A 245000-nucleotide genomic window follows, 5' to 3' on the forward strand; every position below is an offset into this window, starting at 1 on the left:
ATCAGTGTTTGTCAAAATATCAACAACGTTGCTTTGCTTCAGAGGAGAAGGCTTGCCGAAAGAGTCAATGTAAGAGATTGGTTCTTGCGTCATTCTCGACGGCTCGTGGAGGAGTGTGAGGGCATTCATTTCGGGATCTGCATCTTTGTCATCTTCATCAAGAGCTGCCAGACATGACATTTCTGTGGGCGTGACCTGAAAGAGAAAAATCAAGCACTCTTAGGACTGTTCATAATCATGACACATGACAATTTGCTTAGACTTATCTTGAGAACTCTTAATGCTTTATGGCAGAGAAAGGTGCTGCATTTATGGCTTACTGCTCATCCATAATTCTTAATAAGTTAAACAATTTTGGATTAAGTCGTCTGCAATACACAAATATTAAATTCACTACAATGGAGTTGTGTGCATTCAAATGTGATTGTTGCTATGCACTCCCACAACTACAGCAAGATAATGTCACCAGACCCAACCAGGGTTGCATGAGGTGCTCATCTTGTTGAAACCAATAAGATACACTTCAGAGTGTGTTAATGTGACAGTACACTTTAAATAGCTTATGTATCCGCTTCGCATGTTGTAGGCAGCCCTATTCGCCCAGACAGAAAATGAATGGAAAATCTAAACAATAATTAATGAATTCAACTATTATTTACCCCAGTTAATACTTGCTAACCTTAGATAATACAGATAGAAATACCTTCATGTTCCCTGGAAAATTACATTGAGTTTAGAAACTTAGTAAGGCATGCGGTGCCTATTAACCTCAGCATAATGGAACCCCATTGTCTCATAACAGGAAGTTATGAGAAACCTAAATGGAACAAGACTGGCTGAAAACAGAATTGGATTTGCTGAAATTACCATCCTGAAAGCAATTTTTCAGCAACAAATGTGTTACTGTGAGAACAGGCAAGTCCAATCAAAACTGGCTTCAACCAAGGGTTTTTCCAAGGTGCTCTATTGGGCTGAGATCGGGAGACTTTTCAGACCATTGTAGTCAACCACAGTCACAGTCGTGTTTGTGGGACCAGCTTGAGAAATGCTTGCTTTGTGAGATGGTACGTAATCCTCTTGGATTGATCAGTTTGGAAAAGGGTATGAACAGTAGCAATGATGCTGTGGCATTCAACTGGAAAGGGTCTAATGTGTGCCTAGAAAATTACCCACACTCTTATACTGCTGGCGGCCTGTACAACTGGCAATGAAAAAGGAATCCATGGATACATGATATCATATATAAACATGATACAAGTCTGCAACTTCTGACCCTTCCATCCACTTTTTTCTGTAGATAGAGACCAAATAGTCTTTCCTTTCATCACCAAATGTATGGACTATGTGCCCACTGTAGCCTCAACTTCTTGATTTTAGTTGATGGAAGAACACCCAGCATGGACCATTCACTTCGGCCTCTTACTAACAAGGTGTTTTACTCGAGAGGAGTGACAGCCAGGGGATGTTCTTTGTTCATTCCATCTTTCCCTGTTCACTCTAGTAGTGCGAGAAAATCCAAGAGGACAGCAGTTTCTAAGATGCTGGAAACACCATGTCTGGCGCCAAGATCTTGCCCATTCTAATGTTTGGTTGAATGACAGCTAAATCTCTCGAATGTGTGTGTATGATTAAAGGGAATTTAATATAGCACGCGGTGCGCACTATGCAGTGCACCATGACGTAATCTCTTTTGGGCCAATTGAAACAAGAGGTGAAGCAAACACAAAGTATCTGTGCAATATGGAGGAGAAACTGAGTCCAAAACTGTGTCCAAATTCCCACAGCTCCACAAGATTCAAGATTCAAGATAACCTGCCCTTACAGGTTTGAGACCTGGGAAGGAAATAGCTGTCTTGGAAACAGGTTTCCTACCAAGTGGAGAGGTGTTAAATGCAGTGGAGATTAGTGATAAATGACCAATGGCCAATAAATATTACCTACAACAGCGATTCCCAACCTGTGGGCTGCGAGGGTATTGCAAGTGGGCCGCCAAATCATGGGCAAGACATATTTTATTGAAAAAAATAACTAAACTATTGCAAAAACGTTTTTAAATGTAAAAAAAATTATAATAATTTAATGGTATTTTTTCTTTCAAACCTTCAAAAATGCATCATCCCTGATAGATAGGAACCTATGTTAGGGCGTACTACATCCAAGCCGGACCATGATTGACGTGTACCTGTATGTCTTTGAACTTGAGGTGATAATCAAAATGGATAGTTGGCTAGCATCAGGCACACTGAAAAGGAAAGGAGCCATTGGTGAATCATCCACAAGTGAAGTCCCGGCAGGACATCAGACAGGCGGGACAGTCCCGCCTGTCTGAAGGTTCGGAGAAAGTACAGTGCTGAATATTTATCATTGGGAATTTTTTGGACAGGCACGGAAGACGAACCGTTACTGCTGTGCGTGGTGTGTTCCGAGTTTTATCAAATGAAGCTCTGAAGCCATGTAAACTACGCCATCACCTTGAGACAAAACGTTTATTTTCCGTTTTATGTGACGAGATGGGCAGTGACCATAATCAGCTTCTGTTACACGCTGCAGTCTGGTGGCTCTCAAGGGGGAAAGTTTTTGAATTGTCTAATGAGGCGAGGGTGTTTTTTCTCGACACAAAGTTTGAACTCGCACATCGCTTCAGTGATTTTGAGTGGCTGGCTAAATTGGGATACCTGGCTGACATTTTCAGCCACTTAAATGGACTCAACCTCAGTCTCCAAGGAAAAGCAGTGACCATGTTCAATGTCCAGAATAAAATAGAAGCAACCACAAGAAAAATTTATATGTGGGCCAAGCGCACCAAGTCACACTTTGAGTCGTTTGAGAATCTGTCGGATTTTATGACAAAGGAGAAATGCAGCTTCCCGTCACCATGGTCAATCATGTCAAAGAGCATCTGCATTGTTTGAGGACCAAGCTGTGCGAATACTTCCCCATCCCCGATGTGCAGTGCAGCTGGTTTCGAAAACCCCTTCACCAGCCATAGTGACGAGACCCTCGCAGGCCTGAGCTTTCTCACAGAAGTACCTGACAAACCTTTGGCTTCATGTTGCTTCTGAGTATTCCGACCTGTCCAACAGAGCTGTGCGATTTCTGATGCCTTTCACGACGACGTATCTCTGTGAGACTGGCTTTTCTGCGCTTGTGGCATTGAAGATGAAATACAGGAATAAACTCAATGTTTATCCAGATCTTCGCCCGAGACTTATCCCTCAAGCCAGACATCAAGCATTTGGTGTCTGCCATGTAACATCAGCCTTCTCATTAGGTGAGTTAATATTAATGTGCTCCTGTTATTGTTAGTTTTACGTTACTAACGTTACGGGAAAACTCCATAGTTACAAGGTTATTTTTAACCCACACTTTGGAGATTTTCAAGTGGGCCGCGAGTCCAAAAAGGTTGGGAACCGCTGATCTACAAGATATGACCATGCCTAATCACTGTCATTAAAATAAGATCTGAAGACCTATATAATATATAAGTAAAGTAACATTTCATACAGGCCAACTGGACTTAAAACAATAATGACATAAACAATATTCCTGTTGGCGAAGTAATGACAGCGGTCCCAAAAGTACGCATGTGTGTGCTACACTGAGCGGAGCGCACCCGTATACTATGTGATGGGCCCAGCTCTGCATCGGCGTTCCTAGTGGCGAGGGCAGCGCTCACCGCATCCTATGTGAAAGCTCCTTTTATATGGAGAGTTGCCGCAACATTATTTGCCATTTGCTGTTCAGAGGAGCACACTTATTGTGATAATGAGCAGGTGCAGGTTGCTACTGAAGTGGGAGGTCAAGTTATAAAGACATGAGAACATAATACGTAAGAAACACAGTGGAAGATGTCCCAGAACACCGTCAGCAGAATACTCAATAAGAACTCGGTCTACTACTTTATATGCCATTCCATGCCACTAGGGGTCGCAGATTCAGTGGCAATCAGAGCGAGTTGCTGGAAACAGAAAAACACCCCAGAGCAAAACAACACTAGCGGTGGTGAAAGAAGCACATATTATGCGCTACCTTGTTGTGACAGCGAGAGGAGTTGCCAGTGAATTTGAACTTGAACTTGTCTTTGTTTGACATAAAGGTGAAAAAAATAAACATGGAAGTCTTTCAAACACTGGAGGGATGTATTCCTTGGCAAGACAATGTCATTGGTCGTGGGTTCAACGACCTGTCTATTTTGAACAATTGACCCGAGAAGCTGTTGAGTTTATTTCACAGTTTAAATTCCAGTTATTGCTTTTCTTATTTGAATTATTTTGAACATTGTCTTTACCTCATTGTTGATGCAGTCAATAAAATATTTTGATTGTAAACTTGTTTGTCTGTCACTGTTACATCTTTATTTTCATATGCTGTGTAGCCTTCTCTTTAGAAACCTACAAACCTAGAAAGATGTCATCTTTCTAGGTTAAAGACAAAGAAGTGAAATCAAACTCAAACAATGTGTGACACAATGTAATTTTTTGACATATATAGAAAAGTGAGAAAAATATAGGGCTGCCCCCTGAAAGTCAACAAGTCTAATCATCAGTGGGAAACCTGTCAGTCTACTTTGATTCTTCAAGTCGAGCAGTAGTATCTTTTTTTTTCTTCTAGTTACTAAACCGAGCATAATAGCTAACCTAATTCCTACCTAGCTTACTAACTGAAACTAACTGATTCCTTAAACGTAATGCAGCTAGTGAATAGAATATATACATAAAATAAAAATTAAATAAGACTCAAAAAGATAATACAAAGCGGGGGTACAAAATAGAGGGGAATAGAGTTATGTATCAGGGATTGGTAGTGTTAAGATTATCGATCCGGTACTTTAACGGTACTCTTATCTGTTCTTTTTTTTTTAATTTTTAAGAGAAAAACTAAAACAAATTAAGAGCAGAATCAGCAGCATTATTTTCTGGGCATTACGCATGGTGCAATCTGCGCCTTCGTCTCCTCGTGCGTGTGTGAGAGCCGAGCAGAGGAAGCTGGCCTCGTCCCCTTCGTGCATATCTCCAGTGATTGAGAGAGAGGAGAGATGTCTCTTCTAATAATCTAAAAATGTTTCTTGGATTAATATCTTAACTTTATTGGAAGTTAGAAATGGGTGTTGTAGCCTAATAAAATAGAAAGTAATTTTTCTTAATTTCTCCAATACCGTTTATTGTACCGGCAACATGAGAACTTATCGATACTACGGTCTTTAATAATTTATCCCCGGGGCCTGTTTAATACCATTCCTCGATGCTCCCCTGCTGCCGAATAGCTGAATATTCACATTGAACAGCCGAATCCGATTAGATTGACAAAATTCAGAGTCGGGTACAGCCCTACAAAAGGTAGGTATTTCACTGACGTTACCAAGTGGTAAATGTCCAGTCCCTGGAAAATAAGATGGATGACCTTCGGGCGAGGATTACATTCCAACGGGATACGGGAAACTGTTGCGTCTTCTGCCTGACAGAGAACCCGCTGGTGCCGGACCATGCCATATGTCCAGCCAAGGTTTTCTCCGTGTTCCGCGCCAACAGATCGGGGGAGTCAAGGAAATCCAAGGGTGGAGGCATCTGCCTCATGACTAACAGCAGCTGGTGTAACCCCAACAACATCAAGACCCTCTCCCGCTCCTGCTCGCCGCACCTGGAACAGCTGACCATCTCGTGCTGTCCATTCTACCTCCCCCAAGAATTCAGCACGGTCATCATCACAGTCGTTTATATTCCACCGCGAGCGCTGACACTGACACAGACACCTATCAGACCTATATGATGTATTGTGCAGACTTCCAAACAAACATCCCGATGCGGCTGTGGTGGTGGCTGGGGACTTTTACAGGGTGAACTTTAATAAAGTTCTGCCTAATTTCCATCAACACATTACCAGGGGAGAAAGAACTTTGGACCACTGCTATACACGGTACAAGAACGGATACAAGAGAGTCTCGCTCCCTGCTTTCAGGGAAGTCGGACCAGGCCACCATCTCGTTACTTCCTGTTTACAAGCCTTGCATCATACATGGAACAGTAGTGATGAGGGACGTAAAACGGTGGTTGGACAATCACAGCCCGTGCTTTAGGACGCTCTGAGTGATGCTGACTGGGACATGTTCCAATCATGCTCCAATGACATCAGTGAGTTTACGGAAGTAGCTATGAGCTTCGTAGCCACGGTAGTGGACAGCATCGTCCTCACAGTTAAGGTTTGGATATTTCCAAACCAGACATCGTGGGTTGATAAATCCATCCGCGGCGCTCTGAATGCTCACACGGCGGGCCCTGCAGAGGGTGGTGCGTTCAGCCACCCACTGCCACTGGAACTACCTTCCCCTCCCCTCCACGCAGGACTTATACACCAGGAGGTGTAGTAGCAGAACCCGCAGGCTCATAAATAATCAACACCCCAACAACGGATTGTTCCAGCTGCTGCGGCCGGGCAAACACCTCCGCAGTCACACGGTGAGGACAGATAGACTGAGATGGAGTTTCTTCCCGCAAGCCATAAGGACTGTCAATGCTGAACTCACCAGGGGTCCTCACTGAGACGCACACATACAGTGGGGCAAAAAAGTATTTAGTCAGCCACCAATTGTGCAAGTTCTCCCACTTAAAAAGATGAGAGAGGCCTGTAATTTTCATCATAGGTACACTTCGACTATGAGAGACAGAATGGGGGGAAAGAATCCAGGAAGTCACATTGTAGGATTTTGAATGAATTAATTGGTAAATTCCTCGGTAAAATAAGTATTTGGTCACCTACAAACAAGCAAGATTTCTGGCTTTCACAGACCTGTAACTTTTACTTTAAGAGGCTTCTCTGTCCTCCACTCCTTACCTGTATTAATGGCACCTGTTTGAACTCGTTATCAGTATAAAAGACACCTGTCCACAACCTCAAACAGTCACACTCCAGACTCCACTATGGCCAAGACCAAAGAGCTGTCAAAGGACACCAGAAACAAAATTGTAGACCTGCACCAGGCTGGGAAAACTGAGCAAGCAGCTTGTTGTGAAGAAATCAACTGTGGGAGCAATTATTAGAAAATGGAAGACATACAAGACCACTGATAATCTCCCTCCATCTGGGGCTCCACGCAAGATCTCAACCCGTGGGGTCAAAATGATCACAAGAATGGTGAGCAAACATCCCAGAACCACACCGGGGGACCTAGTGAATGACCTGCATAGAGCTGGGACCAAAGTAACAAAGGCTACCATCAGTAACACACTACGCCGCCAGGGACTCAAATCCTGCAGTGCCAGACGTGTCCCCCTGCTTAAGCCAGTACATGTCCAGGCCCGTCTGAAGTTTGCTAGAGAGCATTTGGATGATCCAAAAGAGGATTGGGAGAATGTCATATGGTCAGATGAAACCAAAATAGAACTTTTTGGTAACAACTCAACTTGTTGTGTTTGGAGGAGAAAGAAAGCTGAGTTGCATCCAAAGAACACCTACTGTGAAGCATGGGGGTGGAAACATCATGCTTTGGGGCTGTTTTTCTGCAAAGGGACCAGGACGACTGATCCGTGTAAAGGAAAGAATGAATGGGGCCATGTATCGTGAGATTTTGAGTGAAAACCTCCTTCCATCAGCAACGGCATTGAAGATGAAACGTGGCTGGGTCTTTCAGCATGAGAATGATCCCAAACACACGGCCCGGGCAACGAAGGAGTGGCTTCGTAAGAAGCATTTCAAGGTCCTGGAGTGGCCTAGCCAGTCTCCAGATCTCAACCCCAGAGAAAATCTTTTGAGGGAGTTGAAAGTACGTGTTTCCCAGCGACAGCCCCAAAACATCACTGCTCTAGAGGAGATCTGCATGGAGGAATGGGCCAAAATACCAGCAACAGTGTGTGAAAACCTTGTGAAGACTTACAGAAAACCTTTGACCTTGTCATTGCAAACAAAGGGTATATAACAAAGTATTGAGATGAACTTTTGTTATTGACCAAATACTTATTTTCCACCATAATTTGCAAATAAATTCTTTAAAAATCAGACAATGTGATTTTCTGGATTTTTTTTTCCCTCATTTTGTCTCTCATAGTTGAGGTATACCTATGATGAAAATAACAGGCCTCTCTCATCTTTTTAAGTGGGAGAACTTGCACAGTTGGTGGCTGACTAAATACTTTTTTGCCCCACTGTATGCCCCACTACCTTACTGCACCATATGTTGCATACTGTACTGCATTCTGTATCAGTGTACTCGGTTATCGCATACTTGCTGCCACTTGCTGTGCCGTACTGTTGTATAACTGTACATCTCAACACACACTACGTTACTTTATTCACATGCCACTTCACTAGACATATCTGTATATACATAGCCTATTCCTCTTATTTCTATTTTGTATTCCCACTCAGTATACTCCCTTTTTTTACTGTTATTTTATTGTATTTACTAACTGAATTACATTTTAAAAATAAGTTAGTTTAGTTAGTTAATGAGTTAGTTATTGTGCCAATTGTTATCGTGCATAATCTCTGGGTGCGTTGCAATGACATTTCACTGCATATATGTATGCTCGTATGTACTGTATATGTATGAGATATATGTGTATGTGATAAATTAACATCTTGAACCTTGAAGTGAACACCCGTTTTCACAAATATTTAGTTGAATAAGGCCCAAGAAGGCTCAACAATGAGTTCTGGGATGCCAGAATCACTCACCTGCACACCCAGCATTCTCAGCTTAGCACTTAACTTACACACAAGTTCACAAGCTCCCAGACCGATCAACCAAGTCAAAACCAATCATGTGATATTTGGACCAATTGCAGAGAGGGTAGAAAGTTGCAGAAACTGGTCGCAAACTGGTCAATAGTTCTATTTTGTATAGAGTATAATGGTATACAGGTACTCCTCACTCAACAACCGAGTTCCGTTCCCAGCACCAGGTCGTTAAGCGAATTGGTCGATAAGCGAGGACCTGTGTAATTTCACGGTAAGGGGGTGTGGAAATTGCGAACGCTAGTCTTGTTTATACTGACAGACTGAGAACGGCGATGTACGATGAGATGCTTGATGCCGCGCACGCCACGGTATTGTACGCAGCGTACAATACAGACTTGTGAGAGAGCTGGTCCAAAGTCCGAACGGTCGTTAAACAGGTAGGTTGTTAAGTGTGGAGTACCTGTATATAGAGTATATTGTTGGTGCTATAAGGCAGCATTTGAAGACACTTATGAAATCTTCATGGATACTTTCACACCCAAGGCAGCATGTATCATTTGCTGGAATTGTACATGAAGCATCAAACAGTTTAATGCCCAGCAAGCCCATATGATTCTGCTGAGAAAAGTTGCCAAATTAAGGCCTAGTAAAGGAATCCCTTTATGTTGTCCATGCAACAAGACTTGAGAATTTCATTCTGTCTTCATATTCTGCTTTAGCAGGCAGAAACTTGTTTTGCAGCATTTTTTTTACGACACCCAATAGATTGGGATGGCCCGATATATCAACCCATTGCCTCAAACTAACATATGGGACAAACCAATTTTCAGGGGCTCGTCAGGATTCTCAAGTCCTTCTACCCTGGAACAGTGGAGAGCATCCTGACAGGCAACATCACGGCCTGGTTTGGGAACAGTATGGCTCAGGACAGGCGGGCCCTGCAGAGGGTGGTGCATTCAGCCACCCTATGCCACTGGAAATACCTTCCCCCCCTGCAGGACTTATACACCAGGAGGTGTAGTAGCAGAGCCTGCAGGATCATGAAGGATCCTCACCACCCCAAACGGACCGTTCCAGCTGCTGCGTCCGGGCAAGCACCTCTGCAGTCACACGGTGAGGACAAAGAGACTGAAACTGAGTTTCTTTCCGCAAGCCATAAGGACTGTCAATGCTGAATTCACCAGGGGCCCTCACTGAGACACACACATAGGCCCTACTGCCTTGCTGTACCGTACGCTGCATACTGTACTGCATTCTGTATTGGGTTATCAACGAGTACTGGGTTATCAACGAGCAATCAACAAGCAACAGGCAAATCAACCTGGAGGGGGGACTCTGTCACAACATTAGTCCATCTGTTCCCACTTGTTACATCTTGCCACTCTCTCCAATAAACTGGTGTGTTTGCAACATCTCTGCCTGTGTCCCCGACTGTGTGTCGGAGGGCTCTGAAAAAAAACACTTGGGTGGTGTGTGGCAGGCAGGACTGACACTGTGGCGCCTGAAAAGGGACTCTCCGGCACAAGGAAGGAACACGGAAGGGCTGTCCAAAGGCGCACTGGAGCCACCAGCAGGTTGACAGGCAGCCACAGCACTAGCCGTCTCCCAAATGGCAGGAGCCGCACCAAGGATGTCCAGCAGTGGACTGGGGGAGAAGCAGCCGCAGCAGCCACCTTGGGTAACCGCCTGTGGCTAGCTGCTCTACCCAGCAGCCACCACCGGGACCATCCAGCAGCCAGGCCACCCCTCCAAGCAGCCTCCAAGCAGCCCCCACAACAGCCAAGTCCGGCTACACCTCCACCAGGCAGCACAGCAGCCCGAGGCCCAACACTCCGGGAGGGGACAGGGGGTAGTCTGTTTCGTCACCCTGGGGGAGGGTCACCCATGGACTGTGCTGTTCCGGGGTTCCAGGTCTCCAGGAAAGGGGAATGTTTTTGTTGGACACTCTTGTTTGTTTAAGGTATGGGAGCCCTGTTTCAGAGTCAGGACTTTTATTATGTTGAGGTATGGGGACCTTGTGTCAGAGTCTGGTTGTTTTATTGTTTGTTATCTTTGTTAGGTATGGTAACCCCACAGAGTCTGGGAATTTGTTTTGTTAAGGTATGGCAACCTTCTATCTCTGAGTCTGCTATTTGAATTTGTGTTTTTTTTGTTTTTGTTTGTGCTTGGTTGGGGGGGGGGGGGGTTCGTCCCTGGTGTCAGTTTGGTGTTAGGGTAATGTGGTGTGGGAGTGGTGTGGTTTAAGCAGCCACACCCATCTTGGGTCTAGGTAACTGGGCCCGGGATCAGGGTGGCTGTACGGCTGTTAGTTAGAGAAATCAACAAGAAACAGGTAAATCACCCATGGCCACACACATAGGGTGGAGCCTTTGTCACAACATGTGTCCATCTGCTCCGGGCTTGTTACATCTTGCCACTCTCCAATAAACTGGTGTGGTTGCAATATCTCTGCCTGTGTCTCTGTGTTGGAGTGTCTGAAAACACCACTCGGTGGCATGTGGCAGGGAGAACTGACGCAATCATATATATATATATATATATATATATATTTTTTAGGCAACAGCAAATGTTGCTGAAAAAGAAGCAAATAGGAGCTCCCCCCATGGCCATAGTGGGGTTCTTGCCATTAAGAACATTGATGTGTAAATATAAATGTGGCGTGATAACGTTAATTGTTATTTGATTGCGATAGTTAGAGCACAAATCGCTCCACCATTACAAATCAAGGCTACAGTTGCATAATGCCACAGGAAGTGGATAGTAATAAAGTATAGTAAAGTAAGTATATAAAATAATCACGTTATTAATGTTGGGTGTCAACGTATTCAGGGGCGGAAATCACAGGGGGGTCATACCCCCCCTTCCTGGGAAAAAAAGTTGTCCCCCTCAATAATAATATACGACGATGCGCAGCGTCAGGGACACGGCGAGGGGGCAATCGCCCGCAATTTACGTACCTGTGTCCCTCTCCGACAGTACCAACGATGCGCGTTGCAGCGATGGAGTTCCCGTGATCGGGGCGCCACAACAGGGTGTTTTTATTTTAGATGTAGGTCATTTTATTTTACTCCGTTTCCCTATGGAGCAACACAAGAACCGTGTGCAATGGGGACACTTTTGCTGTGACTTGACTGTGGATTTGGTGCAAAGTTCGGTTTACTACATTCACTAGCTAGCTAGCTGGTGGGCAAAGATAACCGGTGGAAAGACAATTTATACGGTTCTGTAAAAGACGAGCGATCAAATATGAATGTGGTTCAATGGAAGCCAAAGCGCCTTTTTGGGAAATATGTCTTCGTAAGCAAAAAAAACGAGAATAACGATAGCGTTAAATATAAAGCGTTAAATATAAATTGTCCAACAGTGACACCTAGAGACTGATCTTGAACACGAAATTGAATCATTTTTCAACTTTTGCCTTCATTAAAAGTAAACAATCGAATGTAGACCTTACCTACAACATTTGTGCTGAGTTGTGTTGGCATTATTCGCACTGACACTCATGTAGCACAAAATATAAAATGGATGATCACACGGTATAGATCACCTGTCAATAGATGCCAAACGGTAGCAAGGTCGCAAGAAAACGAAGCGCTAGCGTTGAAGGGCAATAAAAGTGGCAAAGCAACTCAAGCCTCTGGTGGCAACGAATGGCTTTTCTAACATATACACGGGACTGCAACGCAAAAGAACCGGGATGAGCGCTAATGGTTCGTATTCTCCCGTTAAAACTTTGAGCACAGTTGCTCACCGGCATGCCAACCCGAAATAAAGTCACCATCTGATTTAAGGAGCATCGGCATACCAAGTAGACAGCGGTTTCCCCCACGCAGGGCATAGTTTTCGCATTGCATCTTCTCCGTTTCTATCACGCTGTGTTGTTGGATGCCGCTTGCAGGAGCTGCAGCTCGTTCCATTTAGGCTCTGTTCCACGCCAAAAAAACAAATCCCGGGACCAAACTACAAACAACGGGGACGGTGCCTCGTCACCCGCTATAGCTGGATCTCGTAAACCAAAAAACAACAAGTGGGCTTTACCTGCGGACAGGGCGCGCTTCGTACGCTGCATTAAATTATTTCTTACTTTCGTCTTCCATCCATTTCACAGTCGCCATTTTCCGTGGTGGTCTGGTGTGGGCAAGTCCATTTCTTTACACGGGGGTTGACGTGCGTACAGGCGGCAGTCTGAACACACAGCGACAACACATTATTTCAACAACCACATGATATTATTTGCAGGAAAAAAAAGTTGTTGTTTTTTTAAATGACCAACCAGTCCATCTTGTGTTTTCCACCTTTCTTTCGATTTAGAGTTGCTTAGGCTGCGAAGCCGCGTTACCCGGTAGCAGAGATGGTTTCTTCCAGATAGGAGGCATAAAAAAGCAGAGTTAATGACCATCTCTTTATAGGTAGCACATTTTTCTTTTTCAAGTTGACAACGCCGCTCGGTGTTTTAATTCATCCTAAAAAAATCAAAATTAAAAAAAAACAAAACCCCGATTTTTTTACGAATCACCATTGGTGCCATTTTTGACAACGTTTCTAAAAGCCAAACTGGCTCAAGAAACACTGTCTAAAATTGTAACCTTCCAGAGATGTTGCCATTCCACCCCTCCCTGGATGGGTGTCATTTTTTTTTTTTTCCATAAAGGCCTTTGTTGGCCGCGTCCTGCTGATTAATTCAGCGTCATCCATCACCGCGTTCTTTTTGCGTATCAGGTTGTGTTTTCATTTTTTGTTGTTGTTGTTGTTGTTGTTGTTGTTGTTGTTTTCTTTTTAAGCTCACTCGAAGAAGGAGAAATTGCCTTTTACCACCTCGCAGGGGCTGTCCCACTCGCTATTTTACACGCCTTTGTAATTTATTCAAATAAAGTATTTATAGTCAGTTTCAAACTCGCACAATTTCCTATTTTTGACTCCTAGTGTGAATTGTTGATACAAAGTTGATGTTATTATTACGATTATTATTATGACTATTATTATTATGACTATAAAAAAATATATATATATTTTTTTGTTGGCAGTGAGCCACCCGTGCCTCTTGTTGGCGCTATTTCCTCGGGCGTCGTGCATATTCAAAGGCTGTCCGGGGGAGTTGTCGACGCCAAACAGGTTATACAATAAAGAGAAGGCAAAGCGGCTTGAATTTCCCAATACCCACCCGACACCACTAAGGTAATAATTGGTCAAAAACGTAGACAACCTGGAAAACGAACAACTATTGCTTCTGATCAATGACGTCGGCTAACGCCTTACTAGCTAGTCCAGTCATTTCTTATTTAAAAAGAAGGAGAGAGAACAGCGCCATCAGGCGGCGGGCTGTGGCTTGCTAATGACGAGTGGCTAAGATGTTCAACAAAACACAAAGTGACATCTAACTATGCTTCTCTTTCAATAAATGTGTTCACGCCTCTCTCAAAATAAATGAAGATGCTGGAACCTGACGACTGCGTCTTGCCCCTGGACAACCTCTTCTTTGAGGGGCCTGTTGTCCACAAAGTGTGAGTGGAGGGAATGCTCGCCTTATTGCCTCAGTGCTCTTACCTTCTCTTTCTCTTTACATTGTTCATTTTTCGTTATTTCATCTTCTTTTTCATTCTTTCAGAAAGCCGCTGTGTCAAGAGGCCAGACCGTGGGGTTTGGAACCCCCGCCTTCTGCCTCCGAGATCCCGTGTACCCAGGACATCCAGAAAGAGGCAGAAATGCTCTCATCCTCATGCAGTATGTGTTGTTTTCGTGTGTTTTCTTATAATTTGTCTTTGCTGAATTAAGCTGTTACTTAATAGCTGCAGGGGTATCCAGCTGTCAAAATAGGGAAAAACTAGGAAAATTACGAAAAACTGGGACAATTGCAAAAATAAGCAGTACATTTTGATAGTCTCCCTAGCAGCCGCCTATGCAATTATTATTATGGCAAAATATTTACCGAATATATATATCAAATCTGACTAAGACTTTAGCTGAATAGGCGTACATGCCTTCCCAAACTTGTTTTAATTGAATAAAGATGTGTTTCTCAAGAGGGCTTGAGAAACACATCTTTAAATATTCACGGAAGAATATTTGTCATAGTGGATTCCTTCCTCCATTGCTAAATTAATTTATGAAGTTGAAGCGATGATTTGGACTCTGCAAGCTGACCGTCATTTTCCACACACCCTTTTTGCCTGCCTGTCTCATAGGTTTCTCACAAAAGCCCAAGAAGTTCCTGCGCCCGATGAAGCAAAGTTCAGCCGACTCTAATCTCTTCACAACCAAAAACACCTGTTCTCAGAGCCTTGCACAGGGCAAAGGAGAGGAGAGCAAGGGTGACGGAAGTAGGTCTGGTGACGTAGTTCGGGGAGGTGAAGGCTTCTCGGGTCATGCCGGCAGTGGAGATGAAACCCCGCCCGAGTCCGGTCACGTCAACGCCGGCAGAAGGCCCTCGTTTCTGGAATTCGGGCAAAGCCCGCCTCTACGGAGAAGGCAAGACTGAGGGAATTTGTCCGGGGAAAAAAAGCAAAGAAAATAATAACCTTCGTCCATCAAGACGCCTCAACATTTTCAAACTCACCCCGCCCCCCCCAAATCCTTGACTCCTTCCTCCCTTGTTTTTTTCCTACTCTCTCCTTCCTCCTCTACCACAGTCTGTTCAAATCCTCCAGTGGTCCGTGGCTGAATAGTGGAAGCCACGTGGCCAACACAAATGACCTGAGCAGCAGCAGCAGCAGCAGCGGTCAGGCGACATCTGGACCTCAAACTTTCTCCGCTCGGGTTACCATGGCGACAGGGCCTCTCCCTCCTCCTCCCCTTCCTCAGCCTCCTCCGGTGACAGCTAGCCAGTCGACGCCTCCTCCCTTCCCTTGGCCCCCCTTCTCCCTCCCCCGTCTGGGCTCATCTACAGCACGCAGCCAACCCCCACAGCAGCCGGCGTGGGGGGAGATGCAGGACCCGCGCACAAAGCAAGCGCACGTTCAACCCATGACACCTCAGCCTCTGTGCATACAAGGTGCCGTGTCTGCCGTCTTATCACTCGGGTCATTAGACATGATACACGCTGATAGTATAGAAGCCACTGTACATAATGAATGTGGTTCTGGGCCATCATAGCAGCACAACTGCCATAACGTGTTAGGGCTGTGATGAGGTGAAACAAGGTGAGCTTTACCCGGTGACACCCTACTGTAAATAAATATGGCGGCCACTAGGTGGAGACCTGCGCCAACCTGATCGGCTTGGCCTGGGGTTTGGTCTGGTTTCAGTGAATTTTGAGGTAGATTTTGTGTGTGTGTGTGTGTGTGTGCGCGCGCGTGTGCGTGTGTGTATTGTCTCTTTGTTTGAATTTTACTTCCTATACAGGCTCCTCTGGGAGTGGCGTGCTGCGGCCGGTTTCAGAGATCCGTATCCTTTGTTTTAAGCATGTGATAAGAAGAGGGAGACGGAGGGAAGCGTTTGATTGGTGTTGGAATGTACTTTAAATGCGGTTGGCTTTCCTGAATTCTTCTCAAACAGCAGCTAAGTTTCGATGTGTCTTCAAAGAGTTTCCCTTTTTCAATTATGTCCAGTCTAAAGCCCTGGATGACGTAAGTATGCAAACATGTTAATCCTTATTCACGGTAAACGTTCATAAACCTGATATTGAGGATTAATAATGGCCATGATGGTTATGACACACATTTCATAATTTTTAAAAGGAATCTCCTGCAAAATCGATTCATTGCCATTCACAGGTTCTTTACACCAGAAATAACTTTGTGGCCTCTGCACCCACCGGGTCTGGTAAAACAGTTATTTTTGAGCTGGCCATCATCCGCCTTTTGATGGAGAACACCGAGCCCTGGAGCAACGTTAAGGCCGTCTATAGTGAGTGTATTATTATTTAGGAGATGTGGAAGAGGTCTTGTGCTATCCCTTTGAATAGTGTCTCGGCGGCATGTTCCTCAGACCTCTATACCCCAGCAGCGCACAATGATATCAAACCTTGGCGCCTTGGTTCCAACTGTAAAAGAAAATAACAGGGGATGGTAGCTCAGGAGGTAGAGCTGGTGGTCTAGTGATCCAAAGGTTGCTGGTTCGATCCCAGGCTCCTCCTGCTAGCATGCTGTAGTGTCCTTGAGCAAGACACTTAACCCCTAATTGCTCCTGATGGCTGCGTCCGTCGGTGTTTGAACAATTGTAAGTCGCTTTGGATAAAAGCGTCTGCTAAATGACTAAATGTAATGTAAAATATTAAAGGTTGCATTCCCCAACTTGGTTCCAAGATTCATAATGATAAACGACATAGACTCGCTTTCTTCAAAATCTATTTATATATTTATCTATTTAATTGGCCAGTGGCTCCAATCAAAGCTCTGTGCAGCCAGCGCTTTGTGAACTGGAATCAGAAATTTGGTCTGCTGGGCCTGACCTGTAAGGAGTTGACCGGCGACACAGAGATCGACGACTTCTTTGAAATCCAGGACGCCAACCTCATCATGACCACACCGGTGAGAGACGTCGTGAAGAGTCTCGCCGCTTCAATCCGTCAATAAAGCGATCTATACGATTCTTTGAATGAGACACAGCACCATAGAGATGTTTACGTACATTTTAATGCAGGCGTGGAAGGTTTTTTTAATTTTGTTTCAATGGTAGAATTTGGATCGTAGGTTCTATTGTTGCTCTGAAATCAATTATTTTTTAAAGCCCGTATATGATTCATGTGGTAGAGATAAATCTAAAATAATAGTAATGAGTCACAGTTTTCTCTGCCCTCATCAAAGTCCATGAGTTTTCTTTTCTCCCAGGAAAAATGGGACAGCATGACAAGGAAACGGAGGGACAACTGTGTTCTACAGCTCGTCAGGCTTTTCATGATTGACGAGGTCAGACAGGCGTTCACAGACTGCTCTGTTTTACATACAGTATTATATTAAGTTTGCATAGACCTGATATCACGCCTATAGTAAACCCTAATTATATCAGCCTGGCTTCGTCATGGAGCAGCTGATGGACATCCAGTACCTCCACATATTTCCAGGTGCACGTCGTGAAGGACCTGAGCCGTGGCCCCACCTTGGAGGTGGTGGTGAGCAGGATGAAGACGGTGCATGCTCACAGGACAGCAGAGAACCCCCAGGAAGACCTCTCCGTGAGGTTCGTGGCTGTGTCGGCCACAATACCAAACATCTCTGATGTAAGTCATGCCGCTTCAGCGCTACTGCTACACTGAGATTGTGTTCACAGTTGTAATGGCTGAGAGGGAGAACTCTCTGGCCCTGGTGCAATACCACAGTCTCTCCATTATTAATTGAAAATACTTAATACAGCAGAGTTACATATATTATTAGATGAGTTTCTTGTCTGTTGCCAGATCGCCAACTGGCTGAGTAATGAGAGTGGTCAGGCTACTTACCTGGACATGGACGAGAGCCACCGACCGGTGAAGCTGAGGAAGGTGGTGCTGGGCTTCCCCTTTACCCCAAACCAGACAGAGTTTAAGTTTGACTTGTCGCTGAACTACAAGATGGCCAACATCATTCAAACCTACTCCAGTCAGAAGCCTACATTAGTTGTGGGTGGGACCAGTATGTTGTTCTGTCTGACTTGCAAAGAAATCTAGCACCAATATGTATTTTTTCCCCGCAACTTATTTTTAGATAAACTTGTTATTACTGTTTATTTAAAGTTTGCCCTTGGTGCCCTTGATCATTTTCACCATCACCGGTAAAGTGTTTCTCAATTAAAAATAGTGTGTCTTTTGAATAAATAGTCTGATAATTGTTCCGTGGTAGTTTTGCGCAACGCGGAAAGGAGTCCAGCAGTCGGCAGCTGTTTTGGCCAAGGACTCCAGATTTATAATGAGCATCGAGCACAAACAAAGGTTGGTTAATTACCACTAATAAAATGAAGTCGCCCTCTTACAGTCACAACTGTTCATTCGCATTCCAATTTGGTTGACTGTGTTTTGCACTGTAAACCTCTGCAGACTGGTGAAATATGGCAACTCTATCCTCGATTCAAAACTAAGAGGTAAGTGCTTTTCTAGAAACTTTCAGATGCCTCTAGAGATAAGCTGATGATTTGAGGAAGATATTCATAACTGTGTAGGCGACCCCCACGTGGGGTCACATGATGTGCACACAGCGTCAGAGGACATTGCTTAAGACTGATACTGTATATTGTTATTGGATTGATATATTTTTTTCATGAAATAAATATTAAATACATTTGAAATACATCATCATTTCTGCATAATCCATTTGGAACCCCCTTTATGCTCCATTATTTAATAAAAAAATTAGCCGAAGCAATACTCCAATTCACATGAAACAGTTGCCTCACCTGCAATGAGGGATATCTGCACTTGACCAGTAATGCACTGTCAGCTTTGACAGTACAGTCAGAAATAATAATAAAAAGTAATTTAGTTAGTGTAATCTAATTAAAGTAATTTTAATCCCACTGATATTAGCTTAGAACACACACACAAACCTTACTCCAAACAACACACCACCGGACCAGGGTCTGTTGGGCAGAATGGGCAATAATTCCGGGTTTGACATGCCTGGAGGACTTCACAACCCCATCTGTTGCTTATAGACATAAATAACCAAATTAGAAAATGTATTTAAAAAATATGTATTCGTGATACTGGCTCCAAAATAAGAATTAAAGAGAAACAAAATATTCACACACTCTTTAATTACTGTTGTTGAAAGAATAAAAGACCTAAAAATGAGGACGTGGGCCAAAAAAGGTTGACAACCCCTGACTTAAGGCAAGATAAGGCAACAATATATTGTTGCCTTATAAGATTCCATGGTTATGGGTTTCATATACAGAAGCAATCTCCTTTTTAAACCTATATGTACAATGGTCTTGGGTAAAGTAAGCAGTGTTGTATTCAAGACAAAGGAGTCTTTGCGTGGGTTCAGTCTGAGTTCAATGGGGCTGAATTGTGCTTCAATTGTGTTTACTTCATGGGCTTTCGTTTGCTTTCCATGTTAGAGACAGAATATAAAAATAAACAAATTAGTTTACATGTTCAATATTGATTTTAAATTTTGAAAAAATTAACCAGTCTTGAAATTATATAAAGAGACTGCAATGATCAAGGCCAAGTAAAAGTCCCAGGCAATTCACTGTCAAGACTAAGTCAACAGAGATTTCCGGAATCGGGTCTAAGTCCTTTACTCGAGTTCCAGTAGTGCTCTTACATACAATAACAGCTTTTAAGACCCGGACTGGGAGCGTGATCCTGCCAAACAGTTGTGAAAAGTGTGCGTTTGATGTTCTTTGTGCTGCAGAGCTGGTGGTGCTTGGCGTGGGATACCACCATGCAGGAGTGGATGTTTCAGACAGGAGGATGGTGGAGGAGGCCTTCACCCTAGGAGACCTACCCGTCCTGTGTGAGAAGGCTTTACTACTAAACATCTATATTTTTCTTCGTGCCACTATTCAAGGCTTAAAATGCTTGCAAGTTTTATTTGTTTTTCCTTGTTTGACAAAGGTAAGAGTTGAGAGATGTTTAGAGATCACATGGCAAGTATGATTTCAATGCCACACGGCACAATAGCAAGAGGCACAATTATTATTATTATAACCGAAGATTTCTGGTCCCTCAGTTACCACCAGCACGCTAGCCATGGGGGTGAACCTGCCCGCTCACCTGGTGGTGGTTAAGTCCACCATGCACTACGTCTCCGGCTCCTGTGAGGAATACAGTGAGGCTGACATGCTGCAGATGATCGGCCGAGCTGGTAGACCACAGGTGTGTGAACGAACGAAAAAGCAATAATAGCCTTTATTTATAAAGACATTGTCAAAACATATGAAAGAAAGCATTACAAGATAGAAAAATAGATAGCTCTGCCTAAAAAAGATAGATCACATTGAAAGTCATATACACTCATTAAATCATTTTATGAATGGTTACTCACATAAACCAATGAAACCTAAAAAGGTGGTGAGATTATAAAAATGCTTATTCATACAAATTAGTTTAAGAGTTTTTTATATGTACAACATATGCAGTAGACCATATAGGGAGTGATAGATTGTTCAAAAAGAAAGAAAGAACCGGTTTTATATCATATGGCAAAACAAACAATAAAAACTCTGTATAAGCAGAAAAGTGGGTTTTTATCAGAGTGAATCGTGGGAAGTTGTCAATGTTTTTCCATTCGCTTTCCTCTAGTTTGACACTTCTGCGACTGCAGTCATCATGACCAAGTCTCAGACCAAAGACAAGTACATGAAGCTTATGAATGGGGTGGAGATCATTGAGAGCAGGTATGACTGACAGAACTCAAGGCAAGCCACATTCTCCACACACACACACACACACACACACACACACACACACACACACACACACACACACACACACACACACACACACACACACACACACACACTATATCCCCAGTTTACATGGTCACCTGGTGGAGCACCTGAATGCGGAGATCGTCCTCCACACCATCAGCGATGTCAGCATGGCCCTGGACTGGATACGCTCCACCTTCCTGTACATCCGAGCCATCAAGAACCCAAAGTACTATGGTCAGAGCTCTTAATGTCGTGTTTTGGGTTTTTTTTGTTTTGTTTTTTTAAACATCTTGAAAGCAGTATGGATTGGTTTTAAGGACGTCGATTCCTCACTGCAGGGTTCTCTCCTGACCTGGACAGATGTGGAATCGAAGCCAAATTGCAAGGCCAGTTCCTTTTGCTCCTCCATGTTGACACATACAACAGTCTGGAAATACCTTTGTTTTTGGGTGATATAAATGGATTTAAAGTATTCACTAGCCTGAGAAGTGAATGTTTTCTCTCTTCTTTCAGTGGTGTTGCATTGTCCTCGAGTTCAGTCATACCATGAGATAATCTTTTGAAGGCTATGGTCATGATAATAATAACACATGCTCTAAACCTTTTTTTGGTGCTTTATTTAGAGTTCATTACCCATCTAGTGCTAAAGCTCTAAAGCTATATCTCTAAGGTGGTGGTCTACGCAAGTCTCACATTAATGGCTCGTGTGTTTGGTTCTATGTGCCGAGCGCAAACTGTTTACAGCATCCTATTGATTTCACTGATAGTTAATTGTAGTGTCCTCCTCCTCTTTGCAGAGCTTTGTCTGAGGAACCTCAACTCTCTGTCCTCCATTGGTCTGATTAGCATGGATGAGGACATCAACATCAAACCCACAGGTAAAAAAAGAGAAGCCACAGTTTTTGCTTCGGGTTGGCATCAGTGCCTTATACATGCTTATCTATTCAGGTTGGTTATTGAGCAGGATCCCATGATTCTTTCATATATTTATACAAAAGGGTCATGATTTGATGACTATCGATTCAATTCGATATTGATAAGATAGCTTACGATACGATTCTATATAAATATATTGACATTTTTATACGTGATGAGAAAAGGTATCAACTTTTCAGTGTACCGTCTGACGTGCACTACAAAAATATTGTTCAGAAATAGAAACAACAGAATTGAATCGTATCGGATTACAGGTACTCCTCACAACCAGGTCGTTCAACGAATTGGTTGGTAAGCGAGGACCTGTGTTAGTTCATGATAGGGGGGCGTGGCCATTGCGAACACTAGTGTAGTGAATACTGACAAACTGTGGGAATGAGATGAGATGTATACAGTGTATTAGTTATTATATATATATATATATATATATATATATATATATATATACACACATACACACACACATACATACACACACACACACACACACACACACACATACATACATACATAAATAAAGGGTGATGCACGATGAGATGCTTGACGCTGAGACGCAGCGTGCACGCCGCGGTATTGTACGCAGTGTACAATATGGACTGGTCAGAGAGCTGGTTGTAAGTCTGAACGATCGTTAAACAGGTAGGTCATTAAGTCAAAAGTACCTGGTTTTTCTTTTACTCAACCCTATTCATCTGTCATCGGGGTCGTACCAGGTCCTTGAGGTGCTTGGATTTCATACTCAAAAATGTGATCGAACCTGTGATATTCCCCCTGTTTTGTTATTCAAATCGGAATGTAATAAAATTCTCACACACACACACACACACACACACACACACACACACGCGCACACACACACACGCGCACACACACACACACACACGATTATATTATATTCAAATTAATAAAGATCACAATGAAAATGCACCCCATGCCCTGTGTATGTAGATTCTTATTAAATTGAATTATACTACATAAAAAAATAACCTCATTGTCCTTTGCTTCCAGAGGCGGGCAGGCTGATGGCTCGATACTGTGTGGCCTTCCACACAATGAAACAGTTCAATAACGTGACCGGCACTGAGACGCTTGCTGAGCTGGTAGGCGTCTGTCGCTTCCGCAATGAATTATGACTACACCTGTTTGGGAAATGACACAACATCAAAGAAAAGGATAAGGGAGCGAGTTATGAAATGAAAGCCAAGGCTTTGCGTTCGCAGGTGGAGCTGGTGTCCAAGGGCAAAGAGTTCAGCGAGATCCAGCTGAGAGTGAACGAGAAGAGAACGCTGAACACTGTGAACAGAGATAAGAACCGCATCACCATCAGGTCACATAACATGTCACACTTTAAGAGAAAATTAAACATACTACTGTGTAAACATCATGTTTGAAGGTGTTTTACAATTGTTGCATTATTTTACCAGGTTTCCTATGAAGGGAAAGATTCGATCCAACGAGATGAAAGTTAATTGGTAGGTAAACTACAGCCTTTTTCTGAGTAGCAAAATAGTTGTGGGGCTGTCAACATGTCAGGGTGTCTGGCTTCCTTCTACTTGTTTTCTAAAAGCCCCTTTAGACACCTTTTAGATATAGACATTTCCAACGCGTTATCTTTCAAGTTATTTGTTTTGCTTTACTCACAGTTGTGGTGACTACACCTCGTTCCAAATAATTATGCAAATTATATTTTTCTCTGATTTTCCTAAATAGTCGATGCAAATGACAGTCAGTATAATTTTCAAGTCATCAACCGTTAGGGTATAATTTGAATGTTATTGAACAAACCTCCCAATGATAACAGTATTTTTTTCAAAAATAAACTCAAAATGCACTGTTCCAAATTATTATGCACAACAGAGTTTCAAAACATTTAGTAGGTTGAAACGAACTGAAAATTATCATTTTCTGAATTTGCAACATTAGGTCATATTTACTGAAATCAAAAGCTATTTCAATCAAAAACATCTTAACAGGCCAAGCTACATGTTAACATAGGACACCTTCTGATATCACCTTCACAATTCTTGTATCCATTGAACTTGTGAGTTTTTGGAGAGTTTCTGCTTGAATTTCTTTGCAGGATGTCAGAATAGCCTCCCAGAGCTGCTGTTTTGATGCCAACTACCTCCCACCCTCATAGATCTTTGAGGTCATTTTCACACCTCCAGGGACCCTAAAGGGGCCCACCAGCTCTCTCCCCATGATTCCGACCCAAAACATGACTCCGCCACCTCCTTGCTGACGTCGCAGCCTTGTTGGAACATGGTGGCTATCCACCAACCATCCACCAACCATCCACTACTCCTTCCATCTGGACCATCCAGGGTTGCACGGCACTCAACAGTAAACAAGACTGTTTGAAAACGAGTCTTCATGTATTTCTGGGCCCAGTGCAACCATTTCTGCTTGTGAGCATTGGTTAGGTGTGGCCCAATAGTAGGTTTATGCACAACTGCAAGCCTCTGGAGGATCCTACACCTTGAGGTTCACGGGACTCCAGAGGCACCAGCAGCTTCAAATACCTGTTTGCTGCTTTGTAACGGCATTTTAGCAGCTGCTCTCTTAATCCCATGAATTTGTCTGGCAGAAACCTTCCTCATTATGCCTCTATCTGCACCAACCCGTCTGTGCTCTGAATCAGCCACAAATCTCTTCACAGTACGATGATCACGCTTAAGTTTTTGTGAAATATCTAAGGTACCATGTCCAAGGCATTGGACTATTTGAGGCTTTTTGGCAGCAGCGAGATCCTTTTTATTTCCCATATTGCTTGAAACCTGTGGCCTGCTTAATAATGTGGAACGTCCTTCTTAAGTAGTTTTCCTATAATTGGGCTCACCTGGCAAACTAATTATCACAGGTGTCTGAGATTGATTTCAGTGATCCAAAGAGCCCTGAGACACAATACCATCCATGAGTTTAATTGAAAAACAAAAAATTTTATGTTTATGACACTTAAATCCAATTTGCATAATAATTTGGAACGCGGTGTAGTTTGGCTTGTCAGGCTGGCTTGATATCAAATGGCTCACGGGGTTAATCAAAAGAAATCAAGGTTGTTCCAACACGCATTCAAAAAAAAATCGACCTTTACAATAATCAAAACCAAATCAAATAAAAAGAGGTAAACTCTAATAAATAGATAAGTAAACTTAAATGATCTATGTTTACATTGAACAGTAAACATTAAACGATTGAGAACTGTCTTTCGTCGGCGTTGTCGAGCCTCACATTGCGGCGCACCTATTAGCCTACAGAGGTCACCACTCAGAGATCACCACTAGGTCCCAATATTCTTTTGACTATTTACAAAAATGGTGTTTATTATACTTTGGTTGTATTTCTCTCTTCCCCTCCAGCTTGATTCAGGCTCAGCTGGGCTCCATCCCAATTCAAGAGTTCGGACTTACACAAGACACGGCGAAAATCTTCAGAAACGGAACACGCATCAGCAAATGTATGTATAATATTGGGGAAAAAAAAGGGGAGGGTTTTGGAATTTGCTTTACGGCTCTGCAAGTTGCCCGTCCATTGGTCATTGGTCTCTTGACTTCATATGACTTAACAGATATTTTGAGTGATATAAGTGAGCGAAAACATGTTTTTTTTATTAATACTCAACGTGAAATTACCACTCTACCTCCATCAGGCCTGTCAGACTTTCTGACCCAGCGCTCCAGGACCGGCTTCTCCGCTCAGCTCAACTCCCTGATCCTGGCCAAGTGCTTCAGGGCCAAACTGTGGGAAAACTCCCTGTACGTCTCCAAGCAGCTGGAGAAAATAGGTGGGGGTAATGTATCCTTAAAACCATAACGTCGGGATTTAAACGTTGGTCGGAATAAACACTTGTGTGTGTGTGTGTGTCTGTTCCAGGTCTGACTCTGTCAACAGCCATGGTGAACGCAGGACTCACCACCTTCGGCAAAATCGAGCAGACCAACCCCAGGGAGCTGGAGCTGGTTAGTCGGTACTGTAGGAAGAGTCATGGACGTTTTTTTTGATAAAAAGTTTCAGGACACCCGTGTGACTTTCAACATTTCTATGCATTTTCTCGCTCAGATTGTCAATAGACACCCGCCATTTGGGAACCAAATCAGAGAGTCGGTCACAAACCTCCCCAAGTACGAAGTCAGTTTGGAGCAGGTACACGGGACGGCACAATCATCTGAGCGGTGCGCCATCTCTCAGGGAGGCGGTCTCTCTCGGTCGTGATTGCGTCATCACCTTTTCTTCGTTTCAGGTGCAGAGGTACGGCCCCACCACGGCGGAGATCGTGGTGACGGTGAAGCTGAAAAACATGGAGCAGCTCCTGTCCAAGAGAACGGCTCCGGCACACCACTACACCACCCTCATCGTTGGAGACGCCGAGAACACCGTGGTCTTCCTGCAGAAGCTCCCGTATCTATCATCCATGTGACCGCACTCTGGACCCTTTTTGTTTTTTGATCCCTGTTGCTCAGCTTTGTAAGAGGTTTTGAGAAGCCCCCGCTTTTTGTTTGCGCAGGGACGCAATGCTGCTGAAGTCGGGCAGCTGGTCGAAGAAAATCAACGTGGCGAGGGCTTCGCAGCAGGAGGAGATCAGCGTCAATCTCATCAGCTCAGAATACGGTCGGGCAGAAAACCGAAAAGATATCTTTACATTTGTCATTGACTTTTGTAGCTGAGACTTAAAGGACCATACTGGTCTCACTGTGTGTCGTTGTCCATTTACAATACCAGTCAGATTTTTTTTGCCTAAATCCAGACAATTTTGCCTTCAATGACTTCATTTCAAAATTACAATAGAATCTGTATCAAACAAACATTTATTTAAGGAGAGGCCACTAGCTTTTACATATCTCCATCTCTAGAGTGTAGTTAGTATTTTTCTCTCTCCCCTAGTTGGTCTGGACATCCAGCAGACATTCAGCGCCTTCTACTCTGGTGCGAGGAAGTTTGAGGCCGAGCCCGTCAACCCTCCTCGTGGCGCAGAGTGGAAGATCCAGAAAATGCCCTATAACCCCGACAGGCAGAAAAGCAAGCCTGCTGCCTCGCCGAGAGCCCAGAGGAACACCGCCTCCGATGCTGAAAGAGGTTCAGGTCACGCTGAATTAAGACTTTATTATTTAGTGATCAATATTGTTACATCCTGTTTAAATCAATGAAATGTGGGCGCTTCTCTATCAGATACAGGTAAACGACAGTGCAACCACTTCTGCAAGAACAAGGAGACGTGTGCCCATGAGTGCTGTGAGTAAAAAATCAAGTATCATTCTTCATCACTAGTTTGCTAGTTTGTGAATTAGTGTGTGTGTGTGTGTGTGTGTGTGTGTGTGTGTGTGTGTGTGTGTGTGTGTGTGTGTGTGTGTGTGTGTGTGTGTGTGTGTGTGTGTGTGTGTGTGTGTGTGTGTGTGTGTGTGCCTCGTTACTCCAGGTAAAGTGGGCATACTAGTCGCACAGAAGAGGCCGGCCAACCAGGACCCAAGTTTCTCCTCCTACCTCAAAGACCTGAGAAACAGAAGCGCCACACTGCCCGAGACTCCCATCAAACGACTCAAGGTGGGAAGAAAAACAAGGCGAATGGCAACAATTTTCGGTCCGACACTACGACCGGAAGTGACGATGCTCAAGTTTTTTATTGGAATTGGGCTTAAAACTAAGTAAATAAGTCACATAATATTTCCAAACAGTGATGTTAATGTTGGATGTCACCGTATTCACTATCAATACATCTATTTTTCACCTAGGATCTTTAATCCATAATTGATCTTTATGGATCTCAATTGTGTGTACATTATTTTCGCACTTCGCAAGCACTAAATAACATTTTTAATTTTCATTCATGGGAAATTATGAATGTCCAGCTGAAAAAACTACTCGCTGTTTTAATGGAAAAAAACAAACTTTCCCATTTTCCACGACAAAGTGTGAAGGGAAACTGAAGCACAGTTAATCCGACGGCAACTATGGGGGAGGATCCAACTGTCGGATACGATTAGTGACTTGACGTCAAGCAGGCTCTAACGAAAAGTTCCCCTCTGTTCCCTTCTGAGGGGTCTTTGTTGAATATTGTGTTCCTCAGACGAAGATGAGCGGAGAATCTGTGTCGGTAAACATGCTACAGTTTTCCTACAAACCTAAGGAGACTCTACCTGCGCTTTCAAGGTGAAAAAAACCCCACCTCTTGTCCGCAGAGATTTGGGATAAAGTCAATAAATGTCTCTCAGGGGTCTAGTGTTTTTAATAAGGTTCTGAATTGGATATACAGTACATCTGTGTTGCGTTTGATTTTAAGGTACGGGGGAAATCCCTACGAAGCCTCAGCGAGATCTCACTCTGAGATCACCGATCTGGCGTTCGACGGCCACGCAACAGCACAAGCCACCCCTAATCTGGAGGAGTTCGACAACGGTAAACAAGAGGAGTCGATTCAAAGCCGCATTCATTCAACTTTTTCGAGATAAAATTGGCACGAAAACAGGGTTTCACAAACTGAGGGTCTGGGGTCCCCTATGGGGTCTTTGAAAGAATTGTAGGCAGTCTGCAGCGAAATTATTGTTTGTTCAAATATTTTTTTTGATCTTTTATTTTTTGTTTAAAATTGTAATATTTTATTTTTTCACAACTAATTTAGACATTTTTTCTTATTTCTAGTTCTAATTCAAGTCTCTTAAGTTTCCTTTAAAAAGTGTGCCCTCTTTTCCTCAGATGATCTCGATTACCTGGAGGACATGTACGGGATGATGGGAGAAGAGATGGTCGCTTCGCCATCGAGCCAAACTCCTGGTGCTTCCTCTGATTATTTACAAAGTATGGCTGTCTGTTTGTTATTTTTCCAATAAAGTCTGTGCAGCACACAAACTGGAGACTTTATTTGCTTTTAGGCTGCTCGCTAGAGGGAAAAGCAGCTGCCAGGGGTGACGATAGTCTCAACTCGAGGCCATATACAACAAACCACGGAAACGCGGCCTACCCTGCTTACTCCAAGAATCCTGTTGCATCGTCAGGTCACGCTCCTGGGAACGGCTACTTATCGTCCTCCCAGACGCCAAACGTGACCTTTGACCTCGGCTGCGACTGGGACAACTGGGATGACTTTGAGGGCGGTCACTTAGACACGTCGTCGCCCTCATGTCAGCCTCAGGAGAGGAAAGCCGAGACACAGAAATCCCCTCATCACAGCGTGCTAACGGGTAGATTGCACTTGCAGTTGGATTAAACAAAGTGCATTACAATTAAATGTTTTTTTCTTGAATATTATTATTATTAGCAGTTACAACAATGAGACCAGCTGTATTATATCTCATTATGTCAATATATATGTGTTATATGACCAGACTTTGCACCAACGCCCCGTAGTCATGCACAAACCTTGACCGTCACCCGCACATCTATGAGGTCAGTGTATAAAGGGATATTTTTGCTATTATGATATATCAACAGTGTATTTGGACATCCACTAGGTTGAAAAAAAACATATTCCTTCCTATAAACATCCTTCTAGTGGTTGATTGTAATGACATCTATGGGGTTTTTTTGTGTTTTAGGTCTATCTCCTCGACTCCTGCCATCAGAGGAGAGCATTCCCCTTCCCTCACAATCGCACCATCAAACAAACACACCCCTGCCTGGTTTCACAAGGTTCCCGTGTGTGTGTGTGTGTGTGTGTGTGTGTGTGTGTGTGTACGTGTACGTTTTGTGTTGCTTATACCACCATACCTAATATCCCTGACTTCTTCCAGAGGCCGAGCATGTTGAGTGAGGAGTTGACAGTGAGGGAACCAAAATCGTTTCCTGTGCACAATGAAGCAAGTACTGCACCAATGGATGGAAAATTAGATTTTTTCTCAAAAACGGCTGGCCCAAGTAACGAGAGCTTCTCCGTCATTAACAGGTAGATGGAGGCACTGCATAACAGACTTATATTCAAATATTTTTTATTCTTTTTTTTATATCGATAAATTACTGTCAACTCTACTCTGTATGATCCTCAACAGCAACTGCAAGGAAGAGGAGGCTTTTCTGGGAATATTTGATGGTATATTTTAGAAATTGCTCCCAATATGACATGGATGTGCCACGAGTACAATATGTGTTCTGTATTGTTGTTAATGAACTTATACGTTTTATATAAGCAATTTTATAAAAGTAATTGCTTATGTTTTAACAATGCACGTTTATTTGTACCACAAATGTTATGTTGATGTTATTACATTTACTCTTTTTGTAACGGTTGGTTTGTTTTCTGAATCTAGATTGCTGTTGTTATTTATTCAAGAATAAAGTTATTTTTCATTGATTATTGTATGTGTCATGCAGAGTATTTGCTTATTATAATTTGAAAAGAATCAATAAGGGTTTGAAAAATGACAAATGAGACATGAGAGGAAATTGCCTTGAGTGTTAATAATTCATTTTATATCTATAATGATATAAATATATGACCTTTAATAATATTAATAATAATACATGCAATAAAGAGGACGTGCAGCTGGACGTTTACCACGCCCCCTTTTGCACACGGCGTGATGACGTCACTTTGAGCGCGGAGTTTTGTTGGCGGAACGGCGCCGGCGGAGCGGGGGAGTTTTGCGCCAGTTGTCTCTTTTTGAAACGTTCTGGGTTGGAATTCTTTTTTAAATGCCGTCCTAGTTGTGTCACGTAGTATGAGGTTCCGTTGAACCGCTCGTAAGGGAAGCAGCGGCAACACGGACTGGTGAGTTTCTCTTCCGTGCAAACTGCCGCCTAACGTTAGCTAACGAGGAAACCGAGCAGCCTTTCATAAGCGTCAACAGTTAGCATCAGTCAGCGGGTGTTTATTCACTACGTTTAGTTTGCTCGTCCAGAGAGTGTCGGAGGTGTGAACCTTGTTGTCAATATTTTGATTCAGTCGGACACGATTTTCCTTTTTGTGTTCGTCATTCCCAGTCGTGGTACTGACTCGGTCTCCCTTCGGAATGGAGTTGTCAACTCTCTGCGCGGAGGACTCCGTCACCAGAGCTGAGAGACGCCAGAAGAAAAACAAGAGATCAAGTGAGTGCATCCCATTCGAGGGAATAAAGATGTTTGTATGAGCAATATTAACATTTCAGTATTTTCAGTATTTTCAGAGCTTATAAGAGCTTATTGTGCGTACATGTATGAATCTTGAACCTTGACTACAATTTCACCAGCTCTCCCCAGAATTTCAGTCTATGATTTTAGATAGGATGTGTCTGTTCTTCTTAACCTCTTCGTTGTTTTCCTCTGCCAATCCTGTAATTCTCATCTAACTGTGTAGCGATGCTGAGCTCAGTAAATATGGCTGAACTCAGAATTCTCCACATTTGTCTGTTAAATGCTTTAGCTCTGTCATCTTTCTGTGGGTCCAGCCTTCATCAGTAGTCGCATGTGTGTGTCCAGTGGCAACCTTTCCATTGTGCATGCGTGTTCGAATTTAAATAGAAAGTTGACTATATCCTGCCGTGTTGTGTTTCAGGGAATTTGGAGATGGAAATTGAGAACCTCTGTAAAGCAATTCCCCAGCTTGCAAAGATTTTCAATGTCATAGACAAAATCGGAGAAGGTACACGCTCAGCGGGCTCAAAACACAAACATCTCTATTCGATCTCTCCATGAACATTTTTATTCTTTATTTTTTAAGCTGTGAAGCATATTTTTGTATCTGACCACCGTCTTTTTAGGTACGTTCAGCGCTGTGTACCTCGGCGAGGCTCGGATGCTAGACGGAAGGAGAGAGAGGTTTGCTCTGAAGCGCCTGATCCCGACCAGCCACCCGGCCCGCATCGCTGCCGAGCTCCAGTGTCTCACTATTGCTGGGTCACTATTATCAGTTTTCCATATTATAAAAAAGGATTGGTAGTTTTCAATTAAGTTATACTGAGATAAGGCCATAAGCCAAATTTGACTCTGCCCAAACTTAAACAAAATGTATAATCTAATATATATGTCTCCTATTGTTTACTATATTAAAAATTTAAATATGCTTACAATATATTTGTATCAATATTACTGGTCTAAGATTGTAATGTATAAAAATAGACACATTTATTTAATAGTAATGCATACTGAATTCTCTAAATTCCCTTTCTGCAGCGGCAGGGAAAACGTCATGGGTGCAACGTACTGCTTCAGAAAGGAGGGTGAAGTGGTGATCGTCATGCCCTACATGGAGCACCAACCCATTGGGGTATGAAGTCCAGAGGTTCTGCCAAATGGACAGAACATTTCTGTCATAATAGTTGTATTTCTACCATGCCAAAATTGACACCGGCATGATGGATTAATAACTATCCCACTGTCACGTGTCTCCCAGGAGGTAATTGGCTTGCTAAGCTTTGAGGAGGTCCGGCAATACATCTACAACCTGCTGAAAGCCCTCAAACACATCCATGAGTTTGGTATCATCCACCGAGACATCAAATTCAACAACTTCCTCTACAACCGCAAAGACAAAACGTGAGTTGTGACATAAACAGGTTCAAGTCTTCGCTATATATTATGATACACTGTTCTTGTATATGAACAAGAGTAGGTGAAATGGCTTGTAACATCATGAAATACACAAATTAAGCAATTGTTTTCACATATACGTCTTACTATTCGTACGGGCGGTTTTGCAGCCACAGATCTTAGACTAAAAACACAGATCTTAGACAAAATCACACTTTTAATCTGGACTAACTGAAATGGCCTCTCTCAGTCATCGTTTAAAATAATCTCTGACTTACCCTAGTCTTGGATTTAAAAAATCAGATTTCCAGAAGGTATATTTGGGCTAAACTATGTTTAAGTGAAGGTTTAAATTAAAGCTGGCCAGAGGCAGGTTTATCTCTCTGACCTTGACAATAGAGAAAATGGATTATCTGGCGAGACCAGACAGAAGGACTTGACTAGTCTGTCGATACCTTAGTCTAGGACTTCCTAGTCTAGAACTAATGAGTCCTAACTGAAGCAACGTCTCAGAAAGGCATTTCTAAATTCTGGATTAATTTAAATAGGAGTATCTTTGAAACGGCCCTTTAGAGTTGCTAAAAGAAACATGACTTTCAAGATGGATTGATCAATGTAGTTGATTCCTGTTCACGTGTCCTAGGTACGCCCTTCTTGACTTTGGCCTGGTGCAGGGCACTCCCGACACCAAGATTGAGCTCCTGAAGGTGGTGAAGCAGCGGGTCAATCAGAAGGGCAAATGTTTCATGGGGAAACAGGACATGGCACAGGGGAACAAGGCACCGCCACAACCACCCGATGACACCACCACAACCTGCAACTCACTACTTCAGCCTCCACCGCAGCCACCTGTACCACCCTCTTCCATCACCAACACAACCACCACTACCATCACTACTTCTACATCCTCTCCATCTGCTGGGAAAGCATCTACCGTGACCCCCACCATCACCAGCACAGCTCGCACTAAACACGCAAAGGTGTCGGCACTGGGTTGATATGATATTTTTAACAACCTAAAAGCACTATTTATGGGTGACTATTTATTTCATGAATATTCAGGGTTCATATGAAGTCCTGAAAGTTATAGATGTGCTTGAAATTATTATTATTATTTTTTTTTATGATGCATAATGCAAGTACATGGTGAGCGAAGCATACATTTATAAACATCGTTAATTTTAACTAGACATAAACTAGTGAGAAATCATTTAGTACTGAAAAGGACAACAGGTCACCACTATATTATGTTAATGTAATGGAGCAAAGGGTGATTACGCGCATTGAAAGTGCTGGAAAGGTGCTTGAATTTTACACAGCCCTGTGTATTCTGTTGAGACAAACGTTCTTAGGAAGTTATCCGAGGAGCGTCTGTGTCTCAAGAGTCAGATTCTTTGATTTTCTTTCTCTGCTGCTTTGTACAAATGCCTACGGTTTGTGTTTTGTTGACTTGTAGGAGCTGGCACGATTACACAAAGCCCCGCGGCCCGTCTTCGGGGAGAGGAACTTCAACAGCTGCACTGTGGCTGCCTCCACCACCAGACCACCTGCTGCCAAGATGGAGGTTAGCAAAGTTCCACCAGAGTAACCAGAGGTCATGGAAAAGGCCTGGAACTGATTTATTGGTAAATGGAATTGTCGTAAAAGGCTGGAAGTTTGACTTCACAGAAGAAGTACATTGTTTCTATTTTTCCAAAAATATATTTGAGATTAAGACATTTGCATGCATGTATGAGGAATATCATACGAATATCAACAAAGTTTCAATGCATTTTAGGCTTAGAACTGACTAGAAGTTCATTAACTTTGACTACTGGAAACAGGGTTCTTACTTTGTCCTTGAGGTGTTTCAATTTTAATTAATTTCGTCCTAAGAAATGTAAGTACCGGAATGCCTTGAAAATAGCACCTTTTGTGCCAAAGTGGTTAAAAAGTCCTTGGAAAAAAAACACAATTGAAAACCTGTGATATTTCCCCCTAGATTTGTTTGTCAAATGGTAACATAATAAAACATTTACAGAATCACTTTTACAACATGGATGATGCCAGGGAAATGTAATCCAGCATGGCTGAAAATAGACACTTATAATAGTAGATGACAATGAGATGAATAATAATAAATTTAATACTAATAATAATATACATGGAAAATCTATATTTGATTTGCCTGAAGTCTTTGAAAATGGAAAAAATTGTGCTTGAATTTAATTTTGTTATGCCAGAATGAACCCTGTGAAAAAGTACAAAATTGGTCTGAAATCTGTCCGAAAATGGTATTAAAAAAAAAAAAAAAAAAAAAAAAGGCCTCAAAAGCTATTTTAGAATTTGCTGATACCTGCAGATCGTCCGCAACACCACCATTTTCCAAAAGTATCTTAACTTTTTGAACTCAATATTTAACTCAAACCAAAGGTAGTAATTTCACTTTCATTTATTTTCCCACGGTGACTTCCCGCTCAGCTGGTGAAGTCCAGCAGAGCGGAGGACCCGGCTAATCGGAGGTGCATCCCAGCCAGCCGCCGCACACTACCCGTCAGGACGCAAGGGAACGGCCAGAAAGCGCAGCGAGCCTCTACCGGCCAAATCACCTGCAACTGCTTTATGACCGACCGTGTTTGCAACATCTGCATGTCCAGGTGAAATGCATATGAGTGAACTGCATTGAGCAAGAAAATTACCCATCAAATACAATTATGGTATTCTGGATATTATAAGGTTTAGTATAATTTACTGTTAGTGATATGTCGGGTAGCTCTCTCGTCTCTTTTTTTTTTTTTATCACCATACATGTTTGCATCCCTGAATATGCAGAGCACTTATCAGAATTATTAAAGCAGATCAGAAAGATTTTGTAAAATCGTTCGATTCCACGATCCTATTTGTCAAATGAAAATTTCGTTATCATGACTGTCCTAGTAGTGCATAGTAATAACAATGGAGCATAAACATCTTTTTCCTTATTCAAAATGTTTTACGTGAGGCTTCCCAAAGCAAGCTTCGCTCCCATATAATCATTTTATTTTCTTTCCTTTATAATTCTGCTTCTAAACCTATCCTGTCTCTCTGTCTCCAGGAAGCTGCAGGTAGCTCCCAGGGCTGGGACGCCAGGCTTCAGAGCACCAGAGGTCCTGTCCGGTTGTCCCAACCAGGGAACGGGTGGGTGGCAAAAACTGTCTGCTGCAGATGAAGCAGACAGCTCCATCACAACACTTCATATTCAGTGTAAATACTTTCAGGTATTTTACACACACTCCCTTCTCCTCTCTAGCTATAGATGTCTGGTCGGCCGGCGTCATCCTGCTGTCGCTGCTCAGCGGACGCTACCCCTTCTTTAAAGGCGGCGAAGACCTGATCAGCCTGACGCAGATCATGACCGTACGAGGCTCCAGAGAGACCGTCCAGGCCGCCAAGGCCTTTGGTTCGTATTCATGACTTTTCAATGTTATAACTGCTTGGAAAATGCTGGCATTTTATCCCCATAATGCTTAGCTCAAAAAACGGATGGAATGACATTGATAAAGCTTTATTTTGTTGATTTAGATTACATTTCATAAACATATTGGTTTATAAAAATGGGCTGAAGGTGCGAGAAAAGATTGATTAGGCACGTTCACTTAATTTTAAATCTTCTGATCTTATTGCTTAAAGTCACAAGTTTTGTATCTATTTCTACAGTAAGATCTCTATAATTTGCGGGGGGGGGGTGTCGATTCTCAGGCAAAGCGGTGGTGTGCAGCCAGGAGCTTCCTCGCCAGGACCTCAGGACTCTCTGCGAGATGCTGAGGAGACAGCAGCCGGACAACAACAAGACACCCCTCCCTAAAGCGGAGCAGGACGTCTCCTCCCAGCGTAGGACAACTCTGGAAGTTGCGCCGCTTCGCCGCTGTGAGAGCGCGGTTGGCTCCACCACTCCCCTTGCCGAGGACTGCGAGGCTAAGGGGGACAAGCGGGGCTGGGACAGAGTCCCCGACGAGGCCTACCACCTCCTGGACAGACTGCTGGATCTCAACCCCGGCACCAGGGCCACGGCCGCCGAGGCCCTGCGCCACCCGCTGTTCAAAGACCTCAACCACTTGACCGAACCGGACCTCTGAACACGTAAAGGAGAAGCACGCAGAGTTCAGAATCGGTAAATGTTCAATGCCCGACCTGAGACGTTGCAGTTAGGGATGCACCGATACCTCTTTTTCCACTGCCAACATCTAACGTATATGTATTCAAAAAAACGGACAAACAAGTTAGTTTTAATTAATGTCTGACATGGCTCTTGATATTATGTACCCTATTATATACCTGTTTTACTCTGATATCAGATATCTGATACCAGTACCAGGGTGTTTCCTAACTGGGTGATACATTCTAGTCATTTTCCCAGTTAGGGAGATGACAAGCGATGTCATCATGATTTTATGTGATTTTTTTTTTTTATTATTAAATTCTATAAAAGTAAATTTTTTGAAGAGTTGTTTTTCATACTTTAATTAAATACAAAGACTTGAATAAAAAGAATCTGTCGGATGTGACTTTAACTTTGCTTCAACCTTCTGGCAGCTTGTGTCTTGATCTAAGTAATGGTAATGGATTTTCTTTTAACAAAGATAACTTACTGCAGAGGAACCATTATTTTAAAGTACTCCAATATTGGAACAATCCCTACATTTCACTCGTCATGCACATGCCATAACCTCAAAAAATGTCCACACACTGAAATTGTAACAAATGTAATTTATAGATAAGTTGGTAGAAAAAAAAACAAAAAAAACCCACAAATAACATTTTTACATTTATATCTTAAATGTCACCAGTGACTCATGCATGCCTCACACGTGAACATTAATAAGTCAGTGTAACCTCAGCGCGATGTTGCCTAAAACAATTCCAGCAGGGTCACTTGAAATAATGAATCCAGGAACAGTGCTTGTCCACGTCTACATTGCCCACGTTTGAATATGTAATTCAGAAACAAATCGAAGTGCTAGATCGCTGTTGATCTCAACTACTGGAGGTTTCTTTATTGTCCTTTGTCTCCGTGATTTCTGCCACTCGGACCAAGACACTCTCCATCATGTCAAACGTGTGCAGAGCCGAGTGCAACGCCTGAAAGCACACAGCCATGTTCGTATAAATGAATGTCATCTTCGCTTTGTGAAATTTATATATATATATATAATATTTACCTGGATTTGGGAGTCTGAGCTCATGTTTGGCAGATTCTCAATGCCCACAGTGACAGAGAGAACAGAGTCTTCTGTGAAAAGGACCCACATAAGATAAGCACAAAATAGTCAGAAGGCTTGTTGCGGGGTCACAGAATGTTGCGTGTGAATCTCTTTAAATGTTTTGTTCTTCAGTCATAAAAAATGATGGGGAAATCAAACAGTCATGAATCTTAAAGATCCAGGGGAGCAGTGTCTCACCTTTGGCCTGGCCCCTCTTGCTCTGGATGGTGTTTTTCAGCTCCATCTCGTAGTGAGCTCTAGACATGGACAGCCCCGTGCGCAAAGGCTTCAGGAACTGACATTCTATGTTGTCCAGATCCGTCCAGATCCCCGTCTGGAAGAACAACCAACCGATGGCTTGTTGTGCTTTAATCACCATTAAAGAAAACAACGGGAGGACAGACTACCTGGTTCTCTGTAACTTTGTCTCTGATGACCAGGTAGCGGAGCAGGTTCAGAGCCTCCATGATTCTATGGGAAATAGCACAAGAGGGAGGAGTGAACAGTTAAAATAAATGTGAAATCCTTAATGAAGTCCTTGAAAGTGATTGAAGTACATTGAACATTACTTAACCGGTCATTGATTTCCAAAATTGTATTCGATTAATTCTCTGTTCATCGATTATTCGAATAATCTTTTCACCCCTCTTACAGGCTTAAGCACACAGCATCCTTTGAAAGCCATAAAAAAAGATGTGTGTGGTTTTGTTATAAACAATTATTTAATGAATTGATGAACAGATGTTAATCTATTAATTGATTATTCAAATAATCGTTTCAGCCCTATAAACACGCTTGAGCATAGCGTCCTTTGAAAGCCATAAAAAAAAGGTGTGTGTGTGTGTGGATGTGTGGACGGACCTGTCCAGGTACTGCAGGAGGTCTGTCTCGGGGCCTTCTGGAAGCCAGAACGCCTTGCGCAGCAGAGGGAGGAGGTGGGGCCCCTGGAACCACTCGTTAGCATTTCCTGGCTACAGAGGGAGCCAGGCCAATCACGTTTGAGATACACGGACGGAACGTTCCGAGCAATCGGACCATTAAGATCCACTCTTGACAAATAATACACCGTACAAGTATAACACCGAAATTTGCCGCTAGTTGCCTTCCAATGTCGTGCCGAACAACATTTGAACATCACCCAAAATTCAAGGCTTGAATGAAAGGGCTTTCTTTATGGTGTACACCGAGTGACTTCACCCGTATATGACTCAATAAATAACATATCACAAGGACGCTATCCTGTGAACAACGTCTTACCTTGAGGGAAAAGTCTATCTGTGTTCTGATGTTTTTGATGATGTAGCCCTCAACTCCTGAGTGGTTGCTAATATTTAGCATACACCTAAACGAGAGATTTCAATGAAATTACTTGGATGCGTAAATGATGGAGGATATGCTGCAATTAAAAAAACATGGGGGGAAACTTACTGGAAAAACTTGTACTTGGCCTCGGTGGTAAATTTATTAATGCTTAGTTGAAACACCTGCAGACCTTTAGTTCGCTGTTATCAAGAGGGAAAAAAAATGTAATCTCAAGAGAGGTCCATTCAATTTAGTTGCAATCCAAAAATAAAACGATAATGTTGAAAATATCACCTCGGTTATCATTTTTAATATACTGTATATTGTCAACAACACAATGAAGTCAGACTGTAACGATAATTTTCAATGAATCAATTGATCATTTTCGATCAATTAATCGGTCCGGTGTTTTTCTTTGTTCAATTAATGTGCAGCATTAATTTCCATCGTAAGATAATGAATAGTGGTAAAATAAGGGAATGAAGTGCAGAATTGTGGCAAATCCTCATCGTGAGTTATCCAAACAAAGCAGAAGCTTTGTAATCATTTGTTTGCATGAGTTTCTAAAACGGAACTTTTCATTCTATAATATGGAAAAAAATTAACGCTCACTTTAGGTGAAGTTGTAAAATGTTTTTATTTATTTATCACATGCAAAACAATATTACTCAGGTTCCAAGAATATAACCACATTTTAATACAGCTAATTATTTAAGTCAATCGATTATTCAGTTGGTCGTCTCATTGCCGACAAAGAATGTAAAAAAACAAGACAGCAGCTGATATTTGTGACTGTTACACAGAATTACAGTAAACGTTACCGAGGCTGTAATATACAGTAACACTTACCAAACGCTGCTCTGGACACAAGGTCATGACCTTTACTAAACTCTGAAAACATGTTTTTGGAATAAAATCAAGATATTGTCAGTCAGCATTTCAGAATGTGTGGAGGTTGGACAACAGCAGTGACATGAGCGGCACACCATGGTTAACGACTCGTTCGTTAACGAAGCTAGAGTTTGCGGATGACAAATAGTCAAACCTACAATAGCATGATATCAACAGAATCGCAAAAGATTACAGCAAAAATCAAATGTTCAAATAGGTATATGTCAAAAAACCTATTATAACCACAGTGGACGTTGGCGCTTACCTGGGGGACGCTGGTAAAGGTTTTGATCTCCAGTTCATTTACCGACACAGCGTCATCCTCCAGCATCACCAGACTCTTCTCATACAGTTCCTAGTGACCACAAGACAACCGTTATTTTAAATAGAACTTTATTATAACTAACGCAATTTAATCTGACCTGCTCCTCCGAAATGGATTTTGAATTGCATCAAATGCAATTTGGTTCAGTTGACTTACCAGGCCTTTCCTAACGCGCGTTTCCTCCATTCTAATAGCGAGAGGCGTAAAAAACAAGGGAGAGGTTTCTGACAGATTTAGTGTTATCAACGTCAAAAAATAAAGGCTTGGGGGGGGGGGTTTGACTCCCAATATTCCTTACATACAGGAGCTGCTGTTAATGGAAAATTTCTGGGTCAAATTCCTGCTCAACTTCACGGCTGAAGGTCTGAAGAACAATTTCACACCTATTCGCGTGCGAAAAGCTGTGACGCGCTGCGGTACGGAATCTCCGCGTCCGACCGGGGCTCTGGGATGTGTTTTTGAACTTGTGCAACAAATTTGGGTCCGATACTACGAGCGGAAGTTCTTTTTTTTTTTTTTTTTTTTTAAATCGGGATTGCTCGCACTTTTTATTTCCGATATAAAGGAAATGTTAAACCCTCATTCAATGAAAACGGTTCATGTCCAGTTGAGCAAACAACTCACTGTTTCAACTGGACACTGTACTGGAAAAAACAAGCTCTCCCATTTTTGACTATTTTGTGACGCCAGACCGACGCTGTTCAACCGACGACCACCGGGTGGAGAGGATCGACTGTGGTATGCGTCTCCGGACGCGGTGTGAAGCTGGCTTGAAGGTCTACATCCACCTCAAGGCGTTTGAACACCTGCGAAACCTTCCTGCCAGCACAGAACTTTTTCACACCCGCAAAGCTTTTGCCCAAATGCCTTCGCTTTTGAATCCAGTCAAGGTTGGAATATTCTGCCGTCGTTACCTTGACAGCAGCAGACTGACGTGCTCCATGTTGCATCGCAGAATGAAGACCGGGCTGAAAGTACAAAGAGAGAGAAAGTCAGGAGGGTGCGCTTATTTATAGGTTATTACAGAAAACGTTCCCAAAACCTCTCGTCTATCAGCGTATATGTTTTGAGGCGATCAAGAGGGGCCTCACCAGAACACGGTGGGGAATGCGTCGATGGATATGTGGTGGACAAACAGCAGGTGCGCCAGGCTGGCCAGGGCCTCCTGCGGGTAGCGCGTCTCCTCCTCCAGGAAGCCGGAGAGCTTCTTCCTCTTCAGCACGGGGAGGCACACCAGGCTGGAGAGGGACTCCCCGATGGCGGTCAGACTTTGCTGTCAAATGCCAGCGACACACGCACGCACACACACACACACACACACACACACACACACACACACACACACACACACACACACACACACACACACACACACACACACACACACACACACACACACACACACACACACACACACACACACACCTTATGTAACCGTGAAGGCCAATGGGAAATTTCGAAAGTATTTTCCATGTATGAACGTCTTGATTTCCACATGCGCTCTTCACCCCCTTTCCCACATGGAATCCATCACATAGCTGGATAAGGGAAACAGTAACAGAGGCAGCAGGTAGTTATTCCCACATTGGTCTCCTCACGAAAAAGTTCTGTATGGAGTCTGTTCGAGCGCGTCGCACCGTCCCCACCCGCACCCCGTCCAGGGTGGGGACAGTTCCCTCCGCTGCCGACTGACAGGCGACAGAGCCCCCGTGCCCGGACATGACAGCCCGAACCGTAGTAGCCACCTCTCAGGTCAGAGCGCCATTTTTAAGAAGAAAAAGTATATAAAGACCTGTCTCCGTCGAGACTGGACGTGTTTCAGTTTCTCGTCTTTGACGCCGAGCTCCACGGTTCAGACTCGCCATTTTCCCCCCCAAAAAAAACAAAAAACACTATTTGTGCTTTATTTGGATTTGGCTCCACAATGTTACTGCTTCCATTCCCACATACTTCCATTCACAGCCGTGCCGGCGTTTTCCCGTCACCATTTTCCGATCGACTTCACACTTGGAGGGTGTGTCGCTGGGGACCCAAGGACGTGCAGTGTGGACAGTTTGGTGCAATTTGGACACGCGACACGGGTAATATGAGCAACAAGCGAACAGTGCGACTGAGTCACGTCTGAGTCACGTCTGCAGTCATAGAGCAGAAAGAAAGATTCAGGAGGTTTATTTATTGTACAAGAGCAATTTTCTTCTCCTTTTCCTTCTCGTTTATGTCATTTGTCATTGTGACCAAATCTATTTTGGGTCACTTTAATTTTTTTTGTTTTCCATTATTTTTTTGGTTATATTTTGTTTATCATTAGGTTTAATGTATATCATATTGTATTGTTTGTTTGTCGTCTATTTTCACATTTTCCATATACTGGAGTGTAGATGCGATCGTTTGGACAATCTGTGTCGGCAACAGACGTACAATCTGAATGGGTTTGTTTTTTTTGCGGCCTCACAGAGAGACCAGCGCTTCCCTCCCCGGCTCCCCGTCTCCCCGTCCCTCCCGGGCGGACTCGGTTCCCACCGCTGTCGAGGCCGGTGGGAACTCCGCTCCGGTGCAGGGAACTGCCCATTATTCCCAAAACCCAAATTCTCCGAAAAATGTCCCATTGCACCTGGGAGGGTCCGATGACATCATTCTGCATAATAATAAGCCATGTGCTTCTGTATTTTGACAAACCATGGGATTCAGTGTGAACAATGGACAGATGAAGAAAGATAGAGTAGATTAATTTCATTATAATTATTTTTGTTTGTTTAAATTATAGTTAACCTAATTTGTTAACTTGTTACACATAATACAGATGGCTTAGTATTATTATGCAGAATGAGTGACCTTCTTGTGTGCAATGGGATATTTTTCGGACTATTGGGGTTTCAAAACCACCCCGCACCCCTAACTGTAAAAGACGAGTCTAGTGTCTGAGTGGTATTTTAAGAAGTAAAAGAATAACATTTGAGGATATATAGACCTGTCTCGGTAGACACTGGACGTGTTTCAGTTTTTCGTCTTTGCAGAAGAGTGCCACGGTTCGGACTCGCCATTTTACTGAATGTTTTTCTTTTGTTACCAAAAACAAATAATGTTCTTGTTATTCATAAGAAATACTTATTCTTAAAAGGCTGCTATTTGTGCTTTGCTGATACCTTATTCGGATTCGGCTCCACCTCTACTTCACGTGCTTGTTCCAGCAATGTTACTGCTTCCATTCACCATACAGCCGAACCGGCATTTTCCTGAAAATATAACTAGGTCTTGAGGTGGGAAATGGCCGGAACAGATTTCCCGAAATATAGAGCCCTGCTCCCATTCACAGAACAATGACCCCATGCAGTAACGGTTCAATCGGAACATTGCTAGGAAAGACTGCATGTGCGAAAGGGGCTCAATATCCCAGCAGATATTTCCTTATTAGAAGATCGCTGGTATCAACGGCTAATTCATATCCCCATCGTAGCATTGTAATTTAAAACTTCAAAGAAAGGAATTGGCCTTTTAACACGACTTTCTACTTTCCTTTTGGCTCATAAAATCTCCCTTTTTTGTAGTAGGAGGGGCGGGGGGGTTCTTGAAAGTTACATTATGGAGATTACAACTTCCTTACCAGAATATTGATGGAAAAGTCCCTGAGAGGAGCTGGATCCAGGGTGTCGGAATCCCTGAGCTGGATGTCCAGGAGAGGCTCGCATAGGCTCTTCATACAGCTGGAGGACAAAACATCATAACAACAACAATCATAAGGATAGAGCAATCCTAAAAGTCTGTCAGATCTATGGTAATATTCCTCAATGGTGAGAGTGACTTGAAACCTACTGACACAGTAGGCAAGAAAGGTGATGAACGGTTAGTTAAGTGGACAGGTAAATTCAGATAAACAGGGTTCTACTATAATATGTAACATATATATAATAATATCCTGTCTTATATGGCTGAACTTTGCAAACGTACAACTTGAGCAGCTCCACCCTCAGCTCCTCTCCCCCCGGCGCCCACTTGTGGCCTCCGTCCGCAGCCTCTGTTTGAGTTCGGTTTTTGACGTGCAGCCTGGCCTCGTCCACGAAAGACTTGGCAACGGTCATCAGGACGGTGCAGCAGAGGCACAGAGGGAACGCCGTGTCCCCCTCCTGCTCGGCTGTCTGCGGCACAGGCAGCTTAGCCACCTGCTCCAGCATGGTGGACAGCACCATGCCCAGAGACGAGGCCTTGCGCCCACCCAGACGCCTCAGTACTGAGAGGGTATGAGAGAGAGAGAGAGAGAGAGAGAGAGAGAGAGAGAGAGAGAGAGAGAGAGAGAGAGAGAGAGAGAGAGAGAGAGAGAGAGAGAGAGAGAGAGAGAGAGAGAGAGAGAGAGAGAGAGAGTAAATCCATCTGCACATCAGCACCAGGGAAAATACATTTTCGGCCATTCAAGGACATTCTCTACTACTTTCTGTCGTGAGGGCTGCAGTTTTGGGGGGGGGGGTTCTAAAAAAATAAATCCTCCCTTCGCCCCTTGCTCAAGACCCGTTACAGACATTTATCACACTTTTTGAAGGCTGCGGCACTGTCATGTGTGTGACCGTGATGATGCTCGCTGAAAAATAAATATGATAATTTTAACTCCCTCAGACTTAAAGATGTCAGTGGAAACTAGGGGGAAAGGGAAGCCTATCCTTTAACATTTTCCAGGGTTCATTCTGATGTTACAATATGAAATTTAAGGAACTTAAGTACTTTTTTAAGCACTATTTGTTTTTTCATTTCAAGGACTTCATGCAAAACAAATATTACATTTTCAATGTGATCTTCATGAATTAAAATATAATATAGTATAATATCATAGAGTCTTAGTCTTATTCTATTTATATTAGTATATCTATATTATTAATATCATTGTTATCTACTATTATAAATGTCTATTTCCAACAATGCTGGATTAAATTCACAGCTCCCTGGCATCATCTATGTCATAAAAAAAAGCGATTCTGGAAAAGTTTTATTACGTTTCGTTGAATAACAAAACCAGGGGTAATATCACAGGTTTTCAATGACCGTTCTTTTTTTCCTAAAAACTTTAAGCAACACTTTCACGGAATTCCAGCACTTGTATTTCTGAGGACAAAACTCGAGCACTTCAAGAACCTCAAGGACCTATTAAGAACCCCGTACAAGGTATTTGGACATGCTGTACCTTCTGTCAGAGGGTTCTGGAGTAAAAGGAAAGTGTCTCCTATGGCATCGTCGGGGGTGTCCTCCAGCTGCTCTAACAGGCCAACCAGTAGCTCTTTGGGACTGCAGACCTGGTCATGAACAGATGATCACTATCACAAAAGCGATGGAAAATTTGTAAATGTTTTTATTTTCGGAAAATAACCTCAATAACCTTCAGGAGGTGATTGAGAACAGCCTCGCATTGAGGGTGGCTTTCCTTCTCCTTCCCCCGCAGAACCTGGACCAGCGGGGGCAGCAGGGTCCAACCCATACACCTCACTATGTCCTGGGGAAATGCATTTCAATAAATTAGTCAATGGACATAAATAAACCTTGCGGTTACAGATACCTTCCGAGCCCGCTGGGCGAGTATTATACAATTTAAAAGGACACAGAAACACACACTCTCCTCACCTTATTGTTGTCATCCACCACAATACTGAGGACCTGGACACTGTTCCCTTCCTGGATGCAGGCACGTCCGGCGAGCGTAAACACATCATAATCCTTGGTCGTGTAACTGTCATCTTGGACTGCTTGCTGTATGATAGATGGTAGAAGATAGATGATTTACTTCTAGTCTTGAAACGATAAGACTTCACCATCGGTCCACATTGTTGAGGCGTAAAGGCTTTCAGGGGGCAATCTACTTGACTTACACATCTCTGGACCACGTCACTGAACTGCTCCAGTGCCATTCCTTCAAAGCAAGTGTTGGGTCTTTATATGACAGCACAATCCTGTAGAGAGTGGGGGAAACGTTAGTAGTGTGGTGCCTTTTGACACAGAGAATCCTATCCATAACATTACATGCTATCCATAACATTACATGCTATCCATAATATTACATGTCATCCATTTCATTACATGCTATCCATTTCATTACATGCTATCCATTTCATTACATGCTATCCCTAACATGACATGTCTGTCAACCTCACAAGTGGCAAACAAGCTAGGCTATCGATTTCGGGATGCGAAGTATTCGTATGAACAACTGAACTACGGCGTGGTTTTGACGTTGAATTGTGTGTTTTTATTGAGAAGGGCGTTGCGGAAAGTGTTGTTAGATACAGAAAAACAGAACAATATGAACTGGTTACTCACAAGGCTGTCGCTACCACAGTTTTGGTCCTTCTTCGTTGCCGTAGACCATTTACCTCACGGGTCAAAGTGGAAAGGGGCTGACGTTTTGGGATGTTATTCCTTGTATTTATGACTATATTAAAGCGTTTCGTGTTGTAATCTATATGGTAGACCTCGCGAAAGTGTAATTGTGTGTGAAAGTGTACGTACGGGAACGACACAAGACACACTCAACAACGCGTGAGGCGCAATTGTCGCGGTCTTAATTTTGGCTCTGCCGGCCTTCCATAGACCAGCTGCCTCAGAGGTCAAAGTTGACCTTCGACAAAACAGAAACAAGCATGGAGGCCGGGCAGAGGAAGAGGAGCAGCCGCGCCTCTAAAACGTCTAAAAAAGGTCCGTCGTAAGGGAATTAGCTTGCGGCCCAGCAGCTCCTAGAAAACAACGAGACGTTTCGTAGATGTTACCGTGCTCGGAACGTATTTCCAAATTAACGTTCTCGGCTGTTTGGTCTAAGTGTCCAATAACCAGCACTTACTGAACACTGTTGTCTCTTCAGCAGGTGTCAGACACGCTGTCAAAGCAAAAGGCGACGAAGAGGAAGAAAGAAGGTGTGTGTGTGTGTGTGTGTGTGTGTGTGTGTGTGTGTGTGTGTGTGTGTGTGTGTGTGTGAGTGTGAGAGAGAGAGAGAGAGAGAGTGTGTGAGAGAGAGTGTGTGAGAGAGAGAGAGTATTTGTAAGTTTAGTGGGCGTGAGATACCAGCTTGGATACAAGTTCTTGTATGTATGACAAGTGGTATTGAAATACCAGTGTTTACAAACTCCCGCTATAGCTATAGTACTTTTCATATAGTGTGTTTTAATAATGAATAATTTTAATAAATGTTTTAATAATTGTTATTATCAAGGAAGGTGTACAGGCCTGACATTGTTGTACTGGATTTAATTTTGGCCTAGTAGGAGAGAGACTCTAAAGGAGACCCTGAGGGAGAAGCTAGAGTTGGAAACGAGGGCTCTGCGGGTGGTGGAACGTCTCCTGGAGGACTGTGTGGCAGAAGATTTTCTTCTTGACTGCGTACGTAACAGTTCGGTTCTGCCAATTCTTGGATGTCAAATTAAGCCTACGCCACTTTCTGTAAAGCCCTAATGAGGAATCAGTCATTCACATACTACATACTTTTACATTATATTACATTGCATTACATACTCATATGATGACATAAAGGAGGGGGGGGGGGGACAAGAACACGAGACAACAAATCAGTATGTTTACATTAAACATGTCTTATGAAAAAAAGTTTTAAGATGATTTTCATTCCATGTTGAAATCAGGGAATCATACTATATAAAACACAATCAGTATTAAAATACAGAGATACACGTGTGGCTTAAATTGTCTTTGGCGAATGGGTTTTTTACTAAGAATATTCTTAGTAAGTTAATGTTCTTCTTAGTTAATTAATTTACTATCCTCAACTATTAACAGGCAAAATTCATCACATCTGCCAACTACAAAGACACCATTGAGGAAAGATCCATCGCTAAACTGTGCGGCTATCCGATATGTTCAAATACACTGCTGAAGGTAAGAAGAAAACACATGTTTAGGATCCAATATAATGACGTGGCCTGTGGGATTTTTATTCAGACAGACATTGTATTTTATTAGGATGACACGTAAAAGCTTAAAAATCCCAATATGGATTTAGGATCCAGTAACCACTTAGGGAGAAAATCAAAGAGACATTTAAACATTATTAAGTATAATTGTGTCTTCAATCAGTGAGCAGCATCCATGGTAAGACAGTACACGCAAACCTGCAAAGGAAATTAAGCAGCTGTGAGTGACAAAAATTACAAGATTAAAATGAAAACATCAAATAATCAAGATGTTAAGCCAATAAGTATAACTAGGTGTCAGCCCCCAGTATAGTCACATTATAGTCAGATGAATAGTGATGTCAACAAAAGCATAAAAATAACAAGTTGAATATTTATGTCTTTACCCGGTGTGAAATGTCACCATATTAGTATGGTCTTTGAGTTGACTTTCACAAATCGACACCTTCACCTAATTCAATCTATTGATAAAACATCTTACAAATCAAATAATCAAAATAATGCAATGGATTGACGGAGAATAAAGGAACCGAGATGCTTAAAAAGAAGGAACTTCATCCAACATACACATATTCCTACATTCATTGCTTATGATCTCAAAAAAGAGACGGAAGTATTGACTTGACTTGGCGATTCTTGTGCTCTGTGGATGTTTTAAAGTGATAAATACATTCTGCTATAGGTCCCCACTCAGCAGTTCAGAATTTCAACCAAGACCAACAAGGTGTACGACATCACCGAACGCAAGGTTAGTTGAGTTTTTCCAAAGACTTCAGAATAATGGAACTGGAATAATAAGCAGGAATAATTACATGTACTATCCTGTCTTTCTCTCACTCTTTTCTTCCTTTTTTTTTTTTGTAGTGTTATTGCAGTGACTTCTGCTACAAAGCCTCAAAAGACTTTGAGCTGCAGATATCGAAGACCCCGCTGTGGCTTCGGCCCCATGAAAGGTATATGACGATGTGGCACAAAATCTAATGCTATAACAAAAACAAAAGTCTGACTCACACTTTAACACACAATAACTGTTCTTTTTTTACTGACAGTCCTACAGAAATTACCTTGATGAAGAAGGGAGATGGGTATGCATTACTGAAGCCGCTTTGTTTAATTACTTGTTTTATATTTGGCTGGAAAGTTGAATCGATTATAAGAATGAGAATAATTCCAGACCTCCTTCTGTGTTTAACAGTGTCTCTGGGGAGGAGGTGAGAATAGCCGAGGCACCCCTGCGAGAGGAGGACATTGAGAACCCCGCACCTGTCAACCCCGAGGGCGGGCAAGGCCCCGGGGCACAGCACCTCCTGGCTCCGGCAGACCTTGGCCACAGTGACGACGAGGGCGACTTTGTCTCCAGCCTGGTCTCCCAGCCGTCGGGGCCCAGGGTGCACTGGGGCGACCTGCCCAAGCGTACGGACGAGGGGGGCGAGGAAGAGAGGCAGAAGCACCAGGAGAACCATGGAGCGGAGAAATGGCATCAAGAAGAGGAGCCGTCCGTGGAGGAGGCGGCCGCAAAGTTTGATTCATGCGCCATCGCCGAGCGTCAGGACGAGCTTGGGGGCGTACACACACAGAACTCAAACCGGAAGGATACTTCTCACTTAGACCTGTCTGAAAGTTCGGACGCTGAACCTCAAAGCAACCCTAGCCCACCAGGACTTAGCATCACCCAGGTGGGCATGGGCAAGAGGGGGGCGGCCAGGCTCCGCACCCTCCTCCTCCTCCAGCAGCAGCAGCAGGAGCAGTTGGGTGGAATCGAGCCTCGCTCCCTCAGGCAGAACCTCCTGGAAGGCCTGAGAAGAACTTTTAAAGAATGGACCACGGACGAGACGAAAACATTCCTGCACCGTCCCGGCCGCCTCCCTAGCCACCTGCTCCCAGACGTAAAAGGAGAAGAACTGGAAGACGTGTTAGAGGGGGATTTGGAGGAATTGGATGAAGATGACTTGGAAGAGGTGGTGGCGGCGATCAAGGACAGAGGGCGCACCTGGACACAGAAGGACGCGCCTTCCTCCCCGGCGCCGGACTACGAGAAGCTGCAGACGGAGACACGGGAGCTGGAGCTCCGGGTCCAAGAGTACTACAAGGGGACATGGGTTCTGCCCGGTGAGGCCCACAAGCCAGCTGGGAACTCGCAGGTGATCGAGACCATACTAGATTATGAGACAGGATATCGATGCATATCATATCTTCTCATGAAGTCAGTCCCACCTGCAAGACTCAATATTCATGTAATTTCATGACATTATATCGCAGTAGGTGCATACAAAACTATACAGGCGGCTGCTTGCTGTGAGGGTTGGTGGCCACAGGAGGGCAGTACATCAAAAAAACCAACAACATTGCAGAGAAATACTGTTTGGTTGGATTGATAGCTGATTTAATCTGATGAAGTCTCCCGTCCCCCTTACTAGGTGGAAGCCCAGGACCAGGGTGACAAGGAAGTAGTTCTGCCGCTCATAGACTCCCATGCCCAGCACCTGATCCAGAAACGCATCACAGTGGAGAAGCTCACTAGAAGGTGGGGGATATGCTTGGTTATAAAAACAATATATATGTTTTTCTGTCTGCACAGGGACCTCCAGATTTGGATTTGGTTTCCAGGCTGTGGAAAATAATTTATAATTTATTATCATTATCATATAATGATTTCAACATCTGAAGGTGACATACATCATAAGTCAAGTCAGTCAGGCTTAACAAGTTTAATTTCAGCCAAATCAAAAACACAATAAATACAACCTGCATGACTTAGATCGAACCCAGGGTGTCGTAAAGTGCTTCTTTGGTTGAAGTCAACTACTACATCTACTAGATAGAGTGCAGTGGCTGTTCTCCCCAAATAAGACCAATGGCAAATTACCTCATAAGTAATATACACCACAATCTCAACTTTAAATGTTGTAGAATTCACTTATAATTGCTTCCACGTACATTTCTTGGTGTCCAGTGGCCCAGCGGAGTTCTATTGAATTTAGAAGTGGAATAAGCGTGTGACATCCAAAGTGAAACCTGATTGGCTCACAAGAGGAAGCTACTGCCACAAGATAAATGGAAAGTGATTGGTTGATGTCAACGCAAGAAAAGCCAGTTCAATTTGAAACTGCCTTCAACTTGCACGACAGGCTGTGATGGGCGGAAAAGGGAACAAAAGTAGATCTGGTGTGGCAATAAAATAATTTGTCCAACAAAATGATTTTTTTTTTTTTCCTCCACTCCATAATGTTTACCTTTGTGACAATATTGAAAACATATTTCATAATTGATCTTGTCCCTTGCTGCGCAGTCTGAGGGACATTGTGGGTTCGCTCGGTCTGACCATGAACGACATAACCACTGACGTCAACAACCTGGTGCGGACCTTCAGGTATACTTCTTTTTTTTTTCTTTTTATATATTTATTTTTTAATTCTATTATAATTTAAACTTCTTTCCTTTCGTTTCAAGAATACTATTTTCAAATCAACTTGTTGTTGGTGAATATAAATATTACACATTCAGATATTCAACAACCTATTTGTAATGGCCTTGTAATTACATACACTATATTTACTGTATATAGCTAGCTATAGCAATTTGATAGTATTATTTTGCCCCCATACTGGTCGGTTTGTGCATAACACAACAGGTATAGTTTAAACTCCAATGAATGAGTGATGGATCACCAAAAACCCCGAAAAACTCTTGGGACCATTTTAGTAAAAGAATTCCTGGAAGCAGGCCTCGGGTCCGAAGGTGTTAACGCCGCCACGTTGACTCCTTTTAAATCACTGACACAGGAACTCGCACCGATTACCACTTCCTGTTGACCGCATCCTCACAGCCAATCAGAACCCTGCTGGCTCTCTATGGGAGGAAATTGTGTTTAATTTAGGAGGACGTTCGCATTTTCCTAGCATGCTGTCGGAATGACTTTTACACCCAGCTCCTACCAAAGACTGATATTTAAAAAAAAAATATATTATGTACTATTGACAGTATAATTAAATAGTACATAGTACAACCTTCATTTTTCAGAAGAGTGAGTGGTAGAAAATTAATTTACTGTCTCAAACTGGTGCTGTGAGTCTTGCAAAAACACATCAGACCGTCCATTTTTTTTTAAATATAAATAAAAACGTATTAAGTTTGGCTCCCATAAGCCGCATTCTTTCTTTAGCCTAAAACCTGAGTGTCTTCATATCCAGTCTGTGGTCTGTCTCAACTCCAGGTTCACTAACACCAACATCCTCCACAAGACCTCGGAGTGGGCCCTCATAGCCGTGGTGGTGCTCCATCTGTAAGTCGTGTGTGTGTTTATAGTGTTTATATACTTGCTCTGATAACACGCCTCAGCAGCTGGACAGCTTGCTCTTCAGCAAGCAGCCATTACGGAGCAAGCCTTCCAAATGTCTCCTTTTGAAAACAAATCATATGTAAGAAAAGCAAACAAAGGTTGTATTTTTTATATTGGAAATATGAGGGGTTGGGTTGATCAAAGTCAGTTGGATAAACATCATCACATGGAGGAGAGGTAATAAGGTGTGAGCGATAGTAGGTTATATGGTACAGGGGTTCTTATCAGATCCTCAAGGTGCTTGAAGTGCTTGAATTTCCTCCTTCGAAATGTGTAAGTACCAGAATTCCTTGCAAATAGCCCCCTTTTGTGCTTAAGTGCTTGAAAAGACCTTGGGAAAAAATGCGGTCATTAAAAAGCTGTGATATTTCCCCTGGTTCTGTTATTGAAAACATAACATAATAAAAACATAGACCTTGGGGCAGTTCCGTCCCGCTCCCGCCTGAGTACACAGTAGCACAGACGCCTCTCGGGCCTTATCTCGTCATGATTCCACCCCCTCCTCCTCCCGCAAGATCCATGATGGCTTCAAAGTTACACAAAGCAATTCTGCACACTCTCAAACCAAACACACACACGTCATAAATTTCCCTGGGAAAGCTCTCACCTGACGCCTAACTGAATAGATACAGAAAAGGTCCAACTATAGGACTCTGATTTATGCCAGCTGGTGAAGGCTCCGGCAATGCTACGCAGAGTTTTGTTACATTTTAAATGTTTTGTGAGGTCATACAAAGGGATATCTCAGTTTTGAGACTAGATATATAAGTTGTGCCTGCTCACGTTTCCAGAGAATGAATCTTTTCAATCGGGATCTGTTAAAGAAATAAAAATAAATGTAGGTCATTATGAAAATATTGAAAAGCAAGACAGTTGGATCGGTACTTGTGAGAAAGCAGCTGACCTCAAAATAGGCAATGACAATAATAAAGCAATAGAATAAACGGTAGGAAGAAGAAAAGGCAATAAACAATAAACCTCAATCTAAAAAAAACCCTAAATAATAAGCGATGTACATTAACCTAACACTTAACTAGAAATGGATACATTTTCCATGTCCAAAAAACCGAAGAGGTTGACAATAAAATAAACCTAACAGTAAATCAAAAAATGATTAAATGAACTAAAGATCAATAATGAGCAGTAGAAAATTGGTGTTGATGTTCACCTTACGATCGATAAATATTAAATACATACCTATACACTGAAGAAAGAACTATAAAATAAACCTAAAATATAAATGGTGAACAACAAAAAATTGGCTACGTGAAGTAAACTACAAGGCTAGGTAGGCATTACAGGGGAAATTCGCCAATAATATTTAAAGCGATCAATCGTCAAGGCTTGCCTTTTTTATAACTACTTTTGAATTTTTTGAAGTTTTGTTTGTCTCATGCTATTATTTCTCCAACTGATTATACACCTATCCGAGGACAGGAAACTTTACACTGATTGTCATCCAACGCAACCACTCCCCGCTGTTGTCTGCATGTCATACTGACATCTGCTGAGTGGCTTGAAATGAAGATCAAATAATCCAACACATCTCCCATGACTAATGTCAGAAGTTAATGTTAAATATGCAATAGAAACAACGCTGATGTGCAAATCGTCGACCATCTTTTATTAATTCCCCTTCTCCACATCAAGTCTGATGTCCGATGGCAGCGGTAGGATCTCTTTAGTTCCCCAGTTGACTCCCCGTACACGTTCCTCCTCCTCCTCCTCCTCCCTTCACGCCGTCATGAATAATTTGGCGTGCCGTCTTATCTGTCCGCTGCCTGGCAGCTGTGGAGTCGCTCCGGCCATCATTGTTCTGGCCGGCTGAATAATGGATGCCCCCCCCCCCCCTGCAACACAAGACCCCGGGGCCAAACTGGAGATCAGGCTCCACGCAGGTAGCCCAGGTGGGGGTAGGGAGGTGGAGAGGCGGAAGGAGAAGGAACAGAGCATCAACCATAACTTTTTACCAAATGTATACACGGCTAGAAATAAACGCACTGCAGTTAAGAGTAGGTTATAAAAAAAATAATAATATAGACTATAATGTGCACATGCACAATCGTGATAGTTATATTTTTATTATTTAAGTCTCTTGACAGTCAAATAAATGCAGAGATTGGATTCATAAATTACATCATAGCAAGTAAAAACAAAGCATAAATAAGAGATAAAATAATAATAATAATAAAAACATGAAAGAAACACTATTGTAATACAATTGGACAAGGCCAGTGAAATCAACAAAAATGCCCTTTTTAGGGACCTGCACTCCTGCTCATTGCTGCTCATTGGAGGGTTACATTGTCTCACTGTAGGCCCTACAAATGTTCGGAAAAGTCTTCAAATAACCTCCACAACAGGATTGTTGTCTGCTGCTGCATATTTTGGGAGGTTAAACGTGGGGAAAATACCGGCAATGGACACGGGGATGAAGCCAAGAGTTGAATCGACATGGACCATGTAAACAGGTGTGTGTGTGTGTGTGTGTGTGTGTTAGGTTGTCTGAAGTGTCACCGCTGGTGGGAGAGGCCCTGAGTTGCCGAGCGTCTGTGGAATATGTCAACACGCTGATGCACGAACTCCATCTACAGCAACAGGATCTACTGAGTTTAGTGCAACATTTAAAAGCCCCCCCCCCCCCCCCCCCCCTAACACACGTCATTAAAAAAATTTAAACAGATTACTTTTGGTACTTTAGTAGTTTGTAATGGTCATGTCTTGGAATGAAACCCATGTTTCTAATAAAATTGATGCACCTGGAGGCTATGCTTTTATTTTTACTTTTTTTTTAATATATATATAATTATTCCGTTTACCACAGTTGACATTGGCACAGGTGCAGTCAACATGGGCTACAAGGTGATATTTGCTTTATTACATATTATAAAACACAATCCGTGAACATGTCCACTGTTTTAAAACTCTAGAATGTTGGCCACTGGCGATGATTATTGCCGCCATGACCTGCAGACCTGTCTGGGGTGTTATAAAAAGTGACGCGATTTCTTCAGACTTCCTTCACATGCAACTTTATGGTGCAATAATGTAATTTGCGCAGCATATCAACAGTACGTGTGTGAAACCATTTGCTTATGACCAGATGGCCCACGCTACAGGATTTTCAATTATTATTAACCTGGAAATTACTTTAAATCGCGTTTTATTGTCATAGAGATTGTGGTCGTGATTGCACGAGTTGAAGCGCTTGGGCTCGTTTTTTCAGTGCCAGTGGGAAGGCCACAACGATATAAGCCTAAAGGCCTATAATAATAAATTTTGGCATTTAAAATATTTAAACAACACTTACATACTCGGTAATAATGTGGTATTTTTGTGATATTTATTATGATTACTAATTTAGAATTGTAAATTTGATTTAAATTATTTGATATCGAATCACTCTGCACCGACCTGTAATTTCCGATCTATATTTATGCAGTGAAAGGGATGCCCATAAGGGAAATGTCATAGTTGGCATTGCAGACCTTGGTTTGCGGTGTTTCTCATAATTTATAATAATAATTTTTATAAGAATAATTGCCCAGGCATTTTAGTCTATTCGTCTGTTTTAAAAGGCGTAGCTGTACATTCCTCCATACCCTACTTCAAAATGTATGTGTGGGGGAGGAAAAGAAAAAAGTTTACTCCTTTTGGGTTGAGGCCAACATCCATAACAAAAATACATGCACGACACGTAATGGCCTAAAGTTTGAATATATTAAATCAATGTGATGAAATCAACCGTAAGCGTCCTGCAACCAGGCCTTACACTGGGGGAGAACAGAGATTGGAGTCAATGGATCAACTTAAAAAAAAAAAATGCTTTAAATTGCTAAACCTGTATTTTTGTGGGTTTTCTCCATGTAAAATGTGCAACCTAAAAACGTTGTTTGTTTTTTTAAATTCCTGTCCAATGACTCTTTTTCGCTGTACCTTAGGCCTTGCACTGCATGGAAGAGTGCTAAAATGTGTATCGGACGGGTTGCAGTCATTTCAAAGTGCGTGCCTCCTCCGCGCCTCTTCATTTCAGCCCGTGTTGCGTCTCCTTGTGTCTCCTCAAATCCACTTTCCTCTGGAAGCCCTTGCCGCACAGGTCGCAGCCGAACGGTTTGAACCCGGTGTGTTTTCTGCTGTGCGTGATGAGGTTGGAGCTCTGGCTGAAGGCCTTCCCACACACCTGGCACTTGTGCGGCTTCTCCCCTGTGGGAAGACAGATCACGGAAGCGTCAGGTTATTCAAATAATCACAGAAGATATGTGTTGTTGTTTTTTTTTGTTGTTGGGTTTTTTTTGTGGGGGGTGGGGGTTTACATTGTTTGTCCAAATTGCCTCCCCCCCTTACCGGTGTGAATGAAGGTGTGTTTCTTCATGTCCGACTTCTGGTGGAACCTCTTCCCGCAGTACTGGCACGGATAGGGCCGCGTGTCCGAGTGGATTAGCAGGTGCGTGGACAGCGTCGAGGAGCGCTTGAAGCTTTTGCCGCAGATCGTACAGTTGAAGCTCCTTTCCTATTGACCAAACGCGTATAAAGGGGATAAAAAAAAAATGTCAACGTAAAGGGCATCCAAATTAAATACATTTTATAACCTGATCATTTTAACCTGCAGTCACCTGCGAGTGCACCGCTCTGTGTTGCTCCAGGCTGACCGCGTGTCCGAAGGTTTTCCTGCAGATGCCGCACTCGAAGGGCCGCGTCCCACTGTGCGAACGTCGGACGTGGACCTCCAGTCCGTGTGGGGTGGAGAACACCTATTTTTGCGGGGGGGGGGGGAGGGGGGTAAAAAAAAACGTAACAATTCCATCAGCAAATATATACAAAACAAATATTAAAACGATGTTTTAGAATCAGGACGCCTGCTTGAGTCATCGTCGCACCTTGCAGCATTTCACGCATTTGTAGGATCCGTTGGAATCCAGGTTGGATTCCACGCAGGTCGCATCGTTTTTGGACCTGATCGCAGAGCCCCGGAGCGTGTTCTGCTTCGAGTGTGGATAGAACTCGTCGTCCCGCGGCACGTAGAGTTGGCGATGTGTCGGAGAATAGTCCCGATAGCCCGGTTGCGCGTAAAGCGGATCCGCGCCGCCGGTGTCCTCCGCGCCGTAGAGGCTGACGGGCGAGTCGGGCTCCGCGGGCCTCGGGGGGTGCCGGTACGGCCTCTGGGCCAAGTGCCTCGGGTCCGAACCGTGGATCGTGGTGGTCCACGCGTACGGCAGGAACGGGCTGTTGAAGCGGTGCCCACCGTGCGCCGCCGCCGGCGTGGAGCAGTTCTCTGAATCTATATATAGAAAATAAAGATGCATTTTATTACAGTTGTGGGGGGGAAAAGTTGCAACGATGGATGAGTCCCCAAATAAATACCCGGAGAGGAGGATGGAGACGGGGGACGCCAGAAGTCACAGTCCGAGGAGCTGGAGGAGAGGTCAGCCGTGCGCACCAGCCGAGACTCCGGCCACAGCCTGTCAGGAGACTCCTGTGTGTGGAGGTTTCCCTCAAACTCCACTGGAGGTTTGTTCTCTGGTGGGTAGGAGTGCGAGTAACATCACTTAACGTGGGGATTTTATTTTTCTAGCTCCAGCACGCTGGACAATGCAAAATAATACAGCATTTTAAGGATCCGAATCAGGCTTTATTGACCAATTGCTTGATTGGCCAATCATTCCTTGTAACACATCCAAGGAATTTGACTCATGCAGAACATACAGTAAAATGTCAAAACAAGTAAAAAGTTAGTAGAATCTAAGAATAATCTGTCAAGCAGCGTATTCAAAGCAGGATGGCAGATGGTACTGATAATTAACTCATATTTAAATGTGATGAATGGGGGTCATTTTGGAAAGAAACAAAAGTTTTCATACCTGCACATACATGAGCCAAAATCGCATCCAGCCTCGTGTCGTCATCGTCCAGGTACCTGGGCTGGTGGTAGCTGTGGGCCCTTTTACTCTTCACCAAAAAAGACCGAGGCATGCTGACTACAGCCTCCTTCGGGTCAAACAGCAGTCCTAGTTCTCTGTCGTCCGGTGGCGTCTGTGATGAAATCCTCCACCTCCGCACGCCACCCCCCCACACACACCGACTTTATCTATGGAGAGATTTGAACACCATTGGTGGACACAGTCGACCAGGCGTCGGGATTGTTGGCCCCCGATTACGCATGCGCAGAATAACGCTTTCGCTCGCCAGGTGTCGCGCATAGGGCAGGTGGCCAAAACAGAGCGCCGTGTATCCCACCCTGGGGGGGGGGGGGGGGGGGGGGGGAGTGTGAGTACTTCGAGTGTACGATGAGGAAGCAACTCGTCGTGTTTCAACTAGAGCCACTCGACCTTTTATCTCGAAATAAACAAATAAATAAATAGCGCCGAGGGGAAAAAAAGAGGAAGGTTTTGGGTGTTGCGAGACGCGTCAAGATCGTATTCGTGCAAGCGCCGTGCAGCGGAACGATAACGCGGGCCACGCTTCGTGCGAAGGCTGGGAAAAACAGGAGGAAGGCAGACCACAACGAAATCAGAAAATATATAGGCCCGTACAAGAAAAACAAGAATATAAACAATATTGTCAAAGTTATAAGCATTTTTTTTTTTTTGAATCACAGGCGAAAATATAAGCGACCAATTTGTGTGTGCATAGTTTTACAGGGGGACAATAATAATACGGAATAGGGTGTTTCGTTAAAAATGATTGGTCGAGATTGAGAGTACCGCCTATTTAAGTTAAGTATAATTTATTTGATACAATATTATTCTATTTTTTTTCAGCATACATATTAATTTATTTTATATCTATTTTTTTTTTTAATCACGCAAGGAATTTTAACAGTGCGGAAAACAATGTAAAACTGTACAGATTAACAAAACGAAAGTGAAAATGCGTTTGAACTCGATTTGACTTATCATACTTATAATACTTATTTCCCTGGGCATATCTGCGACAATAATGAACCGTTTGTCCTCGCGCTGTAAAGCGACACCGGCGGGGCGCGCGCGCAGCAGCGGCGTGGGATCCTGTTCGCTACACGCGCGCGACTCGGTGACCGGCGGGGCCCACTCCGCACGACAGCCTGCGATCGGGGGGACCCGAGGAGGTATCCCTTTACCGGTCACCCAATAACTTAAGCCTCATTGTTTTTACCTCCATTAAAGGTAAAAAAAAATAAACAACACCCCACTCCATCCCACCCACCCGCAGTCACACGTATCCAACTGGAAATCACAAATCTGAAATCCTTATGATAACCGGGGACACCCCCCAAAAAAAAAAAAAAAACACAGAGAAAGAAAATCATCCTCGCTCAGTCGTTGCTCAAGGTCGCATGGGAAAGCAAAGCTTGATGGATCGCTGAGAGAAACGGGTGTTTATTACACCTGCACACACTCGGGAGATATCCCACGGAGCAGTTTGAAACGCTCGATGTACTCACACAGCCAGAGGTTTAAGAGGGACGCACGTTGGATTCAGTCGCAACGGGCCGCCTCCCCGGGTCGCGAGTCGTGGAGTTGTCGCGCAAGAAATCAAATCAAATAAGATCAAATAAAAAGAAAAGGACTGCTTGAATGCCTCCTGCCTGATCTCTCCTTTGTCGCCTTTAGTGGGCTTATTTGTTGGCAAAATATATGTGTATATATATATATATTTTTTTTTTTTATAGGTAGGCCTATTGTATGCCTGTAGGTCAAATCAAAGTGAGAAAATCACAATGACGAATCAATGATTTGACGTCACAAACACCGACGCCGGAGTTTGTCTGACGACAAACGACAGACCTGAACACCCACCAGCCTCGTCCTCGGAATCTCATAATTAATAACGTCGAGGTGTCGTTTTATTTGAAAGGCCTTCATTTCGTTGTGTTTTTAATTAAACAAGAATTCCATTTTATTTGCATCTCCAGGTTTACTCTCACGATTCAAAACGTTAATCGACTTAATTCCAGTTTATTATTATTATTTTTTTTCTAAAGGGGAGACGACCCCATGCACCATCTACAGTACGGTATACCTCCATCCGTGTCGCTCGCTCTCCGTGCGTGCGTGTCTGCCTCTTTATTTCCCGACACGTTGCCATGGCTTTCAATGGTAGTTCACTTTTCATGCATCTGGTTATGGTTTTTACCTAAAGAAGAAAAACCAAACAGACACTGCTCATGATAAAGACACACATTTATAGTGTTTTATAGATAGATGGATAGATGGATAGATGGATAGAGAGAGAGAGAGAGAGAGAGAGAGAGAGACAGACAGACAGACAGACAGATAGATAGATAAACAGATGGATGGATAGATAGAGAAACAGACAGATAGATAGATAGATAGGTAGATAAACAGATGGATGGATAGATAGAGAAACAGACAGACAGACAGGTAGATAGATAGATAGATAGATAGATAGATCGATAGATAGATAGATAGATAGATAGATAGATAGATAGATAGATAGATCGATAGATAGAGAAACAGACAGATAGATAGATAGATAGATAGATAGATAGATAGATAGAGAAACAGACAGACAGATAGATAGATCGATAGATAGATAGATGGATGGATAGATAGAGAAACAGACAGACAGATAGATAGATAGATAGATAGATAGATAGATAGATAGATAGATAGATAGATAGATAGATAGATAGATAGATCGATAGATAGAGAAACAGACAGATAGATAGATAGATAGATAGAGAAACAGACAGACAGATAGATAGATCGATAGATAGATAGATGGATGGATAGATAGAGAAACAGACAGACAGATAGATAGATAGATAGATAGATAGATAGATAGATAGATAGATGGATAGACAGATAGATAGATAGATAGATAGATAGATAGATAGATAGATAGATCGATAGAGAAACAGACAGATAGATAGATAGATAGATAGATAGATAGATAGATAGAGAAACAGACAGACAGATAGATAGATCGATAGATAGATAGATGGATGGATAGATAGAGAAACAGACAGACAGATAGATAGATAGATAGATAGATAGATAGATAGATAGATAGATAGATAGATAGATAGATAGTGGATGTGTTGTGTGAGAGCACATTCAAATCATACAGAACAACTTTCAGTCCAAGACGTCCATTCACTCAACATCGCTGTATTGACGCCGTTCTGTTGGCTTGGAGTGTCTTGGCAACACGATAAGAAGCATCTTGAACACTGTGGAGTGAGAGACAGAACCGAGCTGTTGCAGAGAACAGGAAGTGGAACAAACATATATCAGTGCTGCCACAGCCACGAGCCTGACACCTCTTGTCTTGATTCTCGGCCCCTGCACTTTAGAATGTGATTGAAATAGAAGCCCCAGTGGCAGTGATAACAACTTGTTTCTTTCTTCTTGTTTCTCTCTCTTGTCCCCATCTGTCTCTGGCCCCAATGTACAGTTTTTGGAAATGAAGAGACTTGATCTCTAGGTTAATAATAGTTAATTATAATAGAGGGCAGGCTATGGTACCGCATGCGCGTAAAAGAAATGCAGTTTATTATTTTGATATATATATATATAAATATATATATGGCACTGGTCACTGTGAAAGCTCCTGTTGTGACGCCTAAACAAATATTTATAAATAAAGAAAATCAATTATTCAAAAAGTTTTTGAAAAATATTAAACTTTTAATTGAACTACTATTATTAATTTAATCACTATGTATGTATATGAACCGAATAACTGAAATGTCCAGATCTGAGTGATTTGGGCACGATTCAACTAATTTATCTTCGGTTTTTATTTTAAGTTTATTTTTTATTGTTTATCGTACATCCCATATTTTCTATCCTCTAGTTAATATTTTGCTTTATTGTATATTGCCGATTTTTTTTCTCTGGTTTGTTGCGTGTGACCATTTTCTTTTTTTCCATTTGTATTGTTATTGTTATTATTATTTTCTATTTTGATGGCATAAGGTATATCCATCTATCTGAATGCTCTATTACTATATGTTCTTTACAATTTAAATTTGATTAGAAACAAAGGTCTCAGATGTAAAAGTAGATATGGGCAAAGGGAGCTCCCAGGAGCTCTGCAGAGTCAGGTCGGTTAACTGGCCCCGGACCTCCACTTCTCCTCTACTGGTTTGGAGTGAAAAACGACACTGCTATCTCATTCCTTCACAGGTTCCTCTGAGAGACTCCAACCACACAGTGTCACTCCTCCCTCCCTCTCTCTCTCTCTCTCTCTCTCTCTATTTCCCCTCCATTCTACACACAATCTGATTGTCGTCATTTTTTCGGAGGTTCAACCACAGCCCCACACCACCCCCGCCCCCATGCATGGGAGCGACAGTGACATGAGTGTGAACAACAATGAGTGATTATTAACTATATGGGAGCCCCTGACCACAACACAGCGTTTTATTTTATTCTTTCGTTCTCAGCACTTTTTTTTAATGTCTTGTTTTTCTCTCACCTCTCACCAACTTTGCCGTTGACACCTTCTTTTCTGATTTTCTTTCATTTTTAAATCTGTGTCTGCTAATAGCTCATTTGTCTCTTCCCGGAGATTCCAGTTTGCCTTGGGGTTTTGGATTGTGGGGCCACTACTGTAAGCAACAAACAAACAACATTTTACTCCAAGCAAACAAATAAAAAGGAAGAAACAACAACAACAAACATCCACAAAAGTGTAAAAAACAAGACACCCCGGACCGAAAAGAAACCCGCCAAACAGTTGGTTGGAGCGTATGCCATAAACAGTCCACAAATCAACACGGGTAGGAGCCCTCATCCATCACAGTGATCAACAGGTCCCCCTTGTTTAACAACCGGCCCCCGTTTCTGGTTGTAAATTACCATTTCGAAGACTAAAGACCCTCGAACCCCTGCCTGCGGATGTGTGGAGAGCCCTGCTTCGGTGCTTCCTGGTCATTGTGGAGAGGGCTGTTCGGGGGCCGGCGGGGTGTGGTTAGAGTTCAGGGCTATAGCTGTCCCTCTGGCTGCCCGACCCGGTCTAGGCTTTTTGCAGACTATGTGATCGGCAGCTTCTTTGACTCTCGATATGAGTTCAAATTAGTGATACGTCGTCAGCGCCTTTCGAAAAGGTAACATGGGAAGAGAGGGCCGTGTTTGCTTTCCTTGCGGTTCAAAGGGTCATCCACCATTTTGGCCGATGTTGAACCCCCACCCCTCCCTCGTTGTGAAACCAGAAGGGCAGCGGCGGCAGCGATGGGGTGACTTTGACTTTTTCTATCTCACCGCTGCAAACGTCCGAGCAAATGACAGCGATGGATGTTATCTCGTCCTGCCTCGGCGACAATAAAAGCAGAAGACCCTTGTTCCCTTTTTGGGCATGAAAGCTGATCAATTTATAGGCCTTCCATGCAGCGCTGTGGTTGATCATTTTATAAATCAAATTGTTCACAGAATTCTGTCGTTTTTTTCCCCCACCCCAAAAAAAAAAGTTTGTTTGGGTTGTTGCCGTTGTAATGCGAAACGTGGACATGGGAACAAATGACTGAGCTTAAATCTAATCTGCAAAGATAACGACATGTTGTACCCTTCTCGCTGACTCAACCTAAGTCCTGAACATGATTTCAGATTTACAATGACTGAAATCATCGGAAAGGATTCCCGTCAACCTCCGTGACCCCGCGTGACCCCTGGAGTTCCTGAGAACTTTCTCGCTCCACAACGCCACTCAGATGATGCTTCCTGCTTCTATTAATCACAGTAGAACAGCTTTCAGTGTCAGAATGATCTGGAATAGGTGAAAACACGGTGTAAAAAAGGGACGTTTCCGTTAACTTATATTTATCTTATTGAGGTATTTTGTCAAAAGGGTAGAAATGAAGACTGTTATTATATTTCTTATGTCTTGTCAGGATTTAGACATAGAATTACAGTTTCTTATATATATATATATTCTTGAGGTTGCATATAGACTGCTGTATTTTTGTTATAGTCTACCGTAGTTGCTGTATTATATATTTATCTATACTATGTAGAGTACAGTACATAGAGAGGAAATGCTTCTATAATGAACCAGAATCCTGTGAGTGACACTTTATGAGATTGATCAGACATTCTTGACCTCACCGTGAACTAATACGAAATCTCAACGACAGAGATTTTATAGTTTTTAGTTGAGGTCAAGAGCATTCGGTTGAGTTGTAAAATGACGTTATTTTGGTTTTTAGGTCATCAACAGATGGGGTAGTTGTAGTACGAACCCCACGCAACAAGGCAGTGTTAAAACATTTTTTATATATGTTTTTTTTTTATTATTATAACATTATACCCACACACACACACACACACACAGATCAGCCACGACCACAACCACAACCAGCACTAATAACACCAATATTGTGTAGGTCCCCCTTGTGTCGCCAAAACAGCTCTGACCCGTCGAGGCATGGACTCCACAAGACCTCTGATAGCTATGTATGAGGCTGCATAGCCACAGACCAGTCAGAGTGCCCATGCTGACCCCTGTCCACCACCGACAGCGCCTACAATGGGCACGTGAGCGTCAGAACTGGACCATGGAGCAATGGAAGAAGGTGGCCTGGTCTGATGAATCATGTTTTCTTCTACATCATGTGGATGGTCGGGGTTAGGGTCCGATGGAGCATCTGTGGGGTGTGCTGGAACAACCAGCCCGATCCATGCAGGCCCCACCTCACAACTTACAGCACTTAAAGGATCTGCTGCTAACGTCTTGGTGCCAGATACTACAGGACACCTTCAGAGATCTTGTGGAGTCCATGCCTCGATGGTCAGAGCTGTTTTTTAGGCAGCACGAGGAGGAACTACACAATGTTAGTGCTTATTAGTAGTGGTTTAAATTTCTGTTTTATTTATTTATTTATTTATCTATTTATTTATGTATTTATTTATTTATGTGTGTGTGTGTATTACTACTACTATTTTATAACCACTGCGTAATCATTTATTTTCAATTCTTTTGGTGTGTGTGTGTGTGTGTGTGTATGTGTGTGTGTGTGTGTGTGTGTGTGTGTGTGTGTGTGTGTGTGTGTGTGTGTATATATATATATATATGTGTATATATGTGTATATATATATATATACACATATATCGACATATATATATACACACATATATCGACATATATATATATATATATATATATATATATATATATATATATATATATATATATACATACACACACACACACACACACACACACACACACACACACACACATACACACACACACACACACACACACCAAAAGAAATGAAAATAAATGATTACGCAGTGGTTATAAAATAGTGGGGAAAGAATACTCCATGTGTAGTTATTAACATACAATATAACGACTACACTTTAAACCTGTATACCGAGTCAGTGCTGCCCCCTATCGGTATTCCGTGGTAAACATCCATTCACATCGGCCCGAGGCCGTAGGAGGCGCTAACGAGAGGACTGCGATCTACTTCCGGCGCCGTTTTGCTAACTCAGATTTGGCAAACTGAGCAGCCGACAGGCTAGGCCGAACGCCCTAAAAATGGTGAGTTTCCCCTCTGTCGATACGATGAAATCCTAGCTTTACGGGTTGTTATCGATGCTATCGAGGCGTATTTGAGTCGTCGTTGCGGTTAGATGGTTCGATGATGTTGGATTCCTTCACGGTTCCTGTTCGCCGGCTCTTTGAACCGTGTTCCAGCGTGGCGTCATGGCGGCTCAGGCAACTTATGGCCTTCCCAGCCCGCTTTTCACGAACTGCATTTAACTGACAATTAACCTCACCACATTTTCATCTAGCATGTTATACTTTTGTGTTTCCCGTAACCAAAAGCAAATGTTGTCTTTATTTTATTTTAGCCTTTGGTGCGTAGATTCCATGTGAATTGGTCATTTCCCCTGTTAATTCCAGGGGTTTGTCAAAGTCGTGAAGAGCAAGGCGTACTTCAAGAGGTACCAGGTGAAATTCAGGAGGAGGAGAGGTAAAAGGCCACGTCTACAACCCATATCTCACGTTTGCCCCTCTCTGAAATGTAAAAGCTCTTGAGACAAAAATTTGCTGGGCTGTTTTAAACCCATTTTTGTTCCAACAGAGGGGAAAACCGACTACTTTGCGCGCAAGCGCCTGGTCATCCAAGATAAGAACAAGTACAACACGCCCAAGTACCGTATGATCGTCCGCTTCTCCAACAGGGACATCTGCTGCCAGGTCAGTGACCATACGCCAATTTACAGTAGGGACACTTTGGGGACAAGAGTCGTCTTGACGGCCTTCCTCAGTCTCTTCCCCCATCCCACAGATCGCCTATGCAAAGATCGAGGGGGACCAGATTGTGTGTGCGGCCTACTCCCACGAGCTGCCGAAATATGGCATCACCGTAGGCCTGACGAACTACGCCGCGGCCTACTGCACTGGCCTGCTGCTGGCTCGACGGGTGAGGCCACACGTGCGCATTGCGTCACGCGAGAAAAAGTCGCTGATGGCGCCATTAAAGACGTAGCGCCCTTCTCGGACGGCGGTTGCCCGCGTCGGAGCCCATCTCGCTTCATCGACACGTTTCCTCCCCCCTCCCTCTTCTTTCCCTCGATGTTGCCGTAGCTGCTGAACAAATTTGGCCTGGACCAGGTGTACGACGGCCAGGTGGAGGTGACCGGCGACGAGTTCAACGTGGAGAGCGTCGACGGACAGCCCGGCGCCTTCACCTGCTTCCTGGACGCCGGCCTGGCCAGAACCACCACGGGGAATAAAGTGTTTGGCGCGCTGAAGGGGGCGGTGGACGGCGGCCTGGCTATTCCTCACAGGTCGGTGTGAAGCCACGAACCCACCCCACACTACTGTTACCGGGCTTTATTATTAATACGATTTTAGTAACGTTTTTCAGGAGGTGCCGCTTTGTCCCTCTGGTAACTTCCAGGCTATTTGTGTTAAAAAAAATAATAATAATAATCAAAAAAAACATTCTGCCAAATCAGTGGCTCACAAGTAGCCCAGCCACTTGTAAACCACAAGTGACAGGTCCAGTTGTAGGACGTTGGTTCTCTGCTTCTTGATGATGATAAAAACTACGCTGAGCAAAATGTAGTTGGTCCTTCATTTGCATTAGCTGATGTCCACTGTCCTTTCAAGACGGGGCTGAGAGAAGTGAGACCAACCTGAATGTAAAATTGTTGGACCGCCACAGCATTTGATGCACCGCATATCTGTGGTGGTTCCCTGCATCAATCTTATTAAGTGTGCACTTGACAAAGTTAAGTTAGATCAGCAAAGATCAGGGCTGTTAACGTAAAGCCTTTATGTGGCCATTGAATAAATGCCTTAGGGCTGGATCCATTGTAGAAGAATGGGGGGGGGTAGCATACATACATACATACAAAGATCATTGTGTAAAATGGTGAGCCAGAGCCCGTCTGTCGGAAAACATTCCGATCAGGGGATTTATACAGATGGTCGTCGTGACAACCCCCTGTCCTCGTCGCCCCTCTCCGTCCAGTATGAAGCGCTTCCCGGGCTATGACACGGAGAGCAAAGAGTTCAACGCCGAGATGCACCGGAAGCACATCATGGGCATGAACGTCTCTGACTACATGACGTACCTGATGGAGGAAGACGAGGAGGCCTACAAAAAACAGTTCTCGCGCTTCATCAAGAACGGCGTCACACCCGACACGGTAAGATTAGTCTCAGACGGGTGGGGGGGGGACGCAACTACTGTCATTTAGTCATGTGATAGTCGGATGGATCAGGCGTCGCTCCTGCATACGCTAAGTGAGACTGCAAGGACCTTTTTTTGTTTTCTGCTTCTTGATGATGATAAAAACTACGCTGAGCAAAATGTAGTTGGTCCTTCATTTGCATTGGCTGATGCCCACTGTCCTTTCAAGACGGGGCTGAGAGAAGCAGCACAGCCTGGTGGTCAGTGTTTTGGTCTAGGGATTTTGTGCTAACCATCCTGTGTTTCTAACTTTTTTTAGGTAGAGGAGATGTACAAAAAAGCACACGCCGCCATCAGAGAGAACCCCGTACACGAAAAGAAACCCCAAAAAGACGTGAAGAAGAAGAGGTCAGTTGTTTGTCATTTGATGTTAAAAAAAAATAAATAAAAATAAAAATCTGGTAACATGTTCCATACATATAATAGTGTTGCTTTTATCTCCCCCAACCTCAGCAGAGCACTCGTAAAATGATTGTATTCCTGAGAGTTGCATCGCTGTTGCCTACAGATTTTTCCACATTACAATATCAAGCAAATGAAAGCAATGAATGCTTTAGGTGGAGCATCTAAACTGAGTGGATGTCCACTTGGCTGCTCTTAACGTACTGAATGTTAATGGACCACATTGTGCCATCTTTCTCGCAGGTGGAATCGCGCCAAGTTGTCTCTGGCACAGAGAAAGGATCGCGTCGCCCAGAAAAAGGCCAGCTTCCTACGAGCACAAGAACAAGAGGCAGGAGACGGATAGACACGGCTCCTTGCTCAGAACACCACAGACTAATAAATTTATTACAAACTCAAAGCTTTTGTCTGTCTTGATTTTGTCAGAACATTGATTATAAAGAAGTTCATAACAGCACTATAAAGGCAGTAAGGGCCCAGCCGTTGTAAATGCCTGAACGTATGCAAAGCAGGTTTCCTTTCAATGCTTTTAAGCACGGCTTACATTTATTGTTGTCTTAAGTCTTTTGCATGCGCATTTTTTATTTTTGTCAAGGAGCTGAAAGAGGAAGCCATTAAGTGGTGTGATTTTTTTATTGTGCAAAATCATGCTGGTTTTGAATTAAAAAGGTAAATGTACATAATTGCAACCTTGTCAGCAGCATTGACCACAAGCTTAAAACAATGCATTTTTCATGTAGGCTTACTTAAAGTGGTCAAACAAAATAAATCAACGTGTTCAGGAGGATCCAAAAGATTTGTTTTGTTTAGTTTCATCAGTGTGAGTAACAGCATTCAAAATGGCCTCACCTATGGGGCGGGAGGGCAGAATCAGGCCAAAATGTGAATAACATATCTTCACTACAAACATTCAAAAAGTATGTTCAGCATGGTTATTTATGGCAACATTACAGTTAAATAAAAACAAACACCTGAAATCATACAAATGTGATCTACTTCGTGAGAATAACATTTACCAAATTCTGATAGAAAATTAGTTCTCGTGCCATTGATAGTTGAAGGTGTAAATTATACAGCACAGGCAAGTTGCCCTAAATATCTATAAAACAAATGCATTCATTCCATTTTGAAGCATGGTAACCGCTCTCCTTCAGTTCAAGGGTAGAACAATACTTCAAGGTAGTTACTTAACTACAATCATTTCAAATGTAACATACTTTTGTCGTATGGGAGATACCACTCTCATAGTAGCTTAATTAATCAATGAATACAGAACAATCTTGTCCCAAAAAAAGGGCAGTACTGTCACAGTGTCATTTCTAACAATCCAAATTAGTGGAAAAATTGAATGTGCTGTTGTGACATCTTGTCACCATATTCCCGACCCGTCATTTTCAGCTTTGAATCACACCGCCGTCGTATTCATCTTCAGGGAGACCATTCAAATCACGGAAACGTATGGAATTCCAGGTTGGACCGTAAGGGCGGTCAGTGGATCAAGATGAAGCCACTGCTGATGTCCGTACGCTTGTGTATAGAACGCAAAAGGCATGCCTGGGCTGTGATGAGATTTGTCTGAAATTCCTGGTGGTCGCCAATAGATGGCGTGGGAAACCCTACTCATCTCCCAGAGGATCACATTTAAATATAAGACACAATTGTCTTCAGCTATACCGCCGAATAGGCAACACAAGTTTAAAGTTCAAGAAGCTACTTTTCTCAAATTGAAAACGACCATTTCAGACCCCGGGCCGATCAGGAGTCCTTGGTGTGCGAGATCTGCCTCCAGAGCAGAGCCTTGAGGTTGTTGAGAATGAGCGAGTGCTCCATGTCCATCTGTCCGGCGTTGCCGCGGAGGGCCATGCAGGCGTACAGCTGCCTCTCCAGCTCCTCGCTGAGCCCTGACGGGGCGCCCCGCAACAGGTAGTCCTTCAGCGCGCCGCAGGCCTTCGCCAGGTTGGGCCGAATGGGCTCCTCCCTGCAGTGCTGCCGCGTCATGTCACAGGACGCTCTGCAGTCCACGCCGTACACGCAGTCGTCGTTGCTCTCGCAGCGCAGCGAGCGCATGGCGCGTCGGAACTCGTCCTCGGCGACAACAGCCCGGGTGTCGATGAGCCGCAGCTCGTGGCGCTCCGTGTAGCCGAAGTGCTCGGCGGCCAGGTCACAGATGAGGAAGCTGCCGTAGGTGCCGTGGAAGATGTCCTCCACCAGCTCCAGTAGGCCCATGGAGATCTTGGCCTTGCGTGGCCATGAGGGGGTGAACCACTGATCCATGCTCCTCTGCATTCCACCGGGCACCCAGCTGACGAAGGGCCAGGGTAAGGGCAGGCCGTACAGGGGCCCATAGGGGACCAGCTCCGTCATGTACAGGTCCCCGCAGTAGCCCAGGAGACGAGGGGTGTGACCGTGGTCCTGAAGCAACAGGCTCAGCAACACCTTCACCATAACAAAATAAAAAAAGAGTTGACATGTATGTGGCTGGATAAAAACAGCACTAGATAAGATCTGAGGTTCGGTTTTCCTGCTTAAAACCAGCTTTTCCAGTGGCTCCCTCATTTAAACATTTATGAGAAAACTGCTTTTTCTGTTGCTGCTTGGCCAATGGTTGTAATCAGCGGTCAGTTATTTCTGAATAATGACCATTTTCATAGGCAGCCACTTCTCCACTATGTCGCCAAAATCAATATTCTATCACAATGTATGTGTATGAAGTTAATAGCCGTGTATTAAGTGGGGTAATGTGCAGCTAGCCGGTTATTATCCCAAATTGACCCCCGGCGTGAAGCAGAGGGGTCTTGAAAGTGGGTTGCCTTGATAATAACCAGCTGGCTGCACATTTGCACAGTGTCCCTTACGTATATTACCTCGTCCAACTGGAGCAGAGCCCAGGTGGAGCGGGCTTCGGGCAGGGACACCCTTCCATCCTTGTTGCCATCGGCGACCAAGAGGATTTGACTGACCAGGCTAGCGAGGTTAGCCTGCTCACCCAGCTTGGACTGCAAGATGGGACAGAGAGGCCGGAGAAATAGGTCTTGGGGTTGAAATGCAACAATAATTACAAGGTGGCCATAAGGGAAGGCATTACAGCAGTCACTTTCCTCATCTTAATCATTATGTTAGTACATGGTACGGACACAACCTACAACCCCACATAATTAGACATTTTCCCAAAAGGTAGGTCTGGCTGTACCCATTTTGATTTTGGGAACACAAATGCTTTGCTTTTGACAACCCTAACGCTCATTGATGCAGGTAATTGCACATATCAGCATATGTGCAATTAGTGCTGTATTAACAAGAAAACTCCTGTCCTACCTTGAGATGGTTGAACATCATCTCTCTGAACTTCTCCACGGACGTGCCCCTGGTGGGCTTGTCGAAGACGGGGACCTCCCTCCGCGGCTCGGGCTCATCGCCCAGCTCGTAGTGCAGAACCTCGCCCAGCTGGCAGCGCACCAAGCCCTCCAGGTCTCCCCAGCTCCCCGTATACACCTAGGAACAGAGAAAGTTGCTTTATTTTTCATCATACATGAGTATTTTTATGTACACACCATTGCCGAAACGCTGTCCTCACCTGGTTGTTAGGCAGAGTGGAGAGACATCTGCCCATGTACAGAGTGTTTTTGTCACACAGACTGCTGCAGGCGGAGCCATCGATGATTCCCTTCCTATATTTATCACACTAAGAGAGACAGAGGAACGACATTTTAGATTTAGTCGCACCGTGCGGTCAGAAAGCCTACGGACTCCGGATCTAAATTAACTGGGTAAACCAAAGAAAGCAACACCAGGTGGAGGTGTTTATTTCTATCGCTGTACACATGACTAAGATCACCATACGCAATGGCAAGCGTCGGCTGGAGTGATGTAAATCTCGCCGCCGTTGGACTGGAGTGATCATCTGGCAGTCTGATGGACCAATCTGTGTTTGGCGGACGCCAGGGGAACGCTACCTGCCTGAATGCAGAGTTGCCAACTGTAAAGGTTGGTGGTGGAGGAATAATGGTGTGGGGCTGTTTTTTCATGGTTTGGGGCCCATACAGCACACAATGATATTCTAGAGAATTATACGGCTCCTACTTTGTGGCAACAGTTTGGGGAGGGCCCTTTTCTGTTTCGGAATGGCAATGCCCCTGACCTCACTGATGCTCTTGTGTCTGAATGGGAGAAAATCCCTGCGGCCATGTTCCATAAACTAGTGGAAAGCCTTCTCAGAAGAGTGGAGGCTGCAATGCCAGCAAAGGGTTGGGGGGAGCCGCAACTCCATATTAATGACCATGGTTTTGGTGCTCAGGTGTCCACATACTGTACATTTGGCCATGAAGTGTAGATAGAAGGTGAAAACAGAGATCTCTTACGATGGCAGTTTTGCACTCGTGTCCCCTACACAGCTCAGTGTAGGTGGCATACTGGGCGTACAGCACCCAGCTGCCCACCAGCACGGCCAGCCAGGTCAGGAACAGGTACTTCACCCGCACGAAGGAGATACGAGCCTGCAGCAGACGGACAAAGAGAGAAAGAAAGAAATGATCAAATGTTTGTCATTTCTTAAAGACTGTTTGCTCTTCTCTCTAACCTAAACCCCTGAGGGATAAGGCTAACTTCCGTTTCTCCATGCTATTGCCAACATCTAAACCTGTTTACCACTTATTCATATTTCTCTGCCTGTTGCACTTTAACATAAACATAAACGTTAGGCAGTCTTTTGAAAATATCTATTTTTTTATTTTCAAAAGACCGCATAACGTTCCCAAAGAAAAAGACCTGTCATATTGATCCCGATTACGTATAATGTTGCCATGGCGACACCTTGGGCAGACATCCAATTGCAAGGTACTGGCTGGCTGACCAGCTGCTGACCCAAACAATGGCATCTTTAACCGTAGAAGACTCTACGGCACGCCTGCTTGGATGCTGGTGAGATGAGGTCCAAAAAAAAAGCTTTTCCAATTAAATTACAGAACAAGTCACATGGTTCACACATCACATGTTTTTTAACACCCCACCACACACACACGCACACACACACACACACACACACACACACACACACACACACTTACACACAGGATGGAAGCTCCTATTGTCTGTGTGATTTATGACACTAAGGGCTGTGTGGGTTATTTGCATAAAAAGTCTTATCCAACAGGTCGAGGGAAATTGCAATTTCCCAGCAGCTCACATCAAAAACAATAGGCAGTAATGATAGTAATGATAAAAAAATGAAAAGTGGCAATATATGGGGAAAGGGGTGAAATATACAATAAATCTCACAGTTAACTCTACACTGTAAAATATGGCACAATAATGGAAAATAAACCTGAACATTTTTTTAATAAACCTGAACATTTTAAGCTGTATAAAAGTGAAAAGGTTAACTGTTACACAATAAAATATGGCAGGATAATGGAAAAAAACTGACAGATTTAAGCAGTAAATGATAATAAACCAAAATAAAAACAAAAATTAACAGTAAACAGCAAAAATACACCTCTGTATTAACAAATTCACAATATCTTCTGGTTGTACAATTTTATTTTTTATTTCTTATATCATCATCTAGTCTGACAGTAACATAAATGACCAAAATTAGGAAATACCGTTAGAATAGCTGCATGGAAATGTGGAATTTATTCCTCGTTCTGAGTGACCAGAGGGGAAGTTGGAGCACGTTAGTGAATGTAAAAAAGTAAATCGCCACTGCCATACAAAGAAGGACAAAATGACGACTGTCAGATGATTCTGCGCATGCCATGTGAATCAGGCTTTACCGGAGAAATCCAGGGATTAGAAAGGGACCACACACTGATCAGATCCAACTGTCCAAGCCTGTCTGCATCCAAGCCTGTCTGCATATGCGTTGAAGTGTGTCGTTTTAATTATTGGGATTAATAGATCGATGTCTTATGGGTTAGAGCCGTATGACTTGCCGGGAAAGGAAATCCAAGGCAACCTGTGAAACAAACCGTGTTTATTGTAGGGCTTGGCAGCATGTTATAACATTTCTTTATAGTGGCGTACACACTCAAATCCAGAGAAGAGAGGAAAAACCTGTGTAGAACAGAGTCTTTATAACCTCCTATTACCAACCTTATAATGCCTGCAGCGGGCCATATCGTGCTTCTTTTCAACAAGTTAATATAGGTCTCTGAGGTCCCCAAACCATGTTTTTTTGCTGAAAATACCACTCAGATTATGCATTCTAGCCATTCTAACATTTCTCTATACCCCTTCTGTTCTCGACGGGATGTTTCAGTGTGTGTGTTTATTTTTTTGTTTCATTCTATTAAGAAACGGATAAAAATAAAATGCATAAAATAAATACGTCTACAATGAAAAACACACTGTTTTTATTGGTTTTGTTTGGAGAAACGTATCATGTGGTGCAGCCTATCATCAACATTACAAACCTTTCCAAACCTTTTTTTTTTTTTAAGAAAACTTAAAAATACGGGAGATTGACGAGAAAATATCTAAACGGGGGGACAGCGAGAGAGAAGGATAAAATACAGGACAATCCCTGGAAAAGGGGTGGGTTGACAGGTACAGTATGGCTCAAAAACGGCAAAAGAAACACAGCATAATTATTTTTTCAATACTTGCCTTTCCCTCGTCTGAAGATTTGTCATGGACAGTTGGTATTAATTCTGCTTTCTTTTTAAAGATTTGTGCTGGTCTGTGAAGCCAACAGAGCACTTCCCATGCTTAGAGGGTCCGGCAGCGCTTGGTATTTCTCCAGCTGTGGGTGGAGTTACTCAGATGGGGGGGGGGCGGCACTAATTATAATGTGTGTCAATGTGATGCAGGAAGCAGAAACAAATCAAAGTCCTGTTGAACCGCGTGTTTTTTAAAATAGGGAGCCCAGTGAGTCTTTTTTTCCACAGTTTGTGTGTTAACAGATACACTTGGCATTCTCCTGAGCCGGATATGATCTCATAAAAGTACTGAGTGACTGACTTTAAAATGCAGAGACAGAGGCATGACTGTTGCGTTGAAACGACACTCACTGGGGGTCTGCAAACAAAACACAAAACCCACCGCTGTGGAATATTATATAGACGTCTCATCTTTCGTAATGAGATCATTATTGGAAGGAAACACGACCTTGGTGAGAAGGGTTCACGTGATCAAGGTGGTTTGGTTTGGCAAAGAAAAGCCAACTCTGGACTCCAAGCAGAAGAACACCGGTTGCTCTGAGTGCATCACATGTTAAAACAGTGCAAAGGAAAAAATACACTTGTATGGAGAATTGTTAGGCATCTACTAAACCCCTGAATGAAATATTTCACTTTCTGGTCATCAGAGATTAGATTTGGCTGTACTGTATTGTATTGTAACACATTCTCTGCTCAGACCACCTCCCTTCTTCTCACACTAAGCTCTTTACAGTATTTAGGGAAGGACAGGCTGCAGGCCAGCAGTGCCCGATATAGCAAGTACAACGCTGTGATCTAACCCTCAGGATTATTTCTGCTGTGGCAATACCAGATCAATCAATCGTGGGCTGAAAACCACAAGTCGACAGGGGGTTGGGGTCTAATCAAGATGGATCAGTAACTGCAGGAGCCGTTATTTACAACCTGAGGCTGTGGGGTGTATCTGTTTTCCTGGGTTTCTCTCAACGGCTATGGTGATTTTTATAGTATTCTGTATGTATGATCTATGATCTGCCTTAGTATTCTGTATCCATTATAAAGGGAGATGCAGGCCCTCGGAGAAGACTGCTTTCTACCGTACACTGTGAACTCGATCACTGACATCCTTGAAGGGTGTCCGGCTGTCAGTCTGGAGTGACATCCCCGCGCCACCATTATACACGATCACGACCGCGGCGATCGGGTTTTAATACCTCAATTCATGCGTGTCGTTAAAAATGATATGTACAGGGGAAAAAAAGGCACCATTACCTGGAAGTAGAAAGACTTCTTCACCCAGGCCCGTGGAAACAGAGCCTTCGCCATCACAGAAATGGATCATCTCAGTGCGCGGACCTGGCCGCCGCTGGAGATCATCCAGAACACACGGAGCGAACCCGGAGCCCGCGGTGCGGCGAACCGCTCCGCTGCGGTTACACGAGACCCGTCGCCGGACTAGGACTGAATAAGATCTTGTTTTAATTGCGACGTGTTCTCGAACCCCCCGAGGGATCGCGTTTGATCCGCGTCCATGATCTGCCGCTGCACTTTTTTTTTCTCTCTCCTGCGGCAGCTTCTCCCGATCACAGGCAACGCATACCTCCAACTGGCCGGGGCTCTACTGCGCAGGCGCAACGTGGAGGAAAACTAAGTAATGAAAAAAAAAAGAATCAAACGAAATGTATGTATTTTCCGCTTTTTCGACAATCTACATGTATGTTTCAATGATTTTCGCTTGTTTCTGATCCCCAATTCACACCGACGCGTCAGGTCAGTGGCGCGTCATTTAATCAATGTTGCAATTCAAACTGGACTGCGCTCCCAGTTAAGGAGTGTATGGTGGATTGGGAATCCCTGTCTCCACCGTGACAGAGACGGCTCACGGCCAATGGGATGCGCCGATGTTGACCGGTGACATGCGCATAACAAATGGGTGTGTATGAATAAAGTCTCTTCTGCGCGATCGTTCCTCCGCATCCCCTCCGGGCTCGCACCGCGTACGTACCCCACGATCACAGAACAATTCAACTCGACGAAACCATGAAATCGAACAAAACGTTAACGTCCACGGTAACGTGTCACTTGACACGTTAGTCAGACGCGTCACGTGTTGCGATGAAACATGACCATATAGCGCCGACCGGTGGCCATGACGGCCACATGTCTGATTACCGTCGTGTTTAGGGTGCGCGAGTAAGGCGTGTGTTTTAGTAATAAATGTAGACAAGAAATTCATTTGACACGCCTTGTATTTTGGTGCAGTTTATTGATCGAATTAAAATTTGTATAAAACGCAATTGTGAATTCGAAAAGTATGTTTAAATGATTATCTTTAGGTTTACTTGTAAGCATTACTGGTACCTGTTGTATGTGATGAACATGTATGTGTGCTGTAGTACTGTATGCTCCGTTTCTTTAGAACTGTGCAATCGGTCATTTGCATTCCACAAGCAACAAAGGGTAAAAAATCAAAATAAATACAAAAACAAGGAGTAGTTTAGATCGAAGTTGGCGGTATTTTCCTATCAAAACCCCATGCAAGGGAACTTTGTTCACCGTTAACCGTGTTGCAATGCCGACTTTTTTTTAAAACGGCGATTCCTTTGCATTTTTAACCAGTAGGAGGGCGACGTTTTTTTTTGTTTTTTTTTCCGAATTCCAACTTTGATAGAACGCAGCACAAAAAAAAAAAATGTAGACGAGAAAGTCCTTTTCCCACAGCCCATTATTTCGATTACGTTTATTCGTTCAATTTTGAAATAAATAAACAAACATTTACAAAATCCAAAAAAAAAAAAAAAAAAAAATCAGTAAATAGAAAGATAAACAACGTCCGGCCCAGAAAGATAATGAACTGAATATAATGGAAACATGGTAACGTTGACTTTGGAGTCGCAGTCACGTTGCTGGCGCAGACGCCCTGCCTACATTTTCAAACGGGGTGAAAAAAAAAAAGAAAAGATGTGCGACTCGCATTCTTTGAGCGCTTCCCACAATGCACTCCCCGGCAGCGAAGGAACGTTCGCCTCCTCCTTGAGACCGGAGTCTCGACGAGTCACTCGGCAAAAAGACTCGCCGAATCGTCCGACGCTGCGTCGGTCGGAAGGGCGCCGCCGAACGACGGAGCGGTGAGAAGTTGTGGGTTGTCCGGTGTCCTCACAGGAGTCACCCGGTGATATCAAAATGACGTGTTTATGGAGGAGGCGGGATTCTCTCGCAAATATTTATTTTGGGGGAGAGAAATGGAACGTGTGATTCACAACAACAACAAAAAAAAAAAAAAAAAAAAAGTTCTTCCGTCAAAATTATTTATTTCGGTGGAAAGTGAGCGTGCAAGTCAGGTAAACTCAATATTGATTACGGGGTTTTTTTTTTGGGCCTGCGAGTTTAATTCCGTCGACGCTTATTCTTTTCTATTTGTCGATTCACTCGCCGCCGCAGTGACTCGCGACTCCCGAGTCGTTTCGAGCGGCTGGTTCGCTGCGGACGGGTCGTTCGCGAGCCTCGCGCCACCACTCCCGGATCACCAGCGGGAAACCAAAATGGCGAACGCACCGGAGGAAAACGATCCGTTTGTTATTTTCTGAAGAACGCGCTGATTGTCTCGTTGCGTTGCCGTCGGGGCGACGTTGGCGCGCGCGCGAGAGAGAGAGAGAGAGAGGGGCGAGGCAGCGGCGCTCCCCGCCATCAACTACTTTCGTGATTCGAGTCAATTTTACCAACAGAGGTGACCGAATGAGGTATTGTTGTCATTTTTTTGCCATGTTTTCCTCCTCTTCGGGGGGTGTGCGGGTTCGAGGCGAACGCTGCCCCCGACGCCTTTAAACGTGTATTGTCCTTCGATCCTGTTTAATGTCCGTAACCATGACCGTGTTCATTCAGTCGATCGGCCTTTGAACAAAGGGGGGGGACTGGGACTCGGTGTGCTAAAAAGGGACAGCTACCTAGGCCAGTGGTTTTCAAGCTGGGGTCCGGGGACCTCCCCTGGGTTCCGAAGAGATTGTAGGGGATTCCCCGGGGAAATGTACAATAATGACTGTTTTAAACACGGTTTAACCGTATTCTCTCTTTTGCATAGCCAGGTGTTAGAATTTTAGACGAAGTCATATAATAAAAAATCTTTTCAGATTGGGCCCCCAGAGACAAAATCTCATCAAATGTGACCCAATGCGTGTGAAATTGAGGGTGCTCGGTGTGAAAAAGGTTGAGAAGCACTGGCCCAGGCTGCAGTCTAACTGGAAAAAAACCCCACATCTTTCCCTCCAAAATATTTAATTGAGCAACTCTGTTCCAGCTTAGTGTAAAGTGTAATACTTTAATGACTGACGGCCACTGCGAGTGCACAGGATGTCTGGTATTTGTTCTGTCACCAGTCTATTCAAATGTCAAGTCTGAGTCATCGATCGCATTCATTGGGAAGTTTATTTTCTGCTCTCTGTTCTCTCTATGTCGTCTCCGCTCGCCCAGAGACTCGGTGACTGTGGACCACCTCTCTGTCCATCACAGAGCCTACTCGGAGAGGCAGCAGCGGCAGGCCGCACCCCTCTCCCCTGCCAGCCTTTCCGCCAGGGATGAGTATGGGGAGGACGCTATGCTCTCTGACAGGTTTAAAGAGGGGCAAGACGTCTTGGCCCGATGGTCAGACGGCTTGTTCTACTTGGGGACTGTCACCAAGGTAAATCTGAGGGAGATACTCTGAAATTATAATATTTGGGAAAACACTGAATTGTTAAGGGGTCACGGTTATTTTTCATGTATTTTTTATTTTCTCTCCCCTCACTCAGATAGATCGGGACAAACAGCGATGCTTTGTGGTTTTCGAAGACCGGTCCAAGTCCTGGGTTCCCTGGACGAATATCCAGACAGGCAAGTGATCCGACTTGTGAAAATCGGTATAGAGAAGGAATACGATTGGTTGGGATAAAAATGTTGTGTTTATTTGTCACGTCCATATTGCACTGTAGAGCATGTAGTGAAATGCTTTTCGGCAAACCCCAGAGACTGCTGGGCAGAGTAGTCAAAATTGGAATAAAACAAAAAATGTACATACGGCATTCAAAATATACCAACAACCATCAATTCACAATACATAGGTCTCCAACTAGCCATATTTGGAATCAGAATTCAAATAAAAATCGTGGAAAATACATGTTTGCAGTGCATCTGACATGGATGGTTTATAGAAGGTCCTGTGGAAACCCAGTTTTAACATTGTTCTGCAATTCAGTCTTCTTCAGTCTTAAGTCGCATTCAATCGTTATTTAAAATAGTTTATAAGGCAACATGATTATGACAGCCCTAGCTATCATGGCACGTTTTGTCCCCCCCCCCCCACACACACTTTGGTTTTAGGGGACGAGGAGGATGACGAGGACGAGGAAGATGACATTGTCTGCTCCATATGCCAGGACGAAAGCTCGGAGGAACCCAACGAGATCGTCATTTGCGACAAGTGCGGACGAGGTACCGTTCTCTTTCCCTGGAGGTGGACTCCACCGGCGTGGTGGTGGCCTGAACCCCCGTGCCGCTGTCAGAATGTCAGCTGCATTGATCATCCGTTGTGTTTTTCAGGCTACCATCAGCTGTGCCACTCCCCGGTCATTGACGCCACTGTCGTCAACTCGGACGACAAGTGGCTCTGCCGAGAGTGTGAGCTCGCCGCCACGCCGAAGGTAATAGTGGAACGTTGTTTTTTTTTGTTTTTTTTTGTTTTTTTGGTTTTTTTTTGTACATTGAGTTGTCAAAACGTCTGACCCACCTGGTCGTTGAACTGTGAAACATTCTTGGGGTTTAGAGAGGAGGCGCGCAGAAGGGAACTCAGGTGAAGGGCCTTCACCATCACAACCACAACCACCACCACCACCACCACCACCACCAGCATCAGCTCCAGCATGTAGAATGGCAGCTCTCCTTCCCCTACACCCCGGAAGACCTGGTGTGGGACCAGGGTCACAAGACAAACATCCAGCAGTGCTACTGCTACTGCGGCGGCCAAGGAGAGTGAGTAACGCATCAAAACCGCCCCTGCCGGTGTCAAAATGTCCATGTGGCTGCTCAACGCCTCCCCTGTCCTCCTGCTAGGTGGTACTTGAAAATGCTGCAGTGTAACCGGTGCCAACAGTGGTTCCACGAGGACTGCATCCGGTGCTTCCAGATGCCCATGCTCTACGGAGACCGGTGCGAATGTTGCCCTTTTTAGTTTCGGGGTAGAATCGAATGACATGCGCTCTCCCGAGTACTTCCCGCCATTTAACCGATTCTGATATTTCCTATTTTCAGGTTCTATCTGTTTATTTGTTCAGTTTGCAACAGCGGACCGGAGTTCCTCAGTCGACTGCCTCTGCGATGGTGAGTGTTTGACGTGTGACGTATGTACTTACAGTTTTAAGTTCCAACTCAAGATATTTATCTCTCCAGGGTTCTTACCCTCGAGGGGCTTGACGTGTTAGAACACCTTGAATACAGCCCCTTTTGCGCTTAAAAATAACTTGAAAGTCTTTGAATTTAATTTATTTGTAATGCCAGCTTGAAACCCTTTCACACGCGTGTGTTTCACATTGCACCGAAATAGCGCGCCAGAAACCACAACGTTTGAAAAGCGCTAGGGGGTGTCTTTGCAGTGTCGCCGGCAACCCACGACGTACTGAAAGGAGGCTTCCTGACATTCTGTTCCATCTCCCGACACAGGGAGGACGTGGTGCACCTCAGCCTGTACAACCTCAGCATCATCCACAAGAAGAAGTATTTTGACTCAGAGATTGAACTGATGAACTACATCAACGATAACTGGGAGCTCCTGCAGCTCGGCGAGGTAAGCAGGGAGGGAGGAGGACCCTTCTTCTGGGGATTCTGATCAGGGCGCCCAGCGGAAACGCCCCCTTGACTCTCTTGTTCTTCGCAGCTGGCCGACACCCCGAGGTTGGAGCGCTACGAAAACATCATGGAAGCGCTGAACAACAACAAGAGCATGTAAGCGTCTATTCAGGACTGAAAAACTTCCCTGAAGACCTTAGATCTGAAGTACCGGAAAACATTCATGGCAACCATCGATCGATCCGACCCATTCATTCACACCTGGATGTTATTGAAATACTTCTTCCCTATTGTTAGAGACGGAATTTTGCACTCCAACCTTCCACAGAGTTTCCTTGGCGTTCTCTTCCTCTCTCTTCTAGGTTTATGTCCGGCAAAGAGATCAAGAAGAAAAAGCACTTGTTCGGCTTGAGGGTCCGTTTTCCTCCGGCTCCCTTGACATCCGAGGAGCTGACCAACAGGATTCCGGAGAGAACCTTGCACGAGATCACCATCAAGGGACGCAAGTCCTTCAAAGCTCTGTCCAATGCAAGGTAATATTTTTAAAAATTGTCCTTTTCATTTATAGTTATGAAATAGAAATACTGTCCACATCTTGTGTTACCAGTTGTTTTTTTCAGTGCCATGTCCGATTTATTGTATAGATTAGATGAAGAAATGCAGGGAACTATAGATTTTAAGCCGCTGTGTGCTTTGGGTTGCCAGTTTGGGTTGATTTAGGGATGGTATTGGGGTATATTCTCTCGGTATATTTATCCGAAATGGCCTTCGTTCCCAAACAAGTTTACTTCTACTTCATTCTTAAGCGGTAGCGTTATGGAGTCTTGATGTTTCCTGGATGTTTTCTGAGGAAGTTTGTGCCAATTGTTCCAGAACCCCCAGCGTAGTAGCCAACAGCATGGCCAAAAAGAGGAAGAGGAAACAAGGAACACAGTCCCTGGAGACTCTGGCCAAGCTGCGGCGTTCCAGTGAACTCCTCTCCCAGGTGTGTGTGTGTGTGTGTGTGTGTGTGTGTGTGTGTGTGTGTGTGTGTGTGTGTGTGTGTGTGTGTGTGTGTGTGTGTGTGTGTGTGTGTGTGTGTGTGTGTGTGTGTAAGCAAATAGTTGTAATTGGCATCTATCTCAGAATTCTTAACTATCTAACACCTTTACTTTTCTTTTACAGGAACTAAGGAAGCCTCTTCCACTGGAGTCTCACTCGTTGGACCTCTTAACCTCCAGCAAGTGAGTTGGCAGAAAATAATAAAATAAACTATAAAAAAAAATCGAGTTGGTATCTGGCAGTTGATCTGCTTTACATACTTCTCTGAGGTTTTAGCTGCTGATCTGTAGCTGTTGGTGATCTTGTAAATGGTCTTTTCTTCATCGCCTGCCTCGCACCGTCTCCACATCAACAGGAGCGACAGGTCTCTGCCGTCTTCTCTGACCTCAGATGTTGAATCCATAGGAGCGCTGAGTACCACCGAAACTACCTCAACTAGCATTTCAAGACAGTCCAGGTACATCGAAATCCGAAGTGTAAATAAAAGTCAATTTTTTCTGAATCCGCACCTGCTCATGGGGCAGTAACTCCATACTCTGCAGCCTCTTTCGCCGGCCGTCCATGTGGGCAAAATGGGGTGGGGGGGGTCTGGGGAATTAAACCCTTGCTAAATCCATCTGCATGAAGCATGGACACATCCTGAACTCATCCTCGATTTAGTTAAATTTAGTCAAATCACAAGGTGTCATTTTGTGAACTCTTTGTTCTGTACCATGATGCAGTCATCAGTGGGTATTTAGAACTATCCAATCAAACCTCTCCTGACTCATTCTGTACCAGTGTCCTACAATAGGGGGGGGCACAGATCCACTGGGTTCTTACCAGGCCCTTGAGGTGCTTGAAGTACTTGAATTTTGTCCTCAGAAATTGAAGTACTGGAATACCTTGAAAATAGCCCCTTTTTTATGCTGAGGTGCTTGAAAAGTCCTGGGGGGGGGTTAAAAAAAACACAAAACACCTGTCATTGAAAATCTGTTATTTACTTATTCAATCCAAACGTAATAACCATTTTTCCAGAACCGCTTTTACGACATTGATGACACAAATTGAATCCAGCATGGTTAGATGCTTAGAATAGTAGATGATAACGACATTAATATATAGATTAGATTCAACAAATTGTCATTGCACAGAGTACAAGTACCGAGTCAACAAAATGCATTTCACCATCCTAGTAACTGACGTATCTAGGTGCAGTGGGCTGCCATAGAGCGGTGCCTGGGGAGCAGTTTGGGGGTTAAGTGTCTTGCTCAAGGACACATCAGCACGCTACCAGGAGGAGCCGGGGATCGAACCGTCAATCTTCTGATGGCTAGATGACCCGCTCTACCTCCTGAGCCACTGCCCCAGATAGAACTAATATAAAATAATAAACAATGAGACTACGATTCTATAAAAAAAACAAAAAAAAACGTATAATCAAAATTCAGGCAGTTAAGTCGCTCTCTTTTCCTCTTCTGCCCCCACCTCAGCCTCTGCAGCTCCAACAAGCCCCGCGCAACAGCCCACATCATGCCTGTCTCACCGCCGCCCATCAAGAGGAAACGCGGGCGGCCACGACGGGCCCTGCAGCCCCCCAACCCGGAGATTCCGCCTCAGAGCCTTGCCCAGGACACCAGCCTCAACCCCAACCCTGATGCCAGCCCCAACGCCGTGGCCCTGGAGCTGCCCGGCCCGCTGCCGGGGCTCCGCTCCACCAATATAGTGCACGGCCTGGGACCCGACTGCCACATCTCCCACCTCAAGAGCTCCATCAGCAGCTATTTCGGCGCGGCGGGGCGCCTGGCTTGCGGCGAGAAGTACAGGGTGCTGGCGCGGCGGGTCACCATGGACGGCAAGGTCCAGTACCTGGTGGAGTGGGAAGGAGTGACCGCCTCCTAGACTGAAACCTCACTCCTCTGCTGTTGTTGTTTATCTTGTTGTTGTTGTTGTTGTTCCTAACCGGCGCTAACATCATGCTTAGAACTGTGCTACGAAGCACTTATCTGAAACATTTATCAACGTACTCTTTAAAAAAAAAACAAAAAAAAACAATTTTTTATTTTTTTCCCCAGTTTAGAGAGAAACAAAGTGTTGTTTTTTGGTTTGTTTTTTGTTTACCAGTACTGCTTTACTGTAAAGTCTACTGGTGTAATGCAAAGTGATGTAGTTGTTTATTTTAGCCCCGAGAATTATGCCCAAAAAAATATGACGCGTCGTCGATATTTACAGAAGGAGGGGCTATAATGCCGCTGCCCTCCAGTTCCGGTTAAGTTCTTTGGTATTGAATCACGATGGACTTGTCAACATTTAATCTTGTTCTTATCCGGAACGCAGTCAAAGCCAAATAATTGACCGGCGCACTCTGCCTCTAGGTTTTCACTGAATCATTATTGTTTTGTTTTGTGTTCAAATCCATAATTTCTGTGACATTTTATCGACATGTGGTAATCCAGGTGAAACACTGAAAAGTTTTTTTTTCACCCCCACCTCCCCGCAGGGGAAAAAAAAAAAAAAAAAAAAGACCTCGCTTTGAATGACCCGAAAAAAATTGTGTAATGAAGGGGACATTTTTGTTAAAAAGGAGTTAAATACAAGCCCACCATATGCGTTTTGGGAGGGAATTACGACCGACGCACTTTTGAAATTGCATCTGTTGTTTTCATACCAAACTGTCCAAAAAGGATGGCTTTTTCCTTTGTACACCGATATCCTGTCCTCATCTATTCCTAGCTGTGAGTACCTCTCGTTGCCTTGGGCAGAACTGTCCTTCAGTTTTAGATTCATTTTGAAAACCTCAGCTCCTCTGAGAGTATTCAGGTGGAATACAAAACTTGAGATTGTGCTGCTGCAGACCTGTAATTATTTTATATATAATTATACTACTTCTATTATTACCCCTTTTTTTTCTAATTGTATTTTCTTATATGCCCAAATATCTGCCATTGTTTTTTTTTTTGTTTTTTTAATTTTATTATTGTCATGGATTCAGTTGTTCATATCAGTTTTTACATCACTTGGCTTTCATCTTGTTTTGCTCCATCTTCTCCATTCATTCAAGGCAGCCATTTCAAACCATTTCTTCAGGATCCGGTAGTTTTTATTTTAAAGCGAGAAAAGGGCACATCTCTCTCCCGCTTAAGCTTCAGTGTCATATTCTAGGAATTGGTGTCTCTAAATAAACAGTATTATTTCTTTCATCTAAGCCTCCCGGTGTTCAAACCGTTTTTCCCTCACAAATATGTGATGATGTGAGAAAGAAAGATATATATATATATATAATTGTGTTTAATTTCAAGTAGTTTAAAATCTATTTTGTTTTCTCAAATGTTCTTTTTTACTCGTAGCTTAGTTATCGCTGTGTAGGGTGAATTTGGATTGGTGATTAAGACATCACATAAGTACAAATGTAAGGGCTTATGTACTTTTTTTTCCTGTTTATTCCAATAAATTAAGAAAAAAAAAAAAAGTTGAATAATATTCTCAGCTGCCTATGCAATTCAACCCTGACAAAAAACCCCCCCACACATTTTTGTTTAATTCTCATTAATTCACCACCGTAAGACCGGCATTGTCATAAACTGTTAATTCCAGTTGACTCAGGCTTTTGTTGGTGTTGTGTTACAGGTGCTTTATACTTTGCCGTGCTTAAAGAAAAATATGCACTTATATTTTTGCATTTTAATGCCAAGCGCATGTGTACCACAAACACTCAGGACAATAAAACACAGAAACTTCACTGTCTTAGATGGAAAGCTCATTTAGGGAATTCGAAAGCTGTATTATTGTAAAACTGGACATTTCCCCGCCAGCGTGGCATCAGTATTCTTGTGCCAGGTTTTCCTTTTTGTTGGTTGTAGAAGGACTGTTGGCCATGTTTGTCTGTGATTTGGATGTTTTCTATGACGATAAATGGTTGAAGTAAACTTCGGCTTAGTGACCTGTCTGGGTACTAAACTCTGAGTCAAAATCACCACAATCACCCCACTGCAGTGTCATTATTTTTGGATTTTGGCATTGCATTTCTCCTGGAATTTCAACATGACCCCCAAGAATCAATGACATCCTTTTTGGGCACCAGAGCTCCTTCGTATAAGGTGAAGACAAAATCTTCATCGAACACCCATGTATCTCGTTGGATCCATTTTGTTACAATTTTGTATGCAGCATTGTAGACCTGTGACTTCCAACACTGTTTTGTTGAAAGAAAAATAAAATGGGACAAGATATTTTAATATTTCTTCTGAATTGTTTTTTGTGCTGGATGTAACCAATCTAACCAACAAATTCTAAGCATATACAGCCACCACATTAAAACCACCTGCCTAATATTGTGTAGCTCCCCCTCGTGTCGCCTAATCAGCTCTGACCCGTGGAGGCATGGACTCCACAAGACCTCTGAATGTGTCCTGTGGTATCTGGCACCAAGACGTTAGCAGCAGATCCTTTAAGTCCTGTACGTTGTGAGGTGGGGCGTCCATGGATCGGGCTTGTTGTTCCAGCACATCCCACAGATGTTCCATCGGACCATCTGTCCGACCCCGAACCATCCATGTCCATTGTAGGCGCTGTCGGTGGTGGACAGGGGTCAGCATGGGCACTCTGACCAGCCTGCGACGTTTGTTCTGACACCTTTCTATCATAGCGGCATTAACCTTTTTCAGCAGTTTGTGCTACGGGGATACTTCTGCGGGATCAGGGCCAGACTTCGCTTCCCACGGTGCATCAATGAGCCCATGATCCTCCATGATCCTGTCGCTGGTTCACTGGTTGTCCTTCCTTGGACCACTTTTGGTAGGTACTAACCACTGCACACCAGGAACACCCCACAAGACCTGCCGTTTTGGAGATGCTCTGACCCAGTCGTCTACTCATCACAATTTGGCCCTTGTCAAAGTGGCTCAGATCCTCAGGCTTGTCCGTGATGTCCAACACATCAACGTCAAGAACTGACTTTTCACTTGCTGCCCAATATATCCCACCCCTGGACTGCTCCTATTGGAACAAGATAAGACATTTAATTTACTTCACCTGTCAGTGGTTTTGATGTTGTGGTTGATCTGTGTGTATACAGCCTGGAATACAGACTCAAACAAAGAACATTTCGATTGATTATGCAACTATGCAAAATTATGCGTCAGAGTAGTAGTGAACAGATATATTCGATTTACAACAATAAACATTATTATAATAACCATATCCTAAAATAACAATGCAAAAAAAAAAAGACATGATAATCATTACTAATTTATGATAAGTGAATTACGTAGAGGCAGATAAAAAAATGTAAATACATAAAGACGCGTTCTCCAAACATTCAGTTCAGATGAACGCGCCGTTTTTCCCGGTCTGCAACGTCACAACACCCTACACCAATCATCGTACAGCCGCTCTCCCCTCGTCCAATCACAGAGCGTGTTGGGACGCTGTGACGGGGGGGGAGCGGCGGACCAAATCGAGAACCGTCTCGAATGTAGTTATTACGCCGCTTAATGAATCTATGATGCGAAAAAAACCATCACTAGTTATTCACTCAAAACACGTCCAGAATCCCTTCTCTGGCGCGCCCGGGAGTGTTTGAAAGCACGTCCGACTCAGACGCTTGCACGGTAGCGACCTGTTGATGACGAGGAACTTACAGCTAGCGAAACCATGCTAACGCTAGTTTGTTGTGGTTTTTCTGACCGCCGTGAACCCGGCTCAGTAGGCTCTGCAGCCTGTTGATTATGACGTGCACCAATGTTTGGAGACGAGGAAAACGTAACCGAAGATGTGCACAGTTTGAGGAAGCGACTTATATTAACAGAGCTCAGTCTTAAAAGCGTGTCAGACAAACTGAGGTGAGACATTACATTATCGTCTAAAATCCAGTGGTTCTCATCCTCCCTGCGCCCCCCGGGGTCCCCAGCAAAATGATCAGTAGTAAAACTTCACCTTTATTTCATATACAAGACCTAAGCACCATTGGACAATGTGCAATAAGGATTGCTTTGATCATAGCTTCACTTATCGTTGTCACTGTAGTATCGGATCAAATAATTTTAACAATAAAAATCTTAGTTTGGGATCCCAGAGACTGAATCTCATCAAATGGGGTCTGTGGCCTAGTGCGTATAAACTGAAGGGTCCTTGATATGAAAAAGGCTGAGAATCAGTGGCGTATTGTTCTCCACTATCCATCCAACCTCACCCTTATAGGCCTTGATACAGTTTAAGATAAACAGGGTCCCTGTTTTTCTCTTTTTAATTTCATTATTTTTTCTTTATGTTTGCTGCAGTCAATCCGGGGACCATGACAGTCTTCCCTCCGTGCAGAGCAGCTCAAGCGTACTATTGCCGGGTCGCCTGACGTTAGAAGACCTCCGGAGTTCTGAACTTCCTCAGTCACAGTCCAGCTCCAGTTGCCAAGAGAGGCTATTCAGTCCACCGGCTGGGAGGCTGAAAATCCCCCCACCCTCCAACTCCAAGGTTAGAGAGTGTGCGTGCGCGTGGCGTGCGTGCGTGCATGGTCATATTTCTCACTTATGAGTCGTAAGAAAAGTGTACACAGATACCCTCTAAAGTGGATACACAGATCCCAAGCAGCTTGAAAACGGTTGCACTTGGCAGAAAAAAATACTGCAAATAATGCATGTGGATTGAAAAACCAGCTTGAGCAAATAACGGGAGATATAATATTAGAGATTTAATATGTTTTTTTAAGTCAAAGCACTGTTTACAGAATACAATATAACCTAATTCCTTTGTCTTCACAGGTTGGTTAAAAAGTGACTAATAAAGAAATTGACACAATGAAATCTGCAGTATAATAAACAACCTAAAATAGACACATCAGAATCTGTTTTTATTCACCAGGTACAAATTTCATATATTAGGAATTTCTTCTGGTGGGATTCGGCTCTACAGACAATTAGCATTAAAAAAAGCTTAACAGTCATGGAATAAAAAGTGAAGTAAAAGAAAAAGTAAAATATACAATACAATACAAAAAAATATCCCAAAAAAACAAATCAGAAAATAGTCAGGTATATAAAAATATGCAACAGGCAATACTATTTACGTGATGCTGTTTCTATTTCTGATTATTTTCCATATTTAACCACAGTGCTATAAATAACACAACAATAAACACAAACACCAAACACTGAGCTTGTGAGTAATAGGATGGACTGGTTTTAGGAGTCCATCGATGTTAATGAATTCAAAGAAGGCCTTTGTTTCCAGACCCTCTGTAGTCCTCCTCGCCCCTGGCAGCCCGCCTCACTCAAGGCCGGGTCAGTGAAGATGCAGTCGGCGCCCATCAGGAAGAAACCAGGCGGTCTGCGGCAGGAGAACGCCTGTCTGAGCATGCGGAACAAACAGCTCCTCAGCGACTTGGATGCTGCACATCATGAGCTAGCTACCTCTAAATCCAAGGTAGGACGGGGCCGATCAATACCAACAAAGCAAAACAAGCCTCCTACAACTGTGAATGAGGAATATATGTTGCATTTCGCCATTTACGTTACACATTGAGCACCACCGATTAATTGTGAACTGCACAGAGTGTTCAATGTTCCAGAAGACACCACTGAGTTGTCCTTTTCCTCTATAATGATATTTTGTGTTGCAAAAAATAGAGTATAGGCATTGGCGTACAACCCCTACGAAAACTCTGATACCAAGAGCCATATCGAACATGTTAGACATTAAAAGATCTGTGAATGATTTGATCATTCCATATCCAATTTAGAATCCAAAATCAGAAAACCAATTGCGGGCTGTTATTTCATTGTTTGTTTACAAATCCAGAAACAGAACTGCGGTTTTGATTTTGTTCTCAAGTTAAAAATAGAACATGAGAAAATGGGACATTTATTTTTTTCATTTTACATTTCTGATTTGTTGTGACCACCAAGCTTCCCCTCCCTGACGGACCGGGCGGAGGCGGGCCAGCGTTGAAATGAAATAACAGCCCACCATTGGTTTTCTGATTTTGGATTCTAAATCGGATATGAAATGATCAAATGATACACAGATATTTAAAGCAAAGCAAAGTCTTTTTTTTTTTTTTAATCCATATGATCCATGTTAGATCTTCAGGGTTCTTACCAGGTCCTTGAGGTGCTCGAAGTGCTTGAATTTCATCCTCAGAAATTAAAGTCCTGGAATACCTTGGAAATTGCCAATTTTGTGTGGAATTCTTAAAGGCCTTGGGGGAAAAAACCCCAACCCATCATTGAAAACCTGTGATATTCCCCCTGATTTTGTCGGTCAAATTGTTAAGTAGTAAAAACGTTTTCCAGAATCGCTTTTGCGACCTAGATGATGCAAGGGAAATGTCAATTGAATCCAGCATGGTTGGAAGTAGACGCTATCGTATTATATTTGAATTAATAATGATCACATTAAAAATGTATTACATTTATTTTCCATGAAGTCCTTGAAAATACAAAAATAGTGCTTAAAAAGTCCTTGAAAGTCCTTTCATTTAATTAAATTTCGTAATGCCAATGAACCCTGGATGTTTTTGATGCAGGGGGGAAAAAAGTGAATTACATATCAATCACTCTGTTAATGACACTAATGATACCAGACCAACAGTCAAAGTCTATGCTTGTTCAACAAGTATAATATATCGTTTTTATACTCTGAATCTGTCAATTCTACATGTCAAGATTCAGAATTAGTATTGGTGGCTAACGACGAGCAAGTCTAGTCTTTCAAATTCTTATTTTTCTTTGGCGCTGCTCAAGAGAGGATTGGTTTTCCCATCTCAGGGTTCAAACCTTTGAATCCGCTTCAGTTTCTGTGGTGATTGTTTAGATGTCCATATTTATACTTTATGTTCAAATATATACTGGACATCTGTGCATGTGAACCAGTACTAAACAAGAACAATTGCCATACCGTGATATTACATTTTGTAGTTAAAGTTAATGACGATAAGATGTATCCTAAAACATTGTTAAAGATTTGGGATTTTAATTCCAATGCAGATATTCTATTATGTTTATGGTGTTTCATTCTATATTTAATATGTTTTGTACTTTAAATGGCAATCCAGTATTTCCCACACATGGATTTATTTTTGACGGCCAACCACAATATCAACATTGGCCGCCAAATATTGATTTTCAATTCTTTTTACTTTTTAAAATAGGTTAAATCTTATTTCATTGTAGAGCTGCGCACAGTACATTGATTAGTTCAGCCCATTCTCTCACAAACATATCGACAACAGGTCCGTCTGTGAGTAGCCCCTTGTCTCCATGCACACTCTAAATCAAAACATGATCATGCGTGGGATGTCCGGTTGGGTATCGAAACCCAGTACCACTATGGCACCTGTTCCTATACGATCGGTATCTTCTGGACTGCACTTGAAATCCTCTGTATGGTGCACCGCCGCTTTCCTCTCCCATGCGACTCGCTTTTAACTTTTGGTCGAGAGCCAAACAGCAGTGGCGCTCGTCAATGTCACATTATGGTTGCTTGCTTAGCCAATCAGATGAAAGAGGCGGGTCATAAAAGTTTTCTCTACCGATACTGTATACAAACCGTCAGTTATTTGTAATGGGATTAGTTCATAAAAAATCTCTAAATTATCTCCATCCATTAAAAAAATAAATTAATAATAATAATAATAATAATAATAATAATAATAATAATAATAATAAAAAATGCCCCGGCTCTATTCATCTGTCATTCCAATCAAGCATTAAAGCCCTTGAAAATAATATGATATTGTTGAGGAAAATGCAAGTACTCTTTGGGTCCTCCGTGTGTTCTCTGAGGGAGCACCCCTGTCTCCATCTCCTTGCGTAATGGAGACACTGGAGAGGGAGCAATGTGTCCTGTTCCTATAAATAAAGCAAACGGGGAAACTCTCTTAGGCACTCTCTTTACACCCCCCTGGTCAGCTACCACCACAAATAGAATCTTATTCTGTGGGAAACACTGCAATCCTCATCAATGAATGTCAGTAACCATTAATATCCTTTTCAAATAAATATCCACGTGCGCTGTAAAGAGGTGTGTGCTAGCCGTGTGTTCCCTTTTTTCAGGTCCGTCTCTTGGGATCTAAAGTAGGTGCCAAAAGCATGGGCGCCACCAACGTGGTGTTCATGAGCGAGCAGATTCTCAGGCTTGAGACGGAGCTGGAGGCTCAGGTGAAAGAACTGAGGTAACTGTAGAACCCCCCCCCCCCTCCAACTTAAACACACAATGCGGACACAGATTAGAATCTTAAACTATATCACACTTTCATTCTGGAGTAATTTAAATGGCCTTTCTCAGTCATGGTTTTAAATAGTCTCCGACCTGCCCTAGCCTTGGTTTTAAAAAAAAAAATAAAAATCTGATTTCAAGAAGGAAGACTAGAGTTAATCTAGGTCTAAGTGAAGGCTTCAATTAAACCTGGTCAGATGCAGGTTTATTTTTGGATTAATGAATTTGGGCCTCCAGGTTGAACTCGACAACAGGGAAAATGGATTATCTGGGCTAAGACCAACACCAAGACCAGACAGAAGGAGTAGACTAGACTTTAATGGCCTAAATCTAGGACATCCTAGTCTAGAACTAAAGAATCTAAGCCCCTTTCCCACATGGAATCGGTAACATTGCTGGAGTAAAATGATCCGGCAAAGGCAGTAGGTAGTCATTCACACATTGGCCTCCTTTACGGAAAAGTCTGTTCCCACATTAGATGACTGTTACAGATACAGTACGTAATGGGTTAGGGTGAGTACGTTACGTCCAGTGTAGTTGCGATCGTTTGGACAATCTGTCAGCAACAGACGTACGGTATGACTTTATTATTATTATTTTTTTTCCTGGCTCTCAGAGACCAGCTCTTTGCTTCCCGTCTCCCCGGCCCTCCTAGATAGATTCTCTTCCCACCGCTGACAGAGCGGGACAGGGCCCCCTTCCCCCGCCCCCAGTCTCCATTGAGCCTGGTCGTGTTTCAGTTTCTCGTCTTTGCAGCCGAGCGCCACGGTTCGAATCGCACTCGCTTTTTTTCAGAATGTTTTATTTTTTTTCTTCCCGAAAACAAATATCTTTTAAAATATTTGTATGAAATAAATATTCGTAAAAACCCACTATTTGTGCTTTATTTGGATTTGGCTCCACTCCTACATTATGGCAATGTTACTGCTTCCATTCCATTCCGGCATTTTCCTGGAAATGTTGCTAGGTCAACAGTGGGGAAATTTACGCAAGGATTTTACGGAGCATCGAGACCGACTCCTTTTCCTACATGAAGCCAATATGGAACATTGCAACATAAAATTAAGTGACATCGCAGAAAGCCATTTTTAAATTCTGGATTAATTTAAGCAGGATTGGTTTAGACCTAATTTAAGTAGGATTGGTATAGACCTGATTTAGATTAAACCTTGCCTGCGAAATCGCCTTAATATGTCTCCTTCCACAAAGTTTGAATTTGGATTGAATGTTATGTTTACATTGAAACAATAACACTTATAATACATAACACAATGTTTCTGCGAACAGGCTAAAAACGCTCAAATACTAACATGGCTCCGAAATTGTTTGCTTTGCTTTGTTAGACTGGAATCATTAAGTTAAAGATCATATAATGCTTTCAAATAATACCTAATCTGCCTTTCTTTAAAAACAATCTAAATCTTTTTTTAAAACCCTTTAGTTCCATTTTGAGCCCACTCATGCTGACTAGATGGTTATCAAATTTGCTATTGAATGCTACTCTGCTTTTTTTGATACACTTTGACGTGATTCTGTCAATTAATTATTCACCTCCGAGAAGGGTGAATAACTCGGGCACACTGCCTTAACACCATAACCACGACAGCTTTCACTATCTGAGCCTTTATTTCTTTGTCTGTTATTTTCCAGGGCAGAGGAGCTCAGGGCAGAGCGCCAGCAGCAGGCGGCCGCCCAGAGCGCCAGCCGCCTGGCCGAGCTGACCGAGGAACTGACTGCACTGCGAGCCGAGCTGGAAAGCAGGACGACACTTGGAAAAAGGTGTTGCGCTCTATCTTTCATGTTATGTGCAACCCGATTGTGATGAATATGGACCGGGATTCTTACCGGGTCCTTGAAGTGCTTGAATTTCGTTCTTAGAAATTGAAGTATTGGAATACCTTGAAAACAGCCCCTTTTGTGCCGAGCTGCTTGAGAGGTTCTCGGGGAAAAAAATCACAGCCTGACCTTTATTAAGACTTTTTAAGCCACAAAACGACCAAACTGAATTAATTTTTTTTTACAAAACTTAAAGTTGTTTCAAGTTGAGGGTAATGTTTTCTATTTTACATGTGCCTGAAAATCTAGTGGTTATAAATGATAATAGATTGGGACACCAATAAAATGAGCGCTGTGTCATTTACGTGTCATAGTTTCTCAATGTTGTGTCATATCCGCAGGACCGAGCAGCAAAGGAACCAAGCCCTGCGCAATGCAGAAAAGCTTCAAGAAGCTTATAAAGAATACAAGGCTACAGTTTCCATCAAACTCAAGAAGGTAAGACTCACCTGGATTTTATTTTATTTTCTTTAATCTCTAAACCCTGAGGCGTGCGACCAAGAAGCTTGGTTTGTGCTCCGCGAAGGTGATGGACAACGAGAACAGACTGACGGAGAAACTGATCGTCTGCGAGAGTGAAAAAGAAGAGCTGGCGTTCCAGTGTGCTGCATTGGAGAGAGCGATGGCTCAACAGGGACAAATTGTCTGGTAAGCGTATCAGATATTTTGTAGATAAGACTGTGGGCGTCTCTGCCCGCAGGTAGGGTTTTAGGGAGGGAGACAGAGTCTTTCTAGCGTTCGTTTGCCGACATGGCGAGAGTGTTTTATTTATAAAGTTGAACAGAAAGGCTCGATGGCCAAAATAATAAATAATAAAGAATAATGAGTTGGGTGCAGGAGGAATGGTGTTCTGCTCTGTCCTCTGGTCGGTTTCTGACGAGCCTGTGCGCTAATCCCCTCTGCAAGACCGACAAACATTAAGAGAGCTCCTTGCCTCGGATTGGACCAATCAGCGCAGACTCCGGGCAGGTGTGCAGTCGCGGGAAAGGAAGCCATGCTGCTGTCTGCAACCCCGGCTTAACCACGCCTTTGGTTCGCCACATACCCCCACTGCCGGACTTAGGCCGGGGAGCCGTGTGGCCGACCGCGGGAGAAAAAGTCAGCCACGACCATCTGCTTCGCCGGCCTATGGACCACCCGGAAGTTAAAGGGCTGGAGAGCCAGGTATCACCAGGTGATCCGGACATTGGTGTTGTGATGTGGGGATGGGATGGTTTGAGCGGCCACACCTGACCTGGGTCTAGGTGATTGGGATAGGGTAGCTGCATAGCAGTTGCTCATTGGTTGGGCTAATGAGCAGCAGGTCAAAACTGATGTCTACAACCCATCGTCTTCTGTGTCTCTGTGCCTGAGGGCCCTGAAAACACCACTTGGGTGGCGTGTGGTAGGCGAAACTGCCACAGGGCTGTCCGACGATGCCCTGGAGCCACTAGTGGGTCAGCGGGTGGCCCAAGCACCAACCCTCTCCCAACTGGCAGCAGCAGCATCTAGGGGTCTGGTGGAGGACCGGAGGTGAAGCCGCTGAAGCAACCATGATGGCCGCCCAGCAGCCACGGCGGGGAGTGTCCTGCAGCCACTGCGGGGACCGTTCAGCAACCAGACCACCACTCCAAGTAGCCCCTGCAGCAGCCAAGTCCGGCCACACCGTCACCAGCCAGCGCAACAGCCCAATGCCCCGCACTCCGGAACGGAGGATGGTGCAGTCTGTGGTCGCCCTGGGGTCAACCATGCTGCTCCGGGGACCCAGGTCCTTTGAAAGGGGACCTGTTCATTTTTTTGGACATTAGTTTGTAAAAGGTATGGGAACCCTGTTTCAGAGTCTGCTTTAAACATTTGTTTTTCATTTTTGTTCCCTGCTTGGTGGTGGTGGTGGTGGGCGGGGGAAGGAGGCTTCGGCCAGGAATTCTTCCTGGCCTCGGTTTGGTGTTGGGGGTTTGTGATGTGGGGATGGGATGGTTTGAGCAGCCACACCTGACCTGGATGTAGGTGATTGGGTCAGGGTGGCTGCAGGCTACCAGTTGCTCATTGTTTGGGCTAATGAGCAGCAGGTTAAAACCCCCACCCACACACACACTCAGGATAGGAGCCCTGTCATGATCCGTTCGATCTGCTCCTGGCTAATTCCACCGGGCCTCCTCTCTGCAATAAACTGACGTCTACAACCTATCGTCATCTGTGTCTCTGTGCTGGAGGGCCCTGGAAATGCCACTTGGCTGCCGTGTGGCAGACGGAAACTGCCACAGGTGTCTGAAGCCATGTCATAACTATACCCCTGGCCCGCCAAGTACAACTCATCATTCCAAAATCCATGTAAATTGTCTCTAGGTTGGGTATCTCTATATTTATATTGTACTATATTCCCATGTACCTGACAGTCAGCTAAAGGAGGACTTGAGGCACACCAAGTCTCTGACTGCAGACTGTGCGGTGCTCCAGGCCCGCCTGGAGGAGGCTGGTCGGCAGACCTCCCAGATACAGAAGGAGCTTACTGAGTGGGAAGTGCGGGGCAGGGAGCTGGAGGACCTGCGAGCCCTGACCCAGAGCCAGGAGCAGCGGGTGGCCCAGAGCCACAGGGAAGCCCAGCGGAGCCAGGCGGAGCTGGCCAGCTTGGAGGCCATGCTGCAACTGTTGCATCTGCGGGAGGTGGTAGCCATGTAAAAACACACACATAGATTTGTGTTTGTTTTGTTGGTCCGTCCGATGTGATTGAAGTAATTTTGTTTTGTAGGGTCCTGAAGGGCCTCTCTGTGTCAGACCCTGCATGATGCCCCCGGTGGAGTGCTCAGGAACTGAAAACAGGCTAAAGCCAAAGCCAGGTAAACTCCACTAACTAAAGCCCCTTTCCCACATGGAATCCGTGACATTGCTGGATAAAAAATATCCAGCAAAGGCAGTAGGTAATCATTTCCATGCTGGCCTCCTTTACGGAAAAGTACCGTATTGCGTCTGTTCCCACATAGATAACTGTTACAGATATATTATGTAATGCTTGTGAGAGTTGTCTAATATCATGCGAGACTAGGCAACAGAATCAGTTTTGATTTTATACCAGCGATTCGCTGTCTGTCTCCCTGCCCCTCCCGGACGGTCTTGGTTCCCCCCCTGCTGACAGAATCCCCATCCCCGGACCCAGCTACCCTAACCCAAAGTTATTAAATCGGTATCCTAGAAATTCCACACTAAACATTCTACCTTCGGAGAAGGAATGTTCTCTACCCGTTCTACCTCTCCCTGTCTGCTTGCTCCCACTGGCTCCGCGCTGCGGTGCAGCCGGTGGGCGAGCGAGAGCTTTTCCCCAATATCACGCACCGCACCCCTAACTCTAAAAGACACATTTTGTCCTTTCAGCTTAGTGCCACGGTACAGGCTTGCCATTTTTCCATCTTTTTTCTTCCTGATAACAAATAATATTTGAATATTTGTACGAAATAAATATTTGTGAAAGCTCACTATTTGCTTTTTTTTGGATTTGGCTCCACCCCAAATTTACGGCAATGTTACTGCTTCTATTCCTGCCAGCCGTACCGGTATTTTCCCTGAAATTATCATAGGTCGAGAGTGGGGAAATTTAACCAAGAACTTTTACCGAACATCGACACCGACACCTTTTTCCACATGAAGCCAATAACATTGCCAGTAGATTTATGGCTTTCATTGCAAGTGGGAAAGGGGCTTAACAGTGTTTATACTGTATAGTTCCATTACATCAGGGTTAACTGTTTAAAGCAAAGGTATTCTTTCCATTTAAGTTGACAAGAATTTATCTGCTATTTTATTGACAAAATAAATACCTGCCAGCTTAGACCTATCATGTATTTATTAAGACACTTGGCTTTTGAGATTTAGTTTTTATTATTTTTTCAAGATGCCACATACAACATACAGTACATAATGTAGACAACAATACAATACAAAGACAGAACAATTCATAAGCAGTACTTGAGAACAACCACCTTAAAAGCACAATGTATTGAATAAAATAGGCTTATATCTAGTGAGAGAAAGGGGAGGTATGAAAATACTTACAGTGCAAACAAAACCTAAATAATAACAAACAGATCTGATTAAGAAAAACAAAAGGACAAATTAATATCCTTGATAATATATCAAGAAAGAAGAAAAAGTAAAAATAAAAAACGAGAAAAAATCACCCTGTTTTTACAGTGGTACGCAATATAGAGGACAAGAGATTTCAAGTTGAGTCAAACATCAATCACAGCCCTTACTGTGGGATTCCCAATTATTCCATTTCAGCAGGTAAAGGTCTACTGTTTTCACAAGTCTGATAGACAGATTTTCCAGTGCTGCCAGATGACCATGCTGACTAAACCAGGAATTCACAGAGGGAGCTTCCGGGGCCTTCCCCTCACACATGATTAGTTTGCGACCAAACATGAGAGCTGCAACTCACTCTGCATCTGAAGGGCTTAGAGGGCTTCCTAAGAAGAGAAGGATCACCTAAAACAAATGGACTGGGAGAGAAGGGGGTTTTGTATACCTAAATACATTCAATATTGGCGCTAATTCCCTCCCAGAAGTCCCATATGTTACTGCATTCCCATAACATGTGCATCAGAATTCCCTCTCCCCCTGACATTTGTAGCATTCAGTACTATCCCTTAGTTTAACCTTATGTAGTTTTGATGGTGTCCAGTAGACTCTCTTCGGGATGTTAAATTGAATAGGTCTAGTCTTTTTTAAATTACTTGATATCAGGTTCTAGTCTCCTTCCTACCCAGATCAGTCTCCCACACCATTTTAAGAGGCTGAGGCTGAATTATCTGAGCAGCGTAGAAGCATGGCGTAATAGTAAGATGCTTAGTGTCTTAACCCAAATACCTTAAGTATCTGCGTGATAGGGATGCAATGGTATAGTGGGCTCACGGTTCAGTATGTATGGAGGATTTTGGGGCCGCAGTCACGCTATTTCCTGTAACCGTTTCGGTATCTTTATTTTTAAGAAAAACATTTCAAATGTTTTAAAAAGTTAAGGCTATCTTTCTATCTCTCTATCGATCTATCAATCTATTATGTTTTAAAAACGTTTCACAATAAAAAAAAAAAATAGGAACCAGTACTGTAGTTAGTTATTTTTGTGTAGAACAGGTATAAACAGTATTTTTCACGAATAATAATAGTAAAATAACTTATTGAAATAAAACCTCACAGTCAGACCAGTGCGTGTGTGCCTTCGCTTTGTGAACCTGATGTGACCGTGGGTGCGCTCCTTTTCAGCCAGGGCACCTCCAGGCAAGAGAGGAGCATAGGCTATCCCTCACTTAGAGGGGAAACTTTAGCCGGCAGCAGGAGATGGCAACTTAAACAAACAACACAGCATAAAACTGTAATTTATGACAAAAAAAGAACGGCTAATCACCCAGTGAGACTCGGTTCCATTTGATATTACAAAAGAGCTGTTCAAAATAATCATTCAAGAGAAATTAGTAATAAAATGGGACACAGCCATCTCAAGGGTTATTTTCGGACTGGACACCTTAATTGATTGCACTCTTTACTAAAACATTTGTATGTAATTTCATCTTGTGTTTCTATATAAAATGCTGCGTAGCTGCACGCAGTTGAAAAAAAATGGACCTCTTGCACAAAAATAGAGAAATGCCGTAGGGCTCCATGCAGACCCTGCACGACTGAGGTGGCCATTGCAGCCCCAACAGCAGTGGATTTAATTTCAAGCAGCACTTCCTGCATGCCACGCCCCTATGCTGTGCCAACACGTCCAGTGGACTGTTACAGTGATACCGTAATACCGTGTTTCACATGTGTGTCCTGAACTGTAGGGGGCCTACCCAATGCATTGATAACATGCCGAGGAATGGGCAGCGATGTGAAGGCGGTTCCTAATGTTTGAACAAGAAGATGATATATGATATATATAAATGATACAACAAACGGTTTGGGAAGTCCTCGCTGATCTGCTGGTCTCAGGGCTCAATAGTAACGGGTGGGCGGTTACATTTACATTACATTTAGTCATTTAGCAGACGCTTTTATCCAAAGCGACTTACAATTGTTCAAACACCGACGGACGCAGCCATCAGGAGCAATTAGGGGTTAAGTGTCTTGCTCAAGGACACTACAGCATGCTAGCAGGAGGAGCCTGGGATCGAACCAGCAACCTTTAGATCACTAGACCACCAGCTCTACCGCCTGAGCTACCATCCCCCGTTGCCCTTGGCAACCAGATCGAATCAGTTCGCACCCATTTCGTGGCCTCTGGTTGCCCCCTCTGGCAACCTCTTTTTAGCATAAAAAATAGGGACAGCCAAACGTGCACCCCAAAATAAATACATTTGTTTCATTAGTGATATTTAAATATTGCTCTTACAGTCAGAGCCAGAGCACTGCACATGCATAGGTTTACATGCATTTAGTCATGTCTGCACAGGCACCTGTTTAGAGCCATTGGCGAAGCAAATTAAGTTGTTTGACTGTTAAAAGTTTGACTAGCCGCCAACATTACAAACAAAAGGGCAAATTGATTCAACGCACAAAGAACCAGATATGAACCTGAACGACAAAGGAAATGGGAGGGGGTTTAGCAATTTGAAATGTTTTATCCGTCCAAGAGAATGACGCCATCTGCGATCGATTTACTAGTTGACTCTGTCTTTGATATTATGTTAGAACTGAGACATGGACATGGCTCGAGTCCGGTTGAAAGCGCTCCGAGCATGAAGCGATGCTGCGTCCACGAGCTCGGAAAACTGTAATGCATGTCAGGGGAGATGCGTTATTGGAATCTGGAAAACCGTCGGCTCCCACCGTTAGTGAATTTCAGACAATTTTTCACCATAAATGGGTTTGCGTCTCTGTGCAGTTAACTTAAACTAAACTAAAAAATAAAACTCGGTGTGAAAAAACATTTAGGTTAAAACTCAGACAGAAAAAAGTGAAAACTAAGTGAAACGATATTGTGTACTTACAAAACTAACTAAAACAAAATAAGACAACCCAATGAGTTTGTTGTGAGCTGTCTGAAACTGCAGATGATGGAAATGTAAGTAATCAAAAAATCCTGTGTTTATTTAAAAATAAAAATAAAAAAAGGATCCGGTGCATAGACTGTAGACTGCTTTGTGAGAAGATGTGCACGTGTGAGAAAAATGGTGTTATTATTGTAGATGTATCACGCTTGGACCACAGCAACAAAAATCAGAACAAACTTTTAAATTAAGCCTTGTAGATCTAATATGAATGAAGATTCAGCAACTGGATTACTTATTACTCGCCTAAAATTTGTTTAGAAACAGATTTTGGTCAACTGCTAAGGTGAAATCAATGAAAGTTACAGAGTAAATACAGCAAAACCTGAAGCAATGCTCAAACGCCATCGGCTCACAGAAGCCGGGACTTGTGCTCAAACCCCATTGCCTCATCGAACTCTGGCCTCGGTAGGGTGGCTCCTCCCACAAAAATCAGTCCGTTTTGGAATAAGGTGGGCCTGTAGCTTTCACAGTCAAGTGGGTCCTTGTCTTTTTTCAGTGTCAGGGAAATGACTGCATCAGACAAAGAGGCAGGGAGGCTGCCCCTGTCCAAAGCCTCGCAGTACATACACTTGTGCTCACAAGTTTACATACCCTGGGAGAATTTATGATTTCTTGGCCATTCTTCAGAGAATATGAATGATAACACAAAAACCTTTCTTCCACTCATGGTTAATGGTTGGGTGAAGCTATTTATTGGCAAACAACTGTGTTTACTGTTTTTAAATCAAAATGACAAAAGAAAGTACCCAAATGACCCTGATCAAAAGTTTACATACCCCAGTGACATTGACCTGATAACATGCACAAAAGTTGACACAACAGGTTTAAATGGCTAATCAAGGTTCCCATCCTTACCTGTGACCTGTTTGTTTGTAATTAGTGTGTGTGTATAAAAGGTCAGTGAGTTTCTGGGCTGGTCAAGAAATGGTCAAGAAATCATAAATTCTCCCAGGGTATCTAAACTTGTGAGCACAAGTGTATCCAGGAGAAATGGGGAAAGCTCTACTACGTAGGATTTGTAAAACTTGTCATGAAGACGCCAGGGCCTTTACCATATGGGTGATTTTGCATAGCTTCAGTTATTTCCTCCATAGTGATTGGATGATTAAGTGTGACCACCGACCGAGGAGAGTCAGAAACGCATCTATTTCCTGCCTATCTACGTTGGATGAACGGAGGCTGATATAGAAATCCCTGAATGCTCCATTTTTCTTATTTGGGTCAGTTAATAACGCATCACTCCATACTCTTAAAGCTGGGATGGAGCTTAGAGCATCCTTTTGCTTAATGTATCTCGCCAGCATGCGTCCAGTCTTGTTGAATAATTTTTGCTTGTCCCTAAACTGCAAATTAGCATACTGTACCATACTGTGTCATTGTTCAGGGTTGTTCGGCGATGCCGTATTGCTGCGCCGTACTGTTGTATACAGTGCTGTATTATCCCACTAACACTACCTCACTTCATTCACATGCCACTTTAATGCATATATCTGTATATACATAATTGCCTATTCCATATACATAAGCATATTCCCTTTATCTATTTTATTTTATTTTATTCTATATATAAATTATAAAAATTTTCCCTAGGACATATTGTGTGTTATCATCGGGTGCGTTGCATTACATTTCACTGCATATATGTATGAAAGTATGTATATGTATGTGATGAATAAACCTCTTGAATCTTGAATTGAATCTTGAATCAAATTCAGCTTTATGGGTTAAGGTGGTATTTAATTAATATTAAAGTCTGGTTCGGGTGGTCAGATTGGATATATTGGATATATAGAAGATATATTTTGTTAAAAATAATTATTAGATATCTACATTTTTTTCTCTAGCTCAAGCTGCTTGGTGCTGCTAGTCGTTTTTCTTTTTTCGAATGAAGCATTTTGTATATGGCCTCTGGTGAATGCATTTAAGGCCTCCCCAATTATGCCAGCAGAGGGCACTGAAGACGAGTTAGTCTCCTTGTAAAGATTCATTTGGCCTCTGTTTTATTAAAGGGGAGCGTGCTGAGAAATATGTGGGCGTGGTCAGAGATTAGTATGTTACCAAAAGTGGAGTATACTGCAGAGGAAGTGACAGTTTGAGATGAGAAAGAAGTCAAACTTGACAGCATATCATCGCCAGACATCAACTAGCCCAGAGTCTTAAGACACTTGTCCTCCTTTGTTAAAAATGAGAGTCACAGTAGTAACAGGTTTGGCTGCATTTCTGGAGAGATAAAGAAATATTCTTCATTGGCTTACATCACGTACATCTGTAATGTTTCAGAGGGTTACGGTTTGATTTTATTTACTGCCTATTTGTTTTTTCTTTCTTGTCATGGAAAACTGAAAAATGATCAATTATTAAAAAAAGAAAAATAAACTTTAAATTTCACTATTTTTCCAAATACACCAGCCACGCTGCTGCTGCACCACTTAACCTCGAGCCCCAACCTTTAATATCAATGCTTTAGGACACGTTCTTCTGTTTTTGAGTGCACAGTTGGAGCATGTTATTATTCGTGGGCAATTGAACAAGCCCTTCTCCTCCTCCCACAGGGGAATGCTACCAGCAGCTCCTGCCGGTGATCCAGTCTGTGGAGGCAGAGCGTGCCCGGCAGAGCGGCTTGACCCAGCGGCTCCAGGAGCGCCTGAGCAGGGCCCAGGAGGAGATCTCGGCCCTGCAGAGCTCCATGGACCAGAGGGCCTCCCACTACCAGAGGCTCCACACTGAGCTCCTGGAGAAAGCTGACCGGGCTACGGACACAGAGAGAGAGGTGTAGAAACGAGGTGGTGGAGGTGGAAAATTAAAAGTCCATATGGATGGACAGATCGATGGATAGATGGGAATATACAGATAACAGATAACAGATATAACAAAAAAATAACAGAAAAATTGAAAAATCAAATATATCCGGCCATATTCAATAACTTATGAAATAAACAGTGAAGCAGAAAGATAAACTGAAGATAGAAATTGTGATGCACAATAAACCTGACATTAACTATGAACCTTAGACAGTAAACAAAATGGTGGCATTAAGACTATAAACCAAAACGTAATTCCATGGTTAAACACAAACATACACTTCTGTATTAGCAAATTCACATTCTGTGGTGGTGGTGCTTGTCGCAGATTTCCAAAAAGCTGTAATCCTTCTAACAAATGGCGTCATGCCGTTTTCAGCTGAGGAAAAAGAGTGCACGCGCAGCAGGATTGGAGAAACAACTGCAGGAGAAAACGTCGGCCTACACCCAGGCGGTGTCGAAGAACGAGGAGCTGGAGAAGCAGCTTCTGGTACAAGGCCACCCTCTTGCTGATTTACACACTCATTAATTTTTTACTGAATTTTACTCCCACTTTATTTACTTGATTTAAAGAAGTTAGCCTTTTATGTCCATATTTTTAAATTATTTTATTTGATTGTTTTAGGTTTTTTTTTCATTTTATTTGATGTGTTAACTTATTTCACATTGTGTGTTGTGTTTCAACATCTGTTTTTGATGCTATTTTTGTATGTTACTTATTTTACAATGTGTTTGTATTTCTGTCTATCTGTATCTGTTTATTGCTCTTTCTATCTGTTACAGTACAGCTTTTGACTGTTAATCTGAGGAAGGGCGACACAACATTCTATTGTTCAATCTATTCTTTTCTTCAAACCCTTTGCCAACCTTTGCAACTTGGTTTACGGCCAATATTTACACTTTTTCATGTCTTGAAATCGTAAAAACATGAGGCTAGTCATCGCCTATAATTGTTAATGGATCTTGTCTTGTCTCTTACTGTAGGAGAAGACCAATAGCCTCCAGCATTACAAGTCGCTGCTGACCAAGAAGCAGCGGGAGCAGCAGCAGGCTCTGGAGAAGTACAAAACCTCCCAAACTCAACAGTCTCTGGAGCTCCAACACCAGACCGAAGTGGTAAAGCTGCCTCCCCCCTGTCTCTCATCACAAACTCCCCTTGTATTTCTGTTTGTTCCCATGTAGCTTCTACACTGCTTACTTTGAGCAAAAACAGCATCAACACGGTAAACCCTTCTCCAGTTGCAGGTGTCAATGGAGGAGGCACAGTGTCGGGCTTTGCAGCTCGAGCAGGAGTTTATTTTGGCCCAGAGAGACAGAGACGATGCCCAGAAGGCGACGGCTGCTCTGCAGGCTTCCCTGAAGCAGCTGGAACAGGTCAGCGTGTAGTATCCATGAGAACAATTTTAATAGATGGATCTATAGGTACTTTATTCATCACTGAAAGAAAATTGCAATGTCCCAGCAGCTCACATCAAAACAGTAGGCAAAATAATGATAAAGCAAAAATGAAAAAGTCTTAGTGATTTGGAGGCCCCAGGCAAAACCTATTTGAGGCCCCTTCTCCACCTCGCCTAATGCAATCATGCAGTGGCGTCGGGGTGTAGGTTTCGTATGAGCATTGGTGAGGACACATCTTGGCTGTGGGTCCTCCCCCAGAAAATTTTGAGGGTCAAGCACTTCATTTCCTGCACTCTGATCAATTTTTATGCACCAATTTGTGCCTTTTCTGCATCAATTTATGGTGGATAATAATAAACACAAAACACAAAATTTAGGCACCAGGTGACATTTCCAAATATAATCGAATGTAATGCTGTAAGGCTCTCAGGAATTCTGTATTGCTTTCAAATGTTAATGTCCTTTAGATCAACTTTTCTCATTTAATCCCACATTTGTCCCTCTTTTATACCACATTTTGGCCATAACCGATTAAAACATTGATCAAATCTATATGAGAATGAGACCTCCCTGCGTGTGCATGGCGGCAGAGGAGGAGAGAGGAGGAAACGCTGTGCCACTGCTGACAGAGATTGTGTGTGTGTGTGTGTGTGTGTGTGTGTGTGTGTGTGTGTGTGTGTGTGTGTGTGTGTGTGTGTGTGTGTGTGTGTGTGTGCCAACTTTCCTCATTATATGTGTTTTAGTGTGTTATTTAAATGTGTCTCTGCCAGCCACAGGGACGCACAGTGGAACACTGGAACACCCCCCCCCCCCCCCCATGCTTAATGCGCAATTTGTGCCTCTCTTTCTTTCTCTGCATACACCAAAACCAAAAATTGCTAGTAAACATATGTACACTATTCTCTGTATTAACCAATTGCCATTGTGGTGGTTGGTTGTGAAATGTTTTTTGTTTTTTTTCCTCTACTGTTATTATTGTTATTAAATGCATCCCCAGTAATATCAGTAATAAAAAAAAATTATACAGATGAATAATTTGCATGACAGAAGACAAATGGAAGCTCCTAGCAAAACAAGCTGCACCTCACCTGTTATCGCTCGTGGTTCTCAACTCGCCTTAGCCTGCGTTTGTTTCGTTTTTAAAGGCGAAGGAGGCCGAATCGAGACGCAGCGAGGAGGCACTGCAGCATTTCAACGAGCAGGCAGCCAACTCTGCCAAAATGGTTGGTATCATGAGCCGGAGGGCACAGCAATATCCATTAAACTATGGATTCTGTCATCTCTAAATGTCTACCCCCCACGTGTGTGTGTCTCCAGGCGTCTGAGCTGGAGACGTCCCTCTCTGCGTGCAGAGAGGAGCTGAGCCGCCACCTGTGGCAGATGAAGGAGGTTAAGGAGAGCTATGAGGCTGAGCTTCAGCAGAAGACTGACAAGGTAACGTGGAGATTACTAAGCAAAGAAACTGTCTGTCTCTATATCACACCCCTCAAAACAAATCACACTGTAATTCATAAGGAAGATGAACAAATTAAGCTAAGCTAAGCTAACTTTACTCAGTCAAAATGGAGGCCAAATGAAAGAAGAGTGAAATAAAAGTCAAGAAGGTGACTTGATTTTTGCATTTTCGTATTTTTTTTGTTGTAAAAAGCATGTTGAATGTATCCAACAGATAAATATCGATTTTAATAGATTATATAATTATATTCTGAAGACAACAAACAAATAGTCCAAGATTTAGGACTCGAAAACTACATCGATATTGAAAATAAACTGTAAACATATATAAACTAGCAACTCAGGAAGTTTGTAATGCACGTGTGTGCACAAATGTGGGATTGTAATTCAAAAGGCACAATCTGTTTATTCTCATCTAATGCTTTCCCCTTCTGGACACAAGCCTTAAAGCAAAACAAAAAATCAATAGCGCTGTTCACCATTCAGTATTTTTGCCGCAGGTTGAACTGGTTTCACATGCTGCATGAGAATCTCACATCCCCATGAAAAGCAACTCCATTTGATTAACAAGGGACAAGAAGATATTTTTCACTAGTTTTAATAATGAATGTAAACCTGTGCATGTTTGGGAAAAGATCATTCAAATGTGAGCCTTATTTGACAAAAATCCAATTTACATCTTGATTTGGCATGAATCTCGCTTCCATATAAATTGGAGTAAAGCCCCGCTACAATGATAATCAGGATCTGTTTTATTCTGCCAAGTACACATATACCGGGACTTTGCTCTGGTGAAGTTTGGTGTGTTTCTCTTCAGACGGTTGGCATTAAAAAAAAAAGTAAGCTTAACCAAATTTTGAATAAAATGATTATTATTATTATTATTAATAATAATAATAATAATAATAATAATAATAATATAGAATAAAAAGTGAAGTAAAAATAAATAAAGTTAAATATATAAAAATAGCCCAAAAATAAAAAAACAGATAATAATCTGATATACACTACTCACACAAAGTAAGGGATATTTGGCTTTTGGGTGAAATTTATGGAAAATGTAAAAAGTTCACGCTACAGTGATATTATATCATGAAAGTAGGGCATTTAAGTAGAAGCAGGCAATGGTGATTTCCTCATCTCAAACAATTGATTGAAACAAAAGCCAACAACAGTGGTGGGTTTACCACAACAAAAAATGCCTGGCCCCCCACTCTTCTTGAAGGGCGACCCTCAGGTAATTGAGGTTCTGGGGTACGGAGTGACGAGCCTCTACACGGCGACTCAGCTGATCCCATAGGTTTTCTATGGGATTCAGGTCTGGAGAAAGTGCAGGCCACTCCATTTGAGGTGCCCCAGTCTCCAGCAGCCGTTCCCTAATGATGCGACCTCGATGAGCTGGAGCATTGTCGTCCATGAAGATGAAATTAGGCCTGTGTTGTTCATGCAGGGGCACAATGACTGGATTAATGATGTTATTCAGGTAGTATGGGCTTGTCACTGTACCATTCACAAAGTGTAGGGCAGTTCTGTATTGACTAGACACACCTGCCCACACTGTAACACCACCACCACCACCAAAGGCTCGTCTGGTGACAACAGTGGCTGATGCATAGCGCTCTCCTTGACGTCTCCAACATCGTTGGCGGCCATCATTTCTGCGTGAATTGACTTTCATCAGAGAACAGCACTGAGGCCACTGGTCCCTCGTTCAGCCTAAATGCTCCCTGGCCCGTGCAAGACAATGAAGCCTGTGCCTGGTGGTGTGGTCAGGTACCCTTGCAGGTCGTCTAGCACATAGACCACGCTGATGTAAACGGTTTCGAATGGTCTGACGTGACACTTGGGTGCCTCTCACCTCCCTTAAATGTGCCTGGAGTTGAGTGGCATTCATCATCCGGTTTCGCAGGGCACTGTTCACAATGAAGCGGTCATCAGTGTAGGATGTGGCCAAAGGACGTCCACTTCTATGCCTTTCTGTGGCTCTTCCAGTCTCTCTGTATCTCTGTTGCAACCTGCTGATGACACTCTGTGACCATCTAAGCTCAGTGGCCATTTCCCTCTGAGAACATCATGTTTGAAGCCTCACATTGGCGAGGTACTGTTGATCAGTTGTAAGGTGTCGTCTTGGTCTCATGATGTCAAAATGTGAACAGCATGATGAAGAGAACTGTTTAAATACCAATTCTAATTGATCCAGGAAATGTATTGGTTGATTCATGGATCAAACACCTGTTGTGAATTTTGCCGTTCAGCTCCTTGTTAGAGAACAGCAAGTTGTGCAAAAAGTACTGAAACATTGAACAGTTGGACATGTGCATTCAAAAGTTTAGAGAAGGTCAAATTAAGTTCACCTGTAAAGGTTATAGTGCATTTTAGGTTCATCCTGAAATTTCACCCAAAAGCCGAATATCCCGAACTTTTTGTGAGTATTGTATAAAAATATACAAATGCAGAAGATAGATTATTGTTATGGGTATGTAGGTTATAAATTATTCTAAGAATATGTCTGTCTGTATGTACATTCTATTTATATCAATCGACTATCTTTGATTATCTGTGTGAACTGCAATGTCGCACACGAGAGGAGGAGACCCCTGCGCAGTGAGTAGGGATGCAACGGTACATGGGATACTATTGAACCGTTTGGTACGCCTCCTAGGGTTCAATAGGCACACCTGAACCGTGGTATTAAGGTAGATGTGCACCGGACACATTGGCGTATGGGCGCGGTGTGCAGTAAGTGCTGCATCCTATTGAATCCAGTGTTGGAGCTCCTCCACGTCAGTCATGTGGGGTCCACGTGGCATTTCTCTATTTTTGCGCAAGAGGTCTATTTTTTTCAACTGTGCGCAGCAGCCTTTTCAAAAGAAACACAAGATAGAACTACATAGAAATGATTTTGTAAAGAGTGCAATCAATCAAGGTGTCCAGTCAGAAAATAAACCCCTGAGATGGCCCTGTCCCTATTTATTACAAACTTCTCTACTCGCACCAGGTAGTGTCTCGTCGTTCACAGACGACGAGACATTCTTTTGAACGGATCTTTTGTAGAAATGAAGGGAACCGAGTCTCGCTGGGTGATGAGATTTTTACAGTTTTATGTTGTTTGTTTAAGTTGCCGTCTCCTGCCGCCGGCAAATGTTTCCCCCTCTCTGTCATGTCTCTATGTTTGTATGTCCCTCTATGTTTGTCTCTCATATAGCCTATGCTCCTCCCTCACCGGGAGGTGCCCTGGCTGAAAAGGAGCGCACCCACTGTCACGTCAGGTTCAGAAAGCCAAGGCACACACGCACTGGTCGGAATGTGAGGTTTTATTACAATAAGTTATTTTACTATTATTATTTATGTGTGAAACATACTGTTTATACCTGTTCTTCACAAAAATAACTATATGTAGCAGATCTTGGTGGTAGTAGCAAATTATCCAACAAGATCTATATATAATATATAATGTATTCTAATATAGTACTGGTTTTATTTAATATTTTTTAAATTGTGAAATATTTTTTAAATATATATATATATATATATATATAATGAATGGAAATGAATATTTGAATTATCCACTATCCTGGACACCTCACCTCCAATCAGATGAATTTATGCAAATGAACTAATGAACCGCAACCCCGGTCTCCCCCCACAGCAATACACACAAAGCATTACACCTTCTACATTTTTTTATTTAAATTGTTATTTTCTTGAATATAAAGATACCAAAACCGTACCCTTACCGTGGCCCCAAAACTGTGATATATACCGAACCGTGAGCCCACTGTACCGTTGCATCCCTAGCAGGGCGTGGCCTCCAAAGTCACACACGCACGCAAGAGGAGGACACCCCTGCATGGCAACAGAGCACCTGGCAGTCCGCATAAACACGACTAAATCATTGACTGAAGAAATCTGGACTCGACTGGTCCTCCTGAAGTTTTAATATTATATTCCTTACATTTTGTAAAACTGTGCCATTTTGAACTGGCATGCACTGGAGGGAATCTATGTATGTATCTATTTAACCCATGGCGGGTGTATCGAAAGGGCATGTACTAACTAGCTTATTACAGTGTGTACCAATTTTGTGTTAAAGGATTGTGAGACCCATCCCGCACACACACACACACACACGTAAACATACGCCTTTGGTCCGCCATGCTCCCGTGACCGTCTCCCTAGATTTGTGCCAGCTTGGGTCTGCTGACGTCGCTCCAGGATAAGCTGCAGAGCACCAACGCGGTGTGCCAGAGCTCCGGCGAGCAGAACCTGCAGCTGCAGCGCTCCCTGCAGGCGCAGCAGACCATGTTGAGCGAGGGCACGGCCCGCATAGCTGAGCTGGAGGAGAGCCAGAGCCTCCTGCAGAGACAGGTAGGCCACAGTCCACAACCTCCCATGACGTACGTATGCATATCGCAACACCTGCTTAGGGTCATATACAAAAGAAACCCGCGATGAGTGGTCTGAGGGGTTGTGATGCCCTGCTTTGCGATGGCAATGGTCAAGCAGGGCCCTTGGGTATTCCAAACCTTATCATTTCTGATTTACTTGCAAAACACTCATTATTTACAAATAAAAAAAACCGACAGACATTGACTTTCCTAGGAAAGTCTCAAGGCTTTACCTCAAACAACTGACTTGACTTGGCTTACCAGCACAACAAAAGCATAAGAAACATTCTTCATTTTGAGGTTTTTTTTTCAGTAAAACAACAAAAATGTGGAGATGTTATTATTTTTTAATGTTTTTTCTAAATGCCTCCATTGTCTTACTTTCTAAATAGTTATTTAAATTATCATCTTTACAGAAAATTATTATCGCTGTCTTTGCAACGAGGATCACACAGTTGCTTGTGTTCCGAATTGCAATGCTAAGTTGCCAGTTGCGTGGAACGACACACATCTGTACAAATCACAGACTTGTGAGTCTTCATCACCGCCCAGGGGGGGGTGGTACGCCAAGTTCTTTTCTTAATTTTTTTGCTGGTTCTGCTTTCTGAAACGCTTCTTTCACAAGCAAAGTAGACTACAGTGTTCCCCAATATTGAATCCCATTTGGAGACGGATAAAGTAGTTAAATAATTTTTTCACAGCGGTTTAAAGCCACGGTAGCAGGACACGGCAGCCGTTAAAACCATGTGTCACTGTGCGCTTTAAAATATATGGTGGATATTTTGTAACAATACGAAAGTGGCTACTAAAAGTTAGGGAATGCCGTTGCATATTTTTTTAGTTTTTTTTTTTTTTAATATATATATATTTTGATCCATTTCTGAATAAATTAACAATAAACAAACATAGCCATAATAAACTGCCTTAGCCTTGAATTCTTTTACCATACAATTTGTTAATGTTCACTTGCATTTATAACAATAATAATAAAAAATAAATAATGCATGTATAAAGCACTTTTCTCATAACTTAAAGCACTGTAAAATCAAGTACAATATTAAGTAAACTACATACAATATACTGCATATGCATACATAAATGACTGTTGAGCCACTGTGATTTCTTTATAAACACGGTGCTGTCTTTTATTGACTGCAGAAACAGTTTAGATAGTGGACAAGTTAAGATAGTTCTTTATTAATCCCCTGTGAGGTGAATATTATTAGACACAAATAACAATTCTCATTACAGAAGCCTCCATGTCATGTTTTGCATTGTAGCTTTTAGAGGATAAATAGGCTAGTGATGATTATCATGAGATAATTCGGTTGTTTTTCATTGTGTGCATAAAGCCGCTACTTGAAAGATTGAGTACCCTAAAAACCATTTACACTCAAATCAAAGTTTGACATTAGAAACTCCCAAACATAAAACCAATTATACTCCTTTTATTATGAAAAAATCCCACCATCGAACCAAGAGCGAGTTGTGTCTGACTGTTGGGACGTGTCTGACGCAGGTGTCAGGTCTGGAGAGGGAGCTGGAGCGAGCACGGGCTTCGCTGGAGGTGGAGCTGAGGAACAGAGAGACGGAGGCCCGGGTGCACGAGAAGGAGGTGCAGGAGAGGAGCCAGGAGGCCACGCAGCTCTCCGCCTCCGTCAGGTAAGGGTCCTGCCCAGCGCTGTCTGTCTGTCTGTCTCTATGCATCCCTCTGGTCATCTATCCATCCTGCCCTCCCCCCACAGTACAGTACACAGTTTATTTTCAGATAACCTTACATTAGAGATCACATTCATTTTTCACTTGCCCGATCAAAAAACTGCAAGAGGCATTCCCCTTGCCCGAACACAGAGTTTACTTGCCGCAGGTGAGCTAATTACCGTTAACACCGTTCGCACCGATGGATGCAGCGCAGTGGACAATATTACCCACAAAAATACACGGAGAATTGCAAACCTGCTTGTGATTTCGAACTTCGAAAATGGAAAGCTCATTTCGATCAATTTTCGATTTTGAATCGGAATGTTGACACCCCTACTATCTCTTGCTATGTTTGTTGTGTTCTCAAAGAATATGGCAACAAAATTGTCACATCTGCCGCTTTAAGGTGTGCCACACAGCTCTTAAGACGGACACTTTTACAGCTTCTTTTTTACCTTCTGTTCCCATTTTCAGCTGTATTTATCACCTCACGTAAATGGGGAAAAACCTCCATGGAGCCTTCTCTTACTGGAAGTGGCGTTGCGTTCTGCAGCCTCTATGGGACTTTTGTCAACCTGTTGTTTTGTGTGAGAGACGATTTATGTTACGTAAGCGGGACGCTCCTCTGACCCACGGCGCAGACTTATTTTAACCTCCGTACCCCGCGGGGCTTGCTGAGATGGTCTCATGACTACTTCTTTACACCGCGTCCCATCCTTTTGTCACCGTACGCATGTGTGAATGCCTCTAACCCCTCCTCCTCCTCCTTGGATACTATATATATTTTCAACTGCTCATTCTCAGAAACCCGGGGATGTTGTCAAGATTACATTTTCTTTTTTTTTTTGCTGTATTTTACTCCAGCTTTCCATTCCTAATCAATTTAAGATATGAGGCAGTTTTTGAGTGTGTAGAGGAATGTCCTTAAAGAAGTCGTTTTGTTTTAGCATGTATACATTTTGTGCAAACCTGTAGCAAATTGCGTCAAAAGCTTTATTTTTTCGTTCGTAAGTGCTGTTCTAGAACAGTGCCTCAAGACAGAAATGGGAGCCCTTTTCACAGTAAGGTGGGGACCGAGAGGGAGTTTTGAATTGTGTCTCTTTAGCATTTTCAAAATTATATTTCCTGACAGCTAAGTTTGGTTTATTTTTCTCCACACTGCTTTTGTGGGTTTTTTTTAGAATGAATTCTCTTTCTCTCCCGACACAGCCACCTGACCATGGAGATGACCAAGTGCCGCAGCGAGCTGTCGTCCATGGAGTCGGAGCTGCAGCGGCTGCGGCGCGAGGCGGGTGCCCGGACCTCGCAGATCAAAGTTATGGAGCACAGCCTGCAGCAAGCCCAGAGCCTGCTACACAAGAGGAACGACCTGGGTGAGACTCCTAAGTTTAATTATTAATATTTGTCTTTACTTTTTGATTGTGTTGTAATTATTACAATGGATTTTAAATACTGTGTGTGTGTGTGTGTGTGTGTGTGTGTGTGTGTGTGTGTGTGTGTGTGTATATATATATATATATATATATATATATATATATATATATATAAAATATACTAGAAATTCGAGGGACTTATGTAGATAGATAGATAGATACTATATTCCTCCCATTCCTCCTCGACCATGAAGCAGAAAGATGAACTTAAGATAGAAATGGTGATGTACAATAAACCTTTACATTAAATATGAGCCTTGACAGGAAACCAAATGCTGGCAATAAGCCTGTAAATCAAAAAACACAGTAAACATACATTGAACTACATGGTGTAGTTCAGAAGGTAGAGTATATTGAATCCACTCTTCCCGCTCTCTCCTCTCTCTGACTCTGCGCTCCTCACAGTGGTGGACCTGGAGGAGAAGCTCCATAGGAGTGAAGAGGACCGGCGCGGCTCGTCGCAACGCGTCCAAATGCTGGAAGGCCAGCTGCAGGCAGTACGTGGTGAGCTGAGTGACACGCTTGTGAGCCTGCAGGAGCTCCGGGACGTCCTACAGAAGAGCCAGGCAACCGCTGACGAGCGGAAGGCCTCACTGGACAAGCTGAGCGTGGAGCTTAGGTGAGGGGAGGTACACCCACACTGAAAACAAAACATGCCGGCAGCGGGTGCAGAAGCCCCCCCCCCCCCCCCCCTTTTTCTCTCCTTACCACTGTATACACACATTTTACATATGCACTTTTATTTGGATTTAATTTAATTTCATTATTTTAATTTATCCACACACGCGCACACACACACACACACACACACACACACACACACACACACACACACCATGGATAAAGATAAACATCTCAACACTAGCTCATCCCTCTGCAGTGTTTCTTTATACTGTATGAACAACGTTTCCACCGTCTTTGGATCGGATCGAAGGAAGTACACACGACATTTTTTTGTGAAAACCTCCAAAGCAGAGCTGCTTGTCGTTTCCATGCAACCATTGAATCACCGGTCACTCTTAGCGAGTTGAGAATTATTTTTACTGCCAAGGGCTGACTAAACAAAACTAACTTCTATCATCATGGTAATGTGTGTCAAGCAATAGCAACTTGGGAGTTTGTTTCCAGTTGTTTCTCACTGTAGACCGCTCGTCACCACAGAAGGCCCGGATCTCAACTCAACTCAACTCAGCCCAACTCAACCAGTTGGACAATGAGGACGGATGACATGAGTTTGTTTTTTTTCCTGCCATGAGTTTTATTATTCGGGGAACTGAGGTAACTCAGTCACTGTTGACACAACCAGCAATGCAAAAAACTTCTATCACTCATGCTGATTGCGATAAGTAAAATCCCCCAGCTGAAAAAAAAAGCCCTCTGTTCTGATATGGTCCTTCTGAAAACCTCTACTTGTTGAAGAACGGGTGTTTGTGTATCGATATATGAGCGTGAACTTGTTATGCAACAGGGTGGAGAGTTAAAATAATTGCTTGTTGCTTCCAATTGTCTTATAAAGCCATAAAATGTTTATCACCTAATGGAAAGTAGAACCATTATTTACGACTGTGTTTTTCAAAAGGGAAACGGACAACTCAACACGTTAAATTGCGAAGGCCAATGTCAAATTCCTTGTTAATACCTGGAGTGATGTTGTGAGGAAATGAATATTAACGAGTGAGTGAAAACAGATGCGGACAGTGGGACTGTATTTTATTCATTGTGTTTAGATGTACCGCACCAGGGTTCTGTTCTTCAGGACATTAGACATTACTGCTTTGATGCTAATTGTTGAGTTTTGTCCATTATATTTACCATGAACACTTCTATATCTTCCACAAAAAAAGACCAAAGTTCAGTGTTTCCTTTTTTTATGCAGTTTTTTATCTCATGTTGTTTATTGTCTCATCATTGTTTGTCAATTCACAATGTTTATTAATGTAAATCGATATTTGAAGCTCAATAACTTATTCTGATTTCAAGAAAATACTTTTCAATTCCTCGCCCTCATCCGTGTGCTGTTTTTCTTTTCTTTATCATCATCATTGTTGTTGTTGTTATTGCCGACACAGACCAGCCCATCACATGCACAGGTCTCGTAACTCGCGGCCCCCACAAGTTCCCTGTACAGTACACCAAGCACCGTGGGGGGAAAACCCTGTCCAGAACTGATTGAAAGTAGCTCCTGTGTAGAGGAAACACAGTGGGCCACTGTATACATTTTGCAGACAGTTGGCCATTAGTCATTTACCCCTCCCTTTCCCTCCTCTTCACCCATGAAGGATATTATCTTTCTGATCAAAACGCACACGGGCAACGGAAAGGTCAGCATAGGTATGTGACACATAATCTCTTGAACTTGAACATGTCAAGTGACCACTCAATAGCAGTATAACTGCTCAATCAGTCCACAACTTGCACAATGAAAACAACGGGTTTTTAATATATATCAGCCCTTATTTGGACCATATTAGCCATATAGCCATTTTCCATGGGATTTACTTATTCTTTATTTTTTTACACTCAAGAGTATATTTAGTCCCCATAATAATCAAGCGCTGTGTCGCGAGTCTACCATTACGCTACAGAGGAGCACTCTGTCTTCTGTCCTCCTATGACCTCGTCCAGCCTGTACCTTCTTGATCCAGCGCCACAAATTAATTGATGAGTTCCGTGTTTGTCCGACTTCGTAGGGAAACGCAGAAGGAGCTGGAGGAGAGAACGCACGAGGTGCTACACATGGACACCGCCCTCAAGGAGAGAAAGGGGGAGCTCCAACAGCGAGCGAAGCTGGTACAATGCACACACACACACACACACACACACACACACACAAATCCTTTTTGTCTGCCTATGAGATCTCATTTGAGATGACCGTATTCGCTTTTAACCCCGTCGCTCATGCTGTCTCAGTTGAGCCAGATGGATGTGGCTATCAGGGATCACAAGCAGGAGATGGAGAGGAGGGTGGAGGCTCTGCAGCAGACTCTGGAGACGAGGGAGGCTGAGCTGAAGGAGGTCCAGAGGGAGCTGAACGACCGGGACAGGAAGGTCAGTCCAGTGGGTCGTGTGAATGTACTTAAAAAGGCCATTATTATAAAGGTGTCTGAAATTATATTTTGCAGTATAATCTATAATCTGTCTCTAATCAGGGACAGACTAGGCCTATTCTTATACTAAATCACACTTTTAAACTGGACTAACTGAAATGGCCTTTCACAGTTATGGTTTTAAATAGTCTCAGACTTGCCCTAGTCTGATTTCCAGAAGGAAGATTAGAGCTAATAGGTCTAAGTGAATACTTAAATTAAATCTGACCAGAGGCAGGTTATCTTCGAGTAATGGATGTTGACCTCTAGGTCGACCTTGACAATAAAGAAAATGGATTATCTGGACTAAGACCAACACCATGACCAGACAGAAGGAGCTGACTAGTCCTTAATGACCTCAGGTTAGGACGTCCTAGTCTACAACTAAATAATTTTAACTTAAGCAATGTCAGAGCAAGGCATTTTTAAATTCTGGATGAATTGAACTAGCATTATCTTAGTCCTGATTTAGATTAAATCCCATCTGAAAAACCACTCCATAATCAGGTGAATATGCAACAGATATAGGATTCTTGTGTTAATTTCTCCTAGATATAATTAAAAACAACAAAAAGGTCTTAAATAGGATGTGCTGATGACTGCAGATACCCCGTCAGTCAGCGAACGTGGGTGATGACACCTTGAGTCTTGTTTTGGGCCCAGGCAACTTGCGCTTAGTGCATCTGAAAATAACCTAAAGTACATGGAGAAAGAGAGACATGGTGGCTGCACGCTCCGAAAGTCTGTGGGTTCACTTCTGCATCCAGCCTGAATTCACTGCAAAGCAAGAAAATCATGACAATGAATTAAATTACATGAAATTTCGGTCTCCATTACTCTTCAGAACTCATGCAATATACTGCAAATGGACTCGTGAACTAATTAACGGTTCCCGATAACAGCAATTTACATCACTGACAACTCTCTGTGGAACACTATACTGATACTGGGTAGGGCCTCCCTTTGCTCTCAAAACAGCCTCTATTCTGCTTGTCATGGATTCCACAAGATGTTGGAAACATTCCTTTGTGATTCTGGTCAATGTTTGAGATGATTGCATCACACAATTCGTGCAGATTTGTCATCTGCACATTCATGCTGCAAATCTCCTGTTCTATCACATCCCAAATGTGTTCTATTGGATTCAGATCCGGTGACTGGAAAGGCGACTGAAGAACATTGAACTCATTGTCATGTTCATTAAACCAGTTTGAGACGACTTTTGCCTTGTGACATGGTGCGTGATCATGCTGGAAAAGTAGCCATTAAAAATGGTAAATTGTGGCCATCAGACCAGGCTCCCGTGTTTTTGTGGGCCTGTGCCCACGGCAGCCTCAGCTTTCTGTTCTTGGCTGACAGAAGTGAAACCTCACAGGCACTGTCCCTCTAAAATCTCTTCTGCTCTTGTAGCCCATCCGCCTCAAGGTTCGACGTGTCGTGCAGTCTGAGATGTTTTTCTGCTCGCCACAATTGTACAGAGAGGTTATCTACGTGACCATAGCCTTTCTGTAAGCTCAAAACAGTCTGGCTATTCTCCATTTACCTCTCTCATCAACAAGGCTTTTCTGTCCGCAGAACTGCTGCTCACTGGATGTTTTGTGTTTTTTTTCGCACAATTCTGAGTGAACTCTCGAAACTGTTGTGCATGAAAATCCCAGGAGATCAGCAGTTAAAGAAATACTCAAACCGGTCTGTCTGGAACCAACAGTCATACCACAGTCAAACACTGTGATCACCTTTTTTCTCCATTCTGATGGCTGATGTGAATATTAACCGAAGCTGCCGACCCGTGGATCATTTTATATATACGACTGCTGCCACACGATTGGCTGATTAGATAATTGCATGAATGAGTAGGTGTACCAGTGTTTCTAAAAAAGTGCTCAGTGAGTGTATGCACACTTCCAGACACATTCTCAGCTCTGTACAGAGCCTAACACACATGCGCCACGTTGTGTGTTTTTCATATGTTAGAACTCAGAGGAGCTGCATGTGTGTGGAGAGAAGCTTCAGAGCACGGCTCAGGAGCTGCGGGAGTCTCAGTCTCGCTGTCTGTCCCTGGGCATGGAGCTGGAGGCCGCCAGGCAACAGACGGAGGACATGGTGAGGCCAAAGCCTAGTCGCATGCACTCCTATCAAATCCTTTAGATTAGAGCTAAATTCTTATTCCCTGCATTATTACCAACGTTTATCTGTTACAGGAGATTCATCTGCATCTTATGGAAGAGGAGCTGGCTTCGAACAAGGAGAGCTGGCTGCAGTCTGAGTCCCATCTGCAGAGCAAGGTCATGTGCCTGCAGCAGAAGCTGGAGCTGGAGAGGGGGCGGCACAGCAAGGAGGTGCGGCCAGCATATGCAATACCTTACTTAACCTCTAGATGCTACAGTGGCCCTTTTTCCCCCCTAAAAGAAATTCAACTACAAATTAAAAAATGTAATCATGGAATTACCAGGCTCCGATTGGTTAATGGCAGGATAACTTTTTTAAAACATAATGGCAAAAAGACGAGCTGAAAGTCTGATTCGTTCGACAAAGATCCTTGTAGTTTTTCCGTACAAGCCATTCCCAGAATTCAAATAGGTCACCGTAAAAGGTTTCCACAAAAAGTCAGTCACACCTGGAACCCCACTTCATCTAGTCCAACTGGAATTCGGCGGCCTGGCTGGGTCCACTCATTTTTTTTGTGTCCAGATTATCCTTCAGTGTCAGCTGAAATCTCGGCACGAAACGTCCCATACTGCTGAATGGTTATGGGATGTGGTACTTCCCATAATCAAGCTACAGACTAATTAGAACAAAGCCTTGCCATAGCATTCGTGTGATTGTGGCAACAAGACCAGTAGTCTGGTTTTCAAGCTCTGTCCCTCTCAAAAGGCCTCATAGGCTTTCTCTGCTGTGGCCAAAATGCTGAACCAAAGACCTCTCTTAACAATGCAAGTTTTAATACACATTGTGCATTTACAGATGAATAAACATTGTGCGTTCGATGCTGATACGCACTTTTGAGGGAAGGTTCTTTAACACCCCTGTGACTTCTCTCAACGACTTCTGTGTCTCGAGATGGTTCTTGCTCAATTTTACCAATCTAGTGAAGTTATTACTCCATTTATATACGGGGGGGCAGAAATCGCTCTGCATCAGGTTTCTCACATGTACGAGTCAGGTTAGACTCAGGAATTGCACTATACTGTTTCAATGATCACTGGTATAATTGTAGTACTGCCTTCTAAAGACTATGTTCATATAATCAGTGCGCATGTGTACGTGCTCAGTTTTGCATTGTTGCTCCTGCCTCACCACTCCCCTCTTTCTGTCCCCCAGGTGGAGTCCCTCCAGCAGACACGAGGCCAGCTGCTCAAGGTGTCGGAGCAGATATCCTCTAGAATGCAATCGTCGCAGGAACAGCTCAGTGCAAAGGTCCAACAGAGTCAGTCTCAGCTGGACCAGGCCAAGGCAAACTACGACCAGGTCAGAGCCCAGGCGTCACAACTGCAGTCCCAGCTGGACAAAGCCACGGCGCAACTGGAGCTCGCCAACACGGTGTTGGAGCAAAATGGTGCCGAAGTCCGTCGTCTCCAAATGGAGCTGGACCAGAGCCAAGCCCAGCTCCATCAGACCACAACCCAACTGGACCAGACCAAAGCACTGTGCGACCAGACCCGGGTGGAGAACGGTCATCTCCAAGCCAAGCTGGACCAGAGACAAGACCAGCTCCATCTGACTGCAGCCCAGCTTGACCAGGCCAGGACACTGTGTGACCAGACCAGGGTGGAGAACAGTGATCTCCAAGTTCAGCTAAACCACGCCAGAGCCCAAACGGTCCAGCTGCAGACCAAGTTCCAAGACACTGAGAAGGGCCTGGAAATAGCCAACGAGACCCTCCTCATCAAGGTAGAGTTTGTGATGAGCATGTTTTGCCTCAAAAGCTTTGTCAGCGGGGAACTGGCGCAATTGAATTTACAGTGCCTTTAAAGATTCAAGTGTAGGATGTTTTCAGACATTGGGCCTCATTCACTAATAACAGGACCAGATTCATGGCGCGTGTGTATCGGCCACATTTGTTCCTGAACACATGCACACTGAAAATTGTAACCATTCTAAATTGACAAGACACGTGCCTTGATTTCTCCTTATAACATTCCTGGTGCGGCTCAGAAATAAACAAAGAGGAGGAGCCGATCAGCTCTTGACTGCTGCAGCCAGCTTGCCGCCCCACGGTGCCGGGGTCAACAGTTGTTTATTGTTTCCAAAAGTTGTTTATTCTATCTTTTAATTGCACAGAGGCTGTTGCTGCTTGTAGCCAGGAGGTCGATGGAGTAATTGTACGTAGTGGTCTTTAGTGGGAGGGTTGCGGCTACAGGTTATTTAATATATAATAATAATAAAAGTTAGAACTAATTCAAGTAAGAACATCTTGTTGGATCCCAAATTTGTGCTCAAACCACGTGGATGAGGCCCATGGAGACTCTCCAATCAAGCCATTTTGCTGCGTCCTTGTAACCACCATCCCAGCCAGAGAAGACCTTTGTAGCAGAGAGGACAATGTAGCACATCGGGAACTTTAGCTTGATGGACCAAAATAAAAATATAACTTCATAGACTTTTAATTTGTAAGCTTGTATATATCAAAATGCAGGGCCTTTCTCTTATTGCTCTCAAAATGCCGCCATGGTTTTCCCTTTCCCCTCCTCGTGCAGGAGTCTGAGTTTACTCGTCTGCAGACCAGGATGTCCAGTCTGGAGAGATCGTCTGAACACCACCATCCCATCACGCACCCCCCTCCTCTGCACCCGGAAACACACTCCCCCGCCCTCTCCCCTCCGCCCTCCCAGAGACGCTCTCCGGCGGGCGACTGCATGCGACTTCCCCGCTCGCCGGACCACAGCGGGCCACGGCCATCCTGCGATTGGCTGCGGACCGCCAGCCCCGACTTGTCCCTGGGTCTCCCTCAGGCCCTGAGGGCCACCCTGATGGAGGCCCTGAGCCAGCAGCCCTGGGAGTCGTCCTCGCCCTCCATCTCCCCCCTCCCCGAAGTCGTGAACAGCTCCTGGCAGGGCCTGAGCGCCCTGGAGCTCACATCGGGACCGGACTTGTCCTTCAACCCCCTCACCTACATGGTGGACGGGGAGAAGGAGAATGAGGAGACGGAGGCAGGCAGGGTCCCGCAGCAGGCGGGGAAGGAGGGCAGTGAGCCCTGGCGGTTGCAGGAGGAGTCGGAGGTGGATCTGGATTCTCTGACTGGGATGATGAGGTTTGTGAGCCAGACGCTCGCCAAACAGGAGGACACGTCGCTGTGGGACTCCACGGTGCAGCCGGAGAGCTGATGAAACCTCACACTGCAGGTATACAGCTCAGTGCTACTGCTGCTGCTGAAACCGTAATGAACCCTAAACTACACAATAGATCATTATTTAACTGGCCTTTCTTTAGCTATTGTAGGAGGAAATTCAATTTCAGAGAGCAGCAGATAATCTGGAAAGCCCTGTAATTCTGGGCCACGGCAAAGTGAACTTTTTGTTCATCGTGTTCCGTCATTTTCATATTTCTCTGTCGACAGGATTAGTGGGTGAGTCTGGTAGGGGAGGGGGGCGGGGCAGTGAACTGGAAAAATTGAAAATGTGTCCTAATATGTATGAATACTTTGCCTTGCTGTGGGAGTTCCAATGTCTTTTTGTTTTTTGTTGTTTTCCCTAGCGCGTAAGGCCTCTAAACTGGTTCAAGAATCCTTGAGTTTACTCTTTGTTTACTACCTTGTGTGTTACGTCGATGAAGGAAATGTCAAGATTCAAGATTCAAGATTTTTTATTTGTCACATACATATACATACTTCCATACATATATGCAGTGAAATGTAATGCAACGCACCCGGTGATAGCACACAATATGTCCTAGGAAAAAATAAAAAATAAAATAAAATAAAAAGTAGAAAATTCCTTTCTAATAGACCGACTAGCTGACTCCTAAAACGTAATACAGTAAGTGGAATACTTATAGAATAAGATAAAAATATAAAGAATAAAATACAATAAAAATAAATGTACTCTCTATTTCGATGTATAATGTGCTCTTAGACTTAAAGGTGTTAATGGACTTTGTTGTTGATAGCAACATGACGAGAAATTATGGATTTGAACCAGTGTTCACTGACGCTTCTTCCCTTTTACCTTTTAGTGCGACATCAAGGATACATGGAGCTCTTCTTCCAAGGACTCATAAAAGAAAGGAAACGGCCTGTTTTTTTTCCCCCTGTGTGTGTGTGTGTGTGTGTGTGTGTGTGTGTGTGTGTGTGTGTGTGTGTGTGTGTGTGTGTGTGTGTGTGTGTGTGTGTGTGTGTGTGTGTGTGTGTGTGTGTGTGTGGCCAACATTCCTCATTATATGTGTTTTAGTGTGTTATTTAAATCAAGCTGCAGGCCAAGCACCTGCATTGGCTGTTAACGTGTCACATGTTTTTTTTTATTTATGTATTTATATATATGGATGTAGAATTAAATATTGTGTTTCTTATATATAGATTCATATATTTTTTAAATACATTTTAGATGAGCTACGTGAATAAAATGGGTTTTAGCCTGTTTATGTATCTTATTTTATTTTTTATGTATGTTTTTGTAGTGTCCCAGCGACAATCAAAGTCGTTGGACAATCCGTCGCCTATGATCTATTTTAATGTTCTTGTGTTTTTTCTCGCTGTGGGAAGTTGCCTGAGCAACTTCCAGTTTCCACATGGAGAGAGGGATATTTGGTCAGCGAGTCATTAAACATCCTTTCACCACATTTTTAATGTGGAAACAATGTCAGAGGTTTCGGGTTCCATCTTCTTCTAAAGGTTCCGTCTTCCAAAGCATTGCTTGTGTTTTTGAACTACTTCTTCGTCGCTAACTTTTAACCAGCTGATCTCCACTCCAGCTGCTGTTTGACTGGATGTCAAAAATAATTATCATGTTTACACACTCACACACTAAAAGGCCCTACTGTGCATGTTTACTCTACACGACTGGCTTCGGGGGCCATTGGACAACAGCTTATTTATGTGTGTTTATGGACGGGTGGGACGTGGGGGTATTGTGTTTGTGTTGACGCTTGATACAAAGGACGCCAACATTTCGACCAAGAGCGGCCAAACCTGCTTGCCTCCCGAACCACAGGGTTGGTGCGTAATGTTCTCTCTCTCATTCTCTCTGTGACTTACAAGTAATTGTAGTAAATTCAGTATTTTTGGAGAATAGAAACGTACACAACTGCTCCTTTCAACCTGACATTCAAACAAAACCGGTTAAGTGAAAACATTCCTTATGTGATTCAACGTCAACGAATTCGATGTTGCATTTGTCATCATGTCTTTCTCTTCCCCTTCTTTGTGGCTGTTGCTGAGTCTGTTGCGCAGAGTGAAGAGGAAGTGGTTTTCCTCTCAGCTGCCTCGAATGCCAATCCAGACATAAACACCCACCCCCCCCCCCGCGTGCGCCTGCTGCGAAGATGTTTGTATTACCGCAACTGTTTTCAATATATGCACAGGGGAGAAAAAAAGTTACTCACAAAGTAATTATAACTTCTTCATATTCGATTGGGCTGCCTTTTATGTATCTGCTTCCTTTCAGAGTCTCTCTTGGCTTCCGTTAACATTTTTTTTTGTCTGTCACTATGTCAGTATGACTTTTGCAGTACTAATTTAGAAATTTTAACACCATAGAACATCTGTCAAGTACACCTACATATGATTATAATTTTGAGCTATTGCCGATGCAGTACTAGTCACCACTGGGCTATTTCAGGCAGAGGCTACCTCAGTTAGACAATGGGGGTCTGTGTGACTAGTATCTGCCGCTCATAAACAGGTCTGATCTTCAAGGGGGAGCTTTACGCCATTGCCTCCCATACCAAGACCAAGTGAGTTGGGGGGTATAGATTAGATATAGGTTATCTGTGCTCATAGCTATAACGAGGGTTTCCCTGAAGCACTTTGACCACTCACTCACAATGACATGATTTTAAACACTGGTTATTGTAGAGCCGTGCTTGCTGACCGTATCTGCCCGACAAGGTAATGGCCGCTCTACAGCCTTATCGCTGCATGCACTAGGGAGGCCCAGCAGTTCCTCTTGCATTGCCTAAGTGGAAAAACCAATAAGCTACACTCGTCTCAAGATGGTTCCTGCACCGCACCACATCAGCGCCATGATGGTCAAAGGGAGAGTTGAAAGAAATGCTATTATCCATCCAAATATTTAATATCCACAGTATCCATCCTGCCGCGTTGCAGGTGTGAGGAGATGACCTGACCTGAAAAGTATGGTGTGATTTGTGGGGGAAACAAACCGCTCTGACATTGTTAAAGGTCATCGTTATCTCCTCCCGCAGCAGTCCACAATCTCCACCCTGCAGCTCACCGCTTCTGACCTTTCCCTTGTCGAAGTGAACTTTGAAACAGAAAAGGTTGCGCACGGTGGACATCCCGGCAACGGTATCCACGACAACTTAAACGTAATGGCGGGGTCAGGTGCCTTTGCCTGGGATGATATTGTCCTTGCCGTAGGGATAGACACGGCTGGTCCTGTGCTGAAGTGGGTTTGTTGGTCTGTCAGAATTGTCTGTTACTGTCTGGGCTGTCAGGGTCCAAAGGCCCTTATCACTGCTTCACTGTGGACACTTGCTGAAAGGAGTGGCTGGAGAAAGGGTAACCTTCTTAAACATTTATTGTAGGGCTCAAAGATAATGTCGGGAGTATTATTGTTTCTCCAAGACCCAGCCTCAGAAGCTGTTTTTAGAGTTCAGCCAAGCATCGATGAGCCAAAGATAAAACTAAACATTTGTACAATGAGACCCTCACAATCTATATGTAAAAAGTATATGTACACACCCATTAGCCACAACATTAAAACCACTTACAGGGGAAATTAATAACATCTCATTACATCATCATCTCATTATAATGGTACCTGTCAAGGGGTTGGATATATTAGTAAGCAAGTGAACAGTCGGTTATTGATGTGTTGTAAGCAGGAAAAATGGGCAAATGTAAGGGTCTGAGCCACTTTGACAAGGGCCAAATTGTGATGGCTAGACGACTGGGTCAGAGCATCTCCAAAACAGCAGATCTTGTGGGGTGGTGATTGATGCTCGTGGGGAGCGAAGGCTAGCCGGGTGGTCCGATCCCACAGAAGAGCTACTGTAGCACATATTGGAGAAAAAGTTAATGCTGGATATGATAGAAAGGTGTCAGAACACACAGTGCATCGCCGCTTGCTGCTTTTAGGGATTCCGTAGGTGCAGACAGCTCAGAGTGCCCATGCTGACCCCTATCCACCGCCTACAATGGGCATTTGAGCATCAGAACTAGACCATGGAGTAATGTAGGAAGGTGGCCTGGTCTGATGAATCACATTTTCTTTTACATCATGTGGATTGCTGTGTGTGTGCGTCATTTACCTGGGGAAGAGATGGGACCAGTATGCACGATGGGAAGAAGGTAAGCCAACAGAGGCAATGTGATGCTCTGGGCAATGTTCTCCTGGGAAACCTTGGGCCCTTGTCATGTGGACTACTTCGACATGTACCACCTCCCTAAACATTGCAGACCAAGTACAGCCCTTCATGGCAACGGTATTCCCTGATGGCAGTGACCTCTTTCAGAAGGATAATGCACCCTGCCACACTGCAGAAATTGTTCAGGAATGGTTTGAGGGACATGAAAAAGAGTTAAAGGTGCTGACTTGGCCTCCAAATTCCCCAGCTTACAGGACTTAAACAATCTGCCGCTAACGTCTTGGTGCCAGATACCAAAGGACACCTTCAGAGGTCTTGTGGAGTCCATGCCTTCTATCACATCCGAAAGGTGTTCTATTGGATTCAGATCCAGTGACTGGGAAGGCTTCTAGAGAACACTGAACTCATTGTGATGTTCATGAAGCCAGTTTGAGACGACATTTGCTTTGTGACATGGTGCATTATCATGCTGGACAAGTACCCTTAGGTAAATTATGGCCATGAAGGGATGCACATGGTCAGTGTGGCAGTTTGTGGCGTGTTCAGGGACCTCTGGCACAGAGACACAGACGACGGGGGGTTGATAACACCAGTTTATTGTAGAGATGAGGCCAGGAGCAGATGGAACATGTCATGACGTGGCTCCCATCTTGACTGAGTGTGTGGACGGGGTTTTTAAACCTGATGCTTGTTAGCCCAACCAATGAGCATCAGGTGTGGCTGCTCAAGCCACCCCATCCACCACAGTCAGCAACAATACTTAGAATAGGCAGTGGGATTCGAGCGATGACTGATTCATATTAACAGGCCCAAAGTAGTGCCGAGAAAAAACATTCCCACACCGTTACACCCCCGCCACCAGCCTGGATTGTTGAATCAAGGCAGGTTGGGTCCATGGATTCATGGTGTTGCCGCCAAATTCTGACCCTACCATCTGCGTGCGTCAGCCAAAATCGAGATTCATTCGACCAGGCTACGTTTTTCCTGCGTTTTTGTGGGCCTGTGCCCACTGCAGCCTCAGCTTTCTGTTCTTGGCTGACAGAAGTGGAACCTGACGTGGTCTTCTGCTCTTGTAGCCCATCCGCCTCAAGGTTCGACGTGTCGTGCAGTCTGAGATGTTTTTCTGCTCGCCACAATTGTACAGAGAGGTTATCTGAGTTACCATAGCCTCTCTGTCAGCTCAAAACAGTCTGGCTATTCTCCGTTGACATCTCTCATCAACAAGGCTTTTCCATCCGCAGAACTGCTGCTCATTAGATGTTTATTTTTTTGCACCATTCTGAGTAAACTCTAGAGACTGTTGTGCATGAAAGTCCCAGGAGATCAACAGTTAGAGAAATACTCAAACCAGCCTGTCTGGCACCAACAATCATGCCACGGTCTAAAAGACTGAGATCACATTCTCCCCCTTCTGATGGTTGATGTCAACATTAACTGAAGCTGCTGACCTGTATCTGCAGGATTAGTTTCATTGCACTGCTGCCTCACGATTGGCTGATTAGATAGTTGCATGAATAAGTACATGTTCCTAATAAAGTGCTAGTGAGTGTATATATAGCATATACTGTATGTGTGTATAGATAATATATACACACATATTGTGTGTGTGTGTGTGTGTATATAAATATAATTTTTTTTTTATTATATAAAATTACCAGAATATATTAAAGATGCCAATAGTAGGTATGTTCTGCAATATATTGCAAATATGTTATTAGTTGTACTTTCAATAGAATATAGAATATAGAAAATATAATTATTTTTTTCATTTTAAGGAAGTTAATGACTCCTACCTCATTATTCCCGTCATATCATGTCATCAAATAATTGAGCCAAACGTTGAGGTATTTCTACATCTTAAAATAAGCAGATGCAGCTTTCTGCTCGGTTTGCCGTTATGAAGCGAACACCATGCGGCTTTGGCAGCGTCGCCTTTTCCACCATGTAAGCCTCAGACCATTGGTGCTCTAATCCATTTTGGGATGCTTGTATTGTCCCCGGGGGGTCCCCGTCAGGCCTGTATCAGTGCGTGGCACAATGGGGTTTCTGGCCGGGCATGCAGCTGTTATGTCACATTCTGTTATGATAGTCAGACAAACCGCCTCCCACACACACCCCAGTCTGGCATCAGAACCAACGAAGTAACACCCTCACCCATGACACAAGACAGGTCGTAGAATTGGTACAAATGGAAAATGGCAATACAAGGTCGCTAAAACACATGGACAATGGCACGGAGGATTTCCTTTCCATCGGGCCCGGGTCGGGGGTCGGGGGATTTTACAGAAGAAGATTGTTTATTTCATTACTGGGGGAAAAAAAATAATATTTCCTGTTATCTGCAACAATTTATTGATGAGATGAGTGCACTTTGGTCCATTTGGCTCTCCGGCCGTCTAGCAGTTATATGGGCCTACACTCAACAGAAGAGGCCACTTAAACAACAACGTGAACTATTGTAATGCATCCCAGGATGACCAGACGAGGCTTTATAGTCCGTCAAAAATAAGTTTCCTTGCTTCTTGAAAATGGCGAGATGAAATGAAATGAGTCAACGTGCTCTCGACACTAATGTCAGTGTGTGGTTCCAGCTTTTCTGTGGCTTTCTGCTTTTATTTTTCCGCACTCAGACAAACTAGAACTTGCAGCTTAACCAAAGCTTCTCCTTTCTCAGAAGCCATTGAAATGCTTCCTCTGCAACCGTGGTTCTCAACGAGGGAAAGGAGATGTTTTCGGGTACAGCTTGGGTGTAGCCTGTGTGAACATGCAATCGCACAGGGATTACACTTCAATCCATTCCCACAAAGGGCAGCTTTTTTGGGGGATTTGCTCTATATGATTAGCCACGCGGGGTGTTCTGTGCAGAAAAGGAAAGGTATGGCTTTAGGAAAACAGTGAGCCACGTGATCTCGCTTTTCCCTTTTCCCATTGTTTTGTTTAGCAAAAAAAGGTTTAGCCCATTCCACTTGGAACGCTAATTCAATTTTTTTTTAAATAAGATTGATAAATCAGCAACAAGAAAAATACATAAATTAGAAATGTTATATACGTGTATTATTATTCTTGTTAAATAATGTAATAATAATGTAATAATAATAATATTGTTATGATGTATGTATTTATATATATTTTTTTGATATTAAACGAATAGATAATTTATTTAAATAACAATAGACCAAAACATATTGGAATAGTTATTCAAATTGGTATTTGTTGGTATATCAGCCGGAGAAGCGTCCGTACGGACGTACATACAATCAACCAATCAGCGTCGAGCTCTCATACAGCCCCATAAACACGCCGCTCCCGCCCCCCTGAAGCTCAGCGGACCTGACCGCGTCCAGCTCCTTCATTCCTCCTCGGTTCATCCTACCAACTGTGAGTAACTTCTGCATGCATTACTCTGTTCGAAAAAAAACAGGGCTCGAAAAAAAACAACAACAACAAAAAAAAAAAACCCCGGTCTAAAATATGAGCCGTTATCGCTTGCAAAACGTCTTTCCCGTTGTGAGGTAAAAAAAAAACCCAAAAACAAATCTGTCTGAAACGAACAAGCTTCGCTGAACGTGAGCCGCGCTTGGGGTGCCGTGACGTGACCCCCTCGTCCCGTCCTTTATATAGTACGTTTATTTTATTTTCCTTCTCTCTGCGTTGTTCTTGTTCGGTTTGTTTTTTTCGTTTTGGGTTTTTTTTTTTTTTGCTTTTGCTTTTTGCAGGCAACGGTAAAAGCGGAAACCAGGAGAACCAGCAGCCTTTTGAATGACGTCAGTATAGTTGCAAAGAAGTCCGTTGCGCATCAAGTAGTAGAATAGTAACGGGTTGTTGTTATGTCACGCAACACAAAAACAACGGATAAAGATGCTTTTCTTTTCTATTCTGTTGTGCTGTGTTCTATTCTGTTCTGTTCTATACTATTCTATGCCGTTCTGTTCCATCTTATCTTATTCTATTATATCCTAGTTTGGCAGGGTTAGTTTTCATAGTCCCTGTCGTCCACTGCATGGATATCCTCCTATTTTTTTAAATGTTTAACATTTTACGCTATTTAATTGTATTCTGTGCTTTTCTATCGGGGTGAGGTTTTTAGTCTCCATGTCCTCTACTGCAGGATATCCTACTGGGTTTTGTTATTCTATGTCGTTTCTATTCTATGCTATTCTTTATGCTGTTCTATTTTATTGATCACATTGATCACATCACACTCTCTCATATTCTTCTCTATCAGGGTTGGTTGCTGTAGCCCGTGTCCTCCGCTGCAGGATTTCCTCCCACAAAGTGGTTTCAAAACAGATGCAAACATAACACATCGCCATGAGAACTCGCAGTAGAACAGCTGCAAAAATCTGCCCTCAAATTCAGTTAGTGAATAGCAAGGGGTGTACACGATCGATTTGGACATGCTGAGGCTGTAAGAAGTATGTAATAATAATCGTAATTGTAATAGTAATAGTAAGAGTTGCGCATACAGTAAGTGATGTAGTGGATTCCCTTTGCATGAGAAGACCACTGTCAAGTGACTTTATTCCACTGAATTGGATGGAAAACAGCTCTCGGACACAGGCGGAACATATTCCACATGAGCGCCGTTGCTATATGACGTTGCTACACCTTTCCAAATATATCTCACCCGTGCCGATGCACTGCCTTGCTGGGCCAAAACGTGCATATGTTGTCAAACATCTGAAGTAGGCATTTTAAGATGTGTGGATGACTTTCCAATAACAACAGCCATCTGGAAAACAAAAAAAAAAGGAAGGTGGAGGTGGGAGGCCGTTTGTATCCAGGAAGTGAACGTTGCCGTTTGATCAAAGTCATTGCCGAACCTCCTTCAGGAGGCACGACGGCAGTATCCCTAATCCCAGTTCTAAACTGCCTGTAATCATCCTGTTATGCAATCTGGGTAAACAGTAATCTGTATAATGTCCCAAATATTGGCGGCAAAGGGACAGACTCTGAGCAGGGGGAAGTTTGAAACGCAGTTTGCAAACACTACATATTAAAGATCGTGCTGCACGGTTTATTCGCCAACGTGGCGGGGGACACATGTTTATCCTTGTTTATTGCCACGGTGTTACAAAGAGAAAACATATCCTACAACTTGTGTTACGACAGAGTAACTTCCTCTCAAGCAGGTTGATACGGTAGAAATACATTCATCTCTTTACCTTCTACCGTTGGTTTTCATCATAATACAGTAATAGTCCTGACGTGCAAATGAGTGCTTCAAAACAGCTGACTGTGAACACCTTGGTGTCAGGACGCACATACTGTAGGTGACTATGTTGAAGTTATTTCGGTTACGGCGATATCAGCGTTCTAGTTTACACTCTGTAATCGGCCTCGCCCCGTAATGTCAACGCTGGCGTCCTTATGAGAAGTCCTTATTATCGATAATGATCCCGATCCCGATCCCTGACGGTTTCCTCTTTCACATTGGGGTTTCACACTGTTTCTTCACTCTGTCAGAATTCTTTTACAAAAAATAAAGGTGTTTTTCATTTCCACGACTCAAAACAAGGTGCTGGGTATTTGTACGTTTGTATTTCATGTTGCAGTGCCGTCTCAGAAATTTGAACTTTAAAACCAGTCGCTCGGGTTGAGCCGACAACCGGCACCACCTTCACCCTCATTGGTCAAGCACCTTCTCCCAGTCAACTTCCAGCAGATTTCTCTTACTTTCTACTCTCAGCGGCAATTTCAAACACTTTAATTCGAAATAACTACCGTCCGACAATTATTTGAAGTTTCGTATTTATTTAAGACTAATAATTACATTACAATAACAATTGATGAGCAATTCATGGCGCAATTAGTGGCCGCAATCAATTCTTTGTGAATTCACCCCTCAGTCTTATCTGCAACCTTGGAAAAAAAAATCACCCCACGCCTTTGCATCTCTTGCAAATGCCCAGAGTTGAATGCAAGAGGCTTCTGTTCACATGGAAACATTTATTGAAATGATTCCCTCCCGCATCATTGAGCCTCCGTATCCGTTTCCCCATATTCCTCACCTTGTCTCTCTTATCTCCTCTCCTCTCCTCAACCCCCTTTCTGTGTTTCCTTGCTTCTAACCCCTCCTTCTAGTAGCCACCATGGTCTCACACAAGGAGTTTGCCAGCGCAGGGAAGGCCCCGGGGCTGCAGGTGTGGCGCATCGAGAGCATGGACCTGAAGCCCGTTCCCAAGGCCCTGCACGGCAACTTCTACACCGGGGACGCCTACCTGCTGCTCTTCACCACCAGCGCCCCGAGCTACTACATCCACATGTGGATGGGTGAGACGAGGACACACGCGCGCACTGCAACATGCATTTACACAAGGAGGTTTGCCGAAAGCGAGGAGACTGTGAAATAGTGAAGTAGGTGTGTGAGTCTCTACCCAAAGCTAGGGGTTTAGGGAGGGAGAGTCTTTCTCTTTACTGGGGCGCAGACATGGTGTGGGATTTTATTGTAATGATAAACAAAAAGGCTCGCTGGCCAAAACAATAAATAATAAACAGTAATAATAATAGCAATCGGTCTCGGTGCAGGAGGAAAGACACTTCCCCAGCTCCTGGTTGGCTGACGAGCCCTGTGCGGCGCTCCCCTGCTGCAAGACGGACAAACATTAAGAAAGCTTCCCGTCCCGAATCGGATTAATCAGTGCTGCTCGGGCACTGATTCGGGCAATTCGGGACAGCTTTGTGGCCACGGGAAGGAAGCCGCGCTGCCCTCTGCATCCGCGGCTCAACCACGCCCCTTGGTCCGCCACAGTAGGCCTCAAGAGTTTCTCAGCTGAAACGAGAGGAATTTTCCACCACTATACTGCGAGCAATGTGTGAAATTCTTCCGCCCAATACCAGTTTCCCTTCTTCAGCTCTGCAGAGTGGAGTCTTGCTTAGACAATTATCTTAGTCATTCCTTACACACAAGCTTCAGTCACAACATGTTGACAACGTGCCCTCATACATTTCCTTGGCGGCCCCCGGACGCGCTGTTCAATTTTGCTTGAGGGAAAAAGCCCTTAGATGATAATTAATCCCTCTGTCTGGGATTGAGGTTAGTCGGAACATTTGAGTCCTTGTGCGGGGACATCTGATGTGGATGTGGTTCACATCCTCCACGTCTGTCCCACAGTTCACTTCAGGTCATGGGAAAAGCTTCAAGGGCCTAAATTTGGGCATGCAAAGCCAAGTTTTGATCGGCTCTGCTCGGTCTTCGCGGAAAGACATGTTGCACGGACGGACGTACGAATGTAATGTCCAACTCCATTTGATTCCTTTTATCCAGGGGATGAGTGTTCTCAGGATGAGAGCGGCACGGCAGCCATCTTTGCAACGCAGCTGGATGATTTCCTGGGCGGCGGACCGGTGCAGTTCAGGGAGATGCAGGGCAACGAATCCATCAGTTTTCTGGGCTACTTCAAGTCCGGCATCAAGTACCAGGTGAAGCTGTCAGTGCAGGGGACAGCCTGATGTGTGTTTTTGTTTCATACATTTTTATCACAGAAGAAGAAGTGAAAGGGACAAAATAGTCGAAAATGGAATTGAAAAGTACCGGTGTGTTTTCAATCTGCTGTACTTGAACGAGTCCAAAAAATGAGTGACATCCCAGAGAGCTATCAGGATTTGATCTCTGCTTAAAGCCTTGCATCTTAAAGCGAAACAGCGGGTTTAATAATTACCAGCATCACTTGAACTTTGCCAACCTTTTTGAGTCTCAAGTCCAGCGGCAACATGTTTCCCTTTTACTGTTTACATCCTGGGGTGTGCCCGGGTGACTTACATGTCCTGACTTGACTGCCTGGTTGGCTGACGAACACAATATGGCCATGGCAGCCAGCTTGTTCACAGACAGCCATTTTGAAAGAGGCAAGAGTTTGCACGGTTTAACCAGGCATCTGGTTTCCATTTGTTCCACTGGTGGGGCTGGCTGCAACTAACCCCCCCCCCCCCCAAAAAAACCCCAAATATGTCAGCTTGTGCAAATTATTCTCTTAATATGTACATGCTTGGTTGTTCATACACACACTCACTCTTACATAAGCAATAACTCGATTTTAGTATCCCATTCTCTCTCTCCCCCACCCCCCATCCCTATGGTCGGGAAGCAATCCTTCCATTTAAGTAAACAGCTTTGCCTGCACTGCTGCCATGGAAAATTTTACTGGCGTTCTTTGGAGAAAGGCACAATGACTTGATTTCCAATGTGGTTTCCATTTTCAGCGATCACATAAATAGCTCTTCCACACGAAAACAAGATTCTTCTGAATGCCGTGCCTTCACTAGACAAACTAGAGACAGCTCTCTTGTGACCAAAATCACAGGATCAATTTTTTTTTATCCTATTATAATTTGGACCGTCTCATTCCAATACCTAATATCTTCTCGTACGAAAAAGTCAATTCCACATGTATATTTGAGCATCCAGAATGTAGGCGTCCAGCATGCATTCTCTCTTGCGGCATGATGAACTTGTGTGCTCCGGGTCGTTTGTGTGTATTTAAAACAGCTCTTTTGTTTACTCGCTTTGCCAAGGACTGCTCGTTTCGAGAGAACCCTGAGCCGCAGGTACCAAACTGCTGTGCAGGCCATGATTCTACTTCCAAACGCAGGGAATCATGCCGGTGGCATTTCCACCATGCCGGCCGCTTTCAACGTAGATAGGTTCATTGTGTAAGCTGTGATTTGAAGTGCATTAGTCATCCCTATCGTATCCCGGCACCATTCATAACCATTGTTCCTCTACCGTTTATTGCCCTGTATCAAACTCATTTTTACCACCACTTTCAATACTGCGTTCCAGTGGCCTCGGAAAATCATAATTGCGACCTTCCGACCGGGAACAAAACCCTGGAACTTGGAAACTGGAATAATTTAAGATGGTTGATACTAATGAATGAATTAACCTGAGTTATACCTGTCCTGTATGAATATGTTTCCTGGCATTGTTTCAACATCTCGTAGGTTCATACTAGCGGTTGGACAATACATAGCCGTTCTGAAGCTTTTTAGAAAGTATCAGACTGAGCGACAGCATATTTGCCAGCTTCCAAATTAATATTGGATGCTATATAGTGCGAACTTAAGTAAGTCAAGGAACGCAGCACAGCCCCATGTCACACATGTGTCTGACATCCTATTTGGGCACCGTCCACTAGTGCCACTTACTACCCTCCCCTTCGCCCGACGTGTGTTCATTTGACCCCAATCGTGAAAACATGTCACACTTTGCCTGGGAACGGAGGAGTTTTCTGAGGCGCTGATATGTGACCGCAAACATTTCTCCTTATGCCGGGGTCGCATGACGCCGTAGAAAGGGGGAGTAGCCTCCGGCTTCCAGCACGTGGTGACCAACGACATCAGTGCCAAGCGGCTGCTGCACATTAAGGGTCGGCGGACCATCCGGGCCACCGAGGTGGAGCTGTCCTGGGACAGCTTCAACCAGGGAGACTGCTTCATCCTTGACCTGGGGCAGGTAAACTCGCTGATTTCTCCCACTTTGTGTGTGTGTGTGTGTGTGTGTGTGTGTGTGTGTGTGTGTGTGTGTGTGTGTGTGTGTGTGTGTGTGTGTGTGTGTGTATAAAATGAATATACTTGTCTTTGCTTTTCCAAGCACCGTTTTTACTAGGCACCTCATTTCGCAATGTATTAGGTTGTCTTGTTGTTTTTGTAGACCTTATGAATTGGTATTTTAGGACTTAATTCTTTTACGTTTAATTACTATACAACTTTTACATAACAACAATAATAATAATATGTTTGTTGACTTCTGCGTCTGCATGTGGTGTACTGCGAAGATATCGCTGGCGGTGCGCTTTTCCATGATTCACAAATGGACATCATTAAGAGATTTGTGAGACGCTAATTCACTGCTTCTGGAACTCGGTGACGGTTCCCAGTATCTCTTGTGTAATAACACATTTGCCGAACAACACTTTGGTCGACCTGGCTTTACCGAGCGCAAGTGTGACGCGTTTGTTTCCACTGTTGAACGATTTGCCCATCCGAGGGAGGAAAAAATGTCCAATTCAAAACCTTTTCTCCAGTTTTCTTCTTATCTCCCCCATTCTATTTTACCTGAATCTCCACCCCTGCCCTCCTCCTCCAGGACATTTACCTGTGGTCTGGTACGGAGTGCAACTACTTTGAGAAGCTGAAGGCCTCTCAGGTGGCCATCGGCATCAGAGACAATGAGAGGAATGGTCGAGGCAAGCTGTGCATGGTGGAGAATGGAGCAGAACCGCAGCCGTTCATGGAGGTGACTGACACAAACACACACACACGCACGCACATACACACACACACTGCTCTACTACCCAATACATGCACTCGCATTCTGCGATCCCCACTGTACACTGAAATGTTTGGGAACAAAAGGCAGATTCCGCTGTTGATGTAGTCCGAAGTTCTCAGCACAGAACTGTGAGAAGACAATGTGGTCTTTGTACCGTGCCACTCGTGCAAACTCGGTGCCATGGCGGCATCGTAAACTGCAATCAAACAGGAGAGCGGAGCTCCAAGAGGGATAATGAGAGACAGAGAGAGAGAGAGAGAGGGAGAGAGAGAGAGGGAAAGACATTTAATAGAGAGGCTGTGTGTGTGTGTGTGTGTGTGTGTGTGTGTGTGTGTGTGTGTGTGTGTGTGTGTGTGTGTGTGTGTGTGTGTGTGTGTGTGTGTGTGTGTGTGTGTGTGTGTGTGTGTGTGTGTGTGTTTGTGCGTGCATGAGTAAAGACGCTTTGTGCACATTAGAGCTAACAAGAGAATGCAAATGAGAGAAAGGAGAAGTTGCAAGGGATAATCCTTTCATTTTTTTGTGTAGGCTTTGGGCCCCAAAAGCAGCATTGCCCCTGCCACTCCCGATGAGAAGGTGGAGAGCACTAACAGGAAGAAGGGCGCCCTCTACATGGTGAGAAAGGAAACCACACTAGAATGTAGTGAACATAAAATAAAATGATACAGGTCTTAATTAAGGACATGATCAGCAGTTACAAGGTTGAATAATACAGATCCAAATCTATTTAGCTCATTTCATCTTCCAGATGGAAATAATCTTTCATTCAATTGTTCATTCACCCAAATAGTTCAAATTCTGGTCAATACATTTGAAATTAACATTTTGTTTTAAATAATTGTCGGTCCTGGATTCAATTGCCCAAACAAATATGTCCATGTGATTAACTACTTTGTAGATAGTTGTTTATTTATTTTGATGTTTTCATTAGTTCTTTTAGTTGTATTCACTAGTTGTTTATTTATTTAGTTTTTTATTAGTTATATTTAGTTGTAGTCACTAGTTGTTTATTTATTTTGTTTTTTTATTAGTTGTATTTATTAGTTGTTTATTTATTTCGTGTTTTTTATTAGTTATATTTAGTTGTATTTATTAGATGTTTATTTATCTAGTTGTTTTTAATTACTTATATTTAGTTGTATTTATTAGTTGCTTATTTGTGTAGTTTTTTTATTAGTTAGATTTTATTGTATCCATTAGTTGTTTATTTATTCAGTTTTTTATTAGTTATATTTAGTTGTATTTATTAGTTGTTTATTTATTTTGTTGTTTTATTAGTTGTATTTAGTTGTATTTATTTGTTGTTTATTTATTAAGTGTTTTTATTAATTATATTTAGTTGTATTTATTATTAGTTTATTTATTTCGGGTTTTTTTTTGGTTAAATTTAGTTGTATTTATTAGTTGTTTATTTATTTAGTTATTTTATTAGCTATATTTAGTTGTATTTATTAGTTGTTTATTTATTGTTTTGTTATTAGTTATATTTAGTTGTATTTTTTAAGTTGTTTCTTTTTTTTGTTTTTTTAATTTGTTATATTCAGTTGTATTTATTAGTTTATTATTCATTTATATAGAATGAAAATTGTGTGTAACCTTTTTCTGACTTCAGACCTGAATAAACTGTGTCGCTGCTTTTTCCTTTAACCCTCTCTAGATCTCTGACGCTTCCGGTTCCATGAAGTCGTCCGTGGTGGCCCAGTCCAGTCCTTTCAAACAGGCCATGCTGTCTCCTGAAGAGTGCTACATCCTTGACAACGGCATCGACCGTAAAGTCTTTGTGTGGAAAGGTGGGGCCGAGCCTCGCGACTCACTTTCTAACCAGGGGAAACCTGTGGGGAGGGTGGAACATGCACATACAGTTCACCCCGCCTTCAAGATACTTACAAGTTGATGCATGTTCCACTCACCGCTTTTGCACTGAAAAACTTTTTTGGTTTAGGGTGTGAAGCCAAAGCATAGGTACTTGCACTGTATATGTGGTTATGATGTTTTATACGGTATGATAGGTTTTTAATAATTGTAATAGTTGGTGTTGGGCAGTGGCAAGTGGCATAAACCTGGCAGGACCTCAGGTTTAGTCTTTTGGGGGTTATTTAGTTGTTGTGCCCCACTTTAGCAAGTGAAAGTAGGTTGACTCTAAGTACAAAAAAACAAACAAGGGGGGTTTTAAAATGCACCAGAGCCAGAGATATGTTGCTGTTCATCCCCAAATGAGTGAGAATTTGGTTCTTGACGAGTCTCTCCTCTGTCACATTAATATAAATCATGAAAAATGCCTTGGCCTTTTTGGCCTTGGACTTTAATTCCGTCCTCAGTAATTATTTTGAAGTTTGTGAATCGAAGATTAACTCGCTGCTGGAGTGACTCCCGACTCTTGAATCATTTAATGATTTGTTTGTTATGAGTGAATCATTTGCTACTCTAACTTGGGCACTAAGTAATGCTATTGATATCTGAGCTGTTTCATTTGGTGCGCTGCCATTCATGAGTGTTTATGTTAGTCCACACTCACACTTCAACATGTGGAAATCCCTCTGCTCTCACTCCCCTTTTCTTTCCTCTACATCCAAGTCACGTTCCCGCAAGGAAGCCCTTCACCCAAAAAGCTTGCTGTACAGTTACATCACATATTTTCTTTTATGTTTGTGGGACACTCCACCGACAGGTAGTGGTGAAGCTATTATCCTCCTTTTCATCAAATTAATATATGGTTTCTGAGGTTCCCAAAACATGTTTTTTGCTGAAAATACCACTAAGATTATACATTAGAGCCATTCTAACATGCGTCCAATCCACCTGTTCTGAAAACAGGCTGTTTCAGTGGGTGGAGCCACCCTCCCGAGGCCCCGAGTTCTTTGAGCCAATGGGGTTTGAGCAATAGTTCCGGGTTAGGTGAGCCAATGCTGTTGAGCATGGCTTCCTGGTTTCATTTTATTTACGCTGTAAACTTTCACCGATTTCAACTTATCAGTCCATCAATCTGTTTCTGAACAAATTTTAGGCGAGAATTTAGCAATCCAGTTGCTGAATCTTCTCTCTTCTACTCATGCTGTATTAGATCTAAAGGCCTCGTTTCCTACTTTCACTGCGGTGTCCGGGGCAGCAGGGTGCTTGGAGCACCGTGGGATACTGTTTTGGTTCATTCGATTATGGAAACGTTGGAAAATAATACATCTACGATTTTGTTTGGAAAAAAAGGCGTAGCGGATCGTGCGCCGCAGCCTACACTACAGTCAACCTAATGTGGACACACATACACACACACACACAGAGAAAGAATTACACCACATTTCTCTCATCTGCAAATTTGTCACGGACAGTTGGTATTAATTACTCTTTCTTTTAAACGATTTGTGGTGGTCTCTGCAGCCAACAGAGCACTTCCCATGCTTAGTTCTTAGCTTGGATGCAAGCGGGATCAGTCGTGCTACAGGCGTGTGTGGAGTTACTCAGATGACAGAGTTGTGTTGTTTCACAATTTGTGTGTGAGTAAGCCCATCAGAGACCCCTTTAAGGATGGAGACAGGCTTGTAACCGTGAGGATCCTCCAAGGCGGGGTTTTTTATCAAGGCAAGATAACAAAAAGGCTCCCTGGCAAATAAGAACATAAGTATGGTTGTCTGATGGCACTGGTGTCAGCGATCTGGTCACAGTCTCGGGTCCCTGCACCACGCTTCCTCCTCACTGAAAGAGAGCACACCGCATATACTGCAAGGCTTGGCCCCGCTGAATCGGACCACTAGGCGCCCATGGCACCGATCCGCCCAATCCGGTTCAGGTGTGCCGCCGCGGGAAGGAGCCAGCGCTGGGTCCCGCAGAGCAATGCTGGACCCCCTCGTCTGTCACAATATTGTTTTGAGAGTTGAGACTTTCTTTCTTTGTGTAAACTTTGTTTTGTCAAATACAGGTCCCAAAGCCAACACATCGGAGCGCAAGGCTGCCATGTCAGCTGCCGGGAAGTTCATCACAGAGAAGGGATACTCCAGCAAGACCCAGGTAAGCTCCGGTGAACTATTCGTGAGAAGTATGTGAAAAGCAAGTTTGTTTGCACGTCTTATCACATTTACTCTTGGTCAGTTTTCGATTCAAATTCTACACAAATATTAGGACTCTTGAACAAACCTTTTTTGTCAAATTGTAAATGAAACGATATAGAGAAAAAAAAAAAAAAGTATATATTTACAGTTGTAATCTAAAAAGAATGATATTAGAAATTAAAGATTCATACGCTTGGGTGTACCAGAATTTACAACTCACACAAATTCCGGAAGTAACTCCCATTCAACCTCATAATTACACATACTTTGTTTTAAGAGAAAGAGAACACACGTGCAGTCAAATAAAAAATAGCTCCAAAAAAATAAAACAAAGTGTGACTTCTCCTTCATCCATCCCGCAGATCCAAGTGCTGCCTGCAGGGGGCGAGACAACCCTCTTCAAGCAGTTCTTCGATGACTGGAAGGACAAGGATCAGACCACCGGCCCCAGCAAGGCCTATGTCATGGAACGCATAGCCAAGGTGGAGCAGATTCCCTTCGACGCCTCCTCCCTCCACTCCAACAAGGCCATGGCCGCCCAGCATGGCATGGTGGACGATGGCAAGGGGAAGGTCCAGGTAGAAGGCCGTGCCTCTTTTTGATTTAACATGGGTTGGACAAAAAGGGTGAAAGGAAAAGTCTGGTGTGTTTTTTTTTTTGTTTTTAACCAAAGCCTTATTTTTTAGATCTGGCGTATTGAGAAGGGAGACAAGGTGCTTCTGGACCCCTCCACCTACAGCCAGTTCTACGGAGGAGACTGTTACCTCATCCTGTACAGCTACAGGCTAGGGGGGCGGGAGCAGCACATCATATACACCTGGTGGGTCAAGAACCGTACGCGTGTGTGTTTGACTGTGCATGTGTGGATACCGTTGACGTGAAAGCTCATGTACTCTCGTCAGGCAGGGGATGCAGTGCAGTCAGGATGAGGCGGGAACTTCCGCTATATTGACGGTGAAACTGGACGACTCCATGGGTGGATCTCCGGTTCAGGTCAGTGCGTCTGGTGCTTGGGTTGACTTGCTGTCGGTTGTTCATTTGACTAGCAGTGGAAAATTTGGGAAGCCGATGCCAGATGAGTCATTTCCCGAGAACCTCTCTACCTTCCACCCTTGAAAAAAAAGATCCACAAATAATCAGCAGAGGGCAGTGTTCCTGATGTACCATGTATTTGTTGCACGCTTACGCTGTCTCAACCCAGGTCGGCTCACAGTGAAATGGGAATGTATGAAGACACATTGAATTGCGCCATTTCCAATCAATGACAAAACTCCCTCAACACTGCAAATACTTAATACTTAATATAACATCCTAGATAAGAAGAACCCATTGAATTGGATGCCGCCAACCCTCATTTGACTTCTTCGCCACCAGGTGAGAGTGACGCAGGGCCACGAGCCTCCCCACCTGATGAGCCTGTTTCAGGGCAAGCCCATGATCATCCACAGCGGGGGGACCTCGCGTAAAAGTGAACCGGTGAAGGCCGGGGCGACGCGCCTCTTCCACATCCGACAGAGCTCCAGCAACGCTACCAGGGCCGTGGAGGTGAGCTACCCCTTTGGATGTGTTTTTGCTTTTTTTTTTTTGCAGTGAGTTGAAGAAGAATGTTCTATACTTGGCTAGCTTTCAACTATCTTATGATGAAAAAACTGTTAGTTGTAGGGATTTTTTATGTTTTCACTTTCACTTTTTAAAAGAGATCCTCAGACTTAGGCACTTTCTTAAAAGAAATTTCAAGACTTAAAGGGAACCTATTATGCTCCTTTTTTACACATGTTAATATAGGTCTCTGAGGTCCCCAAGACATGTTTTGAAGTTTTTCACTGAAAATACCCCTCAAAGTATGCATTCGAGCCATTGTGACATGCCTCTAAACACGGACTGTTCAAAAACAGGCCGTTTCAGTGTGCGTAGCTTTAATTGTGAATGAGCAGCTAAGCCCCTAGTTCTGAGCCAATTAAGTTTGAGCACAAGTTCCAGTTTCTGTGAGCCAATGGGGTTTGAGCTTTACTCCGGGCTCTGTTTTATTTACTCGGTAAACTTTCACCGACTTCCTGGAGCCTAAAACACGAAATTTCGCACCGCAGCGTGTCATCCGACTCTCCATAACAATGAATGGACTTCCGGTTTGTTCTTGTCATTTGTCTTATTCGCTGTGAAGCCAGCTTTACTGTTTCGCAAGAAAAAATTCCTCATTTGATTTCTTTCCTTTGTTTCAATAAATAAATTGATTAATTCAACCCTTATTTTGCTTTATTCATGTTTTTTATGTGTCTTCTATTTCATCATATCAAGGACACAAACTTAATCAAACACAGAAAATTTATTCTGCATCTTTTTCTTTTTCTTTTTTTCTCAGGTGGAGCCCAGTGCTTCCAGCCTGAACAGCAATGACGTGTTTGTGCTCAAATCCCCCGGCGGGATGTTTGTGTGGCGTGGCGTGGGCGCAAGTGACGAGGAGATGGTGGCCGCCAAGCACGTGGTGGGCACACTGGGGGGCACCGCCAGCCATGTGACGGAGGGCAAGGAGCCAGGTGGGTACCGGAACAATTACAGTTTACAGTGAGAATTACAGTACAGCAGAAGTCATGTGCAGTGGCCAAACATGTCCACAAATGTTTCTCTAAAATCGTGTAAATCAATGTTGTCATCGTGATGTCTGCTCATGAATTCAAAAGCCCATGTTTCCGCACCAACCCCCATCCATTTCGGAGAAACAATTGATGAAAGCACCAAAGGTTTTGAGCCTGCGTTAAAAATATACTTGCTGAAATAAAACAATTTCTTCCCACTCCTTCTGGCCTCACTCTGCAGCCGGCTTCTGGTCTGCCCTGGGCGGGAAGAAGGATTACCAGACATCCAAGAGTCTACGGAACATGGTCAAACCCCCACGTCTCTTCGGCTGCTCCAACAAATCAGGACGGCTGATCGTAAGTTGCAGAGTGAAACAGGAGTGTTTTTTCACGGTTTTTGGTATCGCACTTTGAATACTTTCTTGAAAGCGGACTAAAACGCGCACGGTCTGTGTTGTACGCGTCCTCCAGGTGGAGGAGGTTCCAGGGGACATCACCCAGGCCGACCTGGCCACCGACGACGTCATGCTCCTGGACACCTGGGACCAGGTGAGACGGGTTCACCGCCATCACCAAATCATTCTTAAAAACCATGTAGATGACAAATCAAAACGTAAATGTAAAGGAATGTTACAAGAAATAACATTATATCTAGTTAATACACTAAATGTATTTGTGTCATCATCACCATCATCATCTGATTGAATACATACTGGTTCCGTCTTTACTTCAGATCTTCCTCTGGGTTGGCAACGACGCCAACGAAGTGGAAAAGACCGGCTCCCCCAAAATAGGTTTGTTGCTTCGCAAATCAGTTAATAAAATCATTTGGACAGAATTAGAGGATTCTGGTGAGAATTTTGTTCACGACTCAGAGGCAAACCTTTGACTCCTTCTGACTCTTGCTCGCCGTGCCTCCTACCGACGGAATCAAACGAACGACTGGTCAAAAACTGCTCAAGTGACTCGTTTTTTTTTGTTTGTTTTCTTTTGTGGAATTTGAAAAATGTTCAAGGCACAGCGATTGAAAAACACAGTGGTAGATTAAATACATTTTTTAAGTAATTGGCTATATCATTATTGATTTTGTGGCGGGGATCGTAGGACGGTAAATGTAGATGAACAATGCCAAACAGAAGACAGGAAAAGCCGGGTGGTGCGTAAAAAGTTTATTAAAGAGTTCCATTCATAGTTAACGTTCATGTTAATACATCTTTGCAGTTTTCTTTAATCCGTTGGGGTCGTCAAGGGGTTATTTTTTCTATGCCTAGGAGATACCATATCAATCAATCTTCAAACGCCAATTGTACATCTGTGAGCATTTCGACTTTTCTCTCGCGACGTCCAATAGACCGTATAGAGAAGTCAGACTTAAAAACCTTTAAAAACTCCCCCTCTGTCTTTCCGTCTCTCTCCGTTGAACCACTCTCTTTGGTTTGGCCCTTTCAGCGAAGGAATACATCGAGTCGGACCCGTCCGGTCGCAGGGGGCTGCCCGTCACCACCATCAAACAGGGCTCCGAGCCGCCAACCTTCATCGGCTGGTTCCAGCCGTGGGACAGCAAGATGTGGGACACGGATCCCCTGGGCAGGATCCGCATTCGTTTCTAAAAAACTCCACTCCTCCTGCCTTGACGTCACCCATCCAAGCACTTCCATTCGCCAGTAGCTCTTTTAGCGTGTAACCCCCCCCACTGCAAGCGCCGCCGATAGTGCTGTTATCTCTTTAAATGGTTGCCCCCCTTTTGCCTGAGGTCACGGTACAGTGCACTGACTTTCATGACTTTATGTTGACTACAGCAGTCATCCCATCAATAAATACATTTTGTTTGTTTGTTCTCTCTCTGCGGGAAGAAGAGAACATAGCAATCAGTTTTGTGTACGAGCAACATGACAACTTTCGACACCTTAGACAAAAGAAAGTTGAGGGGAATTTTTTTTTTTTTTTTTTTTTAGATATCTCCCATTTCCCCTCCATTTACTTAAGTACATCTGTGTTCAGAAGATTTCCCAGCATCATCTCTGGGCAGTACTCTTTGTATTCATGTAGAGCAGAAGGCACTTGTGTTCTTTTTTAGCGGATATGGTTTTTACTCCGTAGCTACACCGTGTCTCGACATGTGCTGTTTTCATTGTCGGTACTGAAATGTAATCGATTTTCTTCTAGACAGCTGCATGCTATGTTTTTAGATATATATATATATATATATATATTAGTCTGCATTAGCGAGTTTACAAAAGCATGTGTCAAATGCCAATTTATTTCTTTTTTTTTTCTTTTTTCTTTTTTTTTCATTTGAAAATGATTGAAAATACACATGTGGATTCCTTTGAAATGAAATAAAATCCCTGGTGTTTTGAGAAGGTGTTGTTGTGTACGGAGCTAACCCTGGCCACAGGCCTCTGTCATACGAGGTATGATCATTCTCACTGAGTCAGTCCTTGAGACATAAGCCAGCGGAAACCACAAGGAAGTGTGCAATTAGTAACTTCAATTGTGTTGAAATTGACGAGAACTAAAAACACGCCTGAGACAACCTGGAAAGGAATTGGAAAGTGTTCCAAAAGTGGAGCAAAAATAAACAGACCTATATTCCCACTATGCCGAGAACGTACTTGTCATGAAGCTTGGTTTGAGTTTTAAGTATTTTTAATTAAAAAAAATTTTTTTTACAAATAAAATTAAAAAAAATATATATATATATCACCAAAAGGCATCACCACTTGACAAACTGGGAACCACATCTGAGATTTTACTCCAAACTTCCATACCTGTCCATACCCTAGTTAGGGTGAGAACAGTGAAACTATGATCAAAACAGTCATTATTCAACATGCTATCATGGTGCTGACGTCTTGAGGGAGGTCTCCGGATCCCACTTTGAGAACCAATGGATCAGACACTTGAGGAATGCATGACTTGAACAATATCTAAAGAATCCCAAACATTTTTTTAAAGTTGAAATACCTTCAGATGAATCACACGAGCGAATGCTTTTCATGTCACACTTTAAAGTGGTAATCCATAGGATCGTCTGCGTTGGGTGGATTACCCTACGAGTCCCAGAATTCCATTCATAGTTTTTTTTCCCCTAAACATCCAGGTTGACCCTGGTCCGAACTCAACCACGGTCGCCTTTTCCTGAAAGTTTGACTTGATCTCATCGATTTAATTGTTGTTTTTTTTATTTGTCACTTGAGAGGGTGGGGCTATTTATTCATCCGTGCTGTTTATTTTTTTGTCAATGCCCATCCATGTCGACAGTTTACGGGCCACAACCAGCTCCGCTCCTTCAAATTCAAATTCACGGCATCGGTCATTCACTTCTTGCGCGTCCCGAAATCGGCGTGGCGGACCCCGCCGCCAGCAACGGAAACACCACATAGATGAGCACATGCAATAACCACAAGTACATCGATCGAAGCTGTTTCTCACAAAGCACCAGCTAAAATAACATCAAACAGGGTTTTGTTTTTTTGTTTTGTTTTCAACAATACAATCTCACGGATTACCACTTTAAACAGCCTGCAACAAGGTGCTATTATTGGCGCTGAACGCCACGTTAAAAACCTGCACTACTATATATACAGTGGGGCAAAGTATTTAGTCAGCCACCAATTGTGTAAGTTCTCACACTTAAAAAGATGAGAGAGGCCTGTAATTTTCATCATAGGTACACTTTGACTATGAGAGACAGAATGGGGGGAAAGAATCCAGGAAATCACATTGTAGGATTATTAATGAATTAATTGGTAAATTCCTCTGTAAAATAAGTATTTGGTCACCTACAAACAAGCAAGATTTCTGGCTTTCACAGACCTGTAACTTTTTCTTTAAGAGGCTCCTCTGTCCTCCACTCGTTTCCTGTATTAATGGCACCTGTTTGAACTCATTATCAGTATAAAAGACACCTGTCCACAACCTCAAACAGTCACACTCCAAACTCCACTATGGCCAAGACCAAAGAGCTGTCAAAGGACACCAGAAACAAAATTGTAGACCTGCACCAGGCTGGGAAGACTGAATCTGCAGTAGGTAAGCAGCTTGTTGTGAAGAAATCAACTGTGGGAGCAATTATTAGAAAATGGAAGACATACAAGACCACTGATAATCTCCCTCGATCTGGGGCTCCACGCAAGATCTCACCCCGTGGGGTCAAAATGATCACAAGAACGGTGAGCAAACATCCCAGAACCACACGGGGGGACCTAGTGAATGACCTGCAGAGAGCTGGGACCAAAGTAACAAAGGCTACCATCAGTAACACACTACGCCGCCAGGGACTCAAATCCTGCAGTGCCAGACGTGTCCCAGTGCTTAAGCCAGTACATGTCCAGGCCCGTCTGAAGTTTGCTAGAGAGCATTTGGATGATCCAGAAGAGGATTGGGAGAATGTCATATGGTCAGATGAAACCAAAATAGAACTTTTTGGTAAAAACTCAACTTGTCGTGTTTGGAGGAGAAAGAAAGCTGAGTTGCATCCAAAGAACACCTACTGTGAAGCATGGGGGTGGAAACATCATGCTTTGGGGCTGTTTTTCTGCAAAGGGACCAGGACGACTGATCCGTGTAAAGGAAAGAATGAATGGGGCCATGTATCGTGAGATTTTGAGTGAAAACCTCCTTCCATCAGCAAGGGCATTGAAGATGAAACGTGGCTGGGTCTTTCAGCATAACAATGATCCCAAACACACCGCCCGGGCAACGAAGGAGTGGCTTCGTAAGAAGCATTTCAAGGTCCTGGAGTGGCCTAGCCAGTCTCCAGATCTCAACCCCATAGAAAATCTTTGGAGGGAGTTGAAAGTCCGTGTTGCCCAGCGACAGCCCCAAAACATCACTGCTCTAGAGGAGATCTGCATGGAGGAATGGGCCAAAATATCAGCAACAGTGTGTGAAAACCTTGTGAAGACTTACAGAAAACCTTTGACCTCTGTCATTGCAAACAAAGGGTATATAACAAAGTATTGAGATGAACTTTTGTTATTGACCAAATACTTATTTTCCACCATAATTTGCAAATAAATTCTGAAAAAATCAGACAATGTGATTTTCTGGATTATTTTTTTCTCATTTTGTCTCATAGTTGAAGTGTACCTATGATGCAAATAACAGGCCTCTCTCCTCTTTCTAAGTGGGAGAACTTGCACAATTGGTGGCTGACTAAATACTTTTTTGCCCCACTGTGTGTGTGTGTGTGTATGTATGTATGTATGTATGTATGTATGTATGTATGTATGTGTATGTATATATATATATATATATATATATATATATATATATATATATATATATATATATATATATATATATATATATATATATATATATATATATATATTAGTCTGCATTAGCCAGTTTACAAAAGCATGTGTCAAATGCCAATTTATTTTTATTTTTTTATTTTTTTTTTATTTGAAAATGATTGAAAATACACGTGGATTCCTTTGAAATGAAATAAAATCCCTGGTGTTTTGAGAAGGTGTTGTTGTGTACGGAGCTAACCCTGGCCACAGGCCTCTGTCATACGAGGTATGATCATTCTCACTGAGTCAGTCCTTGAGACATAAGCCAGCGGAAACCACAAGGAAGTGTGCAATTAGTAACTTCAATTGTGTTGAAATTGACGAGAACAAAAAACAAACACCTGAGACAACCTGGAAAGGAATTGGAAAGTGTTCCAAAAGTGGAGCAAAAATAAACAGACCTATATTCCCACTATGCCGAGAAAGCACTTGTAATGAAGCTTGGTTTGAGTTTTAAGTATTTTTAATTAAAAAAAAACATTTTTACAAATAAAATTAAAAAAATATATATATATACATATATCACCAAAAGGCATCACCACTTGACAAACTGGGAACCACATCTGAGATTTTACTCCAAACTTCCATACCTGTCCATACCCTAGTTAGGGTGAGAACAGTGAAACTATGATCAAAACAGTCATTATTCAACATGCTATCATGGTGCTGACGTCTTGAGGGAGGTCTCCGGATCCCACTTTGAGAACCAATGGATCAGACACTTGAGGAATGCATGACTTGAACAATATCTAAAAAATCCCAAACATTTTTTTAAAGTTGAAATACCTTCAGATGAATCACACGAGCGAATGCTTTTCATGTCACACTTTAAAGTGGTAATCCATAGGATCGTCTGCGTTGGGTGGATTACCCTACGAGTCCCAGAATTCCATTCATAGTTTTTTTTCCCTAAACATCCAGGTTGACCCTGGTCCGAACTCAACCACGGTCGCCTTTTCCTGAAAGTTTGACTTGAACTCATCGATTTAATTGTTGTTTTTTTTATTTGTCACTTGAGAGGGTGGGGCTATTTATTCATCCGTGCTGTTTATTTTTTTGTCAATGCCCATCCATGTCGACAGTTTACGGGCCACATCCAGCTCCGCTGCTTCAAATTCAAATTCACGGCATCGGTCATTCACTTCTTGCGCGTCCCGAAATCGGCGTGGCGGACCCCGCCGCCAGCAACGAAAACACCACATAGATGAGCACATGCAATAACCACAAGTACATCGATCGAAGCTGTTTCTTGCAAAGCACCAGCTAAAATAACATCAAACAGGGTTTTGTTTTTTTGTTTTGTTTTCAACAATACAATCTCACGGATTACCACTTTAAACAGCCTGCAACAAGGCGCTATTATTGGCGCTGAACGCCACGGTAAAAACCTGCACTACTATATATACAGTGGGGCAAAAAATTATTAAGTATTTAGTCAGCCACCAATTGTGTAAGTTCTCCCACTTAAAAAGATGAGAGAGGCCTGTAATTTTCATCATAGGTACACTTTGACTATAAGAGACAGAATGGGGGGAAAGAATCCAGGAAATCACATTGAAGGATTATTAATGAATTAATTGGTAAATTCCTCGGTAAAATAAGTATTTGGTCACCTACAAACAAGCAAGATTTCTGGCTTTCACAGACCTGTAACTTTTTCTTTAAGAGGCTCCTCTGTCCTCCCCTCGTTTCCTGTATTAATGGCACCTGTTTGAACTCATTATCAGTATAAAGGACACCTGTCCATAACCTCAAACAGTCACACTCCAAACTCCACTATGGCCAAGACCAAAGAGCTGTCAAAGGACACCAGAAACAAAATTGTAGACCTGCACCAGGCTGGGAAGACTGAATCTGCATAGGTCAGCAGCTTGTTGTGAAGAAATCAACTGTGGGAGCAATTATTAGAAAATGGAAGACATACAAGACCACTGATAATCTCCCTCGATCTGGGGCTCCACGCAAGATCTCACCCCGTGGGGTCAAAATGATCACAAGAACGGTGAGCAAACATCCCAGAACCACACGGGGGGACCTAGTGAATGACCTGCAGAGAGCTGGGACCAAAGTAACAAAGGCTACCATCAGTAACACACTACGCCGCCAGGGACTCAAATCCTGCAGTGCCAGACGTGTCCCCCTGCTTAAGCCAGTACATGTCCAGGCCCGTCTGAAGTTTGCTAGAGAGCATTTGGATGATCCAGAAGAGGATTGGGAGAATGTCATATGGTCAGATGAAACCAAAATAGAACTTTTTGGTAAAAACTCAACTTGTCGTGTTTGGAGGAGAAAGAAAGCTGAGTTGCATCCAAAGAACACCTACTGTGAAGCATGGGGGTGGAAACATCATGCTTTGGGGCTGTTTTTCTGCAAAGGGACCAGGACGACTGATCCGTGTAAAGGAAAGAATGAATGGGGCCATGTATCGTGAGATTTTGAGTGAAAACCTCCTTCCATCAGCAAGGGCATTGAAGATGAAATGTGGCTGGGTCTTTCAGCATGACAATGATCCCAAACACACCGCCCGGGCAACGAAGGAGTGGCTTCGTAAGAAGCATTTCAAGGTCCTGGAGTGGCCTAGCCAGTCTCCAGATCTCAACCCCATAGAAAATCTTTGGAGGGAGTTGAAAGTCCGTGTTGCCCAGCGACAGCCCCAAAACATCACTGCTCTAGAGGAGATCTGCGTGGAGGAATGGGCCAAAATACCAGCAACAGTGTGTGAAAACCTTGTGAAGACTTACAGAAAACCTTTGACCTCTGTCATTGCAAACAAAGGGTATATAACAAAGTATTGAGATGAACTTTTGTTATTGACCAAATACTTATTTTCCACCATAATTTGCAAATAAATTCTGAAAAAATCAGACAATGTGATTTTCTGGATTATTTTTTTCTCATTTTGTCTCTCATAGTTGAGGTTTACCTATGATGAAAATAACAGGCCTCTCTCATCTTTTTAAGTGGGAGAACTTGCACAATTGGTGGCTGACTAAATACTTTTTTGCCCCACTGTGTGTGTGTGTGTATATATATATATATATATATATATATATATATATATATTAGTCTGCATTAGCCAGTTTACAAAAGCATGTGTCAAATGCCAATTTATTTTTCTTTTTTTCTTTTTTTTTTATTTGAAAATGATTGAAAATACACGTGGATTCCTTTGAAATGAAATAAAATCCCTGGTGTTTTGAGAAGGTGTTGTTGTGTACGGAGCTAACCCTGGCCACAGGCCTCTGTCATACGAGGTATTCTCATTCTCACTGAGTCAGTCCTTGAGACATAAGCCAGCGGAAACCACAAGGAAGTGTGCAATTAGTAACTTCAATTGTGTTGAAATTGACGAGAACAAAAAACAAACACCTGAGACAACCTGGAAAGGAATTGGAAAGTGTTCCAAAAGTGGAGCAAAAATAAACAGACCTATATTCCCACTATGCCGAGAAAGCACTTGTAATGAAGCTTGGTTTGAGTTTTAAGTATTTTTAATTTAAAAAAAACATTTTTACAAATAAAATTAAAAAAAAATATATATATATATCACCAAAAGGCATCACCACTTGACAAACTGGGAACCACATCTGAGATTTTACTCCAAACTTCCATACCTGTCCATACCCTAGTTAGGGTGAGAACAGTGAAACTATGATCAAAACAGTCATTATTCAACATGCTATCATGGTGCTGACGTCTTGAGGGAGGTCTCCGGATCCCACTTTGAGAACCAATGGATCAGACACTTGAGGAATGCATGACTTGAACAATATCTAAAAAATCCCAAACATTTTTTTAAAGTTGAAATACCTTCAGATGAATCACACGAGCGAATGCTTTTCATGTCACACTTTAAAGTGGTAATCCATAGGATCGTCTGCGTTGGGTGGATTACCCTACGAGTCCCAGAATTCCATTCATAGTTTTTTCTCCCTAAACATCCAGGTTGACCCTGGTCCGAACTCAACCACGGTCGCCTTTTCCTGAAAGTTTGACTTGAACTCATCGATTTAATTGTTGTTTTTTTTATTTGTCACTTGAGAGGGTGGGGCTATTTATTCATCCGTGCTGTTTATTTTTTTGTCAATGCCCATCCATGTCGACAGTTTACGGGCCACAACCAGCTCCGCTCCTTCAAATTCAAATTCACGGCATCGGTCATTCACTTCTTGCGCGTCCCGAAATCGGCGTGGCGGACCCCGCCGCCAGCAACGGAAACACCACATAGATGAGCACATGCAATAACCACAAGTACATCGATCGAAGCTGTTTCTCACAAAGCACCAGCTAAAATAACATCAAACAGGGTTTTGGGTTTTTTTGTTTTGTTTTCAACAACACAATCTCACGGATTACCACTTTAAACAGCCTGCAACAAGGCGCTATTATTGGCGCTGAACGCCACGGTAAAAAAAAAAAAAAAAAAACCTGCACTACCGGAGCACTTTGGCGGCGGCGCTCCACGGACACTCCTCCTCCACTCCGCCCCAGCCGGTGCGGGAGAAGCTGGTGGGTCATGTGATCCCCCCCTTTCCCCCCCTTCTCTCTCTCGCTCTCTCTCTCTCTCTCGCTCTCTCTCCTTCCTCCTTCCAAGTTGAAAGGCAGAGCAAAAAGCTTTTCCTCTCCCTTTTTCTCAGTTCCCGACCCCGTAGCCGTAGTGGATGCAGTGAGTCGGCCCCGTCTCGGGTGTTTTCCTCCCTCTCTTTCCACCACCACCGCCGCCGCCGCCGCCGCCACCATGGCGGGGGCGATTATCGAAAACATGAGCACCAAAAAGTTGGTGATCGTTGGAGTTATTCTGCTGCTGTTCCAGGCGTTTTCCTTCATGGTCGGCGGCTTGATCGGTGAGTTGTTCCGTTTCTTTCTCTCACTTTCGTTGTTTTGTTTATTGTTTCCATTTTCCTGCACCGCGCGCGCCAGTCGGAATTCCACAACAACAATGGAATAGATGTTTTCTTTTACACTTGCGCTCAATCCGGTTCCGTGTGTGTGTGTGTGTGTGTGTGTGTGTGTGTGTGTGTGTGTGTGTGTGTGTGTGTGTGTGTGTGTGTGTGTGTGTGTGTGTATGTGTGTGTGTGTGTGTGTGTGTGTGTGTGTTCCCTGCTAAGAAGACTGTTGCAATTTTCATTAGTACATCACATCCTCACACTTAAGTTCCACAATGTTCTCTCTGTGTCCAACCCCCCCCCCAACATCACCACTACCACCTTCATTTTCTCCTTTTCTCTGAGAGTAGAGGCTGAGATGTAGGACATGACATTTGCTCAGTTCTGAGCACACTCTGGAGAGTTGGTGGGGTGGGTTGGGAGCAAGAGGCATTTTGTTCAGTGTCTATATCCAGGGTCATCAAAGCTTCATGAGGTCCACCACAGACGAGGCTCTTCAAGGTCTTCCACACTTTCTGTGAAGGCACGTGTGGCCTACCAAGCTCATTCGTCAACCTCCTTGACCGTAGTTTCTACAGATGGCATTTATAATTGTGGCGGGTATCTGTGCTGTTCTCTACTTCCTCTTCCTCTGCTTCATGGTGTTCAAAGTCTTCCGCAACATCAGTGGCAAGAGGTCTTCCTTGCCGGCAATGACCAAGGTCAGACGCCTGCACTACGAGGTGTGTGTTGGTCTCCAACTTTCTTCCTTTTCCTACATGAAAAAGAAACAGTCGTTATCCGTCACGCAACACACCACACTACAACACATGCTTGCACACACACACACATGCACATGCTTTGGATGGTGGCCGGTGAAATGGATCCTCTGCATTTGACCCATCCTGGCTTGTCCTTCCACCGGGGCCACAGCCAGGAGCAGTGGGCAGCATACGTGGACGCGCCCGGGGACCAGGTGATAAGTGTCCATCGCTGGTCAGACGATGATGGGTGCATGTTTTTGGTGGGGGTCCTTGAGGTGGAGGAAACCCCATGTGAGCACGGGGAGAACATGCAAACTCCACACAGAAAGGCTCCTATTTGGGAGATAACCCGCCGGAGCACGGTGCCAACAGTGTGTGTGTGTGTGTGTGTGTGTGTGTGTGTGTGTGTGTGTGTGTGTGTTTTAACTTTTTCGTCGCGTCGTACACGTGCATCGCGGTTGCGGCGTTCACGGACGGAAGCCGCTTCCAAGCGATTATTCGAGTAGCCGTATTTCACACTTTGCCTTGCCAAAAAAAAGCTTCTAAAATAACACACACTAACACACGTTATTTCTGTTGCGTCCGTTGATGCATGACTGAGCACCATAGCTGTAATTTACATTTAATGGAAACATAATTATTTTGTGTTGAAATCTCATTTATTTCATTTTTATCTATTGGTGTCACTTTTTATATTTGTTGTTGTAATTGTTGTATGTATTGTAATGTAGTAATTATTATTATTATTATAATTATTATTATTATTATTATTATTATATGTAAATCCTGTTGACGACAACCTGGAATTTTCACCCCCACCCAACACACACACACACACACACACACACACACACACACACACACACACACACATCATAATGTCTGTCTGCCGGGTGGCCCCAGGCAGCATCTCTCTCTACCTTTTGTTTCACAAAGTTTAACTCCCTCCCTCTGTGTCTACCCAAATCCCAGTCCCCTTCCAGCACAGTCACATTTCCTACACACACAAGCACACTGCATCCATCTGTCAAAGTTATGTTTTGCCTCAAGGATTGTATCGGAGTTGCTGTCAGCTTGTTTCAAATCCACCCACATGCACAGCAGCTTCAGAGCACACACACACACACACACACACACACACAAACACATACAATGGGGACCACAGCCACAAAAGTTGAAGACTGTCTCTGGTGGCCTCGGCGTTGGGAAAACCTTCTCCTTCTTACTCTTGTCACCTTCCCTCCCTCAAACACACACACACACACACACACACACACAAACACACACACACTCTTACCTGCTCGCTATACTGGCTGGTGATAAATTAGCTTGTTTGGGTCGCTCTTGGTTAGAGATGGTTTTAATGAAGCCAGATTCCATTGTGTTTGCCCGGTGGCCAGGGGCGCCAGGGGTAATTGAGTAGAAAGTTTTTTTTTTTTTTTTTTTTCTTTCTTTCTTTCTTTCTTTTTTTCCCTCCCCTTGTTTCGCGACAAACCCGGGAACACGGCATGGGGTCAGCAGGCCGAGGGGGTGGGTGGTTTCGAGCGGCCATTATTCTGGACACATTGCGTTGGAGACTGGAGGAGCCAGTGTCGCTGCCGGACCGTCGGGGGTCACTAGATAATTGAACCCGAGGGCTTCCAGATAGCTGGGTTTAATTCAATTTGTGTGTGTGTGTGTGTGTGTGTGTGTGTGTGTGTGTGTGTGTGTGTGTGTGTGTGTGTGTGTGTGTGTGTGTGTGTGTGTGTGTGTGTGTGTGTGTGTGTGTGTGTGTGTGTGTGTGTGTGAGAATTAGGCTATACCAAAATCCTTCTGTGCTGGTGTGGTGACAGCACCTTTCCAGACCCATACAACACTGGCTGAGCAAATCAAGTCATTCAATTTGATTACTTACTCGATCGTCTCTCAGTGGCGTCTGACTGTTATGAAATCACTACATAACACACGGACGGTTTTGTGCTCTACATTAACAATGAGAATATTTGACCTACATTTCTCACTATAGGGCATTGAGTTTTGGTCTGGTATCATACTTAAATGGCCTTTTCAGCCATTGTTGGATTTCGTTCTAATGGTATTTTAAATTCATGAGAATATCATGTAATAGATATTCATTCATATCATGTAAATACATCGTGTCGTTTTGGGATACTAAATTCTTCTACATGTAACATTATTTAACGAACACACAAGTCTGAATGCCTCCTATAGATGGCCTTAGATAGGCTTAACAAGGTTATCGTGTTGTCCTAAGGGTGTGTGCACAACTGGAACATACTATTCTCATTGTGCCCCTGAAGAATATTTAGTTTCATTGTGGTTGTTGGTTATATCTGTATTGAAGCTCAGTTCGCTCAAGCCATCGAATCTAATCGAACTATAAATGGGGTTGGTCTGTCTGTCTGTCTGTCTGTCTGTCTGTCCTTCGATTAGAGAAAACTGTTCATCCGATCAACTTCACTCTCAAGTACTAAAGTCTACATTTTTAACGGGCATGTCTGTCTTTCCCTGGTGTTTGATTTTAACCGGCAGTATCCTCTTCTATTGTTTTGAACGGGCATGCATTAAAAAGTCTTAGAATGTGACCAGGCTTGCACTAGTACGCTTGCATTCAATGCCGGCTCAATTGAACCCTCATTGGTTGAGTCCCAATGAGGGTTGAGTAAAGTTAAAAAAAGTAGGTTAAAAAAAAAAAGGACCAGAGTTTTACTTGCACCACCATGACCTTATGTGAGCCATGTGCATTGAAATGTCTCAAGTCATGAATATGCACATTTTGGATACAGTGGTATTTACTGCAAAACAAGGATTGTTGTGTTTGAGTCTGACCCCTGATTTGGGTGTTGTACTGTGTATTAGAAGACCATGAACTGAGTTTGTGGCGTGTGTTCAACCCTGTGTTATCTTGGTTGTCGTTCACATGGGGCCTCGGGCTCTCTACGCAGGAGGTCTAGGCCTTCCTCCATTTGAATGATAATACCAGATCCTCTGTGGGCACTGGTCATATCCTGTAACTGGAGACAACAAGGGGTCTAATCTCATTGAGCTCATGAATCTCTAAAGCCCCTTTCCCCACATGGAATCGTAACATTGCTGGGATTGAAAATATCCCGCAAAGGCAGGAGGTCGTCATTCCCACTCTGTCCTCCTTTACGAAAAGGTTCCATATGGAGTCTGTTCTCACGTAGATGAATGTTACTGTTACATTACGTTGTGCTCCTGCGAGAGGTGTCTAATATCATGCGAGCCTGGGCAACAGAATCTGCTTTTAAGAGCAGCGCTTTGCTTCCTGTCTTCCTGCGCCGCGGATCCTTCCCTCCGCTGACTGAGAGGGGACAGAGCTCCCCGGACGCAATAACCCTAACCCAAAGTTAATAAATCGGTGTGATCTTTTTCAACCTGTCCTACACTCTCTGCCGCCGGAGAAGGAACGTTCTCCACCCGTTCTACCTCTCCCTGTCCGCTTGCTGCCTCCAGCTGACCACCGTGGTGCAGCCGGCGGCCAAGCAAAGCGCTTGTGCCCGATGTCCCCCGCGCCGCACCCCTAACTGTAAAAGTCACGTCCAAGGGCTTGGTGGCATAAAATGTGTAGAATATCTGTCTCCGTATAGAATGGAGGTGTTTCAGTTTGTCGTCTTTGCAGCCGAACGCCACGGCCCGGGTCAGACTTGCCATTTTTCAAATTTTTTTATTTATTTATTTTTTTTCTCTCCCCCAAAACAAATAAGTTTTAAAATATTTGCACAAAATAAATATTTGTAAAAAAAAAAACATGTTTGTACTCTAATTGGATTTGGCCCACCTACACTTTACAGCAATGATGCTGCTTCCATTCCCACATGCTTCCATTCACAGCCGTACCAGCATTTTCCTGGAAATTATACTTGGTCGAGAGCAGGGGAATTTACAAAATGACTTTTACGGAACATCAACACCGGACCCCTTTCCCACATGACGCCAAGACGGAACATTGCCGGTAGATTTATGGCTTTAAGTGCAAGTGGGAATGGTGCTTATGTAGAACTTCTACTTCACTGCTTCCAGGAATTTTTCTCACAGATCACTTCAAAGGTACAGACTCTCTCTGAGGTAACACTTCTAAACATTGTTAAAAGGTATTAGCACTTTGCTTGGAATGGGCTTGGCTCCAACCCAAAACACATGATGTTCCAAATGTCGGTGAAGACGTTATTGCCGAGTGCACCATTTCATGTATACACCCATCCATATTAGAACATGATTTTTATACTTTTTTGTTTTAACTTTTTCTATTTGTCCGTCCCTCAGCTCCCAGCCCCACCTATGCGGTCCACTACCTGGCCACCAAGTGCGTGGACACCATGAAGCTCCACCAGAGCTCCAAGTGGTTCATGCCCTGGGGGCCCAACCAATGCGACAAGATCCGAACCTTCGACGAGGCCATGGCCCAGAAGATCGAAGCCAACAACATAGTGTTCGCCATCCACATCCCTCTGCCCAACAAGGAGATGAGCCCTTGGTTCCAGTTCATGCTGGTCATCCTGCAGTTTGACATCGCCTTCAAGATGCACAACCAGATAGGTGAGAGCCGGTGACATTTCCGCTGAAAGGCATTTCAAGATGCAGAAATGGCTTTCTGTGGAAGGAGTGCATAAAGTAGTGTTTGGAGTAGGGTTCCCCAATCTCCTTTCTGCCACGGCACACTTTTGACAAACTTTTGACTGTTCTGTTGATCACTAAAACCATCACAAACACGTCGATCCGTGCTTATCATTATGGCCTACGAATTCTTAGTGACGCAAGACTTGTTCGTCGCGTACAAATCTCTAAATTGACTCGGGAGTCTGGGGGCGCTCCAGATAAAGAGTGGGCGAGTTGGTGTTGTCACCCCTCGTTCACTGAATGAAAGGATCGAAGGCTTGTAAAATTAAACGACTTTTTACACATTACTGAGGTACTTGTCAATTTTGCCGGACCTCAAAAAAAGAGTTGAACCTTACACTGCTGGTTCTCTCTTTCAGTGAGAAACTTGAGCTCGTTCGGATGAATACAGGGCTGCTATTCTGGCTGGAACCAATGAATTGGAGGAATGAGTACAGCCTTGCAATTTTGATCTTGCAACACAAGAGCTAGTTTCCATTATTCATCTCAAATGAAATTTGACACATTCATGACACAACTTGCCAAATGCTGATGCTCCTTATGACTATGTTGTAGGGACGGCTGTTGGCTATGACGTTGCTCAAGATGGCCGATGTGCATGAGTCTTTCTAAGTGCTCTGCAGTAATGTCCAGTTCTGAGTGAAGCTGGGCTGTGCCGCTCATGGTTTGGTGCACAGAATAGTGTCCTTCAAGAGTTTCAAACCAAAGCATGAATTCATTTTTTTCCATTTTGTGGCTGTTCTTAAACTTTGAGTCATTTACCGAGCAGCCTTTTTCTCCATAAATCTGCCGCTTTTGTGTGCTCTAAGCAAACATTTACACTGCGGAAGTCTCAACACGGCCCACGTCCTCTGGCACCTGTAATCACACTCATGGTTAAGCCTTGACGTCATCCCTCGCTGACGGCCCGATGCCTGTGTTTCTGATATCCTTGCCCCCTCAAAGACTGTGTGTGTGTGTGTGTGTGTGTGTGTGTGTGTGTGTGTGTGTGTGTGTGTGTGTGTGTGTGTGTGTGTGTGTGTGTGTGTGTGTGTGTGTGTGTGTGTGTGTGTGTGTGTGTGTGTGTGTGTGTTGGGAGATTGCATGAGCAACCCACAGGAATGCGGCTCCCTTTTCTCTCTCTCTCCTCCTCCGCAGATTGGATTTCTCTTGCACCAAGAGAGGTTTGCTAACAATGATGGATGTCCTGCTGGTGCTCCTCTATGGTGATACGGACCCTTGAGGGGCTTTGTGGCAGGGGCTTAGAAGGGAAAACCTTATAACGCCAGCGTAGAGAGAGCGGAGTTGGAATCTGGACCTGTTTCATAGTTAATTGCTTCTGGGCAATAAGAGCTGCTTATCCAAACCCCGGTGACCCAGAACCGGATCATTACCATAATGTTTTGATGTTTGCGATCGCGCCATATGTTCCTGGATATGGACCCTGTTGATAGACATTTGTCACAGGCCTGTTTGCTGCTCTGCTTTGGCTTGTAGGCAATAGTGTCGCATCAATGTGATCATGTTCTTGATGATTTATTTATTTTTGGTGCCCCCATCTCATTTGAGTCAAGTTTCTTAAGCATGTCTTTTTGTCTGCTCCGTGCTTGAAACCGACTATATATCTTTGGAAGAGGAAAAAACAAAACCCCATTTAGTAAACATTGAAGATTTCCTGCAGGTTCGATACAGGCGAGGTATTAACCAAGAACTCACTTTTAGATCTTGGGTACTTGGATACCTTTTAGCTCTTTACCTTTAACCTAGACTTATTAATTCGTACCTGCTATGAGTTTTGTCCTACGGATACCTGGAAAAAAAATTTTTTTAGACTCTGCGATATAAATATACATCTTTATGGCCATTTGACAAAATGTTGTGTTTAATAAAAGCATCCCGATCGATGTAGACATGAACTACCTAACTAGTCATTCTGTCGGCAGCACAGTCGTGGGTATGTTTGGCCCGCTCGCATTCCTGGCCTCAGGGGAGGGGAGGGAAACGTTTTTGGGGAGGTGGGGGTGGTGGGTTTATTTACTTCAGTCAGCGCCTGGCTGCCAGACAGACTAGTTTGGTGATTCACCCCTCCTAGACCACAACCTCGCTCCCTCTGCCAGATGCTGCCTTCTGACTGTAGATAGGCAGACGGAAAAAAACGAAAAAGGGGTTCTTTGGAGTGACGCCATTATAGAACAACCATTTTGGCTTTGACACAGCAGGATCTTGAGTGGAAGAATTGGGAGCCTTTTTGTTGATATCCCAAATAACCACATAACATGAATAATCAACCACCAAATAACGTTGATAGGTCTGTGATGTGATCAAAGAACCCGCCGGGAACCACAAATTTCTTTTAGAGTACGTTATAAGTGGAGTTTGACTAGATTTGCTTCCGAGTTTGGAGGGTATACAGTGTGTGAGGGTTCTTTACTTGGAAATAGGTCAGGTAAATTATCACTGTCCAGAGGTGCCTTGTGTAATTGAACAAATGTCAGCTTTTTTAAATCAAGCACTTGGTGCATGCGTTTGGAATCGGTCTGAAAAAAATCAAATAAGAATAGCCAAATGTACAAAAAATTGCCACGTTTCCAAAGAGAATAGCCAAATAAATAATAAAAATGGTGGCACACTTTTTAATGTTACCTAGAGCTTGAGCGCTACTAAAGCAACTACATTGGAAAATAGTGGTTTTAAAACATTTCGTGGTGGTGTTGTTGCAGAGACGAGGTGAATGGCTTATTCATTACTACCTAGTTGGAGCAAAAAAATAATAATAATAATAAAAAATAAAAAAAAATAGATCTTGTAATGTATTGACTTGGGCGTAAGGATCTCAGGATCTGCATAGCCAAAGCGGGAAATCAAACACGGCCGCCCTCCAAAGGCAACCGAATGGACCTGCCTGGCTCGACTAGACTCGATAAAAACAGAAACAGGGGGAGCCGCTATTCCCTGACTTATATGCACTGTGATGCCCCCCCCCCCACACACACACACACACACATACACACCTTACGGAACCAGCCGGCCCGCCCAACCAAACCTGCCAATAACTCCCCCACCTTTATAGGACCAAGTGGCCCCTGGCGGAGCTCCAGCTATAACACAGCTGCTGAGGAGGCTCGGTCTCCTGGGCGATCGGTGCTGGACTTGGGCGGAATGCTTGTACGGCATAATCTGAATCGGCTCGACTGTTGGGGAGAGGAGAGCCCACTACGGAGACAGTCGAGTGCCAATAACCCTCTCTGTCTCTCTCTCCTCGCCTCTCCCTCCTCTCTCTCTGTCTGCCCCCCCCCCCCCCCCCCCCCCGTCGTAGTACAGGCCAGCGGGTTCCTTTCTCTCCATTCCAGCCTGTTTCATAATGGTACAAGAGGCTCTCCAGAGGAGCTGGCGGAGAGAACACTTGGCTTTGTGACTCGATCTAAAGATGCCGTCTCAGTGGCTCGGCTTTCTCTTTTCTTTTTTTTTCTCCCTTTTTTTTTTGTTAATGTTTTTGCGAGGCTGGTCCTGTCTCGTTGTTTATGTGAAGTAGAGGTAACCTACAGGGCCCTCGACCACGTCTTCGGGCCGGCGTCGTATCAATACTTAATAGCGCGGCGGGTGAAATTTGAGACTCGCGCACTTATGCTTTTACACCGGCCTCCGTGCTCGCCGGTTCTTGTTTGGATTGCTGACCACATTGACCGCATTTACATATTTAGCTTTATTTGTATTGTGACGATTTAGGGGAATATTACTTTTGACCTATCGACACCGTAAATCACATAGGTCACATAGTGTTTTAAAATCATGAATGTATCCTTTTATCACTTTTGTTTTTTTTATTTTTATTACCCTAGCCCCTTCCTGAAAAGGCCGTGTGTGTCCATCACTCAGTCATCGCAACCTAATTTATTTTCTTTATCTTACCGCAGCTGAGTGCGACTGAATAGTTCTCAAATGACTGTGATCGGCACATTGCTATGATAGTGGTAATACCCGTTAAAGGTACAAAAAGTGATATTAAATAAACAAACAAAAAAATCATAATATTACTGTGGCAATTTCGCCTACCACACCCCACTCAGACAACAGGGTTGTAAACACACCCGTTTATTGGGCTAGTTGGAGTAAGTCCAGGAGCAGATAGACATGTCATGGCAGGGGCTCCTCTCCTGAGTGTGTGTGGTGATGGGGGGTTTACCTTTTGCTCGTTAGACCAACCAACAAGCAACAGGTACACAGCCACTCTGACCCTGGGCACCAATTTCCTAGACCCAGGTCAGGTGTGGCTGCTCAAACCACACCGTCCCCACACCACAATGAAATTCTCGTACACAAGTTAAACTTAGACAGTTTTGTGCAGTTCAATGAGTTTTCCGCATGGTCTCTAGGTCTGTGAAGTGACCCTGAACGTCCAGATACCCACTAAATAGTTTCATTATCTGTATTCTATCATTTGTTGCCATGAAGAACAAATAGCCTTAAAATCTCTCTAATCGTTATTCCCTCTCAAAATCGCCAAATTGCGGAGATCCCGGATTCTCCAAAAGTCTTTCCATGCGTGTTGGGTGAAGTGTGACAGTATCTCTATTCTCCTTTTCTCCTTCCAGAGGACGGATCCCTGGTCACCATCGACGTGGGCCTGGCCTACAGGGATGACACGCTGAGCGAGTGGACGGAGATGGCCCACGCCCTGGAGCAGAGGAAGCTCAACTGCAACTTCACCACCGACAAGGTGAGGGACGCTCCCGACCTCCCGAACCCTCCGGTCGAATTCCATTTCCGTTAATAAATTTCCTTAGTCAAAAATGTGGTTTCTTTTCAATCCGATTGTCCCCGGGATTCATGATATTCTGACCAGGTAATGAGTGGTCAGCACTTAAATTTGAATTTTAAGTTTTTCTTTTAATTTTTCACATTTTGTGCGTATGTCTGTTTCCGGTCAAAAATGACCGCCCGTACGTGCAGTAATGAATGTATTTTTAATATGTTATAAAATTGTATATTTTATTTTTTTAAATTAATGTATTTTATTATGAATATATTTTAATGTATTTGTCTGCTATTTGTGTATATTTGTCAATTTTTATAAAAAAAATATTCTTCACTTTTTATTCTATTTTATTTTGTTATTTTATTCGTTTTTTTTTTATGCTAAATTGCTAATTGTCTGTATGTCTGTCTCAGTAAATGTTTCTGGTGGGATAACAGGCGGAGACTATATTAGAAATTGTAAACCTTCTTAGAATCAACACAGAATATCTATCTTTACCAAATGTGGTATTACTAGTATATAGATACTGACTCAGCCTGTGGCGCTGAATGGAATCTGCCGAGCCCTTATGGGAGAATCAAAACGGACACATTTTTGTCAATTTGCATTTTCTTTTTCTTCTTCCAGACCTATGAGAACGAGGGCCGGTACTACGAGTGCGACCTGCTGCCCTTCATGGAGGTGGGCAGCGTTTCCCACAAGTACTACCTCCTCAACATCCGCCTTCCCGTCAACGAGCGCAAGAAGGTCAACGTGGGCATCGGCGAGATCAAGGACATCCGTCTGGTGGTAGGTCCGCCGCACCGTCGCCGGATTTCATCCTCAGAGGTTCGACAATGTGCTCAACTCAAGATCCAGATATTAGCTCACGGGGCCTGTGGCTCTGCTTCCTTCCAGGGGATCCACCAGAATGGCGGTTTCACCAAAGTGTGGTTCGCCATGAAGACCTTTCTCACGCCCAGCATCCTCATTGTCATGATCTGGTACTGGAGACGCATCACCCTCATGACCAGGCCGCCCGTGCTGCTGGAGAAGTGAGTGACTTCCAAAAATTCACGAAAGTATAACTGTCCTCTATTTATGTCATTGTCCAAAAAAGCTCCTGAGTCCCCTACCCCCTTGTGACGGTAAAAACTATCTCTAGTGTCATGCCATTGGTAGCCTAGTTAGTTGAGACCAGTTATAGGACATTGGTGTTGGGAGTCTCTACAGAAACGCCTCCTACAACTGGCCTCGAATGCGCTCCGTTGTGTGTCAATTGTGTTTGGGGCCATTTATTTAAAACAAGACGTTTTCCATATAAGGTCAATTTATCAAGTTTCTAAAACCAGGATGAGAGGCCCAATGAAAGACTCACCTTATCCACTCAGTTGCCAACCGGGAAGGTTTTTTTTTTTTTTTTTTTTTTTGTCTTTCTGAAGAGTTCCGGGGAAGCTAGGATGTCAAAATTGGGCAATTAGGGAAACCAAAATGTCTTCTTCCCATCTTAAATGTCACATTATTCGAGTTCAGGTCTGTCTTGAATTTTAATAGGGTGACGACAGCTAAATGGAGTCTCAAGGCGTTGAAGAGTGACGGAGGCCTTTGCTTTAGATGCACGCTCCCAGATTAACTATTAATGACGTGCACCCTACATCTAGGTCAGGTAGTACTCTATTGAAGGTCACTGGGACCAGGAGGTGTCTTCAGTATCTTTAAAGATGATGGAGCAATTTAAACTTCAGGTGACTGACACAGTACAGTACCTATCTGTACCTATCAAGGGCCAAACTCGACTTGCTCACCACTATGACTCCGAGATGGCCCCCCAAAGTAGCTCCTTGTTCTAATTTCAAGCAAAACATCCGGAACGAGAAGGACGTGCGATACGATCTAAAAGCTTGCAGCGTAGACACAACACACACACGCACGACATCTACACACATCCGCACTCACACGCACTCCTCCACCCTGGGTTTTCTAGCTCGCAGCTTTCAATCCCCCACTGACAAGCGGGTTCCTGCTCTGGTAGGAGGACTATTTGGGGACGGCTTGGCAAATTATTTTTTCATGGAGTAAAAGCTCTGCCGGAACAGTCATGTCATGCCAAGGGTGGGAGACCTCCGACTTTTTTCTAAAAAGTTCCAAAGCTGCAGGAGCTGGAAGGGAATTTGAGCCATCGGGAGTATAAATCACATGGTCCCTATGTGGATGATGCATTTGATGAGACAGGAAAAGTCTTTTTTTTTTTTTTTTTTTTTGTTGGTTTGTTTTGTTTTTTTTAATAAAGGAAGATACAGTGGGGCAAAAAAGTATTTAGTCAGCCACCAATTGTGCAAGTTCTCCCACTTAAAAAGATGAGAGAGCCCTGTTATTTGCATCATAGGTATACCTCAACTATGAGAGACAAAATGAGAAAAAAAATCCAGAAAATCACATTGTCTGATTTTTAAAGAATTTATTTGTAAATTATGGTGGAAAATAAGTATTTGGTCAATAACAAAAGTTCATCTCAATACTTTGTTATATACCCTTTGTTTGCAATGACAGAGGTCAAACGTTTTCTGTAAGTCTTCACAAGGTTTTCACACACTGTTGCTGATATTTTGACCCATTCCTCCACGCAGATCTCCTCTAGAGCAGTGATGTTTTGGGGCTGTCGCTGGGCAACACGGACTTTCAACTCCCTCCAAAGTTTTTCTATGGGGTTGAGATCTGGAGACTGGCTAGGCCACTCCAGGACCTTGAAATGCTTCTTACGAAGCCACTCCTTCGTTGCCCGGGCGGTGTGTTTGGGATCATTGTCATGCTGAAAGACCCAGCCACGTTTCATCTTCAATGCCCTTGCTGATGGAAGGAGGTTTTCACTCAAAATGTCACGATACATGGCCCCATTCATTCTTTCCTTTACACGGATCAGTCGTCCTGGTCCCTTTGCAGAAAAACAGCCCCAAAGCATGATGTTTCCACCCCCATGCTTCACAGTAGGTATGGTGTTCTTTGGATGCAACTCAGCTTTCTTTCTCCTCCAAACACGACAAGTTGAGTTTTTACCAAAAAGTTCTATTTTGGTTTCATCTGACCATATGACATTCTCCCAATCCTCTTCTGGATCATCCAAATGCTCTCTAGCAAACTTCAGACAGGCCTGGACATGTACTGGCTTAAGCAGGGGGACACGTCTGGCACTGCAGGATTTGAGTCCCTGGCGGCGTAGTGTGTTACTGATGGTAGCCTTTGTTACTTTGGTCCCAGCTCTCTGCAGGTCATTCACTAGGTCCCCCCGTGTGGTTCTGGGATGTTTGCTCACCGTTCTTGTGATCATTTTGACCCCACGGGGTGTGATCTTGCGTGGAGCCCCAGATCGAGGGAGATTATCAGTGGTCTTGTATGTCTTCCATTTTCTAATACTTGCTCCCACAGTTGATTTCTTCACAACAAGCTGCTGACCTATTGCAGATTCAGTCTTCCCAGCCTGGTGCAGGTCTACAATTTTGTTTCTGGTGTCCTTTGACAGCTCTTTGGTCTTGGCCATAGTGGAGTTTGGAGTGTGACTGTTTGAGGTTGTGGACAGGTGTCTTTTATACTGATAATGAGTTCAAACAGGTGCCATTAATACAGGAAACGAGGGGAGGACAGAGGAGCCTCTTAAAGAAAAAGTTACAGGTCTGTGAAAGCCAGAAATCTTGCTTGTTTGTAGGTGACCAAATACTTATTTTACAGAGGAATTCACCAATGAATTCATTAAAAATCCTACAATGTGATTTCCTGGATTCTTTCCCCCCATTCTGTCTCTCATAGTCGAAGTGTACCTATGATGAAAATTACAGGCCTCTCTCATCTTTTTAAGTGGGAGAAGTTGCACAATTGGTGGCTGACTAAATACTTTTTTTGCCCCACTGTAAGTGCATAGATACCCACAGACACAACCCTTCACTCTCCTGTCGTGCCCGGTTGCATTCCCCACATAGCGATCCAATGTGGTTTCACTCGGTTCGCTGGGGAGAACACGGCTAACGGCTGACTGTTATAACGCGCGGATGGAACCGTTTGGTATCATCAAGTCTCTTTCTGAACCAGAAGAGAGAGAGAGAGAGAGAGAGAGAGAGCGTGCGTGTGTGTGTGTGTGTGTGTGTGTGTGTGTGTGTGTGTGTGTGTGTGTGTGTGTGTGTGTGTGTGTGTGTGTGTGTGTGTGTGTGTGTGTGTGTGTGTGTGTGAGAAAGACAAGCAGGTTAACATACAGGTTTTCAAATAATTGTCTTTTTTATTTCTTTCTTCCTTGCGGTTACTCCTCCCACCTCTCCTTTCATCTGGTTGTGGCGTGCAGGAACCTGCCGCAGCCGCCTTGTTCTCGCTGTCTTGCTCCCTCGCTCTCGCTACCCTCTCCACACTCTCTCTCCACGCTCTTAGTTTGAGACCTTTTCACTTTGTGGCCTTCACGTAAGCTCAGAGCTGGCTAATATAAGATGAAGGTTATTCAAACACGGAATGATCTCGTTTAAACAGACACAGATTTAGCCTCGGCGGGAGATTTAGGGGAAATGTGCTTTCAGGCGAGTGTCGTCATTCCTGTCTGTGGGGATGAGACAAGAAGTTTCTTTGTGTTGTTGTGGTGGTAAAACCGGCTTCTTTTGGCTGTGTGCTGTTATGGTTTTTGGCCTTAGGGAAGAGGTGTCAAACCCTCTTATCTGAAGTGGAAGACGTACTGTATATATTTATTTTATTTAAGTGAAATCATATTGAGCCTATTTTCTCATATAGTCCCTTAATATGGCAGTAGTGAATGTTTGGTGACTTTTTTGTTGAGTCATCTGTTCTCTGAATAACTTAATACAAAGGTGCTGAAGTTGCCTTAGTGTTGGGGGTGGGTGGGTGGCTGGGTATTTGCACAATCACAGTTGGGACAATGCAGCCAGACTGTCTTGGCCCTTTCAAGCACTCTTTACTCATCGTAAACATTGTTCACTGAGTAACCTTGTTCCCAAACAGGCGACTGGAACAAACTCTTGTTTCTCGTTTGCATTCGCCATACCCATGAGACTGGCTCATAGTACAAACTCGTAATTTCTGACACAGTCTAACTCTGGAGGAACTCGGTACTCAGAATTCACCTCAACCTAGCAAATGGCCCACAGGGAATCACACCGGGATGATTGGATTTCTTTATTCTAGGGATATTTAATCCTTGTATTCATTGAAATGATCACATTAATATTTCAATAAAAATGACCAAGAGATAGAGAGACAACATATGACGATGACAATGTCATTATTGTTTGATTCAAAAGGCACATTGAACCTACTTCCAACCAAATGCGGAAATTAATGCTTTCCATAACGTTCTTTTCCTCGTTCTAAGGGTCATCTTCGCTTTGGGAATTTCCATGACGTTCATCAACATCCCAGTCGAGTGGTTCTCTGTGGGCTTCAACTGGACATGGATGCTGCTCTTCGGAGACATCAGGCAGGGCATGTTCTACTCCATGCTGCTCTCCTTCTGGATCATCTTCTGCGGGGAGCACCTCATGGTACTGCACTAGACCCACTCGTTTTACATCTTGGCCATTTTAATAGATCCCTATGTTCATCAAACCACATACAATTACTGTTTGTATTTAGGACATTGTACCACAAGGTTTCAGCTAAAATAAATAGTAGATATTGTCATTTGAAAAGTGATGGTATGTCTTGAATAGACTTTAATGGCATTTAAATGATACCAGTCTATAACAAAAATGGACTTGCTGACTGAATGTCCAAGGCTCACTAAACTGGTCCTTTGACACAAAGGATGTAATAGTCCTCTGTCTGATGTGTTTCCTGGTGGACCTTTTGTTAAGCATCACCTAGTTTTAGAGGAAATATTTCCGTCTACTCGCCCCCAGGACCACTCAGAGAGGAACAGATTCTCAGTCTACTGGAAGCAGGTGGGACCCATTGTCTTCGGCTCCTTCTGCCTTTTCATCTTTGACATGTGCGAAAGGTGAGGACGAGCTGCTTCTATAATCATTGCTTTGGACAATAAATCCTACAAATGAAAACATGTAATACATTTATGACATTCATAATTTGCTTCTGCTCATCAGGGGGGTCCAATTGACGAACCCCTTCTACAGTATCTGGGCCTCGGACGTCGGAACGGAGCTGGCCGTATCCTTCCTAATGTTATAGGAGGAGGATGTTGAGGTTTATCAGCCGAAATGTTTCTACTGTGAACAGCCACTGAGTCTAATCGTCTCACAAACTGTGAATGGCAAAATATTGTTTACTCCAAAAATGTAGACCCATCAAACTTGAGTCATCAAACATGACCCAACCAACCATGCCTGTCATATTTGGACCAATTGCAGGCAGGGAAGTGTTTTGATAACACACAAGACTGCTAACCTCTGGTTCGTCTTGGCTACTGGCTCCTTTCTTCTGTTCTGTTCAAAGGTGTTTCACAACTGCTGAATAATCTGGCAGCCAGTGCAGCTCCGAGTGCTTCACTTCTCTCTAGGCCTTGTCATGTACCGAGCGCTGTGAGCTCTGATCTAATAAGAGCGGAATAATTCAGTGATGCCAGATGCGAATGCACTGCTGTGTGTGTATGTGTATGTGTATGTGTGTGTGTGTGTGTTCCCTGCTAAGAAGACTGTTGCAATATTCATTAGTACATCAATTCCTCACACTTAAGTTCCACAATGTTCTCTCTGTGTCCAACCCCCCCCAACATCACCACTACCACCTTAATTTTCTCCTTTTCTCTGAGAGTAGAGGCTGAGATATAGGACATGACATTTGCTCAGTTCTGAGCACACTCTGGAGAGTTGGTGGGGTGGGTTGGGAGCAAGAGGCATTTTGTTCAGTGTCTATATCCAGGGTCATCAAAGCTTCATGAGGTCCACCACAGACGAGGTTCTTCAAGGTCTTCCACACTTTCTGTGAAGGCACGTGTGGCCTACCAAGCTCATTCGTCAACCTCCTTGACCGTAGTTTCTACAGATGGCATTTATAATTGTGGCGGGTATCTGTGCTGTTCTCTACTTCCTCTTCCTCTGCTTCATGGTGTTCCAAGTCTTCCGCAACATCAGTGGCAAGAGGTCTTCCTTGCCGGCAATGACCAAGGTCAGACGCCTGCACTACGAGGTGTGTGTTGGTCTCCAACTTTCTTCCTTTTCCTACATGAAAAAGAAACAGTCTTTATTCTTCACGCAACACACCACATGCTTGCACACACACACACACACACACGCTTTGATGGTAACCGGTGAAATGGATCCTCTGCATTTGACCCATCCTGGCTTGTCCTTCCTCTGGGAGCACAGCCAGGAGCAGTGGGCAGCAGACATGGACGCGCCCGGGGACCAGGTGATAAGTGTCCATCGCTGGTCAGACGATGATGTGTGCATGTGTGTGCAACTCCACACAGAAAGGCTCCTATTTGGGAGATAACCCGCCGGAGCACGGTGCCAACAGCGCCCCAGGCGGGAATCGACCCAGGACCTTCTTGCTGTGAGGCAGCAGTGCAATGCACTGCGCCACCGTGCCACATGACTTTGTGTTTCATATATTAAGAGCAGGAGGTGGTTTTTGTACTTACTTGTGCCTTTTCCCACATAGGGTCTGATTTTCAGGTTCAAGTTCCTGATGCTGGTCACTCTGGCCTGTGCTGCCATGACTGTTATCTTCTTCATCATCAGCCAGGTGAGTCTGAAGTCATACAAAAGGGACTTTTCCAATGAACTGAGTAGCTCTCCGTGTTACGTATGGGGTCGTTAATGTCTTTTTTTTTCTCCTGTCTCAAGGTCAATGAAGGCCACTGGCACTGGGGGGAGCACACGGTGCAGGTGAACAGCGCTTTCTTCACCGGCATCTACGGCATGTGGAACCTCTACGTCTTTGCCATCATGTTCCTCTATGCCCCGTCGCACAAGCGCTACGGGGACGAGCAGTCCAGTGGTCAGTGCATCCTCGGTAACTTGGCTACTTTGGGCTATATGCCTTTTTCTCTCACCAAGCTTTCGGGATAGAGGGGAAAACTAAACTAACAATCCCTGTGGGAGTGGGTAAATACAGCAGCAAAGAATACAATTGAGTTAAGAACCCAACACATAACCACTTAAAATGACAACGCAACCAGATTCTCTTGCTCTGTTTTGGCTATGGGTTCCTGAATCCTTAGATAATGATACAAACAACACCAGTGTCCCAGTAACACCAAGTTCACCCCGTTGGATCGTGAGTGACTATTCAGGGAAAGTTTGGAAGAAAGAGTGTGACTGGAGGGGGGGGGGGGGGGGTGGAGGATTCCCAGGGTAAAGGAAGGACTCTTTTGGGCCCGAGAGGGTGTTTCTAATGCACGGCAGGCTTCCTTCCAAAAGGGATAAAAGAGTGACTGGGTGGTGGTTGGGGGAAGGGAAGTAATGAAAACCATCCATCCTCCCTGACGGCCGAGAGAGAGAGAGAGAGAGAGAGAGAGAGAGAGAGAGAGAGAGAGAGAGAGAGAGAGAGAGAGAGAGAGAGAGAGAGAGAGAGAGAGAGAGAGAGAGAGAGAGAGAGAGAGAGAGAGAGAGAGAGAGAGAGAGAGAGAGAGAGAGAGAGAGAGTTTTTCGAGATCTGGAAGCTTTCCTTGGTATGAGTCAGCCAAGCTCATGGGATGGAGGGGGGGAAGGAGCGGTCCCGTCTTCCATGTTGATTTTTGCTCAACAAAGGGCAAAAGTTAAACGAAGTTTCAGGTTAAAAGGGGACCTATTTGAATCCTTTTCAACAAGTGAATATAGGTCTCTGAGGTCCCCAAAACATGTGTTTGAGGTTTTTTTTTTTTGGTGAACATACCGCTCAGATTATGCATTCTAGCCATTCTAACATGCCTCTATAACCCTCCTGTTACTGACAGGTTTCGTCTATTTTGTGTTGCCTACCTTCTGAGGCCCCTAGTTCTGTAAGCCAATGCGGTTTGAGCATGAGTAGTAGTGTTCCGTTGTGTGAAGTATGTAAAATAACTTTTACTTATTTCACCTTATCACGCCACCAAAATCTGTTTCTGAACAAATTTAAGGTGGAAAAATAAGCAATCCAGTTGCTGAATGTTCACTCAAATTAGATCTACAAGGCCTCATTTAAAAGTTTGTTACGACTTTCGCAAGGGAAGGGCACTGCTCCACTACCGAGCGCACTGCATGGGACACCGCACATGGATTTTTTTTGTTTAACTCAATAAGGAAACACTGGAAAACAGAATGAAGACATGGTTTTGTTTGGGGAACCACGCTGCGCATTGCGCAACCTACTGCATATTTATTATTATTTTTTATTTATTTATTATTTTTTTTAGAAAGAAAGAAAAAAAGACATAGCACAATTGTTTTTAATACTTCGATTTTTCTTGTCTGCATTTTTGTCAGATGGTTAGTATAAATTTATCTTTCTTTTGAAAGATTTGTGCTGGTCTCTGCACCCAACAGAGCAGTTCCCATGCTTAGGGGGTCCGGTGGCGCTTGGTATGGGTGGAGTTACTAATTCTAATAATCAGTCTTCATGTGGCGTAGGAACAAGAGACAAATCTGAACAGCTTGTTGAATCACTTGTTTTCTTAAATACGGACCCCACAAAAAACTGACTGGGTTTTCTTATTTCGTAGCTTGTGTGTTCGAAGGCCGATTAGAGACCCACATGTACGAGCACAAGCACTGAAAAAGTGAGTTTTTCACAATAGGTCACCTTTAAAGGTTTAAAAAGAAAAATGGACTCCCAAAGAACCTCCTCCCCAAAATAATGAGTGGCTCCATTGATTCAGAGGCGTGGACAATGAAACACATGAAGACTGTGAAGACTTGAATGACATTGATCATATTTCGGCGGATTTTCTTATAACATGCCTCCTCAATCCAGAATTGTAGATGAAAGGATTGGATTGTTATGGTTTATGAATCAATATTGATTGTGTGCAGTTCATTTTATCGCACACAGTATACAGGTTCTCCTCACTTAACAACTGAGTTCTGCTCCTAGGACCAGGTCGTTAAGCGAATTGGTCAATAAGCGAGGGCCCGTGTTATTTCACGGTAAGGGGGCGTGGCCATTGTGAACACTAGTGGAGTGAATACTGACAGACTGCGGGAACAAGACTGAGACTGAGACTGGGACCGGTGATGCACGATGAGATGCTTGACGCTAAGACGCCACGGTATTGTACGCAGCACACAATACAGACTGGACGGGGAACTGGTCGTAAGTCTGAATGGTAGTTAAACAGGTAGCTCGTTAAGTGAGGAGTACCTGTACATAAATTCAGCCTGATGTCCCCTGTGACATCAAGGTAGTTGCTCTAGCTGTATAGTGAATGTTTTAATGTTTGGTTGTTGCAGCTTAAGAACTAAATAAAGATAATAATTTAACTAATCTATAGCCCCTTTCTCACTTGCACTGAAAGCTGTAAATCTACTGGCAATGTTCTGTATTGGCGTCATGTGGGAAAAGGATCCGGTGTCGGTGTTCCGTAAATTTCCCAACTCTCGAAGTAGTATAATTTCTTGGAAAATGCCGGTATGGAAGTGTGTGGGAATGGAAGCAGTAACATTGCCGTAAAGTAGGGTTGGAGCCAAATCCAAATAAAGCACAAAAAGTGGGTATGAATGAGTACCCACTATTTGAGTACAAACATTTAATTTTTACAAATATTTAAAAAAAATGATTTGTATCTGTTAAGAAAAAACATTTGGGAAAAATGGCGAGTCTGATCCCAACTGCGGAGCTCGCTCCCAAGACGGGAAACTGAAGCCTTTACAAAGACAGATCTTCATATTCTTGAATTTTACTCTTTTTCTTCTTAAAAATGCCCCTCAGGCCCTAGACGTGTCTTGTCAGTTAGGGGTGGGATGCGGGGACATCGGGGCCAAGCTCTTCGCTTGCCCCCCGCTGTGCCGCAGCACGGGGCCGGGGGGAACGAGCGGACAGGGAGAGGACCTAGAACGTTCCTTCTCCGAAGGCAGAGAGTGTAGGACAGGTTGAAAATGACCACACTGATTTATTAACTTTGTGTTAGAGTTATTGCTTCCGGGGAGGGGGATTCTATCAGCAGCGGTGAACAGAGACCGTCCGGGATGGGCAGGGAGACGGGGAGCAAAGCGTCGCCAAAAAAAACGAAACCGATTCTGTTGCCTAGTCTTATGTGATATTAGACACCCCTGGTGCGAGCATTATGTAATATCACTGTAATAGTCATCTATGTGGTTAAAGACTCCATACAGGACTCCATACAGAACTCTTCCGTAAAGGAGGCGATGTGAGAATGAATGCCTTTGCCCGATATTTTATTTTTTATTTTTTTTTATTTATATTTTTTCTCTCTGGGAGAGGGGCTTATCTCTATCTCTCGATTGTGTTTTCGTGTCAGGGGACGGTGGAGCCAACGGAGGGGAGGACATCCAGCTGACCACCACCATTACCCACTCGGACGGTCCCACGGAGATCTACAAGCTGAGCGGCAAAAAGGCCCAGGAGTAGACCTCTCCCAGACGACCACCCGCTCTGTGCTTTGGATTCACACCCACTACCTGCTGCTCCAACAACCCCCCTGCCTTCCTTCCCCACCCATTAATATCTGTCCTTTCACCTTCAAATATACACCTTATGTACATAAAAAGGAATCCATTGAATCCCCCAAAGAGCTGTAGAGTTATATCAACCCCACGGGTCCTTTCATTTCATTTATCCCACCTCCTGACACTTGATACGTTGTGATGTCACAAAGTTATCATGTTTGTAAATGTTGCATAACTCTTCGCTGTTACTCCCAACCAGGTCAGCGTCGTAGAAAAAGTTAAGTTAAAGAGTTCAAGTTTCACATTAGGATAGTTATTTAAGTCTAAGGAAATATTACCATCTGGTGGTGGTTTATAAAAACGGCCGCATCCCCTGTTTGTCTATAAAGTGTAACCAAGCTCTGGCTTTTACTTTGAAATGTATGTCTGTTGTGGATGGACAACAAGGTTTTTATCGGCTAGTATGCAAATACTTTGGCTCAGATAGAGAATGTATATTTTTTTTTGTAATGGTCTCACTCAAGGCCATGGAGTCTTTCCCTGTGCACTCACACCGGTACACTCTCATAGAACGTAGATTAAGTGGACTAGCCATGTCCTGGGATCTTTTTTTCCCCCTCTAAATGTTGAGGGGAAATGTACAAACTGCATAGGCATTTTGGGAAAGATCCTGCAAGGTCATTATGTTACATTATGAAGATATCTATTTTTTATAAAGTGCATATATTCAACTTTATAAACGACTTGCATTAAGCAGCATCGCAGTCTGTTGACAAGAACGAGATTTTAAGTTGTCGAGCCCATTACATATGGATCTTAGTTATTTTGCGCATTTAATGCTAATTGAAATAAAAATCTTTTACTTCATGCCTGTGTCTGAGTGGTGCCTCAATGTTTGCTGTTTATTTTTTTTTTATTTTATTTTAATATATACTTAAGAGGCAACGTCTGTTGTATTGCATATATTTACACACACTTCAGTCATTGTAGCAACTTAAAAAAGAAATAGCAAAACCTACAATTTTTCTGCAGTCGAGAAATTAAGGTCTATGTTTTATATTGAGGAAAAAGGTTAAATAAAATGAAATGAATCTTAAAATGGATGAAACTAAATATAAAACAAAATAGATCATTTATAATTAAAAGTTTTAAGTAGAAATCTAAATGAGGAGAAATATATATATATATATATATTCAAGATTCAAGATTTTTTATTTGTCACATACATATACATACTTTCATACATATATGCAGTGAAATGTAATGCAACGCACCCGGTGATAGCACACAATATGTCCTAGGAAAAAATAAAAAATAAAATAAAAAGTAGAAAATTCCTTTCATAGACCGACTAACTGACTCCTAAAACGTAATACAGTAAGTGGAATACTTATAGAATAAGATAAAAATATATAGAATAAAATACAATAAAAATAAATTGAAATAAAATGGAATAGATAGATATAGATATAATAGATATATATATATCGATATATATAATATATCGATATATATATAACCTAGTTATCAAACTAAATAATACAACAAAAAAACTAAATTATACTTAGAAATAGTGAAAATTTACCGAATCGTTTCAATTAAATTATAAAAACAAATAAAAACGGAGCTAAAAAACGCATCGATGAAATGCCGTCGGCCCACGCTTCCTCAACATTGTACAATGGCGCCACCTCGGGGCAGCCAGGAAAATGACAACCCCCATTTTATTCGATTTTCTTCTTCCTATTCTCGTAACATCCACCAGTGTCCGCACCTCCTCCTCCTCCTCCTCCTCCTCCTCCTCCTCCTCCTCCTCCTCTCCCGCCGCGGCTGGAGGAAAAAGGGAGTGCGGTGCGGAGACACCAGGAGGAGGGGAGGGGGGGGGGAGGGGAGGGAAATAAAGTACGCGATTATTAAGAATTAATCAATTCATTAAAAAAGAAAAAAAATCGGTTAATCGCAGAGAGTCGGTCGTTGTTGTTGTTTTTGTTGTTGTTGTTGTTGTTGTTTTTTGAGAGCGGAGAGCGCGGTGGCTGCGAACACAGTAAAGTGGAGTTGTACACGGAGAGGTCTCCTCCCAGTCTGCTGACGGACGCCGTTTGGAAGAGGGGGAGAGGAGAGGGAGGAGAGGGAGGAGAAGGAGGAGAAGGAGGAGAAGGAGACACAGTGCCGCGGACAGAGTGAGTAGACACCATCCTCTCCTCTCGCCTCGTGTTTTTTCTGGAGCAACAGTTTGTCGCGCTAAGATCCGGCCTTTCCAAATCAAAACGTTCACTGCGTCGGTCTTCCCTGTTACAGGCTCAATGCTATTATAGTTAAGTATTTGATTTAATTCGTAGTATATATATATGTTTTTTTTTTTAAATCACCGTTCCCGCTTATGAAGGGTCGTGGTTTATGCTGGCATGCAACAGGTGATCGTAGAGCTCCGCGGGCCTTCCTCGCCCCATCACGGACCCCACCTGCTGTGTACGCTGCATAATGTTCTTGATGCGTCCCGCTTCACAACGAAATCCAGATGTTGGTTTTTTTTGGCCCTTGAACTTCTTCCATTGGGGTCTATTTCGCAATGGCAGACTTTCTTTCTTTCTTTCTTTCTTTTGATCGCGCCCACCACGGCCACTGGCGTCGACGGGGCTGGGCGGTATTTGGCGATATCGTGTCGATATCGCGATATGTGACGAGATGGCGTCGAAAGATCGCGATGTGCAGTGTTGCCGTTCAGGTGGAACCATTTCCTGAACTTCGTCTTGATCAATGCCTCCGCCTGCGCCGTCGTAATATTGACATTACGAGATTAGATTCGATTGTTTGTTCATCAGGGAATTAGCGGAAATTGCGGTGTCACGGGAGCGCACATCAAAACAATAGGCGATCACAGTAAAGTAATTACAGTTAGAAAATAGGTAACGTATTCTGTATGGCTACTACATGTACACAGGGTGATAAGACGCGTGGATATGAAAAATATATATCGTGGTGGAGAAATTATTCGTCAAATGATTGTTGCTCAGATATTTCACTTGTTCTTGTGTGTAACGCACAAATAACGCACGTCTGAGGAAGAGCCTTCTGCTCCGAACGTCACTGCATTGAACAAAATCCTTTAAACCGGGGCTATTCTGGTGTGCAGATCCCTCCCTTCTACTGTAACGCTCAGACAGCCATCACCGAAAATGCTGAAAAAAATATGTGATGACATTGACGATTTGGCTTGACTGGATTTTGCCAGCGTCATCCGGCCCTAGTCCATCATGAGCCCATTAGATTCAACAGATTTATGTCCCCGCCGCGGCGGTCAAAAGGGAAGTGCCTGAGATGTTTACACGTGCCATCAACGGGCCCCGTTGATGGCACGATGTCCCTCGGCCATTAGGAAGGACGGAACACAGATGGGCCATTGATGAGTCCCACTCATTAGTACCCCATTCACCGCCGTCGGAGCCTGTGAGTGGGCCACGCCGCCGTTGGAATCCAAGGAATGACATACAGTACTTCCTGCCTTCCTTCCTCGCTTCCTTGCTCGCTCCAGGTCTTCGCCGTGCCAGGGGAGGTTTGGTCTGCACTATGACTTTTAACAGGTTTCATCATGTCGGAGGCAGCATGACAACATCCAGTAGAGTGGTTTGACAAACATGGTAGGGTGGGGTGTGTGTGTGTGTCTGTGTGTGTGTGTTTCTGTGTGTGTGTGTGTGTGTGTGGAGAGAGTGGTTGGCAGGCCTATGAGCAGACATGAACACATGGACGTGCACACTCACATAAATGGGTTTTTCCTTGCCCTCATCGCTCGTGAAGCTGTCCCAAATTCGAAACAGACAGCGGCCCACTGTGTTTCCCACAACAGCGTCTATACTGAAGAGAACTGTCCCTCTTGACAAGTTCTCGAAAGTTGAGTTGGGGTTCTTAGGGTTGGGAGGGGAGGACTTGTCGCACCGGGGCACTGTGGTGGCTTTACTGGACAACCAACAGGATCTACCGGAGGCCCCGTGCGGAGAATGCAGGCCGACTTGACTCGCAACTTTCTCCGCACGGGGCAAGGTCGGATCGGAACACCCAGTTTTGCGGATTGGTTCTGATTCTCTCTCTCTCTTTCTCTCTCTCTCTCTCTCTCTCTCCCCCTCACATCTCATAACCAATCAACTGTGTGCAGATAGATATGATTGAACAATTGTCATGGGTATAGATAACATAACCCATTACATATATACAGAATGTATTTTCTCTTAAATTGAGTCGTTTACTCCAGTGCAGTCGCTTTTAAGGATGGTTGGTCTTCCTACAGTGTTTGGGCTTATTTAGTGTTCATATATCGTGTGCATCAGGGTGTAATGAGCAGTATGGGCTGGTGAATTCAGTTCAGCGCCTATGATGACAAAATGGACCGAAATAATTGACAATCAGTATGTACAGTGTTAATACTTGCCATAGATATATTTTCTAGGCGATGCATAATACATTGGTTGTCGATTATTATCCACAATAAATGCACCTACAGGTACTCCTCATTTAACGACCTGTTTAACGACCGTTCGGACTTACAACCAGCTCTCTGACCAGTCCGTATTGTACACTGCGTACAATTCCACAGCGTGCACGCTACGTCTCAGCGTCAAGCATGTCATCGTGCATCACCCTTTTCATACTATATGTACCATATACACTATGTATACTGTATACCCTATATATACTATATACACTATGTATACTGTATACACTGTATATACTATATACATCTCATCTCAACACCGTTCTCAGTCTCAGTCTCGTTCCCGCAGTCTGTCAGTGTTCACTACACTAGCGTTTGCAGTGGCCACGTCCCCTTACTGTGGTATAACACGGGTCCTTGCTTATCAACCAATTCGGAACTCGGCCATTAAGTGTACCTGAAAGTACCTGTACTTTGATTTTCAAACTGTCTAACTGGTATTTAGCACTGTTTTTCTGCTCACAGAAAAATAAATAACGATGATAATTTGGCTACCTTTTAAAAAAGGACCCATTCAGCGCAATTATATTTTGAGTTGTATGCTATCAGTTATATGCTATCAGATATCAGATTTCAGTGTGCAGAAGGACAGGATATTAATGCATCATCAAAACATGGTAGCATTTCTATCCTTCAATTAACGACATTGGGACATTTGATTATGTCAAATGAAACATCATATTGGTGTTCTCCATAAGATGATTATCAGCGGTATACCTCTAATATTTTCACTCCTCTCTGCAGAAAATGATCATTGTACAGAAAGAAAAGCAGGATTGCAACACAGGAAAGGGACATGTTGTAAATTAAACTGCTTGTCTTCCCCTCCGGCTTCAGGAAGTGAGGTTCTGTTAGTTAGTTAGTGTGTGTGTGTGTGTGTGTGTGTGTCTGTGTGTGTGTGTGTGGGTGTGTGTGTGTGTGTGTGTGCGTGTGTGTGTACTAATCAGATTCTAAGCAGCCCCAGATGTGAACGTTCACCGTTTGACACCAGCAAGTGTTGTCATGGCAACTATCTCAAATAGTGGAAAAGGTGCTGTGGTACGGTCCAACCCCTTCAGTCGTTTTCGTGTGTGTGTGTGTGCGTGTGTGCGCATGTGCGTGTGTGTGTGTTATGCTTTCCTGTTAAGATGAACCTGACCTTGTTGCCAGTAGTGTGGCACAAAAAATAAATATACACAATATAAAATAAAATAAATTCAATAATAATAATAATGATCGATAATAATATTTTTCATTTTTTTATTATTAAATATATTATAATAATAATTAATATATTTTAAATGTATTATTAAAAATATTGTCTGTTTTATTAAATATACAATAATGATAATAATATATAAAATATCATATTTCATATATTTAAATTTATTATTATAAAATATTGTCTATTTTATATAATAATAATAATAATAATAATAATAATAATAATAATAATAATAATAATAAATATAGCTGCAGGCAGCAAAACACAGGGTCCAGTTTAGTTGTGTTTGGTAGGTATTACAGTTTCCCAGTTTCTCTGAAACTTTCAGAGTTTACGTTAAACACTGCATCAGCTCCCCCCAGTCTGTCGTCTCCTGGCCGCTCGTCTCGCGGAGCAACCACTATGCCTGTCCTTCACTCTCAGTGATGGACAGGCAACCGTTTGGTGACGTGTGGGGCAGCAATGACAGAGGGACGTAATGACGCGGTGACGACTTTCTGTGATTATTTATACTTTTTACAGGTCCTAGTTTTCCTTGTGTTTTGAGTCCATGAAACACATCATGGATTCCTACAGTTTGTATCTTACGACTTCCTCCAATCCCGCAGAGGGACACAATGCCGCATCTAACCCAGAGTTAGATGCCAACAGAATGCCTTCATTTACAAAAAGAGCAAAAGAGATCAAATATAAATCGAAAAGGCCCGCCGACGTCAAGCAGACGATACACAAACACCCGATGGAGTCTATTATGCAGCCTGCACGGCAAAACCTGCATTGTCGCACATTTCTAAAATCGCCACGAGCCGCCAAATAAGTTGATAAAACCTTTCGAGAAGGAAAAAGAGATTTTTCCAGAATCCTGTTCCTTTGTGTTTGTTTTTATCTCAACGTATTTTCAAAGCCGAGTTTGATTTATAAATAGTAGATAAATGTTAAACCATGGAGTTAAATATTCCTGTCAGATTACATGGGGAAACACAGTTCACTTACCGAGACGCTGGCCGTCCAGGTGAAGATCATTTCTCCATATTCCATGTGATGTGAAGTCACAATGTGAAACCGTTTTGATAGATTTCAACCTTTTAAATAGATTTAAAGGTGTGTTTTATACACACACCTGGATACATTGTTGTGTAGGCGGAGTAACACGCGAAGAAGGAAAGCTGACGTCACCTACCTAAACAAGAGGCGGAGCCTTCGGAAAACTGTGAGGGTGATGATCTCAGAAACACAGTTTGCCGCAGCCTCGTCATTAACAAGCCATAGCTTTAAGAATATTTGCTTGATTCGCATGATTGACATCTTTGACCCCTATTCAAGCTCTGATTCTCTCCACTTTCAAATGACGTGAAAAAAAAGAAGTGAAACGGCAAAAAGTACCTAAAATCAGCGATGGGTCACATATATGGAATTGGATGATGATGTCACAAAGCGTCTTACTCCACAAACTCATCCCTCTCCACCGCCCGACCGGAGGTTTTAGAACCTTGGCATATCAGTGATGCACGAACATCCGGCTACTTCCGGTCAAATTTAATCGGTTTTTCACCCATTCCTGCTCCGAATGTAGATCGATATGGATCAAACTTGAACCATGGGGATGTCTGAGGAGTCTGGGACACTTTTAGTCCAAAAAATGCCTAGTAAAATAATAATAATAAAAATCGGAACAATAACAATAGGGATGGATGCGGGCTGGACCCTTAATAATAACAATAATGATAATAAACAGGGTCCAGTATCGACACCAATTACACATTTTCGAGTTCCCATGAAACGTAGCATCAGCGTAACTACCATATATGCAGGTAATGCAGCTGTATTGGGGCCTACATACAGGGGCCCCTCTTTATCTTATCACTATCGTATCATAGAATCTTGAGCATTTCGAGCAGAGCCTACAGTATACCACTAAACTTTTATAGTAAGCGCAAGCGTAAGTATTTATTTTACACAATCAGCCAAGTCATCTGCTCCATGGTGTTGCATACTTGATGTCATTCATTCAAATTTATAACAATATACACATCAGCCTAAAACCGTTTTACATAATATTAAACAATTATGTATAAATAAGGGTTGGGTTGTTGATAAGGGTTGTCAAAAAAGTTTATAAAGATTCAAGAGGGTTATTCGTCACATACATATACATACTTTCATACATATATGCATGTATAAAGTGTGCCCGTGCGGAATTCTGGGTTACCATAGTAATTAAGGACATGTGTATTGCATACTACTACTTCTGCGTAGCGAAATCTACACAGAAGAGTTAAGACAGCATGAGCGAGAAGTACAAAGACAAGAGCTGGTTTCAGAAACAGACATTTAAAGAAGTAGACGAGAAAGAGAAAGCAAAGCTTCCTAAAATAGGCAGTTTCTTTAAGAAGTAAAATGAGAACAGTCCAAGCGCGCCATCCAACACCACTGGAGATGCTCGGAAAGAGGTGCAAGAGGATGTGCCGGAGCCAATTGCTACTACAACTGCCGCCGTGGCATCTCTGCATTAGTATCCTACGGACAGAGGCCATTTTGCTGAGAAGGCAGACGCAAATATCAAACGTCATATTGTGTCTAAGGGGCCATGCAAGGTGTGCTGTCACCAAAATTTCAGCGCTCAGATTCCGATTTTTGTCAAGTTTAGCACGGCGGTCTGCTTTCCTAGTATTCATTTAATTCAGGCATCAACTGTGCTGTGCTTTTCGCTATTGCTGGTCGTGCTTTCACTTATTTTATTCGCTACTGACATTATGTTATGTTAATGTAACATAACACAATGTTATGTATAACAAATCTTATACGAGAACCTTATCACAATTCTGGTGAGGTGAGTGAGTTCATTAGTGAATGAGGCTGCTATTGTAATGGAACAATCAGGACCAAAGGCAGGGGAAAGGCAGGCTGCAGACTGAATAGCAAGGGGAACATGATGCATTGTGATTGGGGCGCGCTTTGACCATCTTGCCCGGGGCCCGGCGCTGCTACAAAATTTCTGCTTCAAATGTAGATCGATATCGATCAAATTCAAACGACAAGACGTCTGAAATGTGTCTCTGCGTGCCACCACCGTCGTGTTTCAGATACTTTTAACAGAAAAAATTAAAGAGATTAAAAATAGAAAAAAGGCTGAGCAGGCTGGACCCCTAATAAATACAGCTACAGGCAGCAATCTGCGGGGTCTGGGGTAGTCAGCCCTTTGTTAAAGTTTAATAGACGAGTGAGTGTGCTTTGGCTGTCTGTCCCAGTGTGTTTTGACTGCAGAAGTTCATTCGTTCCGGCCTGGTTACAGTGTAATTCTATGATCAGGCGGTGTATGCGGCTGGGAGTGGGTTTCCTACACCGCAACTAACCACAGTTATCATTCTGAAGAAGGGCTGCATGCTTAAGGCAAAAATTAGAAGCACGGTTATTGTATTCAATATTGTGCTAGTCAATATTGGGATCTCGATAAGTGATCAAGATGGCTAATCTATTTTGGGAAACAGAATTGTTTTATGGAACTTTGTAAATCAATAGAAATCTGCCTTCACAATAATAATGCATTTTATTAACTTGATCCCTGCTTAATAATTGCACATGTATTACCAGTAATTGTTGCGTCATTATTTAACAGTGATCTCTGAATGGCTTTACTAGTGGTGTAACGGAATGTAGTTGATCCGTGATCCGTACGGATCGCCCCCCACTGTTCGCCTCGCATGTGAACCACGGATCAATGACAAAATGTAACCATCATAGTGAAATACAGTTTTACTATCGCTGTAATTAATAGTTAAAGTAATAATTCCATAAATCTCGATGCAGAGTTGCAGTGTAAAGCAGATAATCAAGACAGATGTGTGCTGCTTTACTGTGAAGCACAATGATTGGTTTACGGTACGCCGCGCTGTGTTGCTGCTACTTTACAGCATGTTGTCAATGAGCTGCTGTATGTCGCCGCTTTGCGTCTGCGCGTCCACCATATTGGAGCTGTCAACATATGCTAGTAAATACCATGTGTATTGAGATATGCAGACTTCTCTACATAATCGAATGTAACTTGCTTAATTCTGAACCGATTTTCATGAAATTTAGTTTGTTATAAACATGAGAAATTAAACATGATTCTTATTGGAATTGCTAGTTACTTGGAGGCAGATCTAATCATATTTTCTCATTCACTATCATGTTTAAAGGAAGAAGGTGCCATGCATGCTTCATATTGCACTTTAATTTAGCAATTAAGCATTGAATATTTAATGTACGATTTTATTTTAATATTTGTACATCTTGAATGTTGTTTTCATTTAAGACCATGGGCAAAGGCTCCTTGCTTTAAGTGTTTTACAGAATAAGTGGAAAGCAAAGTTGTATTTGTCTCCCATTCTTTTTTTTTTTTTTGTTTTGCTGAACCGAAAAATATTCAATCCCTAACTCAAAACCGTGATGCGACCGTAACCGTGAGTTTTGTGATCCGTGGCACCCCTAGGCTTTATCATTTGGCATGGCTGTATTCCATAGTGCAAAGTCATAATTTTCAACACCAATACAGCCAGTAACTGTATTCTCTTACAGAAGCTATGTTGCCTTGGCAGTTGTGATATTGCAATATAAACACTTTCTAGCACATTGTCTTTTATTCTACCAGACGTTTTCAGGTCCAGGTAAAGGCTAGCTCCTTCTATCAAAACCTCATCTAGGTCACTTGCTGTCCATGTCAAAACATTTTGGGTCTGCTGTCAAACTGATCGCTGCACACTGTTTGTTCCTGGAGTCTCCAAACCGTGCATCACCCTGATGAAATGAGCCTAACATCGAGACGTGTGGAGTAACAACAGGTATATTGAAAGGAGCTTCATCTGTATTAAATGTTGTCGGAGATTTTGAAGCAACTTCTGTAGGTGTTTTTTGAGTCCTTCTCTCTGAAGTTTCTGCAGTCCTTACGTTAGAGTTGTGTCCAGAATTTTCAGAATTTTGTTCAGAGGTTTCAGAAAGTATTTTACTCATTTTTTAAGAGTAGAGTGGCTGACCTCTAAAGCAGCACGTTCTGCCCATTGTTTCTTTGCTGCCTTGTAATATGGGCTGCTATAGGCGTTTTCGCACCGAACAATTCTGGGGACTCCCTGAGGGAAACTAGGATCTGGGGAGGTCCCCCGAGAACTAAATACCTTCAAGGGCTTTTTTTCTGCTTGCATTCGTACTGCGCTGGAACTGGTGTTAAGGGTAGTGTCCAGCTTGTTGACGTGGGGGCTACGGCACCAGACCAGAGCACAGTACTTCGCACTGGAGAACACCAGGGCCTCAGTGGAAATGCGCAGTGTCTTTGTGGAGGCTCCCCATGTGGTGCCGGCTAGACGACTTATCAGCGCAGCGCGGGAGGTTGTCTTTGCCCTGACCTTTTCCAGGTGTTGTATGAATGACAGTGTTCTGTCAAGCTTCATGCCAAGGTATGTGGGGAAGGGCTGGTACTGTAGCCGGGTGTTGTCAACCATGATGTTAATTTCACAGGACGCTTCTTTGTGGTAGAGGTGGAACATTGATGATACAGTCTTGTCAGCACTGAGACGCGGCCAGCAGCATCTTGCAGTATGAGTCGTAGGCATCGTTCAGGTTGTTGCGGCACGGGTGTGGTAGGCCAGCAGCTGCCTTGTTCACTAGTGTCGTGAAGCCTGCCCAGTTTGCTTTGCAGAAGTTCCACCTCTTGGCATCCCTTCCTTGCACTGGTTGGACCAGGGATGGGATGGTGATGAGCGACGGTCGATGGTGTGACCGGGGGAACATGTAGCCCCATTCTGTATGATGGCTATGGAAGTCTCCAGCGTACACGCGCAGGGGCTGGGACATCTGGCAGCGACGATGGGGTCAGTCTGCTTGGAGGTGGCTTGTAGATGTTGACGATGGTAGTGTATTGCACTTCCGTTATGATCCATTCTACCTCTGCGCTTTCTGGGGATTGTCCTATAGCTGACCAGGCCATATCATTGCAGACGAACGTAGCCATGCCATGGTGTTTATTGGCAATGTATCCAGCCAGGGTATACCCAGGGACCTTCAGGGTGTTCTTGTTTTCAGCATGGCTCTCCTGCAGTAGAATCACCGTCACATCGTTTTTGCTGGCTATTTGTGTAAGGATATTGGCTTTGGCGATGGTGAGGCCTTCGACATTGAGCTGAAGTAGCGCTAACGCTAGGGCTGCGGTCTGCAGACGTTGTGAAGACGTTGGTTTCGCTTAGGAGCATGCAACCTTGCAACTACTCTTAGCTACTTGTAGGGGTGGCCGTGTAGAGGCTTTTATTCTCACCCCATACAGTAGTCCAGTAGCGTGAACCCCATGTGTAACCTCGATATGCAACCTTCCATTTCTTTAACGCTGAGTTATATTTTGACATTTGTCTGAGAGGAATTTTATTTATCAGAAAAAGATATATACTGTATTTTTTTATTCACAATTTGACACCAGAGACCTCGAGGACTTTGTGTTTGCTAAGCCAAGACTGCATTCCTGCGTCTCCTCCACTTTCATGTGAGGGAAAGTAGGAAGCAGATAAGACAGGTATGTTTGGAGAGTAAATGAGTAGACGAGGTTAAAGGTCTCCGGCTGGTCTTAGGGTCTTCCGTCTAACAGTGAGAGGAGAGGGGATAAATAAATAAATAAATAAATTGAAATGAATAAAAAGTGAAGTAAAAATAAGATACAACATATAAATAACAATTGTCAAATATAAACCAATAGCCGAAAAATACAAAACAGAAATATTCAGATAAAAACAATATAACAAATATATAAATAAATATATACAGAATATACCAAAGGCAATACTATGCACAGGACTATTGTGGGTATATAGGGTATAAATTCTAAATATTAATTATTACTCTAATCTGTTATTGCACATATTGCACAAAGGAGTGTGAAAGAGAAATAAGGAAATAGTTAAAGACGCCACCGACCACCCACCAGGCACTGGGGCTGAGGAGCAAGGCAGACGACAGCTGACAAAAGGTTATTTATAAATTTGTGGTGACAATGAGGCGTAATTGTCATGTGGCCGCTGCCACATGCAGAGACCTCTCTCTATTCTCCACCTGGTGTTCAAGTGTGTATGGTGTGATGCACACAAACACACACACTGACACACTCTGATCTACTCTGATTTAACAAGGCTTTTTTTAATCTGTCTGATCAGGCCATATGCCTCCAGGTTTGGACAAGCTCACACAAGCTGTGCTCGCAAATACATCAAAATCTCTCTCTCTAGGTGTACGTTTAAGGCCCCACCCACCCCCTCGGCTTCTGATCTTATAGAATATTGTTGGTGGTGGTTGGGGGAGGGCTTACTTGTTTTATTGTTTTTTTTTGTTTTATATATATATATCAGAAAAGAGTGCCAATCAAGAGGTTCATAGTTGACGGCTGTCATTGAATGGACTTTTTAATTGCTCTCAACAGAAAATAATTTTAAAAAGTAAGCTGTACGTAGCTCGACATACATTAAACCAGCAACAACTGCCATTTTGGCTCACATTTTTTTTTTAAAAGCAACATCTGGAAGTTGATTTCTAATGTATAATTCCAGTACCGTCTCCTGCCACACAGTGTCGCTCCACACTACCAAAAGTCACGTCGCCTGTTTGCCAGGCACCCTGAAAGGGTGAAATAAAAAAAGTAGTTCTGGAAACTAGGAAATTCAGAAGGAAGTATTTATCGTGTTCAAATTGTTCTTCCTCGTACTCATACATTAAGTGGTGAGGTTTCTTAAGCGTGTGGAGATTTTTGCAGCGTCGGGTTTCAGTTTGCTATTGCATTTTTAGGTCATTGGGGTTTAAACCATCTGAAATCCATCTCTCTCACGCTCTCTCTCTCTCTCGCTTGCTGTCACTCGCTCTCACTTGCTGTCGCTCACTCTCTCTCCTCCCTCCCTCTCCCTTTCCCATAAGCACACACCATCTGCTATCCTGGGCATTGCCAGGTGGTCCAAACATAAGCTTTCCAGGACTCATCCATTATACTAACTCAATTCCGCTAGATAAGTGTGTTGTGCATGTGTGTTTGTGTTTGGGGGGGGGGGGGGGGTTACCTACCTGGGAGCAGTAAAGCATCTTCAGATTTTTTTTTTATAGTTTTATAGGCACTTCACTTTGAACACATAATTGAATCCAAACTTTGGGTAAGCAAGCTGATGTACCACATGTGGTATGATCACAGTTCGGGCCTTTTGAAAGCGTCTTGAGATGCTCCCACCTCCTCACGGGAAGACGCACCTTTCCCTCACCTTAAGTGTTTCCATTGCGCATGCAAAGTTCTTAATCATTCCTGTACCTGTCCACCTGAATATGGGCATGTGCACTTGAGGGGGCGGGGGTGTGTGATTCTTGAAAGCCAAGTTCCTGCCTGACAGGTAAGAGAAGAATGCCATTAGATGTGACATCCTCTGGGCGGAACCCGCTCACCTTTATACCGATCATTTGCATGGTTGCGGAGGCAGAGTTCACTTAGGACAGGACTGGGGTTGCAACACAGCCACGGAGAGAACAATGAGCTCTTTAATGGAGTTCTCTGGGATGAGTTGAGGTTCTGCATTACTTGAGTTGTTTTGACGGTGGAGGATGTCAAATTTTTGGAAAAATGACTATACCCCTCCACAGTGCAGAGGTGGGTGGCTACTGGCTGAAATTCGGTATAACTTGCAATATTATACTAGCCGATACAAGGGTAATTCCACAAAAGCACACAGCAGTTAAACTCTTCAGTCAAACAAATGGTTGTTTAAGGAACCTTGGTCAGAAAAAAGTTTTCTAAATGTTTCTTCTCTAGCATCACTGCCTATACCCAGTTTAGCACGTTTTGGACCTTCTGCAGACCCATTTTGGCACCTTTTCTTTTTCTGCGTGTATGCATTTGGGTTTAGGATCAAGGAATTTAGCATCACTCTCACTGGTCGTGTGTGTGTGTGTGTGTGTGTGTGTGTGTGTGTGTGTGTGTGGTTGAGGATGAAGAAACCTTGTCAGTTTGATGGATTCTTTAACTTCTTTTGACGCCTTACTCTTTAATGACTAAATGGAAAAGTCTGTTGGCGTCCCCCAAACAAAGACCACTGTCTACTTCTGCATGGGGCCCTGTTTTTGTATGTGCAGGGAAATGAACCTGTGTGTGTGTGTGTGTGTGTGTGTGTGTGTGTGTGTGTGTGTGTGTGTGTGTGTGTGTGTGTGTGTGTGTGTGTGTGTGTGTGTGTGTGTGTGTGTGTGTGTGTGTGTGTGAGACTGTATGCTGTAGGCCGTGCAAGCGTATATTTTGTTAAGAGGAATGACCTTCTTTATCCCCGCCTCAATCCCCGGCCCCCGCGGTATTTTTGTCTCCTGCCGCACACAGACAGGTGTCCCAAGAGATGCACAATTGTTCCCTGTGTCTCCTTTCGGATCTTATTGGTCTTATTCGGTCTCCGTAATCAGAGGACGGCATTCACATCCCCGTTTGGGATTCATCTGCATTCAAAGGAGTTTGAATCTTTGTTAAAGTGTAAGGGGCCAGTTTGGAACAAGGGCCTCACACTTTCCTCCACAAGGAAGGCTTGTCGTACACTGGCCCTTTGTGCTGTTACCTCCATCGCTAAGTACAGTGTTTTCTTAACCTTTGCATTGGACTTTTTCTTCGGCATAAAGACGTAATAATATATATTTAAAAAAAAGCTTGACCCTTGTTTGTCGTTCATCCCTTAGGTTATAAAACCATGAAGGGTTGGAACCAGGTCCACAAACGGGGGAGAACAAAACAACATAAAAATGCCGCCCGTGCGCCATGCTTACAAAACCCTTTCTGCGCCCTAAAAGCGCAAGATCCTGGAAATTCTGAAGGAATCCTGGAAGGGAAAATAAATGACGTACGCACGCACTCTCCCGCGCTTGCTGTGGTTTCGGGCGCAAGCTGGACACAAAGCCTCTTCGAGCAACAAGACAGGCCGTGGCTTGTGACCTTAAAGAGGGGACCTGCCTGTGCTGAGAAATGGCTGGAGGATGAAGGAAACAAAATCAAAGGAGGGAGGGGAAAGAGGAGGAGGGTGTATCATTAAGAGAGAAATTGTGTGTGTGTGTGTGTGTGTGTGTGTGTGTGTGTGTGTGTGTGTGTATGTGTGTGCGTGTGTGCGTGTGTGTGTGTGGGGGTTGCCTCTCAGGAAGTGGCCTGTAGTTGACCCACGGAGTCAGTCTCCACCCGGCGTGTCTTTGAAACCTAGACGAACAGAGTAACATTGGTGGAGGAGCTATTTAGACAAGCTCAACTGTGTGTGTGTCTGTGTGTTAGTGTGTATGAGTGTGTGTCAGTTGCTTGTCAGTCGATCAGTGCCTGACTGTTTGCCCCCTCTCCCCTTCTTGCATCACTTGCAATTGTGTTGCAATTTCAAAACCATTAAATTTATTTATTACATTTTTTTTTACAGTTAACATAACCTTCTATCTGGTTTCGTAAACGTTTTCAATGGATCTAATATTCCCCCATGGGGTTAGGGTGAGACCCTGCTTTCTCTCTCGTTTTACGTCGCAGAGTGTGATAAAACAAAAAGGAAAAGTACTTCTCCTCATAGAATTCCACAGAATTTTTGCGTGATATGCAATGTGAGTGGCAGTGTAGTTTTTTTTTTTTTTTTTTTTTTTTCATCTTCAGAATTAGAATCACAATCACAAAGTTTTATTTGCCAGGGACATTTACATATACAGTATGAGGAATTTCTTCTGGTGACGTTTGGTGCATTTCACTACAAACTGTTCGCGTTAAATAAAAGCTTAAATGGAAAAATGGAGAATAAAAATAACGAAATAAAATAGAATCATTTTATTTTTCAAATATATAGAAATAACCAAAAATAAATAAAATAAATATTCAGATATTTAAAAATATGCAAAATGCGATACTATGCACAGGGTCAATTATTGCTTTCGGAATAAAGGGTATAAATTACAAATATGAATTATTACCATGTGCTTACTTGCTTATTACATTACACTTTTTTCTTTTGTGTTAGTCATGTGGTGATGCATTTCTTTTGGTCCTCAAAGTGTAGTCTGACAGCTCAGTCCAATGAGGACTGGGCCACTTGGCAATGAGCTCAAATAGTGTTAATAAAAATCTTATCTGCGATTCTATTGAATTGCCTAAGGCCTCCGATGCCAGACGGTTATAGTTTGAGTCAACAGGAAAGGAAAACATACAAAGGCTTGTTTAGCATAATGTCACTGTCAAATCTCACAACACTATCAATATTGTCCTGATGTTGTAAGCCACACCCACCTTGTACTTCAAAAAATGATTAGTGCCGTTTGAACAAGCCTTTTTCCGGTCTGTTCTCTTTTATCGGATCTGACCCTGTTTCCAGCCTTTTTCCCGCTCTCAAAATGAAAAACAAAACAAAAGAAAGGGCCTCCAACCTGTGTCATAAAGGAGACCTCGTAAAAATCGGTTTCGAGGAAATGGAGCGTCGTCGCCCAGTTCCATTGTGAGAACGTCATCTTGGCTTGATAGTGCTACCTGGTTGTTGGTTGTTTGCTCAAAGCCGTCGAAGCCTTACGGACCGTTGTGTTGTTTTTGAGCTCCCTTCCCGTTCTACAACAAATACTTCTTTATCTGTGATGACTTTGTAAGGGACACATTACGAGCAACAAGCTCAATGTGCTTGTGGCGATAGGAGCGAGGGACAGCGTGTCATGTGCCAGAGCCTGTGCATCCAGTCCACCTTATGCTCGTATCTCCCCTCCCGCCCCGTCTTGTTCTGTTCGGTTCTGTTGTGTTGTGTCCAACGCTCTAACCGACTCCCAGATAATCTTTGATGGGTTATTCCTCTCCAGCGAGGGGGGACGCTCCTCAAGGCAAATAGACAACAGGACTGGCTCGTCCTCGGTCGCCCTCAAAGGCGTCCTTCTTGTCTGGCACCCGCGGTCTCCGCGTTTCCGCAGGATCTCGGATTTCCCGGCGTCCCGTTCGCAGGGATCCCGGATCAAATGTCCGGCTCGGGTGGGGGGGAGCTTCGTAATCGCAACACACCGGCGACAAATTGGTCTTTGCGCTGTCACGCTCGTAACCCTCAGACGTTTTTGTTTTTTGTTTTTTTTACGAGCGCCCAAGTCCCTCCCAGGTCTGCGCTTGTTTCTTTTTTTTTTTTCTCTTCCCCTGCCATCCACTGTACTGCGATTCTGCTCAGCCAAGAACAACAATGACATCCTGCAAAGTGGTTGAACTTTGACTGCCTGACCCCCTCCGCCGGCGCGAAAGGTCAGGAGCCGCTAGACAAATACATTTTGTCCCGGAGAGACGCACTCAGGCGGCCGCTGATGAATGGCACGTGCAGAGGACATCCATACTCAAAGGAACAGAGAAACTGCGACGCGGGAACATTGCAGGGTCCTCCACCCGCACTGCAGAACAAGTATCCAGTATCTCAAAAATGTTCATTATTATTATTGTCTTTCACAGGACAGTCTGTGAAAGTGTTTGCAGGAATATCATAAGAGACGCATATGTTATATGTGGTATGTGTGTGTGTTTGTGCGTGTGTGTGTGTGTGTCTGTGTGTGTGTGTGTCTGTGGCTTTTTACCCCCCATACTGGTACATTTTCCTCCGGTTTGCACTTTTCCAAGTCGTACAGTAGCTTTTCACTGTTGGGTCGCACCCTGTTGTTCTATTAGACCACCCTACCACCACACATATGCACACACACACACACACACACACACACACACACATACACATACACACATACACATACACACACACACACACACACACACACACACACACACACACACATACACATACACATACACATACACACACACACACACACACACACACACACTTGCTGCACCTCCCCGCAAATCCCATTTCCTCTTGTAAAGAAGCGCGCCTTTACGACCTTTACCTTTGTTGTCTAATGCACCGTGTGACGTAGAGCCACAGCCAATTATTCCAACCAGGCACACGCCTTTGCTCTTTTACACCAACCCCTCTCCTTCCAGACACACACACACACACACACACACACACACACACGAACACACACACACACACACACACACACACACACACACACACACACACACACACAAACACAAAACACACACACACCTCTCTAAAATACTCCATTCATGCAATTTTCCTCCCCTCCTCTGCTATCTCTCCTATCCAGCCCCGGACATTGAAACAGATGTACCGCTGACCACCGACCTTTGACCCCCTTGAATCCTCCTACTCTGCAGCAGCGTTCCTGCAGTTAGACCGGTTCAACCTCAGAGTCAGAGTTATGGGAAGAGAGGCGAGTTCTGTTGTTTGTTCCGTACAGGCGGGTACAGGCGGTGTCTGTGCCTCAGCGATGGGTAGAGCTATTGTGTGGAGTCGGCCTTCGTCATGAATAGCAACATTCAGAGAAGGGGGGTAGGCCGAGGACTCACAATAGCTTTAGGTTTTATGGCGTCTCTGGCGACGCAGCAAGAGTTTTGGCCTCGGACCAAGTGTGACATGTGAACAGCTGCGAAGCTGAACTCGCTCACTCTCTTTCTCGCTCTCATGCTCCCATATCTCTGTCAGTCTCAATTGCAAACAGTTTGCCCCAAAACCTTTGCTGCACTTCATTGGTTTGTGGCCTTTTCTCGCCACAATGCCGTTTGTTTTCCAAGGGCAGAGATGTTCAGATGCCAGACAGGAGGCTCCTTTCTGCCTTGCTCCGCCGTGGTTCCTGTGTGTCACCCTCTTTGCGTCGTCAGTGACGTCCGAAGGTCCATTATCTGCCCTGGCCCCGCTGTTTGTTATGGGCCGCTCCGGACTCCGTAATGAGCCCATTACCAGGGAGCCGATGGCTTCTGGCTTGAACTGGAAAGACCCTACCGCCTGGATGGTAGCCAGCGGGCACCGGGCTAGCTATTAGTTCGCTACCGTAACAGTAGCCTGTAGGTCAGACTTACTCCACAGTGGCCAGTAGCAACAGACACCAGACGGCTATTTTTAGCCGCAGCCTCTTTCCTCTTTGGAGGCTGCTGATGATCTCACCGTGGAACCGTCTCCCTGCTGCAACTGGACGCCTCATATCCTGTGTGCAAAGCTGGAAGGTGTGTGCGGGTATGTGTTTCCGGTGGGGGGGGCTCTGAAGATTTGATGAGTGGCAGGAATGTCTTGTTTTCCGGTTAACCTTAAGGTCTTTCATCTTCCTTCTGCCCCTCCTATGGAAAGAATGTGAGAGGCAGTTGCAGCGAAAGGCGGGGGGGGGCCAAAGTCCTGCACGCTCGGCATTCGCAAATTACTCCGTCACCGAACTTTGTCCATCGCCCTCTTTGTCTCTTTATGTTCTTGTTTCCACGTTTGTACCGCACGCACACACACACACACACACACACACACACACACACACACACACACACGGTTTCGTTCTCCCTCCTCCGCCCCCACTGATAGCGATCATATTATCCTAGTTGTTTGTTCCATGTTAGGAGTATGCACAACGTCCCAATGCCGCTGTGAATTCATGGAATATTGGAAACCAGCAGGTGACGTGGTGAAAGTGGGGAGTTTTTTTTGTATTGTTTTTTTTTTTTTTTATTACCAGGATTCCTCTGAATCGGTTCTTTGTTATTTTCTGCGACATGCAGCACCTGCATGCAACCGTCTCCCACAGTGGACTGCATGGATATATTCTCATATATCTTTCTTGTCCCTGTTGATGCCAGAACCAACTTGCAACTTGCACTTGTCTTGACTTCAAAATGAAGATCCTGGAGCTGCGTTTCAGGAAACACTGGGCCAAATACTGTGCCAAGTGCTGTTGTTTCCCAGTAATTACAAAAATCATTGTCATTGTTTACAGGCAAGATGCTTGAGATTACATTTTAGCAGTAAAACCTGCTCCATGTGTTCTGCTCGGTAAAAAGAGATCGCTGAGATCGGCACCATGACACTAGTAGTAGCAGCTCTTTAACCTCCTGCAGCCCCAAATGAAACCCATGAAGCAGGCAGGTTTATAAAGTTATTTTTCATTAAGTTCTTTCTTTCTTTGTAGTATACTGCCTATTTAACGCACTTCTGTTGGCTGTCAGTTTGCACTGGTAAATGAGGGAATGCGTATAAAAAAATAATGCACCCCCCCCCCCAACACAATTTTCCTTTGTGCTATTATTAAAACTTTATATGTCTCAACACTCATATTCTACTGTACCTACACTTATACACACGCTATTATTACCAATGTCAACAAGGGGTGAATGTGGATGACACTGCTGGCTTTCAAATTGTCCCTCCTGGAAATCACGATTTTGCAATCCCAATAATTCATGTAAATACAACCACAGTTCGTCCCTGCAATATTTCAGAGACTTGCTTGAAAACTTGACATTTAGCAAAATTGAATGTACTTTATAGACTGCTGGAACCCACATACTGTAAAAGCACAGTATTTCCTTACATATTTTGCTTTGAGCTCATGGTACCTTGTGTTTCGAATACTAAATTACTACTTAAACAGTACACGACTACAAAGATATTCCCAGTTAGTTTGTGTGATATGCAAAATAAATATTATCAAAAGAAGGTAGTTGATAGGTAGTCAAAAAAAAAATCCCCTTAATTTTACAATTCTGGCCGGTTTCACTGCAAAAAAAAAAGCATGCTGCATCTTATTGCACTTTATGAATGGAGATACGAGAATGAGTCTGCTAGTAGAATTTGAAAGGAGGATTTATTTGGAATTACAACGTTCTCTGTTTCACCCTTTCTCTGCAGATCAAATTCCAAGTCGAGTGTGTCTACAGCATGGAGTGTGTGTGTGTGTGTGTGTGTGTGTGTGTGTGTGTGTGTGTGTGTGTGTGTGTGTGTGTGTGTGTGGGTGTGGTGTGTGGTGTGTGAGAAGTAGAATGCTGCCCCGGTTAAGAGTTTGGGAAGCTCAAGAATGTAATAATCTCATTACGCAAAGTCTCGCAATCTCATTCTGCTTAATCCACACATACCAGCGATTGTCTCGCTGCTTATCGCCGTTATCAAGTTATGTCAGCCAGCGAGACTCCTCAACACACTGTTCCTCCGGAACGCCGACGTCCTCCTGCAATCTTGCTCGCGCATATCGCCCCGCTTGAGGACACAAATTTAGGCCAACATGGCCGCTTTTATCTCGGGTGATGTTCACCGTTTGTTATCACCGGTGTTGGGGGTAACGGTGTGATCACATTACATTTGTCTGTAACGAGTCATGTAACTCGTATTGTCCCTAAATTCAGTAATCCAGTACAGGCTCTAATCAAACAATTATTTTGTCATTTGCGTTATTCTACATAAGTCTATATAAGGAAGGAATCTTTGTCTCTTCTGTGGCGGTTGGTGAAGTAAGACATATTTTACTTTAATGTTTTTTAAACGTTTTTGTTTTTTAAATGTGTGTAAACCCGCTAAAAATAGGCCATTGACGCCTTTCCCATTGCCAGGGGGAATACCGTTTTTTGTTCTTCTTTTCTTGTGTGTCAGGAACAAAGGGCGTGTCATGGTTCCAGTGTGACTGGGAACAAAGCAGTAGAGGAGACAGCAAATTAAATGAACGACAAAACTCTAAAACGTGGGCGGAAAAAACGGCTCATCACCCGGCGAGACTGGGTTCCCTTCATTCCCACAGAAGAGCCGCTCAGAATCGGATCCTTCGTAGAAGCGGCATGGAGTATCCATGCCCGCACCCGCGCATCGGTCCTTTCGACGGCGGGGAGCAGAGACGCTCCTCCGGTTCAGAGACCAGCTTAAGGCGATGCTGGAGTGACTCGGAGCCCGGGGGCGTGGGGGGTTTTCCACCGTGGTCCCCACACTCAAAACATTTCACGGCCCCCCATGCGGGAAAAAAAGTCATTGACTTCTGATTTTGATTTTCGATTCTACATGGGATATTAAATGATGGAATGACGCACGGATATTCCTGTCTATTAACGCGCCAACGTCCAGAACGCGCCAACATCCAGAACGCGCCTTGCATTGCACCGGTAAAGGGACGAAAATTTGCGTGTTGACCCAGGTGTCCTGTTCACATCAGAGCCGATTAAATCTGTGTCTGTTGCAAGGTGATTGACCTGGGAATAAAACCCTGGTGTTACCGTTTGCACCAATGACAAATCCCAGATGTTAGCGGGTGCTACCGTGTTTTTGGCGCAGTGGGAAAGGGATATACCAGTCTTTTTATTAGCTAACCGACTATAGACTAGAGACTCAAATATACTCAATATGCTGAGCACGCCAATGTCATCAAACCAAACAGCAATGTCCTCACTTAATTCCCCCCAAAAAAACTGAAACGCTTACGAACAATCGAACAACAACGAACAATCATGCATAACACTTCCGTACCACATTTAAAACGTATATTTAACACTAAAACCTAAAAGCATACCTCTCATTAGTCTGAACACAATGCATGCTGAGAGACAGGAAGGCACAATGCTCACTGTGTGGCAATAACATGACCAGGAAAAGAGGTTAAGACCGAGTTTGACTGTAATTTATTTTTTGTCATACTTGGCTTTTACTTTGCTGAAACTTGAAAGCCAGGCAGTCTGCGCACCTCGCAAAACAACGCATCATTCATTCATTCATTCATTCATCCATTTCTTCATTCTTTCATTCTTTCATCCGTTGGTTATGACGGGATTCAGTAATTAGAGTAATTACATGTTCATTTAGGATTCGGGCACCAGGTCTCGTCTAACGCCTAGACGGCGCGTTCGGTGCGACCTCAAAGATCCTCTGTCTTATTTTCCTACTGCCTGCAGTGGAACCAACGCAGTCTTATGCGCCAGGCCCCACCGAGAGACACTTCCAGATGTTTGTTTGCGATAGCCTCGACAGAAGAGTTGTGCGCCTCGGCTCCGCCCAGACTGCGGTGTAAAAATAACTAATTCTCAGCGCCAAACGTGCCGACAGTGGTCAGGGAGGAGCCGGCATTGCTGGGTTTTTATCTAAAGCGGCCATACCTGCCACGCAAGGAGTGGTTCTTCCCCCGAAACCAAACCTGATCTCAGCTGAATGTTGTTTACCACAGCCTGAACATGTTTTCCGCCAACAGGCTCCATGCTCCTCATCATACTTGTGTCGTTATATTGAACTTGCACGTGTTCTGCTACCGCTGGCATTTCCTCTACTGCCTCTGCTGCTACTCCTTCAGGCTGGGTGACTCCCGCTGTATTTCTGCGAGATAATAGGACGCTTTCCATGAGAAATCTCAAGCTTCCACTTGGGATTTCTCAGGAAAACGTCTGCGTGAACTTCACTTCTATTGTCCCCGCGAGCGTTCTCAGGCCTGCAAGTTAATAAAACTGCCATGATTTTCTTTCTCCCGGGTCAGCGGCATGACGATGGTTGCCTGGCAAACAAAAGGGTATTAAAAAAAAAAAAAAAGCCCTGTGTTTATTTCTGGTGGGAAAGCAGTGATGTCACTCTCCGTTTTCTCCTCCACAGATCTTCGCTGGTTCTCACAGCTCAGCTTTATTGTCTCGGGTTTTGTGTGTGCGTGTCTGTGTGTGTGCGTGTGTGTTTAGCTTTCTCTCTCTCTGTGTTGTCACCTCAACAGACTTCAGACGACAGACTGAGAATATCAGCAGGATCCCGGAGATCGTCTCGTCAGCACTACTCTCCCACTCCCACTCCCACTCCCGCCACGCTGATGGCGAGATTAATCGCGAAACACAGTGAATGCAAGCAGTGTTTGTTACGAGGCACAACAACTGAGCCGTTCCTCACTCAGCTGAAAAATTGCTGACGCCGATGGAGTGTGGAGGAGGAGGAGGAGGAGGAGGAGGAGGAGGAGGGGGAGGAGGAGGAGGAGGAGGAGGAGGACTGCTTTTCGACTTTCCCTGATGAGTAGGGGAAGGAGTGAGACCCGCGTGTCAGAGAGAGATACATGGAGAGAGAAAACCATACTTTTACTTGTGTGTGTGCGTGTGCGTGGGTGTGTGTGTGTGTGTGTGTGTGTGTGTGTGTGTGTGTGTGTGTGTGTGTGTTGTGTGTGAGCTGGTGGGAATTTGTCAGCGTGTGCAAGGGAAAACTATTCTGGTTTGTGGCCGGGACCCACGGCTTTGAACTTTCCTTTGGTTCAAAGAAGCAGACATCTGTCTAGACTCCCAAATATTACCCCCTCCCACCCTCCCCGACTTAATCGGGCTGTTTCTATGCAGATCTGGAGCGACTGCGAAAGGCAAACGTTTTGCAATGTGATTTTGCAGGACATCGGATTCCAAGTGTGCACTGGCGTTCAAAATCGAGTCTCGTGACCCTATTCCGGGATCTACGGAGCCAAAAATCGGTCGGCGTCTGACACACGGCAATTCAGTGCCGTCAAACAACTGGAAGAACTGGCTTTTAATAGGATTCAACCTAGTGTTTGGAAATTTCTGCCTGGTAATTAACCAGGCAGGAAGAACCCAGAACCCTGCTCCGGTCTCACAGAAGTGTGCGAATATTGGACTCTGTAGGCATTGGACCACACATAAGGCTTGTTTTAGACTACAATGCATCTCATCTCTGTTAGTCAGCAGCAGCACACACCTGGACACACACACACGTGCATGCATATAGGACCATTCCCTTCTAAGCCGTACAGTTAATGGCGCTGACTCATAAAGGTTGCCCGCTCTCGGCACTTTGAAAATATCAAATGAATGGCATGTGTGGGTGTCTCTTGTGTGTTAACTGTGTAGATGTGTGTTTGAGAGGTACAGTAAAGCGATGAGGCAAATCCATTCTGTGCAGTAGGTGGTCCTTGTTAAGGCTACAGTGTGTGTGCGTGTGTGTGTGCATGACTGTGTGTGGCTGTGGCTGGGGTGGTCTCTCAGATCCTTAGCTTGCGCCCCCATCCACCCATTAGAGACACTCTGTGTGTGTGTGTGTGTGTATGTGTGTGTGTGTGTGTGTGTGTGTGTGTGTGAGAGAGTCCATGGGGGGCCGCCCTACCATAGACTCTTAGACCAGTGGTGCGGGTAGAAGCTCACAGAGCCTGCAGAACTCGACCGAGGTGACTCATTATGGGATGGGCGGCTTGCGTGAATTACTTATGTAGCAGTGAGTCCACACGGGGCCGTGCATAAGAGGAAAGCTTTCTGGGGCCCAGTCTCTAGGAGTCCCTTGGATGCATTTGGGGAGGGCCCATTCAATATCCGCTCCGCTACACAATCAAAGCGTCTCCACACCACGAATAAAAATAATAAAAACAGTAAATACAATAAAAACTGTCTTTTTATTGTAGATGTATTTATTTTAATCTCATTTCCCGGATTGAATGACCAGGCAATAGACACTGGTTTTAATCCGCTCCACCTCCAATCGGCTCTGATAAGAATGGATACCCAGTGCGAACCGCAGATTTTTGCCCCAATGCGACGCGCATTGAAATTCCGGACGCTGACACATAAATAGACAGGAATATCCGTGTTTCATTCCATAATTTTTTCCAAGGTTTACAGTTTGATGTTGTTTGTTGGTCTCCTCTACTGTTTTTTGTTCCCAATCACACTGGACCCATGACACACACCTTTTCCGACGTGTTTGTGACATTGAACATGATGCACCAGAAAAGCAATGACATTTCTGCTGGCAATGGGGAAGGTGTCAATAGCCCATTTTAAATTTTTAAACTTTGGTGTGAAGACGGTATAAGAAAACTCTTTAACAAAAATGTAGCCATGACTAGTTACTTTTTGCATCTGATGTTCGTACCTTTGTATTTCAAGGCAGTGAGTCCTTTTTTTAGTGCTCAGGGTCAAGGTATATATATCTTCGAGTCCTTTGCAATCTTAGATGTCATTCTGCCAGTATCTGGCACAGGACACAGCTGATGGAGTCGGTTCAGCCAGGTCCTGGGGGCTGCACTTGGGGGCGTCGTCACATTCCAGCAGGTGGAACATTGTCTGTACTGCTCCACAGCCACACGTGTCCTCTGTGTGGTAGTTCCATGTCTTCAACAGTGCTTTGCACCTCCCCTGCTCCACCCGCAGTCTGTTGAGGGTCTTCCAGGTCGGCCATGGGAGGTCGTGTCCACTGGCGAGGCATTCAGTTGGTGTTATTCCTCTCTCCATCCATTCTTGGGCTCGGGTGTTGAGTTGGTGCCATTCAACACTCCAGATGTTGGTCTGTGCCGTTTCTTTGGTGGGCTGGAGAGGGGGGACTGTATGCAGGAAAGTGGCTCTGGATGTCAGTCTGGATGGGGGTGCTGTGTGTCCGTACAGGGGGTGCCTCATGTCAGACTCCTGTGCTCTCCGCTCATCTTGGGCGACGGTGGACCGTCTGATGTGAGGGGGGGCAATGCCGGCTAGTGCATAGAGGCACGGGACTGGCGTTGTCTCTATGCAGCCCGTGATGATGCGGCAGGTGTCGTTGAAGGCCGTGTCCACCAGTTTGGTGTGGTGGGAGCGGCTCCAGCTTGAACATGCATACTCGGCTGTGGAGGAGCACAGGGCTAGGGCCGTTGCACGGATGGTTGGTGGATCAGCGCCTCACTTTGAGTTGACCAGTTTGCGCAGGATGTTATTGCGGGTGTTGACCTTGGCTTTGGTGTTCTGAAGGTGGGTTTTGAAAGAGAGCGTCCTGTCGAGTGTGACTCCAAGGTACACAGGATGGGGATGGTTCAAGAGTTTGTGGCCATCCCCTGAGATGCTCAGTTCTTTTCCTGCGTCTCGGTTTTTCAGATGGAAACTGCATAGCTGTGTTTTTGATGGGTTGGGTTTCAAGTGGTTATTATTGTAGTAGGTGGACATCTCTTGGAGGGCACTTTCCAGGACGGGTTCGATTTTATGGAAGCTCTCTTGTTGGGTGGTGATGCAGAGGTCATCAGCATAGATGAAGCGGCGGCATTGTGGGGGGAGTGGTTGGTCGTTGGTGTAGATGTTGAAGAGGAGATGGGCCAGTACACTGCCTTGTGGTAGGTCGTTCTTTTGGGCTTTCCATTTGCTCTTCTTGTCGTTTAGTTGAACGAAGGACCGCCGTTTGTTGAGGAGACTTTTTATGACTTGGCAGAGGTCGAGGTCGCCAGTCATGTCCAAAAGTTTCCTGATCATGGCGCGGTGCTGGACAGTGTCATAGGCAGCGGTGAGGTCTATGAAAGCTGCTTCGGTGATGAGTTTGCACTCAAAACCATCCTCAATGTGTTGGGTGAGGTTCAGTAGCTGCCCAGCACAGGAGCGGCCAGGACGGAAACCGGCTTGATCTTAAGTGAGCTTGGAGTCTATAAGTGGTGTTAGGCGTTGGAGTAATAGCCTCTCATAGAGCTGAGGGTCAAGGTTAAATTGCTCTTCTAAACAACATGGTTTTCTGAAGTTATTGAGTTTTTGATAAAAGTTGTTTTGTTAGGTAGTCTGGGGTGATGGTGACTCAGCACGTTGTAACTCAGGGGTGGAGTTCGGGTTGTACCAGACGGAGTTCTCTTCAGAAGCTGGGGTGTTTTTTAGTCATCGCCATCATTTGAATCATTTCAATAAAGTTTTTTACTCATAGCTGTGTTTTTTTTTTATTTTTAAGAGGAATACCCCGGACGGCGGTGGTGATCTATTTATGTTTATTCTATTGTTATTTATGGAGCAGCCTTGTGAGTTTCTCGGTGCATCAGAAAACTGCACGCCTCGGTAGTCAGCGGACAGCATCAACAAAACTTCAGCACGTTCTCCATACACAAACTCCACAAAGTTTACTAACCATTTGTTGATGTAATGATCTGTGTTTTCAATCATGAAAATCAACAAGCGGGACACCAACGTGATTGGAGCGATTGCGGCCAGGTGCACTGTTTGAAAACCTGGCGTAGAAATGATTGAATTGGTCAAGGTGTTTCCGTAGAAGGCTCCACAAAAGTGCATTGCCAAAAGCGTCCATTATATCGTTTTATATAAAGTGCTGTGCAAAAAAATACTGTAATCCTGATTGTGAATAATAACATAATCAGTATACCTTTCATACTTTTGCCAAATCCATCCATATCTTCAGATTCCAATTAGCAGTAAAGCTGGGTGACAGAATCGCTCTGTCATTAAAATAAATGACAATCGAGATTGTGGTGGGCTGCCAGACAGTTAGCACTGGATGTATGCAATTATTTATATACTACAGATTCCTTTTTCACTTCCAGGGCAAGAGAAGAAATCTGTGCAAGAGCAGAACTGACATTTGCATACTTGACCTTCTTGTAATTTTTTCCCAATAAAACGAAACACGGCTTTTTTTTATTGTATCCTGTTGCCAAAGATAGAAAGTCCAAATGTGTGTGTTTGAGAGAGAGAGAGAGAGAGAGAGAGAGAGAGAGGGGGACAGGAAGTTCAGGAGCTGGGAAACACTTGGAAATGGATTCTTGGAAAGCTGGAGAAGTGTCCAGGCATGTCCCCGTCATGCCTGTTACTGATTACCAGGACGTGGAATTGGGACCCTTCCACAACCTCCAGCAGATTTATGATCCTTCAAATCACACTCCTCCTTCATATCTCCAGTAGGATTCGTTTTACCATTTGTGTTTTTCTTTCACATTTAGATTTATGCTCCCATTTTTTATTTATTTTTTACCCCCGTCAATGTGATGCGCATGTGGCTTTTTTTGCCTAGATTTGTGCGTCCCACCCCGTGTTGACTTAGCGTGTGTGCGTGTGTGTGTTTGTTTGTTGTCGGTAACCTCCATGATGTCACTGCTGGGAACAGTCCTGCCGAGGAAAGAGGAAGTGGAGTGAAGGCAGTCGTTGACCCTGGCTTAACCGAGCAGAAGGAAGGTTTCGTTGGAAAAACAGCAACTTGGAAAGATAACACACTGTCACAATGCTCATTAACCGTTCCCCGAAAGAACCACCTCCGCTGATTATGGTACGAGGGAGGAGGTGTCATCAGAAGTGTCAGACAACATTCTTGAAATACCTTGCTCGACCAACGGAAATACACTCAACAATGTGATGCGAAATGGCGGGAAACGGCGAAACGCAACGTCTGTTGCGTTGCGTGCATTCCTTGCGCATCCTCTCTTCCCCATTTTTGCCGCGTTGCACCAACAGCCGGCACACCGCGCAACAAACCCTCACTCACACCTATTCATTTAGATTTTTTTTTTGTGTCCGTTCTCACACAGCGCTGCGTCGCCCACCATGTCTTCGAAGCAGCCCAGCTCCAGCAGCCTGGCCCACGCCCGCCGGACGGTGCAGCAGCTCAGGATAGAGGCCGGCATCGAGAGAATAAAGGTCAGGTTCGGAGGGGAAATCGCACATATATGTGCAACAATACGTTTTGTGTGTGTGTGCGTGTGTGCGTACGTGCGTGCCTGCGTGTGCGTGTGATTTAAAAAACCCTCATGCGATTTGGTGGTTCCCACAGGTCTCCAAAGCGTCGGCCGACCTGATGAATTACTGCGGCGAGCACGCCAAGTATGACCCCCTGGTCATGGGCATCCCGGCGTCGGAAAACCCCTTCAAGGACAAAAAGCCATGCACTATATTGTAGTGGGATGCTCTTTTTAGCCTTAATGTTTATGGTTTGCTATATTAATGTTTGCTGTATTCTGTTTTGTTTTTTTTGTTTGTTTTGTTTTTTGGTGGGAGGGGGGATCCCAAATCACTGCTTTACCACGACCACCACGTTCTCACAAATAAGCGGGCCCTAACCAGCCAACAAAAATAGTCGCGACTTAATTGCGATTCATTGAAGCTTGTGGCGTATTTATAGTCCAAACAGCGCCGGCACACTCTAGCAATTAGGGATCGCTCGTCTTTGTTGGCGCGGTTACAAGACACACCACACCCCCTTCCCCGGGGGGACGACTGTTAACTTCTGTCTGGGCTCCGACTCGCAAGCGCTCCGCTCGGGCTCCTCACGCGCCGTTGTTGTTTTGAAGTGCAACAATCACGTCTGTTATCGTATTTTGCATTTTCCCGTCGGACCTCGTGATTCCAGAATTGTTTCGTTTTTTGGGGGGGGCGGTTTTAATTGCCACTAAATCCATGTTTTCCTGTCCTTTCCTTTTTTTTTTTTTTTTTTTTTTTGCAATGCGATAACAATGCGACAGTGTTGTCTTGAGCGAGGTCGCCCCGCTCACCCAGCTGAGGGGAGGGGGGGGGAAGTGTTATCCAAACTTTTTCTACTCGGTCACTCGGAAGGGCGTGCGGCATTAATCACAGAGAGAGTAGTTTGGGGACGAATTCAGACGAAGAATGAGGGGGAAAAAAATGCTTTCTGCGGGTGGAGCACTTAACGCCGTTACGTGTCCTGCAGGAACGGTGTGTCCCTTCTATTTATTGAAACCAACATCTCGCACCGTTTTCCCCCGTGTTGGAGACAGTTTCTGGGACCAAGCCAAACACGCACCTCTTGTATTTCTGTCGTAAGCTTCTTTTTACTCGGACAACACAGTGTTGGTCGCAGGACGCTCTCGACACCAAACATCTGCACCCGACCCCTCCGGCTCTCGGAACAAGTATTACCAAACACTGTGAGCCTGGCGGAATCACTCGCCGACCTGGCGATGTCCTCCAATGTCGACAGTTTTCACAGTCGCCAGGGGTACAAACGCTGAGAAAACTGGTGTCGTCACAAAAATCAATCAGAATATCCTCTCACTCGAAAGCCTTACTTATGTTTATGTCTTGTATTATTTAAAAAAGGATAAAAAACAGTATCGGAATAGATGTTTCTATCAAATGGTTTTTTTTTTATTTTAATTTTTTATTTTTTAATCTCCGTGTGATGAGTAATTTGTAACTAGATCGTGCCATTGTTTCTTTTGTCTATGTGTTGACGCTGACGCCCTGGTGGTTTTGTTCATTGTTGCCGTCGCCGAAAGGCTACTTTCACGTCTTCAAATCAAGCAAGATCCAGCGCGCGTTATTATTATTATTATTATTATCTTATTGCTTGTATTGTTTTATTTTTTTACTATTTCACAAACTGGATCTCATTGCTCTCCTTACAACTGGTGATTAAAGGTCGGTACTGCCAATGTCAGAGCACCTATCCATTTAAACAACTCAAGCCAGTGCAATATCACACTTATTTGTTAACTAATTAATAATATATAAATCTGAATCTGAAAGTGTAGGTGGAGGAGGACAGAGTGGAGGATGTTGAGCAATGACGTTGAACTGGCATATCTCAGCTTTTCAGAGCTGCTCCTTTCCATTCGTCGCACATCGGCCTAAAAATTTTTAGTTTTTTCCATGTTTGGGCGGCAGTAAATTTGTGTTCGTTTCAATCTCTGCTCTGAACCCGCGTCCCGGCGATGGACCCTTTGTGTTTCTGCTGCTGCACAGTTCTTTCTTACTGTTGTTAATAAACAAGGGTTTGTTACGACATTCCGCCGCCCCGGGTTTTTTTTTCTCTCCTCATTTAATCTCTTGTATTTGCATTTAATCGCAGCTTGTTTTGGTTATTTTCACGTTTGATTTCTTCCCTGGGGAAACACACACACGTAATCAAGGATTCAGCTCCGCATGTCGACAGGGTTTCACTTAAATTACTGCCGTGTCTAGATAGGCTTATAAGAAGGGCTGTGGTTTTCTGCGCTGAGACCTATTCAAATATCAGTTCAATCTGACCATATTCCCCATTTCCCACCCTCTTAATTACACCTCTACTTTGTCGGGGTATTAAAAAGAGTAGAACAACCTGCAATTAAGGGCTTGGGAACGTGCTATGTGCTCCCACGGTTCTCACTAAAGAGGTTAAAATGGATCCATGTCACCGGGGTCAGGCCGGAGTTATCACCCGCCTGGCGTCTGTTTCCTCTCACTAGGTTTTTTTGGTCGGCAGTAATGTGTATAGTATACAATGCTCGGTGTAAGCCCCCGCGACTCAGGACCCGTCTGAGAACACCATGGGAGCTAAAAATAGACACGGCATGCCCTCCGTTTCCGCTACCGGGGAGTAGAGGAGCTATTTTGGGGTTGAAAAATGTCGACTAAGCTCGACTTAGGCTTGTTTTTGCTCCGTGCCGGTCACTCGGGTGTCCTCGACCTTGTCGCAGGCCAGCTGTTGTTTCTCACCGCTGAGAAAAATGGAATAGGAGTATTATCCATTGTTTGCTATTGTTAAAAGTCGTACAAATGCTGAATTGAGGTTGTGTCTTGTCCCACGCGTAAAGAATGGCAGAGGAAATAAAGTCTGTCACCTGTGATCTACTGTGATGATTGTCTGAAACTGTAATGAGCCGTGATGTTTTATCTTTGCTTTATTCCACTCTATTGTTAATTCTCTGCTGCAGAAGACGGGCCAGGTGCATTAGTGTTGTGTTGCTCTGTAGATCTAGGGGACCTCGTATTAATGCAGACTGCAAATGCAAACACCCTAAAAAGGCAAATACCACCAACAAAGCAAAGTGCCACTCTCTTGGTATAGTACAAGGACAACCTATATGACTGCAATCCCCACTGACAAAACAACAGTTTAAAAAAAAAATGCAAGGCATAGCGCAAAGCTTCATTCCAATCACCTTCCCGAATATAAACCAAACAGGATCATCTTCATAAGCATGGCTGCACCCAAAAGGAACGGGAGTATGTGAGCAGCCAGCGCATGAACCATACAGTAATCCACAGTTTGTCATTGTGCAGCAATGTGGGACTGATCGGGGCTTGGCCCACCGGCCACATGCTTCACCATTACAATCTGGCTGACCAGTTAGTGTCAGTGTGTTGGAATGTGCTGATGTGGGGGTGGGGGTGGGATCAGATTGTCAGGGTAGTGGGTGGCAGGTTTGGGGGGCGGGGGGGGTTGAAAGCGTCAAAACCAGCGCTGGGGCCTACTTCTGGTTCTTTTTGCAGCCCTACATGCTCCTGGAAATGGAACGAGCGGGAGAACCCTGTTAACAATTCAAATTGTGGAAATCAACATTTTTAATAAGGCCTGGGTGGAAAAATAGAAAACCTATCCTTTAACTGTGGTTAGGGCACAGGGTGTCCCAGTAACTCTTCATTTAATCTCTGCCTTGTGTTAAGGCATGCACTCCACACATGCATTTGCCGAACAAAAATGAGGCACAGTGATTAATCACAATAAATTATTTTATTTCAAATAAGTACAATTTCAATACAGCATTTAATGTTGCGCATAAATTACAGGGTCCCAGGCCCCCAGCAGCGACTGCACATAGTCGGTATATGGTCTGTTGTCATGTATAAACTAAATCTGGACCCCTTTGGAACTATATGCAATGTGGGCTTAGGTTGTTAAGAGCCAACACATCACTTACATCAGCCTGCCTCTACTGCTATCTTAAAATAACCTTTCCCCCTGGATCATTACAATACCACATGACATTAGTCAGCATCACACCCTTCGGTCACATGCCAAAGAATACAAGCAGGCAACCTTTTACATACTGCCCACTGAAACCACTGGGTCTGAACGTCTCTGGGCAGGAAAACACGATCTGTGCTACGATCTGTGCTCTTAAAACCCGTTGTGTTACAAATTAAATAATCACTTTAGAACATGCAGGGTCCAGTACATCCAGTACAGAGTGTCAAGGAAGTGCCTACTCCTTTTATTGTTTGAATTTTGACTTTCGGTATTTTAACCTGGCTCAAACAATTATAGGATAACATATCCAAAGCATTTCTATCCGGTGCAAAGTCCTTTAAATGGCAATATGGACCTCTAGTTTGAGAGTAATTTGTGATCATTGGTCTGGAATTTGTACCTTTATGGTTCGGTGAACAAGCCGTAATAAAGACTTGTGACACAAATTCACCAACATTAACTCTCTCCCTTTGACTTCTGCAGAGCCTCCTCTCTTCTTATCACCATGACTCTACAATATTTGGAGGAAATGCCCCGTTTGCATCGACGTGCTATGCTGGCTCACGTTGCATCCATGTGACATTATGAGAATGAGATGCCGTGTGACGTTGGAAGGGTTTTATGGGGTGTTTCTAGGGCTTGTTTATGTGACTGTCAGTGGGAATTTGTCTTCCGCGCAAAGTGTTCAGAGGCTCTAGTCATGTGCCGGGCCACACCTTGGAAGCTGATCGGGCTCCAACTTGACAGCACCCTGATAATTCCTGTAACCACGCCGGGTGAATATTCTCTGATGGGAACCCATGCAATATTGTACATGAATCACTCTGTACTCCCCCCTTTTACGTTGCAAGCACCTGCATGATCCCCCCCCACCCCCAAACGCCTTCTATTCAAGACAGTCACCTGCTGAAATGGCAACCTGAACTGTCGCAGCGAATCAGCGGGTGAAAAGGTAAAAGTGTTTGGATGAATGAGCACGGTCCTGCTGACCGAGGCAGAACCCTCAGAGCGCCAGGGGTCTTTGTTTGCCCCCGCGGCTCAGGGATGTCACCGAGGCCAGTGTGACCCCTTTGATCTGCACGTGACTCCTCTTTTTACAACTGCTTGCCGGGTGGGTGGGTCCAAAACTCAGCTACGCTTTTGTCACATTTCTAGAAATACATAATGAAAAGACATCTAGTTCTGGCTCCAAAAATACTTTTTATTGACCACAATACATCTGTCTTTTGTTTGGAATTTGCAAAGAGTAAAGTAAATAAAAAAAATTGAAACATAAATACACTTAAATATCGTTAGAAATAACTTAGAAAATTGTAGAAAAATGGATCTATCCATACACTATGTAGCAAAAACCAGTCTGCATATGGAAACACTGAATACAGACTATCTTCTTCACTATCCATTGTAAATCAAGCCCTTCCCTTTTTTTAAATAATAACAATAGTAACAACATCAACAATTTAAATGAAATTAGTGAAATTTCAGAGGTCCAGTGTTTCAACAAGTGCTTGACTTCTGCAGAGGCAGGCCTGGGCCTTGGTCCACTCAATAGTGCATTTTTTTAGCTCTTACAAAAATGCTTTCCTCTTTTTTTCTTTTGAGTTATAACAAGTGCTTAACCACTTAGAAACACAGGACACATCCTTCTGTACATTGTCCACCGTCACAGTAAAAAGCAAAGACGCCATTTTACTTCCATCTCACGACAACACATGCAAAGTGCCATGCCGCCTCGTCTTGGACGCCAACGAGCCACATCAGTCCCATCAGCCCTGTCCCCGGTGGAATTCCATCCCCAATCTACCGTTCTTTTTTTTCTTTTTTTTTTTGGAAACAACTCATCTAGGTAGCTTGGGTCTTCGTCTTGTTTTTCCTCCAAATTCATTAGCTGGTCTTCCTGTTTTCCGTCCAATCAGTAGGATGATTGAAGTTGATCCCAGGGTGGTTACATGTCCGTAAGGAATCACACCACACTTTGTTGTGCACTGAACTTTCACAGGTCTCTGTGGAGTTTCATCGATCGGGGAGGTTGATGATGGGCACCCACTGGTCCATACACCGGCTCTCCCTGCAAAAGCAGTTGACTTTGCTCAACGCCGGGTCCTTCCACGATGAGGAGTGTGGGCTCTGAAGGGAAATCAACGAAGGGAAAAAAGAGCAATGGTTTATTGATCTGTCAGTCAAACACAGACACGGGCAATGGCAGTTGGCTGCAAAGATACTCTGGTTTCACAGCCAGTGCATGAGTGCGTCTGCAGAGACAAGCTAGTTCCCTCTATTGAAATTCCTCAGAATTTATTGAGGCTGATTGCGGATGTACTGTGAGTCACTGTTTGCCAATGCCGGTGACGGGCATGTACTAACATGTTCTGTTCACATATTCCGGGAGGAAATACAGACCATTGTCTGCTAAAAGCTAAATACTGTTATATGGTTGATTTTAATACTCTGGAAAATGACCCATATTGTATATGTATTAATGTAACTTAATTGACAGAGGGAGAAAGGCAGAGGGCAATAACAAAAAAAACAAAACGATTGTAAGAAAAGATTTGAAGCTTAAAATAATTCCATCACTCAAGACACTTATAAGAAGAGACACTTACGGTGACCAGGACGCAGTGCAGGTCCATGGGCTCTGCCCCGCTCTGCTTGCCTCCTCCTCCTCCTCCTCCTCCTCCTCCGCCCAGGATTTGTGCCAGACGCCGGGTGTTGTTCACCCTCAGGATGTTGATGTCATTCTCGCAGCAGAAAGCCTGGATGAGCGTGAAGTGGATCTGTAGGGCCACGTCTTTTACGTCCTCGTCATCCGTAGCAAGGATGCACAGAACCACATTGTCAGGATCCCTGGGAAAAGCAAAGAAAAGCATTGTGTTAAAACAAACATAGTGAAGGGAGTATGCATACATGTATGAAGCATATGAATAAAAACTTAGTTGGATCATGAATATTAACTCCTGGCTGGTAGTTACCAGTATAATGTACATATTTGCACGCTATGCTGTATATATGCACTCTATTCCCCACAGCTATAATCTTACAGAAGTGTGGAACTCGTGTGATAACTGCACTTACACATTCAGGGACTTTGCTGCCTCATAAACACCCACAGTGATGCAACCCTGTGGCAATGCAGAAACCAGGACCTCTTCCAGAGCTTTGGCTACAGAATCCATTCTGCAAAAAAATAAAAATAAATAATAAATAAAAGGAAGGGAAAAAAAAGAGAGGAGAGGAGCAAAAATGAGTTGGTGGAAAAAAACCCCCAGTAAAACACATTCCACCGACTCCACATAAAGTCAAGTTTATAGCTTCGTGTTTTCTAACTGACGCGCCGGCCCAGGCCGCGTCAACGGTGCCAACCGACTTTGAAGTAGGTAACGTATTAACAGATATAAATATGAATCTATAGACGAATTAAAAAAAAAAAAAGGGAAATACGAGCAAACATCCATTTAATTAAACATATAGAACCGTGTCATGACGCTTTCCAGACTTTCTACCGTGCAAAAGCCAACGTATCTGCACCCTGACCCTCCTGAAACGCTCGAGTAGACAGGCTGGTGCCGATCTGCGGGGGGGGGGGGGGGGGGAGCGATGTGAGTTGAAGTTACCTTTCTTGAGAACAATCCCCATTAAGTTCCTCAAAAGTCATGCTGCACGTAAATTCCAAGTCTACCATAGACGAAAAAGAAACACTGGTCATGCCCTCGGCGAGTGTCTCCTCCAGCCTTGCGCTCGTCGCCGGTGCCTGCCGTCCCGCTACTGGAGGCCGTGACGCGGTAACTGCTGCTAACACCCCCGCGGGGACCGTGCGGTCGCGGGGCATTTGCATACGCGCCGCCGATTGGCTGCCGGCTAACGATGGACCGCGCGTCCCCGGATCCGATTGGCCGAGAGGTGAGGCCGCAACGATAACGAGGCGCCGCGATTGGTCGGGGGCGATACGTTGGCCGTGGCCCCGTCTCCGTCCCTGTTGCCAGTGTGAATTGCGCGACTGCCACCTCGCAGCCAGCGCCGGTTTCACAGCTGGACGAGCGCCGGTGGAGATTTGGAAACGAAAAGTAGAAATGACTGAAAGTTACGTCGTAGTGATAACAACAACAACCCCACATGCTACTCCGCCCTAAAAGCCACTCTCCCAGGCACAAACCCGGCTTGACACGGCTGTTTGCTACTGCTAGCATGAAAAATAGGGTCATTTCATTGCTGAATACCAACGTTACACATTTATTAACGTTAACACGTTTATTTCAATGTATAACTAATGCTGTACAGTACTCGTTCTATGTCACAGTATTCCGTTCTACTTCAAACGCATTTGTTAATGAACGTCGATGAAATCTATGTGTTAACGCGCAATCCACCAACTGTGCGGAACTCACCTGCGTTGCCAAGGAAACCTATTGGACTAGTGGCGCGAAAAGAGCGAGCGACCAAGTGCAACGGTTTTTTTGTTGTTGTTGTTGTTGTTGTTGTTTTTGTTTTGACCTACTTTTCTCATCTCCCCGCGCTGTTTTGCTGGAATTTAACTGTTCTGTTGTCTCCAGAAGTCACCTTGGGTCACACACAATTATTCATTAAACCAAAGGTTGTCCAAACCAGCGGGCTATAGGGTATTGGAAAAAGAGCCCGTTGTCAGGAGTGATTATAAAATAAAAAATGAATTTGAAAATAAAAAAAAATACAAAATACAATTACTTAAAGTATGAAACTATTAAGAGTCCTTCTCATAATAACTTCTGGGTTTTGCAGAGTGGTTTCTGCCGCTGCCTGGTGGGCTCGTTGACTTAAAAACTATTGCTTTTGGACCCACGAATACTGTAAGACAGTGTATAAATGACTAGATGTGGCATTCCTCCCTATTTTTCTCAATAAAAAATACGTTCATAATTGTATTCATTTTCTCTTGTAAACTGTCAACAATAAAACTGTTTGGTTTTTTTTCCCGTTACCTTTAGGTTTTATCTCCAGTCCTGGTGCAAATTTAATTAAAATTAAATTGAATCAATTCAAAGTATGTGAATCCCTGCGCAGTGTGATAAGAATGGAGGTCTAAAAAATAATTTTAAAAATGCAGTCTTATAGTATATAATAGTATATGTGGTATAAATGGAACACTTTGATTTAATTAAAAAAAAATAAAGCGTCATATATGAGTTTTATGATCATGGACAGTTTAAAATATATATTTTATGAGAATATTTGCCGTAATCAACTGTACCAACGTATCTTTGTGACGTCACCACTGGCCTCCAGGTGTTGCGGTGACCTTTGGCCTTTACATCTGGGTGAGTTTTAATATGAATATTACTAATATTACAGACACATATACGCTTTTTAGAGGTCTCTAATGAGGAAAATGTGTCTTTAAAAATGATTATATATTAATAATTATGTTCCAATGCCGAGGTGGCTGTTTTGTAATGTTTGCATTTGACCACTAGGTGTCAGTAGATAGCAGTTGGAAATATTCCAACCGGGCAAGACACGCTTTCTTTCTACATAACTACAAGCAAGTGAATCTACAAGGATTACAAGTATTTTAGCACAAAAGATCATCTGAGAAATAAGGTGCATCAAAAAAACTGTTGCTTCATGCGTGGAATAAGACTGCGACCGAGACGTTATTCCGCTATTGCGTGTATCTAAAGTTACGTAACATCTTGGAGTTACAACATCTCCATTTACAGTTACAGTTACATCATCTTTGTTTCCATCAAACGCATGTATTTTCAACGGCAGGCTAGGAACTTAAATCTTAAATAACAACTCTAGAAAGATTGATTATATCTTGTTTCATTATTTATTTGTATTTCCTACCAATCTGAATATAGGATAATTATCTTTATGATAAAAGGAAAAGTGTTCTTTAGGGATATATTATTATTATAACAAAAACAAAACACACACACACACACACACACACACACACACACACACACACACACACACACACACACATATATATATATATATATATATATATATATAGCTGCATGCAGCAATACACAGGGTCCAGTTTAATCATGTCAGGTACGTATTACATCCATAAAACATATTTTTATATCGACACCAATTCCAAATTTCCCAATTATTCAATCTCAAATGTTAGACCAGGTGAACCATTTGATATTTAACCAAATTAATTGTCTATAACATTATAGTTTTCAAGGTTTTATGAAACGCAGAACGAGTTCCATTTTTGCTATTTCCATTAAACGCAGCATCGGCATTGGCTCACAGTATCTAGGTAAATTACGTTCTTATCCTATCGTGAAATATTGACTTAAATTAATTTAGCCTCGGGTCTTGTACAGATGTGCGGAGACTTGAGCCTGGACATTTTGGACATAATAAGACAACATACACCTCTGATGATCTTTTATGTTGTGCATAGCAACCGCTATGCTGTCCAGTTGTTGGATGTGAATGAGTTCTGAGAGACGAAGCTTGAACTTATATAACTTCAGATGATAATGTCACAAAGTGCCCGCTCCTCAAACTAATCAAGTAAATTTGCGACAGTATTCACAAATTTCTGCTCCAAATGTACATCCCCATTGATGAAATGCGAACCACAAAATGTCTGAAACGTCCCGGTTCCAACGAGACCTCAAATGTGTATCTGTGTACTGCGGTTGCTGTGTTCGGATACTTTTAGCCCAAAAAATGCCAAGAAAATTAATAATAATAAAAATCAGAGCAAACAATAATCAGCCCTGCGGGCCAGACCCCTAATTACGTGTGTGATAGACTGAACAAAACAGCACACCATGGCCTGGGAAACTGATTGCATTCAACAATTAATTATTATTATTTATTTTTTTTACAACATTATGATGTCTTTAGCACATTGTTTAAGGCATTTTTTTCAAAATAAAGTTAAAAGCTGATATTCTTCTGGGATAATAATAATAATAATAATAATAATAATAATAATAATAATAATAATAATAATAATAACTGGGTATTATTAAGCGCCTTTCACAAACCCAAGGACACTTTACAATGGAAAATACAAAGAACAGGAGAGGGTAGATAAATCATAATGAATAAAGAACAAAAAAATATATATATATAGATATATATATATATAAAAAAAAAAATAAAGGGTCAGGGGTAGAAGGCCTCGTTGAACAGTAGGTTTTCAGGAGATTTTTGAAGGTGGCCAGGGATGGAGCATTTCGAATATCAGTGGGGAGAGAGTTCCAGAGGTTGGGGGCTGCCCCGCTGAAGGCTCTGTCCCCAAAGGTTCATAGCCTAGTGTGGGGGGTGGAGAGCAGACCCGTGTCTGAGGACCGCAACTTCCGGGACGGGGCATAGGGGAGGAAGAGGTCTGTTAGGTACTGCGCGGCAAGGGCGTGGAGGGATTTGTAGGTTAGTAGTAGGGTTTTGTATATTTCATGTATATATATATATATATATATATATATATATATATATACATGTATATATTATGTTTCATAATAATATAGGCATAAGTTTGGCATATAAAGGCTACATTCTAATGTGCAACACAAAAACTAACACTCCAGATCCATTTATCAAACAAAACCTCAACCCAGTGGTAACTGTGTACTTATAATTTACAACATCTTCCCAGTATCTCAGTAAATAACCTTATGTCCTTATCCTATCGTGAAACATTTACCTAATTCAATCCACCATCAGGTACCTGTACAGATTTGTAGAGACTCAAGCCTGGAAATATTGAACTTCTAAGATAAGATAAGATAGTCTTCTGATAATCTTTTATGTTCTAACAGGTGCAGGGGACAACTCAGTGTGCTTTTGTATTAACGGGAACTCACATTCCTTTACTGTTATTGGAAAGGACCACTCATTTTAGACTTTACTTTTATAGAAATGACTTAACTGGTGTAGTTTTTTTCAGCAAAGAAACACCACTCCAAATTACATTTTGTAATTCCTGATCATGGTGATTAAATTATGAAATGATTGAAAGATTAAATGTTCGTATTTAATGCAAACCAATTCGGTTTTTATTTAATAGATTTTTTGATTGGGCAAAAACTCACATATTTTCTTAATTATTCATTTACTCACATTATGTTTTTGTGAATTAAAACATTTCAAACAAAGGTTAAATGGATTGTTGGTTGATGGATGGTTAAATGTTTAAAACAGCATTAGTATAAGAACATACAAATATAATTAATATCTCCAAGCCGTCCACTGGCCCAGTGAATTACACAGAATAGACTGATTAGATTAGAGTGTGGAACATTACATCATTCATATTCAACAAAGTGAAATCTGAATGGCTAATACACATAACAAATTTGGAACAAAATGGAGTGTGACTGGTTCAAAAGAACCACAAATTCAAATTCAATCCAAGATTGTAATTGTGTCACAGAAAACCAAACAGATAAGGAAATAATGTAGAGAGAGACATAGAGATGCCTTAATAGAAAGACGCTGTCAGTAGTAGTATATTGACTTATTCATGAGGTCAGAATGCAATTTTTAGTAATTACATAATAAGGAAATTGTCTATTACCTGCTACATTTTGAATGATAAAAAACTAATGAAATGAAAAATAACATTTAACACGATGCTCAACATTGCAATCATAGTTGTCAATATGTTACTGTTAGGCTTTTGTTGTAATGTTAGGCTTCAATCATCATTCAAAAGGTATATGATAACTTTTTATTACTACATACACAATTAAATATTATAATCATAATTAATCTAAATATGAATGATGATGATAATAATAATAATAATAATAATAATAATAATAATAATAATAAGAAGAAGAAGAAGAAGAAGAAGAAGAAGAAGTAGAAGAAGAAGAATTATAGCAATTATAATAATAATTATAATAATAACAATGGGCTAATTTAATTACATTTAATTTAAATACATAATAAAATATTCAATCAATTTTATTTCATTTTGGGCTTACTCTCATTTGAATTGAACTGCATTATCTGCACTTGTGATAGTTGTCCAACAGGGGGCGCTATTTGATTTAGTTCCTTAACTACTGCGTGTCGTGCCCAATCTATGTTACCTTGACAAACCAGTTTCACTGAAGTATCATTTTAAAACCTCTTGAAGGCTACTTTATGACATTGAGAATAATGACATAATTTACATAATAATAATAATAATAATAATATTTCAAATATATAAAACTATAAAAACACTTTTTTAATCCCCTTGGTTGAATTTCAGACATAAAAAGTATTCAAATAAATACATGGATAGATTATGGATACAAATTGAATAGAGTAAAATAAAAACTATAAACAAATTATGATAAACTGTGGTCAGTGAAGATGTTGCAGCTACCGATGACAATTTGCTGTCAGGTTTTTGCAATGTGATGAAGTGACAGTCTGTTGAGCAAGGGCATCCACTAAAATCTGAGAAAGTATTGTCCTGTCCGAACTTGCATGCTCTCCACTTTATGTTCACTTACTTGGAAGATAGAGTAGTGCTGTGTATTCATCAACTTTCCTTTCAGGTCATATTCCGTATTCACCTTAAAATACCTTGAAAACCTGACAATTTTTGGGTGTATTTCTTTTCTTGTTTGAATGCTGTAAGAATTTCATTTGTAAGGTGGTATTTGTTTTATGCATTGGAGCACATTGGACATAAGACCAGATACCTGTAAGGATCCCAAAGATCCCGTGACCTCAGACATAATTTGATTGTTCGAGCCAAATTTTGGAAGGAAATTAAGGAAAATCGAAGACATAGAATTAGATGGAAAAAACCCAACAAACAAAAGCCAAAGCCAAGACCATTGACCTGGGGTCCAAAAGAAATCCCCAAAAATATTCGTTAAGCTTTAGCAGATCCGACGCAGGACTCCCCGGCAGAGGGAGAAAAACGGGGTGAGGAGCGGGAGCTGAAAGCCCTTGGAAGTGGGGGACAGCAGTGATGAATGCAGCAGGAACTGACACTGCCACGGAAAAAGACAAAACACACCTTTGTCGTGTCACAATAATCCTAATCCGTTTGAAGATGGGGCCCACACAAGCGAGAAAAAAAAAAGAAAGAGAAAGGAAAGGCGGAGAGGAGGGAGAGGAACCATCTATATAAGAGAGTAAAAGTGGAAGTTGGCGGGCAGTGATGAATGTGGCCACAACGGAAACATCGCACGCCCGCTATGTTGCTTCTCTCCAATGGCGTGATTGCTCAATTAATTCTGTATAGGCCTCTCTTTTGTCGGCTCCCCCCCTTTTATGTGGACGTGGCTATATTTTCTCCCAGATTAGTATAGATACGTGCTGACAGTCTGCACTGCTCAAGGTATTTGGGAGGTATAATTCATTCATAATGCCACAATGCGCCCCATCTATCATCTCAGGTTTTGCCTCGGCCTCAACAACCCGCTCCCTCTCCTCATTCCCAGCTCCTGGCTCTTCAGGGGCCTGGGTGGGGTAGGGGGTGCAGGGTGGTTTGAGAAAGGAGGGACACTGAGGCCTGTACCTATGTGTGTGGTTGTGTTTGTGTGTGTGTGTGTGTGCGCGCGTGTGTGTGTGTGTGTGTGTGTGTGTGTGTGTATGTGTGTGTGTGTGTGCGTGCATGCGTGCGTGCGTGCGTTTGGGGAGATGTGGGCCAACACAAGGTTGCAAGGTCGGAAAGCTCTTCTCCTCCTGATGTATTAGCCGGCATATGCAAGCGATGAATTACCAGGCGACGGGAGTCAATTATCTACACTGGGGGCGGAGGGAGAGGTGTGTGTGTGTGCGTGTGTGTGTGTGTGGGAGGGGTCGTCCCAGACCGGGCTCCTGTGGCCCCGGGGCCCTTTTTTTTTTACCAATTCAAAGAATGATTTTCCGCAAAGTGTAGGTAGGGGAGGCAAAAGAGAAGAGGGAGAGGAAGCCCAGGGAAAGAAACTACTTACGTCTCCCAATTCACTCCTCACCTTCTCTCTCTCTCCCTCTCTCTCTCTCACTCCCTCCCTCTCTCTCTCTCTCTCTCTCTTTCTTCACCTCCCTTTCTCTCCCTTCCCATCAAATCTAGATGGCAAAGCACTGTATGAAAATGTGAAAGGCTATTATCGGGCCTCCGGAGCAGACGGGAACGTCACCTATGATAGATGAGTGTGGGATTTAGAAAGGCCTCCTGTCAAACATTGGCCATTCCCCCACCTCCCTCACCCCCTCCCTCCCTCCCATGCCTAAACGCTCCTCTCTTCCTCCCCTTACGTCTCCCTTGTATCAAAGTCGTATCGCCATACCAGTTGAAGCTCTGCCCAAAACGGAGCACATTTATAATACATTGGAGTTATACACACACACACACACCCCCCCCAAACACACACACACACCCTTGTCGCATTTGTCATTTAATTTCTCAACCATGGTAATATCTCCACTTGAACCGACTCCAGTGTCCGGCTGCTGACTGACGCATGCGACCTTTGGGGAAATGGGGTCATTAGCTGGAATTATGGTGGGTTTGATTGCCGGGGTAATGGGTTTTAATGGTGGAATTTAACATGCGACGCCACAAGGGACGTACCGTGCACACACACACACACACACACACACACACACACACACGCATGCACGCAAACACACACAGGTCATTTTACATTTACAAAGTGTGAAAAGGGGTGCGGGGGAGAAATATGTGGGAGAATACGCACTAAGAGAAGCATTCGAAACCAATAAAGTACGGAAAAACCTTGGATGCGATGGGAGTAAATGGGGCAAAAAGGAAGACTGGGCTATAATCAGGGATATCGCTGCACCGCCTCTACAGCGTTCTGTGTAATTGTTTAAAGAGCGAGAGAGAGAAATAATACTTAGGAGGATTAAGTCACTTACTGCTTGAGACTCAAATGCACGCCCAGAGATGAACTTCTGAGGGCCCGAATCGCCTCTCAGAAAATGAGCTCCAAATAGCTTGCAATAGTTGGACACTCGGAGTAGCCAAACTGCTTTAAGACCGTCAGATAAAATGAGCTCATTGCGGGGCCAGCGTAGCCGAGCGACAAAGAGTTTTAAATCTTCAGTTGATGAGTGCCAAATTGAAAAAAAAAAAAGATAAAGAACAATGGTAACAATAGAATATTCAGAAGATAGAACAATGACGGCAGACGTTTGAAATAAAACAGAAGCGGATGATGTGACGGTGAAACAAAAGGACGATTCCATCTGAGGCTTTAGCTGGCGCCAGAAATGCCCCCTTTGCAGAGGGAATCATGTGGAGTTAGACGTGAAGTGAACCATTAACAAAGAGAAAATAAGCGCAAGGCTCTTGGCTGTGGCAGCGGTGTCCACCTCTCAACACACCCTGCTCTCTAATGCGAACAGAATGAAAATAAAACTAAATCACTCGGTGTCCTTTGGATGAATGTGTCACCGCATCTTAAAGAATAACTCTGTAGTGGAAAGAAAAGCATATATACGATTCCCACAGACTCTCAGGAGAAACTTCCGCACTTTGAAATGAATGGAAGATGCCTTTATTCATAATGAGATTAATTAATTGTTATTCTTATTCTTATTTCCCAGATTGGCAAACATGTAAAAAGAGTATTCCCGGGCACTATATGTCCATCATATGGCAATTTCTCTTTGATTATTATTAATAAGCCCATTATTTATTTATTGATTTATTAGCTTATTTATTGATTTGCTTATATATTTATTTTATCAGGGATCCAGCCCGTAGATCTTGTTATTGTTCGGGGAAAAATTCTCAGAATTTTAACGTCTAAAACGATCTGGAAACCCAAATTCTGCATAACACACAAACAAGTTAATATCTTGTTTGGACCAGTACGTCACAGACACCTCATAACCACTGAAATGTGCAAATTCGTGATGCGTTCAAGATCCAGTGAGACGTTGGAAAAATAGAAGTCGTGCAATGATAATTACTCACAGAAATACTAAGTTTTTGGTATTTCATAGAAACATGACTTACTGAAAATGAATTCAAAGTAAAAAACTAAATTAAACTTTACAAATAAATTACGTAAAACTGATTGTTATCGTAAATTGTTATCATAAACGTGAATACGTCATAATTGTAAATAGATAAATACCTTTTCTGTAATAAACTTCACGTATAAACATTTTCCTAAACCTCAAATTAACAAACTTTAACGAATAGGCAGAAAGTGTTTGTGATATTAACAAATGATCGTGTGTATATGTATGTGACAACAAATTTCTTGAACTTGAACTTGATTCAATAATAATTGTAATTCCAAACGAATGTTAAAGTTATATAAATGTTGTCTGCATTACAATATAGATAAGTTGTCTATTAACTGAATTTTCAAATTGTACATTATTAACAGAAATAATACAATAAAATGGTAATTACAAATAATGTGTATTTATATACATTTTTAAATGAAAAATATTTATTGTTATTGTTATGAAAAGTAATTAACGATCTTTGATGTTTGTACGTTTAGTAAATTGTGATGCATTTCACATAAGAAAAAACTGTAATACATACCTTAAATGAATAAGCTGGACCCTGTGTATTGCTGCCTGCTGTGATATTTCTTAATTGTTATTATTATTATCATCAGAATCGTCATAATCATTATTATTTTTTAATTTTTTAATTATTTAGTTGTTTATTTTTTATTGCCACATCCACAGGCCAAGAATGTTGAATGGTGTGAACATTGGTTACAGACAGCAATTTGAGGGAAGTCTGATATGAAAAGCATTAAAAGGATTTAAGAAAGTGTTTTTAATTTGCTTGTTTTGTTCCAGTGGTGTGTGCTGTTTAACTTGATAAACCTGAAGAAAGAAAAAGGCAGCAGGGTGTAGAACAACTCTTAGTGTTTCCCTCATTATTTATTTAGAATATGTTTAATGAATCATTAATTAATTGCACGTATTACTTTAATCCATCTATTGTGTTGTTGTTGTGTTTCTAACACATTAGGCTTGATGTTGGGAAAGATCTCCAGACTTCCTTGAGGTGTGTATCCTCTACTCTGAATCGTCAGAGTTCTCCTCTGGGACTATCAGCCCCATCACTCCCTTTATTGCCCCCCACCGTACACACACACACACACACACACACACACACACACACACACACACACACACACACACACACACACACACACACACACACGCACCACCTCGTTGCTCCTGGCCCTGCGGCGACATGCGCTCCACAATGGAAAACGGAGTGGTTTGGGAAATGATGGCCATTTATAACTGCCTGACGTCGTATCCCACCCCTCAACACACACAAACACACACACACACACACACACACACACACACACACACACACACACCGTGCACGCGTACACTCGAGAGCGCGGACCCTTCGCCAGACTAGACTAATGTCACACAATTACCCCTTAAGTCCGCGTGTGGACTGTGGACGCGCCCGGAACGTGACGTCATATCCCCCATCTGTCACCACCGCACGCACCGGTTATGGAGTTGAGACGTTCATTGAGCTCGCCCACGCTCCGCCGTCTGTCGGTCAAATGCGGACGTGTGTGTGTGTGGGAAAGGGGGCGAGTGATTTAAATCAGAGCAGAATTCAAATATGATCATACCCTACATTCCGCTGTCATCAATTGTTGATGCTTGGCTCTCAGGTTGGTGACAGACGCATTAGGTGCTGGGTATCCACCCCTTCACCAAATCGATGTGAGAGGTCTTCTGTGGGAGATATGACATGGTGACCTTGCGAGGTGTTTTTTTTTTTTTGGTTTTGGTGCTGTAGGGTTTGCAAAGTGGCAAATAATAGAAACATTTGCTGTATAAACTTGTAAAGGGCAATCTCTATAAATGAATAGATAAATGAATAGAAAGATAAGATAGATAGATAGATAGATAGATGTATATCAAAACAATAGGTACATAGATACATAAAAACAGTCTGCAATAATAATAAAGTTATACAAATTTGGTAATATGGCCATAAAAATAAAAATGATAAATAAACAACAGATAGAAATTGGCTCAATACTTGGCACTGAATTCAAACTTGAGTTTGTGCACATGTATGACTTTCTCCTGTATAGGCCCAGACACTATGCGGTGGAGTGTGGGGGGAAAGTCCTGGCGTGCATGTGTGTGCACGTGAGCAGCCATGTCAAGCCTGTCACTTCCTTAATTGCCTGAGCCCGACCTCGCCCGGCTCCGTTCACCTGGTTAATTACTGTGTCTTTTTGTGGGCCGAGAGATTGAAATGAGTGCGACGCCGTTCAGGCTTGGCTGGCACGGAAAGTGAGGTTACTGACACCGCCGTGATACACTAACGTCTCTCTCTCTCTCTTTCACGGTTTGTCCTTTTGGTGATATTACGGACGTCCCAAACACCCGATATAGCCATAACGAGTACACCATAACTACTACTCAAAAAAAGTTTATCCGTTATCTAAATCAGACTATAATAGTTATTTTCTTTGGCCTATCACTAACAATTTCTCGGTCATTTAGGACCTAAACCAGTGGTTCTCAACAACGGGTCCACCCCCGGTCTTCCTTCAAGAGGTTCCAGGGGGGTCCCCATTTACGAGACTAGCACCATTACAGAATCCACAATAATGACTGTTTTGATCATAGCTTCACTACTCTCTTCCTAGTTATAGTATAGACAGGTGTGGCATTTTGGACTAACAGTAAAGATCTTCTCAGATTGGGGTCTTGGATCTTCTCGCATGGGGTCCCATATCAAATTGAAGGTCATTGTTATGAAAAAGGTTGAGAATCACTGAGATCAACTAACCAGAAGTTGTTATTAGAACCAAAGTACAGTGGCACCTTGATTTACGAGTGCACCTACATACGAGTTTTCCGAGTTACGAGCCGTCGTTCCGTCGATTTTTTGTATTAATTTGCGAGCAAAAATGTGAGTTACGAGGCGCGAGCTTCAGGTGCCGCCGCTAGTTGGCGTGGCGAGCGAATGCGGCCAGCATCCCGCATCTCACTCCTTCACTTCAAGATTCAAGATTTTTATTTGTCACATACATATACATACTTCCATACATATATGCAGTGAATACATACTTCACGTGGTTACCTGACCGTGGAAGCGTCTCTTTTGTGTTTTGTGCTCGCGTTTTGTGCTTTTTGTGCAGTTATTTTGCCAACAAAAAAAAATTCTAAGTGGCAAACATCAGTGAAGGAGATTTTTTTTTAAGTTAAGCGAAAGTGAAGTGAAACTAAATAAAAATGAATTGTAGCAATTTAGTTCAGCAATCAAGTGTAGAAACAAACGAAGGTGACCGAAAAAGCACAAAACAAACTCCTCCAACCTCCTCCGCCTATCTCCTCCACCCTCCACCTCCGTCAGCATATTCTGTTTGTCCAAGTTGTCTGTCCCCAAGGTAAATACAATTTATAAAACCAGTTTATTTCTTTACATTCTCTTTTATTATGTTTTATTACGTTTTTATACAATATTTGTTATTTATAAATACATTTTTCCTATTTAAAAATACGTAACAAAAAAAATTGGGGTGGTTTTTTGGGGGCTGGAACAGATTAATGGCATTTCAATTAATTTCAATGGGGAAAATTGATTTGCTATACGAGCAGCTTGAATTACGAGCTCTGTCACTGAACGAATTAAACTCGTAAGTCAAAGTACCACTGTAGCAGGTTCTATCTGATGCTTTAAGCGTTGGAAATTATGGGTATTGCTTGAGACGGTACCTTACTGTTCATACGGGCTACTCTCCTGCCAAATCAAACACACACACACGCATGCCCACGCTCATGCACACGCACACGCATACGCACATGCACACACACACACACACACACACACACAGAAGATCGGACTAAATTACAGAAATTAAGTTCTAGGGGGGAAAAAAATGGGGTGTATGAGAATGGGAGCAAAGACTGGAGGCATGCAAATGACATGCAAATGAAATGCTAATGAGAGGAGGAGGGAGGGCGGGGGGGAGGGCGGAGGAGGAGGTAAAGTTTGGTTAGAGAGCGGGCTGGCGAGACAGCGGGCGGACGGGCGATGCTCGGATGAGCAGTGAGCGGGCTACCCATGATGCCACACTGAGGTGGAGGGGGATGGAAATAGAACCCTAGAAGTGAAAGGAACAGAAATGTATTTTTCTATCTATCTATCTATCTATCTATCTATCTAACTACCCATCCATCCATCTATCCATCAATCCATCTTTCAATCTACACATAATAACAACACAATCTCTGTGAGGACTCAATGATGGACAGAAAGACAAAAGGAATGACTCAATGCCTTCCCAAAGTCCCTCGTTTCAGCTTTTGACTCAAGCTCTTTGGCCCGAAACAGAGACTCAACCGCGGCTTCAATTAGAGATGTCGCTTTGTCTTATTCTAAAACGACAGCAGCCATCTCACACAGTTGCCTCTCTACTGGCGACATACCAAAGTTTAAAAAGTTAAAACTTGGCTCTCGAGCCAAAGTAAGGCTTTGAGAGACCGTCGCCCACCCAAACGCCAACATGCAGCCGGCTGCTGCTTCAGCAGGGTTATTTGAGAAAGAGGTAAAGTGAACACCATCACCATCATGGTGGAGTTGAGTCACAACACCTCCAGCATAGGGAGCAAACCGAGCAGGCACAGGGAGCACAGTAAAATATATATATATAAAGAAATATAATGCACAAACCTATCTATTTGAAAAAAAAATATTAATGATCTTTCATTTGATTTCTCATAAAAAAAAACGGCCGAGGGGAGGAAATTGCATTCTGGGAAAAGATGTGGATAATAGCCAATAGGTGTTGGGATGGGAGGGAGGAATGAGAGAAAGAGAGAAATAGAAAAACAGAATAGACAAATTCCCATGATGGGTATATGGCAGGAGGGGAAGGCGGGATGGGGGGATGGCGGCGGGGTGGAGCGAAGAAGGCGGGAGGGAGGGTTGGCGAGAGGAAGAACAGATCGGAAATTGAAATTGATGACATTGAAAATGACTGCGGCGGAGACAGAGCCAGGTGCCTCGGCGCGCTCTCCCCTCTTTTGGCGGCAGTCAACCTTGCAATGAGGGCAGATCAGACAAAAATAGGCTGTTAGGGAAGAGGGGGGTGGAGAGGTGGAGAGAGAGACAGAGAGAGAGAGAGGGAGAGAGAGTGGGGTGGTGCTGGGTGCTGAGCATGGCGGATAGGACGGAGAAGAGGGGGGAATGACAAAAGGGAAGTGAAGGTGGGGGACCGTGCGGAGGGAGGGATGGAGGGATGGCAGGGTAGAGGTGGAGGGGGGGACATTAACGGGAGGAGAGATGATGATGTTGTCAGTGAGCGATGTAAATCGCGGCAGCTACATAGTCAACAGACACAGTCGGCTGGCTGCGCGGGTGCGGGGGCCGCCTGTCTCGGGCCCCGCCGTGGCACTGACAAATGGAATATTTTCGGAGGACTTAATCAGAGGAAAATGGGCTTTCATCTGCTCGCCTACCCGCTCTGCCGCTCCAGAAATGATTGCCTGTCCCTCCCTCCCTCCGTCCGTTCGTCCGTCTGTCTGTCGTCCCTCCCTCGTTCCCACTGAACCCCTGCAAAAAGGTTGCGTTAAAAGGGGGGAATTAATCAGTCGCCGATGTTTCTACTCACTCACTCAAAACACCATCACGAGCCATTTTGTTTTCAGACATTCCAGCGGGTTGATTTGTGAAAGTTGGGGACTGCTTTTACTTTGAAGTGTTCTGTGATATTCAAACTAGCAGGGGCGTCCCCCTAGTGGGGCACGGGGGAATTGTGAGGAATTACATTTTGTGAAATATGTTTATTTAAATATAATAGGATAATAGTTTATAAATTTAAAACAATATGATGATACAATTTGTTAATAATTTGATTGTATTTCATTATTTATTTTCATTTTTAGAATTTTCATTGATGTGCACCTTTCTTCCCCCGTTTGCCTGTGTGAATAGGCAATAAAAGCCACAAATGAATACATTTATATCACTGCTCGACCTGGTTTTCAATAAACTACGTGGGTTTGCATATGACATTTCTTTATTGGTACTTTTGTTTGCTGTGTGCTGGGGTATCAAGTCTGAGGGAGGGTGGCTTGGCAAAAAAGTTTGAATACCGCTGCTGTAGAGAGAAGAATGTATCAGGAATAAAGAGGGTTAAACAAGAACTGAGGGCCGACAATATGTACTTATAATATACGCACACAGAGTCGTGAAAAAAACAAAATATTATGAAGAAGTGTACACACACACACACACACACACACACACACACACACACACACACACACACACACGCACGCACGCACACACGGACGCACACACACACACACACACACACATGCACACACACTTTCTCTTTGTGCAGTGTGGGTGCGCCGGGCACAGTGTTGACTGCCGCAGGTGATCGGGCGGTTTCAGGATAAACAATAATAAATCTTCCTGTTCAACCCGACAATCAGTCATCTATCACCAATCCAGGCGGACAGGGGGCAGCAGCGTACGTGCAGAGTCACCACGTCTGGGGTTTTTTTACCCATGCATTTGCAATCTTTCCCTATTATACTTCCGAAAAGACTCATCCTCCACTCAATAAAACCTATTCGGTGTCACGGAAGCCTCATTTCCTACAGTTGCAGTTGATGTACGGCCTTGTCGACTCCCAACCCCTGGACCTGGTGCAGGGATGGTAAGATAGGCTTTCAAAGTGCGGGGGGGGATACACACACTCACACACACACACACACACACACACACACACACATACACACACACACACACACACACACACACACACACACACACACACACACACACACACACACACACACACACACACACAAATAAAAAAAACAATGACATGATCTATTTCGTCCGTGATGAATGTACCAATCTGCTGCCCCGTTGCCCTGTCCGCCCAATTTGTTGTGATGTGACACCAGCCAGGCATCTCTCCGCGATGATGAACTTGTTGCTGGCAGTGGGGGACTGAAGTGGGGGTGGGAAGTTTGGGGACGCTCTGCAAAGCCGGCTCTTTATTTTACGCCGTTACGGAACGTTACCTTGCACTTTTTAGTTTCTCCACGTTGTATTTAAGCTTAATTAGTTGGCTAATTGACTAATTGAAGTAAAAGTCCATAAAACCAATGAGTCGTTGGTCATTTGGATTAAGGGTTAAGGGGTTATTATATGCCCTCCCCTATTTAGATTCAAGACCTTACATTCGGGGACTAAACAATCACAAATAAATGAAGAAATCAGTAGAATCAAACGTCTGCTTCCTCTCAGCCTCGAAGGTGAAAAATGAAGGCGTGAAAAGAAGCCCCTATCTGTCCACTGCCCTCCGTGGTGGAGCCAGGACAGTGGCCAGTGGACCCCCCCCAATGTCACCCCCCGCACCAACCACTGGGGCAAAACAGTGGCATTTGTCACCTTTCGGAGCGGATCAATGATAATTACCCGGCTGACATGAGTACAGTTATAACTTTACAGGATCAAGGACAGGATGGGCGGTGAGGGGGGCGATTGGAGCGAGGGGCTCGGGGCCGCTATTAGCGCTGAGCTGATCGATACCGTGTGCGATGTGGGTCCAAGCAGCCTCCGGGCCGGGCGCTAATAGCAGCTCAACAAGCCATTACCGCCTCTCTCTGTGGAACCGGCTGTACACAGTAAGCGCTACCTGGCACTGCACACCGTGGGCTTCGCCCTTCTGCGTGTGCCTGCGCGTGTGTGCATGTCCGTGTGTATAACGGCCTCGTACATCTGCAAGTTTCTGAGCATGTGTTGTGTTTTGGAACAGCTCGCTTTCACAGTTATTACGTTTAATTACTTTTGCAATTACTTTTTCCACATTGGTGATATGGGGGTTTCATAACCTTTTTTATTAAATAAACAAAATAATTTAAAAAAAAGTGTTTTTCTGGTTCCCTTTGTCTAATAGTACAATTTGTCTGAAGATCTGAAGCCATTTATTGTGACAAATATGAAATGATAGAGGTAATAGGCTTGTTAAGGAGACATTTTTTTAATATTGTGGCAATGCTCAAACTGCTCTATTTCTAAGACTTTCATCTGGCTACATATTTGGTAATGGCAAGGTAATAACAGTTCTGTAGATGCAGATTTATACCCCAGTCCAAGCTGAAAAAAATGTTGAAATTAAACAGTCAGTCACTCTGTATGTGTATGTATGTGTGTATGCATATGCATACATTTTAAGCCCAAATTCTTGGTTCAGACATAGATGCAGTTTTTAACAATACTTAAATTACATTGTAAGGATAGATAGATAGATAGATAGATAGATAGATAGATAGATAGATAGATAGATAGATAGATAGATAGATAGATTAAACCCATTGGGTGTGGGTGGTCAGTCCCTTTTTTTTTTTTTTAAAGATCGACTTGCAGAATGGCAGCCTAGGGCGAGCCATTCTCTCTCTACCCAGAACATCCTTTGGGATCATACACACACACACACACACACACAGACACACACACACACACACACACACATACACACACAGGAGCCGAAGGTAAGGAATGGGGTCTCTCTCTCTTTCTCTCTTTCCCTCTTTCTTTCTGTGTGTGTGTCTCCTGGCCAGGATTTGGATAGCTCGGTCTGAATTGGAATCCTGGCGTTTGGAACGTGTTGGCGTGTATGGCTGGCGGTGGAGGAGCCACGGCCAGAGCGACAGCCAAGTGCTGACCCAGTTATAGCTATTATGAAAGTTATGAAAATTAGAATTTACCCAATCTCAAAATCTGGTCGCCATCAAGATAGAGGGGGGGAAGGGAACAAGCGAATGACGAGACGTCCACATCTGCCTTTCAAATGCTTCGATTCTGTCTTTTTTTGGGTGCTATTCCTCCTCCCACTTGTTAGTTTCGGTCAGAATTTTGCAAACGAATCAATTAAAGCCCTTCGAATCCAACGCGTTGAAGGATTCCAGGAACATTGGACCGTAATTAAAATGTGCACAGGGCATCGATTAGACGGCTAATGCATGAGAGCCGTTTTCATGCCCCACAGACATCGTCAAGGTAAACTCTCAGGAACATTACATTTAAATATTGGAGGGTCATAACTCGACGTCCTCCCTAAATTAGAGGTCTCGGGCTTCCCCCAGGATTAAAGTTGATAAACTTGAGATTATATTTGGTTGTATACGTATAAACAGTGAGAGAACAGACAACATGAGGGATGAGCTATTCATATACATGACATCGTTTGCTTATTATTTATAATATTTTTTTGCTTTGTTATTTATAATACATGTTTATTTATGTTTATAATTATATTTTTTATATTTATATTTAATATAATTTTGTTTATAATTATAAAAAATCTTTGATAAAATTATTATATTTTATTCTTCTTCCTACCTTGTTTTACACTGCCTTTGGAGTTTGCCCTTTCATCGTTTCAATGCAGGGTATCCAATGCACTTGGACAGCCCTGAAACAAATAGAGCTGAAAAGTTTTGGGGGTGGACACAAGACGAAGTCTTATGACGTTAATGATAAATCAGGTAGACCTGTTTAATGCCACAAACCTCCTCTTTAAGCATTAATGACTTTTCCACCCTAAACCCTCACTTTAACTACTGATGATTTTCAATAGCCCACCTGTCACACACACACACACACACACACACACACACACACACACACACACACACACACACACACACACACACACACACAACCATTTCAGCCGATCCACTAATCTATAGCAGACAAATTACGCTGAGCTAACAGAAAGGAGCAGAGAGAGAAAAGATTGACTCGGGCTGAGAGGCCTAATTAGCAGAGACTCATTAGGAGTCTTTAAAAGGCTGTGATAAGGGATGTTTGTTCACACTGCATGTCGCTGCTCCTGGACTTAATGACTGGGACTGATCGCCAGGCATTTTAGCCTGCGGCGTAATTCGAGCTGGATGAAGGCTATTGTGTGAGTGTGTATGTGTGTGTGTGTGTGTGTGTGTGTGTGTGTGTGTGTGTGTGTGTGTGTGTGTGTGTGTGTGTGTGTGTGTGTGTGTGTCTGTGTGGTTATCACCGTTTTAGCCTGCTATTAACTGGTCTTAAAGACAGTAAAACACCCTGTAAGCTCTTCCTAAAGAGGCGACACACGATGGACTAGTGGAATTCTTCTCCGTCACACGTTGTATGGTGTTTGACTCTTGCAGAGCACAACATACATGCTACACTGCAATTCAACGGTGAGCGCGAACTGCGGTGGAAGAGCGGCGCAGCGCCTCTGTTTCGCGCCGTCTCCGTTTCCCGTCCGAGCGCTAAGAGGCCTCTAAGGCTCTCAGTCGGGGCTCAGACCCGTTTTCGATAATCAGTGCATCCTCCCCGTCTGTTCTCGAAGTTTACCGTTGAGCCCGAGCGCTCGGCTCCGTAAACCCCCGCCAAACCCCTTCGCTTAAATCTGATAAGAGTCCCCGGCGCTATTGTGAGGTGCTTTCCCCCCTCTCTCCGATGGCTGTTGGTGATCCGGCATTTTCCTGAGTCCCTGGCGCTCCACTTCCACAACTTGGCGTGGATTGTCTGGAATAAACTGCAATCCGCCTTAAAAAATAAAGGAAAAAAAGCAGCGCGTGGGGAGAGGGTAAAAGCCAAGAGGATCAGGGATGTGAGGGCCAAAGCTGAGGATCTGTGCGACAGAGGAGAAAGTAGAGTTAGCAAGTTAGTCCTCCATCACTGCCTCCACCTCCTGCCTCCAACTCTCCCTGTTTATTGTCCGCCTCAATGCCATTCACCCTTCTGCCCATGTCTGTCTGTCCTCCATTCCTCCATCCATCCCTCCATCTATCCATCCATTGGACGGTCTGTCCATCTATGATCCACCTATCCATCCACGCATCCACCCATTCATCCATCTATCCATCCATCATTCATTGAACCGTCAATCCTACTATCCATCCATCCATCCATCCATCCACCCATCCATCATACCATCTGTCCATCTCTTGACCTACTGTATCCACCCATCCATTTATCCATTGGATGATCTGTCCATCCATCCATCCACCAATCAGTTCATCCATTGGGTGGTCTGTCTGTCCATCCATCCATCCATCCATCCATCCATCTCTCCACAGATCCATCCATCCATTCATCCATCCATTCATCCACCCATTCATCTGATCTGTCCACCCATGCACCCATCAACCCATCTACCCTTCCATCCATCATCCATCCATTGGACCGACCAACCGACCGTCCATCTGTCCATCTATCACCTTGTCCCATTCTTTATATGACAACTTCATTCCATTTTCAACCTGGATCTCACTCTCCTTTCTTTTCCCATTAATCTTGCATCACTACAATGAAACGGTTTAAGTATCCTCTACGAAATGACTACTTAAAAACGTTTACCTTAAAGGTGCAGTGTGGAGAATTTAGTGGAATCTAGCGGTGAGGTTGCAGATTGCAACCAACTGAAAACAACAACAGCTCATTCTAAGATAACAAAAACATGATTATATTATATATCTTATTTTCATGGGATTATGCACTAAAACACATTTTTTGAACTGCAACAGTCAAAATTAGGCAACATTTTGGCTGAAATGTGAAATGTGAAACGTGAAATCGCTATGGTTGGAAAAGATGAAAACATTGTTATCAATTAGAGGTTGAAAACGAAGGACCCCCGTTAATGGTCCGTATTTCAGCCTGCACGTCCGCCTCCTGCCACTGGGGAGTGCTGGAGCAGAATACTTTGACGGCGCTCAGAGCGGCTGATCCATTTGTTTGTTATCTCAATCCTGGATTTGGGGAGATACAAAGCTGATTAGACAAACAAAAGCATATGGGAAAGATAAAGGACACTTAGGTAATGGGTTTTGACAGCCTCCCCCCGGCGCAGGAGAGGTATCATCTCCTTTGTCTGCTCTCATCCCTCCCCTCTCTCCTAGTTTGTCCAGATCGGAATATGTTTGTTGTTCTTTTTTCTTCTTCTCTTCTTTCGCTCAGATACTGCCCGAGAGGAGAAACGGGGTAAAGATGGGAAAAGCTTAAGGATTAGAGAAGTCTACACGACAAGCGGGATAAAAACAATCCACAGGGGTCAAAGCATTTTCCACTTTCATATCTACCGCTATGGTGAAAAAATGTTTACATTAATTATTCATAGCTTTCATTTTGAAATTGTCCAAAAGGGATATAATCTCTTCAACCGTACCATAAAAGAGAACATGAATTGGGCTTTATTATACACCTAAAGTATAAGGAAATAAACATTTCTCCCCTTGTTATGTTGAATAAAATGTGATTATTATTTTTTTTTTTATGGAATAAAAGCAAAGTATACAAAAACAAACATACTCCTCTGTTTCTTTCTCTGTATTAAGAAATTATCATCGGAAGTATGGGAAATAATATTTTCTATGGTTTTTGGGTCTTTATCCCCCAACCATTAGAGACAAAGAGCAGCGTGTAAGTTTAACCCACTGATGGATGGATAGGATAGAATGGATAGATTGGTGGATGAATAGCTCTACGGAGAGATGAAGAGGTCATTAATCCAAAATGTGGCCTCAACAGTTGCTGGTAACTTTGGATCAGGGCGGGCGATGTAGACCACCAGTCCACCATCACCTCCGTCTGACTCCGGCTGAAGATGCTCTAGAAAGCTCCTTTTCTACAAGTTTCATAATGTGTTTCATAATAATCACAGCTACGATTCCAATTTTCACTCATAAACTGACAAAATAATCAAATATATTGAGCGAAAGTAATAAAATTAACACTTGTCATTGGTGAGGAATTCCGCCGGTGTATAATAAATATCACAACGGTAACACCCCCCGTGTGCCATTACATTAATGATAACATTAGTGCGTCCGCTCAGTTAGCGTGATTGAGTTTAGAGTTTAAACAATGCTCGGAAAAATGATCGACATTAATAGATCCAAGAGAGTCTATTATAGCATGAGGGACACACACACACACGCACGCAGGCAAGCACGCACGCACGCACGCACGCACGCACGCACGCACAAACACACACACTATTTTCCGCCCACAAAACACAGATCTTTTTTAAATAACAAGTACCAAACAGCCTCAATAACCCAACTGCTCTGAATTATCGCCCCCTCTCTGCTCGTGGCTGTTTATGAATACAAATTGAATTTTTCCACGGCGGCCTTGTACCAGTCACGGCTCATTTGATTTATTCCTTAATGAATACCCCCCCTCCTCCCTTTCAACTCAGGAGATGGGGAAAAGAAATATTCCGCAAATAAATGAGAAGCGTTTTTTTTTTTTTTATCATGGGCCATTCTTTCCCGTATCGTATCCCAGTGCATTACGCTTATGGAATGTGTTGTTACTAAGAGCATGTCGGAATCGCTAAAAAGGGCGAGTGAACAAGCTATCAGAATGTCAAATAGGCATGTCGACAATGTGTCGTGTTTCCCCCTTGAAATCGGAATCAGAAATCAAATTATTTGCACGTTCAAGAAATATGTGCATTAAATGTTAAAAATACCAAAGGAAAGATATTGGAAACAGTCTACGTGTCTTCACAATGAAAGGATTTTATATATAGGAAATATATAGGAAAATTTAAGAATAAAATAAAATGTACATTCATTTATCTTATATTATCTTATATTATAAAAAAAAAAGGTCAAATATATACAAAAACCAAAGTCGGATATATAAAAATATGCAGAATATACAAAATGTGATACTATGCACATGATACAGATGATGATTATTATGAGTATATAGAGAAGAAATTGTAAATAGTAATTATTACTTAGCCAATTTGAACATACTTACAAGACAATGCTTACAATAATCTACTGGACGGGGAAATTCCACGTACTACAACACAAGTTGCATGAAACAGATCGATAGATTGGGTTCAGGCTCTTAAAACCTCTGTGTCAGAGTTACAAAGATGCCGGCGCCGCCATCGCTCAGCAGACGCTGTTAGATAGATACCATGCAAGCGGCCATTTACCCATTAATGTTGTATAGACATTGCGCAATTGACCACAGGCCTTTTAAATAATGCAGAGGTTTTGTTTGGGGGCGACGAGAAGTATTTAAATAGTATTGATAGGCTAAGCTGCCAAGGTGTGGAATGTATGAGAGAGCTTCACGCCGTATTGATCCCAGAACGGGCTTAAAGTGGAAAAGCTCAGAGTTTGGAAACAGATGAGGAAAACAAGACTGGAAAAGGATGGAAGGAAAGCATGATGAGACACAGCCTATGGATGGAGGGATAGAAGGATGGATGAATGGATTATGGATGGATAGATGGATGAATGGGAGGAGGGGTGGATGGATGGATGGATGAATGGGTAGGTGGATGGATGGATGATGGATTGATAGCTGGCTGGATGGTTGGATGGGCATATGGACAAATGTTTGGGGGATATATCTGATTTTGTATCCCAAGATACTACACTGTGTGGCACGGTGGCGCAGTGCATTGCACTGCTGCCTCACATCAAGTTGCGTTTCCCCATACTCCAAATGTGCAAGTAATATTTTTAACACACAACATATAACATGAAAGTGCAAAAAGACAACAACAATAGACACAACAACACAACAAGACTAAGGATAGTCTTAATATACTCAAGAAGTCAAATGAGGTATGTTATTAAGGCAATAAGCAGTACAAAGCTAGCAGCAATAGGATACATATGTATACCAAGGGGATACATATGTATTGTAAAAATGTAAATATTGTGCAGTCAGTTGGTCTTTGTGGGTGTCATTGTCTGACCAGCGATGGACACTCATCCCTGGGCGCGTCCACGTATGCTGCCCACTGCTCCTGGCTGTGCCCCCAGAGGAAGGACAAGCCAGGATGGGTTAAATGCAGAGGCCTCATTTCACCAGCCACCATCCAAAGTGTGTGCGTGCATGTGGTGTGCTGTGTGACGATTAAAGATTGTTCTTCTCAAAAGCATAATATTTAAATAGCCTATTTGACCAGTAAGACAAAAAGATAAATAAAGACTTCATTTAAGAAAATAATTTAAAAAAATCTACATTATTATATTAAAAAAATTACACAAAATTCAAAACGTATTCAGAAAAAAGGTATAAGACATTTTTTTTTTTCAGAATTAATCTTGAAACAGATCTTAATTTCATCATTTTCATCACCATCTGTTCCGTGGGGGAAAGAGGGGTTGGCCACCGTGGTGGAAAGACCAAAACAGGCAGATGGAAAGGACATGGAGCAGAGAAAGAAAAAGGGCAAGGAGAAGGATGAGAGGGAGGGAGACGGAGGGACGTCGGTGCCGTCTATCCATCCAGTGTACTGCCGGGGGGGTGGGGGAGGCGAGTAAAGTTGTTAAACGAGTGCACGGACGGACGGAGGCGGTGTCGGGCGGAGGGGGAGCTCCATCAGGGAAATAGAAGGTGGCACAGGGCTCTGTTATGGCCTCAGGTGCATTATGGGAGGACAAAAAGGAAGGAGGGAAACTTTGGTGAAATGGATTACAGACAGCGGAAGGAACAAAATACAGAGCATGTATGGCACCTTGTTTATTTCACACTGTGGTAGAAGTGTTAAAAGACCAGTTCCTTCCACTTCCTAATGCAAACTTAGGAAAAATCGCACATATGTTGCAGCAAATGAAATTAAATAGGCCTACACATCAAACATCTTGGCCATTTACGATCAACCTGTTCCAATCTGTTTTCCAAACAGATTTTACTGCCGTTTTAAGCTTTCTTCGTGTCGTCAAATCTCACAGAATCTCAGAATAAATGAGTTGTTGCCCAGCGCGGGATTCCACAGAGTTCAGAGTGAATGCATCACAGTTGTTTTCTCTATTTTTACTCAATTTACTCTGCTGTAACAGTGAGGGTAAGGGACAGAAATGCAAATAGGACCAGAGGAGCAGGGCCAGCAAAATACTGGTTTATTGGGATTAGGGTTGCATTTACATCACATTTATTCATTTAGCATTCATTATTTTTTATTTTTTGCTTTTGTACAAAGTGACTTACATGTACATGAGAGGCTAGAAACAATCAAAGCATACATCGACCATTGGAGCAACCTCGAACTTAAGTGCCCGAGCACCTGCTTCTAAATTCAACCAAATTCAAGAGCAAGATGCTGTAAGGAATCAGAATAAAAGAGTGTTGTTAGTAAAAAAAAAAAAAAGATGTGTATGTTAGCGCAATATAATAAGTACTCATGTTATTGGTGCATTATGCCAAAATAACAACTTTAAACTAGTCAACATCAGCAAAAACAAGAATAGTCAACAATAGTCATAGCTAGGATAAGATCAGGTATTCAGGTGTTCCTGAAAGGGCGGGGTCTTCAGGTATTTCTTGAAGGTTGTGAGTGTCTCTGCAGAGCATAACGAGCTGGGGAGCTCATGCCACCACTGGGGCTCCACGCATGAGTAGAGTCTGGATTGAGAAATCATTCCACGCAGTCCAGGCACCACCAGCCACCGCTCTTTTGCAGACCTCAGAGAGTGGGTTGGGGCGTAAGGCCTGATACGTGATGCTATGTGATCCAGTGACTGTCCTGTAGGCCAGCATCAAGGATTTTAACTTGATGCGGGCAGCTACAGGGAGCCAGTGGAGGTCCACACCGCGTTCCAAACAAAGTTTCAAAACATTTTATAGGTTGTAAAGAACTGAAAATGGTCATTTGTTGAATTTGCAGCATTAGGAGGTCATATTTACTGAAACCAAAAGCTATTTCAATCAAAAATATCTTAACAGGCCAAGTTACATGTTAACATAGGACCCATTCTTTGATATCACCTTTACAATTCTTGCATCCATTGAACTTGAGTTTTTGGAGAGTTTCTGCTTGAATTTCTTTGCGGGATGTCAAAATAGCCTCCCAGAGCTGCTGTTTTGATGCCAACTACCTCCCACCCTCATAGATCTTTTGCTTGAGGATGCCCCAAAGGTTCTCAATAGGGTTGAGGTCAGGGGAGGATGGGGGCCACACCATGAGTTTCTCTCCTTTTATGCCCATAGCAGCCAAGGACACAGAGGTATTCTTTGTAGCATGAGATGGTGCATTGTCATGCATGAAGATGATTTTTCTACGAAAGGCACGGTTCTTCTTTTTGTACCATGGAAGAAAGTGGTCACTCAGAAACTCTATATAGGTCTATATAGAAACTCTGAGGTCATTTTCAAACCTCCAGGGACCCTAAAGGGGCCTACCAGCTCTCTCCCCATGATTTCGGCCCAAAACATGACTCCGCCACCTCCTTGCTGACGTCGCAGCCTTGTTGAGACATGGTGGCCATCCACCAACCATCCACCAACCATCCACTAATCCTTCCATCTGGACCATCCAGGGTTGCACGGCACTCAACAGTAAACAAGACTGTTTGAAAACGAGTCTTCATGTATTTCTGGGCCCAGTGCAACCATTTCTGCTTGTGAGCATTGGTTAGGTGTGGCCCAATAGTAGGTTTATGCACAACTGCAAGCCTCTGGAGGATCCTACACCTTGAGGTTTGCGGGACTCCAGAGGCACCAGCAGCTTCAAATACCTGTTTGCTGCTTTGTAACGGCATTTTAGCAGCTGCTCTCTTAATCCCATGAATTTGTCTGTCAGAAACCTTCCTCATTATGCCTTTATCTGCACCAACCCGTCTGTGCTCTGAATCAGCCACAAATCTCTTCACAGTACGATGATCACACATACGTTTTTGTACCTTAACCAAGGCATTGCACTATTTGAGGCTTTTCGGCAGCAGAGAGATCCTTTTTCTTTCCCATATTGCTTGAAACCTGTGGCCTGCTTGATAATGTGGAACGTACTTCTTACGTAGTTTTCCTTTAATTTGGCTCACCTGGCAAACTAATTATCACAGGTGTCTGAGATTGATTTCAGTGATTCAAAGAGCCCTGAGACACAATGCCATCCATGAGTTTAATTGAAAAACAGAAAATGTAATGTTTATGACACTTAAATCCAATTTGCATAATCATTTGGAACTTTGGTATTTCAGAAAACATGTGATTCAACAAGCAGTTCAGATTTGTAGCCCCTTCATATTTGAAGTGCGGTGGGGGTGTTTCTCCAGAGAAGGTGGGCTGCATGTTTGAATCTGGCCCCTGGATAGCAGGCCACTTGTAGGCTGCCCATGTTTGTGCTGTTTGCTGGGCAGTGTCATAGGTTTGAATGACCTATGACCAGGATTGGGTTTCAGAGACCAGCTACCAAATTTATCATTGGTGTCGCCATTGGTGGTCCGTGAACACTGTGCTATTCCTCCCATCTCCTAGTACCGTTCCTGCTGTCTGTGTGCGTGTGTGTGTGCCCCTTCTAAGTGATTCCTCCTTTATGCCTGGTCCCAGATGTATCCCCCAGAATCCCTGCAGTCTCCGTTGTTGCAGCAGCAATGGGGCTTTCTGTGAGTTGGGTGTTGAACATGGCGGGAGGTTGGTGAGACAGGTGACAGTGACAATATAAAACTGTTACTCTTACTTTGTCAAAGCTCTGGAAAGTGCTCCCTGTTGTACAGAAATGGCAGGATCTGGTTGCCTCCACTCAATGCTGAGGCTGTGGTTTGGGTTCCACTGAGGCATGGCTGTCTCAAAGATGCTCTGCTTGTGCCTCAGCCACTTTACTCTGGGGAGTCCTGGTCTCGGCTCTCTCAAAGACATTCTGCTTGAGTCCCATGGCCTCCCATTTGGACAGGTTCCGTAGCCTTTGTTGTGGCTGGTAGAGTTGCTGTTGTTGCTGTGTCGGTGAGGTGAGTGTGGAGACCGGTTTCCATGTTCCTTCTGCTGGGCATGGTGGTTTGTCAGTGTAGACTGGAGTGTCTTCCATCCTCTCCTCCTGATTCTGATAAGGCAGTGCTGTTGCTGTTGGCACGGTGGCGCAGTGCATTGCAGCCTCACAGCAAGAAGGTCCTGGGTTCGATTCCCCCGCCTGGGGCGCTGTTGGCACCGTGGTCCGGGCGGGTTATCTCCCAAATAGGAGCCTTTCTGTGTGGAGTTTGCATGTTCTCCCCGTGCTCACATGGGGTTTCCTCCACCTCACGTCAGTAAGGACCCCCACCAAAAACATGCACCCATCATCGTCTGACCAGCGATGGACACTTATCATCTGGTCCCCGGGCGCGTCCACGTATGCTGCCCACTGCTCCTGGCTGTGCCCCCGGTGGAAGGACAAGCCAGGATGGGTCAAATGCAGAGGATCCATTTCACTAGCCACCATCAAAGCATGTGCGTGTGTGTGTGTGCAAGCATGTGTTGTAGTGTAATGTGGTGTGTTGCGTGACGAATAAAGACTGTTTCTGTTTCTGGTGTGAAGCTCCTCCACCTCTATGGCAGGATCTATTTTTTTTCTTTTTTCTATTTTTGGAGGTTAGGGTTATTTTTCCCTTTTCTTGGGGCCATGGTTCGGGATGCTAGAGTCAGGGTTAGTCTCTCGGATAAGGGTTAGGGTTAGGGTTACTTCTCTCAGGGTTAGGGTTACTTCTCTCAAAGACGCTCAATTATTTCCAACTAGATAGCTTCTTTTTCATGTTCATTTTGTCTGCTTGAAGAGAACAATTTGAAAAACGATTTTAAAAAGCACCCTGTGTTATATGGGTTACAAGGCAATACTGTTAGAACGGCCTTTGTGGCATCTCCACGTCTTAAGTGGAACGATATATGGATAAGCTAGGCAGCGGGTCATGACACTGTTATCTGTCCCGATACTCAATACCATGAAAATATTTGCAGCCATGAAAGATTACCACGGCAGTGACACGGAACAAAACAAGTGCGATATTATTTCTTATCCAATTCTTAACCCTTTCAAAAACAAACATCTATTTCACAGAGCTGCTCAGAGGGAGGGGGGTATGGATATTGCTGAGGAATTAGCAGCACTTAGAGCGGCGTGGATGTCGCATACAACGAAAACAAACGACTCACCCGACCTTTGGCCATATTTGGAAGAAAACCTGGGATTTAATCTGTTATGATCAGTGCAAGTGAATAAGAAAAACATGTTTCCCTGACCGCTGGTCGGCGGTAGTTTTAGGCCAGTGGCCAGCGGCCGTGCGCTTAGCAGGGATTGGTAAGGGGTCAGCTTTAGAGATGGATTAACCGCAATGTGGTCGCATGAGAAAAACATCCCAATCTGAACCGTGACCCCGGCATATGCACGACATCAAGGAATTAATCAAGCGCATATACGAACCAAGATGAATATGAGGACGGTTCCAGACGAGGTAGTCGATATTTTTAAATGATGATCTCCAACACTGCCCCCCCTCCCCCGCCACGTGATACGCTCAGGCGGAACAATTATTGAAACGATAGCCGATGAAGCTTTAATTTGCCCTCCCCTTTCATCTAAAAAGTCTGCCCAAGGATAATAAGGTCCCGTTTAATTTTTTCCCCATATTCTAATATATTCCAATATCCGTCCTAATAGCTCAGCCTCTTTTTTAGCCAGCGCCCCTCTTTAGCCTCTGATGTCTCCCCTCTGCCTGATAAACAGCTTTTCCTTCCTCCCGATATGTATGTGGCCCCATATTTATTCATACGAGGGGGAGTGACGATTCCGATGTGGGTCTTGGGTGAGAAAATAAATAAAGAAGTAAATAAATAAACAGGGAGAAGAAAATAAATAGCCTGAGTAATAAGGTTAACTATTTTGCCTTTTGATATTTTTTATTTGCGGGGGGGCTGCAGTCGACAGCAGGGCCAAATTAATGACAGCAGACATAATGCAGTTTGGTGTACTTAGGAGTGTGTCCAATACTCTAAATTATAGCGTTAATGGCGAATTTGAAGGCATTCGATTTTCGACATCAACATCAAACGCCCGCCCCGGTCTGGAAAGCCACTTCCTTCACGGCTCCTCGTGTTGGGGGCTCTGAGAGGTTCTGAACTCGCTTCCCCTTCCGGTAAGGAATCGTCTTTGGGACGGCAGGCGGACCGAGCAGGCGGCTGAGGAGGAAAGAAAAAAATAAAACTTTGAACCAGAACGAGCTTCTCTTCTCTCGGGTGCCGCTTGTTAGGCTCAGGCCCAGAGGAGGGAGCGTGGCCAGTAAGTAAGGTTATTGGGAAATAATTAGCCTAGCCCGGGAATCAGCAGGGATAGCAAAGTCCTCTGGGGCAGAAACGCCAGCGCCCCTGGCCTCTTTTCCACAGCTAATTAAGTTGGAAGAGAACCTATTAATAAGGTTTTCTTCTTATGGAAAGAGCCAAAACTCGACACGAGGAGGAACTTCCATCTATGGGTGGATATTTATAGGGTGGCGGATTTGGGCTGTGGAAAGAGTGGAAGGTCGGAAGGTCTTCCTTAGCGTGTTTCCTGTCAAATTTCGCCCTTTGACAAGGCAAAGTCAAAATCGGAACAATCCCAATCAAACTCCTCTCTCCTCCTACCAATTTGAAAAAGAACAGAACGTTAATCAGGTGGTCCCGTCCTTTAACCCGCTGGAGGGGACCCCCCCCTCAAGCGGCCACACGTCCTCCTTTACCTGTCATCCCCCCCCGCCCCCCAACAGCTGCTCGGGTCCGGGGCGGCTAAAAGAACTCCAGCCCCAGGCTCTGGATGAGTGGGGGTGCGGGCCTCAGTTGCCTAATCACCCCCTCCTCCCACGACAGCACTCATCAAGACACACCGCTCCAACAAATCAATCTCCCTCTGACAGTTCATTTAGGCTGAATTCATTTGGAATTAGGGGCCATTACGGCAATTGGCAGGCATGGATAGTCCCCTAACGCGGGCCGTTATCCTGCTTTGGGGGGAGGCGTCAGCTTTTCCGTTTTTTTCTTTTCCTGTAGGATCGACTGGATAAGGTGTTTTTCTCTGCAGATCTTTGGGGGCTGAGGGAGTGAGACATTGGGGGGGGAGTGAGACCCCCGCC

The 245000-nt window shown here is 43.5% G+C and overlaps 13 protein-coding genes across 17 annotated transcripts; 9 read left to right on the plus strand and 4 right to left on the minus strand.

The window, feature by feature from the left end:
* Positions 1–13769: 13769 nt before the first annotated feature.
* Positions 13770–29635, plus strand: hfm1 (helicase for meiosis 1; the record flags this gene model as incomplete). The annotated part of the gene is given in 37 exon segments (XM_080011244.1): positions 13770–13845; positions 14101–14171; positions 14276–14391; positions 14853–15135; positions 15297–15658; positions 16009–16050; positions 16162–16232; positions 16380–16512; positions 16984–17135; positions 17436–17513; positions 17669–17824; positions 18002–18202; positions 18423–18511; positions 18617–18660; positions 19938–20039; positions 20256–20401; positions 20828–20922; positions 21059–21192; positions 21297–21344; positions 21756–21836; positions 22903–22994; positions 23115–23221; positions 23319–23366; positions 25254–25351; positions 25544–25678; positions 25768–25853; positions 25954–26037; positions 26135–26292; positions 26399–26502; positions 26776–27035; positions 27039–27123; positions 27308–27432; positions 27956–28038; positions 28169–28284; positions 28582–28659; positions 28881–29066; positions 29616–29635. Coding segments are annotated over 36 exon segments (4269 nt in total). The 5' UTR covers positions 13770–13845.
* An 820-nt stretch (positions 29636–30455) lies between these two features.
* cdc7 (cell division cycle 7 homolog) lies at positions 30456–36670 on the plus strand. Its single transcript, XM_080010728.1, has 12 exons — positions 30456–30589; positions 30802–30906; positions 31352–31438; positions 31557–31692; positions 31969–32062; positions 32189–32331; positions 32969–33305; positions 33782–33889; positions 34786–34961; positions 35399–35481; positions 35594–35743; positions 36043–36670. Exons 2-12 carry the CDS (start codon positions 30831–30833, stop codon positions 36417–36419), a joined length of 1767 nt encoding a protein of 588 aa, XP_079866854.1. The 5' UTR covers positions 30456–30589; positions 30802–30830; the 3' UTR covers positions 36420–36670.
* A 405-nt stretch (positions 36671–37075) lies between these two features.
* Positions 37076–46643, minus strand: glmna (glomulin, FKBP associated protein a). The gene is made up of 19 exons (XM_080011575.1): positions 46357–46643; positions 45909–45989; positions 45664–45789; positions 45422–45535; positions 45230–45338; positions 44008–44287; positions 43664–43763; positions 41154–41335; positions 40977–41030; positions 40219–40249; positions 40003–40092; positions 39696–39737; positions 38973–39046; positions 38802–38886; positions 38406–38515; positions 37952–38015; positions 37743–37878; positions 37503–37573; positions 37076–37422 (listed from the first exon to the last, which is right to left on the minus strand). Exons 2-19 carry the CDS (start codon positions 45945–45947, stop codon positions 37318–37320), a joined length of 1812 nt encoding a protein of 603 aa, XP_079867701.1. The 5' UTR covers positions 45948–45989; positions 46357–46643; the 3' UTR covers positions 37076–37317.
* rpap2 (RNA polymerase II associated protein 2) lies at positions 46636–54971 on the plus strand (the record flags this gene model as incomplete). Its single annotated transcript, XM_080011574.1, has 12 exons — positions 46636–46731; positions 46898–46946; positions 47295–47409; positions 47821–47919; positions 48637–48702; positions 48819–48907; positions 49004–49039; positions 49150–50095; positions 50372–50478; positions 51244–51324; positions 52168–52236; positions 54794–54971. Exons 1-12 carry the CDS (start codon positions 46677–46679, stop codon positions 54969–54971), a joined length of 1890 nt encoding a protein of 629 aa, XP_079867700.1. The 5' UTR covers positions 46636–46676.
* Positions 54972–56317: 1346 nt separating this feature from the next.
* On the minus strand, positions 56318–58263 carry gfi1aa (growth factor independent 1A transcription repressor a; the record flags this gene model as incomplete). The annotated part of the gene is made up of 6 exons (XM_080011245.1): positions 56318–56496; positions 56638–56803; positions 56907–57044; positions 57171–57571; positions 57655–57810; positions 58152–58263. The coding sequence occupies 6 exons, from the start codon at positions 58261–58263 to the stop codon at positions 56318–56320; spliced, it is 1152 nt and encodes a 383-aa protein (XP_079867371.1).
* A 7426-nt stretch (positions 58264–65689) lies between these two features.
* rpl5a (ribosomal protein L5a) lies at positions 65690–68744 on the plus strand. The gene is made up of 8 exons (XM_080011632.1): positions 65690–65782; positions 66149–66218; positions 66330–66445; positions 66537–66671; positions 66836–67038; positions 67728–67905; positions 68209–68297; positions 68595–68744. Exons 1-8 carry the CDS (start codon positions 65780–65782, stop codon positions 68695–68697), a joined length of 897 nt encoding a protein of 298 aa, XP_079867758.1. The 5' UTR covers positions 65690–65779; the 3' UTR covers positions 68698–68744.
* A 1362-nt stretch (positions 68745–70106) lies between these two features.
* On the minus strand, positions 70107–76312 carry dipk1aa (divergent protein kinase domain 1Aa; the record flags this gene model as incomplete). The annotated part of the gene is made up of 6 exons (XM_080010295.1): positions 70107–70787; positions 71216–71347; positions 71667–71843; positions 71926–72033; positions 72710–72844; positions 76259–76312. 6 exons carry the CDS (start codon positions 76310–76312, stop codon positions 70107–70109), a joined length of 1287 nt encoding a protein of 428 aa, XP_079866421.1.
* Positions 76313–78004: 1692 nt separating this feature from the next.
* Positions 78005–87040, plus strand: mtf2 (metal response element binding transcription factor 2). 2 transcript variants are annotated; one of them, XM_080011167.1, is made up of 16 exons: positions 78005–78327; positions 78428–78726; positions 79454–79661; positions 79771–79852; positions 80339–80449; positions 80558–80658; positions 80781–80986; positions 81068–81163; positions 81266–81334; positions 81674–81797; positions 81888–81955; positions 82162–82332; positions 82673–82784; positions 82964–83022; positions 83196–83297; positions 84313–87040. In XM_080011167.1, the coding sequence occupies exons 2-16, from the start codon at positions 78722–78724 to the stop codon at positions 84719–84721; spliced, it is 1923 nt and encodes a 640-aa protein (XP_079867293.1). In that variant the 5' UTR covers positions 78005–78327; positions 78428–78721; the 3' UTR covers positions 84722–87040. The 2 variants fall into 2 exon arrangements, with proteins under 2 accessions (XP_079867293.1, XP_079867294.1); XM_080011168.1 differs by having other exon boundaries at positions 78005–78726.
* A 1518-nt stretch (positions 87041–88558) lies between these two features.
* On the plus strand, positions 88559–124415 carry ccdc18 (coiled-coil domain containing 18; the record flags this gene model as incomplete). Its single annotated transcript, XM_080011246.1, has 26 exons — positions 88559–88659; positions 89098–89287; positions 90044–90235; positions 92866–92984; positions 94679–94807; positions 95206–95302; positions 95391–95512; positions 97240–97507; positions 97593–97680; positions 104424–104641; positions 105052–105162; positions 105657–105788; positions 105912–106046; positions 107216–107293; positions 107388–107504; positions 111705–111893; positions 113433–113575; positions 114824–114987; positions 115453–115666; positions 117738–117837; positions 117958–118095; positions 120108–120236; positions 120335–120472; positions 121455–122024; positions 122831–123475; positions 124305–124415. The coding sequence occupies 25 exons, from the start codon at positions 88559–88561 to the stop codon at positions 123455–123457; spliced, it is 4509 nt and encodes a 1502-aa protein (XP_079867372.1). The 3' UTR covers positions 123458–123475; positions 124305–124415.
* Positions 124416–130925: 6510 nt separating this feature from the next.
* Positions 130926–146862, plus strand: scinlb (scinderin like b). 2 transcript variants are annotated; one of them, XM_080011556.1, is made up of 17 exons: positions 130926–130994; positions 133701–133889; positions 134884–135038; positions 136909–137070; positions 137704–137853; positions 138415–138501; positions 139544–139676; positions 141797–141885; positions 142289–142504; positions 142613–142746; positions 142829–142919; positions 143301–143471; positions 144286–144460; positions 144741–144856; positions 144971–145048; positions 145233–145293; positions 145949–146862. In XM_080011556.1, the coding sequence occupies exons 2-17, from the start codon at positions 133709–133711 to the stop codon at positions 146107–146109; spliced, it is 2160 nt and encodes a 719-aa protein (XP_079867682.1). In that variant the 5' UTR covers positions 130926–130994; positions 133701–133708; the 3' UTR covers positions 146110–146862. The 2 variants fall into 2 exon arrangements, with proteins under 2 accessions (XP_079867682.1, XP_079867683.1); XM_080011557.1 differs by lacking the exon at positions 130926–130994 and adding an exon at positions 131218–131236.
* Positions 146863–154382: 7520 nt separating this feature from the next.
* On the plus strand, positions 154383–177178 carry wls (Wnt ligand secretion mediator). Of its 3 annotated transcripts, none has more exons than XM_080010652.1 (12): positions 154383–154646; positions 159719–159991; positions 164644–164768; positions 165435–165596; positions 165705–165841; positions 170146–170314; positions 170672–170769; positions 170873–170936; positions 171771–171914; positions 172389–172472; positions 172574–172742; positions 176164–177178. In XM_080010652.1, the coding sequence occupies exons 1-12, from the start codon at positions 154541–154543 to the stop codon at positions 176271–176273; spliced, it is 1641 nt and encodes a 546-aa protein (XP_079866778.1). In that variant the 5' UTR covers positions 154383–154540; the 3' UTR covers positions 176274–177178. The 3 variants fall into 3 exon arrangements, with proteins under 3 accessions (XP_079866778.1, XP_079866779.1, XP_079866780.1); XM_080010653.1 differs by having other exon boundaries at positions 172574–172727; XM_080010654.1 differs by having other exon boundaries at positions 171771–171893.
* A 1281-nt stretch (positions 177179–178459) lies between these two features.
* On the plus strand, positions 178460–206585 carry gng12a (guanine nucleotide binding protein (G protein), gamma 12a). The gene is made up of 3 exons (XM_080010674.1): positions 178460–178491; positions 206071–206179; positions 206313–206585. The coding sequence occupies exons 2-3, from the start codon at positions 206087–206089 to the stop codon at positions 206436–206438; spliced, it is 219 nt and encodes a 72-aa protein (XP_079866800.1). The 5' UTR covers positions 178460–178491; positions 206071–206086; the 3' UTR covers positions 206439–206585.
* Positions 206586–211414: 4829 nt separating this feature from the next.
* Positions 211415–213982, minus strand: gadd45aa (growth arrest and DNA-damage-inducible, alpha, a). Its single transcript, XM_080010579.1, has 4 exons — positions 213842–213982; positions 213303–213404; positions 212834–213074; positions 211415–212354 (listed from the first exon to the last, which is right to left on the minus strand). Exons 1-4 carry the CDS (start codon positions 213931–213933, stop codon positions 212241–212243), a joined length of 549 nt encoding a protein of 182 aa, XP_079866705.1. The 5' UTR covers positions 213934–213982; the 3' UTR covers positions 211415–212240.
* Positions 213983–245000: the final 31018 nt, after the last annotated feature.

This window comes from Zeus faber (assembly GCF_960531495.2).
Source record: "Zeus faber genome assembly, chromosome: 12".
Taxonomy (NCBI): domain Eukaryota; kingdom Metazoa; phylum Chordata; class Actinopteri; order Zeiformes; family Zeidae; genus Zeus; species Zeus faber.

Coding starts and splice junctions, on each gene's coding strand:
- cdc7 (XM_080010728.1), top strand. CDS start 30,831: ATGGAGTTGTCAACTCTCTGCGCGGAGGACTCCGTCACCAGAGCTGAG. Junction 33,890..34,785: donor CACCTGCTGCCAAGATGGAG/GTTAGCAAAGTT, acceptor CTTCCCGCTCAG/CTGGTGAAGTCCAGCAGAGC. Junction 34,962..35,398: donor TGCAACATCTGCATGTCCAG/GTGAAATGCATA, acceptor CTCTGTCTCCAG/GAAGCTGCAGGTAGCTCCCA.
- rpl5a (XM_080011632.1), top strand. Junction 66,672..66,835: donor GCCTGCTGCTGGCTCGACGG/GTGAGGCCACAC, acceptor ATGTTGCCGTAG/CTGCTGAACAAATTTGGCCT. Junction 67,039..67,727: donor GGCCTGGCTATTCCTCACAG/GTCGGTGTGAAG, acceptor CTCTCCGTCCAG/TATGAAGCGCTTCCCGGGCT.
- gng12a (XM_080010674.1), top strand. CDS start 206,087: ATGTCTTCGAAGCAGCCCAGCTCCAGCAGCCTGGCCCACGCCCGCCGG. Junction 206,180..206,312: donor CCGGCATCGAGAGAATAAAG/GTCAGGTTCGGA, acceptor TGGTTCCCACAG/GTCTCCAAAGCGTCGGCCGA.
- wls (XM_080010652.1), top strand. CDS start 154,541: ATGGCGGGGGCGATTATCGAAAACATGAGCACCAAAAAGTTGGTGATC. Junction 154,647..159,718: donor CATGGTCGGCGGCTTGATCG/GTGAGTTGTTCC, acceptor TCCGTCCCTCAG/CTCCCAGCCCCACCTATGCG. Junction 170,937..171,770: donor ACGTCGGAACGGAGCTGGCC/GTATCCTTCCTA, acceptor TAGTTTCTACAG/ATGGCATTTATAATTGTGGC.
- mtf2 (XM_080011168.1), top strand. Junction 79,853..80,338: donor CTGGACGAATATCCAGACAG/GCAAGTGATCCG, acceptor CTTTGGTTTTAG/GGGACGAGGAGGATGACGAG. Junction 82,785..82,963: donor CCAGTGAACTCCTCTCCCAG/GTGTGTGTGTGT, acceptor TTTCTTTTACAG/GAACTAAGGAAGCCTCTTCC.
- scinlb (XM_080011556.1), top strand. CDS start 133,709: ATGGTCTCACACAAGGAGTTTGCCAGCGCAGGGAAGGCCCCGGGGCTG. Junction 137,071..137,703: donor TCATCCTTGACCTGGGGCAG/GTAAACTCGCTG, acceptor CTCCTCCTCCAG/GACATTTACCTGTGGTCTGG. Junction 145,294..145,948: donor GACCGGCTCCCCCAAAATAG/GTTTGTTGCTTC, acceptor TGGCCCTTTCAG/CGAAGGAATACATCGAGTCG.
- glmna (XM_080011575.1), bottom strand. CDS start 45,947: ATGGCACTGGAGCAGTTCAGTGACGTGGTCCAGAGATGT. Junction 40,250..40,976: donor GTCAGTCTGCTGCTGTCAAG/GTAACGACGGCA, acceptor TCTCGCTATTAG/AATGGAGGAAACGCGCGTTA. Junction 38,516..38,801: donor AGATAGACTTTTCCCTCAAG/GTAAGACGTTGT, acceptor CTCCCTCTGTAG/CCAGGAAATGCTAACGAGTG.
- gadd45aa (XM_080010579.1), bottom strand. CDS start 213,933: ATGACCAGTGTTTCTTTTTCGTCTATGGTAGACTTGGAATTTACGTGC. Junction 213,405..213,841: donor GGGGATTGTTCTCAAGAAAG/GTAACTTCAACT, acceptor ATTTTTTTGCAG/AATGGATTCTGTAGCCAAAG. Junction 213,075..213,302: donor GCAGCAAAGTCCCTGAATGT/GTAAGTGCAGTT, acceptor TGCTTTTCCCAG/GGATCCTGACAATGTGGTTC.